The 288358-nt window shown below is 40.1% G+C and overlaps 1 protein-coding gene across 1 annotated transcript; it reads left to right on the top strand.

Annotated features, from left to right (window-relative positions):
• The first annotated feature begins 43097 nt into the window (after positions 1-43097).
• Positions 43098-214860, top strand: PDE6D (phosphodiesterase 6D). Its single transcript, XM_053710300.1, has 5 exons — positions 43098-43922; positions 168706-168794; positions 192677-192802; positions 201890-201995; positions 211589-214860. Exons 1-5 carry the CDS (start codon positions 43876-43878, stop codon positions 211668-211670), a joined length of 450 nt encoding a protein of 149 aa, XP_053566275.1. The 5' UTR covers positions 43098-43875; the 3' UTR covers positions 211671-214860.
• Positions 214861-288358: the final 73498 nt, after the last annotated feature.

Consider the following 288358-nt stretch of genomic DNA (forward strand, 5'->3'; position numbering starts at 1 on the left):
GCTCAATTTTATCTATATGAAACACATGAACTAATGCCCTCTAGTGGTGAAAAACTGTCAAAATGCTTTCAGATTAGAGGCGGCCTTCAAGGTCTAAGAAATTAGCAAATGAACCTCCTAGGTTTAGCTTTCAACTAAGAATACAAAGAGAACAAAGCAAAAGTAGTGATAACATTTTTTTGGAAAGTTGTTTAAAATTATATGCCCTATTTGAATCGTGGAATTTTTTTTGGACTTGACTGTCCATTTAATATAGTGAGATATCTGTAAATAAGCATAATAATGTGAGTCTGGTAACTCAAATTTAAGTTGGATTTCTGAGAAAGTTCTTAAGACTTTATTAAATTGATCTAACAAATCCCCTATTCTTTTTAGGTTAACCTTTTCCTAATCTTTAAAAAACTGGATATTCAATCCAGGAGGGAATTTAGGATTTCCTATTGTAGGCAAATAAGTTGAGCATTGGTGAGAGACACTTGTTCCAAGTTGTCAAGATTTTTTCATACATGATATTACTACTAACTAAGGCCTAGATTTGGAGTTTGGCGTTAGCCGTGAAAACCAGCGTTAGAGGCTCCTAACGCTGGTTTTAGGCTACCTCCGGTATTTGGAGTCACTCAAAATAGGGTCTAACGCTCACTTTTCAGCCGCGACTTTTCCATACCGCAGATCCCCTTACGTCAATTGCGTATCCTATCTTTTCAATGGGATCTTTCTAACTCCGGTATTTAGAGTCGTGTCTGAAGTGAGCGTTAGAACTCTAACGACAAAACTCCAGCCGCAGGAAAAAAGTCAGTAGTTTAGAGCTTTCTGGGCTAACGCCGGTTTATAAAGCTCTTAACTACTGTACTCTAAAGTACACTAACACCCATAAACTACCTATGTACCCCTAAACCGAGGTCCCCCCACATCGCCGCAACTCGATTAAATTTTTTTAACCCCTAATCTGCCGACCGCCACCTACGTTATACTTATGTACCCCTAATCTGCTGCCCCTAACACCGCCGACCCCTGTATTATATTTATTAACCCCTAACCTGCCCCCCACAACGTCGCCTCCACCTACCTACACTTATTAACCCCTAATCTGCCGACCGCAAAGTGCCGCCACCTACGTTATCCTTATTAACCCCTAATCTGCCGACCGGAGCTCACCGCTATTCTAATAAATGTATTAACCCCTAAAGCTAAGTCTAACCCTAACACTAACACCCCCCTAAATTAAATATAATTTTAATCTAACGAAATTAATTAACTCTTATTAAATAAATTATTCCTATTTAAAGATAAATACTTACCTGTAAAATAAATCCTAATATAGCTACAATATAAATTATAATTATATTATAGCTATTTTAGGATTTATATTTATTTTACAGGTAACGTTGTATTTATTTTAACCAGGTACAATAGCTATTAAATAGTTAAGAACTGTTTAATAGCTAAAATAGTTAAAATAATTACAAAATTACCTGTAAAATAAATCCTAACCTAAGTTACAATTAAACCTAACACTACACTATCAATAAATTAATTAAATAAACTACCTACAATTACCTACAATTAACCTAACACTACACTATCAATAAATTAATTAAATACAATTCCTACAAATAAATACAATTAAATAAACTAGCTAAAGTACAAAAAATAAAAAAGAACTAAGTTACAAAAAATAAAAAAATATTTACAAACATAAGAAAAATATTACAACAATTTTAAACTAATTACACCTACTCTAAGCCCCCTAATAAAATAACAAAGCCCCCCAAAATAAAAAATGCCCTACCCTATTCTAAATTACTACAGTTCAAAGCTCTTTTACCTTACCAGCCCTGAACAGGGCCCTTTGCGGGGCATGCCCCAAAGAATTCAGCTCTTTTGCCTGTAAACAAAAACATACAATACCCCCCCCAACATTACAACCCACCACCCACATACCCCTAATCTAACCCAAACCCCCCTTAAATAAACCTAACACTAAGCCCCTGAAGCTCTTCCTACCTTATCTTCACCATACCAGGTTCACCGATCCGTCCTGAAGAGCTCCTCCGATGTCCTGATCCAAGCCCAAGCGGGGGGCTGAAGAGGTCCATGATCCGGCTGAAGTCTTCATCCAAGCGGGAGCTGAAGAGGTCCATGATCCGGATGAAGTCTTCATCCAAGCGAGAGCTGAAGAGGTCCATGATCCGGATGAAGTCTTCTATCAACGGCATCCTCAATCTTCTTTCTTCCGGATCCATCTTGCAGACCTCCGACGCGGAACATCCTCTTCTCCCGACGCCTACTAGCCGAATGACGGTTCCTTTAAGGGACGTCATCCAAGATGGCGTCCCTCGAATTCCGATTGGCTGATAGGATTCTATCAGCCAATCGGAATTAAGGTAGGAATATTCTGATTGGCTGATGGAATCAGCCATTCAGAATCAAGTTCAATCCGATTGGCTGATCCAATCAGCCAATCAGATTGAGCTTGCATTCTATTGGCTGATCGGAACAGCCAATAGAATACAAGCTCAATCTGATTGGCTGATTGGATCAGCCAATCGGATTGAACTTGATTCTGATTGGCTGATTGGGGGGCTTTGTTATTTTATTAGGGGGCTTAGAGTAGGTGTAATTAGTTTAAAATTGTTGTAATATTTTTCTTATGTTTGTAAATATTTTTTTATTTTTTGTAACTTAGTTCTTTTTTATTTTTTGTACTTTAGTTAGTTTATTTCATTGTAGTTATTTGTAGGAATTGTATTTAATTTATTTATTGATAGTGTAGTGTTAGGTTTAATTGTAACTTAGGTTAGGATTTATTTTACAGGTAATTTTGTAATTATTTTAACTAGGTAGCTATTAAATAGTTCTTAACTATTTAATAGCTATTGTACCTGGTTAAAATAATTACAAAGTTGCCTGTCAAATAAATATTAATCCTAAAATAGCTATAATATAATTATAATTTATATTGTAGCTATATTAGGATTTATTTTACAGGTAAGTATTTAGCTTTAAATAGGAATAATTTATTTAATAAGAGATAATTAATTTCGTTAGATGTAAATTATATTTAATTTAGGGGGGTGTTAGTGTTAGGGTTAGACTTAGCTTTAGGGGTTAATACATTTATTAGAATAGCGGTGAGCTCCAGTCAGCAGATTAGGGGTTAATAATTGAAGTTAGGTGTCGGCGATGTTAGGGAGGGCAGATTAGGGGTTAATACTATTTATTATAGGGTTAGTGAGGCGGATTAGGGGTTAATAACTTTATTATAGTAGCGCTCAGGTCCGGTCGGCAGATTAGGGGTTAATAAGTGTAGGCAGGTGGAGGCGACGTTGTGGGGGGCAGATTAGGGGTTAATAAATATAATATAGGGGTCGGCGATGTTAGGGCAGCAGATTAGGGGTACATAGGGATAATGTAAGTAGCGGTGGTTTACGGAGCGGCAGATTAGGGGTTAATAATAATATGCAGGGGTCAGCGATAGCGGGGGCGGCAGATTAGGGGTTAAAAAGTGTAAGGTTAGGGGTGTTTAGACTCGGGGGAACATGTTAGGGTGTTAGGTGCAGACGTAGGAAGTGTTTCCCCATAGCAAACAATGGGGCTGCGTTAGGAGCTGAACGCGGCTTTTTTGCAGGTGTTAGGTTTTTTTTCAGCTCAAACAGCCCCATTGTTTCCTATGGGAGAATCGTGCACGAGCACGTTTTTGAGGCTGGCCGCTTGCGTAAGCAACTCTGGTATCGAGAGTTGAAGCTGCGTTAAAAATGCTCTACGCTCCTTTTTTGGAGCCTAACGCAGCCTTTATGTGGACTCTCAATACCAGAGTTATTTTTATGGTGCGGCCAGAAAAAAGCCGGCGTTAGTTTTTCGGGTCGTTACCGACAAAACTCCAAATCTAGCCGTATGGGTGGAATATCTTCCACTCTAAGGGCAAGATTACAAGTCGTGTGGGATGAGTTTTCCTTGCACAATATTGTTTTTTCGCAATCAACTTACATTGCGCAGATATTACAAGTCTTAAAAAATTGTGAATGCCTTTTCCACGCTTGAAGAGTTGTAGTTAACATATTTCAGCAACACAAAAGTTTCACAAAACACTTAAAAAATATATTACAAAGTACAGTTTGTACACTCATATTAACACTGTCTAATAAAAATTATTTTATAAAAATATTGAACATAAAAGTTATAAGGGATCATAGATAGGAAATCTCGGGCGCGATCCGATATAGATCGCAGTTTGCGGCGCAAGCGAGGGAACCGGCGTCGCCCGCAGTTTCAGCTCGCAACTCGAGCTATCCCATATAGGTCGCCGTCAGATGCTAACGTGCCGTAAGTCTGACAAACCAGCGATGTCCAGAAATCTGCGTAAGTACAAATTTCTGGCGTCGCCAGTGACTTGCGCCACGTTAGAAACTGCCGGCGCCTATAAAACCTGACTAAAGTCTAAAACACCCGCACTGTGTAACACGCCTCCCTAACATAGCCCGCACTGTCTAACACGCCTCCCTAACATAGCCCGCACTGTCTAACACACCTCCCTAACATAGCCCGCACTGTCTAACCCTCTATCCGCTATCCCCCCTCACTAGCCTAACAATAAAAAAGCTATTAACCCCTAAACCGCCGCTCCCGTACCCCGCCGCAACCTAATAAAGTTATTAACCCCTAAACCGCCGCTCCCGTACCCCGCCGCCAGCTATATTATATCTATAACCCCCTAAAGTGAGCCCCTAACACCGCCGCCATCTACATTAAAATTATTAACCCCTAATGTAAGCCCCTTACACCGCCGCCATCTCTATTAAAATGATTAACCCCTAATTGAATCTACCTACCCCGCCGCCAGCTATATTATCTATATTAACCCTAAGTATATTATAGTTAATATAGGTATTACATTATATATATTAACTATATTAACCCTAATTATATTAGGGTTAATATAGTTAATATAGTTACTATAGTATTTATATTAACTATATTAACTCTATCTAACCCTAACACCCCTAACTAAATTTATATTAAATTAATCTAATTCATTTATAAACTAAAATATTCCTATTTAAATCTAAATACTTACCTATAAAACAAACCCTAAGATAGCTACAATATAATTAATAATTACATTGTAGCTATGTTAGGGTTAATATTTATTTTACAGGTAAATTGTTAATTATTTTAACTAGGTATAATAGATATTAAATAGTTATTAACTATTTAATATCTACCTAGTTAAAATAATTACCCAATTACCTGTAAAATAAATCCTAACCTAAGTTACAAATACACCTACACTATCAATAAATTTAATAAACTACAAACATCTATCTAAAAATACAATTAAATTAACTAAACTAAATTACAAAAAAAACAAACACTAAATTACAAAAAATAAAAAAAAGATTACAAGATATTTAAGCTAATTACACCAATTCTAAGCCCCCTAATAAAATAATAAACCCCCAAAATAAAAAAAAATCCCTGCCCTATTCTAAATTAAACAAATTTCAAAGCTCTTTACCTTACCAGCCCTTAAAAGGGCCTTTTGTGGGGCATGCCCCAAAGAATTCAGCTCTTTTGCATACAACAAATACAATCCCCCCCCCCATTACAACCCACCACCCACATACCCCTATTCTAAAACCACCCAAACCCCCCTTAAAAAAGCCTAACACTACCCCCCTGAAGATCTCCCTACCTTGTCTTCACCACACCGGGCCGAACTCCTGATCCGATCCGGGCGATGTCTTCCTCCAAGCGGCAAAGAAGAATTCTTCCTCCGGCGATGTCTTCCTCCAAGCGGCAAAGAAGAATTCTTCCTCCGGCGACGTCTTCCTCCAAGCGGCAGCAAAGTCTTCATTCTTCCGGCGGCATCTTCAATCTTCTTTCTTCGCTCCGCCGCCGCGGAGCATCCATCCTGGCCGACTGCTGTACTTGGAATGAGGTACCTTTAAATGACGTCATCAAAGATGGCGTCCGCCGAATTCCGATTGGCTGATAGGATTCTATCAGCCAATCGGAATTAAGTTAGAAAAATCTGATTGGCTGATTGAATCAGCCAATCAGATTCAAGTTCAATCCGATTGGCTGATCCAATCAGCCAATCAGATTGAGCTTGCATTCTATTGGCTGTTCCGATCAGCCAATAGAATGCGAGCTCAATCTGATTGGCTGTTCGGATCAGCCAATCGGATTGAACTTGAATCTGATTGGCTGATTCAATCAGCCAATCAGATTTTTCTAACTTAATTCCGATTGGCTGATAGAATCCTATCAGCCAATCGGAATTCGGCGGACGCCATCTTGGATGACGTCATTTAAAGGTACCTCATTCCAAGTACAGCAGTCGGCCAGGATGGATGCTCCGCGGCGGCGGAGCGAAGAAAGAAGATTGAAGATGCCGCCGGAAGAATGAAGACTTTGCTGCCGCTTGGAGGAAGACGTCGCCGGAGGAAGAATTCTTCTTTGCCGCTTGGAGGAAGACATCGCCCGTATCGGATCAGGAGTTCGGCCCGGTGTGGTGAAGACAAGGTAGGGAGATCTTCAGGGGGGTAGTGTTAGGCTTTTTTAAGGGGGGTTTGGGTGGTTTTAGAATAGGGGTATGTGGGTGGTGGGTTGTAATGGGGGGGGGGGGGGATTGTATTTGTTGTATGCAAAAGAGCTGAATTCTTTGGGGCATGCCCCACAAAAGGCCCTTTTAAGGGCTGGTAAGGTAAAGAGCTTTGAAATTTGTTTAATTTAGAATAGGGCAGGGATTTTTTTTTATTTTGGGGGTTTATTATTTTATTAGGGGGCTTAGAATAGGTGTAATTAGCTTAAATATCTTGTAATCTTTTTTTTATTTTTTGTAATTTAGTGTTTGGTTTTTTTTGTAATTTAGTTTAGTTAATTTAATTGTATTTTTAGATAGATGTTTGTAGTTTATTAAATTTATTGATAGTGTAGGTGAATTTGTAACTTAGGTTAGGATTTATTTTACAGGTAATTGGGTAATTATTTTAACTAGGTAGATATTAAATAGTTAATAACTATTTAATATCTATTATACCTAGTTAAAATAATTAACAATTTACCTGTAAAATAAATATTAACCCTAACATAGCTACAATGTAATTATTAATTATATTGTAGCTATCTTAGGGTTTATTTTATAGGTAAGTATTTAGATTTAAATAGGAATATTTTAGTTTATAAATGAATTAGATTAATTTAATATAAATTTAGTTAGGGGTGTTAGGGTTAGATAGAGTTAATATAGTTAATATAAATACTATAGTAACTATATTAACTATATTAACCCTAATATAATTAGGGTTAATATAGTTAATATATATAATGTAATACCTATATTAACTATAATATACTTAGGGTTAATATAGATAATATAGCTGGCGGCAGGGTAGGTAGATTCAATTAGGGGTTAATCATTTTAATAGAGATGGCGGCGGTGTAAGGGGCTTACATTAGGGGTTAATAATATTAATATAGCTGGCGGCGGTATAGGGGGATTAGATTAGGGGTTAATAATTTTTATATAGGTGGCGGCGGTGTAAGGGGTCAGATTAGGGGATAGATAAGGTAGATGGCGGCGGTTTTAGGGGCTCACAGTAGGGGGTTAGTTTATGTAGATGGCGGCGGGGTCCGGGAGCGGCGGTTTAGGGGTTAATAACTTTATTAGGGATTTCGGGGGGGGGGGATCGCGGTTGACAGGTAGATAGACATTGCGCATGCGTTAGGTGTTAGGTTTATTTTAGAAGATCGCGGTTGACAGGGAGATAGACATTGCGCATGCGTTAGGTGTTAGGTTTATTTTCTAGTTAGTTTAGGGAGTTACGGGGCTCCAATAGTCAGCGTAAGGCTTCTTACGGCTGCTTTTTGTGGCGAGGTGAAAATGGAGTAAGTTTTCTCCATTTTCGCCACGTAAGTCCTTACGCTGCATATTGGATACCAAACTGCGCTGGTTTGGTATACCTGCCTATGGCCCAAAAAACTACGGGCGACGGCAGAAATATACGCGCGTAACTTCTAGGTTACGCCGTATATAGGATACCAAATAAGCGTAAATATTGGCGTCGCCGGCTTTTGCGGGCGACGCTTTATATCGGATCGACCCCCTCGAGTTTTAGAGAAAAAAGCAGACAAAGGGATTTTACATTGACATACATACACATACATAGAGAAACATAGATTTATATCTATATGTTTAATTATGGAGATAATGAAAATATTTCACATTACAATCTTATGCACATTAAACAATATCTCAGAGGGATTTTCAAAGGGATATTTGCATATAGATCTTGAGATATCTAGACATATATATACAGTATATATATATATATATATATACAGGTGGCCCTCTGTTTACAACGGTTCAAAATAACAACCTTTTTTTCAGTCATGTGACTGCTATTGAAAAGCATTGAGACGCAGTGCATTGATTAAAATAGCCAGTAGGCGGAGCTGTCTGCTTGTGTTGCAGCAAAGATATGCAAGCCAAGCAAGCTGAGATTAATCAGTTTAACCAGACCTGAGCTATAGAGCAGCTTGCAAAGGAACAAGATCTTCCTGTCTATAAATCGGTCCAGATTGGAATGCATGGAAAGAACTGTTTGCAGAAAAATGCAAGTAAAGTCTGTGTTGTGGGATTATTTTATTAGGTTTATAATGCTGTTTAGCAAATGTTTTTGTTCATTTAACTTAGTTTAATTATATATTCTGTGTTGTGTGATTATTTTATTAGGCTTATAATGCTGTTTAGCATTTAAAGTCTTCATTTCAAAGCTTTAAAAATAATGTATTAGGTGTTACTTATGCCAATTTTGAGAGGGGCCTGGAACCTAACTCCCACACTTCCCATTGACTTACATTATAAACTGGGTTTCAATTTACAATGGTTTTGATTTACAACCATTCCTTCTGGAACCTAATCCCAGCGTAAACTGAGGGCTACCTGTATATATATATATATATTCAGGGCTTTTTTTGGGGGGGAAAAAGGTGCCGGTACTCCCTAGATATGGGCGTTTGGATGTTTCGTTAGCATCCAAATGTGGAAGAAGGCGGCCACTCACGGCAAATTCGGAGATGGATTTTTCTTGTGAAAGTGCAACACACTAAGATGCTAACAAAGCATCTGAATGCCCACTCATACTTATTGATGTTTTATACACTTATATAATGCGCTTGCAGTATCAGGAGCAGAATTATTAAACAGTAAAGGGACTGTCTACACCAGAATTGCATTGTTTTAAAAGATAGATAATCCCTTTATTACCCATTCCCTAGTTTTGCATAAACAACACAGTTATATTAATACACTTTTTATCTCTCTGTTTATCTTGTATAAGCCTCTGCAAACTGCCCCCTTTTTAAACAGACTTGTATTTTAGCCAATCAGTGCTGACTCCTAGGTCCATGGGGTCTATTTAACAAGGGCCGAATGGCCCCTGTTCCCCTTGTTTCCGCGCGAGCCTTCAGGCACGCCGGAAACAGGAGTTAAGAAGCAGCGGTCTTAAGACCGCTGCTCCTAAACTCATACGCCGCCTCTGAGGCGGGGTATAGCAATCCGCCCGATCATGTACGATTGGCTGATTGACACCCCCTGCTAGCGGCCGATTGTCCGTGAATCTGCAGGGAGCGGTATTGCACCAGCAGTTTACAAGAACTGCTGGTGCAATGATAAATGCCTACAGAGTATGCTGTCTGCATTTATCGATGTGAGGCAGACATGGTTTGCTATAGCGGATCATGTCTATCCACACATATATAAATAGACCCCTATGTGCGTGTGCACAGTGTTATCTATATGACACACATGAACTAACACCCTCTAGTGGTGAAAAACTGTCAAAATGCCCTGAGATAAGAGGCTACCTTCATGGTCTAAGAAATTAGCATAAGAACCTCCTAGGTTTAGCGTTCAACTAAGAATACCAAGAGAACAAAGCAAAATTGTTGATTAAAGTAAATTGGAAAGTTGTTTAAAATTACATGCCCTATCTGAATCATGAAAGTTTATTTTAGATTAGACTGTCCCTTTAGCCAACATTTACTGTCCTTTTAACAATGTACCATAATCATCTCATATTTGGAAATTAGAGCATAGTACTTTCTGATTTTTTATTTTTTATTTTTTTAAACATGGCAATTATTTACTTTTTACAATGTTAGTATCTTATATTTGCAGTCAGTGCACCACAGGCTTATGAATAGATTTATAAGTTTACCAAATTCAATTATTTTACTTTTAAAAGATTCTGTTAGACATATCCACAGGGGAAAAAAATGTAAAAAAAAATGATCTCATGTGGAAAAGAGGGGTCTATTAGTAAAAGACATTATTGATATCTGAGATAGAGTAAGAGGAAGCCATAAAAGTGATTTATTACACACGGCCCGACTCCTCACGCTCAGTTTAATAAACTGCATCAGATGGTCCATAATTTCTCCAGGCGATTTGCCTTCAGTGTGCATGCGCGGACTGCCGTAAACTGGGGTAAAACAAACACAACTATTAAACATAAAATAAATATGAGAAGCCCAAATTTTTAACTTTTACTGTATATGGTGGATTATATTAAACAATTTCATGTACAGTGTTATGTGGCCCCACGAAATGTAACGGAATTACACAGTACATGGAATTGTTTAATATAATCCACCGTATAAAGTAAAAGTTGAAAATTTGTCCTTCTCATATTTATTTTATGTTTAATATTTGTGTTTGTTTTTTACCCCCAGTTTACAGCAGTGCGCACATGCGCACTGAAGGCAAATTGCCTGTAGAAATTATGGACCCGGTAATGCAGTTTAATAAACTAAGTGTGAGGAGTCAGGCTGTGTGCGCATGCGCAGTATTCTGCGCATCTGTGCAATTAAGTATAGTGCCCATAGAATTCCTCGACCCATTGTGTAGGCTTCAGCAGCTGATTTTAGGAGGATGGGCCTCTTGCTCATGAGCAGTGAGCACCACACACCTCCAATAGCTGATGTCACGTCACCGTAAGTGGCGCGGGTCCCGCATTCTTATAAGTCGAGACTAATTTTAGAACACCGGTAGTGGGTTTGATTTATGGAGCATGCTGAAGAATGCCAGTTGGGCTCTGACGCTTTTCCAGAGACTGCCAAAAGTTCCGGGTTGGGGAGGTCTGGTCTCCGTTATGCACTACTCCAACTGTTTACAGTGCCTGTCTCAGTCGGGTTATCAATCATGTGGGCCAAAGCAGCTAATTAGGAGTAACTCACGCAACCAATCTTAAATGGCCAGAGGTGCTGTCAATCCCAATATACTCTACTCCGCCCCTGTAATATTGGGGCACTGTAATTTGGAAATGGTGCCGATTAAAACACAGACTCCAATAAAAAAATTACCTGCTGATATGGATCTAATCATCAAGCCTCAAAAACGATGTGTGCATAATAAAGACAGCTGGGCTTTAACTGGCAGAGGTGCCAGTACGGCGTACCGGCAGAAACTAAGCCCTGTATATATTCATATTCATATACATATCTAGCTATAAATAGATATATCGGTCCAAAAATCATCAGATATATAGAGAAATATTTATTTATAAATAAATAGAACATATTCCGTTAAGAAAATATTCTCACAATATGAAATATTTGCATTTTCATGTACACTTTTGAGGGGAATACATCATGGGCATTGTGCAACAGATTAGGGTTTTAGGGTTTTGTTTTTTTCATATATGTCTTCTCCATTGACTTCTATGGGGGAGTACGTGAACGTGCAAGCAATTTGACTTTTTAGATTACGTGAGTTAATGCGCGAGAAAAATACTTGTAATACCTGCGCAACCCCAAATGTTAAAAAGCCATAACGCTCGTGGTGATTTTGCAACTGTGAGAAACAGATTTGCTGCACAACAAGTAATCATGCCCTTAGTGAAGTAAATATGATTTGGATAAATCCTCTAGGCATTCAAAAAAGTATTCTGTATCTAGAATCCTGTTTCTGGCAACTTTTGCCAATGAAGCAAGATTGTAACAGTAGTAACAAGATAGTAGGTAAAGTAGTACTAATGGTAAGTACCTATAGGTGCCAAATATTTTTGTAATCAACAAGCACCTGTTAGGGGGGCAATATAGCACTAAGGAGACTCATAGATAAATGAGTTACAAAGTCTGTAAAAAAAAAAAAGAGTGCTTTACCCCTGCAATTATGTACGAAAAATTCTCACTGAATAATACAGGAACGATTTTTAACCATTCATACTTTATCTTTATTGGTTTAACTATTCAATCATACACATTTAAAAACACTTAAACTCTCTAGATATCAATATATACCATAGGTGTGTGAATAATACCTCTGAGAATCATGTATCTAGATGTGAAACATTATACTTGGTTTGTATAATATCAAGCGGTCAGATACAAACATTATCTTTTGTAGCCAGCTATTAATAAATTCAGAAATAATGCTATAACAAGAGGACATGTTAATAGGTGGGATGTCAGATTATGAGATTAAAGCTATCTAGCTAATACTCTATCTGTAATTATAAAGTCCTTGCTTGCACAGTTAATTTTAGCATAGCTGCTAAATGTAATAGATTCTGTATACTTAAAATCTCTAGATATTAATATGTAGTATAGGTGTGTGAATAACACCTCTGAGAATCATGTATCTAGATATCAAAAATTGTACTTGGTTTGTATAATATCAGGCGGGTCCGTGACAAGATCACGGAACATAAGTCAACCATTAGAACTGCCTATGAAAAATCACCTGTTGCATGTCATTTCAAGGAGGCTGGGCACACAGTGAGCCAACTTAGATACCAGATCATTAAGCATGTACCAGTTGACAGGCGAGGGAGTGACAGGGTTAAAAAACTAAAGCAGAGAAAGGCATTCTGGATCTATTACTTAGAGACCAAGATGACTCAAGGAATGAATAAAAATTGGGATCTTTGTATATTTCTATAGATTCATTTGTATATATATTTAGATGCACTTTTATATAATAATTAAATTGTCACAAATCTAATGGGTAACATAATTAGAAAATGCTGTTGTTACTGATGTAATTAATGATTATTGCAATACCTATTAGTAACCACCTGTGCTGTCCTGATGATATCACAGGGGTGGAGCTGTATGTAAGGGTATAAGAGTGAGCTTTGTAGGCATTTGTATATGCATGATTAAGAACCTGTGTGGTTCGAAACGTTGCATTTTTATTATGCTTTTGTACTAACCTAATAAAATACATTATTATATGGTGTGGCTGCTCTTTGTACTTTGTACATATTTTAAGGGTTTGAAGTGTGAACCCTGCAACTAGAACATATCTGACACTAGTGCTGAAGTATTCTGTTTATTTTTGTTTAATTAAAGGATCTTTGCCAGCCTTAAGTAAAACAATAATGCACGCAGCCAAGAAAGCCTAAGAGGAGGGGAGTGCCCCCAAAGAAATAAGCATGATATAATTCTCTCAGTATTTTAGCAGTTTGACTTATATTAATATTTTATACCATTCCATAGGAAGGCCATCTGGACCTGGTGCTTTGCCCATTGACATACCGGACATAACTGCATTTAATTCCTCTTGTTGAGACTGTGTAATAGTCAGAGAAGAAAAAAAGAACTTTTCTTCTCCTGATCACTGCTCATTTCTGATGAATATTAACTCCTTCACTACTGGGACTTTCAGAGAAAAACATGCCCAAAATACTGGAGATTTTTTAGCATTTTTGAATCACTCCATTTAAACAGAAATAGAGCCTTGTTTTTTTATTTACCCGTCAAGACTATATATATATATATATATATATATATATATATATATATATATATATATATATATATATATATATATATATATATATACAAAAGGGACAGTCAAGTCCAAAAAAAACTTTCCAATTTACTTTTATCACCAATTTTGCTTTGTTCACATGGTATTCTTAGTTGAAAGCTAAACCTAGGAGGTTCATATGCTAATTTCTTAGACCTTGAAGGCCGCCTCTAATTGGAAAGTATTTTGACAGTTTTTCACCACTAGAAGGCATTAGTTCATGTGTTTCACATAGATAACATTGAGCTCACGCACGTGAATTTACCGAGGAGTGAGCACTGATTGGCTAAAATGCAAGTCTGTCAAATGAACTGAAATAAGGGGGCAGTCTGCAGAGGCTTAGATACAAGGTAATTACAGAGGTAAAACATGTATTATTGTAACTGTGTTTGTTATGCAAAACTGGGGAATGAGTAATAAAGGGATTATCTATCTTTTTAAACAACAAAAATTCTGGTGTTGACTGTCCCTTTAAGTAGACAACCCAATGTATTTATTTAGGCCCATTTTGGTATATTTCATGCCACCATTTCACCGCCAAATGCAATCAAATAATACAAATTGTTAATTTTTTCACAAACTTTGCGTTTCTTACTGAAATTATTTACATACTGCTTGTGCAATCATGGCGCAAATGGTTATAAAAGCATCTCTGGGATCCCTTTTGATCAGAGATAGCAGACATTTATGGCTTTTCCATTGCTTTTTGGTACTTAGAAGGCCACTAATTGCAGCTGCACACCACACTTCTATTATTCCCGGCAGTGAAAGGGTTAATTAGGTAGCTTGTAAGGTTAATTTTTGCTTTAGTGTAGAGATTACCCTCCCACCTGACACTTCCCACCCTCTGATCCCTACCTGATCCCTCCTAAACAGCTCTCTTCCCTCTCCCACTTTTACCTCCATCTTAAAGGGATAGTAAACCCCAAAATTTTATTTTAGGATTCAGATAGAACATACAATTTTAAACAACTTTCCAATTTACTTCTATTATCAAATTTGCTTCATTCTCTTGTTATCCATTGCTGAAGGGACAGCATTGCACTACTGATAGGAAGCTTAAAACATCTAGCTAGCCAATCACAAGTGACAAATGTGTGCAGGCACCAATTAGCAGCAGCTCCCACTAGTGTATGATATGTGCGTATTAGTTTTTTAACAAGGTATACTAAGAGAACGAAGCACATTTGAAAATAGAAGTGAATTTAAAAGTGTCTTAAAATGACATGCTCTATCTGAACCATGCAAGTTTATTGTTGACTTTCCTATTCCTTTAAGTACTGGCAGACAGTCTGCCAATAAAAAAAAAAATCATGGTGCTCAATTGGATACCACCTAATGGTTCAAAAAATAGACTCCGAAGTTTGAGACAACGTGAAACCTTTTGGATTCACGAACTTCAAACTTTAGGCACAATCAATGAAAAAGGACTTAACATAGATCTAGACCTGCAGGCTTTCATGTAAATAGAAGGGTAGCTTTATAAACAACTAGGTATTACATTAATGGAAAACTCCAATCAGAATATAATCAAGTACTTTTTAAATATTTCCTGATATTTCAGCGGTTTACACCTAGTGAATATCCGAACAAAAAAAATAATTTTAATTAAAAAAAAAAAAAAAAAAAAAGGATATTTCAGTTACCTGCATTTTCCAACACACAGCTCCATCCCTTGATATCATATGTATGGGATTTATAGGTATATCTTCGTTAGTTGGTCATTCCCAAAATAATCAGGTATAAAATATTTTAATACTCCCTGTGATTTCTGTATGTGTAGACACGACTTAGAAGGATGAATTTTTAGAACGCTCAACTACACAGATTGTACACGTAGTGTGAGATAGTTGTCCATATTTTAATCCTCCTTTTTTATTTTTATTTTTTATTTTAATTTTTATTGAGATTTTCAAGTTTACAACAGATAATAAACAAATACAAAAAAAATAAAAGTGATTTCCATGCCTGAGCAGATGGTACCTTACTCCTGTAAGGCTCCATAAGATATTCCCTACAATTAGCCCATTGTGTTGGAGGGGGTGCGGGGAAGACGGATCAATTTTACACATCTGGTGGCATTGCCCCTGTATATTGTCTTTTTGGAAGGGAGTTATGAAAAAGATAGGGGAAATCCTAAATTTAGATATCCCATACACACCTGACATTTTGCTATTTCTGTCTTTGCCTAAAACACAAAGTGCTGCACATCTCTCTCTTCTGCTGATAATGATTACCAGTGCAAAAAAATTAATTCCGAAAAAATGGAAATCTCAAAATCCTCCTACCCTGGGGGATTGGCACACCCAGGTGGAGGAAATTTTGCACCTGGAAAGGTACCATTACCTGAAAACCCATAACCTCGTTACATATGAAATGATACTAGCTTTCTGGCGGGGCACAATTTAAATCGAATAGGATTATACCTACTCGGATTGGTCGTTGATGGCTGTTTTCCTTTTTTTTTTTTTTTTTTTTTTTTATATTCCGCCACTCTTTTCTCCCCTCTATTACCCTTCTAACCCCCAATTCCTTTTCTTCTTAAATACTTTCTATATCTTTGACTACATTGTCATTAGACTGGTACTATGATGATGTGACCTTACGTTTTGAAAAAATTATATAAAACTATGATTGCCCACTCCAAAGGTCAGTCCGGCGGACTGGGCATAATATACTGCGAAGTGAAATTATTTTATATCTTTGCTGCTGTTATAAACTTTTTGTTTATGTACCTATTGTATTACCGCATAGATATGTCTTGTTTGTAACTATTCACTTCAATAAAGCCTTTAAAAAAAAAAAAAAAAAAAAAAAAAAAAAAAAAAAAAAAGTGATTTCCATGCATAATACAGTTATACATAATATGCTCCAATAAGACAGCTGGCAGATTTGAAGTATGTATCTAGTGCCACATTGGCTCCCTCTTTAAGTGAGCTATGTCATGAGCACCTCCATTGTCCAGAAAAAATTATGATTTTAATCTCCAAAACTTAGAGAAGTCCTCTAGACAATGTGAATAACAATCTATCTCTCTTAATCCAGCGGTCCCAAATTAGTCATGTCTGCATGGGTGAACGTAAAAAGGAGAAAAAAGAATTTGCCTCCTTAACTAAGTGAGGTATAGTAGGAATAAATTAAATAGAAAGATGAGAATTGTTATGTAGGTAATATCACAAATATAGGGAAAACTGGGAGGGAGGTAGGAGGGAAAAAAAAAGGGGGGGGAAGGGAGGGGAGTGGGGGAAGGGAATGAAGGGAAGGCGAAAGCGGCCAAGAGGCTAGTGGATATCTGCCTCATTGGTTGGTCCCTTATTTATAAAAATGTAAGTACTAGATGACTAGCCTGGTCCAAGAAGTCTTGTTCTAGGTACTACCGGTTATTGAGTCCTGGTTTGTTGTGTTTGTGTTGCATGAGTGTCTATATTGTTTCCATGTTTCCACCATCAGGCAATGCATGTCCAGTTTGTCTGTTATCATGTAGTGGTATTTCTCTAAAGAGAGGAGTTCGTCTATTTGAGTGTGCCAGTCAGATACTGCAGGAGGGGCCACGGACCTCCAACCCATCGGAATGAGTTTTTTAGCTCCATTTATCATTGTCAGCAGGAGAGATTTGAAAGCTTTATTTTGTATCTTTGGAATGTTCAGAAATAACAGTGTGCACATTCTCGGAGCCAGTTGCAGTCCTATCACTTTTGACATTTCTGCAAAAACGCCTTCCCAGAAGGCGGTTATGTTTGGACAAGTCCACCAAATGTGATACATCGTCCCCTCCTGCCCGCATCCCCTCCAGCATGATTCAGGAATAAGCGGATTAGTTTAATCCTCCTTTTATATATCAATTTGTTTGGTTTTAATGTCATTCATTTTAGTCATGTTATTATTGCGATTTTTTAACCCAATTGTAATATGTTTTATCTGTGAATTTACTATTAGTGACAATAAACTCTTCAGAACGGTCTACTCCTTAATGGGATTACTCCGGCTAATAAGCCAATCACAACTTGAGAACCAGGGGGCGTGCCACCCAATCAGAAACTGAGTTTACAGAGGCGCGCCAACCCTGGGTTTTTATTTAAACAAGACTGCTTTATTAAAAGAACATTATATTAACTCTTGAGAAAGTCAGGCCGGTGCCTGACGAAACGCGTAGAGGTTGCTAGTTTCTTGCACACCACAAGCCCGAAGACGCCCGGACATACTGCAGTGGACTCTTTCTCTCTTACACGACATCCTGAGGCTTTCCGGAAGCCGGATGAAGGAGCGTGGAAGTCTGTTACCATCTTGACACAACAGATGCCGGTGACCGAAACGGAGGAGTGGTGATTGTGCTTATTTATATTTTTACATTGTACTTGTATTCACTTCAACGTTGTATGTTGGACTATTAAAGCTGTATTACTCTTAGAGTGGGTTGCGCTCTCTGTCTTTTTTCCTTTTCTACAATAAAAAAAATGTTTTACATTTTTTTTTTTTTCTGCAGTGTAGGATCCTCCCTAACCCTACAACCTCCCTGAACCCCCCCAAACAGCTCTCTAACCCTCCCCCCTCTAACTATTGCCGCCATCTTAGGTACTGGTAGCTGTCTGCCAGTACCTATTAACCCCTTTTATTAATATATTTTTTTTATTTTAATTTTGAATATTTTCTGTAGTGTAGTGGTCCCACCACCTCCCCCCTCCCACGATCACCATTTATTGACCCCCCCACCTCCAAACCTCTTTTCTGAAGTGTAGCTACCCCATACCTTCCTGTCCCTTTATTTTTTTTTTTACTGTAGCGTAGGGCCCTTCCACTCATTCCCCTTCCCTCCCCCTTCCGCTGCTGAGCCGCCCACCCACCACCCACCTCACGCCCAAACTTCCAGCCGGCACAAGCAAATGATCTTTACAGGCGTCTGTAACGATCAGGCATCTGCCCTCATATGGAACCGGAGCACCAGCTCTTTGCTGTAACTTAACAGCTGAGAGTGATGGAGTGCAGGAGCTTCCTTGCAGTACGATAGGCAAAGTACTGCAAGACGTATATATACGTCTATTTGGTTGAAAGGGTTAAGTAAAAAAATACTTTCTAAATTCTTTCAGTATTTCCTTATTATTTGATTTCAACCTTCTTTTGGAATTTACAAATAAAAATTTCTTTTGTTGTTTTTTGAACCTTTAACAGTGAAGCAAAGAACTTCCCTGCACAATTACCGAATGCAGTTGTGTTCTTGAGACAGTCTTTAATACCTGAGTGATTTTATTCATTGTAATAATAAAAACCACTTTTTAACCAGCTAGATGTCTTCCCAGTTCTTTTGATTACAGACAAGGTTTAATATGGGCATTTAAACTGAAAGCTAAGTCATAGCTCTAGCGAGTGTGAGTACAACTCCAACCCTCTGCTTTATTTTGTTCGTTCTTTAACCCCTTAACGACCAAGGACGTGCAGGGTACGTCCTCTTAAAAAAGTCACTTAACGACCAAGGACGTACCCTGCACGTCTTCGGTTTGGAAAGCAGCTGGAAGCGATCCTGATCACTTCCAGCTGCTTTCCGGTTATTGCAGGATGCCTCGATATCGAGGCATCCTGCAATAACAATTTTTGCCCCTCCGGTGCAGAGAGAGCCACTCTGTGGCCCTCTCTGCACCGGACATCGATGGCCGCATTCGTTGGTGGGTGGGAGCGGAAGTGGGAGGTGGGTGGGCGGCCATTGATGGCTTCTTAGTAAGAGAGGGGGGCGGGATCGGGGGCGGGGTCGCCGGGGGCGCGCACGGGCGCGCGCGCGCGCGTGCACAGGGGGCGGCGGGAGGGTGCGTGCACGGGGAGGGAGCGGGTGGGAACCGCTTACACTACAGAAACTATTTTACTGCTATTGTAAAAAATAATACTTAAAAAACCTAATGGAAATCATCTAAGGGATCTGGGAGGGGGTGGGGGATTGATCTTGGGGGGGGAGCTACACTACAGAAAAAACTAAAATAAATTGTTAAAAAACATTTTTATATGCAAACTGGGTACTGGCAGACAGCTGCCAGTACCCAAGATGGCCCCCAATAAGGCAGTGGGGAGGGAGTAGAGAGCTGTTTGGGGGGGATCAGAGAGGTTGGGGGCTAAGGGGGGATCCTACACAGCAGCATATGTAAATATGCTTAAAAAAAAAGAAAAAAATACCTTTTATTTTAGTACTGGCAGACTTTCTGCCAGTACTTAAGATGGCGGGGACAATTGTGGGATGGGGGAGGGAAGAGAGCTCTATGGGAGGGATCAGGGGGTCTGATGTGTCAGGTGGGAAGCTGATCTCTACACTAAAGCTAAAATTAACCCTGCAAGCTCCCTACAAGCTACCTAATTAACCCCTTCACTGCTAGCCATAATACACGTGTGATGCACAGCAGCACTTAGCGGCCTTCTAATTACCAAAAAGCAACGCCAAAGTCATATATGTCTGCTATTTCTGAACAAAGGGGATCCCAGAGAAGCATTTACAACCATTTGTGCCATAATTGCACAAGCTGTTTGTAAATAATTTCAGTGAGAAACCTAAAATTGTGAAAAATTTAGCGTTTTTTTTTTTATTTGATTGCATTTGGCGGTGAAATGGTGGCATGAAATATACCAAAATGGGCCTAGATCAATACTTGGGGTTGTCTACTACACTACACTGAAGCTAAAATTAACCCTAGAAGCTCCCTACATGCTCCCTTATTAACCCCTTCACTGCTGGGCATAATACACGTGTGGTGCGCAGTCGCATTTAGCAGCCTTCTAATTAGTAAAAAGCAAAACCAAAGCCATATATGTCTGCTATTTATGAACAAAGGGGATCCCAGAGAAGCATTTACAACCATTTATGCTATAATTGCATAAGTTGTTTGTAAATAATTTCAGTGAGAAACCTAAAGTTTGTGAAAAAAATTGTGAAAAAGGGAAAAAAAAATTTATTTGATCGCATTTGGCGGTGAAATGGTGGCATGAAATATACCAAAATGGGCCTAGATCAATACTTTGGGATGTCTTCTAAAAAAAAAATATATACATGTCAATGGATATTTAGGGATTCCTGAAAGATATCAGTGTCCCAATGTAACTATCACTAATTTTGAAAAAAGTGGTTTGGAAATAGCAAAGTGCTACTTGTATTTATGGCCCTATAACTTGCAAAAAAAGCAAAGAACATGTAAACATTGGGTATTTCTAAACTCACGACAAAATTTAGAAACTATTTAGCATATTTTTTTTGGGTGGTTGTAGATGTGTAACAGATTTTGGGGGTCAAAGTTAGAAAAAGTGTGTTTTGTTTTCATTTTTTCCCCCATATTTTATAATTTTTTTATAGTAAATTATAAGATATGATGAAAATAATGGTATATTTTGAAAGTCCATTTAATGGCGAGAAAAACGGTATATAATATGTGTGGGTACAGTAAATGAGTAAGGGGAAAATTACAGCTAAACACAAACACCACAGAAATGTAAAAATAGCCTTGGTCCCAAACGGACAGAAAATGGAAAAGTGCTGTGGTCATTAAGGGGTTAAAAGGAATAAAAAAAGAGAAATTGTTACCCAATTTTATTCTCAATTCAAAAGGGTTTGACCTGTCACATGCCAGTCAAGGCTAATGGGAGTGTCTTTAATTAAACACCTAGGGCCTCAGATTCTGGTCGAGATAAAGAATACATTCTGCTTTTTTTTTTAAATATGAGCTCCTGGTAGCAAATTAAAAGGCTCTGTGGGAGGTAATACTTCAGAATTATTTTTGGAAAATACGTCAAAAAAACTCACATATTCACAAGGCAATCCGGATAATGATTTGATAGAAGTAAAATATACAGGCTTAATCACTACTTTAAGAGAGAAAATGGTCTTTTCAGGGGGTCGATCCGATAAAAATCGTCGCCCGCAAAAGCCGGCGACGCCAATATTTACGCTGGTTTGGTATCACATATACGGCGTAACCTAGAAGTTACGCGCGTATATTTCTGCCGTCGCCCGTAGTTTTTTGGGCTATAGGCAGGTATACCAAACCAGCGCAGTTTGGTATCCAATATGCAGCGTAAGGACTTACGTGGCGAAAATGGAGAAAACTTACTCCATTTTCACCTCGCCACAAAAAGCAGCCGTAAGAAGCCTTACGCTGACTATTGGAGCCCCGTAACTCCCTAAACTGGCTGCTAAAATAAACCTAACACCTAACGCATGCGCAATGTCTATCTCCCTGTCAACCGCGATCTTCTAAAATAAACCTAACACCTAACGCATGCGCAGTCTATCTCCCTGTCAACCGCGATCTTCTAAAATAAACCTAACACCTAACGCATGCGCAATGTCTATCTACCTGTCAACCGCATTCCCCCCCCCCCCCCCGAAATCCCTAATAAAGTTATTAACCCCTAAACCGCCGCTCCCGGACCCCGCCGCCATCTACATAAACTAACCCCCTACTGTGAGCCCCTAAAACCGCCGCCATCTACCTTATCTATCCCCTAATCTGACCCCTTACACCGCCGCCACCTATATAAAAATTATTAACCCCTAATCTAATCCCCCTATACCGCCGCCAGCTATATTAATATTATTAACCCCTAATGTAAGCCCCTTACACCGCCGCCATCTCTATTAAAATGATTAACCCCTAATTTAATCTACCTACCCTGCCGCCAGCTATATTATCTATATTAACCCTAAGTATATTATAGTTAATATAGGTATTACATTATATATATTAACTATATTAACCCTAATTATATTAGGGTTAATATAGTTAATATAGTTACTATAGTATTTATATTAACTATATTAACTCTATCTAACCCTAACACCCCTAACTAAATTTATATTAAATTAATCTAATTCATTTATAAACTAAAATATTCCTATTTAAATCTAAATACTTACCTATAAAATAAACCCTAAGATAGCTACAATATAATTAATAATTACATTGTAGCTATGTTAGGGTTAATATTTATTTTACAGGCAAATTGTTAATTATTTTAACTAGGTATAATAGCTATTAAATAGTTATTAAATATTTAATATCTACCTAGTTAAAATAATTACCCAATTACCTGTAAAATAAATCCTAACCTAAGTTACAAATACACCTACACTATCAATAAATTAAATAAACTACAAACATCTATCTAAAAATACAATTAAATTAACTAAACTAAATTACAAAAAACAAACAAACACTAAATTACAAAAAATAAAAAAAAGATTACAAGATTTTTAAGCTAATTACACCTATTCTAAGCCCCCTAATAAAATAATAAACCCCCAAAATAAAAAAATTCCCTGCCCTATTCTAAATTAAAAAAAGTTCAAAGCTCTTTACCTTACCAGCCCTTAAAAGGGCCTTTTGTGGGGCATGCCCCAAAGAATTCAGCTCTTTTGCATACAAATACAATACCCCCCCCATTACAACCCACCACCCACATACCCCTATTCTAAAACCACCCAAACCCCCCTTAAAAAAGCCTAACACTACCCCCCTGAAGATCTCCCTACCTTGTCTTCACCACACCGGGCCGAACTCCTGATCCGATCCGGGCGATGTCTTCCTCCAAGCGGCAAAGAAGAATTCTTCCTCCGGCGATGTCTTCCTCCAAGCGGCAAAGAAGAATTCTTCCTCCGGCGACGTCATCCTCCAAGCGGCAGCAAAGTCTTCATTCTTCCGGCGGCATCTTCAATCTTCTTTCTTCGCTCCGCCGCCGCGGAGCATCCATCCCGGCCGACGACTGAACGACGAATGAGGTACCTTTAAATGACGTCATCCAAGATGGCGTCCGCCGAATTCCGATTGGCTGATAGGATTCTATCAGCCAATCGGAATTAAGTTAGAAAAATCTGATTGGCTGATTGAATCAGCCAATCAGATTCAAGTTCAATCCGATTGGCTGATCCAATCAGCCAATCAGATTTTTCTAACTTAATTCCGATTGGCTGATAGAATCTTGGATGACGTCATTTAAAGGTACCTCATTCGTCGTTCAGTCGTCGGCCGGGATGGATGCTCCGCGGCGGCGGAGCGAAGAAAGAAGATTGAAGATGCCGCCGGAAGAATGAAGACTTTGCTGCCGCTTGGAGGAAGACGTCGCCGGAGGAAGAATTCTTCTTTGCTGCTTGGAGGAAGACATCGCCCGGATCGGATCAGGAGTTCGGCCCGGTGTGGTGAAGACAAGGTAGGGAGATCTTCAGGGGGGTAGTGTTAGGCTTTTTTAAGGGGGGTTTGGGTGGTTTTAGAATTGGGGTATGTGGGTGGTGGGTTGTAATGGGGGGGTATTGTATTTGTATGCAAAAGAGCTGAATTCTTTGGGGCATGCCCCACAAAAGGCCCTTTTAAGGGCTGGTAAGGTAAAGAGCTTTGAACTTTTTTTAATTTAGAATAGGGCAGGGAATTTTTTTTATTTTGGGGGTTTATTATTTTATTAGGGGGCTTAGAATAGGTGTAATTAGCTTAAAAATCTTGTAATCTTTTTTTTATTTTTTGTAATTTAGTGTTTTGTTTTTTTTTTGTAATTTAGTTTAGTTAATTTAATTGTATTTTTAGATAGATGTTTGTAGTTTATTTAATTTATTGATAGTGTAGGTGTATTTGTAACTTAGGTTAGGATTTATTTTACAGGTAATTGGGTAATTATTTTAACTAGGTAGATATTAAATATTTAATAACTATTTAATAGCTATTATACCTAGTTAAAATAATAAACAATTTACCTGTAAAATAAATATTAACCCTAACATAGCTACAATGTAATTATTAATTATATTGTAGCTATCTTAGGGTTTATTTTATAGGTAAGTATTTAGATTTAAATAGGAATATTTTAGTTTATAAATGAATTAGATTAATTTAATATAAATTTAGTTAGGGGTGTTAGGGGTAGATAGAGTTAATATAGTTAATATAAATACTATAGTAACTATATTAACTATATTAACCCTAATATAATTAGGGTTAATATAGTTAATATATATATAATGTAATACCTATATTAACTATAATATACTTAGGGTTAATATAGATAATATAGCTGGCGGCGGGGTACGTAGATTAAATTAGGGGTTAATCATTTTAATAGAGATGACGGCGGTGTTAGGGGCTTACATTAGGGGTTAATACTTTTAATATAGATGGCGGCGGTGTTAGGGGCTCACTTTAGGGGGTTATAGATATAATATAGCTGGCGGCGGGGTACGGGAGCGACGGTTTAGGGGTTAATAACTTTATTAGGTTGCGGCGGGGTACGGGAGCGGCGGTTTAGGGGTTAATAGCTTTTTTATTGTTAGGATAGTGAGGGGGGATAGCGGATAGAGGGTTAGATGTGTCGGGCTATGTTAGGGAGGCGTGTTAGACGTGTCGGGCTATGTTTAGGAGGCGTGTTAGACAGTGCGGGTGATTTAGACTTTAGTCAGGTTTTGTAGGCGCCGGCAGTTTCTAACGTGGCGCAAGTCACTAGCGACTCCAAAAATCTGTACTTACGCAGATTTCTGGACATCGCTGGTTTGTGAGACTTGCGCCACTTTAGCAAGTGACGGCGCCGCATATTGGATGGCTCGAGTTGCGAGCTGAAACTGCGGGCGACGTGGGTTCCCTCGCTTGCGCCGCAAACTGCGATCTATATCGGATCGCGCCCCAGGAGTCCACTTTTTTTAGTAACTTGCTAGAAACATTTAGGGCTAGATTACAAGTGGATCGCAAATGTGTGCTGGCATTACAAGTTAGGTGTGATGCGTTTGCATTGCACAGGAAGGTTTGCGCTCATGAGAACGTGCTTCTATAGGCTCCGATGGGAGCCTCATTCTCATGCCGTGAGACACGGCATAAGAACCCAGCACAGCGAAGTCGCACAACAATGGGCAGCAAATTTAAATAATTATATTACATGAATTTATACAGTACATATATATTTTTTATATGTGTGTTTGCATATATATATATATATATATATATATACATTTATATATATATATATATATATATATATATATATATATATATATATATATATATATATATATATATATATATATATATATATATATAAAAGCATATATATTTACAGGGAAGACACAGTTCCCCATAGACTGCAATGTAAAGGCACTTTCCAGTGCCGTTTTTATCCCACACCTGCACACTTTAACCCTAAAAACTGCTTAGTGCACACATTTTATTTTGGCGGACATTTAAAAACTTAACCTGAGCTCTGAGATCTGGTTCATTTTTTGAGCGCTAATTGCTAATATGAGCTTGCGGCAGCAATAACCAGCCACTTGTAATGGCTGGTTATTTATTGCGCTTCCGTAAACGGGCAAATTTGTCCTTTTACGTGCACGTGATAAATTAGCGCTCCACTTGTAATCAAGCCCTTAATGTCCTGTAAACCTGACCTGTATATTTCATTGATTTCAATTCCTGACCATCAGTAGTGGCATATGAATATATTGTATGCAAGCCATTCCAAGCTATCTGAAGAAGCACCATTTGAATTGAAGGGACAGTTTTGTCAAAATTAAACTTTAATGATTCAGATAGGGCATGTCATTTTAAACAACTTTCCAATTTACTTGTATCATCAAATTTGCTTTGTTCATTTACTATTCTTAGTTGAAAGCTAAACCTAGGTAGGCTCATATGATAATTTATAAGCCCTTGAAGGCCGCTTCTTATCTGAACACATTTGACAGTTTTTCACCGCTAGAGGACGTTAGTTCATGTGTGTCATATAGATAACATTGTTTTCATGCCCATGGAGTTACATATGAGAGGGCACTGATTGGATAAAATGCAAGTCTGTCAAAAGAACTGAAATAAGGGGCAGTCTGCAGAGGCTTAGATGCAAGGTAAGGTAATCACAGAGGTAAAAAGTATATTAATATAACTGTGTTGATTATACAAAACTAAGGAATGGGTAATAAAGGGATTATCTTTTTAAAGAATAAAAATTATTTTCAAATGAATCCATTACTGCAACCATTAGGGGACATACGATTAGACTCATTTTGTGGAGCCACTATGAATTATATGCTTATATCGGATCTCATTAAAGGATTATAAAACTGTGTTCCAAGTTAGGTAAAACAAACACCCACATCAATTTATAATTATATATACAACCCCAATTCCAAAAAGGTTGGGGCAGAATGGAAAATGCAGAAAAACCAACAAAAAGAGTCAATTGAAAATTCAATTCATTTTGTACTATATTGAAAACACATTAAGACATTATTTGATATTTTACTTGAATTTTATGTATTTTTGAAAACATACACTCATTTCATTTCAAATTTGATGACTGAAACACACTCCAAAAAAGTCGACTTTTTACCACTGTGTAAGATCACCTTTTCTTTTAATAACACTTAGTAAGAGTTTGGACACTGAAGACACCAGTTGGTAAAGTTTAGCAAGCAGAATTTTCTTCTATTCATCCATTATACATGTCTTCAGCTGTGCAACTGTACGGGGCCTTTGTTGCCTTATTTTGCGCTTCATAATCGGAGACAGGTCAGGACTGCAGACAGGCCATGCTAGCACCCGCACTCTCTGCTTACGCAACCATACACTTGTAATCCGGGCAGAATGTAGTTTGGCGTTGTCCTGCTGGAAAATGCAGGGATGTTCCTGGAAAAGATGACGTCTGGATGGCAGCATATGTTGCTCCAAAATGTATACATATCTTTCTGCATTAATGGTGCTCCCACAGATGTGCAAGTTACCCATGCCATGGACACGAACACACCCCCATACCATGACAGACGCTGGCTTTTGGAACAGACGCTTATAACAGCTTGGATGGTCATTTTCCTCTTTGGCTTAGAGAACACGAAGGCTGGTTTTTCCAAAATATTCTAAATGTTGACTCGTTGGACCACAAAACACGATTCCACTGTGCTAAAGTCGATCTCAGATGAGACAGAGCCCAGAGAAGTCAACGGCACTTATGGACAGTGTTGATTTATGGCTTCTGCTTTTCATAGTAAAGCCTTAACTTGCATCTGTGGATGCAGTGGAGAATGACAAAGGTTGTATTCCCAAGCCCATGTCAGGATATCAGAACTCATGACGGTTTTTGAGACAGTGATGTTTGAGGGATTGGAGATAACGTGCATTCAGAAGTGGTTTTTGACCTTGCCCTTTACACACCGAGATTTGACTGGATTTCTTGAATCTTTAATCATATTGTGCACTGTAGAAAGTGAAATGCCCAAAATCCTACAGATTTGTCTTTTGACGAATGTTGTTCTCAAAGTGTTGGATTATTTGCTGACCCATCTGTTGGCAGATTGGCGAGCCTCAACCCAACCTTGTTCTTGAAGGAATAGGCCTTTTTTTGAGGCTCCTTATGTACTATGATTACACGATTGCCTCACCTGTTTCACATCACCTTCTTATTTCAACTTGTCACATCGCTATTAGTCCTAACTTGCCCCTGTCCCAACTTTTTTGGAATGTGTTGCAGTCATCAGATTTGAAATGAGTGTATATTTAAAAAAATACATTACATTCACAAAGTAAAACATTAAATGACATGTTTTTTTTTATGTGTTTTCAATATAGTACAGGGTGAATTGAATTTTCAAATTACTCTTTTTGTTTGCTTCTTTGCATTTTCCATACTGTCCGAACTTTTTCAGAATTGCGATTGTAAGTAAAACCTACTTATATTTTGTGAAAACAAAGCTTTTAAGTAATATTAATTATTCTTTCTTATTTTAAAAAAGACATCATGAAAGACAGCCCATAGAAAAGGCCTGTCAGAGATGCATTATAATATTAGCAACCATTTACATATTGTAATTGCTAGCATAACCCCTATCGCATGCACAGTCAAATCTGATTGGTTATGCATGTGCACTGTTGTACCCGAAGACTTTTGCCCGTGGTCTCACCGGCTTTAGGCCATTTCACTGCATGATTTGTATATGAGGCAGCTCAAAAATATTCACATTGCAGCAAGTGAAAAAAAAAGTTCTGCCTCTGGGCCACCAGGTTTCCAGGCAAAGAATCTGCCTCAGGCAAAGAGATGGTAAGAAGTAATAATCATATACACAGACTTTACCCTCAGGAAGGGTTGCAGCAGAATGCCAGTGTCAGGGTGCCATGAATCAGACTGAGACGAGAAGGGCAAAAATAATCACACCTTTATTAATAGCAAAAAATAATAAAAAGTCCAGAAAACAAATAACAAGCCAGGAATCAAAGCCAGAGCTGGTAGTCAGACGACCCGAGTCAGGAGCCAAAGCGAATAGTCAGACGAGCCGAGTTAGGAGCCAAAGCGAGTAGTCAGATGAGCTAGCCGAAATCCGGAAAAAGGAGAACAGCAGAGTCAGGAACAAGCCAGGGATCAGGAACCAGGAGGGACGTCAGAAAGCCAGGTAATACACAGGAGCTCTCACAAACAGGTCTGAGACAACGCAAGGGCAAAGCATACTGAACAGAGGCCCTTTAAATAATTAGTGATGACATCACAATTCTGAGACTGCATCCTGTCTCACACTGATGATGTACACCAGTCTGGCCATAAAAGGAAGTGCAGGAAATGAGCAGCATCACACAGTATGCACCAGAGTCAGCAAGAGAGGTGAGTAAAATGGCTGCCAGCAGCATATGGCAAACAAGGATAGTGGTAAGTGTGCAAAAGTTTAGTTTGAAGATTCTCAGGAACAAAACACTTATCACTAGGTTTCTCAGGAGGTGCATTGGTTTGTGCAGCCAGGATCTCCTCCCCCAAGGGAGAAGTCAAATTAGTACTTATGGTAGCCAAAATATGGTCAGGAGGTTTAACTGGAGTAGGTACAGACTCCTCCTTGGACAGAGGTGAAAATTGTCGAGAGAGGGCATCGGCCCTAACATTCTTACTACCAGGCAAGTAGGAGACCACATAATTAAACCGACACAAAAATAGCGCCCATCTGGCCTGTCGGGCGACAAACGTTTTGCTTCAGATAGATAAGTTAAATTCTTGTGGTCAGTAAGAATGAGCACAGGCACGCTAGTACCCTCGAGAAGATGCCTCCATTGCTTGAGTGCCAAAATTATGGCCAGTAATTCCCTGTCACCAATTTCATAATTGCACTCCGCTGGAGACAATTTCTTAGAGAAGAAACCACACGGATGCAAGGAACCGTCAGGCGTAGGACGTTGAGCCAAGAGGGCACCTACTCCAGTCTCAGATGCATCGACCTCAAGAATGAAAGGCAGGACAGGGTTAGGATGAGCCAGAACTGGAGTAGCAGCGAAGGCAGTCTTAAGACAATCAAAGGCCTTAATGGCAGTAGGTGACCAATGGAGTGGATCATTCTCTTTACGTGTCATGTCTGTGATAGGTTTGACCAAGGAAGAAAAGTTTTTAATAAACTTTCTATAGTAATTGGCGAAATGTCAGGGTGCCAGGAATCAGACTGAGACGAGAAGTGCAAAAATAATCACACCTTTATTAATAGTAAAAAAAATAATAAAAAGTCCACTAAACAAATAACAAGCCATGAATCAAAACCAGAGCTGGTAGTCAGACGAGCCGAGTCAGGAGCCAAAGCAAATAGTCAGACGAGCAGAGTCAGGAGCCAAAGCGATTAGTCAGACGAGCCGGAATCAGGAACAAGGAGAACAGCAGAGTCAGGAACAAGCCAGGGATCAGGAACCAGGAGGGACGTCAGACAGCCAGGTAATACACAGGAGCTCTCACAAACAGATCTGAGACAACGCAAGGGCAAAGCATACTGAACAGAGGCCCTTTAAATAATAAGTGATGACATCACAATTCTGAGACTGCATCCTGTCTAACACTGATGATGTACACCAGTCTGGCCATAAAAAGAAGTGCAGGAAATGAGCAGCATCACACAGTATGCACCAGAGTCAGCAAGAGAGGTGAGTAAAATGGCTGCCAGCAGCACATGGCAAACAAAGCAGGAAAAAAACCCTGACAGTCAGTGACCACAGATAAGACAATACAGTAGATATATTGTGGGAAACGTCACGAGAAATTGAAAGAGAAATGTCCAGCATTTGGACAGCAATGTAAAGGATGTGATAAAGACAATTATTTAAATAACCAGTGCTGTGCCAATCTACGACAAAGAAAGCCAATAGTACAAGCAGTTTCAAATGAGACAGAAGACTCAGGAATATGACGACATTCTGGGTCTGACTTTTAACCAGCTTTTCAGACTTATGCACTGAAAAAACAGTAAGCAAATTTCCACCAGCTTTGTTTGCTACTACGTTAATTGACCAGGAGGCAGTTAAATTTTAATTGGATTGTGGAGCAGCCTGAAATGTCCTACCAGCATCGATAGTAAAAAACACAAAGAAATGTGATAAGATACTAAAAATGAACAATACGAGCACACTGAAAACAGCAGGACTATGTAAACTAAAAATGAGAAACTCACGCATTCATAAATTACATCAGAGCTTCTGGTCACTGATACAGAGGTGTGACATCCTTTACTGGGAAGTAGAGCAATACAAGCCATGAATCTGATGCCTGATCTTGGTACAGCACCAGAATATCTTAAATATGGAGCAAGAGGGTGACCTCACAAGCCATCAATAAAGAATATGCAGATATATCAAGGAGTGGTTTATCTAGCAGGAAGTAGAAGTGGATGCTCTTGTACAGCCTATTAGACTTACAAAACGAAAGATACCTGTGTAGTTACTCAAACACCTTAGTCAGGAACTTACTTGTTTAGAAAACCAGTGTATTATTAACTCTGTAGAGAGAATTACAAACTTAATAAGTAGAACGGTGATAGTGAAAAAAAACCCATCAGGAACGTTAAGGAATTGCATTTACCCTAACCTCTGAATAGGGCTTTCAAACTGAGCCATTATCCTTTGCCAACAATCAATGACATACTACCCGATCTATTAAGAACAAAGATATTTTCAGTGTGTGATGTAAAGAGTGGGTTTATTTGACCATCTTTGCTACTCCTTTTACCAGATACCCATAGTCCTGTCCCAGAAGTGTTTAAGCGTAAACCAAATCACGCATTGAAAGGGATGCTAGATATCAGGATAATTGCAGATGATATTCTAATTGCAGGAGAAGGAGATACAGAGGATGAAGCCATTCAGGATCGTGATCAAAAGTTGAGAAAATTGTTAGATCACTGTGGAGAAAGGCACATCAAACCATACAAATTTCAGCTAAAGAAAACAGAAGTGCCGTATATTGGTCACTTTTTGTCAGTCAAGGGACTTTGGGCAGACCTAAGCAAAGTAAAAGCCATTACAGAAATTTAAAGACCCACAGATATTAAAACAGTCCAGAATTATTATTTTTTTGAGGATGGTCAACTATCTATCAATGTTTTGCGAGAAGCTCTCAAATGCAGGTGTACCACTACACCAACTAACCCAGAAGAATGCAGTTTGGGAGTGCACTGAGGCACAAAAAGAAGCATTTGAGCAAATCAAGTCAAAAATAGGCAGTGCACCTGTACTTAAGTATTATAACCCAGATACATTATTAGAACAAAAATGTAATGCATCAGAGAAAGGGTCTGAGAGCAGTGTTTATGTTTAGTGTTTGCAAGCAGAGCAGTGACAGAGACAGAAAAAAAGTTATGCACAGATATAGAAGGAACAGATATAAAATCCACCAATTCACGTTTGGGCAGAAAATCGCAGTACAATTTGACCATAAGCCACTTGAAAGCATTATGAAAAAAACTTTGCTTAAAGCACCAAGGCATCTTCAGCATATGATGTTATGGCTTCAAATGTATGATGCATGTATCAGATACTGCCCAGGGAAATCTCTGACAGTGGCAAACACATTAAAAGGACACTGAACTCAAATTTTTTCTTATGTGATTTAGATAGAGCATACAATTTTAAGCAACTTTCTCATTTACTCCTATTATCAAATTCTTTTCATTCTCTTGGTATCTTTATTTTAAATGAAAAAATGTAAGTTTAGATGCCAGCCCATTTTTGGTTAACACACTGTGTTGTCCTTGCTGATTGGTGGGTAAATTCACCTACCAATAAACAAGTGCTTTCCATGGTTCTGAACCAAAAAAAATTGCTTAGATGCCTTCTTTTTGTAAATAAAGAAAGCAAGAGAACAAAGAAAAATTAATAATAGGAGTAAATTAGAAAGTTGTTTAAAATTGCATGCTCTATCTGAATCACGAAAGAAAAAATGTGGGTTCAGTGTCCTTTTAAGTAGGGCTTATATACAAAAAAAAGTTCCATGGAGAGCTATGTGGAAAACCAGATTAAAACTATAAATATCCAACATCTACCCATCTCAAACAGAATAGTTGATACCATACAACAAAGTACAGCTAAAGACAATGCACTTACAAGCAGTGAAGAAAATTGTGTTGAGGGGATACCCTCATGCAAAGGAATAAGTACCCCTGGATGCTTCCCCATTTTACCACATGTGTGATGAACTAAGTCTGGTGTTCTATTTAAAGGAGAACAGGTAGTATCAGATCTCCAAGCGGATTTTATGTCACACATGCTTCACGTTTAAGTGTGAAGAGATGCATACAAATACTTAACTATGGATATGTATGCCGTTCATTTAAAACTTAACTACAGAAAGAAACATTAATGCTGCATAAGATCCCAACAAGACCTTGCTTGGGACAGATTTGTTCACATTTCATTACAAGTAGTATTTAAAGGAATATGAAACTCAGAAATATTATTTTGTGAGTCAGACAGAGCATCCATCGAAACTGCTGCAATATAGTGCTGCAGACACATGCATGCTCCTGAGCTTAAGTCTCTGCTTTTCACCAAAGATATCAAGAGAACGAAGAAAATTTGCCAATAGAAGTAAATTAGAAAGTTATTTAAAATTGTATTCTCTAGCTGATTTATGAAAGAAAAAATGTGGGTTTCATATCCCTTTAAAAACAGTGGATAATGACTTCTGGGAGATAGATCATCTAAAGCAGCGGTCGCCAACCAGTGGTCCACGAGAAGATGTTGGTGGTCCCTGACACCATCAAGCAGGAATTAATCTCCTCTGAAAGTTTCACCCACGTTGCACCGCAATGCCCTACAGTGCCTGGCTGGACATCAGTGAAAACCGACGGAGGAGTTAAATTACAATCTCCCTACACATGCTGTATAGTACTGAGCAACTTGCATAGCTAGATTGTATTTTTAACTCCTCTTGCCCGGCGCGCTGCTCAGAGGAAGATGCTTCCATTCTAAAGCCAGCAGAGGTTGGTATAGTATTGGCTTGAAATAGTGGAATTAAAGTATATATATATATATATATATATATATATATATATATATATATATATATATATATAAAAAGAAAATCTTAAACTTAATTTATGACTCTGATGTCTGTCTATGATCATAAGTAGTTTTGAATCATTCCTAACTGGGGAGGTAACTTGGAAGTCTTGAAGTCCTTTTAAACATAATTCTTTTTTTCCCACTTTCTACCTCTCTGTTTCCAGCTCAGAAGTTGGCACTCACCATTCATCTGTCATTTGGAAGTATTCTCTCAGTTCTGTCTTTCTATTAGTTAATTCCAAAAAATAATTATTAAAAATGTGTAAATATATACATAATGTAAATTTAGCTATGGTTATACTAGTTATGTACAGTATGTGTGTATATATATATATATATATATATATATATATACATTATAAAAAAAAATAATGTTAGTGGTCCACAGGATTAAAAGTTGTGAGTTTAGTGGACCCTGAGGTCCGAAAGGTTGGCGACCTCTGATCTAAAAGATATAAGATCTACCACAGTAACAAAACTTCAGTTGAATGTGACTTTAACTTGGTTATCTCCTCACCAGGATACCCTCAGCATAATGGGAAAGTGGAGTCAGCAGTAAAGACTGCTAAGAGATTTCTGCAAAAGGCCTTGTCATCCGGATATGATCCTTACTTGGCATTGTTAGATCAATGCAAAACACACCAACGCAGGGCCTAGTGTGTAGTCCTGCTCAAAGACTGACTGATGGTTTAAAGATTATTACTACCAATAAGAGGGAATTTACTACTACAGGATCAAGTTATGAAAGGAAGTCACCAAAACCCATGCAGGAAGCAACGTTCGCTGCAGGCTGCTTAGTACAACAGGGGAGCAAAAGACCTTTAGCCACTAAGTGTCTGTGAACAGGTGTGGATACAACCTCCAACAAACAAGGGAACAGAGTGGCATAAAGCAAGCATCCAAGCCCCTGTAGGAATTAGATCATATGAAGTGGTAAAAGAGTCAGGACAGGTTGCCACCCATGCAACACAACATGGCTGGTATTTTTAAGCTTCAGGTCACTGTACAGTATAAAATAAAGAATATAAAACTGAAGGTCCTATTGTGGTGAAACTTATTCTAAATGTGTTTGAATCTAATTACAGATGAATGAGCAATTAAAATCAGTCCTAGCAGTTGTTTCTTAGCTATACTGTTTAATTATTTATGCTAATGTACATAGCCGGTATATTTTTCCAAAAAAGGTGGCAACCCTAGAGGCATCTGAGATGCACAGGATGCTACATGCCTCAATTAGCACCCAAGAAGAATCTCACATCGAGAACAGAAGCCAGCCAACATCAGAAAACAGCCCAACAAACATAAAAACATCATAGTTGAGTTAAAGTGTGACATAGAAGTACTAACTGAACAACCACAGGGATCCAGAAACACCCAGACTGGTGGATGATGTATTAGAATGCTATGTTGAGCCCTAATGTTTAGCCAACTAATGTGCAGCACTAAAAAAGAAGAAAAAGAGCGCAGCTCCGACTCAAATAAAACATATGATATAATAGGTTAAAATGCCCCTATAAGGCAGACACTCACAAGATAGTGGGTAAAATGCAGCACATCAAAAAACTGGAAGACAGTTTAAGGAATACCGTCTAAAGTCCTGGCAGCAATACATATGTACATATGTGTACATATGTATTTATGTGTTTATATGTGTATGTCTGTAAATACATATATACACATATAAATACATATGTGCTCACACATATTAAACACCCCAAAAAGTCACTTGTTTATATGGAATAAAACACTTTTCTTTCATGTAATTAGCAAGAGTCCATGAGCTAGTGACGTATGGGATATACATTCCTACCAGGAGGGGCAAAGTTTCCCAAACCTCAAAATGCCTATAAATACACCCCTCACCACACCCACAAATCAGTTTTACAAACTTTGCCTCCTATGGAGGTGGTGAAGTAAGTTTGTGCTAGATTCTACGTTGATATGCGCTCCGCAGCAGGTTGGAGCCCGGTTTTCCTCTCAGCGTGCAGTGAATGTCAGAGGGATGTGAGGAGAGTATTGCCTATTTGAATTCAATGATCTCCTTCTACGGGGTCTATTTCATAGGTTCTCTGTTATCGGTCGTAGAGATTCATCTCTTACCTCCCTTTTCAGATCGACGATATACTCTTATTTATATACCATTACCTCTGCTGATTTTCGTTTCAGTACTGGTTTGGCTTTCTACAACATGTAGATGAGTGTCCTGGGGTAAGTAAGTCTTATTTTCTGTGACACTCTAAGCTATGGTTGGGCACTTTTTTATAAAGTTCTAAATATATGTATTCAAACATTTATTTGCCTTGACTCAGGATGTTCAACGTTCCTTATTTCAGACAGTCAGTTTCATATTTGGGATAATGCATATGAATAAATCGATTTTTTTCTTACCTTAAAATTTGACTTTTTCCCTGTGGGCTGTTAGGCTCGCGGGGGCTGAAAATGCTTAATTTTATTGCGTCATTCTTGGCGCAGACTTTTTTGGTGCAAATTTTTTTTTTCTGTTTCCGGCGTCATACGTGTCGCCGGAAGTTGCGTCATTTTTGACGTTCTTTTGCGCCAAAAGTGTTGGCGTTCCGAATGTGGCGTCATTTTTGGCGCCAAAAGCATTTAGGCGCCAAATAATGTGGGCGTCATTTTTGGCGCTAAAAAAATATGGGCGTCACTATTGTCTCCACATTATTTAAGTCTCATTATTTATTGCTTCTGGTTGCTAGAAGCTTGTTCACTGGCATTTTTTTCCCATTCCTGAAACTGTCATTTAAGGAATTTGATCAATTTTGCTTTATATGTTGTTTTTTCTATTACATATTGCAAGATGTCCCACGTTGAAACTGAGTCAGAAGATACTTCTGGAAAATCGCTGCCTGGTGCTGGAGCTACCAAAGCTAAGTGTATCTGCTGTAAACTTATGGTATCTGTTCCTCCAGCTGTTGTTTGTACTGTTTGTCATGACAAACTTGTTAATGCAGATAATATTTCCTTTAGTACTGTTACATTACCTGTTGCTGTTCCGTCAACATCTAATACTCAGAGTGTTCCTGATAACATAAGAGATTTTGTTTCTAAATCCATTAAGAAGGCTATGTCTGTTATTCCTTCTTCTAGTAAACATAAAAAATCTTTTAAAACTTCTCATTTTTCAGATGAATTTTTAAATGAACATCATCATTCTGATTCTGATAATGGTTCTTCTGGTTCAGATGATTCTGTCTCAGAGGTTGATGCTGATAAATCTTCATATTTATTTAAAATGGAATTTATTCATTCTTTACTTAAAGAAGTCCTGATTGCATTAGAAATTGAGGATTCTGGTCCTCTTGATACTAAATCTAAACGTTTAGATAAGGTTTTTAAATCTCCTGTAGTTATTCCAGAAGTTTTTCCTGTCCCTAGTGCTATTTCTGAAGTAATTTCCAGGGAATGGAATAATTTGGGTAATTCATTTACTCCTTCTAAACGTTTTAAGCAATTATATCCTGTGCCATCTGACAGATTAGAGTTTTGGGACAAAATCCCTAAGGTTGATGGGGCTGTCTCTACTCTTGCTAAGCGTACTACTATTCCTACGGCAGATGGTACTTCCTTTAAGGATCCTTTAGATAGGAAAATTGAATCATTTCTAAGAAAAGCTTACTTGTGTTCAGGTAATCTTCTTAGACCTGCTATATCTTTAGCGGATGTTGCTGCAGCCTCAACTTTTTGGTTAGAAGCTTTAGCGCAACAAGTAACAGATCATAATTCTCATAGCATTATTATTCTTCTTCAACATGCTAATAATTTTATTTGTGATGCCATCTTTGATATCATTAGAGTTGATGTCAGGTATATGTCTCTAGCTATTTTAGCTAGAAGTGCTTTATGGCTTAAAACTTGGAATGCTGATATGTCTTCTAAGTCTACTCTGCTTTCCCTTTCTTTCCAGGGTAATAAATTGTTTGGTTCTCAGTTGGATTCTATTATCTCAACTGTTACTGGAGGGAAAGGAACTTTTTTACCACAGGATAAAAAATCTAAAGGTAAATTTAGGTCTAATAATCGTTTTCGTTCCTTTCGTCACAACAAGGAATAAAAACCTGATCCTTCATCCTCAGGAGCGGTATCAGTTTGGAAACCATCTCCAGTCTGGAATAAATCCAAGCCTTTTAGAAAATCAAAGCCAGCTCCTAAGTCCACATGAAGGTGCGGCCCTCATTCCAGCTCAGCTGGTAGGGGGCAGATTACGTTTTTTCAAAGAAATTTGGATCATTTCCATTCACAATCTTTGGATTCAGAACATTATTTCAGAAGGGTACAGAATTGGCTTCAAGATAAGGCCTCCTGCAAAGAGATTTTTTCTTTCCCGTGTCCCAGTAAACCCAGCGAAGGCTCAAGCATTTCTGAAATGTGTTTCAGATCTAGAGTTGGCTGGAGTAATTATGCCAGTTCCAGTTCTGGAACAGGGACTGGGGTTTTATTCAAATCTCTTCATTGTACCAAAGAAGGAGAATTCCTTCAGACCAGTTCTGGATCTAAAAATATTGAATCGTTATGTCAGGATACCAACATTCAAAATGGTAACTGTAAGGACTATCCTGCCTTTTGTTCAGCAAGGGCATTATATGTCTACAATAGATTTACAGGATGCATATCTGCATATTCCGATTCATCCAGATCACTATCAGTTTCTGAGATTCTCTTTCCTAGACAAGCATTACCAGTTTGTGGCTCTGCCGTTTGGCCTAGCTACAGCTCCAAGAATTTTTACGAAGGTTCTCGGTGCCCTTCTGTCTGTAATCAGAGAACAGGGTATTGTGGTATTTCCTTATTTGGACGATATCTTGGTACTTGCTCAGTCTTCACATTTAGCAGAATTTCATACGAATCGACTTGTGTTGTTTCTTCAACATCATGGTTGGAGGATCAATTTACCAAAAAGTTCATTGATTCCTCAGACACAGGTAACCTTTTTAGGTTTCCAGATAGATTCAGTGTCCATGACTCTATCTTTGACAGACAAGAGACATCTAAAATTGATATCAGCTTGTCGAAACCTTCAGTCACAATCATTCCCTTCGGTAGCCTTATGCATGGAAATTCTAGGTCTTATGACTGCTGCATCGGACGCGATCCCCTTTGCTCGTTTTCACATGCGGCCTCTTCAGCTCTGTATGCTGAACCAGTGGTGCAGGGATTACACAAAGATATCTCAATTAATATCTTTAAAACCGATTGTACGACACTCTCTAACGTGGTGGACAGATCACCATCGTTTAGTTCAGGGGGCTTCTTTTGTTCTTCCGACCTGGACTGTAATTTCAACAGATGCAAGTCTTACAGGTTGGGGAGCTGTGTGGGGGTCTCTGACAGCACAAGGGGTTTGGGAATCTGAGGAGGTGAGATTACCGATCAATATTTTGGAACTCCATTGCAATTTTCAGAGCTCTTCAGTCTTGGCCTCTTCTAAAGAGAGAATCGTTCATTTGTTTTCAGACAGACAATGTCACAACTGTGGCATACATCAATCATCAAGGAGGGACTCACAGTCCTCTGGCTATGAAAGAAGTATCTCGAATTCTGGTATGGGCAGAATCCAGCTCCTGTCTAGTTTCTGCGGTTCATATCCCAGGTATAGACAATTGGGAAGCGGATTATCTCAGTCGCCAAACGTTACATCCGGGCGAATGGTCTCTTCACCCAGAGGTATTTCTTCAGATTGTTCAAATGTGGGGTCTTCCAGAAATAGATCTGATGGCTTCTCATCTAAACAAGAAACTTCCCAGGTATCTGTCCAGATCCAGGGATCCTCAAGCGGAAGCAGTGGATGCGTTGTCACTTCCTTGGAAGTATCATCCTGCCTATATCTTTCCGCCTCTAGTTCTTCTTCCAAGAGTAATCTCCAAGATTCTGAAGGAATGCTCGTTTGTTCTGCTGGTGGCTCCAGCATGGCCTCACAGGTTTTGGTATGCGGATCTTGTCCAGATGACCTCTTGCCAATCGTGGACTCTTCCGTTAAGACCAGACCTTCTGTCACAAGGTCCTTTTTTCCATCAGGATCTCAAATCCTTAAATTTAAAGGTATGGAGATTGAACGCTTGATTCTTAGTCAAAGAGGTTTCTCTGACTCTGTGATTAATACTATGTTACAGGCTCGTAAATCCGTATCTAGGGAAGACTTATATTTCTTGGTGTCTTTCTCATCATTTTTCCTGGCATTCTTTTAGAATTCCGAGAATTTTACAGTTTCTTCAGGATAGTTTGGATAAAGGTTTGTCTGCAAGTTCCTTGAAAGGACAAATCTCTGCTCTTTCTGTTCTTTTTCACAGAAAGATTGCTAATCTTCCTGATATTCATTGTTTTGTACAAGCTTTGGTTCGTATAAAACCTGTCATTAAGTCAATTTCTCCTCCTTGGAGTTTGAATTTGGTTCTGGGAGCTCTTCAAGCTCCTCCATTTGAACCTATGCATTCTTTGGACATTAAATTACTTTCTTGGAAAGTTTTGTTCCTTTTGGCCATCTCTCTGCCAGAAGAGTTTCTGAATTATCTGCTCTTTCTTGTGAGTCTCCTTTTCTGATTTTTCATCAGGATAAGGCGGTGTTGCGAACTTCTTTTAAATTTTTACCTAAGGTTGTGAATTCTATCAACATAAGTAGAGAAATTGTGGTTCCTTCATTATGTCCTAATCCTAAGAATTCTAAGGAGAAATCATTGCATTCTTTGGATGTAGTTAGAGCTTTGAAATATTATGTTGAAGCTACTAAGAATTTCCGAAAGACTTCTAGTCTATTTGTTATCTTTTCCGGTTCTAGGAAAGGTCAGAAGGCTTCTGCCATTTCTTTGGCATCTTGGTTGAAATCTTTAATTCATCATGCTTATGTCGAGTCGGGTAAAACTCCCCCTCAAAGGATTACAGCTCATTCTACTAGGTCAGTTTCTACTTCCTGGGCATTTAGGAATGAAGCTTCGGTTGATCAGATTTGCAAAGCAGCAACTTGGTCTTCTTTGCATACTTTTACTAAATTCTTCCATTTTGATGTGTTTTCTTCTTCTGAAGCAGTTTTTGGTAGAAAAGTACTTCAGGCAGCTGTTTCAGTTTGATTCTTCTGCTTATAATTTCAGTTTTTTTCATTATAAGTTTTAAACTTTGTTTTGGGTGTGGATTATTTTCAGCGGAATTGGCTGTCTTTATTTTATCCCTCCCTCTCTAGTGACTCTTGCGTGGAAGATCCACATCTTGGGTAGTCATTATCCCATACGTCACTAGCTCATGGACTCTTGCTAATTACATGAAAGAAAACATAATTTATGTAAGAACTTACCTGATAAATTCATTTCTTTCATATTAGCAAGAGTCCATGAGGCCCACCCTTTTTTTGTGGTGGTTATGATTTTTTTGTTTAAAGCACAATTATTCCAATTCCTTATATTTATGCTTCGCACTTTTTTCTTATCACCCCACTTCTTGGCTATTCGTTAAACTGATTTGTGGGTGTGGTGAGGGGTGTATTTATAGGCATTTTGAGGTTTGGGAAACTTTGCCCCTCCTGGTAGGAATGTATATCCCATACGTCACTAGCTCATGGACTCTTGCTAATATGAAAGAAATGAATTTATCAGGTAAGTTCTTACATAAATTATGTTTTTTTTTTTCACCTGTAATCAAGTCCAGTGAATGCTTGTGTTATAACTTGGATATTTTAGCTTTCTATATAGCACCCTGGTAGATTGAAATTTACAGTTCGTGGGAGTGGACTTATTTCAGTGGATTATATATATATATATATATAAGTCCAAGTTCAGGTGCACTCACTAATCCAATATTGCAACAGCCAGGGTGCTGCGTATCCACTTATACAAATTCCTTCATCCTTATAAAGAATAGACACTGCACTCACCGGTCTTGAAAAGAATGTTCATTTTAATTTACATCACAAAAACATGACAAATACCCCCAGACTTTTCGGTAGCCGGACTGGTACCTTTTTTCAATGGGTAATCCAAGCTGTGTCTCAAGCGTTGAGACACAGCTTGGATTACCCATTGACATGTATATGTATGTATCTCTATGTTAAAGCCCTTTGTCTGCCTTTTTCCCCTAACACCTGAGACCTCATATCTTTGAGCCTTTATAACTTTTTTGTGCAATTTTTTTTTTTTTTTTAATTAGATGGTGTTATTATGAGAGTAACTATACTTTGTAATGTATTTTTTATGTGTTTTGTGCAACTTTTATGTTATGCGAAAGCTCTGAAATCGTGGTAATCATTCTAGCGTTAATCGTGATTGCACTCAAGCGATCACATTTACTTTCAACTCATAATAGTTGAAAGTAAATGAGCCCGACGAGTGCAAACCCTTGAGATAAACCCCTTATTGCTCGGGCGCAGACATTCGCGCTCCACTAGTAATCTAGCCTTAGTATGATAAAATGTGCCTAAATGACTACCACCTTTCAAGGGACACAGCATTTTTAGAAAGCAACACAGAATTATATTTTATTGATAGCATTGTAATAGGACATTCAAACAGATAAGATGATGCAGTAGCGGGTGAAGCCACCTCCCTGAAATGACTTTTTTCAGGTTGGGGTCTTAAGTATAATATCATATACTTCATTAAATTACATTATTTAAAATGTTACAGGTACCTTTTTCTGAACTGTTCTTGGTAAAACTCTATGTGTAAGAATTACAAACGTTTTATTATTATTATTATTATTGTCGTTATCATTTGGTATGGTAAATCGGTAAGGATAATAGCAATCGCAAACTAATATTTTTGTCTCCTCGAAGTATCCGTAAGACATTTTTCCGTTTCCATGCAACGTCAGGTTGCTGGGTCGAGTGACGCGGATAAACTCATGTTTGACCTGACAGTTTCTTATTCCCAGCCCCTTAAGTTTAAGGCCCGCCTTGTTCCACAGATCTTGATTAGCAATAGGGCAACTTGGACATCGCTCATGAATGTTCGTGCTTGTCATTTGCTGATGGAGGGTTAGGTTGAGCACACAGGGCGTCACTGGTTGGGAGAGGAAAGTAGCTCTTTGGTAAATCGGCTTATCCCTGTAACGAACCGATATCCGGAAAACAGCATCTTCTTTGCATCCGAAACGTGATATTGTAGTTAACGGGAGCAATTTATATGTGTGTTGGTGCAAACCTAAATAATACTATTGCCTTATACTGCATCAGCAGTGGTGGTCTAGATATACACTGGATCAATCCGTCTGTGAGGAGTATAAGCGATCAATTTAGTATTTTAAATCCAAATTATATGGACAGTAGGTACTTCGCCAACATTTTCCAGACAGAAGGCATCCAAGTTAGTAATCTGCATGTACGGGACCACTTCCATGAACGTTTAATATTTCTCACTGAACCTATCTAAGCTTGGATTAACACACATTGCTTGCTTTACAGTTCACTGCTTCAACTTTTTGAACTTGCACAGGACTATTTACTCTCGACTAGGGAACACATTTGTATTCCTGATCTTCAATTACATTTCAAGTTACCATACACATGATATGTAGATCAAGATTTATAGCTTGTGTTTGTATGAGTGATTGCTGTAGAAGTCGAGCTATAATGCCCAACACTGGAAATTACCATTTGAGTAGCTGTAAATGAGTTTTTGTAAGTATAAAAACATTTGTTTGGACTTTAACCTTTGACATTCAAGATATTAAGATTTAGCAAGCACTTTGCCACTATAGCAAACAGGAGAAACTCTTCTGATTGGATCACAAGCTTGAAATTGTAATCTGGGTTTTGGACTGTCTTTGTGATAAAAGAAAACATTCAAGATGTCTAAAGATGAACGGGCCAAGGAAATCCTTAAGGGATTCAAACTGTATCCTTTGTATAATAGAGTAAGAAATAAGTATAGTATGTTTCTCTTTAGTTTGATAAAAGATTAACACAATGTCAGTATTTTGGGAAACATTGAGTAGAGGTCTGAAGTTTGCCAGTTGATCATGTTATGATTTGTCCATTTTAAAGATATTTTTTATCACTTTGTGTCCTGGAAAGTAAGTGAAGAATTTCAATCATAAAAAAATAATAGGGTAGTGTTATAACGGTATGTAGAGTAGTCAACATGTGGAGAAAGAAGATTAAAGGGACAGTCTAGTCCAAAAAAACTTTCATGATTCAGATAGGGCATGTAATTTTAAACCATTTTCCTATTTACTTTTATCATCAATTTTTCTTTGTTCTCTTGGTATTCTTAGTTGAAAGCTCAACCTAGGAGGTTCATATGCTAATTTCTTAGACATTGAAGGCCGCCTCTTAAGAATGCATTTTAACAGGTTTTTCACCACTAGAGGGTGTTAGTTCATGTTTTTCATATAGATAACACTGTGCTCATGCACGTGAAGTTACCTGGGAGCCATCACTGACTGGCTAAACTGCAAGTTTGTCAAAAGAACTGAAATAAAGGGGCAGTTTGCAGAGGCTTAGATACAAGATAATCACAGAGGTAAAAAATATATAAATATAACTGTGTTGGTTATGCAAAACTGGGGAATGGGTAAAAAAAGGGATTATCTATCTTTTAAAACAATAACAATTCTGGTGTAGACTGTCCCTTTAAGAAATATGAAAGTACTGAATTAGCAGAGTTTACCAGATACAGTAATATAAGATATTATACTAATTGTGCTCAAGACAAACATGTCTCTTATTATACAAAACTATTGTCCACTCCATAGTATTTTTTCCTAATTGATGCACCCGGTTTTTGGGCGGTTTTTGGGCATTGTGTGAACCTGTACTATTGTGCATTTTTAGCTAATCTCATACACAATAGAGGTTTTCAAATAAAGCTGCAAGGAGTTTAGCAGTATGCTTATTGTGCTTCTTGGAAAAGTTATCAATGGTTTATATGATAACTTGATGGTATACTATGTATATTTATATTTGCCACATATGCCAGCTTTACTGGCATTCTAAATATGCTTGAATGGGACAGGAACAAGAAAAATTATACAGTATTTTTAGCATAAATATTCTTCCTTGATGTGTTCTAATGCTGTGCATTTCCTTTCATGTTGTTTAAAGGGTTATATGTAAAAACACCTTTATCCTGACTGCTTGGGACTGGAAAAGCTTTGGAATTTTAAATGGTTTGCTTTTTGGAAAATTTGTATCTGTAAAATGGAATGGAACTAACTGTAAACCACTATATAATGTAATTTAGAAATTATTTACATGTCATAATACAGCTTATACATGCAACCTTATGGTAGTTTATATACTTTTTGTATAAATAGTAAGTACACACATAACGATAGTACAGCACTGCAATCAGGTAATATTTGTTTTAAATAAATATAGACTGTTATTTGCGTTTTAGAACACAAAAACCAGGCCAGACATAGGCAGAGAATATTTCGATTTACAAGCAGGGAAAAATAGTAATTTTTTATTTTGAAATTCTGGATTTGGGTGTGCGTGTGTGTGTAAAATTAAACTTTTTTTTTTTTTTTTTAATTTTATTAGCATTTACACTCTAAAATGTTAGTTGATTGTATGTCTGCTTGTGGATTTGTCACAATGAAAGGTCTGTTTGCTCTTTCTTGTTCTACTTTTCCCATATTTTGTCTTGGTTTCTTTTCGAGAAACATGTTATTGCCTAACACACTCCTAAAATTGCCTAAACCCCACACTGGTATGCACAGGCCTGCTCTGGTACTGCTGACCAAGTCCCAGACATTACAGTCTCAGGACCTATCGCTTCCCTGGGCATCTTTGTTGACCTAAGGATGAATGTTAGTGTTCAGAGGTTTGTATTCAGGGTATAACCAACATGGGAAACAACTTATGTTGTGGCATACAACACAAATGGCACACTGAGTAGCTACTATGTGCAAAAATAGACAGTTATATATAGCAAAAAAAGCTCTGGAGGTTTGATCAGTCCATCATTAGTATATAACCATAATTAATAAATGCTGTATAAAGTGCAGTCAATGTGGCCTGAGTAAAGGAGGAGGTTGCTGTTACAAGACATGGCTCGGTAAAAGTTACGTAACAGTAACTGGAGGATCCTGCACAGTCCGTCAGCATTTCATATCGGAGAACAATGTCACGCATGGTGGAGTGGTGAGATCTAACGGAAGGCCCCTTAGATGAGAGTATATCTCTCTGTAGGACATCGCCTATCATTATTGATTCACCGCCACATATGTGCTCTAACAGTACTGTCTCCTGACAAGATATATTGTTATCTACTAGATCTTTGCTGGCTAGATGTTGGTCATTGCATATCTTCATCTAACTTCATTTCATCATTTTATGCCGCTGAGCATTAACATGTTATATGCTTAACCATTGCTGTCATTACTTACACTGTGATTACCAACCGCATCAATTTCACACTGCTGAAGCGCTAACATTGCATGGAATACTTTGCTGGATTGCACTTATCCTAACAACTTGCCGTAGCCTATACGCTTATTGCTGCTTTCCTTGCTTGCTTTGTTCACAGTTGTTTGTTATTGAACTCTTACTGATGCATTGACTGCACTTTATACAGCATTTATTAATTATGGTTATATACTAATGATGGACTGATCAAACCTCCAGAGCTTTTTTTGCTATATATAACTGTCTATTTTTGCACATAGTATTTATTGTGGATCTTCTATATCGCATCTTTAGGGTTATATTGTGGGTATAAATTGTATCACATATCCCCTTGAGCTTTACATGTGCAATGTTATTGTGACTAATGTAGCATATATCAAACAAGCTGTTGATTTTTACTGCCATGGCCATGGCTTATGTTTTTATTCACTGTGGTTATTATCATATTCTTATGACATATTTGTTTAGTCAATAAATTGTTCACTTCATTGTATCAACTCAGTGTATTTTGATTCTTTGCCTTTTTGGGCCTGGTTCCGTGTGAGTGCTTGATACCACTAGTCTGATATTATCTTATGGTGTATTATATGAGAAGTGCTGGCTAAGGAATCCTTTTCTTTTCTGTATTCTTTATGTTTTTTCTGTCATTTTCCTTTTTTCTACCATTGAATTCAATTCAATAATTGATTCCTCCTGTGCACCCTCTGACATTCGATATTTTTGTCTGAGGTTTCTCTTCACCATATCATTAATCCAGGTCTTTTTTTCTTTGAGCTGGTTTGACCGACAATTGGATGGAGAGATATATATATATATATATATAAAACTGTTAGCAAATGAATATAGCAAGTAGGATCATCTATAGTCACTTAGTGGAAAAGTTCCACACAATAGTGGTGATTGTTCATGCAGGATGGTGGTTCAAGCTAAATAGCTACGTTAAGTCCCGCAATTAGATGCTGAGTAATGTAGTAATACAGCATATGTTGAACAGTGTCTGTAAAGAAAGTCCAGGATAAGTCACTGGAAAACAATAAGTGTAGCCAATACTTAACTTGTCCCCGCTGCGTTTAGAAGGAGCCAAAAGTAACCAAGTGTGAAAAGTTATCAAAACCAACTTGAGACTGCGAGCTGGACCACTCCGTGTGTGTGTGTGTCAGGTACGGACAACTTCCGCCGATGTTCCTGGGCAGGCTGATGGCCCGCCAGTCCCGTCAGCAGGGAATGGCCGTGTCTACCCCACATGCCGTCCTCAGTAGACGGTTCACTCACTCTGACGTCAGAGATCTGCGCGCCGTCGCGCAGAAGGTTCACAGAATCCCAAAGCGAAGTAGGTATGTTATAATTTGCAGAGACAGAGCTCAAGACTTCAGACAGCCAGTAGCGGTATCCCATCCGCTGTATATAGGAATGTAGAATCCCCGAGGGGAAAGAAGGGAGGCCAATCTGAGACCAAAAGCCTGGTTCAAATAAGTTGCAGGTACACAGGTGAGTAGGCAAACTAACACCTGACGTGTTTCGCGCATGCGCACATGTGCTTCATCAGAGGTCTGATGAAGCGCATGCGTGAAACGCGTCAGGTGTTTGCCTACTCACCTGTGTATCTGCAACCTTGTTGAATAAACCACTTATTTGAACCAGGCTTTTGGTCTCAGATTGGCCTCCCTTCTTTCCCCTCAGGGAATATATATATATATATATATATATATATATATATATATATATATATATATATATATATATATATATATATATATATATATATATATATATATATATATATATATATATATATATATATATATATAATTTTCACAAACAATACGCCAGATGCCAGGGTGCTAGAGTAGGTTTAGGTATAGCGAATAGAAAACGGCACTCTCTGGGTTAACAGCAAATAACACTTTATTCGGTAACGTTTCGGGAAATGCTCCCCTTCATCAGACCAACATTGTACAAGTGAAGCAAACATCTATACACATACAAGACCCTCCCCCAGTGGAAAAAAAACGCCAAAATTAGTTTCCATGGCAACCAATTAACATAACAACACAAATCCCTATAGTCAATTAGAAGAGTAAATAGCCCTAATACCTATTAACAATCAGTAAAAACTGGTGTATGTAATCCAGATGTGATCCGTAAACACTGGATGTAAAGATAATCAATTTAATCTCATTAATGGCATATTATTAGGCATAATAGGAGCACATAAATAAGGGGCTGAATTAAAAAATAGGATTAAACAGTATTATAAAATTATTAAGCAAAGCATACATATGTAGCAATTTAGTTGTAGTGAATTGTAGCGTTGCCGTTTACAGTGATATACGTGTGTTGAGAGGGGACCGCAATCAATCAATTGTTACTTTGTAGTTAACATTGTAGTGAGTGTGGTAGATCGCATAAAATACAAAAAACATGCATGTAGCGTAATGAATATCCATTTAAAATTTACCCCACGTCAATTGTTCGTTAAAAAATATGTTGAAAAGTCAAGCTTTATCTAATAGAGTTTATTGCCCTAGTACCCAGATGATTCTTTCATTATGCATTTATGGGCAGTTTAGGGCCCCATGGACATCTAGAGGGGAATCCCCTCACGCCAATATTAAGAGTTGGACATTTTTTTTACATGGTAAAAAGGACTTTATGCCTATCTTATATGGGTACTTACTCCCTTAAATTGTATGTTTTGACAATTACCCTATTATTGAAATGTATGTTTGAATTTATAATAAAGCTTGTTTGAAAAAAAAAAAAAAAAAAAAAAATTTACCCCACGTTTGCAAAGCGTCTTGATATGCACAAATAGCTTAGTACTCTTGTAAGTTACACTGACACCGAAACGTTACCGAATAAAGTGTTATTTGCTGTTAAGTCCAGAGAGTGCTGTTTTCTATTCTATCTATCTCGCGCTCTCTCTCTCTCTCGTTACAAATCTCACTATAAAGATGATATGGACCCAGAGGCAGAACTTTCTTTCACTTTCTGTGTTGGCATTTTTCTGCAGGTAATTTTTTAAATTAAACACAATTTTAAATTAGGCAGTTATACTAAAGCACCAGCACAATTGCAATATATATATTAACTGGAGAATAAAGCAATATTTAAAAGTTTTATATATTATATTGCAGCAGTTAAAAAGAGGCAGTCATCAATAAACATCAACTGCTGCTTTGCAGTGCTAACCCGTATTTGACTGTTCTCTTCAAACAGTGCTTCACAGTGGCTGCACTATGTTAAGAAAAATGTACACAATGCAGCCAGAGCAAAGCACTGTTTAAAGAGAACCGCCTGTTGTGGAGCAGGGCTGCAAAGAGAAAGGGATAACAGTTCCCTCATGTGACCCATTCTTTCTGCAAACATGCTGCCTTTTCTGCAATGACATATCAGATCACAGCATGTTCTGCTTTGGGGGATATGTATACTACAAATTCCCACCACAGAGAGATGTGTGTGTGTGTATATATATATATATATATATATATATATATATATATATCGAATGTCCTTCTCACTGTCCCATAATGTCCCATAATGTGGGGATATTTGCCTGCTTTTTTTCACATAAACACCACTCATTCAACTATTTGATAGGGCAGTATGTTTGTACAATATAATACTCACAAAGTCATATACACGTATGCTGCATGAACACTCTGGACCTTTAGGAGCTGTCCAGTAAGCTTACAACCTGGATAGTTGTATTTTAAATCTCCCACACCAAGCCTGTTGTAACTGGAGGATAGGGAACCACAACACTAATAGTGTGAACTTTTAGTATGGGTAATGATAAACCCTTTGAAGACAAAAAAAGCTTCTGCCCAAAAACAGATGCTTGGATCATAGCAAAGAAAATAAAAAACTTTTAAAGTGATGTTAAATCCTAGCGTTTGTGAAACGCTAGGATTTTCCATTGGAAAAAATAAAGGGGACTTTCATTCATGAAGTATAAAATACCTCATTCTGAAAGCTTCTTTGTTTGCAGTGTTTACTGCACTGAGCTGCTAAAGCAGCCCATGGCAGAACGCTATTTGGCTGAGAGGTGACGTTAACACCTCTTAGCCAATAGCCGTGCGGGAAATCTGGCTTTGCGCCGTATATTGTTTACAACCGCTAATAATAATAACTTTAATAATGATAAAATCACTTAAAATACGTAACAATTGTGCTCACAACAGGTTTATCGGTTTCACTAACTGTTTCATCGGGTGAGATCTGTGTTGTGGTTAACTATCCTCCAGTAACAACAGACTCGGTGTGGGAGAGTGAAGATACAACTATCCAGGGTGTGAGCTTACTGGACAGCTCATAAAGGTCCAGATTGTTCATGCAGCACACGTTTGTGCATATGACTGTGTATTATATTTTATACTTTATAGACATACTGCACTATTGTGCGCCCTCTTTTCCTTTTGAATTATTTATTATTTATGTCAAATACATCTTTTCAAGTGGTTGTTCAAATGAACGAAACAAGGAAATTTGTTTGTTACAGGGATATAAAAGGCTATATATTTTCAAACAAAAACCAGAGCAGATAGGTGAGCTAGGCACAGGAGTTTACGTTTTATAGCATAGTGAAAAAGAGCAGAAATGAATACTATTTTTTTTAAAATTTTTTTTTTTATGGGATTAAAACCTAAACATTTTTTTAATCTTAAAATACATGCAACTTTTATGTGCCATTAAATTCCTAGTTAAATGAAATTCTTTAAAACACTACATGTAAGGACAATAACATCACATATTTAGTAATGGATATGAAAGACTATGTTAAAAAACACTGTTAAAGTGAAGGTCAATTTTGACTAATAAGTGCCCGGTTTTTTATAATCCTATTAAAAACATGGGCACTTTAATTAATCAAAATTGAGATTTCAAGCGTTTTCTTCAAAAACTTGCCTTTTAACCCTGAAAGCTGCTCCATCGATATCCCCCGACCGTCGGAAGCCTCTTCTTATGTCAGAAATGATGAATTCGGCTTCCTCCAATCACAGCGTTCCCCCTGGGGGGATCATGACCTGAGGGAACACCGTGATTGGATGAAGCTGGATTTGTCGTTTTGGACACGCGAAGAGGACTTGCCGACTGGCAGATGAAGCACTGCAGCTGCTCTCAGTATTAAAAGGTAAGTATTTGAAGAAAACGCCCAAAATGTCAATATTGATGAATTAAAGTGCCCTTGTTTTTAATAGGATTATTTAAAACTGGGCACTAATTCATCAAAATTGACCTTCACTTTAATGCTTGGTAATTAGTATAAGAGCAATTTGCATTATTTATTGAGGTAAAATTTAATAAATAAAATAAATATTTTTCAAAGTAGAGTGAGACAGTGTTTCCATTTTTGTAGACTAGTTCAAGAATACTATTCTACAGTGGGAGTTAAAGGGACAGTCAACACAAAAATTGTTATTGTTTAAAAAAAGATAGATAACGCCTTTACTACCCATTCCTCAGCTTTGCACAAAAAATCATGGTTATATTAATATACTTAATAACATTTTAAGCCTCTAAATGTCTGTCTGTTTCTAAGTCACTTAAGACAACCCCTTGATAACATGCTGTTTATTTTTTTATTTTTAGCTTTTCACAACAGGAGTGCTAGTTCATGTGAGCCATATAGATAACATTGAGCTCACGCCTGTGGATTCTAACAACACAACACTAATTGGCTTAAATGCCAGTCAATAGATAAAGTTATGTGATCAGGGGGCTGTCAGAAGAGGCTTAGATACACGGTAATCACAGAGATGAAAAGTATATTATTAATATAACCATGTTTTCTGTGCAAAACTGGGGAATATATAATAAAGGGATAATCCATCTTTTTAAACAATACATTTTTTTACGTTGACTGTCCCTTTAAAAAAAACCCCAACTAAAATGATAAAAAAAACAACAACTCGCTTGTTAGTAGAAAGTTATAAATTGTGGTTTTAAATGGCAGTCTGTTCATCTTAAATTCATGGTAATACATTTTATAATATGCTTCTAAAAAACAGAAAATTATTTTCATCAAAGTTGAAGGACAACAAAGGCATTAATTAAATTGCTTAAATAGCTTCCAAATAACTGTAACAAAGATAGTAGCATAAGCATCAGTGTTCCCAGAACCTATTAAGGGCCAGATTACAAGTAAGGCGCAACATTTTCGCGCAAAGGATAGTTTTCACGATCGTTTGCACGCATGTTAATTTGTGCTCGAGTTGAGTGTAAATGCAATTCCGATTTACGCTAGAATCATTACCACAGTTCTCAGAGCTGTGGTTAAGTGTTTCGCGAAACTGAAGTGTCACAAAACATTGAAAATACATTGCAAAGTACACTTACTCATAATATCTTTATTTAATAATATATATATATAGCATTGGAGCACTTTGCAGTTAAAGTGAAATCAATTTGGATGAATTAGTGTCCGGTTTTTAATAAATCTATTAAAAACAAGGGCACTTTAATTCATCAAAATTGATATTTCACTCCTTTTTCTTCAGAAACTTACCTTTTAATCCTGAAAGCCGCTGCAGCGCTTCCTCTGGCTGTCGGAAGCCTCTTACGTCAGAAATGACGAATCCGGCTTCCTCCAATCACGGCTTTCCCCCCCGGGGGATCATGCCCTGATGCAACGCCGTGATTGGAGGAAGCTGGATTCGTCATTTTGGACCTGCGAAAAGGGCTTGCGACGGGCAAGGGATTAAAAGGTACGTTTTTGAAGAAAAGGAGTGAAATGTCAATTTTGATGAATTAAAGTGCCCTTGTTTTTAATAGGATTATTAAAGGGACACTCGGGTTAAATTCAATTTTCATGATTGATACAGCATGTAATTTTAAACAACTTTCCAATATACTTCCATTAAAAAAAATGTCCACAGTCTTTAATATTTACAATTGTTGAGTCACCAGATCCTACTGAGCATGTGCAAGAATTCACAGACTATACGTATATGCATTTGTGATTGGCTGATTGCTATCACATGGTACAAGGGGAGTGGAAATATACATAACTTTGAAATTTGTTCTAAAAAATCTACTACTTATTTGAAGTTCAGACTAAGTGCTATTGCATTGTCTTGTTATCTTGCATTTGTTGATTATGCAAATCTAATGTGTTGACTGGTCCTTTAAAAACCAGGCACTAATTCATCAAAATTGACCTTCATTTTAAGTGGATTAAAAAATGTAAAAGCATATTCATGCAATAGTCATATTTCTCTTGTTAAGTGTATCCAGTCCACGGATCATCCATTACTTATGGGATATTAACTCCTCCCCAACAGGAAGTGCAAGAGGATTCACCCAGCAGAGCTGCTATATAGCTCCTCCCCTAACTGCCATTACCAGTCATTCTCTTGCACCCAACGAATAGATAGGATGTGTGAGAGGACTGTGGTGATTATACTTAGTTTCATACCTTCAATCAAAAGTTTGTTATTTTATAATAGCACCGGAGTGTGTTATTCCTTCTCTGGTAGAATTTGAAGAAGAATCTACCTGAGTTTTTCTATGATTTTAGCCGGAGTAGTTAAGATCATATTGCTGTTTCTCGGCCATCTGAGGAGAGGTAAACTTCAGATCAGGGGACAGCGGGCAGATTAATCTGCAAAGAGGTATGTAGCAGCTTATTATTTTCTGACAATGGAATTGATGAGAAAATTCTGCCATACCGATATAATGTAAACTCAGCCTTAAATGCAGTAGCAGCAACTGGTATCAGGCTGTCATGTATGTATATTTTACACTTCAGTATTCTGGGGAATGGCACTTCACTGGAATTATACTGTATGCATAAAACTTTAGCCTAATTTGCAGGGACTAGCAACAGGCTTTTTAATAACACTCAATTTATTAATGTTAAACGTTTTTTGCTGGCATGTAAAATCGTTTAATTTTCTGAGGTACTGGGTGAAAAAATGTTTTGGGCACTATTTTTTTCCACTTGGCAGTCGTTTTATTTAATTTATGACAGTTTACTGATCTCTCTCACTGTTATGTGTGAGGGGGAGGGACCTTTTTTGGTGCTTTTGCTACGCATCAAAAAATTCAGTCAGAAGTTTATTGTCTTCCCTGCATGATCCGGTTCATCTCTACAGAACTCAGGGGTCTTCAAAACTTGTTTTGAGGGAGGTAATCACTCACAGCAGAGCTGTGAGATTGTAGTTGACTGTGATAAAAAAAAAAAAAAACGTTTATTTCTGTATTTTTTTTTTTTTTCTGCTATCCTTTGCTAATGGGAGCAATCCTTTGCTAAAATTGTGTTTTTTACAAAGATTTGATGCTATAACTTTTCAGTTTATTAATTTTCAACTGTCATAACTTTTTCTGTGCTTCTTATAGGCACAGTACGTTTTCATATTATAGTAAATTACTTGAAAAGTATTTCCAAGTTGCTAGTTTATTTGCTAGTGTGTTAAACATGTCTGATTCAGAGGAAGATATCTGTGCTATATGTGCTAAAGCCAAAGTGGAGCCCAATAGAAATTTATGTACTAACTGTATTGATGCTACTTTAAATAAAAGTCAATCTGTACAAATTGAACATATTTCACCAAACAACGAGGGGAGAGTTATGCCGACTAACTCGCCTCACGTGTCAGTACCTGCATCTCCCGCTCGGGAGGTGCGTGATATTGTAGCGCCGAGTACATCTGGGCGGCCATTACAAATCACATTACAGGATATGGCTACTGTTATGACTGAAGTTTTGGCTAAATTACCAGAACTAAGAGGTAAGCGTGATCACTCTGGGGTGAGAACAGAGTGCGCTGATAATATTAGGGCCATGTCAGACACTGCGTCACAATTTGCAGAACATGAGGACGGAGAGCTTCATTCTGCGGGTGACGGTTCTGATCCAAACAAACTGGATTCAGATATTTCAAATTTTAAATTTAAGCTGGAAAACCTCCGTGTATTACTAGGGGAGGTGTTAGCGGCTCTGAATGATTGTAACACAGTTGCAATACCAGAGAAAATGTGTAGGTTGGATAAATATTTTGCGGTACCGGCGAGTACTGACGTTTTTCCTATACCTAAGAGACTTACTGAAATTGTTACTAAGGAGTGGGATAGACCCGGTGTGCCGTTCTCACCCCCTCCGATATTTAGAAAGATGTTTCCAATAGACGCCACCACACGGGACTTATGGCAAACGGTCCCTAAGGTGGAGGGAGCAGTTTCTACTTTAGCTAAGCGTACCACTATCCCGGTGGAGGATAGCTGTGCCTTTTCAGATCCAATGGATAAAAAGTTAGAGGGTTACCTTAAGAAAATGTTTGTTCAACAAGGTTTTATATTGCAACCTCTTGCATGCATTGCACCTGTCACGGCTGCAGCAGCATTTTGGTTTGAGTCTCTGGAAGAGACACTTGAATCAGCTCCATTAGATGAGATTACACACAAGCTTAAAGCCCTTAAGTTAGCTAACTCATTTATTTCAGATGCCGTAGTACATTTAACTAAACTTACGGCTAAGAATTCCGGATTCGCCATTCAGGCACGCAGAGCACTGTGGCTAAAATCCTGGTCAGCTGACATTACTTCTAAATCTAAATTGCTTAATATACCTTTCAAAGGGCAGACCTTATTCGGGCCCGGGTTGAAAGAAATTATCGCTGACATTACAGGAGGTAAAGGCCATGCCCTGCCTCAAGACAGAGCCAAACCTAAGGCTAGACAGTCTAATTTTCGTTCCTTTCGTAATTTCAAAGCAGGAGCAGCATCAACTTCCTCTGCACCAAAACAGGAAGGAGCTGTTGCTCGCTACAGACAAGGCTGGAGACCTAACCAGTCCTGGAACAAGGGCAAGCAGGCCAGGAAACCTGCTGCTGCCCCTAAGACAGCATGAATCGAGGGCCCCCGATCCGGGAACGGATCTAGTGGGGGGCAGACTTTCTCTCTTCGCCCAGGCTTGGGCAAGAGATGTCCAGGATCCCTGGGCGTTAGAGATCATATCTCAGGGATACCTTCTAGACTTCAAATTCTCTCCCCCAAGAGGGAGATTTCATCTGTCAAGGTTGTCAACAAACCAAATAAAGAAAGAGGCGTTTCTACGCTGCGTACAAGATCTTTTATTAATGGGAGTGATCCATCCGGTTCCGCGGTCGGAACAAGGACAAGGGTTTTACTCAAATCTGTTTGTGGTTCCCAAAAAAGAGGGAACTTTCAGGCCAATCTTGGATTTAAAGATCCTAAACAAATTCCTAAGAGTTCCATCGTTCAAAATGGAAACTATTCGGACAATCTTACCCATGATCCAAAAGGGTCAGTACATGACCACAGTGGATTTAAAGGATGCTTACCTTCACATACCGATTCACAAAGATCATTACCGGTATCTAAGGTTTGCCTTTCTAGACAGGCATTACCAGTTTGTAGCTCTTCCATTCGGATTGGCTACGGCTCCGAGAATCTTCACAAAGGTTCTGTGTGCTCTTCTGGCGGTACTAAGACCGCGAGGAATTGCTGTAGCTCCGTACCTAGACGACATTCTGATACAAGCTTCAAGCTTTCAAACTGCCAAGTCTCATACAGAGTTAGTACTGGCATTTCTAAGGTCGCATGGATGGAAGGTGAACGAAAAGAAGAGTTCTCTCTTTCCACTCACAAGAGTTCCCTTCTTGGGGACTCTTATAGATTCTGTAGAAATGAAGATTTACCTGACAGAAGACAGGTTAACAAAGCTTCAAAATGCATGCCGTGTCCTTCATTCCATTCAACACCCGTCAGTAGCTCAATGCATGGAGGTGATCGGCTTAATGGTAGCAGCAATGGACATAGTACCCTTTGCACGTCTACATCTCAGACCGCTGCAATTGTGCATGCTAAGTCAGTGGAATGGGGATTACTCAGACTTGTCCCCTACTCTGAATCTGGATCAAGAGACCAGAAATTCTCTTCTATGGTGGCTTTCTCGGCCACATCTGTCCAGGGGGATGCCATTCAGCAGGCCGGACTGGACAATTGTAACAACAGACGCCAGCCTACTAGGTTGGGGCGCTGTCTGGAATTCTCTGAAGGCTCAGGGACAATGGAATCAGGAGGAGAGTCTCCTACCAATAAACATTCTGGAATTGAGAGCAGTTCTCAATGCCCTTCTGGCTTGGCCCCAGTTAACAACTCGGGGGTTCATCAGGTTTCAGTCGGACAACATCACGACTGTAGCTTACATCAACCATCAGGGAGGGACAAGAAGCTCCCTAGCAATGATGGAAGTATCAAAGATAATTCTCTGGGCAGAGTCTCACTCTTGCCACCTGTCAGCAATCCACATCCCGGGAGTGGAGAACTGGGAGGCGGATTTCTTAAGTCGTCAGACTTTTCATCCGGGGGAGTGGGAACTTCATCCGGAGGTCTTTGCCCAAATACTTCGACGTTGGGGCAAACCAGAGATAGATCTCATGGCGTCTCGACAGAACGCCTAGCTTCCTCGTTACGGGTCCAGATCCAGGGATCCGGGAGCGGTTCTGATAGATGCTTTGACAGCACCTTGGACCTTCGGGATGGCTTATGTGTTTCCACCCTTCCCGATGCTTCCTCGATTAATTGCCAGAATCAAACAGGAGAGAGCATCAGTGATTCTAATAGCGCCTGCATGGCCACGCAGGACTTGGTATGCAGATCTAGTGGACATGTCATCCTGTCCACCTTGGTCGCTACCTCTGAAACAGGACCTTCTGATCCAGGGTCCCTTCAAACATCAAAATCTAATTTCTCTGAAGCTGACTGCTTGGAAATTGAACGCTTGATTTTATCAAAACGTGGTTTTTCTGAGTCAGTTATTGATACCTTAATACAGGCTAGGAAGCCTGTTACCAGAAAGATTTACCATAAGATATGGCGCAAATACTTATATTGGTGCGAATCCAAGAGTTACTCATGGAGTAAGGTTAGGATTCCGAGGATATTGTCTTTTCTACAAGAAGGTTTAGAAAAGGGTTTATCCGCTAGTTCCTTAAAGGGACAGATTTCAGCTCTGTCCATTCTTTTACACAAACGTCTGTCAGAAGTTCCGGACGTTCAAGCTTTTTGTCAGGCTTTAGCTAGGATCAAGCCTGTGTTTAAAACTGTTGCTCCACCATGGAGTTTGAACTTAGTTCTTAATGTTTTACAGGGGGTTCCGTTTGAACCCCTTCATTCCATTGATATCAAGTTGTTATCTTGGAAAGTTCTGTTTTTAATGGCGATTTCCTCGGCTCGAAGAGTCTCTGAGTTATCTGCCTTACATTGTGATTCTCCTTATCTGATTTTTCATTCAGACAAGGTAGTTCTGCGTACTAAACCTGGGTTCCTACCTAAGGTGGTCACTAACAGGAATATCAATCAAGAGATTGTGGTTACATCTTTGTGTCCTAATCCTTCTTCGAAAAAGGAACGTCTGCTACACAATCTAGATGTAGTCCGTGCCCTGAAATTTTATCTACAGGCAACTAAGGATTTTCGACAAACGTCTTCCCTGTTTGTCGTTTATTCTGGTCAGAGGAGAGGTCAAAAAGCTTCGGCTACCTCTCTCTCCTTTTGGCTTCGTAGCATAATAAGGTTAGCCTATGAGACTGCTGGACAGCAGCCTCCTGAAAGAATTACAGCACATTCTACTAGAGCTGTGGCTTCCACTTGGGCCTTTAAGAATGAGGCTTCTGTTGAACAGATTTGCAAGGCTGCAACTTGGTCTTCTCTTCATACTTTTTCCAAATTTTACAAATTTGACACTTTTGCTTCTTCGGAGGCTGTTTTTGGGAGAAAGGTTCTTCAGGCAGTGGTTCCTTCCGTATAAAGAGCCTGCCTGTCCCTCCCGTCATCCGTGTACTTTAGCTTTGGTATTGGTATCCCATAAGTAATGGATGATCCGTGGACTGGATACACTTAACAAGAGAAAACATAATTTATGCTTACCTGATAAATTTATTTCTCTTGTAGTGTATCCAGTCCACGGCCCGCCCTGTCACTTTAAGGCAGGTAATTTTTCCATTAAACTACAGTCACCACTGTACCCTATGGTTTTCCTTTCTCTGCATGTTTTCGGTCGAATGACTGGTAATGGCAGTTAGGGGAGGAGCTATATAGCAGCTCTGCTGGGTGAATCCTCTTGCACTTCCTGTTGGGGAGGAGTTAATATCCCATAAGTAATGGATGATCCGTGGACTGGATACACTACAAGAGAAATAAATTTATCAGGTAAGCATAAATTATGTTTTTCATGTTGTGTTTGCGCATTTTAGAATATGTGATCAGGTTTGCTCATTTGAGAATATGCGATTGGGTTAGCGCAAATGAGAATATGTGATTGTGTTTGCACAAAAGTAGGGGCGCAAAAATATACTTAAGCCGGATCGTTAATTAGCACTCCATTCGTAATCTGGCCCTTAATGGGAACACCACCCAGTAATATATTAAACCGATACTTAAGGGACAGTACACCAGAATTTTTATTTTTTAAAAATATAATCTCTTTATTAACCATTCCCCAGTTTTGCATAACCAACACAGTTATATTAATACATGTTTTACCTCTGTGATTACCTTGTATCTAAGCCTCTGCAGACTGCCCCCTTATCTCAGTACTTTTGACAGACATGCAATTTAGCCAATCAGTGCAGACTCCTAAATAACTCCATGGGAGTGAGCACAGTGTTATCAATATGACACACATGAACTAGTACTGTCTAACTGTGAAAAACGTTCAAAATGCTCTGAGCTAAGAGGTGGTTTTCAACGGTTTAGAAATCAGTTTGAGCCTACCTAGGTTTAGAGTTTCAAAAATACCACCAAGGAAACAAAGCACATTTGATGATAAAAGTAAATGGTAAAGTTGTTTAACCCTTTGAGTGCTAATGACGGCTCTGAGCCGTCACAGAGTTTCTCACTCTGGTGCTAATGACGGCTCAGAGCCGTCATGAACGCTCTCCCACCTTGAGGGAGATCTGGGGGCTCCTAACCACTCCTACCCAGACGATCGTGCCTGTAGAGTGACAGGCATCGCCGGGGCTTCACGTGATGCGTGGTGACGTCACGAGCAATGACGTGATGACGTCTCCGCGCAACTTTATTTATACTTAACAATGTTAAGTATAGGAGGAGGGGGCATGCTGTTTAGAAGCCTGTATCTCAGGCATCTAAGCAGCTACAGATCCCCAAGACCCACTGTTGGAAAAGTAATCGCCTAACCTTTCCAACAATGTAAGTCTTGGGGGTCTGTAAAAAAAAAAGAAAAAAAAAAAGAAAGAAAAAGAAAAAAATGTTCCCCCCCCCCCCAAAAAAAACATAAAAAATATTAGCACCCAGGTGGGAAAGTGCTTAGCACTCAAATGGTTAAAATTGCATGCCCTATCTGAATCATTAAAGTTTAAAGGGACAGTCTACACCAGCATATGTATTGTTTTAAAAGATAGTTAATCACTTTATTACCCATTCCCTAGTTTTGCATAACCAACACAGTTATATTAATACACTTTTTACCTCTGTGATTACCTTGTATCTAAGCCTCTGCAGACTGCCCCCTTATCTCAGTGCTTTTTACAGACTTGCATTTTAGCCAATCAGTGCTGGCTTCTAGGAACTCGACATGCGTGAGCACAGTGTTATCTATATGAAACACATGAACTAACACCCTCTAGTGGTGAAAAACGGTCAAAGTGCCCTGAGATGAGAGGCGGCCTTTAAGGGCTTAGAAATTAGCATATTAACCTCGTAGGTTTAGCTTTCAACTAAGAATACCAAGAGAACAAAGCAAAATTGGTGATAGATGTAATTTTGAAAAATTACTTGTCCTATCTGAATAATGAAAGTTTGTTGTGGACTAGACTGTCCCTTTTAAGATAAAGTTCCCAAAAAAAAATTTCCAATGTTTTTTTGCACAAATTATCATTAAATCAATTTGTTTTCTGTAGAGCACACTGTGTATGAAATTTAGATTACAGTCAAGACTAGTGTAAAAGAAAGAGACATTAAACCCAACATTTTTTATTTCATGAGAGAGTGTGTGTTTCTGTTATGGTCAACCTTGTGCGATCTGTAGAAGAAAATAATTATATATATATATATATATATATATATATATATATATATATATATATATATATATATATATATATATATATATATATATATATATATATATATATATATATTTTATTTTTTTTTAAACTGGTAATGCTGCCGGTATATGCACAAAATAGCAGCTTGTTTACTACGATTTGCTCCTCTTGAGGTTTGATCCCTTGATGTACTCTGTGTTTTTCAGTGTTTGACTTGAGACTCTGTGATGATGCATTTGCAAATTGCTAGCTAAAATTGCTTCATCTTTGGTGGATTGACTATAATGTTCAACTGCATACTGTGTGAAGTCTCCAGACACACTTAAGTGAACATTTCTCAGAAGTGTGCCCAAGGCAGAACATACAGCATGTCTGCAGAAATAAAAGGAACGCATGCAGGAAATGTTAGCGCTTTTGCTTTGCAGCTCTGCTTCACATTAGGTTGTACTCTTCAAACAGAACTGTTCAATATTTATCATTTTTGTGAAAAATGGTTAAACAAAAGCTTTTTAAATTGAAACCAGAAGGAAATATGTGAGTCCTGGGGCTCTACTGCTCACTGGCTGATAGGGACAACTCCATGTAGGAAATAATGAAGAAGCCATTCCATTTTTTTTAAACAAATATGCAATCCGATTGATAAAATAACCAATCCTTCTGTGCTATTACTACCTTCCTGTTTTTGCAGGTTGTTGCAATAGCAAGGTGTATATATAACCTCTTTGCGGTGAGGCCTACCACATTTTCTGCCTCTGGAGTTGCAGGGTTTGTGTTCTCTTTTTTTTTTTTTTTTAAAGATATGGTGACTCCACGGTTTGAGTAATTACTGTTGGGAATATCACTCCTGGCCAGCAGGAGGAGGCAAAGACCACCACAGTTAAACTGCTAAGTATCACTCCCTTACCCACAACCCCCAGTCATTCTCTGTGCCTTCGGTGCAGGGAGGAGGTGAAGTTTAGGTGTCTGAAGAACATTTGGTATTTCATCTACAAGCAAGTTTTGGGGTATAGCCGTATTCCACGTCATTCCTTACAGTCGGGTAGTGGTGGCTTTAAAAGCAGGTAGGAACTTGTAAAGAGGTACTTACTGAGTTTTCCTAACAATTGATGCCCTAATTTAGAAATCCAGAGTTGGCTACTCCTGTTCTTTCTTTTTCAAAGGTCTCTGTGAAGAACTGTGTCTTCTCATTCCTTGTAACTGTCTACATGCCAGACAGCGGAGCAAGTAAGTGCTTTTTCTTCCAGTTGGGGAGACCATGCACTAATCAAATTAAAAGACACTGCTTTTCTCTTGCAAGATGTATCGAGTCCACGGATTCATCCAATACTTGTGGGATATTCTCCTTCCCAACAGGAAGTGGCAAAGAGAGCACCATCAGCAGAGCTGTCTATATAGCTCCTCCCTTAGCTCCACCCCCAGTCATTCTCTTTGCCTACTCAAAGTACTAGGAAGGGTAAAGTGAGTGTGGTGACAAAAATGTTAGTTTTTATTTTCTCAAGCAAAAGTTTATTTAAATGGTACCGGTGTGTACTATTCACTCTCTAGCAGAAAAGGGATGAAGATTTCTGCAAGGAGGATGATGATCTTAGCACTTTGTAACTAAGATCCACTGCTGTTCCCACAGAGGCTGAGGAGTACAGGAAAACTTCAGTTGGGGGAACGGTTTGCATGCTAAGCTGCATTGAGGTATGTTCAGTCAATTTTTTTCTAGACAGACTGTGATAATTCTAGAAAAGGCTGACAATTTTCCCATGAGGGAAGGGTAAGCTGTATTCAGAGACTTAGTATGGAATCCAAGCTTGCACAAAGGGCTAAATTGTTACTGGTGACACTTAAAAGAAAAAAGTTTTTTTATTAAGAGAGATTAACGTTTTGAGGGACTTTGGGAGCTCCATTATGGCTTATTCAAGGGTTATTAACCCACATGGCTAGTTTAGAAACACTTTGGTGTGTTTCTTTTAGGCCCCAATGACATTGAGTGAGGTGGGAGGGGCCTATTTTCGCGCCTCAGATGCGCAGTTTATTTTACACACAAGACATCCAGCTGCTACTCTGGAGGGTCATTCTGTACTTGAGGGTCTAAAGGAAGCTTTTTCCCCACAATTCTATCTCTAAGGGCAGGTAGGCGCCACAGCAGAGCTGTGGCAAGGTTCTATTCCTCAGATTCGCCTTTCTGGACAGGCATTACCAGTTTGTGGCCCTTCCCTTCAGGCTGGCCACAGCTCCCAGAATTTTCACAAAGGTGCTAGTAGGGTCCCTTTTGGCGGTTATAAGACCGCGGGGCATAGCAGTGGCGCCTTATCTAGATGACATCTTAATTCAAGCGCCGACTTTCCAGCTAGCCAAGTCCCACACGGACATCGTGTTGGCTTTTCTGAGATCTCATGGGTGAAAGGTGAACATAAAAAAGAGTTCTCTCTTCCCTCTCACAAGAGTTTCCTTCCTAGGGACTCTTATAGACTCGGTAGAAATGAAAATATTTCTGACGGAGGTCAGGAAATCAAAACTCATAACCACCTGCCGAGCTCTTCATTCCATTCCTCGGTCATCAGTGGCTCAGTGTATGGAGGTAATCGGACTTATGGTAGCGGCAATGGACATAGTTCCTTTTGCCCGCCTTCTCCTCAGAGCACTGCAACTATGCATGCTCGAACAGTGGAATGGGGATTATGCAGATTTATCTCCTCAAATACATCTGGATCAGGAGACCAGAGATTCTCTTCTCTGGTGGTTGTCTCAGGACCACCTGTCTCTGGGAATGTGTTTCCGCAGGCCAGAGTGGCTCATAGTAACGACAGATGCCAGCCTACTGGGCTGGGGTGCAGTCTGGAACTCCCTGAAAGCTCAGGGCTTATGGTCTCAGGTGGAAGCTCTCCTCCCAATAAACATTCTAGAACTGAGAGCGATATTCAATGCTATTCAGGCGTGGCCTCAGCTGGCTGCGGCCAAGTTCATCAGATTTCAGTCGGACAACATCACGACTGTAGCTTATATCAATCATCAAGGCGGAACACAGAGTTCTCTAGCGATGATGGAGGTGACCAAAATAATCTGATGGGCGGAGACTCACTCTTGCCATCTTTCAGCAATCCATATCCCAGGGGTAGTGAACTGTCACCAGACTTTTCATCGGGGGATTGGGAGCTCCATTCGGAAGTATTTGCCCAGCTGACTCGGCTATGGGGCACACCAGAATTAGATCTGATGGCGTCTCGTCAGAACGACAAGCTTCCTTGTTACGGGTCCAGGTCACGGGATCTCCAGGCTGTACTGATAGATGCTCTAGCAGTGCCCTGGTCCTTCAACCTGGCCTATGTATTTACACCGTTTCCTCTTCTTCCACGTCTGCTTGCCAGAATCAAGCAGGAGAGAGCTTCAGTGATTTTGATAGCGCCTGCGTGGCCACGCATGATTTGGTATGCAGATCTGGTGGACATGTCATCTGTTCCACCGTGGACTCTGCCAATGAGGCAGGACCTTCTAATCCAGGGTCCATTCAAGCATCCAAATCTTATTTCTCTGCGTCTGACTGCTTGGAGATTGAAGCCTGATTTTATCAAAGCGTGGGTTTTCTGAGTCGGTCATTGATACCCTGATTGAGGCTAGAAAGCCTGTCTCCAGGAAAATCTATCATATGGTATGGCGAAAATATCTTTATTGGTGTGAATCCAAGGGTTACTCATGGAGTAAGATTAGGATTCCTAGGATATTGTCTTTTCTCCAAGAAGGATTGGAGAAGGGATTATCAGCTAGTTCCTTTAAAAGGACAAATATTTGCTTTGTCTATTCTTTTACACAAACGTCTGGCAGATGTCCCAGATGTTCAAGCTTTTAGTCAGGATCAAGCCTATATTCAAACCTATTGCTCCGCCTTAGAGCTTAATCTTAGTCCTTAGAGTTCTTCAAGGGGTTCCGTTTGAACCTATGCATTCCATAGATATTAAGCTTCTATCTTGGAAAGTTCTGTTTTTAGTAGCTATCTCTTCGGCTCGAAGAGTTTCTGAGTTATCTGCTTTACAGTGTGAGTCACCTTATCTTGTTTTCCATGCTGATAAGGTGGTTTTGCGTACCAATCCTGGATTCCTTTCTAAGGTTGTTTCTAATAGTAATATCAATCAGGAAATTGTTGTTCCTTCTCTGTGTCCTAATTCTTCTTCCAAGAAGGAACGTCTGTTGCACAATCTTGATGTGGTTCGTGCTTTAAAGTTCTACTTACAAGCAACTAAAGATTTTCGTCAAACATCTTTGTTTGTTGTCTATTCTGGTAAGCGGAGAGGTCAAAAGGCTACGGCTACCTCTCTTTCTTTTTGGCTGAAAAGCATCATCCGTTTGGCTTATGAGACTGCTGGCCAGCAGCCTCCTGAAAGGATTACTGCTCATTCTACTAGAGCAGTGGCTTCCACATGGGCTAAATACTTTTTCCAAATTTTACAAATTTGATACTTTTGCTTCTTCGGAGGCTATTTTTGGGAGAAAGGTTCTACAAGCAGTGGTGCCTTCCGTTTAGGTACCTGTCTTGTCCCTCCCTTCATCCGTGTCCTAAAGCTTTGGTATTGGTATCCCACAAGTATTGGATGAATCTGTGGACTCGATACATCTTGCAAGAGAAAACAAAATTTATGCTTACCTGATAAATTTCTTTCTCTTGCGATGTATTGAGTCCACGGCCCGCCCTGTCTATTTAAGACAGGTAATATATTTTTATTTAAAAAACTTCAGTCACCACTGCACCCTATAGTTTCTCTTTTTTCTATAACTATATAGACAGCTCTGCTGTGGATGCTCTCTTTGCCACTTCCTGTTGGGAAGGAGAATATCCCACAAGTATTAGATGAATCCGTGGACTCGATACATCGCAAGAGAAAGCAATTTATCAGTTAAGCATAAATTTTGTTTTTTTATTCGGACATAGATAATCCTGTTGTATGGGTTACACTGTGGCATTAAGCAGGCAGTGTAGCATGTGTGAGACTAACATTTAAACTCTTTTAAAAAGAAAGGGTAAAATGTTTTTAATTAGGGTTTATTTTCTGACACATTTTTACCCATTTTATTAAGCTTGATGAAACAGACACTGGTAGGCTGAGAAACGCGTTACTAGTATTTTAATAAAATACGTTTTATACACTTACCACTTGCTGCCGTACATTTTTATATTTCTACCTGCATCCCATCTCTGGACTGCTGGGAGTTGCTGATTGCCGGATATCAGTCTACTGGGTGACTGTTCTGATCCCAATTTGCCTCTATTTCACCAAGGGAGGTGCTCCACCAAATGTGAGTGTAATTTTACCATATTATACCTCACTTGTCCAAACAATACTAGGCTATATAGGCACCCTTGTTTTCTGTATATATCATCTACAGATTATTGAACACCTACCAGAGGTCAGTCTTCTGGGTGACTGCTATTGATCCCAGATTGCCCCTTCTGCACCACTAGGGGTGCCACACCAAATGTGAGTGTATACATCACATTATCATTTCTTTTTTTGCATTGTCTACAGATCATTGATCCTGGATCGTGGCCTTGATCCTTTCACAGATAGCTGCCTTGAACTGCACCAACTACAATTCACTGGTGACATCACCATCTTTAATGAGACTTTATCACTTTTATAGCCATAAAGAAATGTTTAATATTACAGTATTTACTTTCTATAAGTCATTATTGTCTTCCACAAAGGTATCTAGATAAAGATACATCATTGTTATACTGTTATATATTAATGTTATAATGTTAATTCACATTGATACACGCTGCATATTTTTTTTACAGCATATATCTCAGCTTGAGTTGATTGTAAACGGTATACCAAGGGCGCCCTATCCTATTATCTCACATATTTACTTGATAAAACAATACAAGCTTAAACTGAAAGTAAGGCTGAATTTTCTATTTCTGCAGCTTATTCATTTCCCCTTTGCTTTAAAATAAACCGATGCAACATTTTAAACTGTCAGGTTTGAAAAAATGTTTATTTCTTGTACTCCGTGTACCAGCTATTTTTAGTGCCTCTCTGTGTCGCAGCAGTAATTTGAGCTCGGCAGTTGTGGTCACATGACTAGCTTTACTTCATAACGTTTGAGGAAATTTTTTTTTCTCCATTTCCGGATGAGGTGTGGGGTTGCCTGAGGGGTATTTTAGAAGTTTATTTGATGTTTAGTAAAAAAAAATTTCTGAACTTTTCTCACATAATTTTAGCTGGGGATCGATCCTAATTTGGATTAAAATTTAAAGTGTATTTTTCCTTGGCTTATTTTAATGGAATATTAAAATCTTTGAAACTTATCTGTACAAGTTTTTTTTACTTTTTCACAACATATCTGATATGGAGCAAGAGCCTGCTCCTATGCAATTTTGTTCTTCATGTGTCAAAAAAAAACTTGTGAAATAAAGGTAAACTTTTTGAGCCTAATGTCTCAGGATGATGCTGTTAAAATAATACCTCAGCTTTCTCCTGCTACGTCCCAAGCCTCAATGGTGTTACATGCAATGCCCTGCGGCTCCTCTATAACTCCTAGTGGAGTTTATGTAAAAGCAGAAATTGCTGCCCAGGTATCTTCAGCTGTATCTGCGGCATTAGCTGCCATTCCCAGATTACAGGGAAAACGCAAGAGGAAATCTAGAAATTCAGAAAGTAAGGTGCCTGTCCTCCGTTCTGGTTCCCAAGTTGTCCTTTCTCATAAGTCTGATGAGGAAGATACATCGGGACTTTCCGATGGTGAAATCTCAGATTCGAACACTATAATTCCTTCTTCTGAGACTGTTGTGGTATCCTTCATCTGTATGCTTGAACACCTTTTGTGTATTGTTAAAGGAGGTTTTAGCTACTTTAGATGACTCCGATACCCTTGTCGTTGTCACTCCTAAGAAATCTAGTAAACTTAAAATTAATAGTTTCTTTGATGAACCTTCCACTTCAGAGGTTTTTCCTGTGCCAGACCGTGCTAGGGAGATGATCTCACAGGAATGGGAGAAACCAGTGGTGTTTTTTCCCCTGTCTCCAATTTTGAAGAAAATGTTTCCTGTCAAGGACTCCATTAAAGACCCTTGGTATATTGTACCCAAAGTTAAAGGTTCCATTTTCACTCTGGCTAAGAGAACCAGTATTCCTATTTACGATAGCTGCTCTTTTAATGATCCAATGGACAGGAAGCTGGAGGCTTATTTGAAAAGATTTATGTTCATCAAGGTCTCCAATGTCAACCTGTGGTGTGTATTGCTACCGTCACTAGTGCGGCATCTTATTGGTTTGACGACTGTCTGATTTTCTTCAAGTAGAGCTTTACTTGGATGAAATTCAAGATAGGATTAAAGCTCTTAAGTTGGCCAATTCCTTTATTGCATATGCCATTTTACATGTTTTTAGACTAGGAGCTAAAACCTCTAGCTACGCTGTCCTAGACCGCAGGGCATTATGGTTGAAATCCTGGTCTGCGGACGTTTCCTCTAAAGTCAAGCTTCTGGCGATTCCTTACAAGGGCAAAACCTTGTTTGGACCCAGTTTATCAGAAACTATCTCCGATATTACGGGTAGAAAAGTGTCTTTTTTTTTTTCTACCTCAAGATAAGAAGAAAAGGCCTAAAGGACATCAGAGTAATTTTCGTTTCTTTCGTAGCTTCAGAGGAAAGCCTTCCCCTTCTTCTTCCAAGCGGGAACAATCCAAGTCTTCTTGGAAACCCAATCAGTCTTGGAACAAGGGGAAACAATCAAAGAAACCCACAGCTGATTCCAAATAAGCATGAAGGGTTTGCCACCGATCCAGGATCAAGTGGGGCGCAGACTTTCTCAGTTCTCTCAAGCCTGGATACGAGATGTCCCAGATCCCTGGACTGTGGACATAGTATCCAAGAGTTACAAATTGGAATTCAAGACTTTTCCTCCCAGAGGCAGATTCCTTCTCTCAAGATTATCTGCAGACCAGATAAGGAGAGAGGCGTTCTTGAAATGTAGTGAAAAGAGAAGAACTGTTCTTCTCTTTTCACTGCAGATTACTGACATTGGATCGTGGCCTTGATCCTCTACAGATAGCTGCCTTTCTGGAAATCCTCTTACATTTTTATTGATACATTTCTAAGTCACTCATGAATTTCTAAACATTGTGATAATTATTGTTTGCCAGAAGAGTTTATCAACAATTTAGTTTATTATCTAATACACTATTGTATACTCACTTAAGATATTTATATTATTATTGGTTGTCCATTATCACTTGTACCTACTTATTATTTTATATACTATATTTCTTATTTTGTATATCTTTTAACCACTAGAGTTTAATTTATATACCTATTACATTACAATTTATCCATACTTTTATTTCTCAAAGAAAAGATAGGGCGCCCCTTATCTTTTCTTTGTTCTTGAAATGTATACAACATCTTTTCTCCCTGGGAGTGATAGATCCAGTTCCAGTGCAGGAAAAGGGTTGCGGGTTCTACTCCAACCTATTTGTGGTTCCCAAAAAAGAGAGAATTTTCCGTCCCATTCTAGACTTGAAGTGTCTAAACAAGATTCTCAAAGTTCCATCCTGGAAGATGGAGACTATACGCTCCATTCTTCCTTTAGTACAAGAGGGTCAGTTCATGACAACCATAGACCTAAAGGATGCGTATCTTCATGTTCCTATTCACAGGGACCATCGCAGATTCCTGAGATTTGCCTTTCTGGACAAACCTTTCCAGTTAGTGGCCCTTCCATTTGGTCTAGCCACTGCTCCTCAAATTTTTTCAAAGGTTCTGTGGGCTCTTTTGGCAGTGATCTGTTCTCGTGGAATTGCTGTGGCACCCTACCTGGATGACATATTGGTTCAGGCGCCATCTTTTTAACTAACTAGCAAAATCTCACACAGAGATATTGTTGTCTTTTCTTAGTTCCCACGGATGGAATGTGAATCTGGAAAAAAGCTTCCTTTCCCCTGCTACAAGAGTAGTGTGGACCATAATAGATTCTCTATTGATGACGATTTTTCTGATAGAGATCAGGAAAAACAAAATCATTTCCACTTGCCTCTCTTCAGGCTTCTGCTCATCCTTCAGTAGCTCAATGTATGAAGGTAATCAGTCTGATGGTGGCTTCCATGGACATCATTCCTTTTGCTCAATTCCATTTGAGAGCTCTCCAGTTGTGCATGCTCAAACAATGGAATGACGATGATGCAGATCTATCTCAGAGAATAAAGTTAGATCAGTCGTCAAGGGATTTTCTCCTGTGGTGGATTTCTCAAGAACATCTGTCTCCGGGCACATGCTTTCTGAGACCTTCCTGGGTTATCGTGACCATGGACACCAGCCTGCTGGGCTGGGGAGCAGTCTGGAACTCGTTAAAAGCTCAGGGCCTTTGGACTCGGGAGGAGTTTGCTCTTCCCATCCACATCTTGGCGTTGAGGGCGATTTACAATGCTCTATTGGCTTTGCCTCAGTTATCCTCAGCCCAGTTTATCAGGTTCCAGTCAGACAACATAACCTCTGTTGCTTACTTCAATCACCAGGAAGTAACTCGGAGTTCCTTAGCCATGAAGGAGGTTACTCAGATTCTTCAGTGGGCAGAGACCCACAATTGCTGTCTATCTGCGATTCACATTTCAGGAGTAGACAACTGGAAAGCGGATTTTCTGAGCAGACAGACTTTTCATCCAGGGGAGTGGGAACTCCATTCAGAGGTGTTTTCCAGCTTAGTCCTCAAATGGGGGGTGCCGGAGTTAGAACACCAAGCTTGCAAGGTACAGTTCAGGGTAAAGAGTTCCGCAGGCCGTTCTTATAGATGCTCTGGTGGTTACTTGGGTTTTCTGGTTGGCATACCTGTTTCTTCGGTTTGCTCTCCTTCCACGAGTTTTTGCTCGTATCAAACAGGAGAGTTCGTCAGTGAATCTAATAGCCCCTGCGTGGCCTCATAGGATCTGGTTTGCAGACCTTGTGGAGATGTCATCTCTCCCACCTTGGAGACTACCTCTGAGGAAGGACCTCCTGATACAGGGTCCCTTCCTTCATCCGAATCTAGTTTCTCTGAAGCTGACTGCTTGGAGATTTGAACACTTAATTCTGTCTAAGCATTGAGACCATGATTCAGGCTCACAAGCCTGTTACTAGAAAGATTTACAATAAGATATGGTGTAAATATCTTTATTGGTGTGAATCCAAGAGCTACTCTTGGAGTAAAATTATAATTTCTAGAATGTTATCTTTTTTTCAGGAAGGCCTGAAGAAGGGATTGCCAGTCAGTACCCTGTAGGGTTAGATTTCTGCTTTATCAGTTTTATTACATAAACGTTTGGCAGACGTGCAATCTTTTTGTCAGGCCTTTGTCAAAATCAGGCCTGTCTTTAAGTCTGTTGTTCCTCCTTGGAGCCTTAAGCTTGTTCTTAAAGTTTTACTGCTGACTCAGTTTGAGCCGTTGCAATTTCAGTACCTGTTGAGAAGACTAAACAAAAGTAATCATTTTAACAGTTTTCTTTTTTTTAATCTCCTTCCATTAGTTTACCAACAGCATCCCTCCTTTTAGTTGTTCTCTTTTCAGTGATTCTTCTTCTGAACCGGTGTGTTTTTTTTTTTGTTTTTTTTTGTTTATAAACTGTTTTTACTGCATGTGCTACTTTTATTGAAATCTATATTGGTTTTCTTTTTACTTTTACAAACAAGACTAATACAGTGTGTAGTTGCATCTAAAACAGCATTCTTAAAATATTACCACTGTTCTTGTGCTCCTGTAATCTGTGTTAACCTTTTATAGACTAAGGCCTAGCTTCCATTGAGATGGCCAAGTTTGGAAACTGGTGGTCACATAAAAATTCTCAATAGACTTTAATGGAGATCAATATATTTTTTTTTTTTAAGTTTTGAAAAAGCTTTATTGAAATAACTTCAAACATTTACAAGCAGAGAATAAAACACTCACAACATAAGTCTGTTGGCAATGATCGAAATCCCCGTATTTCAGTTCTTACATTTGTTGTGGGTTAAACAAAATAATACAATAAGAAATGGACTAGAAAGGCCATCAAACAACAATTATCAATATTGGTTACATAGAGAATTGTGGAGATCAATATTTTTACCAACAGTTTCCAAACTTTACCACCTCAAAAGAAAATCATGTAAGAAAAATCAGCTTTTGTTTTACTATGGTTGCACAGTATATTTGCCTGAATACTAAACCAGTGCTTAAGAAAAATGTGGGTTTCATGTCCCTTTAAAGTACACAGGTTTATTGGGATATTCTAAAAGCATTGATATATATGTGGGGGGAAAAAACACTTTATTTGTACAGTAATAATGATCCAAATATTTTGTGGCGCATAATGTATTTTATGACTTTTTAGTGACATACAGTAATCTTTTTATTTTGATTGCCATTTATGTTTTCCACAGATGACGCTCATACCTACAGCAGTACAACATCTGCTTGCAGTTGGAATGAGCCTCACACTGATGGCTATCACTCCATTCATTTCTGAACTTGTTTTTGTAAATTCACATTTGGCCATGTAATTCAGTCAATTCCCCTTGCTTTTTCAGTCATTTTGTTGTGCAAATTTCTTTATTAGTATTATTGAGTATTTGAGTACTTCTTAGGTAGCATATGATGTGGGTATTCTATACCCATGTCTGTACTTGAATCTTGAAGACTGGAATAAGTACAAGTGTCTGTTATTCATATAGTCAGCTAGTAGGAATCATTGTCATCATATAAACCCTAGAAGGTTTGACTTGCTGGGATTTCAAGACCCCTCTGAGACAGGACAGATATTCCATTCCTTGCAGAAAGATCATGAAAAACCATGTGTGGTCCAGAAAAGCTTTGATTTTGAGTTTATGTATCTGCTAACTATTGGCTTGTGAGTTATTGGCAAATCAGTAGATGTGAATCTGCGTCATGCAGAGACTGGGGGAAAAGGGATTACTGTGGCAACTGTTGTATGTTTCAGACTTCCATATTTACTGTTCCCATCACACAGTGTGGAGGAAAAAGGCAAGCCATGACAGTTGCGCTGCCAACATGGCACTGAAATTAAAGGGAACAGTATTCCCCGACAAAAGCAGCATTTTTATTTTGTTTAAGAAATAAACTGTGCTACAGTTGTATTAAACGTGCATATTATTTGTTCAGAGCAGCAGTTATCCTTTTTGTGTTGTCTTTTTTGTTCTGTAAAACACTCGTTTTTTTTTTTTTTTTTGCACGTTTCCACAATCTAAATTCCCTAGATGCTTTAAAGGGATAGTAAAGTCAGAATTCAACATTTAATGATTAGAATAGAACATTAAGTTTTAAACAACTTTCCTGTTTACTTCTATTATTTATTTGCTTCAATCGCTTGACATTATTTATTGAAAAGGATACCTGAGTAGGCTTAGAAGCAGCAATGCACTACTGGGAGCTATCTTCTATTGGTGGCTGCACAGATATGCCTCTTGTCATTGGGAAGATACCAGGAGAAAAAAACAAATTTTGTAATACTAGTAAATTGGAAATTTATGTAAACTTGTATGCGCTATTCGTGAAAGAAAAATTATGGTTTCATGTTCCTTTAAAGGGTTCTAAAACTTTTATTTTGTAATTGATTTAACAATTGCCAGCAGGTAGTTTAAACATCACACTTCTTAATGAGTTTACTTTTATTTGTAAACGAAGCTTCATTTCCCATATGAATTATATTATTTTATAAGCTAAAAATGTCTCTTTCAACCGCCCATAATAGAAGGAAGGCTTTACAAATAAGATATGCAAAGCTATAATCTAATCGTGCAGCAGAACTGTATATCTTATTTAAATATTCACAAACGCCTTCCTTTTCCAACATCGAATGTCCATTGTACAGCTAATGCCATAGCCTCCATTTTTCTTTACCCACTGCCCCACATGCTCACATAGCATAATCAATATGCTCGTCAGTCTAGGGGGTTATACAAAAATTAAAAAATTGCTCGTCAGTCTAGGGTTTAGAAAAATACTTACCTAAATAGTTACAGATGATGCTGCTGCTCCGTGCGCTTCTGACTGCCTGTCCTTTCATCTTTAACCACTCCCACTGCAACGTCACCAGCCTTCATCAGCACCCGGCACTATGTTGATGACGCATCGGCTATCACTGAAGGAGCGAAGTTAGTTTCTCCAACATAGGTGTGTCCGGTCCACGGCGTCATCCTTACTTGTGGGATATTCTCCTCCCCAACAGGAAATGGCAAAGAGCCCAGCAAAGCTGGTCACATGATCCCTCCTAGGCTCCGCCTACCCCAGTCATTCTCTTTGCCGTTGTACAGGCAAGTTCCTAGAGGTGCCGGGGCTCCCAGAAGCTTTTCCTATACCCAAGCGGGTGGCGGACATTGTTAATAAAGAATGGGAAAGGCCCGGTATTCCTTTCGTCCCTCCCCCCATATTTAAAAAATTGTTTCCTATGGTCGACCCCAGAAAGGACTTATGGCAGTCAGTCCCCAAGGTCGAGGGAGCGGTTTCTACTTTAAACAAACGCACCACTATACCCATAGAGGATAGTTGTGCTTTCAAAGATCCTATGGATAAAAAATTAGAAGGTTTGCTTAAAAAGATGTTTGTTCAGCAGGGTTACCTTCTACAACCCATTTCATGCATTGTCCCTGTCACTACAGCTGCATATTTCTGGTTTGATGAACTGATTAAGGTGCTCGATAGTGATTCTCCTCCTTATGAGGAGATTATGGACAGAATCAATGCTCTCAAATTGGCTAATTCTTTCACTCTAGACGCCACTTTGCAAGTGGCTAGGTTAGCGGCTAAGAATTCTGGGTTTGCTATTGTGGCGCGCAGAGCGCTTTGGTTGAAATCTTGGTCGGCTGATGCGTCTTCCAAGAACAAGTTACTTAACATTCCTTTCAAGGGGAAAACGCTGTTTGGCCCTGACTTGAAAGAGATTATCTCTGATATCACTGGGGGTAAGGGCCACGCCCTTCCTCAGGATAGGCCTTTCAAGGCAAAAAATAGACCTAATTTTCGTCCCTTTCGTAAAAACGGACCAGCCCAAAGTGCTACGTCCTCTAAGCAAGAGGGTAATACTTCTCAAGCCAAGCCAGCTTGGAGACCAATGCAAGGCTGGAACAAGGGAAAGCAGGCCAAGAAACCTGTCACTGCTACCAAGACAGCATGAAATATTGGCCCCCGATCCGGGACCGGATCTGGTGGGGGGCAGACTCTCTCTCTTCGCTCAGGCTTGGGCAAGAGATGTTCTGGATCCTTGGGCGCTAGAAATAGTCTCCCAGGGTTATCTTCTGGAATTCAGGGGACTTCCCCCAAGGGGGAGGTTCCACAGGTCTCAGTTGTCTTCAGACCACATAAAAAGACAGGCGTTCTTACATTGTGTAGAAGACCTGTTAAAAATGGGAGTGATTCATCCTGTTCCATTAAGAGAACAAGGGATGGGGTTCTACTCCAATCTGTTCATAGTTCCCAAAAAAGAGGGAACGTTCAGACCAATCTTAGATCTCAAGATCTTAAACAAATTTCTCAAGGTCCCATCGTTCAAGATGGAAACCATTCGAACTATCCTTCCTTCCATCCAGGAAGGTCAATTCATGACCACGGTGGATTTTAAGGATGCGTATCTACATATTCCTAGCCACAAGGAACATCATCGGTTCCTAAGGTTTGCATTCCTGGACAAACATTACCAGTTTGTGGCGCTTCCTTTCGGATTAGCCACTGCTCCAAGGATTTTCACAAAGGTACTAGGGTCCCTTCTAGCGGTACTAAGACCAAGGGGCATTGCAGTAGTACCTTACCTGGACGACATTCTGATTCAAGCGTCGTCCCTCCCTCGAGCAAAGGCTCACACGGACATCGTCCTGGCCTTTCTCAGATCTCACGGCTGGAAAGTGAACGTGGAAAAGAGTTCTCTATCCCCGTCAACAAGGGTTCCCTTCTTGGGAACAATTATAGACTCCTCAGAAATGAGGATTTCTCCAACATAGGTGTGTCCGGTCCACGGCGTCATCCTTACTTGTGGGATATTCTCCTCCCCAACAGGAAATGGCAAAGAGCCCAGCAAAGCTGGTCACATGATCCCTCCTAGGCTCCGCCTACCCCAGTCATTCTCTTTGCCGTTGTACAGGCATTAGGGGCTTTCCCAAAGCATAAGCAGAGTCTCATTTTCGCGCCGGTGTGGCGCACTTGTTTTTGAGAGGCATGGCATGCAGTCGCATGTGAGAGGAGCTCTGATACTTAGAAAAGACTTTCTGAAGGCGTCATTTGGTATCGTATTCCCCTTTGGGCTTGGTTGGGTCTCAGCAAAGCAGATACCAGGGACTGTAAAGGGGTTAAAGCTTATAACGGCTCCGGTTCCGTTATTTTAAGGGTTAAAGCTTCCAAATTTGGTGTGCAATATTTTTAAGGCTTTAAGACACTGTGGTGAAAATTTGGTGATTTTTGAACAATTCCTTCATGTTTTTTCGCAATTGCAGTAACAAAGTGTGTTCAGTTTAAAATTTAAAGTGACAGTAACGGTTTTATTTTAAAACGTTTTTTGTACTTTCTTATCAAGTTTATGCCTGTTTAACATGTCTGAACTACCAGATAGACTGTGTTCTGAATGTGGGGAAGCCAGAATTCCTACTCATTTAAATAAATGTGATTTATGTGATAATGACAATGATGCCCAAGATGATTCCTCAAGTGAGGGGAGTAAGCATGGTACTGCATCATTCCCTCCTTCGTCTACACGAGTCTTGCCCACTCAGGAGGCCCCTAGTACATCTAGCGCGCCAATACTCCTTACTATGCAACAATTAACGGCTGTAATGGATAATTCTGTCAAAAACATTTTAGCCAAAATGAACCCTTGTCAGCGTAAGCGTGGCTGCTCTGTTTTAGTTACTGAAGAGCATGACGACGCTGATATTAATATCTCTGAAGGGCCCCTAATCCAATTTGAGGGGGCCAGGGAGGTTTTGTCTGAGGGAGAAATTACTGATTCAGGGAACATTTCTCATCAGGCTGAATCTGATGTGATTACATTTAAATTTAAGTTGGAACATCTCCGCATTTTGCTTAAGGAGGTATTATCCACTCTGGATGATTGTGAAAAGTTGGTCATTCCAGAGAAACTATGTAAAATGGACAAGTTCCTAGAGGTGCCGGGGCTCCCAGAAGCTTTTCCTATACCCAAGCGGGTGGCGGACATTGTTAATAAAGAATGGGAAAGGCCCGGTATTCCTTTCGTCCCTCCCCCCATATTTAAAAAATTGTTTCCTATGGTCGACCCCAGAAAGGACTTATGGCAGTCAGTCCCCAAGGTCGAGGGAGCGGTTTCTACTTTAAACAAACGCACCACTATACCCATAGAGGATAGTTGTGCTTTCAAAGATCCTATGGATAAAAAATTAGAAGGTTTGCTTAAAAAGATGTTTGTTCAGCAGGGTTACCTTCTACAACCCATTTCATGCATTGTCCCTGTCACTACAGCTGCATATTTCTGGTCTGATGAACTGATTAAGGTGCTCGATAGTGATTCTCCTCCTTATGAGGAGATTATGGACAGAATCAATGCTCTCAAATTGGCTAATTCTTTCACTCTAGACGCCACTTTGCAAGTGGCTAGGTTAGCGGCTAAGAATTCTGGGTTTGCTATTGTGGCGCGCAGAGCGCTTTGGTTGAAATCTTGGTCGGCTGATGCGTCTTCCAAGAACAAGTTACTAAACATTCCTTTCAAGGGGAAAACGCTGTTTGGCCCTGACTTGAAAGAGATTATCTCTGATATCACTGGGGGTAAGGGCCACGCCCTTCCTCAGGATAGGCCTTTCAAGGCAAAAAATAGACCTAATTTTCATCCCTTTCGTAAAAACGGACCAGCCCAAAGTGCTACGTCCTCTAAGCAAGAGGGTAATACTTCTCAAGCCAAGCCAGCTTGGAGACCAATGCAAGGCTGGAACAAGGGAAAGCAGGCCAAGAAACCTGTCACTGCTACCAAGACAGCATGAAATATTGGCCCCCGATCCGGGACCGGATCTGGTGGGGGGCAGACTCTCTCTCTTCGCTCAGGCTTGGGCAAGAGATGTTCTGGATCCTTGGGCGCTAGAAATAGTCTCCCAGGGTTATCTTCTGGAATTCAAGGGACTTCCCCCAAGGGGGAGGTTCCACAGGTCTCAGTTGTCTTCAGACCACATAAAAAGACAGGCGTTCTTACATTGTGTAGAAGACCTGTCAAAAATGGGAGTGATTCATCCTGTTCCATTAAGAGAACAAGGGATGGGGTTCTACTCCAATCTGTTCATAGTTCCCAAAAAAGAGGGAACGTTCAGACCAATCTTAGATCTCAAGATCTTAAACAAATTTCTCAAGGTCCCATCGTTCAAGATGGAAACCATTCGAACTATCCTTCCTTCCATCCAGGAAGGTCTATTCATGACCACGGTGGATTTAAAGGATGCGTATCTACATATTCCTATCCACAAGGAACATCATCGGTTCCTAAGGTTTGCATTCCTGGACAAACATTACCAGTTTGTGGCGCTTCCTTTCGGATTAGCCACTGCTCCAAGGATTTTCACAAAGGTACTAGGGTCCCTTCTAGCGGTACTAAGACCAAGGGGCATTGCAGTAGTACCTTACCTGGACGACATTCTGATTCAAGCGTCGTCCCTCCCTCGAGCAAAGGCTCACACGGACATCGTCCTGGCCTTTCTCAGATCTCACGGCTGGAAAGTGAACGTGGAAAAGAGTTCTCTATCCCCGTCAACAAGGGTTCCCTTCTTGGGAACAATTATAGACTCCTCAGAAATGAGGATTTTTCTAACAGAGGCCAGAAAGACAAAACTTCTGGACTCTTGTCGGATACTTCATTCCGTTCCTCTTCCTTCCGTAGCTCAGTGCATGGAAGTGATCGGGTTGATGGTAGCGGCAATGGACATAGTTCCTTTTGCGCGCATTCATCTAAGACCATTACAACTGTGCATGCTCAGTCAGTGGAATGGGGACTATACAGACTTGTCTCCAAAGATACAAGTAAATCAGAGGACCAGAGACTCACTCCGTTGGTGGCTGTCCCTGGACAACCTGTCACGAGGGATGACATTCCGCAGACCAGAGTGGGTCATTGTCACGACCGACGCCAGTCTGATGGGCTGGGGCGCGGTCTGGGGATCCCTGAAAGCTCAGGGTCTTTGGTCTCGGGAAGAATCTCTTCTACCGATAAATATTCTGGAACTGAGAGCGATATTCAATGCTCTCAAGGCTTGGCCTCAGCTAGCGAGGACCAAGTTCATACGGTTTCAATCAGACAACATGACGACTGTTGCGTACATCAACCATCAGGGGGGAACAAGGAGTTCCCTAGCGATGGAAGAAGTGACCAAGATTATTCTATGGGCGGAGTCTCACTCCTGCCACCTGTCTGCTATCCACATCCCGGGAGTGGAAAATTGGGAAGCGGATTTTCTGAGTCGTCAGACATTGCATCCGGGGGAGTGGGAACTCCATCCGGAAATCTTTGCCCAAGTCACTCAACTATGGGGCATTCCAGACATGGATCTGATGGCCTCTCGTCAGAACTTCAAAGTTCCTTGCTACGGGTCCAGATCCAGGGATCCCAAGGCGGCTCTAGTGGATGCACTAGTAGCACCTTGGACCTTCAAACTAGCTTATGTGTTCCCGCCGTTTCCTCTCATCCCCAGGCTGGTAGCCAGGATCAATCAGGAGAGGGCGTCGGTGATCTTGATAAGTCCTGCGTGGCCACGCAGGACTTGGTATGCAGATCTGGTGAATATGTCATCGGCTCCACCTTGGAAGCTACCTTTGAGACGAGACCTTCTTGTTCAGGGTCCGTTCGAACATCCGAATCTGGTTTCACTCCAGCTGACTGCTTGGAGATTGAACGCTTGATTTTATCGAAGCGAGGTTTCTCAGATTCTGTTATCGATACTCTTGTTCAGGCCAGAAAGCCTGTAACTAGAAAGATTTACCACAAAATTTGGAAAAAATATATCTGTTGGTGTGAATCTAAAGGATTCCCTTGGGACAAGGTTAAGATTCCTAGGATTCTATCCTTCCTTCAAGAAGGATTGGAAAAAGGATTATCGGCAAGTTCCCTGAAGGGACAGATTTCTGCCTTGTCGGTGTTACTTCACAAAAAACTGGCAGCTGTGCCAGATGTTCAAGCCTTTGTTCAGGCTCTGGTTAGAATCAAGCCTGTTTACAAACCTTTGACTCCTCCTTGGAGTCTCAATTTAGTTCTTTCAGTTCTTCAGGGGGTTCCGTTTGAACCCTTACATTCCGTTGAGATTAAGTTATTATCTTGGAAAGTTTTGTTTTTAGTTGCAATTTCTTCTGCTAGAAGAGTTTCAGAATTATCTGCTCTGCAGTGTTCTCCTCCTTATCTGGTGTTCCATGCAGATAAGGTGGTTTTACGTACTAAACCTGGTTTTCTTCCAAAAGTTGTTTCTAACAAAAACATTAACCAGGAGATTATCGTACCTTCTCTGTGTCCGAAACCAGTTTCAAAGAAGGAACGCTTGTTGCACAATTTGGAGGTTGTTCGCGCTCTAAAATTCTATTTAGATGCTACAAAGGATTTTAGACAAACATCTTCCTTGTTTGTTGTTTATTCAGGTAAAAGGAGAGGTCAAAAAGCAACTTCTACCTCTCTCTCTTTTTGGATTAAAAGCATCATCAGATTGGCTTACGAGACTGCCGGACGGCAGCCTCCCGAAAGAATCACAGCTCATTCCACTAGGGCTGTGGCTTCCACATGGGCCTTCAAGAACGAGGCTTCTGTTGATCAGATATGTAGGGCAGCGACTTGGTCTTCACTGCACACTTTTACCAAATTTTACAAGTTTGATACTTTTGCTTCTTCTGAGGCTATTTTTGGGAGAAAGGTTTTGCAAGCCGTGGTGCCTTCCATTTAGGTGACCTGATTTGCTCCCTCCCTTCATCCGTGTCCTAAAGCTTTGGTATTGGTTCCCACAAGTAAGGATGACGCCGTGGACCGGACACACCTATGTTGGAGAAAACAGAATTTATGTTTACCTGATAAATTTCTTTCTCCAACGGTGTGTCCGGTCCACGGCCCGCCCTGGTTTTTTAATCAGGTCTGATAATTTATTTTCTTTAACTACAGTCACCACGGTACCATATGGTTTCTCCTATGCTATTATTCCTCCTTAACGTCGGTCGAATGACTGGGGTAGGCGGAGCCTAGGAGGGATCATGTGACCAGCTTTGCTGGGCTCTTTGCCATTTCCTGTTGGGGAGGAGAATATCCCACAAGTAAGGATGACGCCGTGGACCGGACACACCGTTGGAGAAAGAAATTTATCAGGTAAACATAAATTCTGTTTTTTCTAACAGAGGCCAGAAAGACAAAACTTCTGGACTCTTGTCGGATACTTCATTCCGTTCCTCTTCCTTCCGTAGCTCAGGGCATGGAAGTGATCGGGTTGATGGTAGCGGCAATGGACATAGTTCCTTTTGCGCGCATTCATCTAAGACCATTACAACTGTGCATGCTCAGTCAGTGGAATGGGGACTATACAGACTTGTCTCCAAAGATACAAGTAAATCAGAGGACCAGAGACTCACTCCGTTGGTGGCTGTCCCTGGACAACCTGTCACGAGGGATGACATTCCGCAGACCAGAGTGGGTCATTGTCACGACCGACGCCAGTCTGATGGGCTGGGGCGCGGTCTGGGGATCCCTGAAAGCTCAGGGTCTTTGGTCTCGGGAAGAATCTCTTCTACCGATAAATATTCTGGAACTGAGAGCGATATTCAATGCTCTCAAGGCTTGGCCTCAGCTAGCGAGGACCAAGTTCATACGGTTTCAATCAGACAACATGACGACTGTTGCGTACATCAACCATCAGGGGGGAACAAGGAGTTCCCTAGCGATGGAAGAAGTGACCAAGATTATTCTATGGGCGGAGTCTCACTCCTGCCACCTGTCTGCTATCCACATCCCGGGAGTGGAAAATTGGGAAGCGGATTTTCTGAGTCGTCAGACATTGCATCCGGGGGAGTGGGAACTCCATCCGGAAATCTTTGCCCAAGTCACTCAACTATGGGGCATTCCAGACATGGATCTGATGGCTTATCGTCAGAACTTCAAAGTTCCTTGCTACGGGTCCAGATCCAGGGATCCCAAGGCGGCTCTAGTGGATGCACTAGTAGCACCTTGGACCTTCAAACTAGCTTATGTGTTCCCGCCGTTTCCTCTCATCCCCAGGCTGGTAGCCAGGATCAATCAGGAGAGGGCGTCGGTGATCTTGATAGCTCCTGCGTGGCCACGCAGGACTTGGTATGCAGATCTGGTGAATATGTCATCGGCTCCACCTTGGAAGCTACCTTTGAGACGAGACCTTCTTGTTCAGGGTCCGTTCGAACATCCGAATCTGGTTTCACTCCAGCTGACTGCTTGGAGATTGAACGCTTGATTTTATCGAAGCGAGGTTTCTCAGATTCTGTTATCGATACTCTTGTTCAGGCCAGAAAGCCTGTAACTAGAAAGATTTACCACAAAATTTGGAAAAAATATATCTGTTGGTGTGAATCTAAAGGATTCCCTTGGGACAAGGTTAAGATTCCTAGGATTCTATCCTTCCTTCAAGAAGGATTGGAAAAAGGATTATCGGCAAGTTCCCTGAAGGGACAGATTTCTGCCTTGTCGGTGTTACTTCACAAAAAACTGGCAGCTGTGCCAGATGTTCAAGCCTTTGTTCAGGCTCTGGTTAGAATCAAGCCTGTTTACAAACCGTTGACTCCTCCTTGGAGTCTCAATTTAGTTCTTTCAGTTCTTCAGGGGGTTCCGTTTGAACCCTTACATTCCGTTGATATTAAGTTATTATCTTGGAAAGTTTTGTTTTTAGTTGCAATTTCTTCTGCTAGAAGAGTTTCAGAATTATCTGCTCTGCAGTGTTCTCCTCCTTATCTGGTGTTCCATGCAGATAAGGTGGTTTTACGTACTAAACCTGGTTTTCTTCCAAAAGTTGTTTCTAACAAAAACATTAACCAGGAGATTATCGTACCTTCTCTGTGTCCGAAACCAGTTTCAAAGAAGGAACGCTTGTTGCACAATTTGGATGTTGTTCGCGCTCTAAAATTCTATTTAGATGCTACAAAGGATTTTAGACAAACATCTTCCTTGTTTGTTGTTTATTCAGGTAAAAGGAGAGGTCAAAAAGCAACTTCTACCTCTCTCTCTTTTTGGATTAAAAGCATCATCAGATTGGCTTACGAGACTGCCGGACGGCAGCCTCCCGAAAGAATCACGGCTCATTCCACTAGGGCTGTGGCTTCCACATGGGCCTTCAAGAACGAGGCTTCTGTTGATCAGATATGTAGGGCAGCGACTTGGTCTTCACTGCACACTTTTACCAAATTTTACAAGTTTGATACTTTTGCTTCTTCTGAGGCTATTTTTGGGAGAAAGGTTTTGCAAGCCGTGGTGCCTTCCATTTAGGTGACCTGATTTGCTCCCTCCCTTCATCCGTGTCCTAAAGCTTTGGTATTGGTTCCCACAAGTAAGGATGACGCCGTGGACCGGACACACCTATGTTGGAGAAAACAGAATTTATGTTTACCTGATAAATTTCTTTCTCCAACGGTGTGTCCGGTCCACGGCCCGCCCTGGTTTTTTAATCAGGTCTGATAATTTATTTTCTTTAACTACAGTCACCACGGTACCATATGGTTTCTCCTATGCTATTATTCCTCCTTAACGTCGGTCGAATGACTGGGGTAGGCGGAGCCTAGGAGGGATCATGTGACCAGCTTTGCTGGGCTCTTTGCCATTTCCTGTTGGGGAGGAGAATATCCCACAAGTAAGGATGACGCCGTGGACCGGACACACCGTTGGAGAAAGAAATTTATCAGGTAAACATAAATTCTGTTTTTGCGCATGCATTGCCACAGACTATTGCAAATGCGGGTCACCATCATTGTTCTACCTAGGTAGAACTCAGTTATTCGCTCTGCATAATTATGTCCAAGTGGGGTTTGACAGAAAAAATAATTTCAAGAGCAAATTACAGGGAAACGCTAAAATATGCCTAATACATGTTATTTGCATAATTAAACAACAGGATGTGATGCTTAGAAAAATGTAAAAATTTTTTTGGTTTTACTATCCCTTTAAAGGGCCATAATACCCAAATGTTTAAACACTTGAAAGTGATGCAGTATAGCTGTAAAAAGCTGACTAGAAAATATCACCTGAACATCTCTATGTAAAAAAGAAAGATATTTTACCTCAAAAGTTTCTCAGTAGCCACATCCCATTGTAAAGGACTTCTAAGCAGCATATCAGTATGTCTGTCCCGGGACAGCGGAAGGAGCGAGCTTTCGTGCACACACATCTTATTTCCCTATTCAGTGTAAGGAAGTTTACAATGAAATCTCATGAGAGTTAAGTGAAATCTCATGAGATCACAGTAAAAGAGTTCATGACCTCAGCACTGTTGATGCTGATTGGCTGCTGTTCATTTCTTCAGTTTTTTTTGTTTTGTTTTTTTTTACCTGCAGCTGGGCTGCAGCTGGGCTGCAGCTGGGCTGCAGCTGAGTATAACATTTTACACAGAACTTACTCTGCGGAGCTGAGGAAATTGTGAGGTAAAATATCTTCCTTTTTTACATGGAGATGCTCAGGTGATATTTTCCTGTCAACTTTTTACAGATATACTGCATCAGTTTCAAGTGATTTTAGCATATTTATGTCCCTTTAAGCAAACAATGGCTTTCTCTCAGAGGGTATCACACAGAAATGGGGCTGTGGTTGAAAATCGGTTGTCCGAGTCCACGGATTTCATCCTTATGGGATATCGCCTCCTGGTCAGCAGGAGGAGGCAAAGAGCTCCACAGCAGAGCTGCATAAATAGCTCCTCCCTCCCCCCCCCCCAACCCAGTCATTCGACCGAAGTTAGGAAGAGAAAGGAAAAGCTAAGGAGCAGAGGTGACTGAAGTTTAACAAAAATAAAAACCTGTCTTGGAAAATGACAGGGTGGGCCATGGACTCGTCATATCGTAAAAGAAATAAATTTATCAGATAAGCATAAATTTCCTTTTCTTTTACAAGATATGACGATTCCACGGATTTGTATAGTTTTGCTTATTTTTAAATAACATTGCTCTGATTTTCAGACTCCTAACCAAGCTCCAAATTAGTTTTTTGCGTTGTGGGGGTTGGCGGTGTAGGAGTTAATAGGTAAATTAGGTTTAATGCGTTGTGGGGGGTTGGCGGATTAGGGGTTAATAGATGTATTGGGTAGTTTGCGATGTTGGGGTTTGCAGATTTAGGGGCTAATAATTTTATTAGGTAGTTGTTTTTTCCCCCCTAATACTTTGTGTGGGCAATTTTTTTTTTTTTTTTAAATACTTATTGCGGGCATTTTTTGTTTGTTTTGTTTTTTGTTTTGTAATGCTCCGTTTGCCTTCGCTGCACCCTGGTGGATTCTAAAAATAGGAGGGTGGTGAAAGAATCCACCGATCGGAATCCACCGGGATGCACCTTAAGTTGCAACCCGGTGGATTCCGAAAATGGCAGGGTGGTGAAAGAATAAGCAAAAATAAAGGGCAAGAGAAAAGGGGGGACAGGGAGGGTTAATGAGCACTCGTTCCTATTATAGAGGGTAGTAATACAGAGAAAACTGTTAAAGAATATCTATAATCTATGCAGAAATAGCTTTGCTAGTAGTAGGAATAATAAGTTTATTAAAAAACTAATTTTATTAACAAATATATTAAAATAATGTCTGTAATCAATATTACTAGAAGGAAGAAATCCCTCGTTCTCTTGCTGAAACCTTAAACCTATTCCAATCTATGTGTATGGAGGGCAGGTTACACAGTCCTGCCACCCCCCTGTATTCCTGTCCGATAACCGGATGCGTCGGCGTCAGGTGCCAGGGGTGGCTGGGGCTGTGTTCCTAACAGACCAGTGACTCACAAGAAAGGAAAAAATATACCAGATACGCGTTTCGGCCATGACAGTGTGGCCTTTCTCAATGTGAGGCAATATTGACAAGCTGAATGCCGCTCTTAGCACACCTTATATACCCCAAGTGGTTATACAGGAACCAATCGTCCTATGAGGGAGCTACCCTTCTTGACAAATCCTCATGCATACGTGTCATGGGGGGACAATACCCAAAGGGATATTCTGATTGGTTACAGCAACTCCAGTCAAATCCAATCATCATTCAGTAATATCGTGCCTGCGTGTGATACGGCCGAGTACAATATTTACCTGTGATATTGTGTTAACTGGGAATGGAGTGAAATAAACTCTTATGGGAATTATGGTGTAATTTAAACTGCGGCATTAATTCTACTCAAAAGTGCACCTAACTGACAACCCACTACCACTATTCTATTGATATTCTACGGGTGGTCCGTATGTACATGTAAGCTTAAAGGGACACTGAACCCAAATTTTTTCTTTCGTGAGTCAGATAGAGCATGCAATTTTAAACAACTTTCTAATTTACTCCTATTATCAATTTTTCTTCGTTCTCTTGCTTTCTTTATTTGAAAAAGAAGGCATTTAAGCTATTTTTTCTTCTATAAGGTAAAACGAGGCCACGCATTCATCCTTTACTTGTGGGATATTATCCTCCTGCTAACAGGAAGTGGCAAAGAGCACCACAGCAGAGCTGTCTATATAGCTCCTCCCTTAGCTCCACCCCCTAGTCATTCTCTTTGCCTACTCTAAGTACTAGGAAGGGTAAAGTGAAAGAGGTGATAAAATATTAGTTTTTAAATCAAGCAAGAGTTTGTTATTTTAAATGGTACCGGTGTGTACTATTTACTCTCAGGCATCAGATGGATGAAGACTTCTGCCTAGAGGATTATGATCTTAGCATTTGTAACTAAGGTCCAGTGCTGTTCCCACAGAGGCTGAGGAGTACAGGAAACTTCAGTGTGAGGAACGTTTTCATGCTATGCAGCAGTGAGGTATGTTCAGTCATATTTTTCTGGAGAGACTGTGTATTTCAGAAAGGCTGACAGTATCCCCATGAGGGTAAGGGTAAGCAGTAATCCTAAGAGCTATAAGAAGGGCATTACTAATCTTGCAAAAGGAGCTAATTACAAAAATGGTTGACACTGAGTTGTAAATGTTTGTGGGAAAACGTTTTATGAACTGGGAGTTTAACGTTTTGTGGGCAATAACGTTTTGGGCAACTTTATTGAGGGTACACTTGGCTTATTTTTTGGGGTCTCAGAACCCACATGGCTAGTTGAAAACCGCCCTGGGTGCGGTTCTTTGAGGCTGTAGAGACATCGAGTGAGATGGGCGGGGCCTATTTTTGCGCCTCAGATGCACAGTTATTTTCTCGCAGCAAGCTCTAACTCCTGAGGGCCCTGGTGAATGTTTTGGGCCAAATCGAAGCTTTTATCCCATATTTACTATCCCTGAGGGCAGGTAGGGCGACAGCAGGGCTGTGGCAAGGTGCTGAGTTTTTTTTTCTGGATTTAGGCCTAATTTCAATCCGGTTTGCACATCAAATGGTTAAATGTTAAAATTCCTTGTGGGGCAATCTTAACTACATATATTGTGTCTGCTTGCAAAATTTTGAAAAATTTGGTGCATTTTAAAGCAGTTTTGCAGAACGTGTATGCTTTTTTTCTCTTAAAGGCGCAGTACCGTTTTTTAAGATTGTTATTTTTTTCACTAAATAAAGTGTTTTCATCTTGTTTATAGCCATTACTAGCCTGTTCAACATGTCTGACATTGAGGAAAGTCAATGTTCAATATGTTTAGAAGCCATTGTGGAACCTCCACTTAGAATGTGTCCCTAATGCACTGAAAGGTCAATAAATTGCAAAGAACATATTTTAGCTACTAAAAGTATGTTGCAGGATGATTCTCAGTCAGAATGGAATCAGGTTATGCCATCTAATTCTTCCCAAGTGTCACAACCATTAAAGCCCCCACAAGCGACGCCAAGTACTTCTAGTGCGTCTAATTCTTTCACCCTGCAAGATATGGCTGCAGTTATGAATACTACCCTCACAGAGGTTTTATCTAAGTTCCCTGATTTGCAGGGGAAGCGCAGTAGGTCTGGTGTGAGAACAAACGCTGAGCCCTCTGACGCTTTATTAGCCATATCCGATGTACCCTCACAATGCTCTGAGTTGGGGGTGAGGGATTTGCTGGCTGAGGGAGAGATTTCTGATTCAGGAAATATGTTCCCTCAGACAGACTCAGATATGACGGCTTTTAAATTTAAACTAGAACACCTCCGCTTATTGCTCAGGGAGGCTTTAGCGACTCTGGATGATTGTGACCCTATTGTAGTTCCAGAGAAATTGTGTAAAATGGACAGATTCCTAGAGGTTCCTGCCTGCACTGATGTTTTTCCGGTCCCTAAGAGGATTTCGGACATTGTTACTAAGGAGTGGGATAGACCAGGTATTCCGTCCGCTCCCCCTCCTACTTTTAAGAAAATGTTTCCCATTTCAGACACCATGCGGGACTCGTGGCAGACGGTCCCTAAGGTGGAGGGAGCTATTTCTACCCTGGCTAAGCATACAACTATACCTATTGAGGACAGTTGTGCTTTCAAAGATCCTATGGATAAAAAAATTAGAGGGTCTCCTGAAGAAAATATTTGTTCATCAAGGTTTTCTTCTCCAGCCTATAGCGTGCATTGTTCCTGTAACTACTGCAGCGTCCGTTTGGTTCGAGGCTCTGGAGGAGGCTCTTCAGGTTGAGTCCCCATTAGATGATATTCTAGATAGAATTAGGGCTCTCAAGCTAGCTAATTCTTTCATTACAGATGCCGCTTTTCAACTGGCTAAATTAGCTGCGAAAAATTCAGGTTTTGCCATTTTAGCGCGTAGAGCGTTATGGCTTAAGTCCTGGTCTGCTGATGTGTCATCAAAAGCTAAGCTGTTAGCCATCCCTTTCAAGGGTAAGACCCTATTCGGGCCTAAACTGAAAGAGATCATTTCAGACATCACTGGAGGAAAAGGCCATGCCCTTCCTCAGGATAGACAAATAAGATGAGGACCAAACAAAATAATTTTCATTCCTTTCGGAACTTCAAAGGTGGTCTCTTCCCCTGCCGCAAAGCAAGAGGGGAATTTTGCTCAATCCAAGTCAGTCTGGAGACCTAATCAGATTTGGAACAAGGGTACACAGGCCAAGAAATCAAGAAATTTGACCTGTTGGTCATCAGTGATCATTGTCAAAAAAAAGTCCAAAAGGATTCATGTTTAATCGAGTAATAAATTAACAGTTCTTTCAAGCTCTCCCACACAAAGAAAATGTCATCTATATACCTGGACCAGTCGGTAATGTATTGGGTATACTGTTCAAAGGTTTCATGAAAGACTACAGTCTCCTCCCACCAACCCAGGTATATATTGGCATATGTCGGAGCGCAAGAATAATACATTTTGCCATCAAATGTAAAATAGTTATGTCCCAGCACAAATTCCAATAAGTTCATAATAAACTGGCTTTAACGGACATAGATTCATTTTTCTGAAGAAAATGGGAAACTACTTTACATCCCCATTGTCTCTCAATGCTAGAGTATAGAGATTCAACATCACATGTGACTAATGTTGAATTAGGGGTAATGATAAGCGTATCTATCTTATTTAAAACAAGCATAGTATCTCTAGTGTGTGAGGGTAAAGAGTCTACAATATAGCGTAATCTTGCATCCACGTATTTACTAGCTTTTTCTGTCAGGGAGCCAATGCCTGATACAATCGGCATCCCGGTGGACATGCTAAATTCTTATGGACTTTTGGCAATAAATACAGTGTTGCCACTTTAGGTTGTTTAACTTCTAGGAATTTAAGTTCTTTCTTATCCATTATGCCTTCAGAAGCTGCAGAATTAATTAAGCTGTTGTACTCTTTAAGAAAATCTTCAGTGGGATTCCCAAATAAGGTTTTATAGTTCCTCTGATTGTTCAACTGTTTTTGGCTTCCTCCACATACATTTGTATAGGCCACAATACAATGTACCCCCCCTTGTCACTGAGTTTTATCTGAATATCTGTCCAATGTGTCATAGTTTTTAATGCAAGTTTTTCCTCTCTGGACAGATTAGAATGTCTGATATCATGTTCATCAGATAATGTGAGTATATCTCTGAAGGTATCAAACTCGTAAGTTCATCTTTTCAACATATACAGTAATGTATACTACTCCACTAAGTGACTTGCACTTGCACTGTGGATAATAATGGGATGTAATATTACACAGTGAGGTATGATGAATTAATTAGTGTTGAGTAGTTAGTTATATTATATGTTACATAAAATGAACCTCTTCAGAATAAGTCACTAAACATTCCAACATATGAATACCGTATGCACATGTTTATTTCTCCAACATTGGTGTGTCCGGTCCACGGCGTCATCCTTACTTGTGGGATATTCTCTTTCCCCAACAGGAAATGGCAAAGAGTCCCAGCAAAGCTGGTCACATGATCCCTCCTAGGCTCCGCCCACCCCAGTCATTCTCTTTGCCGTTGCACAGGCAACATCTCCACGGAGATGGTTAAGAGTTTTTTGGTGTTTAAATGTAGTTTTTATTCTTCTATCAAGTGTTTGTTATTTTAAAATAGTGCTGGTATGTACTATTTACTCTGAAACAGAAAAGGATGAAGATTTCTGTTTGTAAGAGGAAGATGATTTTAGCAGACAGTAACTAAAATCGATTGCTGTTTCCACACAGAACTGTTGAGATGAAGTAACTTCAGTTGGGGGAAACAGTTAGCAGACTTTTCTGCTTAAGGTATGACTAGCCATATTTCTAACAAGACCATGTAATGCTGGAAGGCTGTCATTTCCCCTCATGGGGACCGGTAAGCCATTTTCTTAGTCAAACATAAAAGAATAAAGGGCTTAAAAAAGGGCTTAAAAACTGGTAGACATTTTTATGGGCTAAAACGATTGCTTTATTGGGGCATATTATGCAGATTCTAGCTAATAATTGGCATTATAATCTTGGGGAACGTTTAAAAAACGGCAGGCACTGTGTTGGACACCTTTTTTAGTCTGGGGGCCTTTCTAGTTATAGACTGAGCCTCATTTTCGCGCCATTACTGCGCAGTTGTTTTTGGAGAGCAAGGCATGCAGATGCATGTGTGAGGATCTAAGAATCACTAAAAAAGCTTCTAGAAGGCGTCATTTGGTATCGTATTCCCCTCTGGGCTTGGTTGGGTCTCAGCAAAGCATATAGCTGGGACTGTATAGGGGTTACATTTTTTTAAACGGCTCCGGTTCCGTTATTTTAAGGGTTAAAGCTCTGAAATTTGGTGTGCAATACTTTTAATGCTTTAAGACACTGTGGTGAAATTTTGGTAATTTTTGAACAATTCCTTCATACTTTTTCACATATTCAGTAATAATGTGTTTTCAGTTTGAAATTTAAAGACAGTAACGGTTTTATTTTAAAACGTTTTTTGTGCTTTGTTGACAAGTTTAAGCCTGTTTAACATGTCTGTACCATCAGATAAGCTATGTTCTATATGTATGAAAGCCAATGTGTCTCCCCATTTAAATTTATGTGATAATTGTGCCATAGTGTCCAAACAAAGTAAGGACAGTAATGCCACAGATAATGATATTGCCCAAGATGATTCCTCAAATGAGGGGAGTAAACATGATACTACATCATCCCCTACTGTGTCTACACCAGTTTTGCCCACACTGGAGGCCCCTAGTACATCTAGTGCGCCAATACTTATTACCATGCAACAATTAACGGCTGTAATGGATAACTCCATAGCAAATCTTTTATCCAAAATGCCTACTTATCAGAGAAAGCGCGATTGCTCTGTTTTAAACACTGAAGAGCAAGAGGGCGCTGATGATAACTGTTCTGACATACCCTCACACCAATCTCAAGGGGCCATGAGGGAGGTTTTGTCTGATGGAGAAATCTCAGATTCAGAAAAAATTTCTCATCAAGCTGAACCTGATGTTGTGACATTTAAATTTAAATTAGAACATCTCCGCGCACTGCTTAAGGAGGTGTTATCTACTCTGGATGATTGTGACAATTTGGTCATTCCAGAGAAATTATGTAAGATGGACAAGTTCCTAGAGGTTCCGGTGCCCCCGACGCTTTTCCTATACCCAAGCGGGTGGCGGACATAGTAAATAAAGAGTGGGAAAAGCCCGGCATACCTTTTGTTCCCCCCCTATATTTAAGAAATTATTTCCTATAGTCGACCCCAGAAAGGACTTATGGCAGACAGTCCCCAAGGTCGAGGGGGCGGTTTCTACTCTAAACAAACGCACTACTATTCCTATCGAAGATAGTTGTGCTTTCAAAGATCCTATGGATAAAAAATTAGAGGGTTTGCTTAAAAAGATTTTTGTACAGCAAGGTTACCTTCTACAACCAATTTCATGCATTGTTCCTGTCACTACGGCAGCGTGTTTCTGGTTCGAGGAACTAGAAAAGTCGCTCAGTAAAGAATCTTCGTATGAGGAGGTTATGGACAGAGTTCAAGCACTTAAATTGGCTAACTCTTTTGTTTTAGATGCCGCTTTGCAATTAGCTAGATTAGCGCCGAAAAATTCAGGGTTTGCTATCGTGGCGCGCAGAGCGCTTTGGCTAAAGTCTTGGTCAGCGGATGTGTCTTCCAAGACAAAATTGCTTAACATTCCTTTCAAAGGTAAAACATTATTTGGACCAGATTTGAAAGAGATTATTTCAGACATCACTGGGGGAAAGGGCCACGCCCTCCCACAGGATAGGTCTTTTAAGGCTAAAAATAAGCCTAATTTTCGTCCCTTTCGCAGAAACGGACCATCCTCTAATTCTGCATCCTCTAAGCAAGAGGGTAATACTTCACAACCCAAACCAGCCTGGAAACCAATGCAAGGCTGGAACAAGGGTAAGCAGGCCAAGAAGCCTACCACTGCTACCAAAACAGCATGAAGGGATAGCCCCCGATCCGGGACCGGATCTAGTGGGGGGGGCAGACTCTCTCTCTTTGCTCAGGCTTGGGCAAGAGATGTTCAGGATCCTTGGGCGCTAGAAATAGTTTCTCAAGGTTATCTCCTGGAATTCAAGGAACTACCCCCAAGGGGAAGGTTCCACAGGTCTCACTTATCTTCAAACCAAATAAAGAGACAGGCATTCTTACATTGTGTAGAAGACCTGTTAAAGATGGGAGTGATACATCCAGTTCCAATAAGAGAACAAGGAATGGGATTTTATTCCAATCTGTTCATAGTTCCCAAAAAAGAGGGAACATTCAGACCAATTTTGGATCTGAAGATCCTAAACAAATTTCTCAGGGTACCATCGTTCAAAATGGAAACTATTCGAACGGTCCTACCCACCATCCAGGAAAGTAAATTTATGACTACTGTGGATTTAAAGGATGCGTACCTACATATTCCTATCCACAAGGAACATCATCAGTTCCTAAGGTTCGCTTTTCTGGACAAGCATTACCAGTTTGTGGCACTTCCATTCGGATTAGCCACTGCTCCAAGGATTTTCACAAAGGTACTAGGGTCCCTTCTAGCGGTTCTAAGACCAAGGGGCATTGCAGTAGTACCTTACTTGGACGACATCCTAATTCAAGCGTCGTCCCTGTCAAAAGCAAAGGCTCATACGGACATCGTCCTAGCCTTTCTCAGATCTCACGGATGGAAGGTGAACAAAGAAAAAAGTTCTCTGTCCCCGTCAACAAGAGTTCCCTTCTTGGGAACAATAATAGATTCCTTAGAAATGAGGATTTTTCTGACAGAGGTCAGAAAATCAAAACTTCTAAGCTCTTGTCAAGTACTTCATTCTGTTCCTCGTCCTTCCATAGCGCAGTGCATGGAAGTAATAGGATTGATGGTTGCAACAATGGACATAGTTCCTTTTGCACGAATTCATCTAAGACCATTACAACTGTGCATGCTCAGACAGTGGAATGGGGATTATACAGACTTGTCTCCGATGATTCAAGTAGATCAAAGGACCAGAGATTCACTCCGTTGGTGGCTGACCCTGGACAATCTGTCACAGGGAATGAGCTTCCGCAGACCAGAGTGGGTCATTGTCACGACCGACGCCAGTCTAGTGGGCTGGGGCGCGGTCTGGGAATCCCTGAAAGCTCAGGGTCTATGGTCTCGGGAAGAGTCTCTTCTCCCGATAAACATTCTGGAACTGAGAGCGATATTCAATGCTCTCAGAGCTTGGCCTCAACTAGCAAAGGCCAAATTCATAAGGTTTCAATCAGACAACATGACGACCGTTGCATATATCAATCATCAGGGGGGAACAAGGAGTTCCCTGGCGATGAAAGAAGTGACCAAGATAATTCAATGGGCGGAGGATCACTCCTGCCACTTGTCTGCGATCCACATCCCAGGAGTGGAAAATTGGGAAGCGGATTTTCTGAGTCGTCAGACATTCCATCCGGGGGAGTGGGAACTCCATCCGGAAATCTTTGCCCAAATAACTCAATTATGGGGCATTCCAGACATGGATCTGATGGCGTCTCGTCAGAACTTCAAGGTTCCTTGCTACGGGTCCAGATCCAGGGATCCCAAGGCGACTCTAGTAGATGCACTAGTAGCACCTTGGACCTTCAACCTAGCTTATGTATTCCCACCGTTTCCTCTCATTCCCAGGCTGGTAGCCAGGATCAATCAGGAGAGGGCCTCGGTGATCTTGATAGCTCCTGCGTGGCCACGCAGGACTTGGTATGCAGACCTGGTGAATATGTCATCGGCTCCACCATGGAAGCTACCTTTGAGACAGGACCTTCTTGTTCAGGGTCCATTCGAACATCCGAATCTGGTTTCCCTCCAACTGACGGCTTGGAGATTGAACGCTTGATTTTATCAAAGCGTGGGTTTTTAGATTCTGTAATAGATACTCTGATTCAGGCTAGAAAGCCTGTAACTAGAAAAATTTACCATAAAATATGGAAAAAATATATCTGTTGGTGTGAATCCAAAGGATTCCCATGGAACAAGATAAAAATTCCTAAGATTCTATCCTTTCTACAAGAAGGTTTGGAGAAAGGATTATCTGCAAGTTCTTTAAAAGGACAGATCTCTGCTTTATCTGTCTTACTACACAAAAGACTGGCAGCCGTGCCAGATGTTCAAGCATTTGTTCAGGCTCTGGTTAGGATCAAGCCTGTTTACAGACCTTTGACTCCTCCCTGGAGTCTAAATCTAGTTCTTTCAGTTCTTCAAGGGGTTCCGTTTGAACCTTTACATTCCATAGATATTAAAAACTAAGTTTCTCCAACATAGGTGTGTCCGGTCCACGGCGTCATCCTTACTTGTGGGGGATATTCTCTTCCCCAACAGGAAATGGCAAAGAGCCCAGCAAAGCTGGTCACATGATCCCTCCTAGGCTCCGCCTTCCCCAGTCATTCTCTTTGCCGTTGCACAGGCAACATCTCCACGGAGATGGCTTAGAGTTTTTTGGTGTTTAAATGTAGTTTTATTCTTCAATCAAGAGTTTGTTATTTTAAAATAGTGCTGGTATGTACTATTTACTCTGAAACAGAAAATAGATGAAGATTTCTGTTTGTAAGAGGAAGATGATTTTAGCAACCGTTACTAAAATCGATGGCTGTTTCCACACAGGACTGTTGAGATGAAGTAACTTCAGTTTGGGGGAAACAGTGTGCAGACTTTGCTGCTTGAAGTATGACACATTTCTAACAAGACTTGGTAATGCTGGAAGCTGTCATTTTCCCTATGGGATCCGGTAAGCCATTTTATTATTAAGAATAAAGGGCTTCACAAGGGCTTTAAAGACTGGTAGACATTTTTCTGGGCTAAAACGATTACTTTATAAGCAGTTTTAATAGTTTATAGCTTTGAGGAGTTATTTTAATCTTGGGAATTATGTTAAAAAAACGGCAGGCACTGTATTGGACACCTTTTTCTCTGGGGGCCTTTTCTAATCATAGGCAGAGCCTCATTTTCGCGCCATTAATGCGCAGTTGTTTTTGGGAAGCAAGGCATGCAGATGCATGTGTGAGGAGCTCAGATACATAGAAAAAGCTTTCTGAAGGCGTCATTTGGTATCGTATTCCCCTCTGGGCTTGGTTGGGTCTCAGCAAAGCAGATACCAGGGACTGTATAGGGGTTAAATGTAAAAACGGCTCCGGTTCCGTTATTTTAAGAGTTAAAGCTTTCAAATTTGGTGTGCAATACTTCTAAGGCTTTAAGACACTGTGGTGAAATTTTGGTGAATTTTGAACAATTCCTTCATACTTTTTCACATATTCAGTAATAAAGTGTGTTCAGTTTAAAATTTAAAGTGACAGTAACGGTTTTATTTTAAAACGTTTTTTGTACTTTGTTATCAAGTTTATGCCTGTTTAACATGTCTGAACTATCAGATAGACTATGTTCTGTATGTGAGGAAGCCAACGTTCCTTCTCATTTAAATAGATGTGATGTATGTGACAAACAATTTAGAGACAATGATGCCCAAGATGATTCCTCAAGTGAGGGGAGTAAGCATGGTACTGCATCATCCCCTCCTGTGTCTACGCCAGTCTTGCCCACACAGGAGGCCCCTAGTACATCTAGTGCGCCAATACTTCTTACTATGCAACAATTAACGGCTGTAATGGATAATTCTATTAAAAACATTTTAGCCAAAATGCCCACTTATCAGCGAAAGCGCGACTGCTCTGTTTTAGATACTGAAGAGCATGAGGACGCTGATGATAATGGTTTTGACATGCCCTTACACCAGTCTGAAGGGGCCAGGGAGGTTTTGTCTGAGGGAGAAATTTCAGATTCAGGTAAAATTTCTCAACAAGCTGAACCTGATGTTATTACATTCAAATTTAAATTGGAACATCTCCGCGCTCTGCTTAAGGAGGTGTTATCTACTCTGGATGATTGTGACAATTTGGTCATTCCAGAGAAATTATGTAAGATGGACAAGTTCCTAGAGGTCCCGGTGCCCCCCGAAGCTTTTCCTATACCCAAGCGGGTGGCGGACATTGTAAACAAAGAATGGGAAAGGCCCGGCATTCCTTTTGTCCCTCCCCCTATATTTAAGAAATTGTTTCCTATGGTCGACCCCAGAAAGGACTTATGGCAGACAGTCCCCAAGGTCGAGGGGGCGGTTTCTACTTTAAACAAACGCACTACTATCCCTATAGAAGATAGTTGTGCTTTCAAAGATCCTATGGATAAAAAATTAGAGGGTTTGCTTAAAAAGATGTTTGTTCAGCAAGGTTACCTTCTACAACCAATTTCATGCATTGTTCCTGTCACTACAGCAGCGTGTTTCTGGTTCGATGAACTAGAAAAGTCGCTCAATAAAGAATCTTCTTATGAGGAAATTATGGACAGAGTTCACGCTCTTAAATTGGCTAACTCTTTTACTTTAGACGCCACTTTGCAATTAGCTAGATTAGCGGCGAAAAATTCAGGGTTTGCTATTGTGGCGCGCAGAGCGCTTTGGCTAAAGTCTTGGTCAGCGGATGCGTCCTCCAAGAACAAATTGCTTAACATACCTTTCAAGGGGAAAACGCTGTTTGGCCCTGACTTGAAAGAGATTATTTCAGATATCACTGGGGGAAAGGGCCACGCCCTTCCTCAGGATAGGTCTTTTAAGGCTAAGAATAAACCAAATTTTCGTCCCTTTTGCAGAAACGGACCAGCCTCAAGTTCTACATCCTCTAAGCAAGAGGGTAATACTTCTCAAACCAAGCCAGCCTGGAGGCCAATGCAAGGCTGGAACAAAGGTAAGCAGGCCAAGAAACCTGCCACTGCTACCAAGACAGCATGAGATGTTGGCCCCCGATCCGGGACCGGATCTGGTGGGGGGCAGACTTTCTCTCTTCGCTCAGGCTTGGGCAAGAGATGTTCTGGATCCTTGGGCGCTAGAAATAGTCTCCCAAGGTTATCTTCTGGAATTCAAGGAGCTACCCCCAAGGGGAAGGTTCCACAGGTCTCAATTGTCTTCAGACCACATAAAAAGACAGGCATTCTTACATTGTGTAGAGGACCTGTTAAAAATGGGAGTGATTCATCCGGTTCCATTAGGAGAACAAGGGATGGGATTCTACTCCAATCTGTTCATAGTTCCCAAAAAAGAGGGAACATTCAGACCAATCTTAGATCTCAAGATCCTAAACAAATTTCTCAGGGTTCCATCGTTCAAAATGGAAACCATTCGGACAATTCTTCCTACCATCCAGGAAGGTCAATTCATGACCACGGTGGATTTAAAGGATGCGTATCTACATATTCCTATCCATAAGGAACATCATCGGTTCCTAAGGTTCGCCTTTCTGGACAAGCATTACCAGTTTGTGGCACTTCCATTCGGATTAGCCACTGCTCCAAGAATTTTCACAAAGGTACTAGGGTCCCTTCTAGCGGTGCTAAGACCAAGGGGCATTGCAGTAGTACCTTACTTGGACGACATACTGATTCAAGCGTCGTCTCTGCCTCAAGCAAAGGCTCATACGGACATTGTCCTGGCCTTTCTCAGATCTCACGGGTGGAAAGTGAACGTAGAAAAAAGTTCTCTATCCCCGTCAACAAGAGTTCCCTTCTTGGGAACAATAATAGACTCCTTAGACATGAAGATTTTTCTGACAGAGGCCAGAAAATCAAAACTTCTAAGCTCTTGTCAAGTACTTCATTCTGTTCTTCTTCCTTCCATAGCGCAGTGCATGGAAGTAATAGGTTTGATGGTCGCGGCAATGGACATAGTTCCTTTTGCGCGAATTCATCTAAGACCATTACAACTGTGCATGCTCAGCCAGTGGAATGGGGATTATACAGACTTGTCTCCGACGATACAAGTAGATCAGAGGACCAGAGATTCACTCCGTTGGTGGCTGACCCTGGACAACCTGTCACAAGGGATGAGCTTCCGCAGACCAGAGTGGGTCATTGTCACGACCGACGCCAGTCTGGTGGGCTGGGGCGCGGTCTGGGAACCCCTGAAAGCTCAGGGTCTTTGGTCTCGGGAAGAATCTCTTCTCCCGATAAATATTCTGGAACTGAGAGCGATATTCAATGCTCTCAAGGCTTGGCCTCAGCTAGCAAAGGCCAAATTCATAAGGTTTCAATCTACCAAATTTTACAAATTTGATACTTTTGCTTCTTCTGAGGCTATTTTTGGGAGAAAGGTTTTGCAAGCCGTGGTGCCTTCCATCTAGGTGACCTGATTTGCTCCCTCCCATCATCCGTGTCCTAAAGCTTTGGTATTGGTTCCCACAAGTAAGGATGACGCCGTGGACCGGACACACCTATGTTGGAGAAAACAGAATTTATGCTTACCTGATAAATTACTTTCTCCAACGGTGTGTCCGGTCCACGGCCCGCCCTGGTTTTTAATCAGGTCTGATGAATTATTTTCTCTAACTACAGTCACCACGGTATCATATGATTTCTCCTATGTATATTCCTCCTTTACGTCGGTCGAATGACTGGGGAAGGCGGAGCCTAGGAGGGATCATGTGACCAGCTTTGCTGGGCTCTTTGCCATTTCCTGTTGGGGAAGAGAATATCCCCCACAAGTAAGGATGAGGCCGTGGACCGGACACACCGTTGGAGAAAGTAATTTATCAGGTAAGCATAAATTCTGTTTTTGTTTTTAGTTGCAATTTCTTCTGCTAGAAAAGTTTTCAGAGTTATCTGCTCTGCAGTGTTCTCCGCCCTATCTGGTGTTCCATGCAGATAAGGTGGTTTTGCGTACTAAGCCTGGTTTTCTTCCGAAAGTTGTTTCTAACAAAAATATTAACCAGGAGATAGTTGTACCTTCTTTGTGTCCGAATCCAGTTTCAAAGAAGGAACGTTTGTTACACAATTTGGACGTAGTCCGTGCTCTAAAATTCTATTTAGAGGCTACTAAAGATTTCAGACAAACATCTTCCTTGTTTGTTGTTTATTCTGGTAAAAGGAGAGGTCAAAAAGCGACTTCTACCTCTCTTTCCTTTTGGCTTAAAAGCATTATCCGATTGGCTTATGAGACTGCCGGACGGCAGCCTCCCGAAAGAATCACAGCTCACTCCACTAGGGCTGTGGCTTCCACATGGGCCTTCAAGAACGAGGCTTCTGTTGACCAGATATGTAAGGCAGCGACTTGGTCTTCACTGCACACTTTTGCCAAATTTTACAAATTTGATACTTTTGCTTCTTCGGAGGCTATTTTTGGGAGAAAGGTTTTGCAAGCTGTGGTTCCTTCCGTTTAGGTGACCTGATTTGCTCCCTCCCTTCATCCGTGTCCTAAAGCTTTGGTATTGGTTCCCACAAGTAAGGATGACGCCGTGGACCGGACACACCAATGTTGGAGAAAACAGAATTTATGCTTACCTGATAAATTACTTTCTCCAACGGTGTGTCCGGTCCACGGCCCGCCCTGGTTTTTTTAATTAGGTCTGATGAATTATTTTCTCTAACTACAGTCACCACGGTATCATATGGTTTCTCCTATATATATTTCCTCCTGTCCGTCGGTCGAATAACTGGGGTGGGCGGAGCCTAGGAGGGATCATGTGACCAGCTTTGCTGGGACTCTTTGCCATTTCCTGTTGGGGAAGAGAATATCACACAAGTAAGGATGACGCCGTGGACCGGACACACCGTTGGAGAAAGTAATTTATCAGGTAAGCATAAATTCTGTTTTTGCAAATGAATAATCTGCTATTGGTGGGCAAAACGTTTTTTATTCCACTGAACAAGATTGCCAAAATATTATGAGAAACTAGGATTTGAATCCCTTTCTTATGGGGGGGGGGGGGATTCATATTTCCTCATCTATAATATGACAGCATCCGAAAAAGCTTAAAACTTATACATTTGAGAACCACACACTAGTCACTCTGCTTTGGAATCTGATGTAACATGTTATTAAGCTTACATGTACATACGGACCACCCGTGGAATATCAATAGAATAGTGGGTTGTAAGGTGCACCTTTGAGTAGAATTAATGCCGCAGTTTAAATTACACCATAATTCCCATAAGAGTTGATTTCACTCCATTCCCGGTTAACACAATATCACAGGTAATTATTGTACTCGGCCGTATCACACGCAGGCACGATATTACTGAATGATGATTGGATTGGATTGGACTGGAGTTGCTGTAAATATCTCTTTGGCTATTGTCCCCCCATGACACGTATGCATGAGGATTTGTCAAAAAGGGTGTGTGCAGCTCCCCCATAGGACGATTGGTTCCTGTATAACCACTTAGGGTATATAAGGTGTGCTAAGAGCAGCATTCGGCTTGTCAATATTGCCTCACATTGAGAAAGGCCACACTGTCACGGCCGAAACACGTATGCTGTATATTTTTTCCTTTCTTGTGAATCACTGGTCTGTTAGGAACACAGCCCCAGCCACACCTGACGCCGACACATCCGGTTATTGGACAGGGATACAGGCGGGTGGCAGGATTGTGTATCCTGCTCTCCATACCCATAGATTGGAATAGGTTTTAGGTTTCAGCAAGAGGATGAGGTATTTCTTCCTTCTAGTAATATTCATTACAGACATTATTTTAATATATTTGTTAATAAACTAGTTTTCTCTTGTAAGATGTATCAAGTCCACGGATTCATCCATACTTGTGGGATATTCTCCTTCCCTACAGGAAGTGGCAGAGAGAGCACCCACAGCAGAGCTGTCTATATAGCTCCTTCCTTAGATCCACCCCCAGTCATTCTCTCTGCCTGCTTAACTGCTAGGAAGGGCAAAGTGAGTGTGGTGACAAAAATGTTAGGTTTTTATTTTCTCAAGCAAAAGTTTATTTTAAATGGTACCGGTGTGTACTATTTACTCTCTGGCAGAAAAGAGTTGAAGATTTCTGCAAGGAGGATGATGATCTTAGCATTTTGTAACTAAGATCCACTGCTGTTCTGACAAGGGCTGAAGAGTACAGGAAAACTTCAGTTGGGGGAACAGTTTGCAGGCTAAACTGCATTAAGGTATGTTCAGTCTATTTTTTTCTAGACAGACTGTTATTTCTAGAAAAGGCTGACAATATCCCCATGAGGGAAAGGTAAGCTGTATTCAGTAAAAGAGGAATCCAAGCTTGCATAAAGGGATCATAGTTACTGGTGACACTAATAGGAAAAAAATGTTTTGGTTTAGTTACAAATAAAACGTTTTTTGAGGGACTTTAAGGGGTCTTTGTGGCTTGTTTAAGGGTTATTAACCCACATGGCTAGTTTAAGAAACACTCTGTGGTGTTTTTTAGGCCCCATAACTTTGAGTGAGGTGGGTGGGGCCTATTTTCAGTTGCACAGTTTATTTACCTCAGAAGCATCCAGCTACTTCTCCACAGATTCCTGTTGTATTTGAGGGCTGTAAAGAGGTTCCCCCCCCCACAAATCGATCCTAAAGGGCAGGTGGGCACCACAGCAGATCTGTGGCAAGGTGCTGAACGTTATTTTACCAGTTTTGAAGTTTTTTCAATCCGTTTTTTACATTAAGGAGTTAATTGTTTATTTGCATAGTTGTGCAAAGTTACTAAGGCTTTATGATGCTACTGTAAAAATTTTGTTGTGTTTACTGCTTTTTTACACTGTTTTGCAGAGTTTGTGCAGCTTTTTTTCTCTTAAAGGCACAGTACCGTTTTTGTTTAAAGTGTTATTTACTTTGATTAAAGTGTTTTCCAAGCTTGCTTGTTACATTACTAGCCTGTTTAACATGTCTGACACCAAGGAGAATCCTTGTTCTATGTGTTTAGAAGCCATTGTGGAACCCCCTCTTAGAATGTGTCCCACTTGCACTGATATGTCTATAAATTATAAAGAGCATATTTTAGCACTTAAAAATATTGCAATAGATGATTCTCAGTTAGAAGGAAATGAGGGTTTAGCATTTAGCTCTCCCCAAGTGTCACAACCAGTTACGCTCGAACAAGTGACGCCAAGTACCTCTAGTGCGTCTAATTCATTTACATTACAAGACATGGCCACAGTTATGAATAAAACCCTCACAGAGTTTTTCTCTAAACTGCCTGGTTTACAAGGAAAGCGTGTCAGCTCTGGGTTAAGAACAAATGCTGAGCCGTCTGATGCTTTAGTAGCCGTATCCGATATACCCTCACAATGTTCTGAAGTAGGGGTAAGGGATTTGTTATCTGAGGGAGAGATTTCTGATTCAGGAAAGACGCTCCCTCAGACAGATTTTGATAGGACGGCCTTTAAATTTAAGCTTGAACACCTCCGCTTATTGCTCAAGGAGTTATTAGCCTACTCTAGACGATTGTGACCCTATAGTGGTCCCAGAGAAATTGTGTAAAATGGACAGATACTTAGAGGTTCCTGTTTACACTGATGTTTTTCCAGTCCCTAAGAGGATTGTGACTATTGTTACTAAGGAGTGGGATAGACCAGGTATTCCGTTCGCTCCCCCTCGTGTTTTTAAGAAAATGTTCCCCATATCTGACACCATACAGGACTCGTGGCAGACTGTTCCTAAGGTGGAGGGAGCTATTTCTACTATTGCTAAGCGTACAACTATACCTATCGAAGACAGTTGTGCTTTCAAAGATCCTATGGATAAAAAATTAGAGGGTCTCCGAAAGAAAATTTTTGTTCATCAAGGTTTTCTTCTCCAACTTATTGCATGCATTGTTCCTGTAACTACTGCAGCTGCTTTCTGGTTTGAGGCTCTAGAAGAGGCTCTCCAGGTGGAGACTCCATTAGAGGATATTATGGATAGAATTAAGGCCCTTAAGTTGGCTAATTCTTTCATTATAGATGCCGCTTTCCAAATGGCTAAATTAGTGGCAAATAATTCAGGTTTTGCCATTTTAGCACGCAGGGCGTTATGGCTTAAGTCCTGGTCTGCTGATGTGTCATCAAAATCTAAATTGTTGAACATCCCTTTCAAAGGAAAGACCCTATTCGGGCTTGCACTGAGAAATTATTTCAGACATCACTGGAGGGAAAGGCCATGCCCTCCCTCAGGATAAAACAAATAAGATGAGGACCAAACAAAATAATTTTCGTTCCTTTCGGAACTTCAAGGGTGGTCCCGCTTCAGCTTCCCCTGCAACAAAGCAAGAGGGGAATTCTGTCCAATCCAAGTCAGTCTGGAGACCTAACCAGGCTTGGAACAAAGGTAAACAGGCCAAGAAGCCTGCTGCTGCCTCTAAGACAGCATGAAGGGGTAGCCCCCGATCCGGGACCGGATCTAATAGGGAGCAGACTCTCTCTCTTTGCTCAGGCTTGGGCAAGAGATGTTCACGATTCCTGGGCTTTAGAAATTGTGTATTTATATGTAGTGTGACAGGAGCGCCTAAAGGTGGATTCCTGCTGCTAAAAAAGTTCTTCCCTCAAAGAGAACTAAATGGTGGATAAGAAGAAAAAATGGGGTTTATTTAGCAGCGCTAAAAAAAGCTAGGAAATGATGATACCAATCTAATTTATGTTTTATACAATCTAGTTTATTTAAAAATTCTTATAACACATAAAAACAACAGCAAATGCTTTTCCTAATTAATAAAGGGACGTCTCCCTTATACAACACTTATAAAAACAGACTAGAACCATATATTCCTAGAATTCCAGGTATAAAGGAATTAATTCTATAGATAACATATGGCAAGCAACAAATTTCTAAGATAAATGGTGAATTGAATATTTAAAAGGCACAAATGTATCAGTCCTAACAGCTTTACAGTTCTTCAGTAACAAATACAGTTATAAAGTTACACAGTTACCTTGGACATATAATTGGCTCAGGTGTGCTGGATAGTTAAAAAGGCAAAAAACAGCCAATATTCTGATTTAGGTGCCAAAGCAATCGTGGTTAATGGAAGTCGTTAATTTAACAGATGAATACCTTGATGTCTTTAAAGTTCAGTTTCCGTGTTTTAAAAAACGTAGTGCAAATTAGTGTAGAGGTACCTTAATCTGTCCTGGTTGCAACCGCTGATATTCTTCACTGTGAGGGATTCACTGTTTGTTCCTGGTGCTTCTGATAAGTCACCTGACCTTCTCTTTGATTCAGAGGTCAGGGGTGATGATCCGTTCTGGTGATGTAGTTATCCTTTTTTTTGTTTTCCTTTCTTCTTATAGCCCAAATATTGTTTTCATCTGGGTTCCCTCAGACTTCTTAAGGTTTGAAGAAATCTTTGGTCAGTGTTTAGCAGTAACACCGTATTCCCTGAAGTTACCAAAGGTAGATTTTAACTTGCAGGGTCAGGAGAAAAGTTTAAAGTTGCAGGGTCACACAGCTTTGTGACAGTAGTAAATGAAGTTTAGTAGAGTGTAGCAGGTCCCATTCAACGCGTTTCACCCTTCTGGGCTTTATCAAGAATGCTTATCCTGCTAGCTTCTGGCTTTTTAAAGGTATGAATGTGTTTTGATTGGTTCCATCATTTCCTTTTGATTTCTATCAACACCTGTGTGGCTTCCACTGTAAAGGTGGACTTTATTTAAGTTGGTAATGATTGTTTCTGTGTTGTTATTTAGTTACATGATACACAAGGAAGATAACTTATCATTTCTGCTTTATTAGCATTCACACAATTCAACTTATATATTTCAATTCTAAAGTGCCTTTATTAGATAATATACAGTTAGATCGTGCAAACTTAAAATTACCTAAATGAAACAAAAAATATAAGAATCAGAATTATCATTCCCATATCTAGAATTATTGTAAGTGGGTAAAAATTAACGATATATACATATTCCTTTTCAACAAAGGATAGTAAGTTCAACAATTTATAAATTTGTAACAATTTAAAAATGGACGAAACGAAAATATAAGAATCAGAATCATCATTCCCATATCTAGAATTATTGTTAGTGGGTAAAAATTAACGATATATACATATTCCTTTTCAACAAAGGATAGTAAGTTCAACAATTTATAAATTTGTAACAATTTAAAAATGGATGTACAATTAAATCAGAAATTATCAATCCCATAACTAGAGTTATTACTAGTGGGTAAAAATATGGCTTATTCAATTAATTTATTGATTTTAGGGGGATAAAAATTCCTTTTTAATTACTAGAAAAATGAATTTATATAGGGCTTGTACTATCTTTGCCCAAGGTAAATTGACATTTTATTGCTTATTTAATGTATGTGAGTATTTTCTATATAAGTGGCTGATTTAACCTGGAAAATGTTCGCATATTGTAAGAGACTTTTATAAGAAGGGGGAAATGTCTATCTCAGAGTTCAAGCCTCCAGGCTGGAGGGTATTCATTAGGTATATAATTTCAGCTTCTGCCTTTAGGAGTTTATTTTCCCTGTTTCCCCCTCTCCAGTCGGGGTGAACTTTTTTAATTCCCCAATATTTAAAATCTTTAAGGTTGTTGTTGTGTACTTCCCTAAAGTGGCGATAGATATAAGGGTCAAGGTTACCCCTATCTATGCAAGAGAGGTACTCCCTTATCCTTTCACGGAGCATTCTGGTTGTTTCTCCTATGTAAATTTTTTTACATGAACATTGAATGGCGTAAATAACGCCTTTATCTTGACATCTAATTGTGTCTCTTATTTTGAAAGTAAAGTTTCCACTTTTTGATTTTAAAATCTTTTGTTTACTACTAAATTTACAGGCCCGGCATCTAAAACAGGGGAAAAAACCATTTAAAGGATTTCCATCTAGGCATCTTTGAGTGTCTTTCTTCTTTATGCTTTTCAATTGACTGGGAGCTAGTAGGATCTTTAAATTCTGTGCTTTCCTATATATTATTTTTGGGTTTTCCCCCACTTTTCCCCCTATGATGGGATCAGTTTGTACTAAGTGCCAATGTTTTTTTAAAACTCTTTGGATGTTTAGGTTGTCATGACTGAACTCGGTTATAAAGGGCACATTAATTTCATCTCGGTTTTCTTTGATATCTTTTGTTTTATATTCTAAGAGGTCCCTTCTTACTTTCTTATCTACCTCTTGTTTAGCTTCATTGATTACTTCTGGACTATATTCTCTTTCTAAGAATTTCCTTTCTAAGATCTTTATTTGATCCTGATAATCTGTCATTCTTGAGCAATTCCGTTTAATTCTTAAATATTGCCCTTTAGGGACATTGTCTTTCCACTTTTTCATGTGGCAGCTGTTATAATGGATTAGATTATTGGCATCCACCTTTTTAAAATGTGTTTTGGTTATTAATTGGTTTTCTACAATTTCGATATCTAAGTCCAAGAAGGTGATTTGGCTTTTGCTATAGTTACTGGTAAAGGATAGTCCCATTTCATTTTTATTCATATCTGTCAGAATAGTGTTTAGATCAGTTTCACTACCCCCCCATATAAAGAACAGGTCATCTATGTATCTGCTATAGAGCACAAGATCCGCGCCCAGACTATGCCTAGTGAAGAAACCTTCCTCCCAATATCCCATAAAGAGATTGGCATAGCTGGGCGCGAATCTTGTGCCCATAGCTGTTCCCTTCTTTTGAATGTAAAATTTGTCCTCAAATGAGAAATACACTGTGTGCAGAATTATTAGGCAAATGAGTATTTTGACCACATCATCCTCTTTATGCATGTTGTCTTACTCCAAGCTGTATAGGCTCGAAAGCCTACTACCAATTAAGCATATTAGGTGATGTGCATCTCTGTAATGAGAAGGGGTGTGGTCTAATGACATCAACACCCTATATCAGGTGTGCATAATTATTAGGCAACTTCCTTTCCTTTGCCAAAATGGGTCAAAAGGAGGACTTGACAGGCACAGAAAAGTCAAAAATAGTGAGATATCTTGCAGAGGGATGCAGCACTCTTAAAATTGAAAGCTTCTGAAGCGTGATCATCGAACAATCAAGCGTTTCATTCAAAATAGTCAACAGGGTCGCAAGAAGGGTGTGGAAAAACCAAGGCGCAAAATAACTGCCCATGAACTGAGAAAAGTCAAGCGTGCAGCTGCCAAGATGCCACTTGCCACCAGTTTGGCCATATTTCAGAGCTGCAACATCACTGGAGTGCCCAAAAGCACAAGGTGTGCAATACTCAGAGACATGGCCAAGGTAAGAAAGGCTGAAAGACGACCACCACTGAACAAGACACACAAGCTGAAACGTCAAGACTGGGCCAAGAAATATCTCAAGACTGATTTTTCTAAGGTTCTATGGACTGATGAAATGAGAGTAAGTCTTGATGGGCCAGATGGATGGGCCCGTGGCTGGATTGGTAAAGGGCAGAGAGCTCCAGTCCGACTCCCGCCAGCAAGGTGGAGGTGGAGTACTGGTTTGGGCTGGTATCATCAAAGATGAGCTTGTGGGGCCTTTTCGGGTTGAGGATGGAGTCAAGCTCAACTCCCAGTCCTACTGCCAGTTTCTGGAAGACACCTTCTTCAAGCAGTTGTACAGGAAGAAGCCTGCATCCTTCAAGAAAAACATGATTTTCATGCAGGACAATGCTCCATCACACGCGTCCAAGTACTCCACAGCGTGGCTGGCAAGAAAGGATATAAAAGAAGAAAATCTAATGAAATGGCCTCCTTGTTCACCTGATCTGAACCCCATTGAGAACCTGTGGTCCATCATCAAATGTAAGATTTACAAGGAGGGAAAACAGTACACCTCTCTGAACAGTGTCTGGGAGGCTGTGGTTGCTGCTGCACGCAATGTTGATGGTGAACAGATCAAAACACTGACAGAATCCATGGATGGCAGGCTTTTGAGTGTCCTTGCAAAGAAAGGTGGCTATATTGGTCACTGATTTGTTTTTGTTTTTGTTTTTGAATGTCAGAAATGTATATTTGTGAATGTTGAGATGTTATATTGGTTTCACTAGTAAAAATAAATAATTGAAATGGGTATATATTTGTTTTTTGTTAAGTTGCCTAATAATTATGCACAGTAATAGTCACCTGCACACACAGATATCCCCCTAAAATAGCTATAACTAAAAACAAACTAAAAACTACTTCCAAAACTATTCAGCTTTGATATTAATGAGTTTTTTGGGTTCATTGAGAACATGGTTGTTGTTAAATAATAAAATTAATCCTCAAAAATACAACTTGCCTAATAATTCTGCACTCCCTGTAATTATGGCCTAGGATGAATTTTATTCCATCCTCTATGAATTTCTTTTGTTCCATACATAGTTTGTTGTCCCTATCTAGGGTATTTGAGATTGCCATCAATCCCAAATCATGACTTATATTGGTGTAAAGCGACGAAACGTTGCATGTCACTAATGTGTAGTGTGATTCCCACTTAATTACCTCTAATTTTTTCAAGATAAGGATACCACTGACATCTTTAAAAAATTAGAGGTAATTAAGTGGGAATCACACTACACATTAGTGACATGCGACGTTTTGTTTCGTCGCTTTACACCAATATAAGTCATGATTTGGGATTGATGGCAATCTCAAGTACCCTAGATAGGGACAACAAACTATGTATGGAACAAAAGAAATTCATAGAGGATGGAATAAAATTCATCCTAGGCCATAATTATTTCTCATTTGAGGACAAATTTTACATTCAAAAGAAGGGAACAGCTATGGGCACAAGATTCGCGCCCAGCTATGCCAATCTCTTTATGGGATATTGGGAGGAAGGTTTCTTCCCTAGGCATAGTCTGGGCGCGGATCTTGTGCTCTATAGTAGATACATAGATGACCTGTTCTTTATATGGGGGGGGGGGTAGTGAAACTGATCTAAATACTATTCTGACAGATATGAATAAAAATGAAATGGGACTATCCTTTACCAGTAACTATAGCAAAAGCCAAATCACCTTCTTGGACTTAGATATCGAAATTGTAGAAAACCAATTAATAACCAAAACACATTTTAAAAAGGTGGATGCCAATAATCTAATCCATTATAACAGCTGCCACATGAAAAAGTGGAAAGACAATGTCCCTAAAGGGCAATATTTAAGAATTAAACGGAATTGCTCAAGAATGACAGATTATCAGGATTAAATAAAGATCTTAGAAAGGAAATTCTTAGAAAGAGAATTTAGTCCAGAAGTAATCAATGAAGCTAAACAAGAGGTAGATAAGAAAGTAAGGAGGGACCTCTTAGAATATAAAACAAAAGATATCAAAGAAAACCGAGATGAAATTAATGTGCCCTTTATAACCGAGTTCAGTCATGACAACCTAAACATCCAAAGAGTTTTAAAAAAACATTGGCACTTAGTACAAACTGATCCCATCATAGGGGGAAAAGTGGGGGAAAACCTAAAAATAATATATAGGAAAGCACAGAATTTAAAGAGCCTACTAGCTCCCAGTCAATTGAAAAGCATAAAGAAGAAAGACACTCAAAGGTGCCTAGACGGAAATCCTTTAAATGGTTTTTTCCCCTGTTTTAGATGCCGGGCCTGTAAATTTAGTAGTAAACAAAAGATTTTAAAATCAAAAAGTGGAAACTTTACTTTCAAAATAAGAGACACAATTAGATGTCAAGATAAAGGCGTTATTTACGCCATTCAATGTTCATGTAAAAACAATTACATAGGAGAAACAACCAGAATGCTCCGTGAAAGGATAAGGGAGCACCTCTCTTGCATAGATAGGGGTAACCTTGACCCTTATATCTATCGCCACTTTAGGGAAGTACACAACAACAACCTTAAAGATTTTAAATATTGGGAAATTAAAAAAGTTCACCCCGACTGGAGAGGGGGAAACTGGGAAAATAAACTTCTAAAGGCAGAAGCTGAAATTATATACCTAATGAATACCCTCCAACCTGGAGGCTTGAACTCTGAGATAGACATTTCCCCCTTCTTATAAAAGTCTCTTACAATATGCGAACATTTTCCAGGTTAAATCAGCCACTTATATAGAAAATACTCACATACATTAAATAAGCAATAAAATGTCAATTTACCTTGGGCAAAGATAGTACAAGCCCTATATAAATTCATTTTTCTAGTAATTAAAAAGGAATTTTTATCCCCCTAAAATCAATAAATTAATTGAATAAGCCATATTTTTACCCACTAGCAATAACTCTAGTTATGGGATTGATAATTTCTGATTTAATTGTACATCCATTTTTAAATTGTTACAAATTTATAAATTGTTGAACTTACTATCCTTTGTTGAAAAGGAATATGTATATATCGTTAATTTTTACCCACTAACAATAATTCTAGATATGGGAATGATGATTCTGATTCTTATATTTTCGTTTCGTCCATTTTTAAATTGTTACAAATTTATAAATTGTTGAACTTACTATCCTTTGTTGAAAAGGAATATGTATATATCGTTAATTTTTACCCACTTACAATAATTCTAGATATGGGAATGATAATTCTGATTCTTATATTTTTGTTTCAGTTTAGGTAATTTTAAGTTTGCACGATCTAAATGTATATTATCTAATAAAGGCACTTTAGAATTGAAATATATAAGTTGAATTGTGTGAATGCTAATAAAGCAGAAATGATAAGTTATCTTCCTTGTGTATCATGTAACTAAATAACAACACAGAAACAATCATTACCAACTTAAATAAAGTCCACCTTTACATTGGAAGCCACACAGGTGTTGATAGAAATCAAAAGGAAATGAAGGAACCATTCAAAACACATTCATACCTTTTAAAAAGCCAGAAGCTAGCAGGATAAGCATTCTTGATAAAGCCCAGAAGGGTGAAACGCGTTGAATGGGACCTGCTACACTCTACTAAACTTCATTTACTACTGTCACAAAGCTGTGTGACCCTGCAACTTTAAACTTTTCTCCTGACCCTGCAAGTTAAAATCTACCTTTGGTAACTTCAGGGAATACGGTGTTACTGCTAAACACTGACTAAAGATTTCTTCAAACCTTAAGAAGTCTGAGGGAACCCAGATGAAAACAATATTTGTGCTATAAGAAGAAAGGAAAACAAAAAAAAGGATAACTACATCACCAGAACGGATCATCACCCCTGACCTCTGAATCAAAGAGAAGGTCAGGTGACTTATCAGAAGCACCAGGAACAAACAGTGAATCCCTCACAGTGAAGAATATCAGCGGTTGCAACCAGGACAGATTAAGGTACCTCTACACTAATTTGCACTACGTTTTTTAAAACACGCAAACTGAACTTTAAAGACATCAGGGTATTCATCTGTTAAATTAACCATTTCCATTAACCACGATTGCTTTGGCACCTAAATCAGAATATTGGCTGTTTTTTTGCCTTTTTAACTATCCAGCACACCTGAGCCAATTATATGTCCAAGGTAACTGTGTAACTTTATAACTGTATTTGTTACTGAAGAACTGTAAAGCTGTTAGGACTGATATATTTGTGCCTTTTAAATATTCAATTCACCATTTATCTTAGAAATTTGTTGCTTGCCATATGTTATCTATAGAATTAATTCCTTTATACCTGGAATTCTAGGAATATATGGTTCTAGTCTGTTTTTATAAGTGTTGTATAAGGGAGACGTCCCTTTATTAATTAGGAAAAGCATTTGCTGTTGTTTTTATGTGTTATAAGAATTTTTAAATAAACTAGATTGTATAAAACATAAATTAGATTGGTATCATCATTTCCTAGCTTTTTTTAGCGCTGCTAAATAAACCCCATTTTTTCTTCTTTAGAAATTGTGTCCCAAGGAGATCTTCTGGACTTCAGACTCCCCCCCCCCCCCCCCAGATTTCACATTTCTCAATTGTCTGCAAACCAGACAAAGAGAGAGGCGTTCTTACGCTGTGTAGAAAACCTACATACCATGGGAGTGATTTGCCCAGTTCCAAGAGCGGAACAAGGGCTAGGTTTTTACTCCAACCTGTTTGTGGTTCCCAAAAAAGAGGAAACTTTCAGACCAATCTTGGATCTCAAAATTCTAAACAAATTCCTCAGAGTACCATCTTTCAAGATGGAGACTAGTCCAGGTCCCGGGATCCCCAGGCGGTACTGATAGATGCTCTAGCAGTGCCCTGGTCCTTCAATCTGGCTTATGTATTTCCACCGTTTCCTCTACTCCCACGTCTGGTTGCCAGAATCAAGCAGGAGAGAGCTTCGGAGATTCTGATAGCGCCTGCGTGGCCACGCAAGACTTGGTTTGCAGACCTGGTGGACATGTCATCTGTTCCACCGTGGACTCTGCCAATGAGGCAGGACCTTCTAATCCAAGGTCCGTTCAAGCATCCAAATCTAATTTCTCTGCGTCTGACTGCTTGGAGATTGAACGCCTGATTCTATCAAAGCGTGGTTTCTCTGAGTCGGTCATTGATACCCTGATTCAGGCTAGAAAGCCTGTCACCAGGAAAATCTATCATAAGATTTGGCGCAAATATCTTTGTTGGTGTGAATCCAAGGGTTACTCATGGAGTAAGATTAGGATTCCTAGAATTTTGTCTTTTCTCCAAGAAGGATTGGAGGAGGGATTGTCAGCTAGTTCCTTAAAGGGACAAATATCTGCTTTGTCTATTCTTTTACACAAACGTCTGGCAGATGTCCCAGACGTTCAAGTGTTTAGTCAGGCCTTGGTCAGGATCAAGCCTGTATTTAAACCTGTTGTTCCGCCATGGAGCCTAGACTTGATTCTTAAAGTTCTTCAAGGGGTTCCGTTTGAACCTATGCATTCCATAGATATTAAGCTTCTATCTTGGAAAGTTTTGTTTTTAGTAGCTATCTCTTCGGCTCGAAGAGTTATCTGCTTTACAGTGGGACTCACCTTATCTTATTTTCCATGCAGATAAGGTGGTTTTACGTACCAAACCTGGATTCCTTCCTAAGGTTGTTTCTAATAGGAATATCAATCAGGAAATTGTTGTTCCTTCGCTGTGTCCTAATCCTTCTTCAAAGAAGGAACGTCTGTTGCACAATCTTGATGTGGTTCGTGCTTTAAAGTTCTACTTACAAGCAACCAAAGATTTCCGTCAAACATCTTCATTGTTTGTTGTCTATTCTGGTAAGCGGAGAGGTCAAAAGGCTATGGCTACCTCTTTCTTTTTGGCTGCAAAGCATCATCCGTATGGCTTATGAGACTGCTGGCCAGCAGCCTCCTGAAATAATTACTGCTCATTCTACTAGAGCAGTGGCTTCCACATGGGCTTTTAAAAATGAGGCTTCTGTTGAACAGATTTGTAAGGCAGCGACTTGGTCTTCGTTTCATATTTTTTTCCAAATTTTACAAATTCGATTCTTTTGCTTCTTCGGAGGCTAATTTTGGGGGAGAGGTTCTACAAGCAGTGGTACCTTCCGTTTAAGGAACCTGTCTTGTCCCTCCCTTCATCCGTGTCCTAAAGCTTTGGTATTGGTATCCCACAAGTATGGATGAATCCGTGGACTCGATACATCTTACAAGAGAAAACAGAAAATATGTTTACCTGATAAATTTCTTTATCTTGTGATGTATCGAGTCCACGGCCCGTCCTGTCTATTTAAGACGGGTAGTATATTTTTATTTAAAAAACTTCAGTCACCACTGCACCCTATAGTTTCTCTTTTTTCTTCCTAGCCTTTGTCGAATGACTGGGGGGTGGAGCTAAGGGAGGAGCTATATAGACAGCTCTGCTGTGGGTGCTCTCTCTGCCACTTCCTGTAGGGAAGGAGAATATCCCACAAGTATGGATGAATCCGTGAACTTCGAGACTCGAAATTTATCAGGTAAGCATAAATTCTGTTTTTTAATAAACTTATTATTCCTACTACTAGCAGAGCTATTTCTGTATATATATATTATATTCTTTAACAGAGTTTTCTCTGTATTACTACCCTCTATAATAGTAACGAGTGCTCATTAACCCTCCCTGTCCCCCCTTTTCCCTTGCCCTTTATTTCTCTTGTAAGGTGTATCCAGTCCACGGATCATCCATTACTTGTGGGATATTCTGCTTCCCAACAGGAAGTTGCAAGAGGATCACCCACAGCAGAGCTGTCTATATAGCTCCTCCCCTAACTGCCACCTCCAGTCATTCTCTTGCAACTCTCGACAAGCATGGAAGCAGTAAGAGAGATGTGGTGAAATGTAGTTGTTTTTTCAGGGTCCTTTTAACCATCCAAATCTAATTTCTCTGAGACTGACTGCCTGGAGATTGAACGCTTGATTTTATCAAAGCGTGGCTTCTCTGAGTCAGTCATTGATACCTTAATTCAGGCACGAAAGCCTGTCACCAGGAAAATCTATCATAAGATATGGTGTAAATATCTTTATTGGTGTGAATCCAAGGGTTACTCATGGAGTAAAGTCAGGATTCCCAGGATATTATCTTTTCTCCAAGAAGGATTGGAAAAAGGATTATCAGCTAGTTCCTTAAAGGGACAGATTTCTGCTCTGTCTATTCTTTTGCACAAGCGTCTGGCGGATGTTCCAGACGTTCAGGCATTTTGTCAGGCTTTAGTTAGAATCAAGCCTGTGTTTAAACCTGTTGCTCCACCATGGAGTTTAAATTTGGTTCTTAAAGTTCTTCAGGGGGTTCCGTTTGAACCTCTTCATTCCATAGATATCAAACTTTTATCTTGGAAAGTTCTATTTTTGGTAGCTATTTCCTCGGCTCGTAGAGTTTCCGAGTTATCTGCCTTACAATGTGATTCCCCTTATCTGATCTTCCATAAGGTAGTTTTGCGTACCAAACCTGGGTTTTTACCTAAGGTGGTATCTAATAAGAATATCAATCAGGAGATTGTTGTTCCGTCATTGTGTCCTAATCCTTTTTCAAAGAAGGAACGTCTATTACACAATCTTGACGTGGTTCGTGCTTTAAAGTATTATTTACAAGCTACTAAAGATTTTCGTCAAACATCTGCTTTGTTTGTTGTCTTCTCTGGACAGAGGAAAGGCCAAAAGGCTTCGGCAACTTTCGCTTTGGCTAAGAAGTATAATACGCTTAGCTTATGAGACTGCTGGCCAGCAGCCTCCTGAAAGGATTACAGCTCATTCTACTAGTTCCACATGGGCCTTTAAAAATGAGGCCTTTAAAAATGAGGCTTCTGTTGAACAGATTTGCAAGGCGGCGACTTTGTCTTCGCTACATACTTTTTCAAAATTCTATAAATTTGATACTTTTGCTTCTTCGGAGGCTATTTTTGGGAGAAAGGTCTTGCAGGCAGTGGTTTCTTCCGTTTAAGTACCTGCCTTGTCCCTCCCTTCATCCGTGTCCTATAGCTTTGGTATTGGTATCCCACAAGTAATGGATGATCCGTGGACTGGATACACCTTACAAGAGAAAACATAATTTATGCTTACCTGATAAATTTATTTCTGTTGTGGTGTATCCAGTCCACGGCCCGCCCTGTCATTTTAAGGCAGTTATTTTTTAACTTTAAACTACAGTCACCACTGCACCCTATAGTTTCTCCTTTCTCTTGCTTGTCTTCGGTCGAATGACTGGAGGTGGCAGTTAGGGGAGGAGCTATATAGACAGCTCTGCTGTGGGTGATCCTCTTGCAACTTCCTGTTGGAAAGGAGAATATCCCACAAGTAATGGATGATCCGTGGACTGGATACACCACAAGAGAAATACATTTATCAGGTAAGCATAAATTATGTTTTTTGCTTATACTTTAATTGAGGGGTAGCACCAAGGATTATCATATCCTTTATTTCCTATTGATATTCATATCACAGTTCCAATATATTTTCTTACTACAGGTGGATTCTTTCACCACCCTGCCATTTTCTGAATTCTTTTGGCCATTCACCCAGCCATTTTCGGAATTCTTTTGTCTGCGCGCGCAGCTAACTTTCTGTTGGCTGCCTCGCGCTGCCAACATTCCTTTGAGGATGCGTGTCTAACTGCAGACGGCGACTGACTCGTTACATACGCGATTATAGCATAGATATGTGTATGTATGTATATATTTTATTTATATATATATATATATATATATATATATATATATAATCTTGTGCTTGCTCTGATGGAGTTACTTATGAGTCAGCGCTGATTCGCTAAAATGCAAGTCTGTCAAAAGAACTTAAATAAGTGGGTAGCCTGCAGAGGCTTAGGTGCAAGGTAATCTAAGAGGTAAAAAGTATATTAATATAACTGTGTTGGTTATGCAAAATTGGGGAATGGGTAATAAGGGATTATCTATCTTTTTATACAATAAAAATTCTGGAGTAGATTGTCCCTTTTAAGGTGCGTTATGTAAATATGAAATATAAAAATAGTTTAAAAAAATATATAAATAATTATTAAAAATTATTATAGATGTTCTAAAAAAATATATATTTATTGTAATGCTTTTTTTTAGAATTTATTTAAAAACTCTTTGATAATTAATAATTATTTTTTATATTTAATATTTACATAACACACCTTAAGATAGCTGTCTTCAAGTGCGCTAACCTGACCTACAGAGCTAAACCCAAATCATGATTTGCATATTATACATTCCTGTTTTTTTTACCTATTTATTATTTCTCTTTCTCTCTCTCTCTCTCTCTCTCTCTCTCTCTCTCTCTCTCTCTCTCTCTCTCTCTCTCTCTATGTTTCTGTAGATATCTGAATATTTTTAATTTCATATATATATCTATACCTATATATCAGTATAAATATATACAGGTAGAAGTGTGTATATATACAGATGTTTATATGAATTTAAATATTATATATTTTATATTTCCTTGTGAAAACATTGTAATGTACAATATTAATAGCCCAGTTTGGTTAAAGGGACACTGAAACATTTTTTTTTCTTTCATGATTCATATATGCATGCAATTTTAAGCAACTTTTTAATTTACTACTATTCTCAAATTTTCTTCGTTCTCTTGAGTGACACGTATATTTTATAATATAATATCGAGGTTACTGATTTCAATCATGTGTTATAGGTGACTTAATAAGGATAATGAACCAATATACTATTGATATTGTTTCTTTGGTGGTTAAAGGGTAAATAAAAACCTTGTTGTTGTAGTGTAAAGTTGTGCTCTTCCTACATTCCTTAGAGAGGACGAAGAGCAAATTTTGTAGCCAAGCTTTTGCCTAAATCAACTTAAAACAGTAGGCCCGCTGATATACAATTCTCTCTAACTGGCCATAATTAAAGGAGATAAGAAAAACATTTATCGTGGAATTAAATTTGTGTTGCAAAACATTAATAAAGGGACAGTTTTAAATGCTTTAAAAATTATTTTTTTGTTTTGTTTTTCTTTGGAAGTGGTTCTGTTAGAATGTAGAAAATATCATGAAAATTGTCCAGCAGCAATATGGGATAGTAAACTGCACCGGCCACTCACAATTTGTAATTCTCATGCAGCTTATCCAAAATGGTCGTTTGCTATTTTTAGAATGTAGCACACTATATGTGTGTGTGTATGTATATATATATGTGTGTGTGTATGTGTGTATATATATATGTATATATATATATATATATATATATATATATATATATATATATATATATATATATATACCTATATATGTATATATATATATATATACCTGTGTGTGTGTGTGTGTGTGTATATGTATATATATATATATATATATATATATATATATATATATATATATATATATATATATATATATATATATATATATATATATATATATATATATATATACACACAACACATAGAAACACCCAGCACTCACCAGCTAGCTCACAGCTAAGATAAAATCACAACTGGAAAGGTTAGTCACTGCATCTGGCCAAATGGGAAAGCTCAGGCACCACGTCAAGGTCCTTTCCATTGCCCGAGTCCCTAACACAGCCACACCATCATGCGAGCTCACAAAGCCAAACAGACTGAGAACAAAGAAGGGGTGCACAGGTGGATGTAATCACCCATAGAAAATACAAAACATGGAAGGGAACTGCACTCCAAGACCGGATCAGGTACACATCCTGTGACTCAGCAACATCCAGCCCTGGGTGCTAAATAGCACTCCAAAAAAGCTGTGATGTCACCAGAGCCACAGGCAGTTAACCCCAGTCCGGAATGGGTGCAAGAAACAAGGGGGATTACAAATAAAAAGTAATACAACACATAGAAACACCCAGCACTCACCAGCTAGCTCACAGCTAAGATTAAATCACAACTGGAAAGGTTAGTCACCGCATCTGGCCAAATGGGAAAGCTCAGGCACCACGTCAAGGTCCTTTCCATTGCCTGAGTCCCTAACACAGCCACACCATCATGCGAGCTCACAAAGCCAAACAGACTGAGAACAAAGAAGGGGTGTCCAGGTGGATGTAATCACCCATAGAAAATACAAAACATGGAAGGGAACTGCACTCCAAGACCGGATCAGGTACACATCCTGTGACTCAGCAACATCCAGCCCTGGGTGCTAAATAGCACTCCAAAAAAGCTGTGATGTCACCAGAGCCACAGGCAGTTAACCCCAGTCCGGAATGGGTGCAAGAAACAAGGGGGATTACAAATAAAAAGTAATACAACACATAGAAACACCCAGCACTCACCAGCTAGCTCACAGGTAGGATAAAATCACAACTGGAAAGGTTAGTCACCGCATCTGGCCAAATGGGAAAGCTCAGGCACCACGTCAAGGTCCTTTCCATTGCCTGAGTCCCTAACACAGCCACACCATCATGCGAGCTCACAAAGCCAAACAGACTGAGAACAAAGAAGGGGTGTCCAGGTGGATGTAATCACCCATAGAAAATACAAAACATGGAAGGGAACTGCACTCCAAGACCGGATCAGGTACACATCCTGTGACTCAGCAACATCCAGCCCTGGGTGCTAAATAGCACATTTATTTGCCTTGACTCAGGATGTTCAACATTCCTTATTTCAGACAGTCAGTTTCATATTTGGGATAATGCATATGAATAATTCATTTTTTTCTTACCTTAAAAATTTGACTTTCCCTGTGGGCTGTTAGGCTCGCGGGGGCTGAAAATGCTTCATTTTATTGCGTCATTCTTGGCGCTGACTTTTTTGGCGCAAAAATTATTTTCTGTTTCCGGCGTCATACGTGTCGCCAGAAGTTGCGTCATTTTTGATGTTCTTTTGCGCCAAAAGTGTCGGCGTTCCGGATGTGGCGTCATTTTTGGCGCCAAAAGCATTTAGGCGCCAAATAATGTGGGCGTCTTTTTTGGCGCGAAAAAATATGGGCGTCACTTTTGTCTCCACATTATTTAAGTCTCATTGATTTTTTGCTTCTGGTTGCTAGAAGCTTATTCACTGGCATTTTTTTTCCCATTCCTGAAACTGTCATTTAAGGAATTTGATCAATTTTGCTTTATATGTTGTTTTTTCTATTACATATTGCAAGATGTCCCACGTTGAAGCTGAGTCAGAAGATACTTCTGGAATATCCCTGCCTGGGGCTGGAGCTACCTAAGCTAAGTGTATCTACTGTAAACTTATGGTATCTGTTCCTCCAGCTGTTGTTTGTACTGTTTTGTCATGACAAACTGTTTATGCAGATAAATTTCCTTTAAGTACTTTTACATTACCTGTTGCTGTTCTGTCAACATCTAATACTCAGAGTGTTCCTAATAACATAAGAGATTTTGTTTTTAAATCCATTAAGAAGGCTATGTCTGTTATTCCTCCTTCTAGTAAATGTAAAAAGTCTTTTAAAACTTCTCATTTTTCAGATGAATTTTTAAATGAACATCATCATTCTGATTCTGATAATGGTTCTTCTGGTTCAGAGGATTCTGTCTCAGAGGTTGATGCTGATAAATCTTCATATTTATTTAAAATGAAATTTATTCGTTCTTTACTTAAAGAAGTCCTAATTGCATTAGATATTGAGGATTCTGGTCCTCTTGATACTAAATCTAAACGTTTAGATAAGGTTTTTAAATCTCCTGTAGTTATTCCAGAAGTTTTTCCTGTCCCTAGTGCTATTTCTGAAGTAATTTCCAGGGAATGGAATAATTTGGGTAATTCATTTACTCCTTCTAAACGTTTTAAGCAATTATATCCTGTGCCATCTGACAGATTAGAGTTTTGGGACAAAATCCCTAAAGTTGATGGGGCTGTCTCTACTCTTGTTAAGCGTACTATTCCTACGGCAGATGGTACTTCCTTAAGGATCCTTTTGATAGGAAAATTGAATCCTTTCTAAGAAAAGCTTACTTGTGTTCAGGTAATCTTCTTAGACCTGCTATATCTTTAGCGGATGTTGCTGCAGCTTCATCTTTTGGTTAGAAGCTTTAGCGCAACAAGTAACAGATCATAATTCTCATAGCATTTTTATTCTTCAACATGCTAATAATTTTATTTGTAATGCCATCTTTGATATCATTAGATTTGATGTCAGGTATATGTCTCTAGCTATTTTAGCTAGAAGAGCTTTATGGCTTAAGACTTGGAATGCTGTTATGTCTTCTAAGTCTACTCTGCTTTCCCTTTCTTTCCAGGGTAATGATCGTTTTCATTCCTTTTGTCACAACAAGGAACAAAAACCTGATCCTTCATCCTCAGGAGCGGTATCAGTTTGGAAACCATCTCCAGTCTGGAATAAATCCAAGCCTTTTAGAAAATCAAAGCCAGCTCCTAAGTCCACATGAAGGTGCGGCCCTCATTCCAGCTCAGCTGGTAGGGGGCAGATTACGTTTTTTCTAAGAAATTTGGATCAATTCCGTTCACAATCTTTGGATTCAGAACATTGTTTCAGAAGGGTACAGAATTGGCTTCAAGATAAGGCCTCCTGCAAAGAGATTTTTTCTTTCCCGTGTCCCAGTAAACCCAGCGAAGGCTCAAGCATTTCTGAAATGTGTTTCAGATCTAGAGTTGACTGGAGTAATTTTGCCAGTTCCAGTTCTGGAACAGGGACTGGGGTTTTATTCAAATCTCTTCATTGTACCAAAGAAGGAAAATTCCTTCAGACCAGTTCTGGATCTAAAAATATTGAATCGTTATGTAAGGATACCAACATTCAAAATGGTAGCTGTAAGGACTATCCTGCCTTTTGTTCAACAAGGGCATTATATGTCTACAATAGATTTACAGGATGCATATCTGCATATTCCGATTCATCCAGATCACTATCAGTTTCTGAGATTCTCTTTCCTAGATAAGTATTACCAGTTTGTGGCTCTGCCGTTTGGCCTAGCTACAGCTCCAAGAATTTTTTTACGAAGGTTCTCGGTGCCCTTCTGTCTGTAATCAGAGAACAGGGTATTGTGGTATTCCTTATTTGGACGATATCTTGGTACTTGCTCAGTCTTCATATTTAGCAGAATCTCATTCGAATCGACTTGTGTTGTTTCTTCAACATCATGGTTGGAGGATCAATTTACCAAAAAGTTCATTGATTCCTCAGACTTAGGTAACCTTTTTAGGTTTTCAGATAGATTCAGTATCCATGACTCTATCTTTGATAGACATGAGACATCTAAAGTTGATATCAGCTTGTCGAAACCTTCAGTCACAATCTTTCCCTTCGGTAGCTTTATGCATGGAAATTCTAGGTCTTATGACTGCGGCATCGGACACGATCCCCTTTGCTCGTTTTCACATGCGGCCTCTTCAGCTCTGTATGCTGAACCAGTGGTGCAGGGATTACACAAAGATATCTCAATTAATATCTTTAAAACCGATTGTACGACACTCTCTGACGTGGTGGACAGATCACCATCGTTTAGTTCAGGGGGCTTCTTTTGTTCTTCCGACCTGGACTGTAATTTCAACAGATGCAAGTCTTACAGGTTGGGGAGCTGTGTGGGGGTCTCTGACTGCACAAGGGGTTTGGGAATCTCAGGAGGTGAGATTACCGATCAATATTTTGGAACTCCGTGCAATTTTCAGAGCTCTTCAGTCTTGGCCTCTTCTGAAGAGAGAATTGTTCATTTGTTTTCAGACAGACAATGTCACAACTGTGGCATACATCAATCATCAAGGAGGGACTCACAGTCCTCTGGCTATGAAAGAAGTATCTCGAATTCTGGTTTGGGCGGAATCCAGCTCCTGTCTAATCTCTGCGGTTCATATTCCAGGAATAGACAATTGGGAAGCAGATTATCTCAGTCGCCAAACGTTGCATCCGGGCGAATGGTCTCTTCACCCAGAGGTATTTCTTTAGATTGTTCAAATGTGGGAACTTCCAGAAATAGATCTGATGGCTTCTCATCTAAACAAGAAACTTCCCAGGTATCTGTCCAGATCCCGGGATCCTCAGGCGGAGGCAGTGGATGCATTATCACTTCCTTGGAAGTATCATCCTGCCTATATCTTTCCGCCTCTAGTTCTTCTTCCAAGAGTATTCTCCAAGATTCTGAAGGAATGCTCGTTTGTTCTGCTGGTAGCTCCAGCATGGCCTCACAGGTTTTGGTATGCGGATCTTGTCCGGATGGCCTCTTGCCAACCGTGGACTCTTCCGTTAAGACCAGACCTTCTGTCGCAAGGTCCTTTTTTTTCCATCAGGATCTCAAATCCTTAAATTTAAAGGTATGGAGATTGAACGCTTGATTCTTGGTCAAAGAGGTTTCTCTGACTCTGTGATTAATACTATGTTACAGGCTCGTAAATCTGTATCTAGAGAGATATTTTATAGAGTCTGGAAGACTTATATTTCTTGGTGTCTTTCTCATCATTTTTCCTGGCATTCTTTTAGAATTCCGAGAATTTTACAGTTTCTTCAGGATAGTTTAGATAAAGGTTTGTCCGCAAGTTCCTTGAAAAGTCAAATTTCTGCTCTTTCTGTTCTTTTTCACAGAAAGATTGCTAATCTTCCTGATATTCATTGTTTTGTACAAGCCTTGGTTCGTATAAAACCTGTCATTAAGTCAATTTCTCCTCCTTGGAGTTTGAATTTGGTTCTGGGGGCTCTTCAAGCTCCTCCGTTTTGAACCTATGCATTCATTGGACATTAAATTACTTTCTTGGAAAGTTTTGTTACTTTTGGCCATCTCTTCTGCCAGAAGAGTCTCTGAATTGTCTGCTCTTTCTTGTGAGTCTCCTTTTCTGATTTTTCATCAGGATAAGGCAGTGTTGCGAACTTCTTTTGAATTTTACCTAAGGTTGTGAATTCCAACAACATTAGTAGAGAAATTGTAGTTCCTTCATTATGCCCTAATCCTAAGAATTCTAAGGAGAAATCATTGCATTCTTTGGATGTTGTTAGAGCTTTGAAATATTATGTTGAAGCTACTAAGACTTTCCGAAAGACTTCTAGTCTATTTGTCATCTTTTCCGGTTCTAGAAAAGGCCAGAAAGCTTCTGCCATTTCTTTGGCATCTTGGTTGAAATCTTTAATTCATCATGCCTATGTTGAGTCGGGTATAACTCCGCCTCAGAGGATTACAGCTCATTCTACTAGGTCAGTTTCTACTTCTTGGGCGTTTAGGAATGAAGCTTCGGTTGATCAAATTTGCAAAGCAGCAACTTGGTCTTCTTTGCATACTTTTACTAAATTCTACCATTTTGATGTGTTTTCTTCTTCTGAAGCAGTTTTTGGTAGAAAAGTACTTCAGGCAGTTGTTTCAGTTTGATTCCTCTGCTTATGTTTTCATTTAAACTTTATTTTGGGTGTGGATTATTTTCAGCAGGAATTAGCTGTCTTTATTTTATCCCTCCCTCTCTAGTGACTCTTGCGTGGAAAGATCCACATCTTGGGTAGTCATTATCCCATACGTCACTAGCTCATGGACTCTTGCTAATTACATGAAAGAAAACATAATTTATGTAAGAACTTACCTGATAAATTAATTTCTTTCATATTAGCAAGAGTCCATGAGGCCCACCCTTTTTTGTGGTGGTTATGATTTTTTTGTATAAAGCACAATTATTCCAATTCCTTATTTTTTATGCTTTTGCACTTTTTTCTTATCACCCCACTTCTTGGCTATTCGTTAAACTGATTTGTGGGTGTGGTGAGGGGTGTATTTATAGGCATTTTGAGGTTTGGGAAACTTTGCCCCTCCTGGTAGGAATGTATATCCCATACGTCACTAGCTCATGGACTCTTGCTAATATGAAAGAAATTAATTTATCAGGTAAGTTCTTACATAAATTATGTTTTATATATATATATATATATATATATATATATATATATATATATATATATATATATATATATATATATATATATATATATTAGCATCGCACTGGGTTTTGCACAAACGTATAGTTCCTGTTTTTATAATCCAGTTTTTCTTTTTTTTTTTTTCAAAACATTTCAACATACAGGTTTTATAGGCATGATAGATTAGATAGAAGTATAGCTTATTGCCCCTTTAAACAGTGGCTGGTAATTATGGCAGCACTGAAGTGGAATTTTAGTAACACTTGAGGAACAGCCCCAGATGCAGTGTGTTCATGACTGCCACACTTTCTTTTTAATGGGTCTTTAATGCAGGTGTACATCTTGTTGTCATTTATAGCAGAATATATAGGGACAGTTGTAATGTTTGCAGTTTGTCTGTGCCATTAGTATGATTGGACTTTAATGCAGTCCGGAAGATTGCTAATACATTGGGATGGATGCAGAGCGCTGGATAACATTCCAATAACTTCTCAGACGATTGAGTTGAGCATGCCGTCCACTACTCAGATTTAAACATGTAAAACGTGTAATCCGTTAAACATGTTGGAAAAAAAATCCTACATCTGTTTTTTTCCTATTATGTGAATGTTCTAGGGTTGAATCCAGAGTAGATTATGTTTGAAAGGGAAAAATTGTTCCAACACAAATCAGTACAGCAACTTCATGGACTCGTGAGATTTAAGTTTTACAGCAGCAGTGAGGGCTATCAGCCCATGCTTTTATACAGAGGTCATGATATTAGCCCATCTTGTCTATTATGTTGCAGTGATTCATAGTGTTACACTCAGGGCTTTACCACCAGTACTGAGGTTTTTGTTCTGGTTCATGCAAGGATAAACACAGACATTACTTCAATAAGTAGGTTACTACAGTGCTTTAAAATGTATTAAACTTAGTGGCCAGACAGAAAATTGAGGAGTTAGTAACACATGTTTGTGAGTATATAATAATAAGTAATCTAAAAATAGGAGCCTGTGATTACCTTTGAGCAGCACTGTCTCCCTGGATTTCCAAATCATGCTTTATACTACGGCACTGCATGTTCTAGTAACCACGCTACTTAAAGTAATAGGAAACACAACATTTTTCTTTTCTGATTCAGACAAAACATACAATTTATTTGCTTTGCTCTCTTAATAATACTGTGTTGAAGGAAAAGATACCTAGTTAGGCATCTGAAGCACTACATGCCAGGAAATAGTGCTGCCATCTAGTGCTCTTGCAAATGAAAAACATTGCGTCCCTGCTTTTCAACAAAAGATGCTAAAAGAACAATGTCAATTTGATAATAGGATTAAATTAGAAAGTTGTTTAAAATTGCATGCTCTATCTGAATCATCAAAGAAAAAACAAATTGAGTTTGATGTCCCTTTATCTCACAAAGAAAGAGGCATACTCACTAACTTTTCACAGCATAGTCTGTTTTCTCTTGCCCTGGTTTATTAATTGTCCCTGGTGTCTGTCCTAAATTGTAAAAATATTTGCCCTACGGTGTGGTGTGGCCTTTCAACAAAAGATACCAAGAGAACAAAGACTAGTTGATAGATGTAAATTTAGAAAGTTTTTAAAGTTGCATGCTCTATCTGAATAATGAAATAACATTTTTGGGTTTCATATCCCTTTAAGTGTTTTGACCTATGCAGTAGGGACATGAAATATCATTAATAGAATGCTCTAATATGCTTGTGCATTTTATTACTGTGTTTTTACAAAGGGGTTAAACTCATAAAGTCAGCTCCGGAGCAACAATGCACTTCCGCTGTAGAGTTACACATAGCTGTTAATTGTCAGCTGCACGTACTCATTGGCCATGTTCCCGAAAGTAGTGCAATGCTGCTCTGAAGCCGACTTTAATCACTTGCAGTTCCATAGCAGCAGTAGCGCAATAATAAAATGCTCATGCTCTTTATTGCCCCTTTAAGGTTATACATGATTTAATTTCAAGACCAAAGTGATTTTGGATTGCATCTGCAGCCCTACAGAAGTTAGACATATATGTATATATGTATTTGTATGTATATATATATATATATATATATATCTCCTAGTGGCCCCTGTACTTGTTATAATTCAATTCTGTTCCCCCACCATTAATGTTGTCTCTACCTCTAGGACTAAATGTCTTAATCTGACAGCCAAGATTTTACAAATCACATTTCTCTGAGGCACGACTTGCGCTAATCCCTACATTAACCACATTTCCGTGTCAGCTGACAGAAGTATCCCCAGAGCAGCACCTGTTTCTTTTTTTGTATATAAATCCCATCTCTCAGCAGACGTGGACGAAGCCGCTCTTGGAGGCAGCAACCTGTTCCTGCAGAATACTGTGTTTGCGGAGCTTTCAAGCATATGTATTCCATAAATCCCACGCACATAATCCCTGCAGTATGGAAACATTTTATTCGGGTCTAATTCACCTGATTTCCATCCAAAATATCAGGATTGTTTGGCTATTGGATAATTTAAGTCTTTTAAATTCCAGCATCTGGGAATGTTATTGGAACCTTTTAAAAATGGTTAAACCTATGAATTATTTACTGTCAAACATAGCTTTAATAGTTTCAGCAGCCCATCTATAACTAGTGTATATCTCCAAACACAGGGGTTTACTTAAAATCATCATATGGACTTGTATAATATTTATATTTGTAAGCCTGAAACATTTCCTTTTTTACAATTATATTAATATCTTCCCACCATATTTTTACTGGGTTTTCAGTGGTTCCATTGCTTTCAGTGGGAATCACAACCTCATCACATAATTGATGTACTATTTTAACAAGGACTCGCACACATTCTAAGCCTTAGGTGGTTCTTCTATTAGCAAGACTATTTTACACAGTGAGACCTGAGTAAATCCTAATCCTTTTATGCAATGTCATTTGCTTGTGAGCTTATGGAGCAGCTGCCTGTACTATATTTCTCTTAGAAACAGATTTGTTATTAGTGCTTAAACTCGCCAACTTTTAGATGTTATTTATATATTTTAGATACCAGGCCTTTAGTGTTAGATGTTTTACATTTCTTAGCCATTTGTTGCTAAAATTATTTAATATTGAATGTGGCGTAAAGTTTAATTCCATATACACATTTTTTCCCCTAACTACATGCTTACAAAAAGTCCAATTTCAGGAGTATTTAAAGGGACAGTAAAGTCAAAATTGATTGAGATAGAGCATGCAATTTTCCAATTTACTTCTGTTCATTTGCTTAGCTCTCTTTGGTATCTTTTGTTAAAAAGCATACCTAGGTAGGCTCAGGAGCAGCAATGCTCTACTGTGAACAAGCTGCTGATGGGTGGCTGTACAGATATGCCTCTTGTCATTGGCTCACCACATGTGTTCAGCTAGCTCCTAGTTGTAAGTTTTTACTCCTTCAACAATGGATACCAAAATAATTAAGCAACTTTAATAATATAAGTAAATTGGAAAGTTGTTTAAAATGGTATGCCCTGTCTGAATCCTGAAAGAACAAATTTCTTTTATTATCCGTTTATTGTGATCTTCTCATTTTCTATAGCCCTAAGCTGATTTTGAGGCTATAGACAAACTGATACTAAAGTGGATGCAAGCAGTATACAGACCACCTAAATGGACATGAAACTCCAAATACATTGGAAAGTTTTATTTAAAATGTATGCCCTGTTATCAAGTTTAATGTATTCTCTTGGTATCCTTTGCTGTGTGTGTGGAGCACTAAATGGCAACAGTTTTTAATCCGTGCTTTTAAACGTTATACAATTTTGAGAACTAAATGACATCAGTGTGTTTTTTTTTTAAATATCTTTTTTATTATTGAGAGACAAGATGCACACACATATAATTTCACAGATAATACAATATAATAATTGTCAGTATAGAGCATAATACAGCGTGTAAGCAATTAATATCTTCTTTGATAATAGACCTTGGCATTGTAAACATTTGAGTTGTCTTCTGATTGCTCTAAATCTATGGTCAAGTTTCTTTAAACAACACTCTAGAAAGGTGTTTTTTTGTTTTTTTTGGCCATTCTGTATCTGTGTTCAGGTCTAGGATTTAGTTTCTTTCTGTATGTGTCCATTCCCTCTCAACATCTACCTTTTTACTTTTTCTTTAATTTTATAGCCTAGCTAACCTAAACCCAACTTTGTAACACAAACAATAAATAAGTAAATAAATAACCTGGAAATGGGCATCGTCGTCGGCCATGGGTTCCAGTGGTGTAAATAAAAAAAAGAGGGGGGTAGGGAAGGTGATGCGAGGTGTGTGGTCACGTATGGCCGCTCAATCTTTTGGTGACTACTGTTATCCCATTCAGAACAGATGCTCCCATTCCCCTCTCAACATGGCTTCCGCGAATATAATGGAATCTTTAAATGGTATTAAGATCAGTCTCTGTATTTCTAGTTCAAACGTTAAGATGAGTCTGCGCCATTTCTGTAAAAACAGGCTCAATCTGTTCTGAACGTCCATTCTTAAGTCCATTTGTTCTGTATATATTTGTAGTTTCAACAAGTTTTTGAAGCCTCCAAAGGAGGGGCCTAATCTCTTTGTCCAGTGTTTTTAGTATGCATCTCCTAGCCACTAAAATGATCAAACTTAGTAGTGCATCATGCTGTTTGTGCCGGGGATCCCATTGTAAGAACAAAATAGATTCAGGGTGCAAAGTAAGTGGAATATGTAGTGCTTGATTAACCCAGTATTGAATTCTTCCCCAGTATTGTCTGACTGGTGGGCATGCCCACATATAATGTAGGAGATTCTGAGATTCTAATGAGCATTTAATGCATATGTTGGACCAAATAGCTGCCCATTTTGCCATTGCTCTTGGTGTGAGGTATGCTCTGTGAAGAATGCGTACCTGGGATCCCCTGAACATTGCAGACAGTGTGGCTTTCCTTGTCTTTTCCATGCTATCCCGTATTTCCTCCCAGGTAATTTCCCTGAGCCCTTCCCAAACCCATCCAGACTGCAAAGTATTCTGCAGGTCTAGTAAGCGGTTATGTAAGAGTGTTTGGTATATCTCCGAGAGAGAAAATTTGCCCATTTGATATGACTGTGCAAGACGAAAGGGGGATCCCTCCCAGAATTCCGGCCTGCCTGACCATTGCCCCTTCATAATGGCGCACCTGTAGGAACCTGTAGAAGTGGGTTCTAGGTAAATTTATATTCCCTCTGTAAAGTACCAAATGTTTTAACCGTTCTCGAGAGGGGGTCTAGTAATTGTTTAAGAGACGCTAGGCCTCTTTGCTCCCATAATAGGAAAGGTTTTGTCTCAGATCCCGCTGGGAAATCCGGGTTTTTAACTATAGGCAAATAACAAGACACATGACACGATTTTTTCAGAAATTTGTGCGCTTGTTGCCAAGCTTTTAAGGAATCTCTGTATAACCCATTCAGACCTAGGGTTTTAATAGACCGTAAATTTGTTATATGCGGTAGATAGGCTAGTGATATATCCCCCAAGACCGCTTGTTCTAGTGTGCGTCTACAAAAGCGATGGGTACAAAAGCGATGGGTACCCACCTGCCAATCTATTACTAAGCGGATCAATGCCGCCCAATTGTACAGTCTAAAATCTGAGAGAGCCAGCTCCCCGTTAAGAAGACCCATGCTCGGCTTGTCCCTCGAGATGCCTGGTTTCCCTCCCCTCCATATGAAGCATCTTGTCACGCCATTGAGCATTTTGATGTCTGATGTAGTTAAAAGTAAGGGGAGCATAAGCAGTGGGTATAACAACTGAGGGAGGATTTCCATTTTAAGGAGGCTGATCCTTCCCGAAAGTGACAGTGGTAAGGATTTCCAGCATCTCATCTGTGCTTGTAGCTTGACACATCAAGGGGTTAAATTATTAGAATATAATTTGTTGGGATTAGCCAATATCTTAATACCCAGGTAAGTAACATCCTGTTTAGCTACAGTGAAAGGGTACCTGTCGCTTGAACATGCTTTCCTATGAAGCCATAGGATCTCAGACTTCTGCATGTTTACCTTGTAGCCTGAGAAAAGGCTAAATTCACGGAGAGCATCCATGATGTGAGGTATATGTGTCTGGGGGTCTTGGACGAATAAGAATATATCGTTCGCGTATAACGCTAAGTGTTGGGGTGCTATATCAGTACCGGGGAAGATCTGTCGCAGCTTGATGGCCAATGGCTCCAGTGCTATGTTAAAGAGAAGGGGCGATAAGGGGCAGCCCTGTCTGGTTCCCCTTCGTAGGTGGATTTCCGGCGAGAACATTTTGTTTATGAGTATATTGACCAGTGGGGCGTGGTATAAATTCTTTATAAATGCCAGGAAAGGGCCTGAAAAATTGGCTTTGATCATGGTAGAAAAGAGGTGATCGCACTCCACTCGGTCGAAGGCCTTCTCTGCGTCCAGGGACAGCAGGAAGGCCTCCGGCATCTCCCTCACCGAATTCCCTTGTTCCTTGGCCCGAAAGTGTTGTATACCTCATGTCACATCTATACCTACATTTTTCGAAATTTGAGACTGGAGTGATGCATCTAAGTATAGTCAGTATTGTTTGTGCAACAGAGTATGGGAATCCGTCTCTTGATCCAGTTGCAATACCAATGTGCATATGTGTGTCATTTTGAGCTGCATGAACCTTTGAATCTTAAAGTTTTTATGATTCTGGTACTTTGAAGATATGCAACTTATGTAACATTAGGTGGCTGCTTTATAGTGTGCATTTATTTTGTATATTAGCAATGTTAGAAGAGTAAACAAACTCTTTAATACATCCTACAAATGATATAGAGGTTGTATCTAGTCTCCTAAAACAGTTTACAGTAATTGGCTCTGCTTGGTGTTTCAGTAGCTGACATGTAATTAATTTATAGAAGTAAACCTTACTGTAGATTGTTTCACACTAAGCTTTATAGGGTAATCTGCGCAGGAGAGCTTTTCTCACTGCTAAAGAGATCAGCTGCACCTTACAGCTGAAGGCCAAGGCATACATCTGGGTTTTGTGTTTTCCCTCATGTTGAGAATTGTCTGAGCACCAGTGATGAGCAGAAAAAATATCTTGTGAGATGACTAATCTTCTATTAAACTACATTAACCAATTAGAGCACATCATTGTTTCAACTGTAATGGCCTTTTAAGTGGTATTCATTCTTAGTTTAGCATTTATAATGCCATTTTTTATAATGGATGCATGTGCCATAAACACTGAAGGTGACATGAAAGCTGATATTAAACTTGAATGGATTAGATGGACATGTCATTTTAAGAGACTTTGCAATAAACATCTGTTGTTAAATCTACTTTGTTGTCTTGGTAACGCTTGCTATAAAGCATGATTAGGTAGGCTAAGGAGTAGCAATGCACTACCGGGACAGAGCTGGTGATTGGTGGCTACATATGCCTTTTGTCATTGGCTCACCTGATGTGTTCAGCCAAGTCCCAGTAGTGCATTGCTGCTCTGGAGATGATTGCAAACAGTAATGCAATAACAAAACTTAAAAAAGGAAAATCTTCTAATGCGCTACATAAAGCACTTATATGTCCCCTGAAGTTTTTTCGTGAGCATTTAATACTTGGTAGGTTGATATTTAAAGGGACATTGTTATAATAATTTTTTGCATCTAAAAAAACCCCCAAACAAACAAAAAAACAACCTGTTGTTGTCTTGCTGAAAATAATATATGTTCGTTGTGCCCAAACACACTTTTTATAGTTTAAAATTAAATCGCTTTACATCTGAGCCTTTTTTCTTTGAAAATATTTTAGTAAGACATTCCAGTGTAAAAAATAAATAAATCTCTATTTTATTTGTAAACAAATTACCTTCTTTTACTGTGTGTTTCACCCCACCCCATAGTTATAATTGTACTCCTGGAACACTTCCACCCCTATCTTATTTGCTCACCACCTGTATCCTCGTCTGGCGTGCCACAGGAGCAGTACTTTGACTTCATAACGAACCCATTTGGCAGAAGTTAAAGCATAGTAAAACGAGCAAATGTGCTTTAAAAATATAATACTCTAACAAAGTAACAATGGAATGAGGAATTAATTTGAGTTTAACATCTAGTTTAACTTTTAACTCAGATTTTTTTTATCAGATTCAAATCTATTTACATTTTCTTTTTATAACCAGTTATTTTATTCTTATTTTCTGTATATGTTGCAAGGTAGTATAGTTTGCATGTCTGTGTCACAAGTTCTTATTTTAAACAAAAAATATCTGCTTGTTGCTCATTAGCCGGTGTAGTCAAGATAAGGCACTGAGTTCCTGTTGTCACGTCACCTGTACTGTCGGAGAGAAACACTGCAGTAGCTGCTAAACACTGATTTTGACCTTGTAAACAGATTCTAAGGGGACAATTTTCTGTAGCTCTCAGGGCTGGTGAGATTCTATTTGAATGCTCACCAGTACTTCTATTTCCCTGATGGAATTCTATAAAGCCACTTTTTACCCTGACAACCGGGTGTCTCGCTAAGGGCGTATACTGGATTTTCTTATAGGAAAGAGATGGATACATTACAAAAGTGCACAATAAAAAAATTTTTTTTTAAAAATCTTACAAAATGAATCATTCACATAAAAATACGAAGGAAAAAATTGTTTCGTTAAGGTGCATCAGAAATGGTAACAAAATTCTTCACCAAAAATCGTATTTTATCAAAAATGTAAAATTTGTATCTAAATTATATAGGAATACAGTATATTAAATATGCACGGCGTAAATCATAATTTAAGTACGCTGTAGATTAAATTTGTACTTATAAGAATATATATGAACATGGGCTTACCATGGGCATATATAAAATTGTCTCTCTGAGCCCAATGTAATTCTGTAAATATTTTCGCACAGATCTCAGTTTTTTTCTCGCCAGCTAGAAGGTGGTGAGCTTTTTTCAAAACACTCAAAATACTTGTAACACTTTTATAAAAACACATGCATTTGAAAATAGAAGCGATTGTAAGATGCTATACACATAAAGCATAATGTGATTTTATATTGGTTGCATTTTTAAAGTGCCCCCTGCTAACTTTTTTCTATCAAATGGTGTCTTTCCAGCGAGCTTCATTACTTTAAAGGAGCCATCTCGCCACTTGCAGGGACTGCCCCTTTATTTTACAATAATTCCACCATGGAATCCCCTGCGAGGGTCAGCGTGAAAAAACATGTTTAATCTGGAGAGATTTAGAGAATCGGCCCCTTTAGTCTTCCTGGGTGACTGATTAGACCAGAAATTATTTCCCTGAAAATAAACATGTGGCAGATTGTGTACAGGAAACCCTGCAGTCTTTTTTTACATTGTACACTGTTTTGGGTTTTTTCTAAAGCACGGTTCTTCCACCCACGTTGGTAGCCATTACTGGGTCACAAAACCATGTTGACTGGGTCGCTACTTGTGTGTGTTATTACCTTTTAACACTTTCAAGTTTGACTACAATCAGAAATAAAGTATGCACATATTTTAGTCACTTTGCCAAAAATTGCAGCTATCTTGTATATTACTTCAGAAATGTTCAAACCAAGCATAAAAATAGGGTTGCAAAGGTATTTGGTATCATGGAACTGGGTCTTTGGAAAAAAGTTTGATTAATTGGGACTGTCAAGTAAACCAGTGTTTAAAAAAAACTTTATCTAAATTATACCTGTTGATTAAAAGTAGATTCTGTGAGACCAGAGTTTATGCCTGCAGCAAGATATCTGCAGAAGAAGTCAATGTTATGAAACCTGAATAATGAACCCTCATACTCTGAAGATCAATTTTATTTGAAAATGTAAAAATATATATGTGAAGGATACCCCGGCTACCCCGACTGGGTAGCTCCGCCAAGAGGGGTCCTGCTTCCTCCCTGCCACTTGCAGCTGTATAGCTGGCAAGTGACCACAGCCTGTAGCCCACCCTGATACCTGGACCACACCACTGTGGCAGACTCCAGCTACCTTGACTAGGTAGCTCTGCCAGAGGGTCCTTCCTTTACCCGGAACAAGCCGCTATGTAGTGGAGAAAGTGATTATAGCAGGAGCCCACCCAAATAACTAGACAGACTAGCATTCAGGTGAAACAAGAACTGATTTTATTGGAAAACACACACTCCTTTTATACACAAACACAGGGTCTTATCTTGCTCCCAAATCTCCCGCCATTCCCGCCCCTCCAGACAGGTTCACACCTGCCATAGCAGCCACAGTCCCACAGAGACCCAGGACACAGGGGTGGTGGTTTCGGGGTGATCCCGGAAGAGCGTCGGGAAGCTCTTGGTCCCCAGATGCCACAGTCCAAAAAGCAGCATGATTCGTTACTGGGGACTGGAGTTACAGCCCAGTAAAGATAGGGAGGTAGAGGTTTCCAAAACACCCGGTCCCCAACGGAGCTCCCCTCCAGCAATCGCCCCACCTGTTGCCCTCCTTAGGGGCTACCAATCCCCAAAAGAGCAGAGCTCTGAGGCAAAGGGCCGCTGGAGTGACCAGGGGTAAAGTTAGCGGGTGTCCAGCGTGAAGCGACCGACCGGGAGTTCCAGGAGCCCGACTAGTCTGAGAGGGGTTAGGCGGTTGTTTGGCCTTGATGCGGCCGACCAGGAGCCCAGCCAGCCTAGGAGGGTTTTCCCGGTCAGGGATAAGCTCTTTCAAGAACAGGTTCACATACATTTCTAACCAAAGGGAAGGGTTTGACGATCGCGGTTGCCCTGAGGAGCCCAAAACCACCAAGAAATAAAAGGGGGTGAGGTAGTAGGGAGTAGGGGTTTAACCCTTGCAGTCTGGTATCCGTGCCAATATACAAATATATAAATCCCTAATGGTTGTTGTATGGGAGTGGATTTAGATACTGGCACTGCAGTGTCAGATTTAATCTGCATCACTGGAACAGACAAAAACTGTACCTATATTCCCTACTGCTGTCTACCTGATCTATTTCAAAGAATTACTGAAACCACTAGAGTGCCAATTCCCATACTCCTTTGCAATAGACATTGGCTTTCTTGCCCAGTTATGTGCTTGCCAGTTGGTGGCTCCACTTTTTTTCAGGCAAGGTATGTATATAAACCCTAGGAATGCATGACTTGGGCATTGCTCTTTGTCATGCTGTATAGACGGTATCTTCTCTCCAGTTGGGTGCAAGATCTGAAACATATTATGGATGACTGGCTGAATAACGTTATAGGAGGAAAGATAATAAAATATGATGCCGTACCAATTGTGTTAAAAGCATGAACATTTCCACTTGCGTTTAGACCAGAAGGGAAGTAGGGTTTCAGTGATTTAAGGAGCTGGGAACAATCTTTGGGATATGGAGGAGTGACTGGGCCTCCCAGTTGTTCCTGTCAAAAATAAAACAATAAGATCAGACAATGCGAGTCATTGGACTTCTGTATGGTCCTAAATTTGCAATTGTCACAATAGGGGACGTTTGTATAGTTGGAAGGTGACAAACAGTTAAAAAATGGGGGCAGCAAATTTCTCTGTGTCTAGGGAAGCACCTATCTCTTCTCAGAGAGCAAGGCCACAGTCAGTAAACAGTCAAAGTCACAGCACCTACTCCCCTATGATCCAATAAGACGTCAGGCCATTATCACATATAGGGTGCAGTCATCTTTATAATAAAGTAGTGCCATTGGATCCTCTCCTTTTTGATTGTAAACGTTCAATTTACCTACTATAGGCTGATTTCCTTTCCAATTGAGCACACTATAACCATTATTTAAGAATCGTATAACTTATATAAGCATGGCAACAAAATGGGAGCAAGACAGATATTCACGCCAACAGAAAAGATTAGCAGATAAATGAAGTTTTTCAAAACCCTAATACTTCTAACACTAACATCAGTGACAGAATGAACCAAACATTGAAAGATATTCATAAATTGATGCACAAACAGGATATACTCTGGTGGAACCACCATTTCTTTGAGCAATATATAGAATTACATATGATCCCTCGAGGATTAAGAATACAATTATTCCCAGCATTTGATTTTCGTAATCCTAGTTTAAGTGCCGAGTGGGAAGAGGCACTTTCCTAATGTTTTGAAAAGTTGATGAAAATACTCATAAAGCATGATAAGTCAGAATATGATCTGCTGGAAACTCAAATAAAAGAACTGAATGAGAAAGTAAAAGAATTTGAATCTCTAAGTGACTTTGAGGATACATATAAAAGATACCAACAGGAACTTGATAAATATGAACAAGAAATCAAAGTCATGAAACAAGGAAAACTCAGCAGAGACAAATCAGAATATGAGAATAAAAAAAGTTTATAAATGGAAAAGAAAGAACAGTAAAGGATTACTAACTTTTACAATTTTCATTCAAAACAGACCCCACATTTCCAAACACAAATATAAACAACATAAAAGTGACCTACTTTTGTCCATAAACGAAGCTGCATAACGCCATAAAATTAAAGTTTTAAAATTTGCCGGTGATGTCACCTAATCCAACCCTCCGACATGAGCAGTACATGTCCCAAACCATTATCCAATCCTATCTTTAGTTTTTGCATATAAGTATAAGCCTATTGCGTATTATTGCGCATGCGCACTTTAATCCTTTTACTTGCGCATGCGTGATTGGTCCGGATGAATCATAATTTACACACAAAATATTACGTGTCACGCTTGCGCATTTGTCAATTCAATCCATCCGATCGGTCATCCAGGAATTCTTGGTGCAATACAAAGTAATTATATTGGCTTACAATGCCTTCTCGCTATACCAATGTATAACGTTGGTAACGTTTGAGATGCGAATATCAAGATTGAACTAATAAAATTATTTATACTATTAATTTTCATTATTTTATTTTTAAAGCGGACATTATCTGTATTGATTTTTTATATTTTCGTATATCCACTTTCTATAGCATGTAATTCGATTAATATATTAACAATATATAACTTATTTCGATTCTATTGGAAATAATTTTAAATGCATTGTATTATAACTAAATGTGCTATGTTTCAAGATGTTTGTTATATAATTAGTGTTTATATATATATATATATATATATATATATATATATATATATATATATATATATATATATATATATATATATATATTCGTTAATTCTAGGGAGATTCGTTTGCATAATAATGAATATTTAAAATAATTATTATATCCTTCCTAGTTAAAATATACTTGTGTTACAAAGTTTTATTAAAAACTGTTTTTTAAGTTGCTCGTTAATTCTAGGGAGATTCTCTAAGTGCCTGCACGCAAACAACTTACCTATTTAGCGCAGCACAGTCTTCTGATCCGCGATCGATAGAGCGGGTCTACTGCATCCAGAACTGACATGAAGACAGTGACGTCGCACTAACTTGCGCATGCGCAGCTCGGAAAACAGTCGCCATCTTCCAACCAGGGTTGTCAGCCATTACTGGACAATGCTACAAGATACCGAGTGAGTGGGTTTGGAAAGGGTTATAATTTGGAGATAATTTTCTTCTAAACGGTACGTTTTAGAAACATGAAGGGCATTGAAAATGTGTTTATTTTAGTACTTTTTTTTTTATCTATGCTTAGGTTTTTTGTGACTACAGTGTCCCTTTAATAACAGACAAACCTTCACACATTAACATAGTTGAAAGTGATATATCGGATACTGATATAGAGGAAATTAATCATTCTGAATCCGAAACAGAAGCTTCAACATCAAATACTACCAGTAGCGATAGAATCACACGCAGAAAGAGGAAGGATTTTTTAGAAGAAAGTGCCTCTTCTCCACCAGACGCACAAGAGGCAGGGGGAAAGCCCAAAAGGCAAATGAAGAACAAAACCAACTCTCAAAACAAATTAGAGAGAGAGAATTTGAAACCATACAAAAGAGATCTGAGCCCTTTCTCTCAGATAAGGATGAAAAAAATGAGAATTATCAACCTTTCTCATAAATTGCTCTCAGAAGATCATATCAAAGTACTTTCAAAAGGACTATCATTCTGTCCTACACCTAAATGTGACCAATTTGAATTTATTAAAGATGTACAACTCCTATTTAAGAAAAATAGCGCTAAAGAGAATATACAATGCTAATACCAGTGGTGGTATTGAGGAAACTGATATACAAATGTGGACAGAAGATGAACTGACAACTTTAGAAATAATGCAAAATCTTTTAAATGATAATGAATCTCCACAAACATAGACATGGAGAGATTAAATAAGAAATAAATCACAGTTCATGCCTAAAACCAGTCAGAATCACTATTTGGAAGTATTTAATAATATGGTATGTAATCAAATCATTAGTTTAAATACTAATCAAACAAAACACAATCTTTCTCTTAAAGAACAACAAGCTTTATCTGACCTAAAGAATTGGAAGGATGTAATAATAAATAGCTCTGACAAGGGTGGAAATGTGGTCATGGGGCCGGTAGACCTGTATCTAATTAAAGCTGAAAAACAACTAAGAGATACAGCATGCTATCAAAAACTGTGTTTCTCCAACATAGGTGTGTCCGGTCCACGGCGTCATCCTTACTTGCGGGATATTCTCCTCCCCAACAGGAAATGGCAAAGAGCCCAGCAAAGCTGGTCACATGATCCCTCCTAGGCTCCTCCTACCCCAGTCATTCTCTTTGCCGTTGTACAGGCAACATCTCCACGGAGATGGCTTAGAGTTTTTTAGTGTTTAACTGTAGTTTTTATTATTCAATCAAGAGTTTGTTATTTTGAAATAGTGCTGGTATGTACTATTTACTCAGAAACAGAAAAGAGATGAAGATTTCTGTTTGTATGAGGAAAATGATTTTAGCAACCGTAACTAAAATCCATGGCTGTTCCACACAGGACTGTTGAGAGCTATTAACTTCAGTTGGGGGAACAGTATGCAGTCTCTTGCTGCTTGAGGTATGACACATTCTAACAAGACGATGTAATGCTGGAAGCTGTCATTTTCCCTATGGGATCCGGTAAGCCATGTTTATTACGATCATAAATAAGGGCTTCACAAGGGCTTATTAAGACTGTAGACTTTTCTGGGCTAAATCGATTCATTATTAACACATATTTAGCCTTGAGGAATCATTTTATCTGGGTATTTTGATATAAGAATATCGGCAGGCACTGTATTAGACACCTTATTCCTTAGGGGCTTTCCCAAAGCATAAGCAGAGCCTCATTTTCGCGCCGGTGTGGCGCACTTGTTTTTGAGAGGCATGGCATGCAGTCGCATGTGTGAGGAGCTCTGATACTTAGGAAAGACTTTCTGAAGGCGTCATTTGGTATCGTATTCCCCTTTGGGCTTGGTTGGGTCTCAGCAAAGCAGATACCAGGGACTGTAAAGGGGTTAAAGTTTAAAACGGCTCCGGTTCCGTTATTTTAAGGGTTAAAGCTTCCAAATTTGGTGTGCAATACTTTTAAGGCTTTAAGACACTGTGGTGAAAATTTGGTGAATTTTGTACAATTCCTTCATGTTTTTTCGCAATTGCAGTAATAAAGTGTGTTCAGTTTAAAATTTAAAGTGACAGTAACGGTTTTATTTTAAAACGTTTTTGTACTTTGTTATCAAGTTTATGCCTGTTTAACATGTCTGAACTACCAGATAGACTGTGTTCTGAATGTGGGGAAGCCAGAATTCCTATTCATTTAAATAAATGTGATTTATGTGATAATGACAATGATGCCCAAGATGATTCCTCAAGTGAGGGGAGTAAGCATGGTACTGCATCATTCCCTCCTTCGTCTACACGAGTCTTGCCCACTCAGGAGGCCCCTAGTACATCTAGCGCGCCAATACTCCTTACTATGCAACAATTAACGGCTGTAATGGATAATTCTGTCAAAAACATTTTAGCCCAAATGAACACTTGTCAGCGTAAGCGCGGCTGCTCTGTTTTAGATACTGAAGAGCATGGCAACGCTGATACTAATATCTCTGAAGGGCCCCTAACCCAGTCTGATGGGGCCAGGGAGGTTTTGTCTGAGGGAGAAATTACTGATTCAGGGAACATTTCTCAACAGGCTGAACCTGATGTGATTGCATTTAAATTTAAGTTGGAACATCTCCGCATTCTGCTTAAGGAGGTATTATCCACTCTGGATGATTGTGACAAGTTGGTCATCCCAGAGAAGCTATGTAAAATGGACAAGTTCCTAGAGGTGCCGGGGCTCCCAGAAGCTTTTCCTATACCCAAGCGGGTGGCGGACATTGTTAATAAAGAATGGGAAAGGCCCGGTATTCCTTTCGTCCCTCCCCCCATATTTAAAAAATTGTTTCCATTGGTCGACCCCAGAAAGGACTTATGGCAGACAGTCCCCAAGGTCGAGGGAGCGGTTTCCACTTTAAACAAACGCACCACTATACCCATAGAGGATAGTTGTGCTTTCAAAGATCCTATGGATAAAAAATTAGAAGGTTTGCTTAAAAAGATGTTTGTTCAGCAGGGTTACCTTCTACAACCTATTGCATGCATTGTCCCTGTCGCTACAGCCGCATGTTTCTGGTTCGATGAGCTGATAAAGGCGGTCGATAGTGATTCTCCTCCTTATGAGGAGATTATGGACAGAATCAATGCTCTCAAATTGGCTAATTCTTTCACCCTAGACGCCACTTTGCAATTGGCTAGGTTAGCGGCTAAGAATTCTGGGTTTGCTATTGTGGCGCGCAGAGCGCTTTGGTTGAAATCTTGGTCGGCTGATGTGTCTTCCAAGAACAAGCTACTTAACATTCCTTTCAAGGGAAAAACGCTGTTTGGCCCTGACTTGAAAGAGATTATCTCTGATATCACTGGGGGTAAGGGCCACGCCCTTCCTCAGGATCGGCCTTTCAAGGCAAAAAATAAACCTAATTTTCGTCCCTTTCGTAGAAACGGACCAGCCCGAGGTGCTACGTCCTCTAAGCAAGAGGGTAATACTTCTCAAGCCAAGCCAGCTTGGAGACCAATGCAAGGCTGGAACAAGGGAAAGCAGGCCAAGAAACCTGCCACTGCTACCAAGACTGCATGAAATGTTGGCCCCCGATCCGGGACCGGATCTGGTGGGGGGCAGACTCTCTCTCTTCGCTCAGGCTTGGGCAAGAGATGTTCTGGATCCTTGGGCGCTAGAAATAGTCTCCCAAGGTTATCTTCTGGAATTCAAGGGACTTCCCCCAAGGGGGAGGTTCCACAGGTCTCAGTTGTCTTCAGACCACATAAAAAGACAGGCATTCTTACATTGTGTAGAAGACCTGTTAAAAATGGGAGTGATTCATCCTGTTCCATTAAGAGAACAAGGGATGGGGTTCTACTCCAATCTGTTCATAGTTCCCAAAAAAGAGGGAACGTTCAGACCAATCTTAGATCTCAAGATCTTAAACAAGTTTCTCAAGGTTCCATCGTTCAAGATGGAAACCATTCGAACTATTCTTCCTTCCATCCAGGAAGGTCAATTCATGACCACGGTGGATTTAAAGGATGCGTATCTACATATTCCTATCCACAAGGAACATCATCGGTTCCTAAGGTTCGCATTCCTGGACAAGCATTACCAGTTTGTGGCGCTTCCTTTCGGATTAGCCACTGCTCCAAGGATTTTCACAAAGGTACTAGGGTCCCTTCTAGCTGTGCTAAGACCAAGGGGCATTGCTGTAGTACCTTACTTGGACGACATTCTGATTCAAGCGTCGTCCCTTCCTCAAGCAAAGGCTCACACGGACATCGTCCTAGCCTTTCTCAGATCTCACGGATGGAAAGTGAACGTGGAAAAGAGTTCTCTATCTCCGTCAACAAGGGTTCCCTTCTTGGGAACAATAATAGACTCCTTAGAAATGAGGATATTTCTGACAGAGGCCAGAAAAACAAAGCTTCTAGACTCTTGTCGGATACTTCATTCCGTTCCTCTTCCTTCCATAGCTCAGTGCATGGAAGTGATCGGGTTGATGGTAGCGGCTATGGACATAGTTCCTTTTGCGCGCATTCATCTAAGACCATTACAACTGTGCATGCTCAGTCAGTGGAATGGGGATTATACAGACTTGTCTCCGAAGATACAAGTAAATCAGAGGACCAGAGACTCACTCCGTTGGTGGCTGTCCCTGGACAACCTGTCACAAGGGATGACATTCCGCAGACCAGAGTGGGTCATTGTCACGACCGACGCCAGTCTGATGGGCTGGGGCGCGGTCTGGGGATCCCTGAAAGCTCAGGATCTTTGGTCTCGGGAAGAATCTCTTCTACCGATAAATATTCTGGAACTGAGAGCGATATTCAATGCTCTCAAGGCTTGGCCTCAGCTAGCGAGGGCCAAGTTCATACGGTTTCAATCAGACAACATGACAACTGTTGCGTACATCAACCATCAGGGGGGAACAAGGAGTTCCCTAGCGATGGAAGAAGTGACCAAAATCATTCTATGGGCGGAGTCTCACTCCTGCCACCTGTCCGCTATCCACATCCCAGGAGTGGAAAATTGGGAAGCGGATTTTCTGAGTCGTCAGACATTGCATCCGGGGGAGTGGGAACTCCATCCGGAAATCTTTGCCCAAGTCACTCAGCTGTGGGGCATTCCAGACATGGATCTGATGGCCTCTCGTCAGAACTTCAAAGTTCCTTGCTACGGGTCCAGATCCAGGGATCCCAAGGCGGCTCTAGTGGATGCACTAGTAGCACCTTGGACCTTCAAACTAGCTTATGTGTTCCCGCCGTTCCCTCTCATCCCCAGGCTGGTAGCCAGGATCAATCAGGAGAGGGCGTCGGTGATCTTGATAGCTCCTGCGTGGCCACGCAGGACTTGGTATGCAGATCTGGTGAATATGTCATCGGCTCCACCTTGGAAGCTACCTTTGAGACGAGACCTTCTTGTTCAGGGTCCGTTCGAACATCCGAACCTGGTTTCACTCCAGCTGACTGCTTGGAGATTGAACGCTTGATCTTATCGAAGCGAGGGTTCTCAGATTCTGTTATCGATACTCTTGTTCAGGCCAGAAAGCCTGTAACTAGAAAGATTTACCACAAAATTTGGAAAAAATATATCTGTTGGTGTGAATCTAAAGGATTCCCTTGGGACAAGGTTAAGATTCCTAAGATTCTATCCTTCCTTCAAGAAGGATTGGAAAAAGGATTATCTGCAAGTTCCCTGAAGGGACAGATTTCTGCCTTGTCTGTGTTACTTCACAAAAAGCTGGCAGCTGTGCCAGATGTTCAAGCCTTTGTTCAGGCTCTGGTTAGACTTAAGCCTGTTTACAAACCTTTGACTCCTCCTTGGAGTCTCAATTTAGTTCTTTCAGTTCTTCAGGGGGTTCCGTTTGAACCCTTACATTCCGTTGATATTAAGTTATTATCTTGGAAAGTTTTGTTTTTAGTTGCAATCTCTTCTGCTAGAAGAGTTTCAGAATTATCTGCTCTGCAGTGTTCTCCTCCTTATCTGGTGTTCCATGCAGATAAGGTGGTTTTTCGTACTAAACCTGGTTTTCTTCCAAAAGTTGTTTCTAACAAAAACATTAACCAGGAGATTATCGTACCTTCTCTGTGTCCGAAACCAGTTTCAAAGAAGGAACGTTTGTTGCACAATTTGGATGTTGTTCGCGCTCTAAAATTCTATTTAGATGCTACAAAGGATTTTAGACAAACATCTTCCTTGTTTGTTGTTTATTCTGGTAAAAGGAGAGGTCAAAAAGCAACTTCTACCTCTCTCTCTTTTTGGATTAAAAGCATCATTAGATTGGCTTACGAGACTGCCGGACGGCAGCCTCCCGAAAGAATCACAGCTCATTCCACTAGGGCTGTGGCTTCCACATGGGCCTTCAAGAACGAGGCTTCTGTTGATCAGATATGTAGGGCAGCGACTTGGTCTTCACTGCACACTTTTACCAAATTTTACAAGTTTGATACTTTTGCTTCTTCTGAGGCTATTTTTGGGAGAAAGGTTTTGCAAGCCGTGGTGCCTTCCATTTAGGTGACCTGATTTGCTCCCTCCCTTCATCCGTGTCCTAAAGCTTTGGTATTGGTTCCCACAAGTAAGGATGACGCCGTGGACCGGACACACCTATGTTGGAGAAAACAGAATTTATGTTTACCTGATAAATTACTTTCTCCAACGGTGTGTCCGGTCCACGGCCCGCCCTGGTTTTTTTAATCAGGTCTGATAATTTATTTTCTTTAACTACAGTCACCACGGTACCATATGGTTTCTCCTATGCAAATATTCCTCCTTAACGTCGGTCGAATGACTGGGGTAGGAGGAGCCTAGGAGGGATCATGTGACCAGCTTTGCTGGGCTCTTTGCCATTTCCTGTTGGGGAGGAGAATATCCCGCAAGTAAGGATGACGCCGTGGACCGGACACACCGTTGGAGAAAGTAATTTATCAGGTAAACATAAATTCTGTTTTTAACCCTTCACAAGTATTTCTACAGAAATACATGCATATATATGATAGTCAGCTAAACAACACTGCATAATAACCCCAAAAGTCCAACCACTGCAACATTCTACCTGATCCCTAAAATACATAAGAATCGATATCACCCACCAGGCTGCCCTATTGTTTCAGGGATAAACTGTTTAACAGAAAAAGCCAGCAAATATGTGGACTACAGGTTAAGAGAATATTTACCTCAACTCTTCTCATATGTTAAAGACACAGTTGATGTATTGAAACAGTTGGAAAATATATATGTAAACACTACAACCTGGTTAGTAACGGCGGATGTCGAATCACTTTGTACGAGTATAAGTCCTGATTTAGGACTTAAAGCAGTCAGCAGTTTTTTAAAAATGGGATCAACGGAAGATACTTCCCACGATGATTTCATCCTTCAACTTCTCAGTTTTGATCTCCACCATAATTTTTTCACCTTCATTCATGGTTATTATCTACAGGTCAGAGGTACGGCGATGGGCACTGCTTGTGCACCCACCTACGCCAACCTAATGGTGGGAGCAGCAAATAGTCTTCTCCGATGATAATTCACAGCACGTCACCTATACCCATGTGGTTACGTTACATAGATGATGTGCTGTTCCTTTGGGAAGGAACTAAAGAGGAGCTAGATTTATTCCTGGAAAACTTGAACAAAAATGACCTGAATATTAAACTCATATACGAAGCAAGCCAAACTGGGAACTTTCTTGGATCTCTTAATAACTAAAAACCCTGATGGGACAATCAGCACTGATGTGTACAGAAAATCCACAGCAACTAATAGTGTTTTACACAGTACAAGTGCACATGCTCCAAGCACAGCCAAATTATTACCTATAGGAGAATTCCTAAGAATAAGAAGGAATTGTTCTACAGAAGAATACTATCAATGTAGAGCTAAGGAGCTTAAGAACAGATTGCTACTCAGAGGTTATAGTAAAAGATCCATTAAAAAGGCCGATTTCAGAGCTAGACAAACCCCTCGGTATAAATTACTCAATAAAACAGCTGACACCTAAGCCCCAGAACAAGTCAGATTCATTACCAACTACAACCCTCAGACGAAAAAGGTTGTCAGAATATTACAGGAGAACTGGCATATTTTAAAATCAGATCCTGTACTAGCACCTATACTAGGAGACAGAATATCAGTGGGTTATAAAAGAGCACATAATCTAAAAGATGATTAGCCCAAGTCACTTTTCTGGCTCCAGAACGATAACACAACTGACTAATGGGTCTTTCAAATGCGGGGCATGCAGCACCTGCAGTTTTATGCAAAAAAGGAATTCTATAACTGACGGATTTGGCAAAACACATAAAATCAATGCTCATATTAATTGCCAAGCCCAAGGGGTAATATATCGTCTCTAATGCAAATGTGATCAAATGTATGTGGGCATGACCACCAGAAAAATCAGGATCAGGAACATCTGAGAAATATCAAAAATGCTCAAAAAGACGCCAAGGCAATCACTTCAGTCGTTGGACAATTTATGTCAATGCACAGATCAAAGCAATCAGATCTCCAATGCTTTGGCTTACAAAAAATAAATCTACTAATAAGAGGTGTGGTGACCTAGAAACAGCACTATTACGTGCTGAAAGTAAGTGGATATTCTTACTGAATTCACTTCATCCGTCAGGGTTAAACGAACAGAACAACTTTGCCCCTTTTCTGTGAGTCACGTCATGAGTCCCCGAGGACTGTACACAACTATCAATCAATAGGTATCACAAGAACACTAGCCCATAATTTTAATATGGACTTAGCTGTTCGTCACTCGAATAATGTCATATTAACTTCTAGCTATTGTCACAAATTTCTCATTTTTACCACTCTACATATATACACATATATATATATTGGTGACCTTATTTATTTATTTATTTATACAATAACTTGATATCACACATCTACACTTTTTCATTTTAAGTAATTTTCACCCAACATGTCACACTTTATTGTATTTACAATTTTGCTCCTTCCACTATTCCCTTAACTCTTAGCCAAGTGAGTTATCACCCTTATTAGATTTAATATTTTTTAGTTTATTTTCACTGACTAGCACTCACATAGATTATACTATTACACTGTGGTTGCTTTTATGCAGAACAGTAACCTCAGATTTAATGCATGCAATTACACTTTATTCCACCACATCACTTTTCTTATGTATTTCTTATGTAGTCTAACAGATTGGTTCCAACACGTTTTTAAGTCATCATAATCGTTTACTATTTGTTTTAACCTTGGGTAATATGCAATCCTTAGATTCAAGTGTGTAGTCCTTCTTATGTATTAAGCACTTCACTTACACTTTTAGGGGTTAGAATGACCCCCTCACAACATTGTGATATCTATACATATGTAATAACTTGATGTTATTATGACTCTTTCAAAATACAATACCCAATTAACATTTGTGGTTATTATCATCAATATGGGCCAACTTGTTGATATCTTAGTGATAGGATGCCGATGATAACCTCGAGATGCGGTATCAAAGTGACATCACTTAGGGGGGCTAGCCTGCTTCATACAAACGCTATATAAACCCGCCTACAGCGCAACGCACGCTTACCTTTTGAGAAAGCCGTGAAACATGTCCGGGTACTGGTGAGGAGTCTGGGAGCTCCTGTGTTTGTTAGGGTAGCTAGCGAGGACTTTTATTATGCTTAACACTTATCAGATTATTTAATGTACCACTTGTTGCGGGTCAAGATTGCGCAGAGATTCCTTTAAGCTGACATTCTTGTGAGCTCCAATACCAGTTTGGCACTTAACGGAGTGAGATTGCTCTCATAATGGTTGCTTTTCGTTTTCTCTGCTATTAACTTATGTGTGATAAAGATTTAGCATAAAACGGTGATTGCCATATATATTTTATTATTACAGATTTCACTACTAATGCCTTTAGTCAGTCTTCTGAAGTATATTTGTACTGTTAACTCTCTCTATTATTGAGTTACTACCTAGCCTTACACAGAGAGGGATTCTATATTAAAAGCACACCATTATTCCCTCCATATGCTACATAAGCTATATATGTTCTCCATACTAGTGAAGTTATTGTGTCACAATTAGTAACTCGTGTGGGCAGTTAACTTCAGCTGCTGACTAAATACCTTACTGTATTATAATGCTGGATTGGATAAATTCATCCACCAATATAAAAAGTGCTGTCCAGAGTTCTGAACAAAAAAAGTTTAGATGCCTTTTTCAAATAAAGATAGCAAGAGAACGAAGAACAATTGATAATAGGAGTAAATTAGAAAGTTACTTAAAATTGCATGCTCTATCTGAATCACAAAACAAAAAAAAATGGGTTCAGTGTCCCTTTAAGGATTTGTGGCCGAGATATCTGCAGCTCCAGCAATTGAGCTGGTACTCTTCTTTATGCGCTGTATTCAATTACGGTTTACACCAATCACACTGATACAGTCACATCGTAGCTTTGATCTTGAATAAGTCATGTATCTACTAATCAGGTACATGGTACTGAATTTATTACTTACAGTCCTCACTAGCTGTTTATTTTTTATTTTTTTATATAAATATTTTTTATTGAGGTTGAATAAAGCGTTACAGATAAAGACACCCATGAACAAAAATTCCAATAAAGCATACAAACTTAATATAAAGGTACAGTAGAGATGTGAGTCTATTACAGTTCTAGACATAAATTCTGTAGATCTTTGGAGCAGTGTGGACATTATGCTTACAGGGCTTATGATGTAGTCAGCTATTCTACCATCCAGTGATAGGATAAGCCAGTCTACCTTACAAAGCTAGTAGAAGGGAATAATAGTCTAAAATAAACTAACTTAGCATGTCCAAAAGGCTTTTATATAGGGTGAAATGAAACCTCTTTTTTATATTCTGAGAAGAATAAAAATGGTCCCCGTTTTGCAGTGGGAGATATGAACTAGTTTAACTAGGAGAGAAATAAGAAATAGAGGCAAAAGGGGGAGTTGGCAGTATGGATAATGGGGGAAGGGTATTTCATCGGGCAAGAGCTGCTCTAGCTGGGACAAGGGGAAGGGGTGGAGCCAGTAATGATGTTAGAGTAGAGGGCAATTAAAGGATACAGATGTTGTGAGTAGTACCGAATTTAACCTTTAAGATGGCATAGTAAGAGATATCCAGAGATACGGAGATACCACATAATATATCAGTGCCCTCACAGTTAAAGTACTCATAGGATGATGATAATCTGAGACACTGAGTACAGGTGGATACGGGGTAGCCCCATAACCATACAGCACTCCAGTGGATTTATCATTAGGCTTTGGAAGGGTAAGCTAACAGGATAAGCTAGTATATAGTCAGATTCTTCTCTTGAAACGTAGGGTTACAAAGGGTATATGCTGCAATCTATTGTGGATCGGAACGAGCCATATAAAAAAACATTACCCAGTCCACTGAAGTATTGTCTGAGATACAGATGGCTAGATGACACTATATTCCTAAACATGTAGTCACAGAATAAGTAGATGGACTCAGCATATTAGTACAGCCATAAAGCACTGTGATGTATAATATAGAAGGGGCTACGTATTTGTAGGCGAGATATGGGGCATAAAAGTAGAAGGTGAACTAAACTATATCTAGAGCCAGGTGATAGATACGGATATGTGAATAATCTCATATAATTTGAATCCCAATACTTGTAGCAGAAATATATAGTGATGATACTAAAAAAAAAGAATTAACACAGGACATCTCTAATAGAGTTGTAGCAATATTTTCTTTTTTCTTTTTTTTTTTTTTTTTAAGCAAAGGGTATAATAATCTATTGTTATATTAGTATGAGCTCTGGAGGACCTTAGTTATAATCAGTGACATGCTATAGTAAAATAGTTGTGAGCGTAATAACCTGTACTGAACCTTTGCACTTATTCCACTAGAGGACTATATTTTGTGAATTCCTAACATTTCTAAGTGTAGCAATACTGTTCTGTTAGTATATAGATAAGGAGCACAACTGAATTTAAGGGAGTGTCAATAAGGTAGGGAGAGGGACAGCAAACCATACATAGAAAATCCTGTGTGACAGAATAAAACTTAGTGAAGCTAGCCTACCAATGAGGGGAAGCCACCCAGAGCACAAATTCTATTACTCATGGGGAGATAGCTATCCCAAAAGGGTATATAGAGTTTAAGATTATATCCCCTGGAACTTTGTAAGCCAATTAACAGCTTTAGCAGTAAGAAGAAGTCAGAGCATGATATATTATTAACTAAACTGGATCATTATTTATAGTGGGCAAGCTACCTGCTCAGGGTTGAGGTAGACCTGCTTTTAATGCAATATCGTGCTAGGCTTATGGTAAATAAAACAGGAAATTCAAAATGCACTGTGTGGCTTGTAGAGAGATGCACTGCTCGGCCGTAAGGGTGTGATGGCGCCATGAGCTATATGCTTAATGATAGAAAGTGGTGCCACTGCCTGTGAACAAGTACATAATTTTAGACAGTGCGTCACAGGAAAAAGTGGAGGAACATAAAGCATAACAATGAGTCTCAGTCCAATGTCCTTTACATTTTACAAAATATATTAATGAGATCTAATACATTAACAAGTACAGGGTAAAGCTTTCTACGATTGTGTGAGTTATAAAGGGGATACTCCTATAGAATAAGAAACATAAACAATGGCAACAAATAAACTATTAACCACATATCACACATCATATAACATTTTTAGCCAGAGAGCTATAGATATAAATTGCCAATTTAAATGTCTAACATGCAGAGCCGGAGGGCAAATCCAGAGTCAGACAAAATGGCGCCTCTATATGAAAATGGGAGAAGCTAGCCTATCCCCTTTCGCATCAGCTCCCGTACACTGCATATGTCCGAAATCCTAGCCTGGAGCTTTTAGATGCCACCGAGGGGTGCCTTAATTGCAGAGTTCCATCCTGAGTGTAGAGAATACATATAGCAAACAAGATGTGAGCGAGGGCTCTGGGAGTCAATGAGAGCACGCAGGTCCTGGTCTGATTTGTCCTTGTGTCTGGGCTGCTTGTGGTATAGTGAGTATGCAGGCCCGTTGCAAGCGCCGCTAGATTGTTTTCCAGGCCAGAAGTGAGTTTCAGCTCCTCAATCTGGATGTTGGGCTCTCTCCTTATAGGACTCCTCTGTAGGAGGAGATAAGCGAGTAGCTGTTGAGTACCAGTGATCGGTGAACTCCTCCTGAGTGGGGGTAAATGTAGTTGCGTCTACTCCGGCTCCCGCTCCGGCCGGCCGCTCCAGAGCAGAAGCTGGATAAACTACAGGGGAGTCACAAGTGCCCATAGGCTGCTGGGAGAGTGCAGTAAGGTCTTGTACAATCGGATCTGCTGTCGTGTCCTGCTGGTACGTACTTCTGACCTGAGGGGGAAAAGTATTAGAATCCATCTCATGTATGTCGGGGATTGTCTCCGACCTCAGCGCAATACACTGTGAGAGCATGCTGAACTGCTTATCCATGCTGAAGCTCAGCATAGCAAAGGCTTCCACAATCATGAAGTCCATCTTCCCAGCTCAATACGAGATCAGGTCAGGCTCTAGAATGTGGTCGTCTGTGTCCGTAGAAAAGTCTTATGTCTCCTATGTTAAAATATTATTTCAGGGCCATTTAATAGCTATTTGAAAGGTTGTTAGAGCAGGAGCTCTCAGAACCTGCGTCTGCTCGAATCGGTAGCTGGCTCCGCCCCCACTAGCTGTTTATTTTAATTGCACATCCCATTATTTTATAGTTTTTGCGTTTTTAATAAAAGTTATGTTTTAACTCATATTTAGCAAATGACTCCTTGGCCCAGTTCGTGCCTATACACAAGCTATGATCTATTCATTTGTCTGCCTTGAGTGCTATAAGTGTATTCTTGATTAGTTTTCTTTACCATTCTTTTGCTGAACAGTCAGTAAACCATGGGACTTAAAGGGACACTGAACCCAATTTTTTTCTTTCATGATTCAGATAGAGCATGACATTTTAAGCAACTTTCTAATTTACTCCTATTATGAATTTTTCTTCGTTCTCTTGCTATCTTTATTTAAAAAGCAGGAATGTGATGCATAGGAGCCGGTGTTCTGGTAAGGGACCGAACCATGTCCTTCCTGTGACGTTTCATCAGCTGTAGCACTCATTTTGCCCCTAATGAGCATGCGTGCCAGCGTCATCACATACCTGGCCGCATACGTCACTGTGAAACTATTTAGAATTGTGAAATTCTGAAACCTTTCTATAGCGCATGCGTGGGCTGTTCTATCACAAATGGGGGGGTTTATGGAACGATGTTTAGTCAACACTGTATGTGAATTATGGTGTGAAACCAAAATAAATGTATTTAAAAATATTTATTTATATATAACCCCAAACGCATACAAACAAGAAGGCTTGCATTCAAAGCACTTCACTTTATGTTTACTTTAAAATACGACATGCAGTGGCGATAGCCGATTGGCTGTTTGTCATGCAGGGACAAATAAACATCATTCCATGTTTGAGGTTATATATAAATAAATATTTTTATATAAGTATACATTTTTCTCCTGTTAAGTGTGGTCAGTCCACGGGTCATCATTACTTCTGGGATATTAACTCCTCCCCAACAGGAAGTGCAAGAGGATTCACCCAGCAGAGCTGCTATATAGCTCCTCCCCTCTACGTCACACCCAGTCATTCTCTTGCACCCAACTAATAGATAGGATGTGTGAGAGGACTGTGGTGATTATACTTAGTTTTATACCTTCAATCAAAAGTTTGTTATTTTATAACAGCACCGGAGTGTGTTGTTCCTTCTCTGGTAGAATTTGAAGAAGAATCTACCTGAGTTTTTTGTATGATTTTAGCCGGCGTAGTTAAGATCATATTGCTGTTCTCGGCCATCTGAGGAGTGAGGTAAACTTCAGATCAGGGGACAGCGGGCAGGTTAACCTGCAAAGAGGTATGTAGCAGCATATTATTTTCTGACAATGGAATTGACTGAGAAAATTCTGCCATACCGATATAATGTAAGCTCAGCCTTAAATGCAGTAGTAGCAACTGGTATCAGGCTGTCATGTATGTATATTTACACTTCAGTATTCTGGGGAATGGCACTTCACTGGGATAATACTGTATGCATAAGACTTTAGCCTAATTTGCAGTGAAGCAACAGGCTTTTTAATGACATTTCATTTATGTGTTGTTAAACGTTTTCTGAGGTACTGGGTGAAAAATTGTTTTGGGCACTGTTTTTTTCCACTTGGCAGTCGTTTTATTTAATTTAAGACAGTTTACTGATCTCCCTCACTGTTGTGTGTGAGGGGGAGGGGCCTATTTTGGCGCTTTTGCTACGCATCAAAAAATTCAGTCAGAAGTCTCTTGTCTTCCCTGCATGATCCGGTTCGTCTCTACAGAGCTCAGGGGTCTTCAAAAGTGATTTTGAGGGAGGTAATCACTCACAGCAGAGCTGTGAGATTGTGACTGACTGTGATGATAAAAAAAAAAAAAAAAAAAAAAAAAAAAAAAAAGTTTATTTTGTTTAATTTTTTTCTGCTATTCAGGGTTAGTTATCCATTGCTAATGGGGGCAATCCTTTGCTAAAATTGTGTTTTTACCGGAAAGAATTTGATGTTATAGTTTATCAAGTTTATTATTTCTCAACTGTCATAACCTTTTTTTCTGTACTTCTTAAAGGCACAGTACGTTTTCATATTATTTGTAAATTGCTTTGAAAAGTATTTCCAAGTTGCTAGTTTAATTGCTAGTGTGTTAAACATGTCTGACTCAGAGGAATATCTCTGTGCTATATGTGCTAAAGCCAAAGTGGAGCCCAATAGAAATTTATGTACTAATTGCATTGATGCTACTTTAAATAAAAGTCAATCTGTACAAATTGAACATCATTCACCAAACAACGAGGGGAGAGTTATGCCGACTAACTCGCCTCACGTGTCAGTACCTGCATCTCCCGCTCGGGAGGTGCGTGATATTGTAGCGCCGAGTACATCAGGGCGGCCATTACAAATCACATTACAGGATATGGCTAATGTTATGACTGAAGTTTTGGCTAAATTACCAGAACTTAGAGGTAAGCGTGATCACTCTGGGGTGAGAACAGAGTGCGCTGTTGATAATAGGGCCATGTCTGATACTGCGTCACAGTATGCTGAACATGAGGACGGAGAGCTTCAATCTGCAGGTGACGGTTCTGATCCCATTAGAATGGATTCAGACATTTCTAATTTTAAGTTTAAACTCGAAAACCTCCGTGTACTGTTAGGGGAGGTATTAGCAGCTCTGAATGATTGTAACACCGTTGCAATCCCAGAGAAATTATGTAGGCTGGATAGATACTATGCGGTACCGGCGAGTACTGACGTATTTCCTATACCTAAGAGGCTTACAGAGATAATTACTAAGGAGTGGGATAGGCCCGGTGTACCCTTTTCCCCCCCTCCTGTGTTTAGAAAAATGTTTCCAATAGACGCCACCACACGGGACTTATGGCAGACGGTCCCTAAGGTGGAGGGAGCGGTTTCTACTCTGGCTAAGCGTACCACTATCCCGGTGGAGGATAGCTGTGCCTTTTCAGATCCAATGGATAAAAAATTAGAGGGTTACCTTAAGAAAATGTTTGTTCAACAAGGTTTTATATTGCAACCCCTTGCATGTATTGCGTCCGTCACGGCCGCGGCCGCTTTTTGGTCCGAGTCCCTGGAAGAGACTCTTGACTCAATAACTATAGATGAGATTTCAAACAAGCTTAAGACACTTAAGCTAGCTAATTCATTTATTTTGGATGCCGTAGTACATTTAACTAAACTTACGGCTAAGAATTCCGGATTCGCCATTCAGGCACGCAGAGCACTGTGGCTAAAATCCTGGTCAGCTGACGTTACTTCTAAATCTAAATTACTTAACATTCCTTTCAAAGGGCAGACCTTATTCGGGCCCAGGTTGAAAGAAATTATCGCTGACATTACAGGAGGTAAAGGCCATGCCCTGCCTCAAGACAGAGTCAAACCTAAGGCTAGACAGTCTAATTTTCGTTCCTTTCGTAATTTCAAGGCAGGAGCAGCATCAACTTCCTCTGCACCAAAACAGGAAGGAGCTGTTGCTCCCTACAGACAAGGCTGGAGACCTAACCAGTCCTGGAACAAGGGCAAGCAGGCCAGGAAACCTGCTGCTGCCCCTAAGACAGCATGAATTGAGGGCCCCCGATCCGGGAACGGATCTAGTGGGGGGGCAGACTTTCTCTCTTCGCCCAGGCTTGGGCAAGAGATGTCCAGGATCCCTGGGCGTTAGAAATCATATCTCAGGGATATCTTCTGGACTTCAAATCCTCTCCCCCAAAAGGGAGATTTCATCTGTCAAGGTTGTCAACAAACCAAATAAAGAAAGAGGCGTTTCTACGCTGTGTACAAGATCTTTTACTAATGGGAGTGATCCATCCGGTTCCGCGGTCGGAACACGGACAGGGGTTTTACTCAAATCTGTTTGTGGTTCCCAAAAAAGAGGGAACTTTCAGGCCAATCTTGGATTTAAAGATCCTAAACAAATTCCTAAGAGTTCCATCGTTCAAAATGGAAACTATTCGGACAATTCTACCCATGATCCAAAAGGGTCAGTACATGACCACAGTGGATTTAAAGGATGCTTACCTTCACATACCGATTCACAAGGATCATTACCGGTATCTAAGGTTTGCCTTCCTAGACAGGCATTACCAGTTTGTAGCTCTTCCATTCAGGTTGGCTACGGCTCCAAGAATCTTCACAAAGGTTCTGGGCTCTCTTCTGGCGGTGCTAAGGCCGCGAGGAATTTCGGTAGCTCCGTACCTAGACGACATTCTGATACAAGCTTCAAGCTTTCAAACTGCCAAGTCTCATACAGAGTTAGTACTGGCATTTCTAAGGTCGCATGGATGGAAGGTGAACGAAAAGAAGAGTTCTCTCTTTCCACTCACAAGAGTTCCCTTCTTGGGGACTCTTATAGATTCTGTAGAAATGAAGATCTACCTGACAGAAGACAGGTTAACAAAGCTTCAAAATGCATGCCGTGTCCTTCATTCCATTCAACACCCGTCAGTGGCTCAATGCATGGAGGTAATCGGCTTGATGGTAGCGGCAATGGACATAGTACCCTTTGCACGCCTACATCTCAGACCACTGCAATTGTGCATGCTAAGTCAGTGGAATGGGGATTACTCAGACTTGTCCCCTACTCTGAATCTGGATCAAGAGACCAGAAATTCTCTTCTATGGTGGCTTTCTCGGCCACATCTGTCCAGGGGGATGCCCTTCAGCAGGCCAGATTGGACAATTGTAACAACAGACGCCAGCCTACTAGGTTGGGGCGCTGTCTGGAATTCTCTGAAGGCTCAGGGACCATGGACTCAGGAGGAGAGTCTCCTGCCAATAAACATTCTGGAATTGAGAGCAGTTCTCAATGCCCTTCTGGCTTGGCCCCAGTTAACAACTCGGGGGTTCATCAGGTTTCAGTCGGACAACATCTCGACTGTAGCTTACATCAACCATCAGGGAGGGACAAGAAGCTCCCTAGCAATGATGGAAGTATCAAAGATAATTCGCTGGGCAGAGTCTCACTCTTGCCACCTGTCAGCAATCCACATCCCGGGAGTGGAGAACTGGGAGGCGGATTTCCTAAGTCGTCTTCGACATTGGGGCAAACCAGAGATAGATCTCATGGCGTCTCGACAGAACGCCAAGCTTCCTTGTTACGGGTCCAGATCCAGGGATCCGGGAGCGGTTCTGATAGATGCTTTGACAGCACCTTGGACCTTCGGGATGGCTTATGTGTTTCCACCCTTCCCGATGCTTCCTTGATTGATTGCCAGAATCAAACAGGAGAGAGCATCGGTGATTCTAATAGCGCCTGCGTGGCCACGCAGGACTTGGTATGCAGATCTAGTGGACATGTCATCCTGTCCACCTTGGTCTCTGCCTCTGAGACAGGACCTTCTGATCCAGGGTCCCTTCAAACATCAAAATCTAATTTCTCTGAAGCTGACTGCTTGGAAATTGAACGCTTGATTTTATCAAAACGTGTTTTTTCTGAGTCAGTAATTGATACCTTAATACAGGCTAGGAAGCCTGTTACCAGAAAGATTTACCATAAAATATGGCGTAAATACTTATATTGGCGCGAATCCAAGAGTTACTCATGGAGTAAGGTTAGGATTCCTAGGATATTGTCTTTTCTACAAGAAGGTTTAGAAAAGGGTTTATCCGCTAGTTCCTTAAAGGGACAGATTTCAGCTCTGTCCATTCTTTTACACAAACGTCTGTCAGAGGTTCCGGACGTTCAAGCTTTTTGTCAGGCTTTAGCTAGGATCAAGCCTGTGTTTAAAACTGTTGCTCCACCATGGAGTCTGAACTTAGTTCTTAATGTTTTACAGGGTGTTCCGTTTGAACCCCTTCATTCCATTGATATCAAGCTGTTATCTTGGAAAGTTCTGTTTTTAATGGCTATTTCCTCGGCTCGAAGAGTCTCTGAGTTATCTGCCTTACATTGTGATTCTACTTATCTGATTTTTCATTCAGACAAGGTAGTTCTGCGTACTAAACCTGGGTTCTTACCTAAGGTAGTCACTAACAGGAATATCAATCAAGAGATTGTTGTCCCATCTTTGTGTCCTAATCCTTCTTCGAAGAAGGAACATCTTCTACACAATCTAGATGTAGTCCGTGCCCTGAAATTTTATCTACAGGCAACTAAGGATTTTCGACAAACGTCTTCCCTGTTTGTCGTTTATTCTGGTCAGAGGAGAGGTCAAAAAGCTTCGGCTACCTCTCTCTCTTTTTGGCTTCGTAGCATAATACGTTTAGCCTATCAGGCCCATTTATCAAAGGGCTTGCGGACCTGATCCGACACTGCGGATCAGGTCCGCAAGACCTCGCTAAATGCGGAGAGCAATACGCTCTCCGCATTTAACATTGCACCAGCAGCTCACAAGAGCTGCTGGTGCAACGCCGCCCCCTGCTGACTCGCGGCCAATCGGCCGCCAGCAGGGAGCTGTCAATCAACCCGATCGTATTCGATCGGGTTGATGTCTGGCGATTCCTGTCCGCCTGTTCAGAGCAGGCGGACAGGGTTATGGAGCAGCGGTCTTTAGACCGCTGCTTCATAAGTTGTGTTTCTGGCGAGTCTGAAGACTCGCCAGAAACACGGCCCTTCAAGCTCCATACGGAGCTTGATAAGTGGGCCTGTATGAGACTGCTGGACAGCAGCCTCCTGAAAGAATTACAGCTCATTCTACTAGAGCTGTGGCTTCCACTTGGGCCTTTAAGAATGAGGCTTCTGTTGAACAGATTTGCAAGGCTGCAACTTGGTCTTCTCTTCATACTTTTTCCAAATTTTACAAATTTGACACTTTTGCTTCTTCGGAGGCTGTTTTTGGGAGAAAGGTTCTTCAGGCAGTGGTTCCTTCCGTATAAAGAGCCTGCCTGTCCCTCCCGTCATCCGTGTACTTTAGCTTTGGTATTGGTATCCCAGAAGTAATGATGACCCGTGGACTGACCACACTTAACAGGAGAAAACAAAATTTATGCTTACCTGATAAATTCCTTTCTCCTGTAGTGTGGTCAGTCCACGGCCCGCCCTGTTTTTATGGCAGGTCTAAATTTTTAAATTATACTCCAGTCACCACTGCACCCTTTGGCTTCTCCTTTCTCGTTGGTTCTCGGTCGAATGACTGGGTGTGACGTAGAGGGGAGGAGCTATATAGCAGCTCTGCTGGGTGAATCCTCTTGCACTTCCTGTTGGGGAGGAGTTAATATCCCAGAAGTAATGATGACCCGTGGACTGACCACACTACAGGAGAAAGGAATTTATCAGGTAAGCATAAATTTTGTTATTTCGGTTTCACACCATAATTCACATACAGTGTTGAATTAACATCGTTCCATAACCCCCCCTCCCCCCATTTGTGATAGAAAAGACCACGTATGCGCTATAGAAAGGTTTCAGAATTTCTCTGCTGTCTGTTCCTCAGCTCAGTTATGGTCTCAATGGCCAGGTATGTTTGTCCTCATGCAGTCTCTACTGCGCATGACAGCTTCGGACAAACATACCTGACCTTTTATTATATAGGATAACAAAACCATTGGCTGGAAAGGTTCTTAAAAAAATGTTTCTGGCTCAGAATATTTATTTTTTTAGTTTATAAATTTGTCAGTCCCTGCTCTGCATTTTTATATCATCACAAGAAATGGCTTTTAGTGCAGCATGACGACCCTCTCGTGTCTTTCTTTATCTCTATTAATCTTTTTTACAATACAATCCACACAGAAATCGTCAACCCCTGTTTTGTGTATATATGTATTGTGTAGAATAGCTTACGTGTGTTGGGGAGGAGGACAGAGCTTAACTACAAAATTTCCATTTAATTGATTGTTAATTTTTACTAATACATGTATATCACAAAAATGCTTCTATTCAAAACTGAAATGCATCCATTGGATTCCAATTTTGATTCGAATGGCCCTTTAAGGTTTACAGTTAATAGTGCTTGCAAGACACACATCATGTGTTCAACTTGATGATTGTAAATTAAAAGGGGATAATAAAAATTGAATGTTAAATGAGGTAAGAGCTCCCTCTAGTGGCATTTGTGTTAAGTGTTTTTCACAGGCCTAAATACTGAATATGGCTATAAGCTGTTATCAACTGACTTAGGGATTGTATCCATTGAGCCGTAAAAAATAGCCGTAAGCTACTGAAGTCTCCGACAGCTAAAAGTAGTTTACAGCTCCATTTTAGTACCAGGTTTCCATTTAAATATTTTGAGCACTGTGTGCAATCTCTCTGCGTATAGGTGTAACTTAACGTTGTTTTAAAGCTTCCAACCGACGTCAGATTTCTTGAAAATCAATTTGTGCTCTTTACCTGTGATCACCTCCTAAAGAGAAACAAAGATACATTTATTTATAATACATGTTTTTTAACTAGAAGCAAATACTATTTTTTATTATAATTATATTTTCCGCTTTATTAATATATGTAATATGAATTGCTGCTCTAGGCATAGGTCTAGTTTGAATTTTGTAGATATGTGCTTGCATATATTTTTATATGTAAATACATACTGATATTTCCATAAGAACATAAGGGAAACTATTCCTATACATGGGACAACAATAAATATTACATATTACAATTTATTTCTACATTGAAACACTTGAAGTATTTGCAAGTTTTAAAATCTTAATAAGAAATAGATTTCAAAAAGTGAAATTTTCCTCTTTTACATCTAGTTGAGCTGCGACAGTGTATTAACGGTTTGCACTTTCATTGGAAACCTGGTATAAGTTATCGCTTAATGGCTTCTAATACTTTCTATGGGATGTGAAAATATTTTTGACAGCCGGACCCCTGCTGCCTATATTGAGGTATAACGCGCCATCGGAAGCAGTCAATAAACTAAATTGCTTCCGACAGCATATTTATCTGTTTGTGACCTTGTGCAAACCTAATTACGACTCAATGGAAATGAGCCCTTAGTTGGGATTGACGCTAATAAATATTATTGTGCAATAGATAATAATACAAATATTTTCCAAACTGTTCAATTACAGTAATCATAACAATAGTTAGTTATATTTGGTTTGTACAATTGCATTGTGCCTTTAATGTCGTGTAACAAAAAAGGTTACAAAATAAGTGAATGAATGACAGATGTCCCATTTGTCTACTTAAAATAAAACGTTCATCTTGCATTTATCTCAATAGTAAGCAGCAGCATGAAAACTGTAAGTTTGGGCTGATCAGTGGCAAAATGTGTGTGACTAGCTCATCTTTTGCTTGATAACTGGTTCAGAAAAAAACTTATTTTTTAAGTAGCTGTGCATATGACCCACACAAATATAATTTGTTTTGCATTGTGGTAAAATAAGTCCATATACAGTAGAATCTTGATTATCCGGAACTCAAGCAACCGGCACTCTCAAGCATGTTAGAGGATAAATGTGCTAAATAAACAGTCTGCTGCGGTAAATAGAGCGATAGACACAGTTATCTGCTAAATAATAGGGACAGAATACAGGTATACCGCTGCACTTACGATTGCGGGGGGTACACCATCCCTCTGTCATGTATCCCTCTTCCGGACCAGGGGTCACACTACTACTGGCAAGGGAGAGCCCAATGGGAGGATCCACAAAGATGCTCAATCAATAACAAATTCCCAGAACGGCTCAATCTCTTGCTGAAAACAATGCGTTTATTGAGGATAAAATACAAGTGTATTTCCAGAATAAACACATTGTTTTCAGCAAGAGATTGAGCTGTTCTGGGAATTTGTTGTTGATTGAGCATCCTGTTGAAGTCTGCCTCATATGATTACGTATGTCCTGTCTAGTGTGCGCCTCTAACCGGCTCCTGCCCATTTGATACACGAATCACCAATGATTAAAAAGAATTGCCCCAATAGAAAAAAAACGAAGGTGTTCAAGGGATAGAAATTGAAGAGAAAAATCAGGCAGGCATAGTAAAATCTGTGTTATAGAACTAGTTAGACCTATTTTTAATAGTAACAGAAATAATAGAGAATGGTGTATGCAAAAAATACACCACACTCATAGGGGGCGCTAACTGATGACTAAAAAATAAGTGCAAATATAAAACAAACTATGAATAAATGATACAATCAATCAAAAAGATACCCAATCCGAATTGGTGGATGCTGGAGTATGGTTATATGCAAATATCACAAGATGTCCATAACAACAATCCTGAAAAATGGAGGCAGCTCTCTGTCATAGGACGGTCATCCTGATGTATCGTGATCTAAGAAGAAAGAGGAACAGAGGCGCCAAACATGGCCTAGTAACGTCAGGGCACCAACACACACAGAACCGACAGGATAAGATATACTCACAAGTGAGGCGCACCCAAATGGTGCTATTGTGGCAGACTGGAACTATAACAGTGGTCCAGCTCACTGGCTGGCGGTGACCAGTGAGCTGGATCACTGTTATAGTTCCAGTCTGCCACAATAGCACCATTTGGGTGCGCCTCACTTGTGAGTATATCTTATCCTGTCGGTTCTGTGTGTGTTGGTGCCCTGACGTTACTAGGCCATGTTTGGCGCCTCTGTTCCTCTTTCTTCTATTTTTAATAGTGACTCTCAAGCAACCAGAAATATACTTATCCGGAATCTACTGATCCCCATGGGTGCCGGTTAATTGAGAGTTTACTGTAGTTGGATTTATGCCACAATAAAATGTAAGATGCAAGCGAGAGCTTTAAATATCTAAGACGGGTAAAACTTGGATGAGAATAGGAGCAGGTGCAATATAGTTATACAAACTGGTACAAGGAAAGGGAACTGAGAAGCTCTTGGATATATCTCACATACTCCTTCCAAGTGAAGCTGGCATGGCAAAATGTTATTTTATGATTCAGATAGAACATACAATTTTAAACAACTTTCCAATTTACTTCTATTATCAAATTTGCTTCATTCTCTTGTTATCCATTGCTGAAGGGACAGCTTTGCACTACTGGCAGCTAGCTGAACACATCTAGTTAGCCAATCACAAGAGACAAATGTGTGCAGGCACCAATCAGCAGCAGCTCCCACTAGTGTATGATATGTGTGTATTCATTTTTTAACAAGGGATACTAAGAGAATGAAGCACATTTGAAAATAGAACAGTGGGAAGTGTAAGGAGCGCCTAAAATAAAAGGCCAGGTCCAGAGATGGTGATAAAAGTATCTAACAGTGAATATGCTAGAAATATTTAATAACACATATTATAAATACAACAAAGTATATAATACTAGTTTATAATATGTTATTAAATATTTCTAGCATATTCACTGTTAGATACTTTTATCACCATCTCTGGACCTGGCCTTTTATTTTAGGCGCTCCTTATACTTCCCACTGTTCTGTTCTTATTTTATGGGTAACTAGAGACCCATTTGTTATAGGAGCTTAGGTCCTTTGAGTTAGCGCCGTCGGATAGATAACTTTTGATCCCACATTTGAAAATAGAAGTGTATTTAAAAGTGTCTTAAAATGACATGCTCTATCTGAATCATGCAAGTTTAATTTTGATTAAAATGCAATTTGTGTAGGGTTTAAAAGAATTAAGATCATATCACACGCATGAGCATATAATTGCTAAGACCTTTACCTAGTGTGGCAGAATTTAAAGGGACAGTCTAGTCAAAAATAAACTTTCATGATTCAGATAGGGCATGCAATTTTTTAAACAGCTTTCCAATTTACTTTTATCAATTTTGCTTTGTTGTTTTGGTATTCTTAGTTGAAAGCTAAACCTAGGTTGGCTCATATGCTAATTTCTTAACCCTTGAAGGCCTCCTCTTATCTGAATGCATTTTGACAGTTTTTCCACAACTGGAGGGCGTTTATTCATGTGTGCCATATAGATAACATTGTGCTCACGCCCGTGGAGTTACCTAGGAGTCAGCACTGATTGGCTAAATGCAAGTCTGTCAAAAGAACTGAAATACGGGGCAGGCTGCAGAGGCTTAGATACAAGGTAATCACAGAGGTAAAAATTATATTAATATCACAGTGTTGGTTATACAAAACTGGGGAATAGGTAATAAAGGGATTATCTATTTTTAAACCATTTAAATTCTGGTGTAGATTGTCCCTTTAACATTGAGGCCCATTTTATAGGGTTATACAGCAGTATGCCACCTTGCCAGGCCCCCACATTCTTTTTATTACAGGTTTGTGACGTGCACCCCCTGATGTTTAGATATGTTTCCAGTTTATATTTCTGCTCTGTATATGGCAGACAAATTAAAGGGACACAACTACAAAAGAATATGAACTACTCACTATGTATCAGTTTTCCTGTTTAGACAGCTTAAAGGTGCCAGATACTGAAGCTCCGCCTCTTCATACTGGGCACCACCATCTTGTAGCTCCAGTATTCTCACAGCCTGTGACAGAAGCAGTGCACACTCACAGATTAGTTGTATTGCCCACTTTTTTTACAGCTGCATCATTTGCTTGGAGTTAGTGTGCATGATAAATCATGTGCGATTTAAAATTTAGCATTTTTTTTTAACACAGTTTTACAGTAGCACAAAATATATTTAAAAAAACACCACTCAACAATAATATATAGCAATGCAGCAGCTGCAAAAATGTATAGCTCCAGCTTTGAATCATGCACCCTAACCTGAAGCACTTTATGCAACTGTCAAAAAGTTGACAACCTCATTGATATGTAAATGTACACTGCTTCTGTGAGAATACTTGAGCTCCAAGATGGCAGTGCCCAGTATGAAGAGGCGGAGCTTCAGTATCTGACACCTGTTAGCTATTAAAATGGGAAAACTGATTTTAAAAAAGCTTCAGGAACAGGATGAAATGCAATAACATAGTGAGTAGTTACTATTCTGTAAGTTTAGAAGCCGGACCATTTTTGGGGAACAACTTGGGTCGTTCTTGCTGATTAGTGGATAAAATCACCTAAAATAAACAAGTGCTGTCCAGGGTCTGAACCAAAAATTGGCTGACTCCTAAGCTTAGATGCCTTATTTTTTAAATAAAGATAGCAAGAGAACGAAGAAAAATTGATAATAGTACATTTGAAAGTTGCTTAAAATTGCATGCTTTATCTGAATCACGAAAGAAAAAAATTGGGTTCAGTGTCCCTTTAAGTGAACGAAAAAATATTCTTGCGGAATTGTAAAAGAAAAAAAAATTGCAATGATATATTATCGCTTAAACCTTTAAAGGACTTTTTTTTTCCTTTTTATCAACAGACAAATATTTACAATATACAATTATTTTCCTCATAATATTCATACAAGAATGTGATTCGCAGAACACTAAAACAAAATCAGTTTAACTAAAGATACAGATTTAAAAGTAACCCTAGATACAGATCACAAGTTCACCCTAACACAAGAATGATTCTGTACTATTCATCTTCATATTAACCATTTTCCCACCAAGAGGAATTATTTCCATACATTTGACAGTAGACCGAATTGTATTGGGTAGTTTCTTTCCTAAGTAGTTTCTTTCCTAATATGTCTAGAAAATTGTTCTTTTCTTTCCCATTTCCTTCCTTTTTAACACCAAACCACACACAATAAAACATCACAAAACAAAAATAACCAATTCAGAATATGGTTCTCATGGAAGCTATTTGTTCGGATTCACTAAATATATTTGGTTGATATATAAGTTTTGTTGCTGTAATAGATATTGCCAGATAAAATGGTAATAAATCTGGTAATATAACATTAAAGCAGATTTATAAGAGTTATAAGTATTAGTGACTGCAATGCTTAAACTATATTATACAATGTTAACTTATAGTAGTAAACATGGTTGTAGTTTAATATCAGATGGTAAGTATATAGCAGCTTGTATATATGTTAGCGTCTGCAAAGTATCAAGCAATAGGCCAAACTGACGTCCAGTGAGAGAGGTAAGTATAGACTCAGCGTTCATATAACAAATCACAGAGAACGTAAGCATAGAACACAGTCTGTGGTAAATACAACAGCAACTCAGTAGCGACTTTGTGGATACAATACTTGCGGTTCAGAGGAACAACGAATGTTCCTGTTACACGATGAACAGTTCCAGATGAATAGGTGTGCGTGGTGAATCAGCAGCGAGGTTCTGAGAGTAAGAATATCGGTAGTTTGTAATCCTGCGTAGCAGTTCAAGGAACTGTGAGTTCCCAGTAGCAGGTCAGGTTCCGGAAAGGAGAGTGATTCAGCAGGTGGAGATAATTATAAGTTGCGGTCAAAAGGCAACATTGAGACTTAGAGAATATATTCACAAATAGGAAATTAAAGATAATAAGTGCCAAGTAAGAGCACAAATACTTAGTAGATTCTGGCCAAGCAATAAGGCTTGAGAATAGGTTCAGAGATCTACAGCAGTGGCATAAACTTCAATAATCAGGCAATGATAGGTGTTAGGTGTTGCCTGAAATAATGTTGTGATGCAAGAAGGTGCAGTCTGACTTAAACGGATATCACACTATTAAAAGAATAAGAGAAACAGGGAATCAGGAGGCTGATCTCCCATCAAAAGGTTTAAATGTTAGCAAAGGTTATTGTCATGTTAAAGTGATTGTAAGCTTTTGTATAGAACTTTTACAAATATGATGTCAAAAATGAAAGTGCCCGTTTTGAAGAATCATTGTATATACTTTTCAGCTCTATGCAAAAGCTTACAATAGCTTTTTGTTTTTTTTACATCACACAAACAAAAGTAGTTTTATATACATCATATTCCATCCACAAAACAAAAAAGCACAATAATATAATTATCATGAGCCATCTCTCTCATATATATGGAGAGAGGAAAAAAAAACATACTTCATAATTAAATGTTGGTTTATCATTTAAGTTCTCTTCAGAGCAAAGCAAACGTTACCAACTCTAAATTTCTTAAAGGTTATATCAATTGATTCTGTACATTAACCGGAAAGGATTTAATAAAAGGTAACCATTTCTGGAAAAAGGATTTAATTTCTTGCTCATTGTCCATATAAGTATCAAACTGTTCGATTATTAATTGTTTTTTAATAAAATGTAATCATTCTCCGATTTTTGGCTCTTGTTTTATTTTCCATGTTCTGAAGATTACATTTCTGGCAGATGATATATTCATTCTAGTCAGAAAATTATTCCTGATAATCATATAATAAAATTTATTTTAGCCAGTGTCAAATATTATTCTTTTTTTAAAGTATTTCTTAGCCAGAACTTTTATCTTGTTCCAAAATTGTCTGATTTTAGGGCACTCACAAATAAGATGAATAATAGCTGCAGTTACGGCACTTATCAAATTGGGAAATTTTATTTCATCTGTACATTCAGGTTTTACTTTTGAGTTAGCTGTCAAAGTAGAATAAACAAGTTCATTTTTATGTTACTGTTTAAAATGTATGTTTGTTGTGTGTGATTATATTAGCGCTGCAGAATCTGTTGGCGCTCTACAAATAACCGATAATAATAATAATTATATTTCTTAATTGTTATTGTTTCCACTTGTCGTTAGATGTATCTTATGATAATTTAACCTACCTTAATCACGTTAACAGATCATTTTATACTCTGTGGTGTGAAAGTAACTATAAATAAAAAAATGAAAGCAACTTAAAGGGACACTGAACCCAATTTTTTTCTTTTGTGATTCAGATAGGGCATGCAATTTTAAGCAACTTTCTAATTTACTCCTATTATCATTTTTTCTTTGTTCTCTTGTTCTCTTTATTTGAAAAAGAATCCATCTAAGCTTTTTTTTTTTTTTTTTTTTTAGTTCAGCACTCTGGACAGCACTTTTTTATTGGTGGATGAATTTATCCACCAATCAGCATGAACAACCCAGGTTGTTCACCAAAAATGGGCCGGCATCTAAACTTACATTCTTGCATTTCAAATAAAGATACCCAGAGAATGAAGAAAATTTGATAATAGGAGTAAATTAGAAAGTTGCTTAAAATTGCATGCTCTATCTGAATCACAAAAGAAAAAATTTGGGTTCAGTGTCCCTTTAAGTTGCTTTAATTTTTTTATTTATAGTTACTTTCACACCACAGAGTATAAAATGATCTGTTAACGTGATTAAGGTAGGTTAAATTAAACAGATAAGTCTATGTTCAATGATATGAACTTCATTCTCTTGGTATCCTTTGTTGAAAAGCATACTTAGATACGCTCAGGAGAAACAATGCATTAATAGGAGCTATCATTTCTTTGCTAGCTACACGTATATACCTTTTTGTCATTGGCTCACCAGACACTAGATGTGTTCAGCTAGCTTCCTGTAGTGCATTGATGTTAAGGAGCTTACATTTAACAATGTGTTTAACCCCCTTGGGATAGAGCATACAGTTTTAAACCACTTTCTAGTTTACTTCAGTTATCGAATTTGCTCCATTCTCTTGGTATCCTTTGTTGAAGGAGCAGCAATGCACCACTGGGAGCTAGCTGTATACATCGGGTGAGCCAGTGAGGGGGCATATATGTGCAGTCACCAATCAGCTGCTCGTTCCCAGTAATGCTTTGCTGCTCCCGAGCTCATCTATGTATGCACATGTAATTTGCTAAACGCTTATTTTTTTCTAAAGATGTGACCTTTCAGCTGACTCTTTTTAAAAGTGTTTTGAGGATTTCATCACATTGGGTTATTTTCCTTAATTGCCAACTTTACAGAAACTGGATGAATCTCAGAGACGCAGAGACTGGTAAAGTTTTGTGGCAGGGAACAGAAGATTTGTCTGTGCCGGGTGTAGAACATGAAGGTACTGCATTTTAATAATAATGCACCTGTTTGATGGCCCCAGAAATAAGTAAAAAAAAACATTCATTTTGCAGATACATAATCATCTTTCTTGAAGTTGACAAGTAAGATTACAATGTTTAAAACCATATACAAAAATGTAATCTGTTGTTTCTTTCATAAATGTGGTAAGAGTCCATGATCCATTACTCCTGGGAATTACCTTCTGTGCCACTAGGAGGCGGCAAAGATTCCCGAATCCCAAGAGCTCTAAATAACCCCTCCCACCTCTATGGTAGTTAGTCTTATCTTTGCCTCAGCTGGAGGAAGTTCAAAAATAGTGATGTGTAGATGATTTCTTCATTGAGAGGGGTTGTCAGACTGAGTTGAGGCCCATTTCTCCTCAGAGTGCAGTGTTTGTCAAGAGGGAAGTTTAAGAAGTTTAGGCTGTGCCTTAATTTCTCTTGCAAGGTGTATCCAGTCCACGGATTCATCCTTTACTTGTGGGATATTCTCATTCCCTACAGGAAGTAGCAAAGAGAGCACACAGCAAAGCTGTCCATATAGCTCCCCCTCTAACTCCACCCCCCAGTCATTCTGTTTGCTGGCTCTAAGCACTAGGGTCTCTCTTGGGAGTGTAAAGTGAATGTGGTGTTAGAATTGTAGTTTTATTATCTTCAATCAAAAGTTTGTTATTTTAAATGGTACCGGTTTGTACTATTTACTCTCTAGCAGAAAAATGATGAAGATTTCTGCTGAGAGGAAAATGATTTTAGCATGTTGTAACTAAAATCCACTGCTGTTCCCACACAGGACTGAGGAGTACCAGAAAACTTCAGTTGGGGGGAACAGTTTGCAGGGTGATCTGCAATAATGTATGTTCAGTCATTTATTTCTAGACAAGACTGAGATAATGCTAGAAGGACTGACAATATCCCCATGAGGGGGAGGGTAAGCTATGTTCACAGGCTTAGTAAGGAATTGAATGCTTACATAATAGGGCTAATATACTGGTTGACACTTATTCAGGGCAATCGATTGTTTGGCTAAGGAAAAATCGTTTTGCAAGACACTTTGAAAGCCCTTTTGTTTTTTTTTTCTGGGGTTATTACCACATGGCTGTTTTTTAGTCACTTAGGAGTGATTTACTAGGCCTCACAGCTCTGGAGTAGAGTGGGAGGGGCCTAATTGCCTCAGATGCACAGTTAGAATTGCAGAGAAGTTCATGCTGTTTCACATGGAGGGTCCTGCTGATGTTTGAGGGCCTAAAAGAAGCTATATTCCCCAAATCTGATCCCTAAGGGAAGGTAGGGCCACAGCAAGGCTGTGGCAAGGTGCTGTACTGATTTAACCAGGTGTTGGCTTTAGGCTGCTCCGGTTTGGGCATTAAGGGGTTAATCGTTTTGAAACTTGGGGTGCAATCTTATTAAGGCTTTAGCTACATACTGTGAAAATGTCAGAAAGATTGCTGCATTTTTCACCGTTTTGTAAAATAGTGTGCTCTTTTTATCTCTTAAATGCACAGTAAAGTTTTTTTCAAATTGTGTTTTTTATTTGATTCCAAGCCTGTTTGTGTACTCTACTAGTCTGTTAAACATGTCTGACACTAAGGAAAATCCTTGTTCAACATGTTTAGAAGCCATGGTGGAACCCCCTCTCAGAATGTGTCCCACTTGTACTGATATGTCTATACACTTTAAAGATCATATTGTTGCACTTAAGAATGTGGCCCAAGATGATTCTCAGACTGAAGGAAACGAGGGTAGCCCGTCTGCCTCTCCCCAAGTGTCACAACCAGTTACGCCTGCGCAAGCGACGCCTAGTACCTCTAGTGCGTCTAACCCTTTTACATTACAAGACTTAGTGGCAGTCATGGATAATTCTCTTACAGCCTTCTTATCTAAACTGCCCGTGTTACCTGCAAAGCGTGATAGCTCCGTTTTAAGAACAGATTATGAGCATTCTGCTTTGGTAGCCGTATCCGATATACCCTCACAACGCTCTGAAGTGGGAGCGAGGGATTTGATGTCTGAGGGAGAAGTCTCTGATTCAGGAAGGGTTCCTCCCCAGACAGATTCAGTTACATTGGCTTTTAAATTTAAACTTGAACACCTCCGTGTTTTACTTAGGGAGGTATTAGCTACTCTGGATGACTGTGACCAGTTGGTGATCCAAGAGAAATTGTGTAAAATGGACAAGTACCTAGAGGTCCCTGTTTACACGGATGCGTTTCCGGTCCCTAAGAGGATTGCGGATATCGTTACTAGGGAGTGGGATAGGCCAGGTGTCCCTTTTGTCCCCCCTCCTGTTTTTAAGAAAATGTTCCCCATATCTGACCCCATGCGGGACTCGTGACAAACGGTCCCTAAGGTGGACGGGGCTGTTTCTACACTAGCTAAACTGAAGACAGTTGTGCTTTTAAAAACCCTAAGGATAAAAAATTAGAGGGTTTACTTAAGAAAATTTTTGTTCAACAAGGTTTTCTTCTCCAACCTATTGCCTGCATTATTCCTGTAACTACTGTAGCTGCTTTCTGGTTTGAGGCGCTGGAAGACTCGCTCCAGACAGAGACCTCATATGAGGAAATTATGGATAGAATTAAGGCTCTAAAGCTAGCTAATTCTTTTATCACTGTCGCCGCTTTCCAAATAGCTAAGTTAGCTGCGAAAAATTCAGGTTTCGCCATTTTGGCGCTCAGGGCGCTATAGCTAAAGTCCTGGTCGGCCGATGTGTCGTCTAAATCCAAGCTTTTGAACATTCCTTTCAAAGGGAAGACCCTATTCGGGCCTGAATTGAAAGAGATTATTTCAGATATCACCTGGGGAAAAGGCCATGCTCTCCCTCAGGACAAAGCCTTTAAAACAAAGAACAAAGCTAATTTTCGTTCCTTTCGCAATTTCAGGAACGGCCCCGCTTCATCCTCTCCGGCTGCAAAGCAAGAGGGTAACGCTTCACAGCCCAAGGCAAACTGGAAACCTTATCAGGGCTGGAATAAGGGTAAACAGGCCAAAAAGCCTGCAGCTGCCACCAAGACAGCATGAAGGGGTAGCCCCCAATCCGGGACCGGATCTAGTAGGGGGCAGACTCTCTCTCTTCGCTCAGGCCTGGGCAAGAGATGTACACGATCCTTGGGCATTAGAGATTGTAGCCCAGGGATACCTTCTAGAATTCAAGTACTCTCCTCCAAGGGGAAGGTTCCACATTTCTCGTCTGTCTACAGATCAGACAAAGAAAGAGGCGTTTTTACGCTGTGTAGAAGATCTACATACAATGGGAGTGATCCACCCAGTTCCAATTGCAGAACAAGGACTGTGGTTTTACTCAAACCTGTTTGTGGTTCCCAAAAAAATATGGCACTTTCAGACCAATCCTGGATCTCAAAATTCTAAACAAATTCCTCAGAGTCCCATCATTCAAGATGGAGACCATTCGGACAATCTTACCTATGATCCAGGAGGGTCAATATATGACTACCGTGGATCTAAAGGATGCGTATCTGCACATTCCTATCCACAAAGATCATCACCAGTTTCTCAGGTTCACCTTTCTGGACAAGCATTTTCAGTTTGTGGCTCTTCCTTTCGGGTTGGCCACTGCTCCCAGAATTTTCACAAAGGTGCTAGGGTCCCTCCTGGCAGTTCTAAGACCGCGGGGCATAGCAGTGGCACCTTACTTAGACGACATCTTAATTCAGGCGTCAACTTTCCAAAGAACCAAGTCTCACACGGAGATTGTATTGGCCTTTCTGAGGTCTCACGGGTGGAAGGTGAACATTAAAAAGAGTTCTCTCTCCCCCCTCACAAGAGTTCCATTCCTAGGAACCCTGATAGACTCGGTAGAAATGAAAATATTTCTGACGGAGGTCAGAAAGCTAAAACTCTTAACTACTTGCCGAGCTCTTTATTACATTCCTCGGCCATCTGTGGCTCAGTGCATGGAGACAATCGGACTAATGGTTGCGGCAATGGACATAGTCCCTTTTGCTCGGATACACCTCAGACCACTGCAACTATGCATGCTCAAACAGGGGAATGGGGATTATGCAGATTTGTCTCCTCAAATTTAGTTGGACCAGGAGACCAGAGATTCTCTTCTCTGGTGGTTATCTCAGGATCACCTGTCTCAAGGAATATGTTTCCGCAGGCCAGAGTGGATCATCGTAACGACCAACGCCAGTCTGTTAGGCTGGGGTGCGGTCTGGGACTCCCTGAAAGCTCAGGGCTTATGGTCTCGGGATGAAACTCTTCTCCCGATAAACATTCTGGAACTGAGGGCGATATTCAACGCTCTTCAGGCATGGCCTCAACTAGCGGCGGCCAAATTCATCAGATTTCAGTTGGACAACATCACGACTGTAGCTTACGTCAATCATCGGGGGGGAACAAAGAGTTCCCTAGCGATGACGGAAGTAACCAAAATAATCAGGTGGGCGGAGGATCACTCCTGCCATCTCTCAGCAATTCACATCCCAGGAGTAGACAACTGGGAGGCGGATTTTCTAAGTCGTCAGACTTTTCACCCGGGGGAGTGGGAACTCCACCCGGAGGTATTTGCCCAGCTGACTCAGCTATGGGGCACCCCAGAGTTGGATCTGATGGCGTCCCGTCAGAACACCAAACTTTCTCTCTACGGGTCCAGGTCCCGGGATCCCAAGGCAGTATTGATAGATGCTCTAGCAGCGCCTTGGTCCTTCAATCTGGCTTATGTTTTTCCACCGTTTCCTCTTCTCCCGCGTCTGGTTGCCAGAATCAAGCAGGAGAAGGCTTTGGTGATTCTGATAGCGCCTGCGTGGCCACGCAGGACTTGGTATGCAGACCTAGTGGACATGTCATCTGTCCCACCATGGACACTGCCAATGAGGCAGGATCTTCTAATACAGGGTCCGTTCAAGCATCCAAATCTAGTTTCTCTATGTCTGACTGCTTGGAGATTGAACGCTTAATTCTATCAAAGCGTGGGTTCTCTGAGTCAGTTATAGATACTCTGATTCAGGCTAGAAAGCCTGTCACCAGGAAAATCTACCATAAGATATTGCGGAAATATCTTTTGTTGGTGTGAATCCAAGGGTTACTCATGGAGTAAGATTAGGATTCCCAGGATATTGTCCTTTCTCCAAGAAGGACTGGAGAAAGGATTGTCGGCTAGTTCCTTAAAGGGACAGTCTACACCAGAATTTTTATTTTTTTAAAAGATAGATAATCCCTTTATTACCCATTTCCCAGTTTTGCATAACCAACACAGTTATAATAATATACTTTTAACCTCTGGGATTATCTTGTATCTAAGCCTCTGCAAACTGCCCCTTTTTTCAGTTCTTTTGACAGACTTGCAGTCTAGCCAATCAGTGCCTGCTCCCAGATTACTTCACGCGCACGAGCACAGTGTTATCTATATGAAATATGTGAACTTTCACCCTCTAGTGGTGAAAAACTGTTAAAATGCAATCTGAAAGAGGTGGGCTTTCAAGGTCTAAGAAATTAGCATATGAACCTCCTAGGTTAAGCTTTCAACTAAGAATACCAAGAGAACAAAGCAAAATTGGTGATAAAAGTAAATTGGAAAATTGTTTAAAATTACATGCTCTATCTGAATCATGAAAGTTTATTTTGGCCTAGACTGTCCCTTTAAAAGGACAAATATCTGCTTTGTCTATCCTGTTACACAAGCGTCTGGCAGAGGTACCAGACGTTCAAGCGTTTGCTCAGGGTTTAGTCAGAATCAAGCCTGTCTATAAACCTGTGGCTCCGCCATGGAGTTTGAATCTAGTTCTTTCAGTTCTTCAAGGGGTTCCGTTTGAACCTTTACATTCCATAGACATTAAGTTGTTATCTTGGAAAGTTTTGTTTTTGATAGCTATCTTTTCTGCTCGAAGAGTTTCAGAATTATCTGCCTTACAGTGTGATTCACCTTACCTGGTGTTGCACGCAGATAAGGTAGTTTTGCGTACCAAGCCTGGTTTTCTTCCTAAAGTTGTTTCTAACAAGAATATTAACCAGGAAATAGTTGTTCCTTCTCTGTGTCCTAATCCATCTTCGAAGAAGGAACATCTATTACACAATCTTGATGTAGTTCGTGCTTTAAAGTCCTATTTACAAGCAACTAAGGATTTCAGACAAACATCTTCCTTGTTTGTTATCTATTCTGGTAAGAGGAGAGGTCAGAAAGCGACTGCTACCTCTCTTTCCTTTTGGTTGAAAAGCATCATCCGTTTGGCCTCTGAGACTACTGGCCAGCAGCCTCCTGAAAGAATTACTGCTCATTCTACCAGAGCAGTGGCTTCCACATGGGCTTTCAAAAATGAGGCTTCTGTTGAACAGATTTGTAAGGCAGCGACTTGGTCTTCACTGCATACTTTTGCAAAATTTTACAAATTCTATACTTTTGCTTCTTCGGAGGCTATTTTTGGGAGAAAGGTTTTGCAAGCAGTGGTGCCTTCCGTTTAAGGTACCTGTCTTGTTCCCTCCCTTCATTCATGTCCTAAAACTTTGGTATTGGTATCCCACAAGTAAAGGATGAATCCGTGGACTGGATACACCTTACAAGAGAAAACAGAATTTATGCTTACCTGATAAATTACTTTCTCTTGCGGTGTATCCACTCCACGGCCCGCCCTGGCATTTAAGTCAGGTAAAAAATTTTTTGTTTAAACTACAGTCACCACTGCACCCTATGGCTTCTCCTTTTTCTTCCTAACCTTTGGTCGAATGACTGGGGGGTGGAGCTAGAGGGGGAGCTATATGGACAGCTTTGCTGTGTGCTCTCTTTGCTGAGAATATCCCACAAGTAAAGGATGAATCCGTGGACTGGATACACCGCAAGAGAAAGTAATTTATCAGGTAAGCATAAATTCTGTTTTTTTCTTTCCCATGGAAATTTGTCACTATCCTCCCAAGGATGTCGCAGGGACTTGTCATTTGCATTCTCTTATTGGGTCTACAGTTTACTCCTATAGTGTGTCCTCTGTTGATATGTTTTTAGTACAGGACTGTTTTTCCTGCTATTAAAGGGACATTATACACCAATTTTCATACAATCGGGTGTGGAAATTTAAAAAAAAAAACTACTTGTCCAAGGGACTACAGCGGGAGCCCAGTCTACTTGTCCTGATTCGCAAAACTTTTTTAACCAAAATTGTTTTTAAATAAGATTTTTATTGATAACAAATTAGGAGGCAGAACTAACAATACTTTAATGCAATCAAGAAATGCAAGTGGGTAGTGGGACTAAATAGAATATCAGTTGCAGTATAACTGAATGAGACAGTGTTCTCATTTTTACATTAAAAATATTTAATAATAGCCTTAAAAAAAGCCATAAATTACCTAAAACATAATGTATGACTTTTATTTTTCCTACCAGCGAACAGCCAAAATAAATGACTGTATATACAATCTCTCATATACTTAGAGATAGGAAAGTAAAAATTAAACTTGCATGATTCAGATAGAGCATGTCATTTTAAGACTCTTTTTAATTCACTTCTATTTTCAAACGTGCTTCGTTCTCTTGGTATCGGTTGTTGAAAAAGAATACACACATATCCTATACTAGTGGGAGCTAGTTGCTGATTGGTGGCTGCACACATGTGGTCTCTTGTGATTGACTAACTAGATGTGCTCAGCTAGCTCTCAGTAGTGGATTGCTGCTCCTTCAGCAAAGGATAACAAGAGAATGAAGCAAATTTGATAATAGAAGTAAATTAGAAAGTTGATTGAAATTGTATGTTCTATCTGAATCACACAAAAAAATTGTTTCCTGTCCATTTAGGACTATAAAACTACGAACTAGAGAAGGGAAGATCACCAAATTCAAGTAGTATTGTACTGGCCAACATTATCTTCAAACCCAAATCAGACTATGGCAGCAGTGCCTACAGCAATGTATAACATCGCTACAACCATTGTTACAGGCATATAGTGCTAAAGACAGCAAATCGGATATTAGAAAAATTGGCCGCAACCAATGCACTGAACCTAAGATATAGCAATATGCAGACGCATTACCATGGTTAAGTATTTTGAAAAACATGCAAAATTGTATTACATGAAATGACTCAAGAAAGAATGACTGCAGGGCCAGGTTGTAATCTATGTCCTGATGCAGGTATGGGACTGACAGAGCAGCAGCAGGGCCATGCGCTATTCTGTTGGGGTGCGTAGCTGCCACAAGGGCTACATGGCAAGGGGGCTTATCTGAGCTCTAATGTGGTTAGGGGTCTGATAGAAGGGATGCAGGACCAGGGATATGATCTGGAGATGGAAGGTCAGTTCTAATCTGCGGTAAATATGAGGAGTTAACGAGTGGTCCTGGCCTCTAATATGATTTTATTATTTCATTATTATTTGCCCTTTACCAATTATGAAGCCTAACTTAAAAGATAATGCTAGCAGGCTATGTTATACATGGATGCCAAACACTGCTATTCTATTATCCATGCAACTCACATTCAGACTGGTAGCCATGCCCATCTTGTAACATGGGAAATATGAGAGGTCATACAGAATCAAAAAGTGACAGATATGCATAATAAAAAATAGCTAGGTATATTGTAATGGGACAAATGTCCGATGGGATCATCCTATACTTTTACCACACATTAAATAAACATAGATAACTGACTGCATTATAGGCTGGAATAAAATGTGATATACACCCAGGGTAACAGCTGACAGCCCTCCTATCTCAAATACATAAGCCGGTAGGTGTCAGTGTAGGAATTGAAGGGTAAATATGCAGGTTCAACAGGGAGGAGAGGAGTTTAACTCCATGGTCCCCAGAGTTGGCTTATACGTTGCAGCAATTAGACAGACAATGTTTGTTACAAGACTCTCCAGCTCCAATCTCCACAACCATCTACCGTAATGCCCTTTCCTTTTCCTTCCACAGCTCCCTGTGCTTAACCTGCCTCTTCCTGTCAGTGAGGTGTATTCTAGTGAGATCTCGGCAATCGTATTTGTGTGTGTGTGCCAGGTCCGCCCCCTCCCTATCCTTCAGAGCTTAGCCAGTGACATTACAGGGGAGCAAGCCAATCCAGCATAAAACCTTATAAAAACTTACTTAGAAGTTCCCTGCAAGTGGGAAATAGCAGACACTCCCCCTCCCCGTTCCTATGCATATGAAAAGACCCTTTAGACAAACAGGAGCAAGCTAGAGTTACTTTGCTTATCCGATGTTGGTACCAATGAAGTTAGGTCAGTTGTCAAAATACAATCTTCTCATACACATAGAAGTCCATATATAATAATGGTAATGCTTTTAGCACACACAGTTCATAAAAAGTTTGTTTTAAAGAGACAAAAGGAGATGAATAGGTTAACAGCTCTACACAACGGATCCCTTTGGGAGTTTACTTACACCCCTTAACCTCAATCGAATGAGGTAAGTGCTGCACAGTGCATGGAGAATCCCTCAGGATCACAGTGGACGGTCGTGTTAAGATGTGCTGCTGGTGCTAAGTCCAAACTTGCAAGCCTTTCTTGGGCGTTATGGCATGTAAAAGATAAAAAAGCAGAGAATAGTGCAACTCTGTATAGTATACACAACAGCTTTATTTGTAATAAAATGTGCTTACAATAAATGCCCTCAATGACATGAGGTAATCTTGAGCCTTTCTGCCATGACATACATCATAGTACAATGCCCAAAAGTAAACAGCATACAATTAGTATATGCAAACGTTCTAAAACGTTATCCTCTGAGGAAGAAGGGAGGAAAGTGTTTAACCCTTAGAAACGTGTCAGGATTTTAGAACCTTTGCATATACACTGCATAGCTGTTTCAGTATCACCTGGAATCTTGTCTAAGGATTTCCCTCTTTGGTCGCACCTAAGGATATCATTTAAGACTTTATTTTGGACTTTTTTCATCACCTCAGATTTGGCCCTTTGGCCACTTGACTGACACTTATTATATTATATTATTTTTTATTTTCATTTGTATTGTTATTTTTGTACATGTGTACCTCTAATCCCATTCCAATTTTTGATACATTTTTTCTGGCTTCCTGCCCGAGTAGGGAAGCGTATTATCATTATAACACATTTCTTTGTACATTTGGCATTGTTTAGCATTGTTTAACTTTTAACATTTCTCAATGGTTATTGTTCACTACACCCTCCTAGTAGGTGGGTATTAGCATAATCTTGTACACACTTATGTCACTATTGTTTCACGTATTTGATCAGTTATATTGATCTGTTATTAACCTGGTCAGATCATTCTTATTAAATTATTTGGTTTTAATCTTAGTATATAATTATTTTTATTCCATTCGTCCAGTGGTCTTATAACATAATTTAGCTTATTAGTAACCTTAAGCCGTTGGCGCTCCTATATTTGTTCCCTATCCTATTTACTTAGTTGGGTCTTGTTGTTAGGAGGTCCCTTTATAATGAGCTTGGTTCATCCATCCGGGCGCAGTCATTTACCACTGTCATATTTGATACTTTTCTGGGGTTCCAGATAGAGAAAGTCTCATGGAGACTGAATGTAACAGACCAGGAAGTAGCTACTGTCACGGATACCGGGCTGCAATGGTTAAACTTCCACCCCCCTACAACCTCACTGTCACGGATACTGGGCTGCAGGGGTTGAACTCTTACCCCCCTTTTTTGGTTGGAGTATAAGGTGACAGCCCAATTCAATATTGCCTGTCCCAACCCCCCCCTAGACTCAGAATGTTCGAGATTATTGCAGCCTCCTGCTGTTATGTGTCTGTACATTCAGTCTAGGTGTGAGACACAGAGCAGGAGATTACACACAGCACAAACAATCGAATGCGGAGTCCTCCTGCTGTTATGTGCCCTTCTGTTATTGTATGAGTTATCCATTGTCCTTTTGTGATTAGAAGCTTGTTTAACTAACCATTGTCTGATGTTTGTCTCATTGTATAATATTTGTTATAACTACCCCCCTTTTCTGTTGGAAATGTATAAAAGCTGTGTTTTCTGTGAAATAAAGCAGTTCTTACTTCACCTGAATGCTATTCTGTCTAGTCATTTAGTTGGGCTCCTGCTAGAATAATTTTCTTGGGCTACATAGCTGGAGTCACCAGGGAGGAAGAAGGACCCATGTTAGGCGGAGCTACCCAGTCGGGGTAGCCGGGGTATCCGTCACATTGGCTGGCAGTGGTGGGATGCTTCCAACTTCCTGGGACACACAAACCACCAGCTAGAATTATTATTGAATGGAGACTCGAGGGAAAACTGCGCATACCAGGAGCAGAACTACCCCCACCAGAGAAATGCTGGGGGAGGACCAGGCGGACGGTGGGTCGGATGATGACCAGGACAATGAGCCATCCGTTACAGCACCAAGTACAGTATCCACCCCGGGGACACCCACGTCCGATATACAGCGGAAAGTGCAGTGGCGGTTGGCGTTGTATGACACCCAGCCACCAGAGGAGGTCATCACCAAGATAGTCTTAGATGTTACCCAGCTCAAGTTAGCAGAAATCCACCAGTCCATAGGAGGAGCTCCTTCCGCCCATGGAATGCAGGCTCCCCCACTGCCCAAGCTACACCATGGGGCTTCCGAGCCTATAAGGAAGAGGAGGAGGATATTGACTGCTATCTTCAGGTCTTTGAGACCCAATGCCTACGCCGACAGACTGTATGTCCTGATCGGTAAATTGTCAGGGCGGGCTTTGGCAGCTTTCCACGCTACCCCTTCTTTGGACCAAAAGGATTATTACAAAGTGAAAGACCGTATCCTTCCCCAATATGGGCTCACGCCAGAGGCCCACCGGCAGAAATTCCGGGCACTAAGGAAGCAGGACGGACAGCCTTTCACAGAATGGACCCACCCATTCACCCGGTCGATGACTTCCTGACTAACCGGCTGCAAGGCCACTACTGGGGCCGAAGTGGCACAGCTATTGCTACTGGAGCATTTCTATAACCATGTTCCAGTCGCAATTAAAGAATGGGTCCATGACCGTTGGCCCACCACAGCAGACCAGGTGGCCGTCCTGGCCGATCAATACGCAGATGCCCGCCGCCAAGTTCGCTCTGCCTTGCAATCGACTCCCCGCCCGGCTTCGGTTGTAGCCAGACCCCCAGTGGTTACCACTAATCCCCCAGGACGCCCGGCCTTTGTCCCTCTGGCCGGAGTCAGGGACTCCCGGGGATGTTTCTGCAGCGGGCACCCCGGCCACTTCAGGCGGGAATGCCCGCATCGGGCCCGACAGCAGCTGGCAGCCCAGCCAAGACACCCCCAGCCAACAGCTTGGGTAAGCGCTCCAGCCCTGACCTACCAAGCCGCTGCCCACTACGCTTATGCACCGGCATCGGCTGACTACCCTGAATGGACTGAAGAGGAGGTTGGCACTCTACAAGAAGCCCACCTTGTGTCTACCGACAACCGTCAGCACCACTGCCAGACCGTTTGGGTCAATGGAAAGGCGGCCCAGGGATTACGGGACACCGGATCCACCATCACCCTGATCCAGCCTCATCTGGCCTCCGCTTCTACCGCTACTGGAAGAAACCTTGCGGTTCGAGTGGCCGGAGGTGCCACTGTACAAATCCCTATGGCCTGTGTCCATCTGGTTTGGGACACTGGAGCCCGTACTGTGGACGTGGGCATTATGCCAGATCTTCCCACAGAGGTTCTACTAGGAAACAACCTCGGCCTACTTGTCTCCACTTTTTGGGGGATACTCCCCTGGACACCTGCCCAGTGACCACCCGCAGGCAAGCTCAGCGTCAAGCCAATACACTTCAGCTGGGGACCCAGGTAAGACCTCCCACCCAGACTCCTCTCCTTCCCCGATGCCCTACCCTTACCCTCCAACACCCAACCCCGGTCCCTGCCCTCCTTCCCGACCAACTATCTTGGGCCTCCCCCTCTGAATTTGCCCAAGAGACCCTGAGCGACCCAACCCTTGCCCCCTTCCGAGACCGAGTAGGGACTGACCCCCAGGGCCCCGGGGAGGAACAGTTCCAATGGGAAAATGGTTTGTTGTATCGGGTCTCCCGGAGAAATAAAGGGCCAGCGCCCAAACGCCAGCTGGTGGTACCGAAACAATATCGGTCCGACCTGCTGCGAATCGGGCACGACATCCCCTTGGCCCGGCATTTAGGCAACTCCCGAACACACCACCGCCTTACTCAGGTCTTTTTCTGGCCCAGAATCACAAGAGACATTAGGGAGTATTGTAAGACCTGCGTGGTGCGTCAGAAAGTAGAGAAGACCGGGGACCATATGAAAGCGCCCCTTAACCCTCTCCCCGTTATTGACGAACCCTTTAGCAGGATCGCTGTGGATATAGTAGGGCCCCTACCTCGACCCAGCCCCTCCGGGAAAAAATACATACTCACGGTAGTCGACTGTGCCACTAGGTATCCCGAGGCAATACCTCTGGCTAATATCCAGGCGGAGACGATGGAAGGTGCTTTGCTCCGGGTATTCACCAGGGTAGGCTTCCCCCGAGAAATGGTCTTTGACCAAGGGACCCAGTTTACAGCGGGGGTCACCCAGAAGTTATGGAAACTGTGTGGGATAAAACCCCTGTACAGTGCCCCAGACCAATGGGCTTTGTGAACGGTTTAACGGGACACTGAAGCAATTGCTTCGGACGTTCTCAGCAACTCACAAAGACTGGAAAAAATTCCTGCTGTACCTCCTCTTTGCCTACCGAGAGGTGCCCCAGGAATCCACCGGGTTTTCACCCTTTCAGCTGCTATATGGCCGGAAAATAAGGGGGCCCCTAGACTTGTTGCGAGCCCACTGGGATGGATCACAGGGGAGGAAGGACCCTCCATTGTGGAGTACGTCCTGAAGTTCAGGGATCGGCTGAAGGACCTCACTGCCATGTTGTGGGAGAACCTTCAGGGCGCTCAAAGGAGACAGAAACGGTGGTACAACCGTAACGCTCGTAGCCGAATTCTCACAGTAGGGCAGAGGGTTCTAGCCTTGAAGCCTGTCAAAACGGACAAGTTACAGGCTTTCTGGCAAGGGCCCTACCGGGTGGTGTAACAATTGAATAACACCACCTACCTTGTAGCAAAATTCTCCGATGACCGGGTCCAACGGACCTTTCATGTGAACATGCTCAAGGAGTATGTAGAAAGACCCCAAGATGTAGCCACTATCTGTGCCTCCCCATGCCGGAGCTCCCCGGGCCGGATGAGACCCCTCAACGAGTAGCCAACATCAACCTAGATGAGAGGTTAGCTGCTGGACAGAGACAGCAGGTCTGGCATTTACAAGAGGACCACCAGGAGATGTTCTCCAATGTTCCTGGGTACACCACTGTGGCTGGGCACAGAGTGGAAACCCCGGGGCAAGCTCCCCTGAGGCAGGCAGCTTACAGAGTACCTGAAGCTGTCAGAGACAGTATGCACCGGGAGCTCCGAGGAATATTGGAGCTCGCTGTTGTTGAACCGTCCAACAGTCCCTGGGCCTCCCTGGTGGTGCTGGTCCCCAAAAAAGATGGTACTACCCATTTTTGCATTGACTACCATAAGCTCAATGACAGAACCACAACCGACGCCTACCCCATGCCTCGCGTCAATGACCTCTTACATAGAATTTCCAGAGGTCACTTCCTAACTACCCTTGACCTCTGCAAGGGGTATTGGCAGATCCCACTACACCCTGAAACCATTCCCAAGTCCGCCTTCATCACCCCTTTCGGCCTCTACCAGTTTAAGGTCATGCCGTTTGGGATGAAGAACGCTCCAGCCACCTTTAAGAGGATGGTGGATCGCCTGCTGGATGGCCTCCAAGACTATGCCTGTGCCTACTTGGACGACATTGCCATCTTTAACGACACCTGAGAAGACCATTTGATCCACCTGGGCATTGTTCTAGATCGCCTCAGAGCCGCAGGGCTGACCCTGAAGCCCGACAAATGCACCATAGGCCGCTCGGAAGTCCAGTACCTGGGCCACCAAGTGGGCTGCGGACAGCAGCGGCCGGAGCCGGCCAAGGTTGAGGCAGTGGCAAACTGGCCCACTCCTCGAACCAAGACCCAGGTCTTAGCCTTCCTAGGAACCACCAGCTATTACCAAAGGTTCGTCCCCAATTATAGGATCCTCGCCAAACCCCTGACCGACCTGACTCGTAAAAGACTCCCCCATCCTGGCCGCATCTAACCCCACCAAAAGTTTTTGTGTCCAAACAGATGCCTCCATGTTTGGGTTGGGAGCAGTGTTAAGCCAGATGGACGAGGAAGGCCATGACTACCCCATAGCCTACATCAGTAGGAAGCTGCTGCCCAGGGAGGTAGGCTACGCGGCGGTGGAGAAGGAATGCCTGGCACTGGTATGGGCCCTCAAGAAATTACAACCGTACCTATATGGAAGACCTTTCACTGTCCTCACCGATCACAACTCCCTGGTGTGGCTTAACCGAGTGTCGGGAGATAATGGACGTCTACTAAGATGGAGTTTTGCCCTTAATTTTGATGTTCAGTATAGGCCGGGAAAGGGCAATGGGAATGCCGATTGACTTTCCCTGCAGACTGAAAAAGAATGCTCGTTGGACTGCCCCAAGTAGACCCTTGTGGATCTAGCCGGGTCTGCCGAACTGGAAGGGTGGAGTTGTCATGGATACCGGGCTGCAAGGGTTAAACTCCCACCCCCCTACAACCTCACTGTCACAGATACTGGGCTGCAGGGGTTGAACTCTTACCCCTCTTTTTTGGTTCGAGTATAAGGTGACAGCCCAATTCAGTATTGCCTCTCCCAAACCCCCCCCCCCTAGACTCAGAATGTTCAAGATTATTGCAACCTCCTGCTGTTATGTGTCTGTATATTCAGTCTAGGTGTGAGACACAGCGCAGGAGATTACACACAGCACAGACAATCGAATGCTGAGACCTCCTGCTGTTATGTGCCTTTCTGTTATTGTATGAGTCATCCATTGTCCTTTTGTGATTAGAATCTTGTTTAATTAACCATTGTCTGATGTTTGTCTCATTGTATAATATTTGTTATAACTACCCCCCTTTTCTGTTGGAAATGTATAAAAGATGTGCTTTCTGTGAAATAAAGCAGTTCTTACCTTACCTGAATGCTAGTCTGTTTAGTCATTTAGGTGGGCTCCTGCTAGAATCATTTTCTTGGGCTACATAGCTGGAGTCACCAGGGAGGAAGAAGGACCTGTTAGGCGAAGTTACCCAGTCGGGGTAGCCGGGGTATCCGTCACAGCTACTTATATAGTAGAATTTATACATTTTTCCTGGCTCCTATATTTTTTGCGATAATAAAAGTAATGACATAAATTCTCCCAAGTTGTCTCAACTGTTTACTGTTTTGTAGAAAAGCCTGTCACTTAACGACTTGGTAATGCTGATTTCCAAAGCAAAACTTGGGTGTAACCCTGATGACTGTCCGTGCATAATTCATAAGACTTTATGATAAGAACAAGGCAGACTTAAAAGTAGCTCTATATGGGCTTAGGAAAACAGGCTCAGAGGAAGAGAAATAGCAAAAAGCAAAGTACTTACAATTAGTACTGCTAGCTCTGCGTATAACGTCTCCGTGTAGACGGGCCGCGAGTATCACTTTCAAAGTTTCAATCTTGTGCTCGGTCTGGTGATTCTAGATGACGTCACACGCCCGGTTTGGAAATTAGATGCCAGCTCCAAAACTCCAATACAAGTGGGTCAAATTAATTAAAGAGACACTAAACCCATTTTTTCTTTCTTTCATGATTCAGATAGAGTCTGTAATTTTAAGCAACTTTCTAATTTACTTCTATTATCAATTTTTCTTCATTCTCTTACTATCATTATTTAAAAAGCAGGAATGTGATGCATAGGAGCTAGCCCATTTTTGGTAGAGAAGCTGGGTTATACTTGCTTATTGGTGGGCAAATGTAAGCCTCCAATAAGCAAGTGCTACCCATGGTGCTGAACCTAAAATGGACTGGCTGCTAAGATTTACGTTCCTGCTTTTGAAATAAAGATAGCAAGAGAACAAAGAAAAATTGATAATAGGAGTAAATTAGAAAGGTGCTTAAAATTTCATGCTCTATCTGAATCATGAAAGAACAAATTTGGGTTCAGTGTCCCTTTAAGCAGGTGAATGGCTAGACCTTGAATCGATCTCCATCGCTGTACCAAGTCACAAAATCCAAACGAAAGGATTAGCTCAAAACATCCAACTTTATTAATGCCATAGAGGTTACACAGACCTAAGTATAGTCATAAAATTACAGTATGAGACCTGCAGGGGGTCAGTCTAGCGTGTTTCGGCTTGCCTCACCTTATAAATACAATCAGTAAACCTTTTTAGTTCCTGCAGGTTCAATGTTAACCAATCAGAAGCCTCATTGTGTTGAATGGCCTGTCAACCCCTTTAATTTTTCTAGTATTACAGCTCTTGGTAATACAATAATTATCCTATGGGAAAAGTTAATAACTAGATATACTGGTAGATATTTATGATCATGAGAAAATGTATAGTGCTTAAGTAATGATTCCATTATAAATTAAGCATACCTATACATGTGTATGTCTCCAAAAGAAACCCACTGCCACACAAGCAGTGTCACTCTTGGCAAGGTTGTGTGAAAAATCTCAACTAATTCTTAGCTCTACATGACTATATGGAGACTAGACTAATACAAATGAATAGTGCGCCCTTATTAAGGCACAAACCCATTAAATGGCCAACTCACATGTTGATTCTACAAAAAGGGTGACTAAGATGAGCACTTATCTACCCACTCATAAACACATGTACATCAATCAGTTGTATGAACACCAGCTCCAGTGAAAGTGAATTTGTTTGAGATTTTACCGTAACTTCACCAAATGTTAATTTTGTCTGTTTCTATGTTCATTTCTAGTGGCAAGAGTGAAAATCCAAAACGCCTCTTTTCTTCATTGTTACTGTTTGTTTCAAAGTATTTATAATATTTGTTGTTTTCTCCAACATTGGTGTGTCCGGTCCACGGCGTCATCCTTACTTGTGGGATATTCTCTTCCCCAACAGGAAATGGCAAAGAGTCCCAGCAAAGCTGGTCACATGATCCCTCCTAGGCTCCGCCCACCCCAGTCATTCTCTTTGCCGTTGCACAGGCAACATCTCCACGGAGATGGTTAAGAGTTTTTTGGTGTTTAAATGTAGTTTTTATTCTTCTATCAAGTGTTTGTTATTTTAAAATAGTGCTGGTATGTACTATTTACTCTGAAACAGAAAAGGATGAAGATTTCTGTTTGTAAGAGGAAGATGATTTTAGCAGACAGTAACTAAAATCGGTTGCTGTTTCCACATAGGACTGTTGAGATGAAGTAACCTCAGTTGGGGGAAACAGTTAGCAGACTTTTCTGCTTAAGGTATGACTAGCCATATTTCTAACAAGACTGTGTAATGCTGGAAGGCTGTCATTTCCCCTCATGGGGACCGGTAAGCCATTTTCTTATTCAAAAACAAACAGAATATAGGGCTTATTATGGGCTAAAAAACTGGTAGACATTTTTATGGGCTAAATCGTTTGCTTTATTTGTGCATATTATTCAAATTTAGGCTAACAATTGACATTTATAATCTTGGGGAACGTTTATAAAACGGCAGGCACTGTATTGGACACCTTTTTCAGTCAGGGGGCCTTTCTAGTCATAGACTGAGCCTCATTTTCGCACCATTAATGCGCAGTTGTTTTTTGAGAACAGGGCATGCAGATGCATGTGTGTGGATCTAAGAATCTCTGAAAAAGCTTTTAGAAGGCGTCATTTGGTATCGTATTCCCCTCAGGGCTTGGTTGGGTCTTAGCAAAGACTGTATCTGGGACTGTATAGGGTTTAAATTGAAAAACGGCTCCGGTTCCGTTATTTTAAGGGTTAAAGCTCTGAAATTTGGTGTGCAATACTTTTAAGGCTTTAAGACACTGTGGTGAATTTGGTAATTTTTGAACAATTCCTTCATACTTTTTCACATATTCAGTAATAAAGTGTTTTCTGTTTGAAATTTAAAGTGACAGTAACGGTTTTATTTTAAAACGTTTTTTGTGCTTTGTTGACAAGTTTAAGCCTGTTTAACATGTCTATACCTTCAGATAAGCTATGTTCTATATGTATGAAAGCCAATGTGTCTCCCCATTTAAATTTATGTGATAATTGTGCCATAGCGTCTAAACAAAGTAAGGACAGTACTGCCACAAATAATGATATTGCCCAAGATGATTCCTCAAATGAGGGGAGTAAACATGATACTACATCATCTCCTACTGTGTCTACACCAGTTTTGCCCATGCAGGAGGCCCCTAGTACATCTAGTGCGCCAATACTTATTACCATGCAACAATTAACGGCTGTAATGGATAACTCCATAGCAAATCTTTTATCCAAAATGCCTACTTATCAGAGAAAGCGCGATTGCTCTGTTTTAAACACTGAAGAGCAAGAGGACGCTGATGATAATTGTTCTGTCATACCCTCACACCAATCTGAAGGGGCCATGAGGGAGGTTTTGTCTGAGGGAGAAATTTCAGATTCAGGAAAAATTTCTCATCAAGCTGAACCTGATGTTGTGACATTTAAATTTAAATTAGAACATCTCTGCGCACTGCTTAAGGAGGTGTTATCTACTCTGGATGATTGTGACAATTTGGTCATTCCAGAGAAATTATGCAAGATGGACAGGTTCCTAGAGGTTCCGGTGTCCCCCGACGCTTTTCCTATACCCAAGCGGGTGGCGGACATAGTAAATAAAGAGTGGGAAAAGCCCGGCATACCTTTTGTTCCTCCCCCTATATTTAAGAAATTATTTCCTATGGTCGACCCCAGAAAGGACTTATGGCAGACAGTCCCCAAGGTCGAGGGGGCAGTTTCTACTCTAAACAAACGCACTACTATTCCTATCGAAGATAGTTGTGCTTTCAAAGATCCTATGGATAAAAAATTGGAAGGTTTGCTTAAAAAGATTTTTGTACAGCAAGGCTACCTTCTACAACCAATTTCATGCATTGTTCCTGTCACTACGGCAGCTTGGTTCTGGTTCGAGGAACTAGAAAAGTCGCTCAGTAGAGAAACTCCATATGAGGAGATTATGTACAGAGTTCACGCACTTAAATTGGCTAACACTTTTATTTTAGATGCTGCTTTGCAATTAGCAAAATTAGCGGCGAAAAATTCAGGGTTTGCTATTGTGGCGCGCAGAGCGCTTTGGCTAAAGTCTTGGTCAGCGGATGTGTCATCCAAGACAAAATTACTTAACATTCCTTTCAAAGGTAAAACTTTATTTGGACCTGATTTGAAAGAGATTATTTCAGACATCACTGGGGGAAAGGGCCACGCCCTTCCACAGGATAGGTCTTTTAAGGCTAAAAATAAGCCTAATTTTCGTCCCTTTCGCAGAAATGGACATGCCTCTAATTCTGCATCCTCTAAGCAAGAGGGTAATGCCTCACAACCCAAACCAGCCTGGAAACCAATGCAAGGCTGGAACAAAGGTAAGCAGGCCAAGAAGCCTGCCACTGCTAACAAGACAGCATGAAGGAGTAGCCCCCGATCCGGGACCGGATCTGGTGGGGGGCAGACTCTCTCTCTTTTCTCAGGCTTGGGCAAGAGATGTTCAGGATCCTTGGGCGCTAGAAATAGTTTCTCAAGGTTATCTCCTGGAATTCAAGGAACTACCCCCAAGGGGAAGGTTCCACAAGTCTCACTTATCCTCAAACCAAATAAAGAGACAGGCATTCTTACATTGTGTAGAAGACCTGTTAAAGATGGGAGTGATACACCCAGTTCCAATAGAGGAACAAGGAATGGGATTTTATTCCAATCTGTTCGTAGTTCCCAAAAAAGAGGGAACGTTCAGACCAATTTTGGATTTGAAGATCCTAAACAAATTTCTCAGGGTACCATCGTTCAAAATGGAAACTATTCGAACGATTCTACCCACCATCCAGGAAAGTCAATTTATGACTACCGTGGATCTAAAGGATGCGTACCTACATATCCCTATCCACAAGGAACATCATCAGTTCCTAAGGTTCGCTTTTCTGGACAAACATTACCAGTTTGTGGCTCTTCCATTTGGATTAGCCACTGCTCCAAGGATTTTCACAAAGGTGCTAGGGTCCCTTCTAGCGGTTCTAAGACCAAGGGGCATTGCAGTAGTACCTTACTTGGACGACATTCTAATACAAGCGTCGTCCCTGTCAAAGGCAAAGGCTCATACGGACATCGTTCTAGCCTTTCTCACATCTCACGGATGGAAAGTGAACAAAGAAAAGAGTTCTCTGTCCCCGTCAACAAGAGTTCCCTTCTTGGGAACAATAATAGATTCCTTAGAAATGAGGATTTTTCTGACAGAGGTCAGAAAATCAAAACTTCTAAGCTCTTGTCAAGTGCTTCATTCTGTTCCTCGTCCTTCCATAGCGCAGTGCATGGAAGTAATAGGATTGATGGTTGCAACAATGGACATAGTTCCTTTTGCACGAATTCATCTAAGACCATTACAACTGTGCATGCTCAAACAGTGGAATGGGGATTATACAGACTTGTCTCCAATGATTCAAGTAGATCAAAAGACCAGAGATTCACTCTGTTGGTGGCTGACCCTGGACCATCTGTCCCAGGGAATGAGCTTCCGCAGGCCAGAGTGGGTCATTGTCACGACCGACGCCAGTCTAGTGGGCTGGGGTGCGGTCTGGGAATCCCTGAAAGCTCAGGGTCTATGGTCTCGGGAAGAGTCTCTTCTCCCGATAAACATTCTGGAACTGAGAGCGATATTCAATGCTCTCAGAGCTTGGCCTCAACTAGCAAAGGCCAAATTCATAAGGTTCCAATCAGACAACATGACGACACTAGCTTATATCAATCATCAAGGGGGAACAAAGAGTTCCCTAGCGATGAAAGAAGTGACCAAAATAATTCAATGGGCGGAGGATCACTCCTGCCACTTGTCTGCGATCCACATCCCAGGAGTGGAAAATTGGGAAGCGGATTTTCTGAGTCGTCAGACATTTCATCCGGGGGAGTGGGAACTCCATCCGGAAATCTTTGCCCAAATAACTCAATTATGGGGCATTCCAGACATGGATCTGATGGCGTCTCGTCAGAACTTCAAGGTTCCTTGCTACGGGTCCAGATCCAGGGATCCCAAGGCGACTCTAGTAGATGCAATAGTAGCACCTTGGACTTTCAACCTAGCTTACGTATTCCCACCGTTTCCTCTCATTCCCAGGCTGGTAGCCAGGATCAATCAGGAGAGGGCCTCTGTGATCTTGATAGCTCCTGCGTGGCCACGCAGGACTTGGTATGCAGACCTGGTGAATATGTCATCGGCTCCACCATGGAAGCTACCTTTGAGACAGGACCACCTTGTCCAAGGTCCATTCGAACACCCAAATCTGGTCTCCCTCCAACTGACGGCTTGGAGATTGAACGCTTGATTCTATCAAAGCATGGGTTTTCAGATTCGGTGATAGATACTCTGGTTCAGGCCAGAAAACCTGTAACTAGAAAAATTTACCATAAAATATGGAAAAAATATATCTGTTGGTGTGAATCCAAAGGATTCCCATGGAATAAGATAAAAATTCCTAAGATTCTCTCCTTTCTTCAAGAAGGTTTGGAGAAAGGATTATCTGCAAGTTCCCTAAAGGGACAGATCTCTGCTTTATCTGTCTTACTACACAAAAGACTGGCAGCTGTGCCAGATGTTCAAGCATTTGTTCAGGCTCTGGTTAGGATCAAGCCTGTTTACAGGCTAGTTCTTTCAGTTCTTCAAGGGGTTCCGTTTGAACCTTTACATTCCATAGATATTAAGTTACTATCTTGGAAAGTTTTGTTTTTGGTTGCAATTTCTTCTGCTAGAAGAGTTTCAGAGTTATCTGCTCTGCAGTGTTCTCCTCCTTATCTGGTGTTCCATGCAGATAAGGTGGTTTTGCGTACTAAGCCTGGTTTTCTTCCTAAAGTTGTTTCTAACAAAAATATTAACCAGGAGATAGTTGTACCTTCTTTGTGTCCGAATCCAGTTTCAAAGAAGGAACGTTTGTTACACAATTTGGACGTTGTCCGTGCTCTAAAGTTCTATTTAGAGGCTACTAAAGATTTCAGACAAACATCTTCCTTGTTTGTTGTTTATTCTGGTAAAAGGAGAGGTCAAAAAGCGACTTCTACCTCTCTTTCCTTTTGGCTTAAAAGCATCATCCGATTGGCTTATGAGACTGCCGGACGGCAGCCTCCTGAAAGAATCACAGCTCACTCCACTAGGGCTGTGGCTTCCACATGGGCCTTCAAGAACGAGGCTTCTGTTGACCAGATATGTAAGGCAGCGACTTGGTCTTCACTGCACACTTTTGCCAAATTTTACAAATTTGATACTTTTGCTTCTTCGGAGGCTATTTTTGGGAGAAAGGTTTTGCAAGCTGTGGTTCCTTTCGTTTAGGTGACCTGATTTGCTCCCTCCCTTCATCCGTGTCCTAAAGCTTTGGTATTGGTTCCCACAAGTAAGGATGACGCCGTGGACCGGACACACCAATGTTGGAGAAAACAGAATTTATGCTTACCTGATAAATTACTTTCTCCAACGGTGTGTCCGGTCCACGCCCCGCCCTGGTTTTTTAAGCAGGTCTGATGAATTATTTTCTCTAACTACAGTCACCACGGTATCATATGGTTTCTCCTATATATATTTCCTCCTGTCCGTCGGTCGAATGACTGGGGTGGGCGGAGCCTAGGAGGGATCATGTGACCAGCTTTGCTGGGACTCTTTGCCATTTCCTGTTGGGGAAGAGAATATCCCACAAGTAAGGATGACGCCGTGGACCGGACACACCGTTGGAGAAAGTAATTTATCAGGTAAGCATAAATTCTGTTTTCCTTCTGTGGAGAATTAGAAAATATAACAAAATAAGACATTTCAGTAAAGTTGTGTATGGTTCTGCATATGTCCACAAGAATATGCTTAGGCGATATTGCAATGTACATTTTTGTTTACACAGCTCGTGTACCAAAGAAAATCTTGAAGTGCAAGGCTGTGTCTCGAGAACTAAACTTCTCATCTGCTGAACAAATGGAGAAATTTCGTCTGGAGCAGAAAGTGTACTTTAAAGGGCAGTGTTTAGAAGGTGAGGTTTTTATTTTTAGCAGAATTGTTTTTACACAAGCAGGCTTATTACATTGTGACTGACCTCTGTCCATTATTTTACTTTTCACTGCATCAGTCGCGTCTAAACGATGCAGTAGCACAGCAAGTGAACACGTGTGTGTATTTACTGCCAGTCCTTATTGCAGCTTTTTCAAGTTCCATATCATCCCATTTGCCTACATGAACATCTGACTGTAATACATAAAGGGAGAAAGATTATTTTAAATGAATACTAGTGAATAATAAAGTTTGTGAGAGATTAGTATGTTGTGTGTTAAAACCTATAAAATGACTGTACAAAGTTGCTAACGTAGCCTTCAGCAGAAGAGGTAAGACACGCACAAGAGGCTTTAAAATGTTGTATTGCTTCCTAATAAGCCTTGCAGGTTGTGCTAACACAAACACACACACTATGCATATATAGAATAGTCTTAATGGTACTTTAAGCAGAACTTCTGGAATTATCCAAAGAATAGTATGCCCTTTACTCCATTAAAATGTAAATCTTAAAAGCAAGCTCTCTCAGTTTATTTAGTCCATAATATTACTCATTCAGCAATATTGAATCAAATTGACAGTTCTCCTTTAAAGAGCAGCTGTGGTCTGTAAAACCATAGGGTTTGGTAACACATACAAAGGTTCTTCATTTGGAGTGAACTCATAATGTTCAGCTGTGTGTTCCAGACAGTAAAGATACTGATATGTATTAAAACACAATAGCATTATGTTGTTTAAACTTTCACAGTTTCTTTTAGAAGAAGCCTCTATTATTTGTAATATATGACTTTGTCTAGTCTCTAAATGACAGATAAAGGTGTATAAAAGTAAAAAACAAAAATGCTCTGTGTTAGAGCAGTTTATTATTGCACTATTTAACACCTGAAAAGTGGTTAAACATAGTCATCTCCAGAGCTGCAATGCATTAGTGGGAGCTAGCTGAACACATTTGGGGAGCCAAAGAAAATGTTTGTAGCCACCAATTAACAGCTAGCTCCCAGTAGTGCGTTACTGTTCCTGAGCATTCCTCTGTATGGTTTTCAAGAAAGGATACCAAGAGAACAAAGTAAATTAGATTATAGAAGTACCTGAAACGTGGATGCTCTATCTGAATAATAACTGTCATGTCTCTTTAACATGAATAAATGCCTAGTCTTTATTTGATAGGTTGATTTCACAAGCTAGTGCCCTAATAATGGGTGCAACAGTGGTGGTTCTAAAAACTGTGTAGAGTGTGGAAGTTGGAATAAAGGGCATTCTTCATATTATTTACAAGAGAATGTCTGTCTGATTTTTATTACATTATAAAATGACGTGCTCTTATTTGTCAGTATGACTGACCCTGCAAGTCTATGGCCCTCTCTACTCAGGTAAGATATACTTAAATGATCCTCCTGCCCTGCAAGATCCCTAGTGACATTTTTTTAAAAGGCAGATTTTGCTTTACCTCTCCCAGGGGCATTCCCTGCATTTCTGTATAGGAGAGGAGAGACAAGCCCAGTGCAATATAGCACTGCATAGCATGCTAGTTCTGCTGCATTTACACTTTGTGCTTTCTATTTTATATCACTTTACACTTAAGATTACATTTCTTTTTTAAGACACGATGAGTCCATGGATCATCTTAATTACTAATCGGATATTCAACTCCTGGTCAGCAGGAGGAGGTAAAGAGCACCACAGCAGAGCTGTTAAATAGCTCCTCCCTTCGCTCCCACTCAAGTCATTCTCTTTGCCTACGGTAGTGATAGGAAGAGGTAAAGTGTGGTGTTAGTTATAGATTCTTCAATCAAGAGTTTATTATTTTTAAAGTAGTGCCAGAGTGTGCTGCTTTGTTCTAGGGTGTAGCCGTAGACCATGTCAGTCTCTTCAGTAGAGCCTTGGTGGCTTTAGAGCTATGGGAACTTGTGGGACATAATTCTCACTGCGCCTCCCATGATTTACTTTCTGCCCTTATCCTTTAGTCTGAGAGATGCATTGACTCAGCATTTTTTATATCCTCAGGTCGATGTGAGGGAGAGGACCTCTCAAGCCTGAGAGCTGCCTTAGTGCTACCTTTAATTTCTGGGGAAAAGGACTTTTTCAATAAAAAATAGCACACATTTCTTCATAAAGGTACATTTTTTTGAGAGAATAAGTTCTTTATGTGGGGACATAATACCTTTATTTAATATGGGAAAGGTTTCTGAGCAGTGTATTGGACCAGGGCACTGGGGCTGGAGGAAGTTAAAAATTTAACTGAATTGCAATCGTATTTTAACTGTATTAAAGATGGCTCCGGTGGTTTCACAGTAATTGATGTTTAGTCGGTTAGGTCACGCCCACGATGGGCGGTCCTTCCGGTTTTGGCGCCATTCCGTAGTGCAAGTCAGGGATAGTGCACTCAGTGGATTGACTGGTCTGTGCTAGAGTTGCATGAGGAGAATTCATGCGTTTCTAGTGCAGACACTGTGTTTTTTTCTGGTAATCCGTTGCCTCATTTGTTACAACGGCAGAGTGAAGAAAGGGACTCAATAAGACCGTTGTGGACCTTGACGATCTTTGGTCAGAAAGGAGCACTTCAGCAGAGTGCTGAGGTGCAGAGGATGTTTGACTTTAACAAAACTGTAATTTTCAGCAAGAAAAAAAATAACAGTTTAAAATTTAAAGAGACAGTATCGTTTTTTTATAAGTGTTTTGCACAAATAAATTTGATCATTTTTATTTGTTTTAATTGTTTATCTGTAAAAGGAGAACTTTAACAAGAATGTCATTTTCAGCAAGAATTAAAATAACCGTTTAAAATGTAAAGAGACAGTAACGATTTTTTATAAGTGTTTTGCACAAATAAATTTGATAATTTGTATTTGTTTTAATTGTTTATCTGTAAAAGGAGAACTTTAACAAGAATGTCATTTTCAGCAAGAATTAAAATAACCGTTTAAAATGTAAAGAGACAGTAACGATTTTTTATAAGTGTTTTGCACAAATAAATTTGATAATTTTTATTTGTTTTAATTGTTTATCTGTAAAAGGAGAACTTTAACAAGAATGTCATTTTCAGCAAGAATTAAAATAACCGTTTAAAATGTAAAGAGACAGTAACGATTTTTTATAAGTGTTTTGCACAAATAAATTTGATAATTTTTATTTGTTTTAATTGTTTATCTGTAAAAGGAGAACTTTAACAAGAATGTCATTTTCAGCAAGAATTAAAATAACCGTTTAAAATGTAAAGAGACAGTAACGATTTTTTATAAGTGTTTTGCACAAATAAATTTGATAATTTTTATTTATTTAATAAATTGCGTATAAACATGGACAAGGAGACTTGCAAGATGTCACCTGTGTTTATATTTTGACGCTAATGTCAAAGGACTTTAAGTTTTAGGGATAAGATATTTTCTGAGCCAGTGTCCTCTAAGGCAGATGTTGTCCAGGAGTACAATGTTGTAGGTCAATTTATGCTGCAGCTTTCTCCACAAACGTCCAAAATTTTACCGCCCTCACAAGCAGTGCCCTGCGCTTCCACTATAGTCCCTTCGGGGATTTCATTACAAGACATAGCTTGTCTTATGTCTTCAACTATTTCTGATGCCCTGTCTGCTTTTCCAATGCTGCAGGGCAAACGTATGTTTATTTCCTCTGACGGACTCAGAGGTTGTAACCTTTAGGTTTAAGCTAGAACACCTCCGCCTGTTGCTTAGGGAGGTTTTAGTTACCTTAGACGACTGTGATTCCACAGTAGTGGTGGCCCCTTTAAAGTCTAGTAAACTGGAAAAATATTTTGAAACTCCTTCTTACTCAAACGTATTTCCTGTTCCAAAGCGAGCTTCGGAGATCGTTACTAAAGAATAGGAGAGACCAGGTATTCCCTTTTCTCTCTCACCTATCTTTAAGAGGATGTTTCCCATAGCTGATGCCTTCAAGGAGGCTTGACAGACTGTTCCTAAAGTGGAAGGGCCTGTTTCCACCTTAGCCAAGAGAACTACTATTCCCATAGAGGACAGTTGTTCTTTCAAAGATCCTATGGATAAGAAGTTAGAGGGTCTACTTAAAAAGATTTTGTTCACTAGGGTCTGCTATTGCAGCCTGCTGAGTGCATTGCTACCGTCACGGGTGCGGCAGCATACTGGTTTGATGCTCTATCTTAGTCTCTCAGGACCGAAACTCCCTTGGAGGAGATCCAAGACAGGATAAAATCTCTGAAGCTAGCTAATTCTGTCATTACAGACGCTTCTCTTCAAATCATCAAACTGGCAGCTAAAAGTTCAGGTTTCTCTGTCCCAGCTCGCAGAGCCCTATGGTTAAATCCTTGGTCTGCGGACATGTCATCTAAGTCTAAGCTTCTAGCGATTCCTTACAAGGGGAAGACGTTGTTTGGTCCTGGCTTGACGGAAATTATTTCTGATATATCTGGAGACAAGGGTCATCTACTCCCTCATGATAAGAGAAACAAGCAAAAGGGACAACAGAATATTTTTGTTCCTTTCAAAATTTTCAAGGGCAATTCTTCCTCTTCCTCCTCTACGCAGGAACAATCCAAGCCTGCATGGAGACCCAACCAGTCTTGGAACAAGGCCAAGCAGACCAAGAAGCCTGCTGCTGATTCCAAGACTGCATGAAGGGAATGCCCCCGATCCGGGTCCAAGATTATCTGCAGACCAGATAAAGAAAGAGGCGTTTTTACATTGTGTAAAAGACCTCTATATCATGGGAGTGATTGTTCCCGTCCCAGTACAGGAACAAGGACAGGGTTTTTATTCCAACCTGTTTGAGGTCCCCAAAAAGGAGGGAACCTTTAGACCAATTTTTAGATCTCAAGGGTCTAAACAAATTTCTCAGAGTTCCGTCCTTCAAGATGGAAACTCTACGTTCCATTCTCCCATTGATCCAAGAGGGTCAATTTATGACACTAGTGTTTAAGGACACTTATCTACATGTTACAATTTACAGGGATCATCACAAGTTCCTATGGTTTGCCTTCCAGGACAAGCACTTCCAGTTTGTGGCTCTGCCTTTTGGTCTGGCCACGGCTCCAAGAATGTTACCTTCCTAAGAACTCACGGGTGGAAGATAAAGTTGGGAAAAAGCTCCTGGACTCCAAGTACAAGGATAATTTTCTTGGGAACCATAATAGATTCTCTATCCATGTAGATCTTTCTGACAAGTCAGTTAATCAGATTATTGATACTTGTCTAGCCCTTCAGTCCTCTCTTCGGCCGTCAGTGGCTCAGTGCATGGAGGTTATCGGGCTGATGGTGGTGGCAATGGATATCATCCCGTTTGCTCGGTTCCATCTCAAACCTCTGCAGCTAAGCATGCTCAGGCAATGGAACGGGGATTATGCAGACTTGTCTCCTCAGATAACTCTGAGGAGCAGGAGACAAGAGATTCTCTTCAATGGTGGTTGTCTCTGGATCATTTTTCCCAGGGAAACTTCTTGGGTGATTGTGACCACAGATGCCAGCCTTTTAGGGTTGGGGAGCTGTCTAGTGCTCTCTAAAGGCTCAGGGACTTGGACTCAGTCAGAGTCTGTTCTTCCTATAAACATCCTGGAACTGAGAGCGATCTTCAATGCTCTTCTGGCCTGGCCTGGCCTCAGTTAGCCTCTGCCAAGTTTATCAGGTTCCAGTCGGACAACATAACTTCAGTAGCTTACATCAATCATCAGGGAGGAACGAGGAGTTCCTTAGCAATGACTGAAGTAACCAAGATAATTCAGTGGGCGTAGGCCCATTCTTGCTACCTGTCAGCGATCCACATCCCAGGGGTGAACAACTGTGAGGCGGACTTTCTGAGCAGACAGACCTGTCATTCGGGGGAGTGGAAACTCCACCCGGAAGTGTACTCCAGCCTGATTCTCAATTGGGGTCAACCGGAGTTGGATCTCATGGCATCTCGACAGAATGCCAAGCTCCGGAGATACGGGTCGAGGTCCAGGGACCCCCAGGCGGAACTGATAGATGCCCTGGCGGTTCCTTGGAACTTCATTCTACCATACTGTTTTCCTCCGTTTGCTCTTCTTCCTCAGGTAATTGCTTGAATCAAACAGGAGAAGGTTTATGTGATCCTCATAGCACCAGTCTAGCCTCGCAGGATTTTGTATGCAGATCTGGTGGAGATGGCTTCTCTACCACCTTGGAGACTTCCATTGAGGAAGGACCTTCTGATTCAGGGGCCCTTCCTTCACCCAAATCTAGTTTCTCTGAAGATGACTGCTTGGAGATTGAACGCCTAATCTTATCCAAGTGGGGGGTTTTCTGACTCGGTCATAGAGACCATGGTTCAGGCTTGTAAACCTGTAACTAGGAGGATTTTCCATAAGATTTGGCGTAAATATCTCTATTGGTGTGAATCCAAGGGCTTCTCATGGAATAGAGTTAGGATTCTTGGAATTTTGTCTTTTCTCCAGTAAGGTTTGGAGAAGGGTTTATCAACAAGTTCCCTAAAGGGTCAAATTTCGGCTCTATCTATTTTATTTCACAAACATCTGGCGGAATTCCCAGATGTACAATCCTTTTGTAAGGCCCTAGTTAGGATCAGGCCTGTGTTTAAACCAATTACTCCTCCTTGGAGTCTTAATTTAGTTATCAAAGTTATTCAAGGGGCTCCATTGGAGCCTATGCATTCCTTAGAAATCAAGTTGTTAACTTGGAAAGTTTTATTTCTTGTTGCTATTTCTTCAGCTCGAGGAGTATCAGAGCTCTTGGCTTGGCAGTACGAGTCTCCTTACCTTATTTTCCACTCAGATAAGGTAGTTTTACAATCTAAATTAGGATTTCTTCCTAGAGTGGTTTCAGATCGAAACATTAATCAGGAGATTGTCGTTCCTTCTTTGTGTCCTAATCCTTCTTCTCAGAAGGAACGTCTTCTGTACAATTTGGACGTGGTCCGTGCCTTAAAGTTTTAATCTTCAGTCGACTAAAGACTTTCATCAGTCTTCTTCTTTGTTTGTAATTTTCTATGGAAAACGTAAGGGTCAGAAAGCTTTGTTTTGCATATGAGACTACTGGACAGCAGCCTCCCGAGAGGGTTACGGCTCATTCCACAAGGGCGGTTGCTTCTTCATGGGCATTCAAAAATGAAGCTTCTGTGGAACAGATTTGCAAGGCTGCAACTTGGTCCTCTCTTCATACTTTTTCAAAATTTTACAAATTTCACACTTTTGCCTCGGCTGAGGCTGTTTTTGGGAGAAAGGTTCTTCATGCAGTGGTGCCTTACATTTAGGTTCCCTGTCTTGTCCCTCCCGTATCATCTGTGTACTCTAGTTTGGGTATTGAATCCCATTAGTAATTAAGATGATCCGTGGACTCATTGTGTCTTAAAAAAGAAAAGAAAATTTATGCTTACCTGATAAATGTATTTATTTTTTTACATGAGTCCACGGCCCGCCCTGTTCTTTTAGACAGGTTGTGGGTTATTGTAAACTTCAGACACCTCTGCACCTTGGCTTTTCCGTTTTCTTCCTAACTTCGGTCGAATGACTGGAGTGGGAGGGAAGGGAGGAGCTATTTAACAGCTCTGCTGTGATGCTCTTTGCCTCCTCCTGCTGACCAGGAGGTGAATATCCCATTAGTAATTAAGATGATCCGTGGACTCATTGTGTCAAAAAAGAAATACATTTATCAGGTAAGCATATATTTTCTTTTTATTACATTTAAACTTTGCACTTTCTATTTTCTATTTTATTTTGTATACAGCAGTGTATTTAGGATTGGGATTTTACAAATTCTTATTATTCCGTCACTAATTTATGTGTGACTTTAACACATTAGGCTCATACTTTGCTTATAAATGTGTATATTTTACAAATAAGATTGCACTTTGCATGTCTTTTATTTAAATTAAAACTGAAAAACTGTCAGCTTCAGTTTCCCACAAACATTCTCTAGTTTGGAGAGTAAATTTAGTGCTGACTTCACAGGGGCAGAACTCACTGAATTTTCTAAGAAAAGGGGAGGAACCTGGAAATATCAGAGAGATGAGAGATGTCTTCCAAAGAAAGTAATGAAGCTCTCTGGGATACAAAATTTCACATGGGAGAGAAAAGGTCACTGGAGAACCCCTGGAGCTTATATGAAGGGTTCCGTTTGCATCAATTCCAAATTAAACTACAATTTAACTTACTTTTGTCTATATTTTAGTATTTATTACTTTTTTGTTAGTTAAAATAAGTGAATTGTGAGTTTTGACTGGCGAGACAAGCTGGTCAGTGAAACTAGCTTGTTTAAAATGCTTACAAAATTTCACAAGACTTGTGAGAGCTTTAAAAATCCCCTGATCAGCCCAGGGAACTACCCTGTTCCTCCCACTTTTTAAGATACACAGTATGATCCTAAGTTATTACAGTAACACAGAAACTTTCAAATCAGAATCCGAATGAGTAAAATCACTGCGAGATCAAAATTTCAATGTATTAAAATACAAATCAGAGTGCAAAGCTTAAATGCAATATACTGAAATTACACAATCTGAAATGTATAGTAATATAAAATACTATGTGTAAGTGTAACAAAACTCTCATATCATGCAGGTTTATATTGCTCTGGGCTTGTCTCTGCTTCACTTAAATAAATTAGATATCTTGCAGTGCTGGAGAGTGCTGCCCTTTTATCTTTTGAAAATTCAGTGAGTTCAGCCTTTTTGAAGTCCGAACTACAATTTCTCTCTAAACTGGAGAATCTTTGAATATTAAGGCCTATGTGTTTAACTACTGCATATCGGGAGCAGACACAACCCCAGCCAATCACCAGCATTGTCTGCTTGGGATCCAGCAACTCCTCAGTAGTACCCCTTTGAATGGGTGAAGCACATATTCTTGTGGGACAGTACTGTTAAATTGACATGCTCTAATGAAACAGAGAATGTCATTTTTGCACTACAATGTCCCTTTAATGATATAGTGACCAGCATAAGATGAAATCCCTTTATTTTAACTTTCCCATGGTATATCAGTCTACCCATCCAAAATTAAAATCGGCCCCAATTCCAAGATTATTTGCCAATACAAAATAGAAACTGGTATCTAGAGAAACTATTAGCAGACCCTTTGCTTTTGGCTTATATGCTTTTCTCTTCACTTTTGCAGAATGGTTCTTTGAGTTTGGCTTTGTGATCCCCAATTCCATGAACACCTGGCAGTCATTGATAGAGGCTGCCCCAGAATCCCAGATGATGCCTGCAAATGTTTTAACGTAAGTTACAGGGTTATATGTACTGAAAAATCAGTTCCCTCGCATTTATAGTATTGACATAGGATGGCCCACCCTTATATTCTTGTTTTTATGTATCATTGGCCAAGTCTTAGTTTCTGTCTGGGGTTTATAAAAAATAATTCCCTTTTTTATCCCTGCCTTAGCTATGTGTGTGCTAAGATTTGCAGGAAGGGTTTGAGTAAATATAAGAAGAAAAGGTGCCCTGAATACTTGTACGAGTGTTAAGAAATTAATTTCTTTCATAAGATGGTGAGAGTCCACAATACACCACGGGGATTACGCTCCAGTCCACAAAGAGGAGGCAAAAACTTACCAACATACCATGGAGTGAGGTGAATTGCTGAAGTGCTGATCTACATGTTGGGGTTCTCAAACCAATCTGAGACCTAATTGCCTACAAAGGTGCCTACAGTGGACAGAGGGGAAGACAGGAGTTTTAGCCAGTCAGTGAGAATCTTTTTCCAGTGTGGAAATGTTACAGGCTTCCCAGGTGAAATGCAGATTCATCTGCCAATCCGCTGGTCTGCAGTGTGCTGCTCTTTGTTAGATCTTTGGCACTGTGCTTCCACTACCTTGGATTGTCTCTTTTACTGGATGCAATCTGTTGCAGCCAGAATAATTATTACCATCTGCATTACCTGTAAAATAATCTCCTTCAACTACGGAGACTTTATTGGGACTCTTCCAGGTTTACTACTGAATTACTCGGTAGATATTCTAAAGCTTAAAGCCTGGGCTAATACTGGGTCTGCACTGATAAGTGCCAAAGAAAAAGTTTTATTTTCCTTTAAAGTCTGGTTTTAATAGTATCTCACAGCGCTCATAATATTCCCAAAAAGCTTTAAGATAATGGGGTACCTAGCTGCCCCTGAAAATAGTAGATATAGTAGTTGAATATCAAAAAGCGCCTAACTGGAGGCTATGGGAAGTGGGTCTAGGCAGTGGCAGATAGGCCTAACTGTCTAAATTGAATAATTATACATATGTGTTAACAATGCAAAATTGTAAAATTAAACAAATTTGTTAGTTATACAAATTTATTTGACAATGTAAAATATAAAATTAAACGATATAATTGTAAAACATGGATCCATGTATCAAAAAAGAATACAGTTAAAATAAATAACAATAGACAATTGTAATAAAATCACAATATGTTGACATAAATATTCTAATCAAATCACAGGTTTGAGTTTGCAATGTCACCAACAGTTAGGGTGATTGAATTGGTTAAAAAGTCTCTAGTCTAGTCCCTTATTTAGTGTATCATCTTCTTAGTAAAAAAATGTGAAAAAATGATGAAAAAATGTGATGAATAAAAAATATATCTAGATATAAAAAGTGATGATAAAAAATTCCAAAATATCAAATTCAAAATTTAAAATTAAAAATCCAAAATTCAAAATATCTCTGTGCTTTAAATCCAAAAAAGTTTTAGTGATTGTGAAATACCCCCCAAAAAAAGAAAAGGTGAAAATGCTTGTATCCAAATATAGTTATATCCAATAAATTACTCTGTGTTAACTGAAGTGTGTAATGTAGATAGTGGCTGATAGAAATCCTCCTTCTGGGAATCTCCTTAGTGGGTGGTTGTTGTCAGTGTTTTATTTGTGAGGTATTCGGTCTGTGATATAGACTCAATCCTTAGATAAAACCTGCAAACAACAAAATAACATAGTGCAATAATGCTACAAATGTGATAGAAATATTAAAATGTTGCTCACCAATTGCTGTCAACGCGTTTCGGCCTCTTTGTTATCTATGATAGTCTTGAGAAAGACCCAACAAAGAGGCTGAAACGCGTTGACAGCAATTGGTGAGCAACATTTTAATATTTCTATCACATTTGTAGCATTATTGCACTATGTTATTTTGTTGTTTGCAGGTTTTAGCTAAGGATTGAGTCTATATCACAGACCGAATACCTCACAAATAAAACACTAACAACAACCACCCACTAAGGAGATTCACAGAAGGAGGATTTCTATCAGCCACTATCTACATTACACACTTCAGTTAACACAGAGTAATTTATTGGATATAACTATATTTGGATACAAGCATTTTCACCTTTTCTTTTTTTTGGGGGGTATTTCACAATCACTAAAACTTTTTTGGATTTAAAGCACAGAGATATTTTGAATTTTGGATTTTTAATTTTAAATTTTGAATTTGATATTTTGGAATTTTTTATCATCACTTTTTATATCTAGATATATTTTTTATTCATCACATTTTTTCATAATTTTTTTACTAAGAAGATGATACACTAAATAAGGGACTAGAGACTTTTTAACCAATTCAATCACCCTAACCGGTTGGTGACATTGCAAACTCAAACCTGTGATTTGATTAGAATATTTATGTCAACATATTGTGATTTTATTACGATTGTCTATTGTTATTTATTTTAACTGTATTCTTTTTTGATACATGGATCCATGTTTTACAATTATATCGTTTAATTTTATATTTTACATTGTCAAATAAATTTGTATAACTAACAAATTTGTTTAACTTTACACTTTTGCATTGTTAACACATATGTATAATTATTCAATTAAGACATTTAGGCCTATCTGCCACTGCCTAGACCCACTTCCCATAGCCTCCAGTTAGGCGCTTTTTGATATTCAACTACTATATTTCCTTTAAAGTCTCATTGAAAAATCTCTGAGGTTCATCCAGCGTGCGAACTGCACTTAAGAGCGGATGTATTTTCTACTCTGACATTTGAAAGCAGACAAGTGGATCAGCTGTTTCGCTTGAATTTGACATCTACCAATAGGATTGGAACAGATCAATACCTTGTGCACATGTGACCGCTACGGCTGAGGCGCCAACAACACGGAGGCTAAAACGGCCATAAAGGTTTTCTCTGTTTTTCCGTGTCTGTATTCACTCTGGAAGCCAGGTACTGTGAACTGTTCCTCTAAGGACTTACTATTGTGCTTTCTAAACACTGGATGCTTGAAATAGCACGATGCATTCGGGACTTTCTAACCATATTATGTGGCAGTAACATTGTTTACAAATCTTAGTGGTGGCAATTCTCTCTCCTTTTTTTTTAAATTATATTTTAAGCTATGGTTTTATGTTGTTTCTAATATCGGAGACGTCCGATTTCTATGCTATTTATTGTATTATTAGTAATTAAAGTGTTACTTTTACTGCAGTAGAATTTGTGATTTAGGATATTAGGTCTGCATACATACATTTATATTCACCCCTTAGATACACTTTGAAGCTACCTTTAGCCTTGAGCGCTCCTAATTATACATTTTGGTTCTTATTATATTTCTATCCTAGATGTGGGGGATTTTTTTAGGATTTTAGGAGTTTGGTAACACGCCCTGCGCACACTCCTCCCAAATTGTTATATACTATAAGGATATTCCTGGGTGTCCCACTGTTCAGCTTTGCATCTCTTGCTCTGAGACTCTCACCCTAGAAAGGGTTCTGCTGGATTCCCGATAATTCAAGAGTAACCTGTCAGAAGAGGAATTGTCTGAGTCCAAAACACAAATTTTAAGAGCAGGGACTTTTGAGAATGGGTATTCTGACTTAGGACCCCCCCTTGAGGCTGTGGGGGAGGATAAGTCCTTCAACTTCAGGCTTCATCATATCCATGCCTTATTGCAGGAAGTGTTAAAGGCTTTGGAGGTATCGAGCATTCTCCTGCTACTGACAAGCCAACTACTAAAAGATTGATAAATTATTTAAGCTGGCTCCTAAGCAGCATTCTGCAATCCACATGCTTGATTCAGTTGCTGAACTGATAACTAAGGAATGGAACAAGCCAGGTGTGCCTTTTGTTTTTTCCACCAAGTTCAAGGCCATGGTTACACTCCAGCATCCAAGCCTGCTTGAAAGTGCGGCCCCTTTCTAGATAAGATTCTATTAGGGGGCAGGTTGAAACAGTTTTGTGAAGCTTGAAGAAGTCTATTGCAGACCCTTGGGTGTTGGAAATTTATATATCAGGGATACCGAATCAGTTTTCAATTCTTAGGTTCCTGAGTTAGATTGCTCCTATCTCATATTCTCCTAGATCTGTTGAAGGAAAAATCCTTTTTTTGGACACTTCGGACTATTCTGATTCTCAAAATGCTGGACAGATTTCTAAAAAAGGTCCAACTCAAGATGGAGACTAATCAGACCTTTGTGTAGAGATTGATTTTGGGTTTCTGGTTTCGTCAAGCTCCTCCTTTTCAACCTGTGTTGGACCTTCAGCTTTTGTCCTGTAAGGTTCTGATCGTTTTAGCCGTTTCCTCAGCAAGAAGGATTTCTGATCTTTCTGCTCTGAGTTGCAAGCCTTCTTTCTTGATTTTTCAGTATGGTAAGGCTTTGTTACAAACAAGTTATTTTCTTCCTGAGGTGATATCTACAGATACTTTTAACCACTGACACGTATAAATGAAAATAAAAACGTAACAATAAATTGACAAGTATATCACTGTGCACTGAAATAATGTAGAAACTTCCAAATGTACTTTCAGGTCTTCTTATGAGTTGGCAACCTCAGAAGGAAATAAAAATAATTTTATAGTGTAATACTGTAACATCATATATAAATGTGGTTGCAAAGCAGTGGTACTCACACAATTGAGAGCTATTTAGCTCTAAAATTTGCGCTCAAAATCCAGGAGACACCAAGGTACAAGGGGATTCCACTCTATTCGTAAAACTTCACGTTCACAAATGTGCAATGAATGTCACTTGAGGGTCATTACACTCTCTAAGCAGAAAAAAATGTTTTTTATGATAAAGTAATTTTTATTATTTTTTGTAGCAAGTGCATAATAACAGAAAAAAATATAAGACAAGAAATTAACAGAACAAGGAAACAGAAATCCTGGTTTTCCAAAATTACATAGTGAATAAAGTAGTTCAAATTATGTATCATTGAGTCCTTCAGTCGCTATATCATAATCTATAAGGCCACTCTTACAAAAAAAGGCAATAGTCAATACAGTAAAGAATTTTCTTTTGTAGCTGGAATTAAAGTAACTTTGTATACAGTTGTGTTGCTTTAAGGCTCAAATTGGTTACATACTACCAGGATAAGTAGTAATAAATTAAAGAAATAGTGAAGGGGGAAAAGAGTTAGGTAGAGCAAAGAGAGAGAGAGAGAGAGGTAAGGTGTAGATGAAGGGGTATCTCCTGACCATTCTACTCCGCTTTATTCGGAAGTTTGTTATATGTGGAATTAGTATGTCTCCTATTGATCTAAATTTTATCTGTCGTGTTTGGGGATTTTAAAATTCAAATATTAGGACAATCCAAGTGGGGGGCTCTATTGAAAAAATGTTTTTTATGCCAGATATAACACACACTTTTACCAATGCATAAATGTAATGTGTATTCTTAAGCATCCCAGTTTATGTTTGTGTTAGAGAAGTTTGCCCCGCCCTGTTAAGTAATGTTGCAATATCTCTGACATACGTTTCACCTTCTGACTTTATCAAAGTTTATTTTGTGCTGAGTGTAATGATCCCTTAGTGACTTTTACTACACATATGTGAACGTGAAGTTTGAATAAAGTGGAACCCCCTTTTATCTGTGCTTTTTAGCTCAACTTTCAGATACAATGTAGCTCTCAATTGTGTGAGTACAGCGGCTTTGCAACCACGTTGATCAGTGTTGTTACAGTATTACATTATGAAATTATTTTCCTTCTGTGGTTCCTTCTTTGTGTATGGCTCTAAAGAGTGACTTATTCACAACCTTGATGTTGTGAGGGCTCTGAGGGATTTTGTCGCTTCAGCATAGAACTTAAGACCCTTTTATTCCTTTTTCGTCCATTTCTCTGGTTGCAAAGCTAGTGCTTGGCTTAAGGCCTTAATTTGTAAGCCTTACTTGGTTGAAGTGAAGACTTCCCTTGAATGCAATGCTGCTAATACCATTAGAGCAGTTTCGTGTCCCTTCCATAATAAGGCCTCCATAGACCAAATATATAAAGCGGCTACTTGTTTTTCTCTTGTTAAGTGTATCCAGTCCACGGATCATCCATTACTTGTGGGATATTCTCCTTCCCAACAGGAAGTTGCAAGAGGATCACCCACAGCAGAGCTGCTATATAGCTCCTCCCCTCACTGCCATATCCAGTCATTCTCTTGCAACTCTAATTCGCTGGGCAGAGTCTCACTCTTGCCACCTGTCAGCGATCCACATCCCAGGCGTAGAGAACTGGGAGGCGGATTTTCTAAGTCGTCAGACTTTTCATCCGGGGGAGTGGGAACTCCATCCGGAGGTGTTTGCTCAACTGGTCCATCGTTGGGGCAAACCAGAACTGGATCTCATGGCGTCTCGCCAGAATGCCAAGCTTCCTTGTTACGGATCCAGGTCCAGGGACCCGGGAGCAACGCTGATAGATGCTCTAGCAGCTCCTTAGTTCTTCAACCTGGCCTATGTGTTTCCACCGTTTCCTCTGCTCCCTCGACTGATTGCCAAAATCAAACAGGAGAGAGCATCGGTGATTCTTATAGCGCCTGTGTGGCCACGCAGGACCTGGTATGCAGACCTAGTGGACATATCATCTCTTCCACCATGGACTCTGCCTCTGAGGCAGGACCTTCTAATACAAGGTCCTTTCAATCATCCAAATCTAATTTCTCTGAGACTGACTGCATGGAGATTGAACGCTTGATTCTATCAAGGCGTGGCTTCTCCGAGTCAGTCATTGATACCTTAATACAGGCTCGGAAGCCTGTCGCCAGGAAAATCTACCATAAGATATGGCGTAAATATCTTTATTGGTGTGAATCCAAGAGTTACTCATGGATTAAGGTTAGGATTCCTAGGATATTGTCCTTTCTCCAAGAGGGTTTGGACAAAGGCTTATCAGCTAGTTCTTTAAAAGGACAGATCTCTGCTCTATCTATTCTTTTGCACAAGCGTCTGGCAGAAGTTCCAGACGTCCAGGCATTTTGTCAGGCTTTGGTTAGGATTAAGCCTGTGTTTAAAACTGTTGCTCCCCCGTGGAGCTTAAACTTGGTTCTTAAAGTTCTTCAGGGAGTTCCGTTTGAACCCCTTCATTCCATTGATATTAAACTTTTATCTTGGAAAGTTCTGTTTTTGATGGCTATTTCCTCGGCTCGAAGAGTCTCTGAGTTATCTGCCTAACATTGTGATTCTCCTTATCTGATTTTTCATTCAGACAAGGTAGTTCTGCGTACCAAACCTGGGTTTTTACCTAAGGTGGTTTCTAACAGGAATATCAATCAAGAGATTGTTGTTCCATCATTGTGTCCTAATCCTTCTTCAAAGAAGGAACGTCTTTTGCATAATCTGGACGTAGTCCGTGCCTTGAAGTTTTACTTACAGGCTACTATAGATTTTCGTCAAACATCTGCCCTGTTTGTCGTTTACTCTGGACAGAGGAGAGGTCAAAAAGCTTCGGCAACCTCTCTCTCCTTTTGGCTTCGGAGCATAATACGCTTAGCCTATGAGACTGCTGGACAGCAGCCCCCTGAAAGGATTACAGCTCATTCTACTAGAGCTGTGGCTTCCACCTGGGCCTTTAAAAATGAGGCCTCTGTTGAACAGATTTGCAAGGCTGCGACTTGGTCTTCGCTTCACACCTTTTCAAAATTTTACAAATTTGACACTTTTGCTTCTTTGGAGGCTGTTTTTGGGAGAAAGGTTCTACAGGCAGTGGTTCCTTCCGTTTAAGTTCCTGCCTTGTCCCTCCGATCATCCGTGTACTTTAGCTTTGGTATTGGTATCCCACAAGTAATGGATGATCCGTGGACTGGATACACTTAACAAGAGAAAACATAATTTATGCTTACCTGATAAATTTATTTCTCTTGTAGTGTATCCAGTCCACGGCCCGCCCTGTCCTTTTAAGGCAGGTCTAAATTTTAATTAAACTACAGTCACCACTGCACCCTATGGTTTCTCCTTTCTTGGCTTGTCTCGGTCGAATGACTGGATATGGCAGTGAGGGGAGGAGCTATATAGCAGCTCTGCTGTGGGTGATCCTCTTGCAACTTCCTGTTGGGAAGGAGAATATCCCACAAGTAATGGATGATCCGTGGACTGGATACACTACAAGAGAAATACATTTATCAGGTAAGCATAAATTATGTTTTTTATTGGGGTTTATTAATACTATTACAGACATTTTTGAAAAATACTCAAATCTCCATTTTAAAGGTTTACAGGGCTATCCCTAGTATGATTTAACAACTTAACATGTATGTATTTCAAAAGTACAACCCTCATCCCCTTTAACAGGTAATATTGAAAAATTCTAGTCAACTAGATGTCTTAACATATTTTAAAGGGACAGTAAACACAAGAATTTTTGTTGTTTAAAAAGGTAGATAATCCCTTTATTACCCATTCCCCAATTTTGCATAACCAACACAGTTATAATAATATACTTTTTATCTTTGTGATAAAGCAAACAATCTTGACCACTATAGTTAAAGCAACACAAAACCCTATTTTTTTTCTTTCATGATTCAGATAGAGCATGCAATTTTAAGCAACTTTCTAAATTAACTCCTATGATAAATTTTTCTTCATTCTCTTGAAATCTTTATTTAAAAAGCAGGAATGTAAAGGCCCATTTTTGGTTCAGCACCTGGGTAGCACTTGCTGGTTGGTGGCTAAATGTACCTTCTCTGGTAGCGCAAGAAGCCTATCAATCCTTATGCAGATTTTTTTTTTAAATCCTCTAGAAGTATCTTCAATGTTGTGTAGAGCTTTTCCATATCCATGCGAAATGTAGATGATGTAAATACAGCTTGCAAGCAATAGTAACGTACAGTTACTGCTTAAAGGGACAGTCAACACCAGAATTTTTGTTGTTTAAAAAGAAAATAATCCCTTTATTACACATTCCCCAGTTTTGCATAACTAACAATGTTACAGAAATACACTTTTTACCTCTTTGATTACCTTGTATCTATGCCTCTGCAAACTGCCCCCTTATTTTAGTTCTTTTGACAGACTTGCATTTTAGCCAATCAGTGCTATCTCCAGGGTAACTTCACGTGCATGAGCTCAATGTCATCTATATGAAACACATGAACCAATGCCCTCTAGTGTCGCTGTCTGGACCCCCTTCCCCGGGGACTTGCTTTTGCACTTTATTTGCCCCACTTTGCTTCCTTTTTTCCTATTCTACTTGACCATATATCCCATACATAGGGATGCTGGGAGAGTGGGATTATTAAAGCTTTAGTATGGTTGGGTGTTTTTGCATCCTCCTATTGGAGTATAATGCCCGCATGTGATGTTTCATGGACTCTCACCATTGTGAAAGAAATTAATTTACCAGGTAAACATTTGGTGTTTTTTTCCAGTCAATATAAACCTTACTACTTTTTATGTTTAAAATTTAATTTTGAACTGATGTCCACTAATTTAACATGGAAATCAAGAGTATATGTTGATGGACATAATTGTTTTTATATACTTTTCATAAAGAAAATCATTCATAAACTGGGATTTTATAATTAAGTTACTAATGTTGGAAATGTATCTTATATATGTTATATTTCCATTTTTTATTGATTATACTTCTAGATCCTAATAAGGTTTTTGTACAATTTCTTTTCCAGAGGTAATGTCGTCATAGAAACCAAGTTTTTTGATGATGATCTCCTTGTTAGTACATCAAGGGTCAGGCTCTTCTATGTTTAAAAAAGGATTTTCTCTGCTTCATTGATTCCACCTACTTTTTTGATGGTGTGGTTTTTTTCCAATTTTTTTAATTTTTTCCTCTTTTGTCCTGTTGGAAAGATACTTTCTTGGGTGCTAAGGATGTATTTGTATTGGAATAAAATATCCACAAAATCCCCAGATATGGAGAAGATAGCAGCACCTGCAATAAACTACAGATCACTGTGGCCTCTGTGACATACTGCCCCTCATCTAACGCAGAAGACTATTTTGTTATACATCATTTTATATCATCCTGAAAACTTACAGAACGGAGTCATTTAACCCATCTTGAGTGCAACATAAGACTTGTTTGATTTTCTATTCAAGACCCCTACATTGCTCTGAGCGACAGATTCAGCAGGCAAGAATCAGATATTTATATTTTTCCATGTGCAGCACTGTTTCCTCTGAGCATGGTTATAGTGATTGCAAGTGCACAAGTGACACAGCACATATCAAACTTTGTACCTGGCCTGCAATCTGTAATCCCTGGCCCTAAATTACAGCTGTGATCCAAGATGTGAAAATGCAAGATATTGCACGTAGTTCTATGAAGACACTATTAAATCCCAAACAAATTATTTTTTCTTCATTCTAATGCAGCTGGTCACTCCTTCTCTTGTGTAAACTTCAGTCTACTGAAATTGCTATAACACAGCGGGTATTTGCATTTTTTTACGTTTGGGGTAAAATCTAAGCATTGCAATTGCAGAAATCATCAAATTGAAACCCATCAAAATATTATTTATATTAGAAGATTTTACTTGACAGAAAATTTCAAAATCCATGTTAAAAAAACATTATGGCTTATCTGTAAATGATTCATATACACCTTTTTATATAGGGTCTATGTACAGAATGTGCGTATGGCATAAGATGAAATTTCATTAAAAACTTCTATGTTATTGACTTGTTCCCTGATACTTACAACTTTCAGTTGCCCATAAGCAACCTGTGGCAGCGCACTCATAATCTTTTATGTAAAAAAGATAACAAAAGTAGCGAGGGCTTCACAGGTTGTAAAACCCCTGTAAATTGATTCAGACAAAACATTGTAAATTGCAAAACATTTAAAGGGACATGTTACTCATATGTTAAATCTTGTGAAAGTGATACAGCATATCTAAAAAGCTAATGTTCAAACAGAACTGTAAAAACAAAGATACATTATATAATATGGCTACAAAGTACTCCTCTTGTGTAAGATCAATGCCTTCCTCGGTCTCTCCCAGTACCACAGAAATACAGAACTTCAAGATAGACAGCGCAGATCCATCAGGGATAGATTCCAAAAACTACAAATAAAATACTCACAGGGAGTCAGGTGTCAATGGTTTGAAGGTTTATTCCACATATGTATAACACATCAAGTTTTATTCCTTGATATATTAAAACAGCTTGTAAAAAAAGCTCTATTGATTAAAAAAAAGGGTTAATAAAACTTGCCTGATGAGTTTCAGCAGCTATGCTGCCTTTTTCAAGAGCAAATAAAAGCAAAACAATCAAAAGAGCTATAACACTTTGCACAGAGGACTCTATATTTATATTTGAAAGTTTCTTCTGACTAGAAATATCACACAAACATCTCTGTGTAAAAAATGAAGATATTTTACCTCAAAATTTCTTCAGCTCACCAGAGTAAGTGCTCACACCTCTCTTTACAGTGAGAGTTTGGGATTTCACCATAATATTGAGAGATTTCAGGGTAAACTTCCTTAAACTGAGGAGGTAAATCAAGTGACTGAGCCTGCACATTCAAGAGAGAGTGTATCTGGTAAGTCCTGGGGCAAGTATCCTACTTGGATGCTTAAAGTCCCTTTTACACCAGGATGTGGCTACTGAGTAAACTTTGTGGTAAAATAGTTTTTTGTTTTTTTTCTTAATTTGATTTTTGTCAGCTTTTTACAGATATGCTGCATCACTTTGAAGTGTTTTTTTGCATATGGGTGACGTCTTTAACACAGAAATATAAATGTTCGGCAATTAAAGGGACATTAAACACTTTGAGATTGTCATATAAAATGTTTTATTATATGTATGTGTGTGTGTATATATATATATATATATATATATATATATATATATATATATATATATATATATATATATTATATACACATTTTACATAAAAATGCCCCACATTCCTAATAGTGATAACATTTTGGTAATTTAACGTTCTTTTATAATTTACAAGAAATATCTGATATGCGATATTTTGGTTACTTTTTAGTTCTCCAGTGCAGCACACATGTGCCAGGCTACCACAGGAACATTCGTTATGAATTTATTTCATTCTCTTTGTTCCTCGGTTGAATGTAAAATGATAACAGCCTGTTGCACACTTTTTAGTTCTGATTAGTTGGTTGCTGAAACATTTAGCTTATTAAAGGGACGAGAGCATCAAAAATGAATTCCTTTCTGTTAATATTTTTGTCATCAGAGATGCACTTATATTTCTGCAAATATTTAAACCTAAAGAAATAAAGGTATTCAGTGTACCCCACAGCTGGCTTATCTACCGATACAAGGGCAGAATTGGGGACGTTTATTTTTGTTTTTAATATTTGTTCGATCAAAATGTTTTTGAGGGACCAGATAGTCATAAAATGTTATCATAGACCTGTTTTGTGTTTGTTGTTCTTTACAAATGTAGAACAAATCAAATACATAAAATATATTTAAGGAGGAATTTCTCACTTGTAGCAGATTTGTCGTATCCTTTTTAGGCACAGCAATATGTAGTATGTAAACCCCTTTCCTGTATTATTATTAATATATACTGTATGTATGTATATATATATATATATATATATAATTATTCCAGTTCAATTAATCAGATATAAAAAAATGACTATTTAGGACACAATATATATAATTATACCATTTTGTTTTATTTATTTTATGTTTTATTTAAAAAAAAAATAGGATTTCGGTAAAAATAGAACAACTTTTTCAGACTCCATCTTCTTTGCTATTGTGAGTGGAGTCCCTGAACATGCATTAATAATACCAAATAATTCTACTTGATACCACAATGTTTCTTAATTTACACATATACTTCCTTAGGATGTTGTTTCCTTGTTCCTATTCTGAAACAGCTCCGCATTGTAATACCTGTAAAATAGTTATCCTGTCTTATAACCTACTTAATAAAATCAGTTTAAAATTAGACTGGCACTTGAACTGTTTGTTCACTCACATGATGCTGTACTGTAAATAATTAAGTATAGTGTAATGTTGCCTATACATGTGATCTCAAAATATTCATTTCCTAAGATATGGTGAGTCCACGGAATCATCAATTACTAGTGGGAATATCACTCCTGGCCAGCAGGAGGAGGCAAGGAGCACTACAGCAAAGCTGCTATATATGTCACTTCCCTTACCCATAACCCCCAGTCATTCTGTTTGCCTGCGGTGCAAGGAGGAGGTGAAGTTTTGGGTCTCATCTATAATCAAGATTTTTTTATTTTAAAGCAGAGTAGGTTTGCTTTGATCTTTCTAAAGGTTCTAGCCTTAGCCCATGTCAGTCTCTTCAGTAGGGCAGTGGTGGCTTTAAAAGCAATTGGGAACTTGTGGGGTATAATCCTCACTGCGTGTTCCCAAAACATTTTGCTGCCCTGCTGCAGCGGGACCTGTGCAGGTTTTCTCTTGTAAGGTGTATCCAGTCCACGGATTCATCCTTTACTTGTGGGATATTCTCCTTCCCAACAGGAAGTGGCAAATAGAGCACACAGCAGAGCTGTCCATATAGCTCCCCCTCTAGCTCCACCCCCCAGTCATTCTCTTTGCTGGCTCTAAGCAATCGGAAGGGTAAAGTGAATGTTGTGTTAGAAATGTAGTTTTTATTTTCTACAAGCAAAAGTTTGTTATTTTAAATGGTACCGGTGTGTACTATTTACTCTCTAGCAGAAAGGAATGAAGAGCTCTGCAGGGAGGAAGATGATTTTAGCATGTTGTAACTAAAATCCACTGCTGTTCCCACATAGGACTGAGGAGTGCAAGAAAACTTCAGTTGGGGGGAACGGTTTGCAGGTTAGGCTGCAATAAGGTATGTTCAGTCATTTATTTCTAGACAAGACTGTGATAATGCTAGAAGAGACTGATAATATCCCCATGAGGGAAGGGTAAGCTGTATTCAGAGACCAAGTATGGAATTTCAAGCTTACATAACAGGGCTAGTTTATGCTGGTTGACACTACTTAAAGGGGCACTAAACCCACATTTCTCCTGTTAAGTGTGATCAGTCCACGGGTCATCATTACTTCTGGGATATTAACTCCTCCCCAACAGGAAGTGCAAGAGGATCACCCAGCAGAGCTGCTATATAGCTCCTCCCCTCTACGTCACACCCAGTCATTCTCTTGCACCCAACTAATAGATAGGATGTGTGAGAGGACTGTGGTGATTTTACTTAGTTTTTATGACTTCAATCAAAAGTTTGTTATTTTAAAACAGCACCGGAGCGTGTTGTTCATTCTCAGGGGGAATTTGAAGAGGAGTCTACCTGAGTTTCTATATGATTTTAACCGGAGTAGTTAAGATCATGTTGCTGTTCTCGGCCATCTGAGGGGTGAGGTAAACTTCAGATCAGGGGACAGCGGGCAGGTTCACCTGCAAAGAGGTATGTAGCAGCTTATTATTTTCTGAGAATGGAATTGACTAGAAAATACTGCAAATACCTATATAAAGTAAGTTCAGCCTTAAATGCAGTAGTAGCAACTGGTATCAGGCTGCCATGTATGTATATTTTCACTTCAGTATTCTGGGGAATGGCACTTCACTGGAATGATACTGTATGAATAAAACCTTAGCCTATATTGCAGTGAGAACGGCTAGCAGTAGGTTTCTGTGACAATTTATTTATTGAGGTTAAACGTTTTGCTGGCATGTTAAATCGTTTAATTTTCTGAGGTACTGGGTGAAAAATTGTGTTGGGCACTAATTATCCACTTGGCGGGCATTTTATTTAATTTTTGACAGTTTACTGATCTCCCTCACTGTTGTGTGTGAGGGGGAGGGGCTTAATTTGGCGCTTTTACTACGCATCAGGAATTCAGTGACAAGTCTGTTTTTCTTCCCTGCATAATCCCTACCTGTGAGATAGTGCTTTGACTGTGATAAAAAACGTTATATTCTGTACTTTTTTTCTGCCATTTAAGGGTTAGTTATCCATTGCTAATGGGGGCAATCCTTTGCTAAATTTATATTTTTACCGGAAAGAATTTGATTTTATAGTTTATCCGTTTTATTGTTTCTCAACTGTCATAACTTCTGTGCTTCTTAAAGGCACAGTACGTTTTTTTCATACTATTGAAATTTAAATTGAAAAGTATTTCCAAGCTGCTGGTTTAATTGCTAGTGTGTTTAACATGTCTGACTCAGAGGAATATCTCTGTGCTATATGTGCTAAAGCCAAAGTGGAGCCCAATAGAAATTTATGTACTAATTGCATTGATGCTACTTTAAATAAAAGTCAATCTGTACAAATTGAACATCATTCACCAAACAACGAGGGGAAAGTTATGCCGACTAACTTGCCTCACGTGTCAGTACCTGAATCTCCCGCTCGGGAGGTGCGTGATATGGTAACGCCGAGTACTTCAGGGCGGCCATTACAAATCACATTGCAGGACATGGCTAATGTTATGACTGAAGTTTTGTCTAAATTACCCGAACTTAGAGGGAAGCGTGACCACTCTGGGGTGAGAACAGAGTGCGCTGATAATACTAGGGCCATGTCAGATACTGGGTCACAGTATGCAGAACATGAGGACGGAGAGCTTCAATCTGCAGGTGACGGTTCTGATCCCAAAAGAGTGGATTCAGACATTTCTAATTTTAAGTTTAAGCTTGAGAACCTCCGCGTTCTACTAGGGGAGGTATTAGCGGCTCTGAATGATTGTAACACCGTTGCAATTCCAGAGAAGTTATGTAGGCTGGATAGATACTATGCAGTACCGGCGAGTACTGACGTATTTCCTATACCTAAGAGGCTTACAGAGATAATTACTAAGGAGTGGGATAGGCCCGGTGTACCCTTTTCCCCCCCTCCTGTATTTAGAAAAATGTTCCCAATAGACGCCACCACACGGGACTTATGGCAGACGATCCCTAAGGTGGAGGGAGCGGTTTCTACTCTGGCTAAGCGTACCACTATCCCGGTGGAGGATAGCTGTGCCTTTTCAGATCCAATGGATAAAAAATTAGAGGGTTACCTTAAGAAAATGTTTGTTCAACAAGGTTTTATACTACAACCCCTGGCATGTATTGCGTCTGTCACGGCCGCGGCCGCTTTTTGGTCCGAGTCCCTGGAAGAGACTCTTGACTCAATTACTATCGAAGAAATTTCAAACAGGCTTAAAACCATTAAGCTAGCTAATTCATTTGTTTCAGATGCCGTAGTACATTTAACTAAACTTACGGCTAAGAATTCCGGTTTCGCCATTCAGGCACGCAGAGCACTGTGGCTAAAATCGTGGTCAGCTGACGTTACTTCTAAATCTAAGTTACTTAACATACCTTTCAAAGGGCAGACCTTATTCGGGCCCGGTTTGAAAGAAATTATCGCTGACATTACAGGAGGTAAAGGCCATGCCCTGCCTCAAGACAGAGCCAAGCCTAGGGCTAGACAGTCTAATTTTCGTTCCTTTCGTAATTTCAAGGCAGGAGCAGCATCAACTTCCTCTGCTCCAAAACAGGAAGGAGCTGTTGCTCGTTACAGACAAGGCTGGAGACCTAACCAGTCCTGGAACAAGGGCAAGCAGGCCAGAAAACCTGCTGCTGCCCCTAAGACAGCATGAATTGAGGGCCCCCGATCCGGGAACGGATCTAGTGGGGGGCAGACTTTCTCTCTTCGCCCAGGCTTGGGCAAGAGATGTCCAGGATCCCTGGGCACTAGAGATCATATCTCAGGGATATCTTCTGGACTTCAAAACCTCTCCCCCAAAGGGGAGATTCCATCTGTCAAGGTTGTCAACAAACCAAATAAAGAAGGAGGCGTTTCTACGCTGCGTACAAGATCTGTTACTAATGGGAGTGATCCATCCGGTTCCGCGGTCGGAACACGGACAGGGATTTTACTCAAATCTGTTTGTGGTTCCCAAGAAAGAAGGAACCTTCAGACCAATCTTGGATTTAAAGATCCTAAACAAATTCCTAAGAGTTCCATCGTTCAAAATGGAAACTATTCGGACAATTCTACCCATGATCCAAAGGGGTCAGTACATGACCACAGTTGATTTAAAGGATGCTTACCTTCACATACCGATTCACAGAGACCATCACCGGTACCTAAGGTTTGCTTTCCTAGACAGGCATTACCAGTTTGTAGCTCTTCCATTCGGATTAGCTACGGCTCCAAGAATCTTCACAAAGGTTCTGGGGGCTCTTCTGGCGGTGCTAAGACCGCGGGGAATTTCGGTAGCTCCTTACCTAGACGACATTCTGATACAAGCTTCAAGCTTTCAAACTGCCAAGTCTCATACAGAGTTAGTACTGGCATTTCTAAGGTCGCATGGGTGGAAGGTAAACGAAAAGAAGAGTTCTCTTTTTCCACTCACAAGAGTTCCCTTCTTAGGGACTCTTATAGATTCTGTAGAAATGAAGATCTACCTGACAGAAGACAGGTTAACAAAGCTTCAAAACGCTTGCCGTGTCCTTCATTCCATTCAACACCCGTCAGTGGCTCAATGCATGGAGGTGATCGGCTTAATGGTAGCGGCAATGGACATAGTTCCTTTTGCACGCCTACACCTCAGACCGCTGCAATTGTGCATGCTAAGTCAGTGGAATGGGGATTACTCAGATTTGTCCCCTACTCTGAATCTGGATCAAGAGACCAGAAATTCTCTTCTATGGTGGCTTTCTCGACCACATCTGTCCAGGGGGATGCCATTCAGCAGGCCAGATTGGACGATTGTAACAACAGACGCCAGCCTGTTAGGTTGGGGCGCTGTCTGGAATTCCCTGAAGGCTCAGGGATCTTGGACTCAGGAGGAGAGTCTCCTGCCAATAAACATTCTGGAATTGAGAGCAGTTCTCAATGCCCTTCTGGCTTGGCCCCAGTTAACAACGCGGGGGTTCATCAGGTTTCAGTCGGACAACATCACGACTGTAGCTTACATCAACCATCAAGGAGGGACAAGAAGCTCCCTAGCGATGATGGAAGTATCAAAGATAATTCGCTGGGCAGAGTCTCACTCTTGCCACCTATCAGCAATCCACATTCTGGGAGTGGAGAACTGGGAGGCGGATTTCCTAAGTCGTCAGACTTTTCATCCGGGGGAGTGGGAACTTCATCCGGAAGTCTTTGCCCAAATACTTCGACGTTGGGGCAAACCAGATATAGATCTCATGGCGTCTCGACAGAACGCCAAGCTTCCTTGTTACGGGTCCAGATCCAGGGATCCAGGAGCGGCCCTGGTGGATGCTTTGACGGCACCTTGGACCTTCGGGAAGGCTTATGTGTTCCCACCCTTCCCGATGCTTCCTCGATTGATTGCCAGGATCAAACAGGAGAAAGCATCAGTGATTCTAATAGCGCCTGCGTGGCCACGCAGGACCTGGTATGCAGATCTAGTGGACATGTCCTCCTGTCCACCTTGGTCTCTGCCTCTGAGACAGGACCTTCTGCTTCAGGGTCCCTTCAAACATCAAAATCTAATTTCTCTGAAGCTGACTGCCTGGAAATTGAACGCTTGATTTTATCAAAACGTGGATTTTCTGAGTCAGTAATTGATACCTTAGTACAGGCTAGGAAGCCTGTTACCAGAAAGATTTACCATAAAATATGGCATAAATACCTATATTGGTGCGAATCCAAAGGTTACTCTTGGAGTAAGGTTAGGATTCCTAGGATATTGTCTTTTCTACAAGAAGGTTTGGAAAAGGGTTTGTCCGCCAGTTCCTTAAAGGGACAGATCTCAGCTCTGTCCATTCTGTTACACAAACGTCTGTCAGAAGTTCCAGACGTTCAGGCTTTTTGCCAGGCTTTGGCCAGGATTAAGCCTGTGTTTAAAACTGTTGCTCCGCCATGGAGTTTAAACCTAGTTCTTAACGTTTTACAGGGTGTTCCGTTTGAACCCCTTCATTCCATTGATATAAAATTGTTATCTTGGAAAGTTCTGTTCTTAATGGCTATTTCCTGGGCTCGTAGAGTCTGAGTTATCAGCCTTACATTGTGATTCTCCTTATCTGATTTTTCACTCGGATAAGGTAGTTCTGCGTACTAAACCTGGGTTCTTACCTAAGGTAGTCACTAACAGGAATATCAATCAAGAGATTGTTGTTCCATCCTTGTGTCCAAATCCTTCTTCAAAGAAGGAACGTCTTCTGCACAATCTGGATGTAGTTCGTGCCCTAAAATTCTATTTACAGGCAACTAAAGACTTTCGACAAACGTCTTCCTTGTTTGTCGTTTATTCTGGTCAGAGGAGAGGTCAAAAAGCTTCTGCTACCTCTCTCTCTTTTTGGCTTCGTAGCATAATACGTTTAGCCTATGAGACTGCTGGACAGCAGCCTCCTGAAAGAATTACAGCTCATTCCACTAGAGCTGTGGCTTCCACTTGGGCCTTTAAGAATGAGGCCTCTGTTGAACAGATTTGCAAGGCTGCAACTTGGTCTTCGCTTCATACTTTTTCCAAATTTTCCAAATTTGACACTTTTGCTTCTTCGGAGGCTATTTTTGGGGGAGAGGTTCTTCAGGCAGTGGTTCCTTCTGTATAAAGATCCTGCCTGTCCCTCCCGTCATCCGTGTACTTTTGCTTTGGTATTGGTATCCCAGAAGTAATGATGACCCGTGGACTGATCACACTTAACAGGAGAAAACATAATTTATGCTTACCTGATAAATTCCTTTCTCCTGTAGTGTGATCAGTCCACGGCCCGCCCTGTTTTTTATGGCAGGTCTAAATTTTTAAATTATACTCCAGTCACCACTGCACCCTTTAGCTTCTCCTTTCTCGTTGGTTCTTGGTCGAATGACTGGGTGTGACGTAGAGGGGAGGAGCTATATAGCAGCTCTGCTGGGTGATCCTCTTGCACTTCCTGTTGGGGAGGAGTTAATATCCCAGAAGTAATGATGACCCGTGGACTGATCACACTACAGGAGAAAGGAATTTATCAGGTAAGCATAAATTATGTTTTTTTCTTTCATGATTCAGATAGAGAATACAATTTTAAACAACTTTCCAATTTACTTCTATTATCTAATTTGCTTAATTTGTTAGATATCCTTTGCTGAAGAAAGAGCAATGCACATGGGAGAGCCAATCACATGAGGCATCTATGTGCAGCAACCAATCAGCAGCTACTGAGCATATCTAGATATGCTTTTCAGCAAATAATATCAAGGGAATAAAACAAATTAGGTAAAAGAAGTAAATTAGAAAGATGTTTAAAATTGCATTCTCTTTCTAAATCATGAAAGAAAAAATTTGGGTTTAATGTCCCTTTAATGGCAAACGGTTTTTATTGAAAAATTTCGTTTTTTGAGACACTTTGAAGGTTCCTTTGGGTTTCTTTCAGGGGTTATTACCCACATGGCTATTACTAAAACACTTGGGAGTGTTTCTTTAGGCCTCACAAGCACCAGAGTGAGGTGGGAGGGGCCTAATTTCGCGCCTCAGATGCGCAGTTATTTTGACTAGAAGTTCAAGCTGTTTCACATGAAGGGTCCTGCTGCAGTTTGAGGGCCTATAAGAAGCTTTTCCCCCACAAATCTGGTCCTAAGGGTGCAGGTAGGGCCACAGCAGAGCTGTGGCAAGGTGCTAAAGTTTCTTTAACCGTTTTTTTTTACTACTGTCGATCCGGTTTGGGCATTAAGGGGTTAATCGTTTATATTGCTAGTGGTGCAATCTTACTAATGCTTTAGATACATACTGTAAAAATTTCGAAAAGTTTGCTGCATTTTTTCACTGTTTTTATTTCTTAAAGGCACAGTACCGTTTTTTTCAAAGTGTGTTTTTACTTGATTAAAGTGATTTCCAAGCCTGTTTATATTACTACTAGTCTGTTAAACATGTCTGACACCAAGGAAAGTCCTTGTTCAATGTGTTTAGAAGCCATGGTGGAACCCCCTCTCAGAATGTGTCCCATTTGTACTGATATGTCTATACAATTTAAAGAACATATTGTTGCACTTAAAAATGTGGCCCAAGATGATTCTCAGACAGAAGGTAACGAGGTTAGCCCGTCAACCTCTCCCCAAGTGTCACAACCAGTTACGCCCGCTCAAGTGACGCCTAGCACCTCTAGTGCGTCTAACTCTTTTACCTTGCAAGACTTGGCGGCAGTTATGGATAATACCCTCTCAGTGCTCTTATCTAAACTGCCCGTGTTACCTGCAAAGCGTGATAGCTCTGTTTTAAGAACAGATAATGAGCATTCTGACGCTTTAGTAGCCGTATCCGATATACCCTCACAACACTCTGAAGTGGGGGCGAGGGATGTGCTGTCTGAGGGAGAAATTTCCGATTCAGGAAAGGTTTCTCCTCAGACAGATTCAGATACGTTGGCTTTTAAATTTAAACTAGAACACCTCCGCTTATTGCTCAGGGAGGTATTAGTTACTCTGGATGACTGCGACCCTATGGTGGTTCCAGAGAAATTGTGTAAAATGGACAAGTACCTAGAAGTTCCTGTTTACACTGATGTGTTCCCGGTCCCTAAGAGGATTGCGGATATCGTTACTAAGGAGTGGGATAAACCAGGTATTCCCTTCGTTCCCCCTCCTGTTTTTAAGAAAATGTTCCCCATATCTAACCCCATACGGAACTCGTGGCAGACGGTCCCTAAGGTGGGAGGGGGCTGTTTCTTCACTTGCTAAACGCACAACTATACCTATAGAAGACAGTTGTGCTTTCAAGGACCCTATGGATAAAAAATTAGAGGGTTTACTTAAGAAAATTTTTGTTCAACAAGGTTTTCTTCTCCAACCTATTGCGTGCATTGTTCCTGTAACCACTGCAGCTGCTTTCTGGTTCGAGGCGCTGGAAGATGCGCTCCAGATGGAGACCTCATATGAGGACATTATGGACAGAATTAAGGCTCTTAAGCTGGCAAATTCTTTTATCACAGATGCCGCTTTCCAACTAGCTAAGTTAGAGGCAAAAAATTCAGGTTTCGCCATTTTGGCGCGCAGGGCGCTATGGCTAAAGTCCTGGACGGCCGATGTGTCATCAAAATCCAAACTATTGAACATCCCTTTCAAAGGAAAGATCCACTTCGGGCCTGAATTGAAAGAGATTATTTCAGAAATTACTGGGGGAAAAGGCCATTCTCTCCCCAGGACAAGTCCTTCAAGACAAAGAATAAACAAAATAATTTTCGTTCCTTTCAGAATTTCAGGAGCGGTCTCGCTTCATCCTCCCCTGCTGCAAAGCAAGAGGGTAACACTTCACAACCCAGGGCAGCCTGGAAACCTTACCAGGGCTGGAACAAGGGTAAACAGGCCAAGAAGCCTGCAGCTGCCTCCAAGACAGCATGATGGGGTAGCCCCAGATCCGGGACCGGATCTAGTAGGGGGCAGACTCTCTCTCTTCGCTCAGGCCTGGGCAAGAGATGTACTCGATCCCTGGGCCTTAGAGATTGTATCTCAGGGATATCTTCTAGAATTCAAGGACTCCCCTCCAAGGGGAAGGTTCCACATTTCTCGTCTGTCTTCAGACCAGACAAAGAAAGAGGCGTTCTTACGCTGTGTAGAAGACCTACATACAATGGGAGTGATCCACCCAGTTCCAATTGCGGAACAAGGGCTGGGGTTTTACTCAAACCTGTTTGTGGTTCCAAAGAAAGAAGGAACTTTCAGACCAATCCTGGATCTCAAAATTCTAAACAAATTCCTCAGAGTCCCATCATTCAAGATGGAGACCATTCGGACAATCTTACCAATGATCCAGGAGGGTCAATATATGACCACCGTGGATTTAAAGGATGCGTATCTGCACATTCCTATCCACAAAGATCATCACCAGTTTCTCAGGTTCGCTTTTCTGGACAAGCATTACCAGTTTGTGGCTCTTCCTTTCGGGTTGGCCACTGCTCCCAGATTTTTCACAAAGGTGCTAGGGTCCCTCCTGGCGGTTCGAAGACCGCGGGGCATAGCAGTGGCGCCTTATCTAGACGATATCTTAATTCAGGCGTCGACTTTCCAAAGAGCCAAGTCTCACACGGAAATTGTATTGGCCTTTCTGAGGTCTCACGGGTGGAAGGTGAACATCAAAAAGAGTTCTCTCTCCCCCCTCACAAGAGTTTCCTTCCTAGGAACTCTAATAGACTCGGTAGAAATGAAAATATTTCTGACGGAGGTCAGAAAGTTAAAACTCTTAACCACTTGCTGAGCCCTTCATGCCATTCCTCGGCCATCTGTAGCTCAGTGCATGGAGACAATCGGGCTAATGGTAGCGGCAATGGACATAGTCCCTTTTGCATGGATACACCTCAGACCACTGCAACTATGCATGCTCAAACAGTGGAATGGGGATTATGCAGATTTGTCTCCTCAAATACAGCTGGACCAGGGGACCAGAGATTCTCTTCTCTGGTGGTGGTCTCAGGATCACCTGTCTCAGGGAATGTGTTTCCGCAGACCAGAGTGGATCATCGTAACGACCGACGCCAGTCTGTTGGGCTGGGGCGCAGTCTGGGACTCCCTGAAAGCTCAGGGTTTATGGTCTCGGGAAGAAGCTCTTCTCCCGATAAACATTCTGGAACTGAGGGCGATATTCAACACTCTCCAGGCATGGCCTCAGCTTGCTGCGGCCAAATTCATCAGATTTCAGTCGGACAACATCATGACTGTAGCTTACGTCAATCATCAAGGGGGAACAAGGAGTTCCCTAGCAATGACGGAAGTAACCAAAATAATCAGGAGGGCGGAGGATCACTCCAGCCATCTCTCAGCAATTCACATACCAGGAGTAGACAACTGGGAGGCGGATTTTCTAAGTCGTCAGACTTTTCACCCGGGGGAGTGGGAACTCCACCCGGAGGTATTTGCCCAGCTGACTCCGCTATGGGGCACTCCAGAATTGGATCTGATGGCGTCCCGTCAGAACACCAAGCTTCCTCTTTACGGGTCCAGATCCCGGGATCCCCAGGCGGTGCTGATAGATGCTCTAGCAGCGCCTTGGTCCTTCAATCTGGCCTATGTTTTTCCACCGTTTCCTCTCCTCCCTCGTCTGGTTGCCAGAATCAAGCAGGAGAGGGCTTCGGTGATTCTAATAGCGCCTGCGTGGCCACGCAGGACCTGGTATGCAGACCTAGTGGACATGTCATCTGTTCCACCATGGACACTACCAATGAGGCAGGACCTTCTAATACAAGGTCCTTTCAAACATCCAAATCTAATTTCTCTGCGTCTGACTGCTTGGAGATTGAACGCCTAATTCTATCAAAGCATGGTTTCTCTGAGTCGGTTATAGATACCCTGATTCAGGCTAGAAAGCCTGTCACCAGGAAAATCTATCATAAGATTTGGCGAAAATATATTTTTTGGTGCGAATCCAAGGGTTACTCATGGAGTAAGATTAGGATTCCCAGGATATTGTCCTTTCTCCAAGAAGGATTGGAGAAAGGATTATCAGCTAGTTCCTTAAAAGGACAGATATCTGCTTTGTCTATTCTTTTACACAAACGTCTGGCAGAGGTACCAGACGTTCAAGCGTTTAGTCAGGCTTTAGTCAGAATCAAGCCTGTTTATAGACCTGTGGCTCCGCCATGGAGTCTGAATTTAGTTCTTTCAGTTCTGCAAGGGGTTCCGTTTGAACCTTTACATTCCATAGATATTAAGCTTTTATCTTGGAAAGTTTTGTTTTTGGTAGCTATCTCTTCTGCTCGAAGAGTTTCAGAGTTATCTGCTTTACAGTGTGATTCACCTTACCTGGTGTTCCATGCAGATAAGGTAGTTTTGCGTACCAAACCCGGTTTTCTTCCTAAGGTTGTATCTAATAAGAATATTAACCAGGGAATTGTTGTTCCTTCTCTGTGTCCTAATCCTTTGTCGAAGAAGGAACGTCTGTTACACAATCTTGATGTGGTTCATGCTTTATAGTTCTATTTACAAGCAACTAAGGATTTCAGACAAACAACTTCTTTGTTTATCTATTCTGGTAAGAGGAGAGGTCAGAAGGCGACCGCTACCTCTCTTTCCTTTTGGCTGAAAAGCATCATCCGTTTGGCCTATGAGACTACTGGCCAGCAGCCTCCTGAAACAATTACTGCTCATTCTACCAGAGCAGTGGCTTCCACATGGGCTTTTAAAAATGAGGCTTCTGTTGAACAGATTTGTAAGGCAGCGACTTGGTCTTCGCTGCATACTTTTTCCAAATTTTACAAATTCAATACTTTTGCTTCTTCGGAGGCTATTTTTGGGAGAAAGGTTTTAAAAGCAGTGGTGCCTTCCGTTTAAGGTACCTGTCTTGTTCCCTCCCTTCATCCGTGTCCTAAAGCTTTGGTATTGGTATCCCACAAGTAAAGGATGAATCCGTGGACTGGATACACCTTACAAGAGAAAACGGAATTTATGCTTACCTGATAAATGTATTTCTCTTGTGGTGTATCCAGTCCACGGCCCGCCCTGTCATTTTAAGACAGGTGGTTTTTATTTTTAAACTACAGTCACCACGGCACCCTATGGTTTCTCCTTTTTCTTCCTAACCTTCGGTCGAATGACTGGGGGGTGGAGCTAGAGGGGGAGCTATATGGACAGCTCTTCTGTGTGCTCTCTTTGCCACTTCCTGTTGGGAAGGAGAATATCCCACAAGTAAAGGATGAATCCGTGGACTGGATACACCACAAGAGAAATAAATTTATCAGGTAAGCATAAATTCTGTTTTTATGGCAGTTTTTGCAGGCACTGTTAGTGTGAGGAGTTATTTATTTTATTGATGGCTCATTAAGGATTCGTTTTTAGTAACGGATGATGTACTTTTTTTTTGGGGGGGGGGGTTATTGTTTGTTTTTAAGCCTGTTTTCAAGAAAGTTGTTATAAAAAAGTAGAGCATTTTTTTTTATTTTTTTTTAAAGGCTTTTTGACGTTTTTACTTCTCTGGAAATCCGGATTGTAAACAGGATAGTTTTTTTATCCTCAGTTTGCTGCGGGTTGCAGGACAGGTAGGGCACCTCGGTAATTCTGCTAAAGTGTAAACTGTTACCTGGGGTATGTTTTCTTGATTTGGAAAATTTAAAAGGAACATTTATTTAAGAACGTTTTTTTTTTTGCTTCTGTATTATATCCTTTGTTAAAAGATATTACAAAAAAAGTTTAAAAAAAAAGTTAGATTTTTTTTATTTGCTTTTTTTATTTTTTGTATTATGGTTTTGGAGGCTGTGCAGGATGTTACCTGTAGCTTATGTTTTGTTACCCAGGTGGAACCCCCAGTACCATTTTGTTCTTCATGTATTGAAAGAACTTTAGCTTATAAAAATAGATTTTTTGATTCTGAGCCCTCATTAGCTAAGGCGGATGCTCTTCAGGAGCCTTCTATTTCAGATGTGCCGCAGCTTTCTCCTCAAGCATCCCAATCCTATTCATCTGCACATGCAGTGCCCTGCGTTTCCTCTCATGCTCTGTCTGGAGTTACTTTGCAAGATATTGCTGCCCAGGTATCTTCTGCGGTGTCTGAAGCGCTGTCTGCTTTTCCCATGCTGCAGGGAAAACGCTAAAGACATTTTAAAGAAACAGTAAGTAAGGTTTCTGATCCTGAGGTGGCTAATCAAAGTCTTTCCTCTCAGAAGTCTGGTTCTTGTGCATCTGAGGGTGAAATTTCAGATTCAGGCAGTATAAATCCTTCTGATGCTTAAGGGCTAGATTTACTAAACCTCTACGGCTGCAAGTTCTCAAAAGAACTTGCTCGCCGTTATTTATCAAGCAGCGGTCACCAGACCGCCGCTCCCCTAACCTCTTCACCACCACTAATGTGGCGAAATTCAATCTCCTTGGTCTAGTCAGATCGAGGAGATTGACAGCTCCTGCCCGCGCGTGATTGGCTGTGCGCAGGCAGGAGGCGGGATTGCACGCAAGCGCAAAATTGCGCTCGTGTGCAATTGCGAATACCTACGGGTAATTTTGCCCCGCCACAGGCAAGCTGAGGCGTACAGGGGCGCGTATAGGCGCCCCTGTACGCCTCACCTTTAATAAATCTAGCCCTAAGTTGTGTCCTTCAGATTTAAGCTGGAACACCACCGCTTGTTTCTTAAGGAGGTTTTGGCTACCTTTGATGACTCCGATACTACTATCGTTAACCCTAAGAAGTCTAGTAAGCTGAACAAGTTTTTTGATGTTCCCTCTGCGGTGGAGGTTTTTCCGGTTCCAGACCGTGCTTCTGAGATTATTGTATGGGAGTGGGAGAGACCTGGTATGGTATTCATTTTTCTCCATCTCCTATTATTAAAATGTATGATCACCAAGGTCTTCAATGGCAGCCTGCTGTGTGTATTGCTACTGTTACCAGCGCTGCAGCTTACTGGTTTGATGCTTTGTCTGATTCTATTCAGACAGATACTCCTCTTGAGGAGATCCAGGACAGGATTAAGGCTCTTAAGGTTAGCCAATTCCTTTATTTCGGATGCTTCCTTACAGGTCAATAAACTGGGAGCAAAAATGTCTGGTTTTGTGGTACTAGCTCTCAGAGCCCTTTGGTTAAAATCCTGGCCTGCAGATGTTTCTTCTAAATCTAAGCTATTAGCTATTCCCTACAAGGGTAAGACCTTGTTTTGGCCTTGTTTGGCTGGAATTTTGTCAGATATCACAGGAGGAAAGGGATCTTTTCCTCCTCAGGATAAGAAGAATAAGCAGAAAGGGCGTCAGAGTAATTTTCGTTCTTTTCGTAACTTTAGAGGTAAACCCTCCACTTCTTCCAAGCAGGAAAATATCCATGTCTTCCTGGAAGTCTGGTCAGTCTTGGAACAAGGAGAAACAGTCTAAGAAGCCTACGGCTGACTCCAAGTCAGCATGACAGGTCGGCCCTCGATCCAGGAACGGTTCTAGTAGGGGGAAGGTTTTCTCAATTTGCTCAGGCTTGGATATGAGATGTGCCAGACCTGTGGGTCGTGGAAATTGTATCTCAGGGGTACAAGATAGAATTCAAGACACTTCCTCCCAGAGGTAGGTTTCTTCTCTCAAGATTATCTGTAGACCAGATAAAGAGAGAGGCGTTCTTAAATTGTATCAAGGATCTTTTTGCCCTGGGAGTTATAGTTCCAATTCTTCCGCAGGAACAGGATCTGGGATTTTATTCAAATCTGTTTGTGGTATCCAAGAAAGAGGGGACTTTCAGACCTATTTTAGACCTAAAGTGTTTAAACAAGTTCCTCAGTGTACCGTTCTACAAGATGGAGACTATACGTTCCAATTCTTCCTTTGATTCAAGAGGGTCAATTTATGACAACCATAGACTTAAAGGATGCTGGGGGCTCTTTTGGCAGTGATCCGGTCTCGGGCATTGCTGATGCGCCTTATCTGGAGGACATTCTGGTTCAGGCGCCGTTTTTTCAAGAAGCAAACTCTCATACAGAGATCTTGTTGTCTTTTCTTTGCTCCCACGGTTGGAAGGTTAATCTGGGAAAGAGTTCTCCGATTCCAGCCACAAGAGTAGTGTTTTTAGGGACCATAATAGACTCCCTACTAATGAAGATATTTCTGACAGAGGTCAGAAAAACAAAGATCTTCAATTCTTGTCTTGTCCTTCAGTCCTCTCCTCAGGCATCAGTGACTCTATGTATGGAGGTAATTGGTCTGATGGTAGCTTACATGAACATCGTTTGCTCGGTTCCATCTCAGACCTCTGCAGTTATGCATGTTAAGGCAATATAACGGGGACTATGCGGATCTGTCTCCGCAAATAGTTCTGGATCAGACGACAAGGGACTCTCTTCTGTGGTGGTTGTCTCAGGATCACCTCTCCCAGGGAACTTGCTTTTGCAGACCTTCCTGGGTGATCGTAACCACGGATGTTAGCCTTCTAGGTTTGGGAGCAATTTGGGGGTCATTGAAGACACAGGGTCCTTGGACTTGGGAGAAATCAGTTCTCTCTATAAACATTTTAGAACTGAGAGCGATTTTCAATGCTCTACTGGTCTGGTCTCAGCTAGCCTTAGCCCGGTTTATCAGGTTCCAGTCGGACAACTTAACTTCGGTGGCGTACATCAACCACCAGGAGGGAACTCGGAGTTCCTTGGCCATGTCAGAGGTGGCCCGGTTAATCCAGAGGGGGAAGTCTCACAACTTGTCTTTCTGCAATCCACATGCCAGGAGTGAACAATTGGGAGGCAGATTTTCTGAGCCGACATACCTCCATCCGGAAGTATTTTCCAGTTTAATCCTCAATTGGGGCAGCCAGAACTGGATCTCATGGTTTCTCGGCATAATGCTAAGCTTCTGAGGTACGGCTCAAGGTCAAGGGATCCACAGGCTTTCTTGATATATGCTCCGACAGTTCCTTGGAATTTCAGTCTAGCATACATATTTCCTCCTTTCACTCTCCTGCCAAGAGTCATTGCTCGGATCAAGCAGGAGAGGGTGTTGTTGATTCTCATAGAGCTGGCGTGGCCTCGCAGGATCTGGTATGCAGATCTAGTAGAAATGTCGTTTCTACCTCCATGGAGACTTCTACTTCAGGGTCCTTTTCTTCATCCAAATCTCGTTTCTCTGAAGCCGACTGCTTGGAGATTGAACGCTTGATTTTATCTAAGCGTGGGTTTTCAGAGTCGGTCATTGAGACCATGATTCAGGCTCGTAAGCCTGTGACAAGAAAGATTTACTATAAGATACAGCGTAAATATCTGTGTTGGTGTGAATCCAGAGGCTACTCTTGGAGTAGAGTCAGGATTCCTAGGATTTTGTCTTTTCTCCAGGAGGGTCTGGAGAAGGGTTTGCCAGCTAGTACTCTGCATTGTCTATTTAGTTGTATAAGCGTTTGGCGGATGTGGCAGATGTGCAATCTTTTTGTCAGACTTTGGTTAGGATTAGGCCTGTGTTTAAGCCAGTTACTCCTCCCTGGAGTCTTAACCTTGTTCTTAGAGTTTTAGAGCAGGCTCTGTTTGAACCTATGCATTCCTTAGATATCAAGATGTTATGTTGGAAGGTTTTGTTTCTTGTTGCTATTTCTTCTGCTCAAAGAGTTTCGGAACTCTCGGCTCTGCAGTTTGATTCTCCTTATCTTATTTCTCTTGTTAAGTGTATCCAGTCCACGGATCATCCATTATTTGTGGGATATTCTCCTTCCCAACAGGAAGTTGCAAGAGGATCACCCACAGCAGAGCTGCTATATAGCTCCTCCCCTAACTGTCATATCCAGTCATTCTCTTGCAAGCCTCAACCAAGATGGAGGTCGTAAGAGGAGTGTGGTGTTTGATACTTAGTTTATTCTTCAATCAAAAGTTTGTTATTTTTAAATGGTGCCGGAGTGTACTGTTTATCTCAGGCAGTATTTAGAAGAAGAATCTGCCTGCGTTTTCTATGATCTTAGCAGAAGTAACTAAGATCCATGGCTGTTCTCACATATTCTGAGGAGTGAGGTAACTTCAGAGAGGGAATGGTGTGCAGGTTTTCCTGCAATAAGGTATGTGCAGTTAATATTTTTCTAGGGATGGAATTTGCTAGAAAATGCTGCTAATACCGAACTAATGTAAGTAAAGCCTTAAATGCAGTAATAGCGACTGGTATCAGGCTTATTAATAGAGATACATACTCTTATAAAAATGTAATATAAAACGTTTGCTGGCATGTTTAATCGTTTTTATATGTATTTGGTGATAAAACTTATTGGGGCCTAGTTTTTTTCCACATGGCTGGCTTGAATTTTGCCTAGAAACAGTTTCCTTAGGCTTTCCACTGTTGTAATATGAGTGGGAGGGGCCTATTTTGCTGTTTTTTTGCACAGCAAAAATTACAGACACAGACATCCAGCTTCTTCCTGCATGATCCAGGACATCTCTGGAGGGCTCAAAGGCTTCAAAGTCGTGTTTGAGGGAGGTAAAAAGCCACAGTAGAGCTGTGGCAGTTGTGACTGAAGAAAAAAAAAACAAAAAACAAAAACACGTTTTTGTCTGTTATTATTCTGTTTTGGGTATTAAGGGGTTAATCATCCATTTGCAAGTGGGTGCAATGCTCTGCTAACTTGTTACATACACTGTAAAAATTTTGTTAGTGTAACTGCCTTTTTTCACTGTTATTTCAAATTTTGACAAAATTTGTGTTTCTTAAAGGTGCAGTAACGTTTTTGATATTGCTTGTAAACTTGTTTAAAGTGTTTTCCAAGCTTGCTAGTCTCATTGCTAGTCTGTTCAAACATGTCTGACACAGAGGAAACTACTTGTTCATTATGTTTGAAAGCCATGGTGGAGCCCCGTAGGAGAATGTGTACTAAATGTATTGATTTCACCTTAAACAGTAAAGATCAGTCTTTAACTATAAAAGAAATATCACCAGAAGATTCTGATGAGGAGGAAGTTATGCCGACTAACTCTCCCCACGTGTCAGACCCTTCGCCTCCCGCTCAGGGGATGCACGCTAATATGGCGCCAATTACATCAGGGACGCCCATAGCGATTACCTTGCAGGACATGGCTGCAATCATGAATAATACCCTGTCAGAGGTATTATCCAGGTTGCCTGAATTAAGAGGCAAGCGCGATTGCTCTGGGGTTAGGAGAAATACAGAGCGCGCAGATGCTGTAAGGGCCATGTTTGATACTGCGTCACAATATGCAGATCATGAGGACGGAGAGCTTCAGTCTGTGGGTGACATCTCTGATTCGGGGAAACCTGATTCAGAGATTTCTATTTTTAAATTTAAGCTTGAGAACCTCCGTGTGTTGCTTGGGGAGGTATTAGCTGCTCTGAATGACTGTAACACAGTTGCAGTACCAGAGAAATTGTGTAGGCTGGATAAATACTATGCGGTACCGGTGTGTACTGATGTTTTTCCTATACCTAAAAGGCTTACAGAAATTATTAGCAAGGAGTGGGATAGACCGGGTGTGCCTTTTTCCCCACCTCCTATATTTAGAAAAATGTTTCCAATAGACGCCACTACACGGGACTTATGGCAGACGGTCCCTAAGGTGGAGGGAGCAGTTTCTACTTTAGCAAAGCGTACTACTATCCCGGTTGAGGACAGTTGTGCTTTTTCAGATCCAATGGATAAAAAATTGGAGGGTTACCTTAAGAAAATGTTTATTCAACAAGGTTTTATTTTACAGCCCCTTGCATGCATTGCGCCTGTCACGGCCGCGGCGGCATTCTGGTTTGAGGCCCTGGAAGAGGCCATCCATACAGCTCCATTGACTGAAATTATTGACAAGCTTAGAACACTTAAGCTAGCTAACTCATTTGTTTCTGATGCCATTGTTCATTTGACTAAACTAACGGCTAAGAATTCCGGATTCGCCATCCAAGCGCGTAGGGCGCTATGGCTTAAATCCTGGTCAGCTGACCTGACTTCAAAGTCTAAATTACTCAACATTCCTTTCAAGGGGCAGACCTTATTCGGGCCTGGTTTGAAGGAAATTATTGCTGACATTACTGGAGGTAAGGGTCACACCCTTCCTCAGGACAGGGCCAAAGCAAAGGCCAAACAGTCTAATTTTCGTGCCTTTCGAAATTTCAAGGCAGGTGCAGCATCAACTTCCTCCGCTTCAAAACAAGAGGGAACTTTTGCTCAATCTAAGCAGGCCTGGAAACCTAACCAGTCCTGGAACAAAGGCAAGCAGGCCAGAAAGCCTGCTGCTGCCTCTAAGACAGCATGAAGGAACGGCCCCCTATCCGGCGACGGATCTAGTAGGGGGCAGACTTTCTCTCTTCGCCCAGGCGTGGGCAAGAGATGTTCAGGATCCCTGGGCGTTGGAGATCATATCTCAGGGATATCTTCTGGACTTCAAAGCTTCCCCTCCACAAGGGAGATTTCATCTTTCAAGGCTATCTGCAAATCAGATAAAGAAAGAGGCATTCCTACGCTGTGTGCAAGACCTCCTAGCTATGGGAGTGATCCATCCAGTTCTGCGGACGGAACAAGGACAGGGTTTTTATTCGAATCTGTTTGTGGTTCCCAAAAAAGAGGGAACCTTCAGACCAATTTTGGATCTAAAGATCTTAAACAAATTCCTCAGAGTTCCATCTTTCAAAATGGAAACTATTCGGACCATCCTACCCATGATCCAAGAAGGTCAGTACATGACCACAGTGGACTTAAAGGATGCCTACCTTCACATACCGATTCACAAAGATCATCATCGGTTTCTAAGGTTTGCCTTTCTAGACAGGCATTACCAATTTGTAGCTCTTCCCTTCGGGTTGGCTACAGCCCCGAGAATCTTTACAAAGGTTCTGGGCTCACTTCTGGCGGTTCTAAGACCGCGAGGCATAGCGGTGGCTCCGTATTTAGACGACATCCTGATACAGGCGTCAAGCTTTCAAGTTGCCAAGTCTCATACAGAGATAGTTCTGGCATTTCTGAGGTCGCACGGGTGGAAAGTGAACGAGGAAAAGAGTTCTCTATCCCCACTCACAAGAGTCTCCTTCTTAGGGACTCTTATAGATTCTGTAGAAATGAAAATTTACCTGACGGAGTCCAGGTTATCAAAACTTCTAAATGCTTGCTGTGTTCTTCACTCCATTCCGCGCCCTTCGGTAGCTCAGTGTATGGAGGTAATCGGCTTAATGGTAGCGACAATGGACATAGTGCCATTTGCGCGCCTTCATCTCAGACCGCTGCAATTATGCATGCTGAGTCAGTGGAATGGGGATTACACAGATTTGTCCCCTCTGCTAAATCTGGATCAAGAGACCAGAGATTCTCTTCTCTGGTGGTTGTCTCGGGTACACCTGTCCAAGGGTATGACCTTTCGCAGGCCCGATTGGACAATTGTAACAACAGATGCCAGCCTTCTAGGTTGGGGTGCAGTCTGGAATTCCCTGAAGGCACAGGGATCGTGGACTCAGGAGGAGAAACTCCTTCCAATAAATATTCTGGAGTTAAGAGCAATATTCAATGCTCTTCTGGCTTGGCCTCAGTTAGCAACACTGAGGTTCATCAGATTTCAGTCGGACAACATCACGACTGTTTCTTACATCAACCATCAAGGGAGAACCAGGAGTTCCCTAGCGATGTTAGAAGTCTCAAAAATTATTCGCTGGGCAGAGTACCACTCTTGCCACCTGTCAGCAATCCATATCCCAGGCGTGGAGAACTGGGAGGCGGATTTTCTAAGTCGTCAGACTTTCCATCCGGGGGAGTGGGAACTCCATCCGGAGGTGTTTGCTCAGTTGATTCATCGTTGGGGCAAACCAGAGTTGGATCTCATGGCGTCTCGCCAGAACGCCAAGCTTCCTTGTTACGGATCCAGGTCCAGGGTCCCAGAAGCGACGCTGATAGATGCTCTAGTAGCGCCTTGGTTCTTCAACCTGGCTTATGTGTTTCCACCGTTTCCTCTGCTCCCTCGACTGATTGCCAAAATCAATTAGGAGAGAGCATCTGTGATTCTGATAGCACCTGCGTGGCCACGCAGGACTTGGTATGCAGACCTAGTGGACATGTCATTCTTTCCACCATGGACTCTGCCTCTAAGACAGGACCTTCTGATACAAGGTCCTTTCAATCATCCAAATCTAATTTCTCTGAGACTGACTGCATGGAGATTGAATGCTTGATTCTATCAAAGCGTGGCTTCTCCGAGTCAGTCATTGATACTTTAATACAGGCACGAAAGCCTGTTACCAGGAAAATCTACCACAAGATATGGAGTAAATATCTTTATTGGTGTGAATCCAAGAATTACTCATGGAGTAAGGTTAGGATTCCTAGAATATTGTCTTTTCTCCAAGAGGGCTTGGACAAAGGATTATCAGCTAGTTCCTTAAAGGGACAGATTTCTGCTCTGTCTATTCTTTTGCACAAGCGTCTGGCAGAGGTTCCAGACGTCCAGGCATTTTGCCAGGCTTTGGTTAGAATTAAGCCTGTGTTTAAACCTGTTGCTCCCCCGTGGAGCTTAAACTTGTTTCTTAAGGTTCTTCAAGGAGTTCCGTTTGAACCCCTTCATTCCATTGATATTAAACTTTTATCTTGGAAAGTTCTGTTTTTGATGGCTATTTCCTCGGCTCGGAGAGTCTCTGAGCTATCTGCCTTACAATGTGATTCTCCTTATCTGATTTTTCATGCAGATAAGGTAGTTCTGCGTACCAAACCTGGGTTTTTACCTAAGGTGGTTTCTAACAAGAATATCAATCAAGAGATTGTTGTTCCATCGTTGTGCCCTAATCCTTCTTCAAAGAAGGAACGTCTTTTACGTAATCTGGACGTAGTCCGTGCCTTGAAGTTTTACTTACAAGCTACTAAGGATTTTCGTCAAACATCTTCCCTGTTTGTCGTTTACTCTGGACAGAGGAGAGGTCAAAAAGCTTCGGCAACCTCTTTCCTTTTGGCTTCGGAGCGTAATACGCCTAGCCTATGAGACTGCTGGACAGCAGCCCCCTGAAAGGATTACAGCTCATTCTACTTGAGCTGTGGCTTCCACCTGGGCCTTCAAAAATGAGGCCTCGGTTGAACAGATTTGCAAGGCTGCGACTTGGTCTTCGCTTCACACTTTTTCAAAATTTTACAAATTTGATACTTTTGCTTCTTCGGAGGCTGTGTTTGGGAGAAAGGTTCTTCAGGCAGTGGTTCCTTCCGCTTAATCCAGCCTTGTCCCTCCCATCATCCGTGTACTTTAGCTTTGGTATTGGTATCCCACAAGTAATGGATGATCCGTGGACTGGATACACTTAACAAGAGAAAACATAATTTATGCTTACCTGATAAATTTATTTCTCTTGTAGTGTTTCCAGTCCACGGCCCACCCTGTCCTTTTAAGGCAGGTCTAAATTTTAATTAAACTACAGTCACCACTGCACCCTATGGTTTCTCCTTTCTCTGTTTGTTTTCGGTCGAATGACTGGATATGACAGTTAGGGGAGGAGCTATATAGCAGCTCTGCTGTGGGTGATCCTCTTGCAACTTCCTGTTGGGAAGGAGAATATCCCACAAGTAATGGATGATCCGTGGACTGGATACACCTTACAAGAGAAATTTGGTTCAGTGTTCCTTTAACCAAACATGGTTAAGCTCCACCTTTTCATATGGTGCGCCAGCATCTTGATGCACGAGTATACTCCCACCCTGAGACAGAAGCAGTGAATATTTACAGATCAGTGAGGCCTGGACTGGATACACTACAAGAGAAATAAATTTATCAGGTAAGCATAAATTATGTTTTTTCATTCTGATAAGGTGGTTTTACGTACTAAATTAGGTTTCCTACCTAAAGTTGTTTCAAACAAGAATATTTATCAGGAGATTGTGGTTCCTTTTTTGTGTCCTAATTCTTCTTCTCCTAAGGAGCATTTATTGCACAACCTAGATGTTGTGCGTGCATTGAAGTTCTATCTTCAGACGACTAAGGACTTTCGTCAGTCTTCTGCTTTGTTTGTTTTTTCTGGGAAGCGCATGGGTCAGAAAGCTATGGCTACTTCTCTTTGGCTAAGGAGTATTATTTGTTTGGCCTATGAAACTGCTGGAATGCAACCTCCTGAGAGAATAACTGATCATTCTTCCTGGGCATTTAAAAATTAAGCTTCTGTGGAATAGTTTTGCAAGGCTGCAATTTGGTCCTCTTTGAATACTTTTTCAAAGTTTTATAAATTTGATACTTTTGCCTCAGCTGAGGCTTCTTTTGGGAGAAGGGTTCTTCAAGTGGTGGTGCCTTCTGTTTAGGTCTACCTGTCTTGTCTCTCCCTTATCATCTGTGTCCTCTAGCTTGGGTATTGATTCCCACTAGTAATTGATGATTCTGTGGACTCACCATATCTCAGGAAAGAAAACATAATTTATGCTTACCTGATAAATGTATATCTTTCCGGATATGGTGAGTCCATGGCCCACCCTTTATTTAAGACAGTTATTTTTTTCTAAAACCTCAGGCACCTCAACACTTTTGTGTTATCTTCTTTTTCCATTTTTCCTTTGGCCGAATGACTGGAGGTTATGTGTAAGGGAAGTGACATATATAGCAGCTTTGCTGTAGTGCTCTTTGCCTCCTCCTTCTGGCCAGGAGTGATATTCCCACTAGTAATTGATGATTCCATGGACTCACCATATCCGGAAATAAATAAATTTATCAGGTAAGCATAAATTATGTTTTTTTATTTATTTTGTTTTCTAATTCTGTTTTTAGTAATTAAATCAAATCACTGGGTACTTTTTCTTTCTATTGTGGTGATAGTCCATGAAAATCCTTACTTGTGGGAATTCATCTTCTGGCCACCAGGAGGAGACAGACACCCCACACAAAGCTTTAAGTATCCCTTCTTCCTCCCAGTATTTGTCTATGCCTAGTCTAGGAGCAGGTAAAGATATAGGTGATCTGTAATTTCTTTAAGCTTCAAGGATTTTACTCCTGTTTTTTCCCTCAATGGATAGTTCGTAGAAGAGAGGGACATTGGAGGGTACTGGCTGTGCATTGTAAATCTCTTCTCTGGAGTTGTGAACACAAACCACCCACGGGTATCGCTAGGACAGTTCCTTTAGTCTCCTCCTGTTGGACATGATGATGTACTCCCTCAGTATTTCCTCTACTTTTAGTTAAAGCAAAGGATGGGTTCTCTACTGTATCCTGAGGATTCCTTTGGGGTAAGATCAGTGGAGGGGACTGTTGCTGTGTAAGTACCCATATGTCTCACACATCCTACAGGCTGCAAGGATATAGCTACCATATAGCCAGTTTAACAGCTTGACACGGAAGATAGCCTTTATCACTAAGTTATAACTGGGTTTCCTATTAGTCTGTCAGTGCACAGTCTTGTATCTTCATGTTAGTTAGTACTGGACCCTGTTCTTTTTAATATTTTTATACATGACTTAGAGCAAGGATTAAATAGCGACATCTTTATTTTTGCAGATGATACTAAGTTAAGTAAGGTCATTAGGTCAGAGCAGGATGAACTTTCGTTACAAAGGGCAGGTAAATGGAAAATTAGATTTAATACGGTAAAATGCAAGTTTCTACATTTTGGAAGTAAAAATAAGCAGGCAACATATTATTTAAATGAGACAAGACTTCTCCAAACAGAGGAGGAAAGGGATTTGGGAGTAGTAATAGATAACAAGCTAAAGATGGGTGCACAATGCAGGGCAACGGCTACAAAGGCTAACAAGATACTAGTATGTATTAAAAGAGGCATTGATTCAAGGGAGGAAAGCATAATTATGTCACTATATAAATCCCTGGTAAGACTTCACCTTGAGTATGGAGTGCAGTTCTGGGGACCGATCGCAAAAAAAGATATTACAGAACTAGAAAAAGTTCAGAGCAAGGCCACAAAGCTAATAAGGGGAATATAAAATTTAAGCTATGAGGAGAGGCTAGCCAAACTGGGTCTGTTTTCTTTAGAAAAAAGGAGCTTGAGAGGTGACATGATTACTTTCTATAAAATATTTAAGGCCCATATACAGAGATTGCAGAAGCTCTGTTTATTCCAAGAAAATTGTTTGTGACAAGAGAGATTTAATCTTCTGCAACGGAAATGTTTTTTCACTGTAAGAGGAATAAAATTGTGGAACTCATTACCAAAGGAGGTAGTGAATGCCAATACCCTAGATACATTTAAAAGTAGTTTGGATTCATTTTCTGTCTAGAAACAAAATTCATGGATATGATTGCTAGTATTAAATGGGTCACCTTTTAGTGGGATTATTTAAGCTTAACTGGAGCTTTTTGTAAGTATTTTAGATTTGTATAGGTTGGACTCGATGGACTTCAGTCTTTTTCAACCTCATCTACTATGTTACCATGTTATTTAATTATAAGTTGCCTTTAATGTTAAGAGGCTAACAGAATTTATTGTACAATGTGGGCACTCTACTGTACTCTCAAGGATAAAAGTTGGGTAAAAACAGTGGAGGGGACAGTATCCGGGCAAGAACCTGTATGTCTCACACAGCCCACAGACTTCTCAGTATTTTAATTTGTTATGTAAAGCTTAGCCACGTCTCAGCACACATCAACTATGGTTCAGCATTGCCAGTTTGTGCACAAAGAGAGTAATTCAAATCATTGTCTATTTTCCATACTTAAGCTTTATTAGCGCTTCTCATACATCATACACAAATCTGTATGATTGTATTCAGCTTCCTCCAAACCTCCAAATAAGCACGAAACAGCCGTCTCTGAAGTGGTCCATGACCTCTTTCATGTTCAGCATTTTCGCACAGAGTACTCGTTGGAGTATTATATAATGAAGGAAGTCAGGAAAGCTGTTTTCATTCTTGCACTTGGCAATTAATCCATTTGACCGCCCATTCATCACAAGTGCACTGTCAGTGGTGATTGATACCAATTTACACATTTATAGCTTTGTTTTGTCAACAAAGTCCTTAAATGACTGAAAAATGTTCTTACCCCTAGTATGTTCTTTCATAGGCAAAAGTGTTAGCAATTCCTCTCTCGCGTTTACACCCTCCTATTATTATTATTCTTTATTTATAATGTGCCAACAGATTCCGCAGCGCTGTCCATGGGTACAAAGATAAAAGTATCTCATCTAATTGCAGTGAGAAACAATCACCATCAGTTATGTCCTTTCTCAGTTGATGTGTCACGTCATCAGCCATCATTTCACGACAACGTATAACTGTATTTCTTGTTAGCTGAATAGTTTTGATAGCAGATGTAATCTCAGATTTGTTTTTAAAATCCCAAAACTATGAGTCTGCTGCCTCAAGAAACGCATATTTTATAATTTGCCCATCTTGGATTGATATATTATATTATTATGTTTAACAATGGTGTGACTCACCCGAAATGATGCCTCCTTGGCTGCCTTTGATTTCATGCCTGGTCGAGTAAAAAGTGACTGTTCACCGATTTAATTGAGATTTCAGTTCTTTCACTTTTGTCTTCTAAGCTCGCTTCTGGCAGGGAACTCCTTATAGTATTTTTTGTGATGTGTCCGAAAATGCCTCTCCATGTTTCCGATCTTCAGCATAGCTATACTTGTTTGGCAGATTAGGCAAATGCATTTAGAAGAGGACATATAAATAGTGAAAAAATAATCTTCCTCCCACTCCGCATGGAAATTATAAGTTTTTTAGCTTGATACCACACTCATTTTAAGACTAGGAATTGATTTGAGATTTTATGGTTTGCGGATGAACCCCTAAGTACTGCTAGTTTCTTTCATGTAATTAGCAAGAGTCCATGAGCTAGTGACGTATGGGATATACATTCCTACCAGGAGGGGCAAAGTTTCCCAAACCTCAAATGCCTATAAATACACCCCTCACCACACCCACAAATCAGTTTTACAAACTTTGCCTCCTATGGAGGTGGTGAAGTAAGTTTGTGCTAGATTCTACGTTGATATGCGCTCCGCAGCAGGTTGGAGCCCGGTTTTCCTCTCAGCGTGCAGTGAATGTCAGAGGGATGTGAGGAGAGTATTGCCTGTTTGAATTCAATGATCTCCTTCTACGGGGTCTATTTCATAGGTTCTCTGTTATCGGTCGTAGAGATTCATCTCTTACCTCCCTTTTCAGATCGACGATATACTCTTATATATACCATTACCTCTACTGATTCTCGTTTCAGTACTGGTTTGGCTTTCTACTACTTGTAGATGAGTGTCCTGGGGTAAGTAAGTCTTATTTTCTGTGACACTCTAAGCTATGGTTGGGCAGTTTTATATAAAGTTCTAAATATATGTGTTCAAACATTTATTTGCCTTGACTCAGGATGTTCAACGTTCCTTATTTCAGACAGTCAGTTTCATATTTGGGATAATGCATATGAATTAATAATTTTTTTCTTACCTTAAAATTTGACTTTTTCCCTGTGGGCTATTAGGCTCGCGGGGGCTGAAAATGCTTCATTTTATTGCGTCATTTTTGGCGCAGACTTTTTTGGCGCCAAATTTTTTTTCTGTTTCCGGCGTCATACGTGTCGCCGGAAGTTGCGTCATTTTTTTGACGTTTTTTTGCGCCAAAAGTGTCGGCGTTCCGGATGTGGCGTCATTTTTGGCACCAAAAGCATTTAGGCGCCAAATAATGTGGGTGTCTTTTTTGGCGCTAAAAAATATGGGCGTCACTATTGTCTCCACATTATTTAAGTCTCATTAATTATTGCTTCTGGTTGCTAGAAGCTTGTTCACTAGCATTTTTTCCCATTCCTGAAACTGTCATTTAAGGAATTTGATCAATTTTGCTTTATATGTTGTTTTTTCTATTACATATTGCAAGATGTCTGCGAGTAACCCTGAGTCAGAAGCCACTTCTGGAAAAATGCTTAACTGAGTTTCAGTTCTACCAAAGCTAAGTTCATTTATTTTAAATGTTATAAATGTTTATCTGTAGCTATGGTTTGTAATAAGTTATTATGATATACTTTTACATGCAGATTCCATTAGTATTTATGCTTTATACATTTCCATTCTTAAGTACAAGAAATGTTTAGAAGATTTATAAGAAATATTTTTTCTGATTAAGGCTTTGTCTGACTTCGTGCCTTCTAATACAATTTTTAGGTCTTTTTTCACTTCTTTTTTAATTATTGTAGTTTCAAATGACCAACAACATACTGATTTATCCTTCTCTGATGATGTTTTTTTCTCTTTCAGAAATTCTCTTCATCAGATATTGACACTAACAAATCTACTTTTTTATAAGTACATTTGTTCTTTGTTGAAGAGGTGTTGATTATTTTGGATATTAAGGTAACTAGTTCTTTAAGACTAGCTGACACTATTTCTGCCTTTTTTTCTTCTGTGATTTCAGAGGTTTTCTTTCCAAATTCCCCATACTAGGGAATGGAATAGGCTGAGAATTCTTTTTTATTCCTTCTTCAAGGTTTTAAACTATATTCTTTGCCAGCAGTTAAATTCAATTTGGAGGGTTCTCCAATTTATTGGGGCTATCTCTACTCCTACTAATTATGCTATTGTTTCTATATCAAAATTATATTTATTTTCCTTTATATAGTTGCATCTTATTTATGGAAAATTATTTAGTTTCAGGTACTTTTCTTGGTCCTGTGATATTGCAATTGCTTCATTTTTTTCTGTTTACTTTAAGATCAAGTATCAGATTATGATTTATTTTAGCATTGTTAAAGGGACAACATTTACTAGACTAGGTGCTGTTGCATTTTGTCGTCTTGTTTTGCATTTTGCAAGTCCTCTGTTTTGACTGGTCCTTTAAACTGGACTATCATGCTAATGATTTCATTTGTGTCTTCATTTTATTGAATATATTCGCAAATGAGGGTTAATCTATGTCTTTAGATATTTTTGCTAGAAGAATTTTGTGTTTTTAAAAAAAAAAAAAAAAAAAAAAAAAAGAAAATCCATATTTCTTTTGTTCTAAGATAAATCAATTATTTGTTTTATAATTGGATTCAATTCTTAACTGTTACTATGGGCTTCAAGATTGAGTTCTAAGACTAAAACTTTAAGCTTATACTAGTTTGGTTGTTCTTATTAAGGAACGAATTCCTGAGTTCTTTCCCAAGTAACATGTTTATAATTGGGGTTCGAAATCAGCTCCCTAATATTGCGATGTACGTGCCGTATTCCAGTTTGGCTGGTAAGGGGCAGGTTAAGACTTCTTTGAAATTTATTTGGTTCTATTTTGTCCAAATTTCTTTGATTTTATTCCAGTAAGGCTAACACTTTCTTTAAGTGTGTTTCTGTCCTATATATTTTGGATACTTTTGTAGCATGGCTGGGTACCCATGGGGTTCAAGCGCTGCTCAGACCTGGAATCTTCTGGGGTATTTCTTCCAGTTCTTTTTTTTAGGAACTGGGTTTTGGAGTTTTATTCAAACTATTCTGCCTTTTTATGGTCACTGATAGCATTATTTGTTTTCATTAGATACAATAAATGCATATTTTTCATTTTTCTGTTTTCATTCAGATTATTTCCTGAGGATGCGGAATCTCATATGATTCACTTGCTCTTCAGAACATAGTTAGAGGATCTTTTTTTCAAAAGTTCTTGATTCCTCACGTAAGGGTCACCTTTTTTAGGTTTCCAGATGGTTTATGTCACTGTCTTTGTCTCTATCGGACAAGGGACAATTTGTATTGGGTTCCGTCTGTCGGTACCTTTAGTCTCTATTTTTTCCTTCAGTTGCTATATATGCATAGAAGTTTTAACAGCATTGGATTCAATTCCCTTTGCTCATTTTTCAATGGAAAGATCCTTTCCAGCTTTTTATGAGTGTTGTTTCTTCAAGAACATGGTTGGAGGATCAATTAACCAATGTTGATTCCTCAGACAAGAGTAACCTTTTTTTTTAGGTTTCCAGTTAGATTCAGTGTCCATGACTCTGTCTCTGTCGGACAAGAGACGTCTGAATTTGGTTTCAGCTTATCGAAACCTTCAGTCTCAATCATTCCCTTCGGTAGCCTTATGCATGGAAATTCTAGGTTCTTATGACTGCTGCATTGGACGTGTTCCCCTTTGCTCATCTTCACATGCGACCTCTTCAGCTCTGTATGCTGAACCAGTGGTGCAAGGATTATACAAAGATATCTCATTTAATATCTTTAAAACCGATTGTTTGACACCCTCTGACGTGGTACAGACCACCATCATTTAGTTCAGGGTGCTTCTTTTGTTCTTCCAACCTGGACTGTGATCTCAACAGATGCAAGTCTGACAGGTTGGGGAGCTGTATGGGGGTTTCTGACAGCACAAGGGGTTTGGGAATCTCAGGAGGTGAGATTTCCAATCAACATTTTGGAACTCCGTGCAATTTTCAGAGCTCTTCAGTCATGGCCTCTTCTAAAGAGAGAGTCGTTCATTTGTTTACAGACGGACAATGTCACAAATGTGGCATATGTCAATCATCAAGAGGGACTCACAGTCCTCTGGCTATAAAGGAAGTATCTCGAATACTTGTATGGGCGAAATCCAGCCCCTGTCTAATTTCTGCGGTTCATATCCCAGGTATAGACAATTGGGAAGCGGATTATTTCAGTCGCCAAATGCTACATCCGGGCGAATGGTCTCTTCACCCAGAGGTATTTCTTCAGATTGTTCAAATATGGGGACTTCCAGAAATAGATCTGATGGCTTCTCATCTAAACAAGAAGTTTCCCAGGTATCTGTCCAGATCCAGGGATCCTCAGGCGGAAGCAGTGGATGCATTGTCACTTCCTTGGAAATATCATCCTGCTATATCTTTCCGCCTCTAGTTCTTCTTTCAAGAGTGATTTCCAAAATTCTAAAGGAGCGTTCGTTTATTCTGCTGGTGGCTCCAGCATGGCCTCACAGGTTTTGGTATGCGGATCTTGTCCGGATGGCTCCTTGCCATCCGTGGACTCTTCCGTTAAGACCAGACCTTCTATCACAAGGTCCTTTTTTTCCATCAGGATCTCAAATCCTTAAATTGAAAGTATGGAGATTGAACGCTTGATTCTCAGTCATAGAGGTTTTCTCTGACTCCGTAATTAATACTATGTTGCAGGCTCGTAAATCTGTATCTAGGATGATATATTATCGAGTCTGGAAGACTTGCATTTTTTGGTGTTTTTCTCATCATTTTTCTTGGCATTCTTTTAGAATTCCTAGAATTTTACAGTTTCTTCAGGATGGTTTGGATAAGTTTTGTCTGCAAGTTCCTTAAAAGGACAAATCTTTGCTCTTTCTGTTCTTTTTCACAGAAAGATTGCTTATTGCTGATTTTTATTGTTTTGTACAAGCTTTGGTTCGTATAAAACTTGTTATTAAGTCAATTTCTCCTCCTTGGAGTTTGAATTTGGTTCTGGGGACTCTTCAAGCTCCTCCGTTTGAACCTAGGCATTCTCTGGACATTAATTACTTTCTTGGAAAGTTTTGTTCTTTTGGCCATCTCTTCTGCTAGAAGAGTTTCTGAATTATCTGCTCTTTCTTGTGAGTCTCCTTTTCTGATTTTTCATCAGGATAAGGCGGTGTTGCGAACTTCTTTTAAATTTTTACCTAAGGTTGTGAATTCTAACAACATTAGTAGAGAAATTGTAGTTCCTTCATTTTGTCCTAATCCATAAGAATTCTAAGGAGAGATCACTGCATTCTTTGGATGTAGTTAGAGCTTTGAAATATTATGTTGAAGCTACTAAGATTTTCCGAAAGACTTCTAGTCTTTTTGTTATCTTTTCCAGTTCTAGGAAAGGTCAGAAGGCCTCTGCCATTTCTTTGGCATCTTGGTTGAAATCTTTAATTCATCATGCTTATGTCGAGTCGGGTAAACTCTGCCTCAAAGGATTACAGCTCATTCTACTAGGTCAGTTTCTACTTCCTGGGCGTTTAGGAATGAAGCTTCGGTTGATCAGATTTGCAAAGCAGCAACTTGATCTTCTTTGCATATTTTTACTAAATTCTACCATTTTGATGTGTTTTCTTCTTCTGAAGCAGTTTTTGGTAGAAAAATACTTCAGGCAGCTGTTTCAGTTTGATTCTTCTGCTTATAATTTCAGTTTTTTTCATTATAAGATTTAAACTTTGTTTTGGGTGTGGATTATTTTCAGCGGAATTGGCTGTCTTCATTTTATCCCTCCCTCTCTAGTGACTCTTGCATGGAAGATCCACATCTTGGGTAGTCATTATCCCATACGTCACTAGCTCATGGACTCTTGCTAATTACATGAAAGAAAACATAATTTATGTAAGAACTTACCTGATAAATTCATTTCTTTCATATTAGCAAGAGTCCATGAGGCCCACCCTTTTTATGGTGGTTATGATTTTTTTGTATAAAGCACAATTATTCCAATTCCTTATTTTTTATGCTTTCGCACTTTTTTCTTATCACCCCACTTCTTGGCTATTCGTTAAACTGATTTGTGGGTGTGGTGAGGGGTGTATTTATAGGCATTTGAGGTTTGGGAAACTTTGCCCCTCCTGGTAGGAATGTATATCCCATACGTCACTAGCTCATGGACTCTTGCTAATATGAAAGAAATGAATTTATCAGGTAAGTTCTTACATAAATTATGTTTTTGCAAGTTCGCACTTTGTGTTCTGGAGACTACAGATATTCATGTTTAATACATAAAGAAGTTTTAAACAAGGGGAGAGAGATGGCAAAGGGAGCTTGTGCAGAAAAAAATCTATGGCCTAGTTTTCATTGCAGTTATAAACTGTGTAAACTGGTGGTAACAAATAAGTCTCCATAGAATTAAATATAGATACTTTTTTTTTTCCTTCTTAAACGGGGATAGTCCACAGCTGCATTCATTACTTTTGGGAATTCAGAGCCTGACCACCAGGAGGAGGCAAAGACACCCCAGCCAAAGGCTTAAATGCCTCCCCTTCTTCCCTCATCCCCCAGTCATTCTTTGCCTTTCATCACAGGAGGTTGGCAGAGAAGTGTCGGAAGATTAAAGATAGTGTCTTATAGAGGGTAGTACTCTTTGAAACGGAACTGGAGTTTTAAGTAATCCTGTCAACCTGTCAGTGAGAGCAGGGATGAAGGTTAGAGTCCGAAGATGCAGGGAGAGTCTTTCTGCAAAACCATCCCGACTCATGTTAACAACTCCTTAGCAATTGGCTTTGACGATTGCTCAAGGAGCGAGGCTACTATCATGTCAGAAGCGAGCTTACTATCTGTCACACTTGAAGGGCCGTGTTCCTGTTCCACGGCGTAGATTCTGGTAAGATAGTTTCATTTTACTTTGATGTGTGAGTGTAATTTAAATGAATAAGTCAGGGTCTCAGTGGGACTCCTTTATCTTTATGGCATCAAGGGTTAATATCTCCTGGGGGGGGTTATTGAACAGGGGGGACTTTAATCATGTTTGTTATGTGATTCTGTCTGCTAATGTGTAGTGACGCTTGTGGCTATATCAGAACAGCCTTTTTTTGTCAGGCTGCGCGGCTCTTGTGGCCTTGGCGCATTTTTTTCTGGCCTGCACGGTGTACCTTGTGACTAGGCGTGGTCACGTTCTGCACTCCATTTCCGTATTCCTGACCGTATAGCGACGGAGAGAGTCTGTTCCGCTAGTTGTCTGGGTCTCAGGAGGTGGTGAGTGCCCCAGCCATTGGGGGTGTAAGGTACCGTTTTTATTTTTCTTCTATCCATAATTTTTATCCAAGTTATGGAGGATTCTGATTTTTTGGAGACGGATGTCTCTGATTCAGATTCTACTTCTTGCGAAGAGTATGAGATGGCCTGGGTAATCCATGCCCATCAGTTATGTTCTGAATACTGCTTTAGAGTGCTCTCTTCTCCCGCAACAGGGACCTTAGAGTCCGCTGAGCCATCTGCCCCTGGGGATCCCACATCCCGGGAGGTGTGTGCCCCAGATCCTTCCCTAGCTACACAAGCAGGTGTCTCTAATGGTGTTACCCCTTCTCCGAAAGGCGGCGTTGTTTCCTTCAGAGGTTACGGCACGGTTCCGCATGGCCATATCTTTTGCACCTTCCTCAGAGGGAGGTCTTGATGAGATACTGTCTGGGTTCTGTTAACCAGGGCTCGTCAGGCGTGGGATCGTCTGGGTCAGATCAGCCATCTGGGGAAGAGGTTGCCTCTGAAACTTCAGGGGCCCAATCCTCTGGGTCGAGGTCATCAGTTTCCCCGGCGGAGGTAAGTTTTGCTTTTCGTTATATATTGGTGCGCCTTCGTGTCCTACTGTGACATGTTTTGGCGGTGCTAGAGGATCCCAATCCTAATGGGTTGAGGGATCCTCGGTCTGCTGTACCTGACAGAAAGCTGGGTTAGAAGTGGGGGGATGAAGTTAATCTCCTTGTCATCTCCAATTTACTTTCTTTTGGTATCTTATTCCAGTACTGAGCTTTGGGAGAATGGGGTCTTGTTAGTGTACCCATTCTTCTTGGGCGTTCACCTGTGGGTGCTGCCCTCTTTTTCTTTGCTCCGGTAGGATGGTTTTATTTCTTTTCGAGAAGCTCATGTCTATTTTAATTTTTCCGGCGGGAAACATTTCTTTTCTGGAATTTGATACTAGTGATTTTGTGGTCGCTTGAGCACTTCCGCGGAAGTTGCATGTTAAGGTGTTAGTACATTGTTTTATCTATAGTTCCTTTTGTCGATTCCTGTTGGGGTTTTCAATTTTTCTGTGGCCTGGGTCAGTTCTGAATGCCCTATGTAGCTGGCTGATCCTGGTCAGACGCTATTTTCTGGTCCTTTAGGCCTATGTCACCCACGTGCTGCCGGTATATCTGGCTGTTTTGGTTGGGTGGTGAGTTGCTCACTCAGATGAGGAGTTTGTTATACTCCTAGTTCTCTTCAGATCAAATTAAGCTTTTACCTTTACTAAGTTTTCCGTGGAGAGGAACAGCCATGAGTTATCACAAAATACTTGCCCCTTGCGGGCAAAGTCATGGAGAGGAGGCCTTTCGTTCTTAGACGTCAGGCTGGTTCTCGTTTCTTCTTTTGGATGGGGCAATTGTGCTCAGTCCTCTTTGTCCTGTTCCTGATTGTTGGCGGGGTTCCTGAAGCGGATCCTGTTAAAGATTACTCTGTTGGTTCCGGAGGTCCTTGGCCTCGGAGCTAGGGTTTTCCATTCAAAATGGGTCTGAAGGTTTAGATAATTCATTTTGACATCTAGGGTACCAGGTTGGGGTGGTTTTTATCTCCTTTATGTTATTCTTATTGGATGTATTTTTGAGGCCTTGATGACGGAACTCTTCCTTAAGGGGTTGAGACGTCTTAGGCTTCTGTTTTCCCCTCTTGGGGCTAGTTGGGGGGGTCATATGTTCGGGAAGTTCAGGCATTTAGGGCCTTTTTTTTCCTTCTACTGTTTCTCGTCTGCTCCCATGTGTTGGGGCTCTTTAGAAAGCGTTTGTCTCCATTTTTTCCTGAAGCTGCCCTTACTAAGATGTCTGTTTTATCTGTCGCTCGACAGGAATTGTTAGCCTCGTCCATCGTTAATTCCTTGAGCTGTGGGGGTTTCCGGGAGGTGATCCAGAAGGGATTGTTTGGAGACTATTTTATCTTCTTAAACTGGATTATCTAGTTTTTAGATCTTACTTTGAGGTGTTGTCCCTAGAGCCTTTAGGAAATACGCTCTCTGTCTCTGGGATTCTTAGCTAATGTCCAGTGTCCAAGGACCTTTGGAAGTGGCTGTGGTTGCATCTCTTTGGGTACAGGTTCTCCGTATGAGGTATCCCTATGGTTCCTCAGGAGTTACTACCTTATAGCCGGCTCCAGTTTCCAGATGTCCGGTTTTCCGGACATGTTCTTCTCTTGGATATCTGACCACATCGCTTCGATGGGTCTTGGGCGGTTCAGTCCTTCCAGTTCTGAGAATTCCCCTTGCCTTTTCAGGGGTTTTTCTCTTATCGGTGACTTGAAAATAACCTGAGGGGTAGTTTAACTGTCTAGCAAGCATGTGATTGCAGTCGCAATCTGTGGCAGCTATTTGCACCTTAAAAGGGGCTCGGTAGCTGTTTGTTTTTCTACTGGGCCGGCTGTTGCAGCCGGATGGTTCCTCTACAATTGGTATTGCCTTTGCCGTCTGTCTGCTGCCTCACTCTTCATGCCTTTGGGCGGGTGAGCGGTTATAATTGGCTTTCACCTTCCCTTAGGGAGATTGGGGCATACTACAGTATCCACCTAGTTCCCCGGAGGTCTTCCTCTGTTCAGTGGGGTCCCTCCTGCTTTGCATGCAGGATGTCATGAAGGATTGGATTCTGGTATCGTGCCATCACTGTTGGTTCAGTGTAGTCTCTTTTTTGCCTGGGAGTGTCCCTTCTTGTAGGGTAAGGATCTGTGTCTGGGTCCTGGAACCGGAGCTCGTCCTATGTTCTCTAATAGCTTGGTTGGTTAGCATGCCAGTCTTGTTAGCAAATGGTGGAGTTTGCTCTACCCATTGGTACCATTCAATTTAGTTCCCCTCCATTTTTCCTTACTAAGGATTTGGGTGGTCCCGGTAATGGTTTATTTCCCTGCTTTCGGACATTGCCAGTCGCTTTGGTGCTGGGTCCGTTGCCTCAGAGAAGGGGGTCAGAGGTCTGTCTGTTGGGTTGAGCCTGGATCGCATATCTTAGATCTTGTGATCCCTCCTTAACTGGGAGACTTTGCAATGTTTGCTTCATCAGCGAGGAGCGTTCTCTGCTGGTTTTGGATGCTCTCCTACTTCATTGTTTTTCCTGGGAGGGAGTGGGTTTCTGCACTCCTTCTGAATTTTTCCTCTGTGGGAGTCCTGGTGCAGTTCCTAGCTTGGTTGGCTAGTGTTAACGGCTGGAGTCTGCTAGACTTCCTTAGCAGAGGGAAGCCGGTGGCTTCTTCTGGAGCACGATAAGATTTATGGTGCTATTTGTAGGCGGTTCCCGGGGGGTTATCCCTCTGACGCTCCTTCTTAGTCCGGATTGCACGCTGTGTGAGGGATGGGGTCTATCTGGTCTCTTTAGGGGTTGGGATGTTACATGGTCCCTTGGACTTCCGTTCAGATTGGGGTAGAGTTTTTTTTCCCCCCTTCTCTTTGTTCGGGCGTTGGAGTTCGTCCTCTGTGTTTTTTGCCTGATGCAACCTTTGTTTGCGCTTGGAGTTCGGCTAGGGTTCCTTTTACCCTAGCGTGTTGGTCTTTAGATCTCTGTTGAGTTCTTCTTCCTCTTCCCTTCAGGGGGTATGTGTAGGTCCCCTTCCCTCGGGTCGGGGGTAAGTTTAAGTGTGGGCTTGGAGCCTGCGGGACTTGTCTCCTCAGAGGCTTTGTGCTCGGTGGAATCTACTGGTTCTGAGTGGTCTCTATCTAGGGCCTTGCTGGTTTTAACTGATGGGCAGTTACCTGGACCTTTCAAGTTGTGTCCTTCTGTTTCTGGTGAAGCAGTTGTTTTTTGTCAGGAGTTTGGGTAATTTCAGGCTGTGGTGCCCTCCGAATGGGCCGCCTTGTCTACCCACCCTTTTTTTGCATTCAATGTCCTCTTTAGCTTGGGTATTGTTTTCCCAAAAGTAATGAATGCAGCTGTGGACTCTCCCTGTTTAAGAAGAAAAACTTAAATTATGCTTACCTGATACTTTTTTTTTCTTCTGACGGGGAGAGTCTGCAGCTCCCCGCCCACATTGTTACGAGGCGGCTGTTTTATTTTTGTATTCTTCTGGCACCTTTTTCACCCTGATATTTCTCCTACTGTTCTTTTGTTCCCTTGGCAGAATAACTGGGGGATGAGGGAAGTGGGGGAGGTATTTAAGCCTTTGGCTGGGGTGTCTTTGCCTCTTCCTGGTGGCCAGGTTCTGAATTCCCAAAAATAATGAATGCAGCTGTGGACTCCCACTGTCAGTAGAAAAGTAAATTATCATGTACGCCTAATTTAAGTTTTCCTCACAGTTTACAACAGCAATGAAAACTATGCCTATAGGACAGGTTTATAGCAAGGAGAGGCAGAGTTTTCAGTGTCAGTGAAGGCTAAAGTGAAAAAGCACCATCAGAATAAAAGCTAAGATCTTTATATACAAAAACAGTAATTGTGCAAAGCATGAAGGGAATGTTGTGACTGACAGCGGGGCTGCAGGACCAGGGATTGGATCTGAGGTTGATATGTAACTGACAGAGGGGCTGCAGGACCAGGGATCTGATCTAAGGTCTGATGCAAGTATGTGACTGACAGAGGGGCTGTCAGTGGGTACAACAAACATTGTACAAATATTTATATAGCATTCTATACAGGGCCAGATCCTTATTATTTTGCAGACCATATTTCTAATAAAGAGCAGCAGCACCATTATTATCATTTATTTGTAGAGCGCCAGCAGATTCTGCAGTGCTATAAACATAGGCGGTATAGAAGGTGAGATTTATAGGGATCAAATGGGTAGAGGGCCCTGCCGAGAGTTGTAGTCAGCCCTTATGAAGGTGACCTGCAAACAGTTGGCTTACATGCTAAGGGGGTTCAAGGGGATAGCAATGGAGGAGAGGAACTGGGATTAGGAAAGGTTAGTGTAGGTTGTATGCATCCCTGAACAGTAGAGTCTTTAGGGAGTGCTTAAAGCTTTCAAAACTAGGGGAGATTCTTGTGGAGTGAGGCAGAGAGATCACTAGATTGGGGTTTCTTCCTTAGGTTTCAATCAAAATTCATCAAATGAGAGACTAATACATAATCTGGAAGTGTTTTGGGAACTAAAATCCCATTTGCAGGCTCACAGGGAGCTCTGTCAATCTTTTATCTTGTTTGTCCTGCTCTTCAGTACACGTAAGGGCTGTTTTGTTAGCCTTATGGTTCCAAGGTGAATGCAGGGTTTACTTGTAGGTGAGCCAATTGCCACCTTCATGTATTTACAACCCTTTCATATTGTCCTGTTTTCTACTTCTTTGAATTATGAGTATGAGACTTCCCTAGAACTAACTGCTAAGACCGCAATTTGGTTCTCTCTGCAATTTGTTGACAAACATTTTATCATTTGACGTGTTTTGCCTCTTTGGATGGTCCTTCAGGCTGTTGTTCCTGGTAAATATGTGCCTGCCTTTCCTTATTTTCACACCTGGTTTTTTTTTCTATGTGGACTCCACAGCTTTGATATTAGTTCCCACAAGTAAGGATTTTCATGGACTATCACCACATTAGAAAGAAAGTTTTAGTTTGCACCTCTTTATCCTATAGTCTTTCTTGCTTTTTCCTCTTATCCTTGGCTATATGTAATACTGGGAGGAAGGAGGAAGTAGGAAGGATTCTTAAAGCTTTGTGTGGGGTGTCTTTGACTCCTCCTGGTGGCCAGGAGATGAATTAAGGATTTTATCAGGTAAGAATAAATGTATGTTTCTAAATAAAAATAAGGGGTTTCACATAAATTTCAGAATTCTTAGGGTGTCCTAAAGCAAAAAAATAATAATTATGAACTACTGATTAAGCAGCAAAGAAGAAATACTAACAAGTTCATATAATTTGGAATCACAAAATAAACTGGTAAGCTACAAAATAATTTTATGCAACCTATTTCCCAAACCATTAAAAAAAAAAAAATCTGTCTTGTATTGTGTTTTATTGAAATAAAATTAGCAAGACACCAATTAACTTCCTGAAATGATGGCTGATTTTGGACACACTGGAGAATGTGGCTAAGTATATTCCTTGGATAAAATCCTGTGATTATTTTAGCAGTGTTGCAGAAATTGTAGTAAAGTTGCCCTGTGTTAATTATTTGGACTGTTTTGCTGTAAAATAGGTGTGTGTATATATAACTGTAAATCTTTCTCTTATTACTAACATATATTGATTCCAAATAAACTCTTTGGGGAAAAAAAATGGAGACCCCTTTTTAATTAATAACCACATTTTGGCGGCCATAAAGTTGTAGACAAATGCATATGACAATTAGTTTAGCAGGAATTAGATAATATGTTGTTTTAATTTTAGAATATTGCAGGATATATATATATATATATATATTTTTTTTTTTTAATTTTATATTTTTTAAACGTTTTCTGAAGAAAATGCTTGGTTCAGAAACCTGTATTTCAGGTGGAATTGTCTTTATAAATTTGCATTTCCATAGAGTTTCATGGGTGATGGTAAATGTAGCTCAGTCCTGGGCAAATAATACAATTGTGTGTTACTGAAAAATGTTTAAATTTAACTGCAGTAAAGGTAGATTTTGTGTTTTTTATAACAGTTTTTTTTTAATGTAGTATTTAAACAGAGCACCTCAAAGTTGGCTCCAGCAGGCCTGTTGTATAAGATTTTTTTACAATTATTTATTTTTACTGCTGGGATTTATAGATTGTCTGTAGCTTGGAATTAGAGTTTACTTTTGACCTGCATTTTGTTGCTCTTGTATTTTGGAAAATGGTTATTCCTTTCTAATTGATGGGCCTCCATTTTGAAAATAAATTAAAATGATTGACTTCTGCTTCTTTATAAATATCACAGACACATTTCTCCATTATTGGTGTGTCCGGTCCACGGCGTCATCCTTATTTGTGGGATATTCTCTTCCCCAACAGGAAATGGCAAAGAGTCCCAGCAAAGCTGGTCACATGATCCCTCCTAGGCTCCGCCCACCCCAGTCATTCTCTTTGCCGTTGCACAGGCAACATCTCCACGGAGATGGTTAAGAGTTTTTTGGTGTTTAAATGTAGTTTTTATTCTTCTATCAAGTGTTTGTTATTTTAAAATAGTGCTGGTATGTACTATTTACTCTGAAACAGAAAAGGATGAAGATTTCTGTTTGTAAGAGGAAGATGATTTTAGCAGACAGTAACTAAAATCGGTTGCTGTTTCCACATAGGACTGTTGAGATGAAGTAACTTCAGTTGGGGGAAACAGTTAGCAGAATTTTTCTGCTTAAGGTATGACTAGCCATATTTCTAACAAGACTGTGTAATGCTGGAAGGCTGTCATTTCCCCTCATGGGGACCGGTAAGCCATTTTCTTAGTCAAAAACAAACAGAATAAAGGGCTTATTATGGGCTAAAAAACTGGTAGACATTTTTATGGGCTAAATCGATTGCTTTATTTGTGCATATTATTCAGATTTAGGCTAATAATTGGCATTTATAATCTTGGGGAACGTTTATAAAACGGCAGGCACTGTATTGGACACCTTTTTCAGTCAGGGGGCCTTTCTAGTCATAGACTGAGCCTCATTTTCGCGCCATTAATACGCAGTTGTTTTTTTGAGAGTAGGGCATGCAGATGCATGTGTGAGGATCTAAGAATCTCTGAAAAAAGCTTTTAGAAGGCGTCATTTGGTATCGTATTCCCCTCAGGGCTTGGTTGGGTCTTAGCAAAGACTATATCTGGGACTGTATAGGGGTTAAATTGAAAAACGGCTCCGGTTCCGTTATTTTAAGGGTTAAAGCTCTGAAATTTGGTGTGCAATACTTTTAAGGCTTTAAGACACTGTGGTGAAATTTTGGTAATTTGAACAATTCCTTCATACTTTTTCACATATTCAGTAATAAAGTGTTTTCTGTTTGAAATTTAAAGTGACAGTAACGGTTTTATTTTAAAACGTTTTTTGTGCTTTGTTGACAAGTTTAAGCCTGTTTAACATGTCTGTACCTTCAGATAAGCTATGTTCTATATGTATGAAAGCCAATGTGTCTCCCCATTTAAATTTATGTGATAATTGTGCCATAGCGTCCAAACAAAGTAAGGACAGTACTGCCACAAATAATGATATTGCCCAAGATGATTCCTCAAATGAGGGGAGTAAACATGATAGTACATCATCTCCTACTGTGTCTACACCAGTTTTGCCCATGCAGGAGGCCCCTAGTACATCTAGTGCGCCAATACTTATTACCATGCAACAATTAACGGCTGTAATGGATAACTCCATAGCAAATCTTTTATCCAAAATGCCTACTTATCAGAGAAAGCGCGATTGCTCTGTTTTAAACACTGAAGAGCAAAAGGACGCTGATGATAATTGTTCTGTCATACCCTCACACCAATCTGAAGGGGCCATGAGGGAGGTTTTGTCTGAGGGAGAAATTTCAGATTCAGGAAAAATTTCTCATCAAGCTGAACCTGATGTTGTGACATTTAAATTTAAATTAGAACATCTCCGCGCACTGCTTAAGGAGGTGTTATCTACTCTGGATGATTGTGACAATTTGGTCATTCCAGAGAAATTATGCAAGATGGACAGGTTCCTAGAGGTTCCGGTGCCCCCCAACGCTTTTCCTATACCCAAGCGGGTGGCGGACATAGTAAATAAAGAGTGGGAAAAGCCCGGCATACCTTTTGTTCCTCCCCCTATATTTAAGAAATTATTTCCTATGGTCGACCCCAGAAAGGACTTATGCAGACAGTCCCCAAGGTCGAGGGGGCAGTTTCTACTCTAAACAAACGCACTACTATTCCTATCGAAGATAGTTGTGCTTTCAAAGATCCTATGGATAAAAAATTGGAAGGTTTGCTTAAAAAGATTTTTGTACAGCAAGGCTACCTTCTACAACCAATTTCATGCATTGTTCCTGTCACTACGGAAGCGTGGTTCTGGTTCGAGGAACTAGAAAACTCGCTTAGTAGAGAAACTCCATATGAGGAGGTTATGGACAGAGTTCACGCACTTAAATTGGCTAACTCTTTTATTTTAGATGCCGCTTTGCAATTAGCAAAATTAGCGGCGAAAAATTCAGGGTTTGCTATCGTGGCGCGCAGAGCGCTTTGGCTAAAGTCTTGGTCAGCGGATGTGTCATCCAAGACAAAATTGCTTAACATTCCTTTCAAAGGTAAAACTTTATTTGGACCTGATTTGAAAGAGATTATTTCAGACATCACTGGGGGAAAGGGCCACGCCCTTCCACAGGATAGGTCTTTTAAGGCTAAAAATAAACCTAATTTTCGTCCCTTTCGCAGAAATGGACCAGCCTCTAATTCTGCATCCTCTAAGCAAGAGGGTAATGCCTCACAACCCAAACCAGCCTGGAAACCAATGCAAGGCTGGAACAAGGGTAAGCAGGCCAAGAAGCCTGCCACTGCTAACAAAACAGCATGAAGGAGTAGCCCCCGATCCGGGACCGGATCTGGTGGGGGGCAGATTTTCTCTCTTTGCTCAGGCTTGGGCAAGAGATGTTCAGGATCCTTGGGCGCTAGAAATAGTTTCTCAAGGTTATCTCCTGGAATTCAAGGAACTACCCCCAAGGGGAAGGTTCCACAAGTCTCACTTATCCTCAAACCAAATAAAGAGACAGGCATTCTTACATTGTGTAGAATACCTGTTAAAGATGGGAGTGATACACCCAGTTCCAATAAAGGAACAAGGAATGGGATTTTATTCCAATCTGTTCGTAGTTCCCAAAAAAGAGGGAACGTTCAGACCAATTTTGGATTTGAAGATCCTAAACAAATTTCTCAGGGTACCATCGTTCAAAATGGAAACCATTCGAACGATTCTACCCACCATCCAGGAAAGTCAATTTATGACTACCATGGATCTAAAGGATGCGTACCTACATATCCCTATCCACAAGGAACATCATCAGTTCCTAAGGTTCGCTTTTCTGGACAAACATTACCAGTTTGTGGCTCTTTCATTCGGATAAGCCACTGCTCCAAGGATTTTCACAAAGGTGCTAGGGTCCCTTCTAGCGGTTCTAAGACCAAGGGGCATTGCAGTAGTACCTTACTTGGACGACATTCTAATACAAGCGTCGTCCCTGTCAAAGGCAAAGGCTCATACGGACATCGTTCTAGCCTTTCTCACATCTCACGGATGGAAGGTGAACAAAGAAAAGAGTTCTCTGTCCCCGTCAACAAGAGTTCCCTTCTTGGGAACAATAATAGATTCCTTAGAAATGAGGATTTTTCTGACAGAGGTCAGAAAATCAAAACTTCTAAGCTCTTGTCAAGTGCTTCATTCTGTTCCTCGTCCTTCCATAGCGCAGTGCATGGAAGTAATAGGATTGATGGTTGCAACAATGGACATAGTTCCCTTTGCACAAATTCATCTAAGACCATTACAACTGTGCATGCTCAAACAGTGGAATGGGGATTATACAGACTTGTCTCCAATGATTCAAGTAGATCAAAAGACCAGAGATTCACTCCGTTGGTGGCTGACCCTGGACCATCTGTCTCAGGGAATGAGCTTCCGCAGGCCAGAGTGGGTCATTGTCACGACCGACGCCAGTTTAGTGGGCTGGGGTGCGGTCTGGGAATCCCTGAAAGCTCAGGGTCTATGGTCTCGGGAGGAGTCTCTTCTCCCGATAAACATTCTGGAACTGAGAGCGATATTCAATGCTCTCAGAGCTTGGCCTCAACTAGCAAAGGCCAAATTCATAAGGTTCCAATCAGACAACATGACGACTGTTGCTTATATCAATCATCAAGGGGGAACAAAGAGTTCCCTGGCGATGAAAGAAGTGACCAAAATAATTCAATGGGCGGAGGATCACTCCTGCCACTTGTCTGCGATCCACATCCCAGGAGTGGAAAATTGGGAAGCGGATTTTCTGAGTCGTCAGACATTTCATCCGGGGGAGTGGGAACTCCATCCGGAAATCTTTGCCCAAATAACTCAATTATGGGGCATTCCAGACATGGATCTGATGGCGTCTCGTCAGAACTTCAAGGTTCCTTGCTACGGGTCCAGATCCAGGGATCCCAAGGCGACTCTAGTAGATGCAATAGTAGCACCTTGGACTTTCAACCTAGCTTACGTATTCCCACCGTTTCCTCTCATTCCCAAGCTGATAGCCAGGATCAATCAGGAGAGGGCCTCAGTGATCTTGATAGCTCCTGCGTGGCCACGCAGGACTTGGTATGCAGACCTGGTGAATATGTCATCGGCTCCACCATGGAAGCTACCTTTGAGACAGGACCTTTCTTGTTCAAGGTCCATTCGAACACCCAAATCTGGTCTCCCTCCAACTGACGGCTTGGAGATTGTACGCTTGATTCTATCAAAGCGTGGGTTTTCAGATTCGGTGATAGATACTCTGGTTCAGGCCAGAAAACCTGTAACTAGAAAAATTTACCATAAAATATGGAAAAAATATATCTGTTGGTGTGAATCCAAAGGATTCCCATGGAATAAGATAAAAATTCCTAAGATTCTCTCCTTTCTTCAAGAAGGTTTGGAGAAAGGATTATCTGCAAGTTCTCTAAAGGGACAGATCTCTGCTTTATCGGTCTTACTACACAAAAGACTGGCAGCTGTGCCAGATGTTCAAGCTTTTGTTCAGGCTCTGGTTAGGATCAAGCCTGTTTACAGACCTTTGACTCCTCCCTGGAGTCTAAATCTAGTTCTTTCAGTTCTTCAAGGGGTTCCGTTTGAACCCTTACATTCCATAGATATTAAGTTACTATCTTGGAAAGTTTTGTTTTTGGTTGCAATTTCTTCTGCTAGAAGAGTTTCAGAGTTATCTGCTCTGCAGTGTTCTCCTCCTTATCTGGTGTTCTATGCAGATAAGGTGGTTTTGCGTACTAAGCCTGGTTTTCTTCCTAAAGTTGTTTCTAACAAAAATATTAACCAGGAGATAGTTGTACCTTCTTTGTGTCCGAATCCAGTTTCAAAGAAGGAACGTTTGTTACACAATTTGGACGTTGTCCGTGCTCTAAAGTTCTATTTAGAGGCTACTAAAGATTTCAGACAAACATCTTCCTTGTTTGTTGTTTATTCTGGTAAAAGGAGAGGTCTAAAAGCAACTTCTACCTCTCTTTCCTTTTGGCTTAAAAGCATTATCCGATTGGCTTATGAGACTGCCGGATGGCAGCCTCCTGAAAGAATCACAGCTCACTCCACTAGGGCTGTGGCTTCCACATGGGCCTTCAAGAACGAGGCTTCTGTTGACCAGATATGTAAGGCAGCGACTTGGTCTTCACTGCACACTTTTGCCAAATTTTACAAATTTGATACTTTTGCTTCTTCGGAGGCTATTTTTGGGAGAAAGGTTTTGCAAGCTGTGGTGCCTTCCGTTTAGGTGACCTGATTTGCTCCCTCCCTTCATCCGTGTCCTAAAGCTTTGGTATTGGTTCCCACAAGTAAGGATGACGCCGTGGACCGGACACACCAATGTTGGAGAAAACAGAATTTATGCTTACCTGATAAATTACTTTCTCCAACGGTGTGTCCGGTCCACGGCCCGCCCTGGTTTTTTAATCAGGTCTGATGAATTATTTTCTCTAACTACAGTCACCACGGTACCATATGGTTTCTCCTATATATATTTCCTCCTGTCCGTCGGTCGAATGACTGGGGTGGGCAGAGCCTAGGAGGGATCATGTGACCAGCTTTGCTGGGACTCTTTGCCATTTCCTGTTGGGGAAGAGAATATCCCACAAGTAAGGATGACGCCGTGGACCGGACACACCGTTGGAGAAAGTAATTTATCAGGTAAGCATAAATTCTGTTTTTTAATATAATGTTCATTATATATATATATATATATATATATATATATATATATATATATATATATATATATATATAGTGATTTACCTTTTTTTAAAAAAAAAAATTAGGACTATTTCAGGCTGTTTTGCTACAAGAGTGTGTTGTATCTACTAAATATTACTCATCCAGTTTCTGTTAGTTTTAATTTAAATGTTGAATTTTATTCTCAATTGTTCTGGAATTTGTGTTTGCTTTAATTTGCACAGGATTTTATAGCCTAGTACAATTCAAATTTGGTTTTGTTTGAATGTTCACTTTTCAGATTCTATGGGAAATTGTGTCGAATTTAAAGTTAGGAAAATACAGTTTAACTTGGGGAACATGGTAAGCCATCAGCAGTTTAAAGCATAAAGTACTCTAATTATCTATATTTCATTATTTATATTGAAACTTTGTTTGAAAACAAAAAGCTTAACTCTTGGGGTAAATGCTAAGCTTACTGTAAGTTAAAGTTATTTAAGACTGTATAGTTTCTTTCGTTTTTTTAACCCTCTCTTTTACCATTTCTTTGTGTTTCCTCTTTCTTATTACATTGTTTGAATATTTGTGAGCAGACGGTTCCGATTTTTAATTAGGTTTGTATGGAATACAACACAAGGTGTAACCTTTGTTTGGGTAACAAAGTTATATCCTATGTTTGGGGAGATCCTGAAACCAAAAATACAGTTAGAATTTGCATTTTTAAAGCATGCAATAGTGGGCAGTAAAAATACAAGGTTACCAGTTGGGGATATATGTTGCTCTATTGTGGGCATTGTTACATTGCTTGAATATTTGTGAGTAGATGGTTCAGATTTTTAATTAGGTCTGTAACCTTTTTTTTGGGGGGGGGGGGTAACAACTTAAAATTTGCATTTAAGAAAAACAAAAACAATTTTTTTTTTACTAAGAGCAACTTGTTTACTCTTTTTATATCCTGTGTTTGGAGTAAATCCTGGAACCAAACTACAGTTGAAATTAGTGTTATGTTCTCTGTGTAGTCAGGATTAGAACATTCAGTTGTGTGCTGTTACCTTGTGTCTGATGTCTCTTGCACATATCATGAAGACTCTGCAGCAGGAACTTTAGATAACTTTTATTCAGCTACAGCCACATGGTTTATTCACTACAGGTTCATCAGTAAAACTAACATGGCTTCTGATGATGTCACAGAGACCCAGACACACCCAGAGGGTGTGGTGAGCTGAGCTTAAAGCTGCAGCACTTCTAACATATAATTATGAGACAAGGTTGCTGCAAAGATACAGTAAAAGCTGCAGTAATATTAACATCCCCTTTTTTTCTCAAAAATAAATAAATATAAAAAATAAATAAAAATAAAGAACAGACAGTGGATAATATTGTAACATACAACAAGTAACTAAACCATACACTTGAACTTAGAACAGTTTATCTCTATAGATTTTAGTCAAAGTTATGTTTTCTGTGATAAGTCTGCCTTCGGATTAGGTCATTCCTTGCTGAATAATCTCTCACTGAATCCTCACATTGGCATCTAGAAGGTGGCCTTCTGTTTCTAGAGGGCCGTAGAGTATTTGGTTCAGGAGAAATAGTCTGTGGAGGAGTACCCAACGGTTGTTGATCACCTGTGATGTTTTGTTGTTGGACAGAATTCTGAGGTTGGTCTTTTTCAGTTGTGCTCATTGCATTTTCATCCTCAGAAGACTCAGGTGGGCACCACACTCCATGCCAGATATCCTCACCATCTGAATCATTGGATATTTGTGTAGCTGGTTGATATCTATGTCTCATTTGTTCTACATGGCGGGAAACTGTACCACCAGCTTGTAGTTGAACTTTAAACATTCTGTTGCCCATGCCTTGTATTATGACAGCTGGAATCCATTTATTTGGGCCACGGTAGTTTCTAACCCATACTCTGTCATGAAGAACAAATTCTGAAACGCTAGAAGTGTTCAACTCTTGTTTGGGATGTTCTGGTCTAACTTTATCCAGTGGAGTTCTCAGGTGTCTTCCAAACATTAACATTGCAGGTGATAGCCCAGTAGTGGCATGGGGTGTGTTTCGATAGTTAAACAAAAAATTAGAAAGGGAGTTTGGATTAAATTTTGATTTGTGAGAGACAGCTAAGTGGCGTTTTAAAGTTTGTACAAATCTTTCAGCCTGTCCATTAGAGGCTGGAAAATATGGAGCTGTCTTACAGTGTTTGATGTTATTTGTATCTAGAAATGTTTCAAATTCATGTGATATGAACTGTGGACCATTGTCTGAGACTAAAGTTTGTGGCAGTCCAAATCTTGCAAACATACTGCAAAGAACGACAATGGTTTGTTGTGTTGTAGTACTTGACATTTGAACTACTTCTGGCCACTTGGAATGAGCATCCACAGCCACCAAATACATTCGTCCATCCACTGGCCCTGCAAAATCAACGTGGATCCTTGTCCAAGGTTCATTTGGCCATGGCCAAGTTTTTGAGGTGTCCCTGCTGGGATTCCGCTGTGTCTGTGCACATGCATTGCAAGCAGCTACATAAGAAGCAATATCTGTATCCAATTTAGGCCACCAAAAATATTCTCGTGCTCTTTGCTTCATTTTTACTACACCCTGATGTGAGCTGTGTAGTAACTTTAATGCTAATGTTTGCAGTTAGTTCGGAATTATCACTCGTGTCCCCCATAACAGACAGCCTGAGTCATGCACAATTTCCTTCTTTCTTGTAAAATATGGCTGTAGGTCAGAGCGAACTACTTTAGGCCACCCATGTTGAACAAAAGACTTCATTTCCTGTAAGGTAGAATCAGAGCATGTATAAGTAGCAATCACTTTGGAATTTAGATTTACAGGCTGTGGAGGGGTTTCTATGATTTTAGAAGATGTTGTCATGTGATGTACCATTGGTAATCTAGAAAACATATCCACATTCGTATGATCACTGTGGCATCGATATTTAATGGAGTAGTTGTAAGCCGCCAGCTGAAGTGCATAGCGCTGAAGTCGAGCAGCTGTTGTGTTGGAGATACCCTTCTGAGGGTGCAGAATGGACAAAAGTGGTTTATGATCCGTGATCAGAGTAAAAGGTCTGCCATATATATAAATGTGGAATTTCTTCACAGCCGAAATTATTGCTAAAGCTTCCCGATCAATCTGGGCATAATTTCTCCCCGATGGAGTTAAAGATCTGGATGCAAAAGACACAGGACGTTCAGAACCATCGGGCATAATGTGTGAAAGTACTGTGCCTAAACCATATGGTGAAGCATCACAGGCTAGTACCAAAGGCTTCTTAAGGTCATAGTGGACAAGGAGTCTTGATTCCAGAAGAAGTTGCTTAGAGCGTTCAAATGCTCGTGTACATAAGTCAGTCCAGGTCCACTGGTTTTTACTATCTTAAAGACGGTGTAGTGGATATAGTAAATGAGCCAAATATGGTAAAAATCTGTGATAGTAATTGAGCAACCCCAAATAAGAACGTAGCTGAGATACATTAACAGGGGTGGGAGCATGAACCAGCGCTTTCACTTTTTCAGCAGTTGTGTGGAGACCAGTCTTGTCCACTACATGTGCACAATATTCTAAACTCTTGCAGAAGAACTCACACTTTTCCATGTTAACTTTCAGTCCAAATTCCTGTAGGCGCTGTAAAACAGCTTCAACATTGGCTTTATGAGCAGCATCATTTTCACCAGTGATAAGCATGTCATCTAACATACAGTGGGTATGTGGAATACCTGCCAAGATCTCATTCATTATCCGTTGCCACACTGCAGGTGCTGGGGCAATGCCAAACACCATCCGCGTATACTGAAAAAGTCCTTTGTGAGTGTTGATAGTTAACAGGTGTCTGGAGTCTGGATGCACCTCTAATTGTAACTATGCTTGATGCAAGTAAATTTTTGTTAATTTTTCACCCCCTGCCAGAGAACTAAACAATTTTTCAATCCGTGGTAAAGGATACTGATCCACAAGTAATTGAGGGTTAAGGCCCACTCTGAAATCTCCACAGATGCGAATGTCCCCATTTTTTTTCTGACAGGAACTATTGGGGAAGCCCATTCACTGCTAGAAACTGAAACAATAATCCCCTGATTTCGTAGTCTTTCTAGTTCTGCTTCAATTTTAAGTTTAAGTGCAAATGGTACAACTCTTGGTTTACAAAATTTTGGAATAGCATTTTCTTTTAGGTGAAGCTGAATCTGCTTGTCTTTCACTAAACCTAGGTTCCCATCAAATACAGTCTTATATGTGTGCTTTAGTGAATTAATCCAAGAAGAATTTGAATTGCCACTTTGGTCCAGCAGTTTGTTAAGCGGTAACTTTGGAATGCCCAATGCTTGGATCCAGGATCTACCAAACAAAGGTGGTCCTCCTTTAGGTAAAATGTAGAGGCATAGCTTTTTAGTTATCCCATTAAATGTCACTGTAGGTGATACACACCCAATAGGCTTTATTATTTCATTTGAATATGTTTGCATGGTGACAGCTCTTGGAACAATTGGTTGCCTTAGTCCCAGGCGGTTCCAATCAGCAGCTGTGATAACAGAAACTGCTGCTCCTGTATCAACTTCCATAATGAGAGGTCTACCATCTATATTCACCTTTGCTTGCAGTTCTGGAATTTTATTTTCAAGGCTGTAGATCTGTAATGTGTATAATGGTTTGTCTTCCTCTGAATCTGTGTGTGGTGTATCTACTTGCACATGAAAAGCTGCATGTGACTTGCTGCCTTTCTTACTTTTATCTCTGTCTAAGGAACTTCTGCACACTTTCTTTGTATGACCCATCTTCCCACACCCATAGCAGGTGTTGTTCCTAAACCTGCAGGCATTTGCTGTGTGATTTGTGTCACCACATCTGTAACAGGCTGTCTGGGACCCCTGTCTAGCTGGATACTGTTTATTTAAGTGCATACTTGTATGAAAAACATATTTTTCCTTATCACAAACTCCCTGTGCTGGGACCTGGAGCATTTGTGCATCTTTAGCAGCAAGTTCCATGACTGTAGCTATCTCTATAGCACGCTTTAGTGTTAAATCATCCTCTGCTAATAGTCTCTTTTGTACTGTACAGTCCATGAGTCCAATATCAAACATATCACGTAAAGCAGTGCTTAAATAATCACCAAATCTGCAGCTACTTGCTAGTTTCTTTAAACTGATCACATAAGTTTTAATGTCCTCATGCTGCAATTGCTTGCGTGTGTAAAACTTAAAGTGTTCTGCTAGCTCTAGAGGCTTAGGTAGGTAGTGGTCAGATAACAGGCAGATCAGGTCAGACAGAGGTTTAGCATTAGGTTTATCTGGTGAGAGAATGTCCCTTAATGTAGTGTAAGCTGCTGAGCCTATAGTTGTCAGAAACACAGCCACTTGCTTATCAGATCCTATGTTATTTGCTGTACAATATAGCTCAAACTGCTCAACACATGTGTCCCATCTGTCTGTGTCTGCTGCAAACACAGGTAAGGTGCCAATAAGTGCCATTATAGGGTCAGACCACAGATCCTCGTCGCCAGCTGTTATGTTCTCTGTGTAGTCAGGATTAGAACATTCAGTTGTGTGCTGTTACCTTGTGTCTGATGTCTCTTGCACATATCATGAAGACTCTGCAGCAGGAACTTTAGATAACTTTTATTCAGCTACAACCTCATGTCTTATTCACTACAGGTTCATCAGTAAAACTAAGCACTTCTAACATATAATTATGAGACAAGGTTAGTGCAAAGATACAGTAAAAGCTGCAGTAATCTTAACAATTAGCATTTAAAAAAATCTAAACCAAAGAGAAGTAAAATTTGCTTAAACTTACTAAACAGGTTTATTGGGTTTTAAGCTTTAATACACTTGCCTTGCTTAAAATATAAATTTAGATTAATCTGATCCCCCCCTCTTCTTGTAAACAATCAAAATTTAAATACTGTATGCTTCCATTGTTTAGATATTTGTTTTGTTAAAAATATCAAATTATTTAGAAATAATTTAGAATTTAATTACCTCAGAATTTAATGTGGTTACATTTAGTTTAGTGAGGCTTCCTTGCTTTATTTTGTTTACTTATTTATTTTCCCTTTTATCTCTCTCCTTCAATTATTTAGGCTAGTATTATTGATGGTTTAAACACCTTTAAAAAGAGAAATATATTTTATTTACATTGTAAGTATTTAGGTTTATTTATTTATTCTTTTCGTGTGTTACCTGTTATCTGCTAAAATGCCTGGGAAAAACTATATTTCACAAGAGGTTTGTGACTACTTTAACTACTATATCCATAAATATAATGGTCCATTCCTCATCCCAGAAGCAAAGAACCCAAACTGTGAAAGTTTTTTAGAGATACTAACACAGGTAGTAACTCTTAAAAAGATTAATAATAATAAAAGAAAATGTATGATATCACAGGCAGTGATTTCAACAATAAGTGGACTAACAAACATTATTGGAGACTTGACAGAGCAAAATAAAGATTTGAAATTAAAGTTAGATAACACACAGTCTGATAGAGATTGTATTAAGCTTTCTGCTTTAACTAACACCATACAGATTGGTAAATTACAACATCAATTAAAATTAACAGAACACAGCAGAAACTAATACTCAAATAAAATTATTGAGTTACAAATGAAAATAAAACAAGAAGAAAAAATAATTAGTGATATTTCTGGGAACAATGCAGATAGTGATCACTTACTGCCCAAAGGAAAAGGCCAAAACAAGTAATAAAACAAGATAAAATGCAAGTGGGCCCTACTAAAAACCCAAGTTCTGTTCCAATTGCCTCTGTCATAATATCTGAGAATTTTAACACCCTGAAAGTTCCTACAAGTTTTTCAAATCAGACTAGGCTGATGACTGAAGCAGATAAAGACATTTTTCAGAAATGGTGGGGCACAATCCCCACAAACAGCTTTAATAACTTTTCACATTGGTTTCTCAAGGGATCTGAAAAAGCCATAAAATTAGGTATGAGCATGCAGGAATGGACATAATTGCTTCAAGATGCCATGGGCCCCTATGCCAACAGGTTATTAGGATTCACCTCAAGCATATCTGATCAGGCTGGGAGAATAGTTAAAACCTTTTTCAATTTTACTAGTCTAGAAAAAGAGATTAGTGAAATTACCATGAGACATCTAGATGGGCCATTTGAAGTAGCAAAAAGAGATTTATTCTGGTGTGTGCTGCGCCAGCCACAGACCAAATGGTCTGGGGGTCACCAGCTCACATACAGAGAGTACTTGAAGCTCTCCCCAGAAAATGTCAGGAGTTTGTAAAGCTGTATGATCCAAACTCCACAAACTTAGATATGGTGCTCACTATAGCTGAGAAGTGGTGGAATTATCACTCATACACCATTAAGGAAATTTATGCAGTGAAGCAGTCACTGGAGAACAATCTGAATATTCACAGGCTGGAATCACAGAGGGGTAACAGAAGGAATGTTTGGGGATATTAGAATAGTAGAGGATCAAATACAGTAAACTGGAGAGACAGGAATTTAAATGGCGATATTACCAGAAGAGAAAACAAGTGTAAAAATTGGAGGCTGAGGCCAAATGAGATAAGCAATAAGGCCAACTTAAGTTATTGGGAACTCAAACAACAAAACAGGAGAATGAGAGATGAAATTGGGTTTCTAAAGAAACAGCTGACAGAGCTGGAGTGCTCAAATTAAATAATTATTTTTTGTTTATAAGCATTTCTTTTTTATGACACGATGAGTCCACGGATCATCTTAATTACTAATGGGATATTCACCTCCTGGTCAGCAGGAGGAGGCAAAGAGCACCACAGCAGAGCTGTTAAATAGCTCTTCCCTTCCCTCCCACTCAGTCATTCTCTTTGCCTACGTTAGTGATAGGAAGAGGTAAAGTGAGGTGTTAGAAAAGATTCTTCAATCAAGACTTTATTATTTTTTTAAGCAGTGCATGATTGTACTGCTTTGTCCTAGGGTGTAGCCGTAGTCCATATCAGTCTCTTCAGTAGAGCTTTGGGGGCCTATCTATCAAGCTCTGTATGGAGCTTGATGCCCCCTGTTTCTGGCGAGCCTGCAGGCTCGCCAGAAACAACAGTTATGAAGCAGCGGTCACAAAGACCGCTGCTCCATAACCTGTCCGCCTGCTCTGAGCAGGCGAACAGACATCGCCGGAAATAAACCCGATAGAGTACGATCGGGTTGATTGACACTCTCTGCTGGCGGCCCATTGGCCGCAAGTCTGCAGGGGGCGGCGTTGCACCAGCAGCTCTTGTGAGCTGCTGGTGCAATGCTGAATACGGCAAGCTTATTGCTCACCGTATTCAGCGAGGTCTGGCGGACCTGATCCGCACTGTCGGATCAGGTCCGCCAGACTTTGTTAAATAGGGGCCATGGTGGCTTTAGAGCAATGGGAACTTGTGGGACATAATTCTCACTGCGCCTCCCATATACTGATGCTGCCCTGCCTCTGGAAAACCTGAGAGATTTTAACTCAGGACTTTCTCTTCATTCACAGGTCCATGTGAGGGATAGGATCTCTCAAACCTGGAATCTGCCTTGCTGCCAGGCAGCATATGAGGTAAGTGCTGACTTGTTTTCTGGGGGGAAATGGAGTCTCAGAGGACACTTAATTTATTTAAAAAACCTCATTATTATTTCATATTCTTCCCTTAGGCATAGGGGACATTTGGGCAGCGTTGCAGCAGGCACTGGGGCTTAAAGAAAATGGTGTCTCAGAAATAAAGAGCACTTTTTTTATTCTGTAAATGAGACAAACCTCGTTATTTTTTTCACAGTCTTTCCTTAGGCATAGGGGACATTTGGGCAGTGTTGCAGCAGGCACTGGGGCTTAAAGGAAATGGTGTCTCAGAAATAAAGAGCACTTTATTTATTCTGTACATGGGACAAGCCTCATTATTATCTTCATAGTATCCCCTTAGGCATAGGGGACATCTGGCATTGTAGCAGGCACTGAGACTTAAAGAGACGGAGTCTCGGAGATAAAGAGCACTTTATTTACTTTATGCTTGGCTCCCTTTAGATATACGGGACATTGCGAAGCGTTGCTGCAGACACTGGGGCTTATTTTTACCGACATAGGTGGTTCCACATCTCCCAGTGGATTTGTAATTTTTGAGCCGACCGGAAGATATCCTTGGCCACGCCCACGATAGGCGTAGAGTAATTGCGCACCATTTTCTGCTCTGTTCAGGGTAACGGGATCTACGCATGCGCATATCATTGCTGCACATATTTTCCTACTGAATCTCTCTGCGTAGCTACTCCGGAGAACGTCTGTACAAGGAATCATAGTTTTACTCGATTCCTGCTTAGAGGACATAAACACCTCAGCAGAAGTGCTGCTGAGGTGTAGGGGTGTTGATACGCTTATTTTTTATTTGTTATTACACAATACTACTTAGATGTTTTTACAGTAAAAAAAAGTTAGTTTTATTATTTAAAGGGACAGTAACGTTTTTAGGTTCTTTTGGCATTATAATAAAATTTTATCTTGGGATGATTAAATTTTGTCAGTTTAATGTTAGACATGGACCTAGAGGTTTTACTATGTGTCACTTACTCAATATGACTTAATGCCAAGCTGGGACCACCAATCCATTTTTCCAATCCTTTTTTCTGTTCCTCATGTATTGAAGGAACTTTAAGATACATGATTAAACTTTTGTTCTGAGCCAACGTTTTCTAATGAAGACATTGTTCAGGACTCTAATAACAATGCTCAATATATAACACAGCTTTGTTCTCAAACGTCCCAGAGTTTACCGCCCTTCCATGCAGTGCCCTGCACTTCCTCTCAAACCCCCGTTGGAGTTAGCGTATGAGGAAAATCAAATATTCAGCAAGCGAGGTTTCTGATGCAGTTGTTGCTATTTCATGGGACCCCTCCCAGAAGCCTGAGGAGGAGGATACCATAGTAGCATCTGAAGGTGAAAGTTTCAGATTCTGCCAGTATAATTGCTCTTGCTGATACTGAAGGTGTGTCTTTCAGGTTTTAGCTAGACCACCTCTTTCTGTTACTTAAGGAGGTTTTAGCTACTTGGAGGACAGCGACTCCATGGTAGTTGTTGTTCCTAAGAAGTCCAGTCAGCGGAACAAATATTTCAAGGTTTTTTTCCTCGATAGACGTGTTTCCGGTACCAAACCGAGCTTCTGAGATCATTGCTAATGACTGGAAGATGTTTCCCATAGCCAACTATGTTAAGGGGGCTTGGCAAACAGTTCCCAAGGTGGAAGGAACCTTTTCCTTCTTGGCTAAGAGATCTACTATTCCTATAAAAGATAGTTGCTCTTTCAAAGATCCTATGAGCAAGAGAGGTTACTCTATAGGATGTATTTACATCAGGGCTCACAATGGCAGCCAGTTGTTTTGCTACCGTCTCTAGTGCGGCGGCATATTGGTTTGATGCTTTGTCTGATGTTATCAGGACAGACGTTTCCCGGGATGAAATCCAGGATATGATAAGCTATTTATCTAATTCCTTTATTACGGATGTTGCCCTTCAAGTTATTAAGCTGGGAGCAAACATTTCAGGTTTTTCTATTTTAGCTTGCAGAGCCTTAGGGTTAAAACCTTGGTCTGCGGATGTGACCTCTAAGCCTAAGCTTTTAGCAATTCCTTACAAGGTGAAGACCTTGTTTGGATCTGGCTTGATGGAAATTATCTCTGATATTTCAGGAGGTAAAGGTCATCTTTGTCCTCAGGATAAGTGAAAGAAACAAAGAGGACAACAGAGTATTTTTTGTTTGTTTCAAAATTTCAAGGGAAATTCCTCCTTTTCCAATCAGTCTTGGAATAAGGGAGACAATCCAAGAAGCCTGCTGTTGAACTGAAGACAGCATGAAGGGCCTGCCCCTGATCCGGGACCGGATCTTGTAGGGAGCAGACTTTTCTTCTTCGCTCAGGTTCGAGATGTTCAGTATCCCCGGGGAATAGAAAGTGTCCCAGGGATACGAACTAGAGAAGGGTTCTTACACTGTGTGGGAGACCTCTCCAACCTGGAAGTGATTGTTCCTATTCTGATACAGGAACAGGGTCTGGATTTTATTCAAATCCGTTCCTGGTTCCCAAAGAAGAGGGAATTTTCAGGCCAATTTTAGATCTAAAGAGTCTAAACAAATTTCTTAAAGTACCGTCCTTCAGGATGGAACCTATTCATTCCATTCTTCCTTTGATCAAAGAGGGTCAGCTTATGACAGTGGTTTTAAAGGACGCGTACCTGCATGTTCCCATTTATAGGGATCATTTCAAGTTCCTAAGACTTGCCTTTCTAGACAAACTCTTCCAATCGTGGCTCCTCCATTCGGTCTTTCCATAGCTCCTAGAATTTTCACAAAGGTTCTGGGATCGCTGTTAGTGGTGCTTCAGTTACGGGACATTGCAGTGGCGTCCTATCTGCACGACATCCCAGTCCAGGCGCTATTCTTACGACAGACAAGATCTATTCACGGACATTATGGTATCTCGGGTGGAAGATAATATTGGAAAAAGGTTCCTTAGTCCCTAATACAAGAGTAATTTTCTTGGGAAATATAACAGTTTCCCTATCAATGAAGATTTTTTCTGACAGAGGTCATGAAATCAAAGATTATCGATTCTTGTCCAGCACTTCAGTCCATTCCTCGGCCATCAGTGTCCCAGTGCAGGAGGTAATCGGGCTGCTGGTGGCGGCAATGTACATCATCCCGTTTACTCGGTTCCCACCTCAGACATTTAATGTTAAGCATGTTCAGGCTATGGAATGGAGATTTGATGGATTTGTCTCCTCAAATACTACTGGGGTAGGAGACAAGGGATTCTCTTTAATGGCGGTTGTCTCTTGATCATTTCTTCCAGGGATCCTGCTTTCGTAGACCATTTTGGGTGATTGTGACAACAATCGCCAGTCTGCTAGGGTGGGGAGCAGTCTGTGGTTCCCTAAGAGTTCAGGGAGTTTGGACTCAGAGTCTGTTCTTTCCATAGACTTCCTGGAACTGAGAGCGATTTTCAACGCTCTTCCGGCCTGACCTCAGTTAGCCTCAGTCCAATCTATTAGGTTCTATTTGGACAACATAACTCCATCCGGAAGTGTTCTCCAGCCTGATTCTCAAGAGAGATCAGCAGGAATTAGATCTCATGGCATCGACAGAATGCCAAGCTCCCGTGATACGGGTCGAGGTCCAGGGACCCCCAGGCGGAAAGGATGGATGCTCTGGCGGTTCCTTGAACCTTCAGTCTAGCATATCTTTTTCATCCGTTTGATTTCTTCTTCATGTTATTGCTCGAAGCAAGTAGGAAGGGCCATCAGTAATTCTCATTGCACCTGCTTGGCCTCACAGGAATCGGTATGCAAACCTGGTGGACATGTCACTGCCATCTTGGAGACTTCTGTTAGGAAAGGACCTTCTAATTGAGGACCCTTCCTTCACCAAACTCTAGTTTTTCTCTGAAGCTGTCTGCTCGGAGATTGAACGCTTAATTTTATTAAGCAGGGTTTTTTTCTGACTCTGTCAGACCATGATTCATGCTCATAAGCTTGTATCTAGAAGGACTTACCATCAGGGCGTATATATCTCTATTGGTGGGAATCCAAAAGCTACTCATGGAGTAGAGTTACGATTCCTAGAATTTTGTCTTTTCTCCAAGTCGGATTGGAGAAAGAGTTTATCTACACTGTAGAGTGTCATACTTTTTGCATATGAGTCTGCTGGACAGCAGCCTCTGGGGAGCGTTATGGCTCATTACACGAGGGCCGTTGTTTTCTCATGGGCATTCATATATGAAGCTTCTATGGAACAGATTTGCAAGGCGGCAACTTGGTCCTCTCTTCACACTTTTTCAAAGTTATATAAATTTGACCTAGAGGGTCGGGTCTCGACCTTATCTATTTTTGTTACGCAAATGTCTGGTGGATGTCCCAGATGTTTAATCATTTTGTCAGGCCTTGGTCAAAATCAGGCCTTTGTTCAAATCAATTACTCCCCCATGGAGTCTGAATTTAGTTCTTCCAGGGGCTTCGTTTGGTCCTAGACATTCCTTAGAGATTTCATGGTTATCCTGTAAAGTTTTATTTCTTCTACTCGTAGAGTGTCAGAGCTCTCAGCATTACAGTATGAGTCTCCTTACCTTATTTTCCATTCGGATAAGTTAGTTTTACGTGCTATATTAAGTTTTTTTCCTAAGGTTGTTTCTGATCAGAACATTGATCAGGAGATTGTTGTTCTTTTCTTGTATCCTAATCCTTCTTTTTAGAAGGAACGACGTCTGCACAATTTGGACGCGGTTCGTGCTTTAAAGTTTTATCTTTTCTTCAGCTGAGGCCGTTTTTTTTGGAAAGAAAGGTTCTTCAAGCAGTGGTGCTTTTCGTTTAGGTTACCTGTCTTGTCCCTCCCGCATCATCTGTGTACTCTAGCTTGGGTATTGAATCCCATTAGTAATTAAGATGATCCGTGGACTCATCGTGTCATAAAAAAGAAAATTTATGCTTACATGATAAATTTATTTCTTTTTTCACATGATGAGTCCACGGCCCGCCCTGTTCTTGTAAGACAGGTTGTGGGTTATTGTAAACTTCAGACACCTCTGCGCCTTGGCTTTTCCTTTCTTTCCTTAACTTTGGTCGAATGACTGGAGTGGGAGGGAAGGAAGGAGCTATTTAACAGCTCTGCTGTGGTGCTCTTTGTCTCCTCCTGCTGACCAGGAGGTGAATATCCCATTAGTAATTAAGATGATCCGTGGACTCATCGAGTCAAAAAAGAAATACATTTATCAGGTAAGCATACATTTTCTTATTTGTTTGCAGTGCATTTGTATCATGTTATGTGTACTTTAGTTTTAAGTTCAATTAATAATTTTAATTGTTTTCATTATTAAGTTTTAAATGCCAATATTTAGAATGCATAGTTAATTGATGCATTTTCTTTCAAAAAAACCCAAAAACAAATAACATATACCTCCACTCCATTGTGATTAGTTTTGGGAGGCCACATGCAATAAAATTTCAATGTAAACTGTCTGAAGTCTTATTTTGCAGGAAGAAAACCAATTAAGATAGAAGGCTTCTCACCTTTCCTTCCAGCTTTTCCCAATAACACATATTATAGATTGTAGTTTTTCAGGTGTCATCAGGACTGATCTAACCAAGAATCTATGATGCTGGCGTTGAACAAATTAAATAAGTATAAAATGTATCACAATGGAGATGTAAAATTGGACATTAGGCCAAAATAATATATAGTGTAAAGGGGTAAATAATAATATAGGACAAGCAACATAAGTTTAAAGGTACACTATACCCAAACATTTTCTTTCATGATTAAGGTAGAGAATACAATTTTAAACAACATTCCAATTTACTTCTATTACCTAATTTGCTTCATTGTTTAGATATACTGTAATGAAGAAATAGCAATGCACACAGTGAACCAATCACATGAGGCATCTATGTGCAGCTACCAATCAGCAGCTACTAAGCATATCTAGATATGCTTTTCAGCAAAGAATATCAAGAGAATGAAGCAAATTAGATCATAGAAGTAAATTAGAAAGTTGTTTATAATTGTATGCTCTTTCTAAATCATGAAAGAAAAAATTGGGGTTTCATGTCCCTTTAAGTAAGGGGGCGAGTGGGATGATGCAATGATAGAGGCACATCCCAACTTGAAGTTTATAACTGTGAATGTGGTTTCTACTGCAGATGGAGTGTTGTAGTGTGAAGTAAATATATGCCTGGTTTTAACCCTTTAAGGACACAGCTTTCAGTTTGCTCAATTGTTTTATGACGGAAAAATTCTGTCATATGTCCTTAAGAGGTTAATTTCTTTTCATTCCTTTGGGTCTTGGAAAAAACAAAGTGGTTCAAAGAGAGACGATTGGTAAAGCAAAAGCAAGGACCAGATGCCAAAAGATGACAACAAAGAACTTCACTGAACCATTATAACTTTTGTTTTACAGGCACAATTCACACTTTATTAATAAAGATTTTACTACACGCATACCCATCTAGTGTACCCACACTCACACACTCATACATGAACTTTTAATTTTTTACCAATTTTAAGACTATTGTATAAATGTTGCTAATGGGGTTTAGCATAGGAATTTGTGTCTATGTATAATATTGAGTGCAATTTTTTTTAATGAATTGTATAAAGTTAGACTAGGAATTGACAGTCCTAGGAAAGTACAGAAGAGCTTGTATCGCCGAGGGAATGATATTCCTAAGGGATGGTGGGAGAATTTTCCCTGTAAGGTTTTCACTCCCTCTGTGTTCTTCTGTACTAGTGGGTATAACTAAGAAAACGGGGCAACATAGGAGAAGAAAAAGTGAGGGAATGTGGTGACATAGCTTACTGACCTAGCTGTTATTAAAATCCCTACCCCCAGATACACCTTTCTCTCTGAACTAAATACACTCCCAATAGTCTTTGACTGGCATTTGATAAACCACTCCCTATTGAATTGGGGTATAGAAAAATGGGAACACTCTCTACCCCTCTCTTTCTTATCCTGTTCCTGAAAGGATGGCTGATTTTGGACACACTGGAGAATGTGGCTATGTATATTCCTTGGATAAAATCCTGTGATTATTTTAGCAGTGTTGCAGAAATTGTAGTAAAATTGCCCTGTCTTAATTATTTGGACTGTTTTGCTGTAAAATAGATGTGTGTGTGTATATATATATATATATATATATATATATATATATATATATATATATATATATATATACCTGTAAATCTTTCTCTTATTAACATAAGACATAAGCTCACAGGAGCGAGCTGCACTTAGTCTTATGGCGCGGTCGGGCCGGGCTTTGACTATACAGCTGGCCCGATGCGCTGACTAAATATTACAGACCCGCTCAGCAGAGAGCGGGTCTGTAAAAGCGCCGTAATTTTTACATATTTAAAGAGAAAAAAGGCTATTAGAACTATAGCACTTAAATAATGTTATATAATTCTGCACTATGTGCAGAATTATATAACATTATTTTTAAGGTTTACTGTCCCTTTAAGTCAAAAAGGGTTATTTAATTCTTTCAAAATTTAAAAACTGTCAGATCAGCAGCTATGTTCTGCTTTTACTATAATTAAAAATGCGAGGAAAAATCTCTAGTCCTTTCATGTATTTTTTAAAAAAAAACTTTTTTCAGCAAAACTCTGTTAATCAATACTAAGCTATACTATACCAATAATGAGCATTTCTAATTTTCATAATTGCGGTATTTTTCTACATTTCCGTAGTTATAATTCTTAATGTTTAACACCTAAATATGTATCAATGATTAAGATACATTGTCTTAGTTAAACTAAGTTACTATTTTACCCCAAGTATAGAATGTAATTCAACTGATGATCCCTACCCCGAGATAAGAGGTACTCTATAAACTAAAACTGGTGAGAGGTAGGGAGTTGGCTTTTGTCTGGCCTCACGTGGGCCTGAGCGTATGGGGGGGGGGATTCAGCGGGCAAGAGCCGCTCGAAATGGGGGGAAAAAGGGAGGGCGGAGCCAGTTAGGATGCTGGAAAGGTAAAAACTACAGGGCCATTAAACTTAATAGTGTAAAGAGCTCTAATATGGGGATTGAATATCAACAGTGCTGTGGTCAGTAACTATGCGAAAACTGGGAAATGAACCACTAGGTTAGCTACCCAGAAGAAATACCATTCTAATAACGTTGAACTAGCTCAGTGGGGTCAAGGATCACCCTGATGAAACATAAATATAAACCCATATATCTAGCAAAAAAAGTTTCGGGTATAGACCAATGCATGGTCAGATCTGGTAACTGTAGTATATATAAAATAAATTTGGCTAATGATAATGGTTTGAATTAGGTATACACAAGCTGTGCCTATATACTAGAGGCTCTTTATTAAACTTGTTACTATACACACGCTGTACTCATTTACAAGAGGCACTGTATTATACTTATTACTATATCTAAGCTGTACCTATATAGGTGAGGCACTGTATTAGACTTGGTACTATACACAAGCTATACCTATACACTAGAGGGCACTGTATTAGATTTGTTACTATACATAAGCTGTATCTACATACTAGAGGCTCTGAATTATACTTGTTGCTATACACAAGCTGTACCTATATACTAGAGACACTGTATTAGACTAGTTACTATACCCAAGCTGTACCTATACATTAGAGGGCACAGTATTATACTTGTTACTATACACAAGCTATACCTATATACTAGAGGTCCTATATTAGACTTGTTCCAAATGCAAGCTGTACTTGTTTACTAGAGGCCACTGTACTAGATTTGTTGCTATACACAAGCTGTCCCTTCATACCAAAGGCACTGTAATGATAAACATCAGTAGAGTACCTAGCCTCCGACCTGTAATAGATAGAGGGGATGAGATACAGAATTATCTGTGCTTTGTGCTGCATTAAATTGCCCTAAAAATTAACTTTAAGAGATACAAAAATATGGGGCAATTAAAGAGTATTATGACATGCTAAGTATAAATTTTGAGGTATTATACTTGATACTATACACCCTATCCAAGAATAACATGTCGATGAATTAGTAAAATCTCCTCAGCTAGCAGAACATTGGGTTAGGAAAATGGGGGTAATTATACAGCCCTCAAGTAAACTGGAAAAGCGGCATATTAAAGTATATATCAAAATAAGGGAAATAGTAGTAGCTATAAAAGCTTGTCTAGTATCTCAGTCAATATATTAAAACAGTGTCACACTAGGCAACCTATGCAATGATTAAGTGTTAACCTTCAAAAAAATAAACAATATAGAGAGAACCGAATAAAATTCCAGGGACATGCAGTAAAGACAATATAAGTAGCACCTGCTTAAATCTAGATATTATATATGCATGCACAGACTAAATTGCAAAATGCACAACTACTGCACCTTGCCTATATGAAATATTTAGGTCTCTCGAAAAGATTAAGCATTACATAAATATAACAATATGATGCTAAACAGACACTCTATACTAAAACATTGCGCATAGACTCCTAGATTACTGCATATCCCAGTGGGCTGCTGTTTTGTTACATGGGGTTATGTATGCCTCCAAAAAAAAACATACCACAGTAAAGATAATCTAAATGTACTACAATATCTCCAGGTGAAAGCAATGTGACACTAGAGGGTTAAGTTAGTGAGGTCAAAATAGCTATGCATATAAATGGGCAAAAACATCTTTAACTAACCCTTTGTTCTTGGATATATAAGGCCTCAAAACATACGTGAGCAAACTAACATAACAAGTAATGTCAGACTATTGCAAAGTATAGCAAACATAACAAGAGGGCACTAGTGACGCCCAAGAGACATAATCTAGTTCTCTAAGTCTCAGAGTAGTAACACGTCCACTGGAAAGCTATCTATTATAAATTTAGGTAACTTACAAAAACATAAACAATAGCAATAGTTAACATCTATATTGCTACTAAGTACTAATAGCATACTTAGGTATGATACAAAAGCGAATAGCTAAACAGGGATAAGCTCTGAAAGAAATACACATGTGAATAGTGAGGTGGGACATGTAATAGATTTACAGAACTAAAGGTGGTCTATGGTCATGCAAAGCACTTGGTACATAGGAACCATTGTTAAGACATCCGAAAATTAATGCCATGTCAATAGCAATAGTCCGGCGTGAGGAACATTGTACGTATATAATGTAGATGCATTGCGGTGAGAGTCAAAAATAAGATAGTCAAATTAAATTAAGTTATGGGCCAATGCATTGCAACAACTGTCAGGCTGATGGCCCTAAAGTCTAGCTACTACCGGGCTTATGTGTTTACCCCATGCCAGTCTTAAAGCGGCACAAGAACAATGGCGACAAAAACTGGGCCAATCGAAGTATCCACTGCAGTAAACCCAGCAGTGACAGTGAATTGATAAAGTCCGAGGCTATCAGGGTCCAGCAACCAAATGTCATCTTTATGTCACCTTGAATATTATAGTTCCCGGTGTAATGCAAAGATCCTCCGCTCTCTCGCAGGCCAGCCAGAGTTCGTATTACAGCCCATGACTTCTCATATACCTCATCATCACCTACAAAGGGGCCAATCTCCCCGCCTCGGACTTTGGGTACATAGGATTCTGCAAGATGGCCCCTACTCTGTGCAACAAAAACATGTACATCCGTCGTACTATACTCATTGAGCTGCCTCGCAGCTGTGTCAAAGTGTGGCTCCGCTTCCTCTGCATCAGCCCATGGTAAGCTACCCTGAGTTTGCACAACATAGTGCAGTGTTTTGAAGATAGTGGGCCGCAGAGAACTATACTGAGAACTATATTGCTCACAGTAAACCGTTAGGTCCACTGTATTAGGCTCATCTACCCATCTCATTTCCTCTAGGTCTTGAGATACGTCTCCTCCATAATATGGCATACTAGGGGCGCAGAGTCTGGTAGCTTCCTCCGTACCACATGGCATCGATGTCTCTCTCTTTAGGTTCACAGCCCCTCTCAATTCTTCTATGAGTTCTTGGTGGCAGGCTTCCATATAAACTAGTAGGTTGCGTAGCGCCAATGCAATTTGCTTCTCCATAGGTTGACTTAGGTCTGGGTTTGTGTGCAGGAAAAGAAAGGTAGCTCTGATGACAGCCACAGTGCATAGATGTGTTATAAAATGGCGGCTTTCCCCGTGTAATTATCAGATCAGGCCAGAAAAATCCCTGTGCTGTTGCGACGATATACACTCAAACAAAATAGCCTATATCAGTTGCTTCATATTCTAGGGCTAAAGTAAGAGAGGAATTCCAGTGTAGGATTCTATTTCTTATTTCAAATAATAATTTATTTGATCCTGCAGCAGGAGCTCAGGAAAAAGATGTCTTGTTGCTTCAGCTGCTGGCTCCGCCCCCCCCCCCCAAAACATATATTTTAAAAAAATTTTTTACAGGTACTGGCAGACAGCTGCCAGTACCTAAGATGGCGGCAATAGTTAAGGCAGGAAAGGTTTAAAGAGCTGTTTGTAGGGGGTAAGGGATCCTACACTGCAGAAAATATAAAAAAAAATCTTTCTTATAGGTGGCGAGAGTCCACAAGCTAGTTACTAATGGGATATACATTCCTACCAGGAGGGGACAAACTTCAAATGCCTATAAATACACCTCCCACCTCACTCATGCCTCAGTTTTAAAAACTTTGCCTCCTTAGGAGGCGGTGAAGCATGATGTGCTTGATTTCTTCTGTAAAAGGCCTTTCTAAGCATATTGAAACCCAGTTCCTCTCTAAATGCAGTGTTTGTCTGAGGGATGTGAAGGAAGTATTGCTTGATGATACCATGTTTTCACCGATGGGAAAGCTTTTCATAAGGCTCTCTGTAAATCGGTCGCAGGGATTCATCTGCTGCCTCCCTTTATAGATCGACAATATACTCTTGTACCATTACCTCTGTTTATATGTTTCAGTACTGGTTTGGCTGTCTGCTATATGTGGATGGGTGTCTTACACGGTAAGTATATACTTTTATTATATAAGACACTCTCAGCTATGGATTGGGAACTTTTTAAGTAAAGTTGTTATAACTTGTTGGTATACATGCCTTGAGTCAGTAATTTAGTGCCTTTTTTAGGGACTTTATTTGGTGGCTAAATATTTGTCAAGGTTGGTAGAATCTGTGAAACATACAGGTTTTTTTTGTAGCTAGTAATTTATTTATAAATTAGGATACTATGTATTATGTTAGTCTCATTGAATGTTGATTATCACATTTTTATGCAGTATAATAGAAGTATCCATTTAGGCTTTGTTTAGATACAAACTAAATCTTTACCTGTTTTTTGAAGGAAACCACCGGGAGCACAAGGTGTGGTAGGCTTAATGTTAGTTGTATTTGAAATTCGAGTGCAAACGCGCATGTGATGACACTTTATGTAATGCGTGACGCATCATCATTTGGCGCCTTATTTTGGTGCCAAAATTTCCTGCCAAATTTGCAGTTATAAGCTCCGCCCCCAGCTCATTCAGTGTTCTCAGAACTTCATGCAGCATTATTTTATGAATCTGTTTTCTTTCTTATAAATATTCGCTCTGTTTCCCATTCTCTCAAGCCTGTTATATATATCATATATAGGAGCATGGATAAAAATTTACAGAATTTATTTATTTTTTTTCTATTTTTTTATTTTTTTGCAATTATGTCTCAAACTGAACCTGCCTCTGATGTTACCATAGGATTTGAGCTGCATGAACACATGTCTACCAAAGCTAAGTGTGTTTGTTGTAAAAAAGCTGATCTAAATTCTTCAGTTTAATTATGTGGCTCTTGTTTTGACAATTTGTTAAATGCTGATAATATATCTATGAGTACAAATGCACCCACTGTTATTCCATCTCAGTCTTATGTACATAGCATTCCTGCAGAAATGAAAGATTTTATTGCTGCAGCTATAGAGAAGGCAGTGACTGCTATTCCACCTTCAAATAAACGTAAAAAGGTTTTGCAATATTTTTCTAAACCTAGTAAATTAAGTTCTGACCTTTAGCATACTGATGTATCCTCTACTTATGGGGTTTCCTCTGATTCAGAGGACGCCATGTCAGAGACAGATAAAGACAAATGATCTTTTCTTTCATGTAATTGACAAGAATCCATGAGCTAGTGATGTATGGGATATACAATCCTACCAGGAGGGACAAGGTTTCCCAAACCTCAAAATGCCTATAAATACACCCCTCACCACACCCACAATTCAGTTTTACAAGCTTTGCCTTCCTATGGAGGTGGTGAATTAAGTTTGTGCTTGATTTTCTTCTGTTATATGCGCTTCTCAGCATTTTGAAGCCCGATTCCTCTAAGAGTTCAGTGAATGTCAGAGGGATGTGAAGGGAGTATCACCTATTGAATTCTATGGTTTTCCTCGTGGGAAATCTTTTCATAGGTTCTCTGTTATCGGTCGTAGAGATTAACCTCCTACCTGTCATGTCTCATTATGGCAAACTACCACTTTAAGGATATATCTCCTCCCTCTGCAACCTCAATAAAAGGATCATCAATCCCATAATTCTTTGCTTGATTATAGATGTATACTGAGTCTATAACTTTGAGCTCTCCATTATCTATCGTTATTAGCCTAGATATCTAAATTACACATTCCACTGTGTTATCTACAAAAGTTCTCTAAGATCTATTTCTCATTTCCTAAAACTTGTCTCTACAGTATTAGGATCTTATCAACTATAAACTTACTGTTGAATTGTTCGCTGAACTCCTCTCCAGTCATCTCTCCCTAAGGCTGCAGCGTATCACTAACTGTGTTCACACAGAACCGGTGATGTCACCCGAAGCCGACAAGATCAGGACACAGCGCGCAAACATCAGAACACGCTAAGGCCTTAGCACTTGAACACGCTGCTTAAAGAAGTTTCATTCAAGAATCTTTAAACGGACAGGTATGTGAACTTGGATTACGCTATCAACTCGGACTGTTAATATTTGGAACTGTTGCCTCACTCATAAGTTCATTACCGGACTATTGTATAACATTCAAAAAACTGCAATCCCCTTTACAAGTGTATATATTGGATCATACAAATAAATTTCACCTACTCCGTAATCATTATTAGTTCTCACAAATAAGTTTCACCAACTCCTGAGGCATTCAAGGCTAATATATCTAACTTAAGTAAAACTTGCTCAGAGTATTTAACTTTTTATCACTCTGCTTAAGCTTTCTATATTATCAATCCTTAAAGAAACTAATCTCTGAAAAGATTAATCAGCTTATCTATATTATTGAAAGGATTTGTTTGCTTTCTGTGCAGCTTGTGAAAAGATTTCCATGTTTGCATATTTTCTTTTTATAACTGAGTGTCTATCTCTATTTAGCTATAAGATAATTTTGTGCTAAAATCTTACTTGTTTATTTCATAATAAAAATTGCTTCCTTTCTGGTTCCCTTTTTACTAAGACCTGTTTAAAGGGTTGTATTGGAAGCAGACACTCAGATTAAATTAAGTGAATTCCATTACTTAAATGATTACTCAGTTAAAACATAGTGTTAGTCATTTACTAAGTGTAAAGATATATCACACTACCTCCCTTTTCAGATCGACGATATACTCTCATATTCCATTACCTCTACTGATAACTGTTTCAGTACTGGTTTGGCTATCTGCTATATGTGGATGGGTGTCTTTCGGTAAGTATGTTTTCATTACTCACAACACTCTCAGCTATGGTTTGGCACTTTATGTATTAATGTAAAGTTCTAAATATATGTATTGTACTTATATTTGCCATGAGTCAGGTTTATGTATATTTCCTTTTGCAGACTATCAGTTTCAAAATTGGGAAAACATATTTAGGAAGTAATTTTTTCTTACCTGGGGTATAGTCTTTTCTTAAAAATTGACTGTTTTCATTAATTTTTGCGGGCAAAATTAGGCTAGTACAATGCCTGTTGTTCCTTCAACATCTAATGTACATGATATCCCTGTGAATATAAAATATTTTATTGCTGATGCGATTCAGAAGGCTTTGTCTGCTATTCCGCCTTCTAATAAACGTAAAAGGTATTTTAAAACTTCTCATAAAGTTGATGAAATTTCAAATGACCGACAACATACTGAATTATCCTCCTCTGCTGAGGATCTATCTGATTCAGAAGATCCTACCTCAGATATTGACACTGACAAATCTACTTATCTCTTTAAGATGGAGTATATTCGTTCCTTGTTAAAAGAGGTGTTGATTACTTTGGATATTGAGGAAACTAGTCCTCTTGATATTTAAACTAGTAAACGTTTGCATTTTGTTTGTAAACCTCCTGTGGTTACTCCAGAGGTTTTTCCAGTTCCTGATGCTATTTCTGATATGATTTCAAAGGAATGGAATAGGCCTGGTACTTCTTTTATTCCTTCTGCTAAGTTTAAAAAGTTGTATCCTTTGCCAGCAATTAGATTGGAGTTTTGGGGAAAAATCCCCAAAGTTGATGGGGCTATCTCTACTCTTGCCAAACGTACTACTATCCCTATGGAAGACAGTACTTCCTTTAAGGACCATTTAGATAGGAAACTTGAATCTTATCTAAGGAAAGCTTATTTATATTCTGGCCATCTTCTCAGGCCTGCCATGTCTATGGCTGATGTTGCAGCTGCATCAACTTTTTGGTTGGAAAGTTTAGCGCAACAGGAAACAGATAATGCTAATCATTTTATCTGTGATGCTATTTTTTATATAATCAAAATTGATGTTAAATCTATGTCTTTAGCTATCTTAGCTAGAAGAGCTTTGTGGCTTAAATATTGGAATGCTGACATGGTATCTAAGTCTAGATTACTATCTCTTTCTTTCCAAGGTAACAGTTTATTTGGTTCTCAGTTGGATTCAATTATTTCAACTGTTACTGGGGGGAAGGGAGTTTTTTTACCCCAGGATAAAAGATCTAAGGGTAAATCTAAGGCTTCTAAATGTTTTCATTCTTTTCGACAGAATAAGGAAAAGAAAGCCAATCCTTCCCCCAAAGAATCTGGTTCCAATTGGAAACCCTCTTCAAGTTGGAATAAATCCAAGCCTTTTAAGAAACCAAATCCAGCCCCCAAGTCTGCATGAAGGTGCGGCCCTTATACCAGCTCAGCTGGTGGGGGGCAGATTAAAATTTCCAATGAAGGCTCAGGCCTTTCTGAAGTGTGTTTCAGATCTAGAGCTTTCAGGCTCCTCCATTTGAGCCTATGCATTATTTGGATATTAAACTACTTTCTTGGAAAGTGTTGTTCCTTTTGGCTATCTCTTCTGCTAGAAGAGTTTCTGAGTTATCTGCTCTTTCTTGTGAGTCACCTTTTCTGATTTTTCATCAAGATAAGGCAGTTTTGCGGACTTCATTTACATTTTTACCTAAAGTTGTGAATTCTAACAATATTAATAGGGAAATTGTTGTCCCCTCTTTGTGTCCTAATCCTAAGAATTCTTTGGAAAGATCCTTACATTCTCTGGATGTTGTAAGAGCTTTGAAAAATTGAAGCTACTAAAGATTTCAGGAAGACTTCTAGTCTATTTGTTGTCTTTTCTAGTTCTAGGAAAGGTCAGAAAGCTAAGTTCTGCCATTTCCTTGGCATCTTGGTTAAAGCTTTTGATTCATAAGTCTTATTTGGAGTCGGGTCAGGCCCCGCCTCAGAGAATCACAGCTCATTCTACTAGATTAGTCTCCACTTTGTGGGCTTTTAAGAATGAAGCTTCAGTTGATCAGATTTGCAAAGCAGCCACTTGGTCTTCTTTGCATACATTTACTAAATTCTATCGTTTTGATGTATTTGCTTCTTTGGAAGCAGTTTTTGTTAGAAAAGTTCTTCAGGCAGCTGTTTCAGTTTGAATCCTCTGCTTATGTTTTCATTTTTTTTCTTTTCATTTATGAGAAAAACTTATTCTTTTGGTTGTGGATTTAATTTTTTCAGCTGTTTTTATTTTATCCCTCCCTCTCTAGTGACTCTTCTGTGGAGTTCCACATCTTGGGTATTAGGATTGTATATCCCATACGTCACTAGCTCATGGACTCTTGCCAATTACATGAAAGAAAACATAATTTATGTAAGAACTTACCTGATAAATTAATTTCTTTCATATTGGCAAGAGTCCATGAGACCCACCCTTTTTATGGTGGTTATGTTTTTTTGTATAAAGCACAATTATATTTCCAATTCCTTTTTTGATTCTTTTTACTCCTTTTTTCTATCACCCCACTACTTGGCTATTCGTTAAACTGAATTGTGGGTGTGGTGAGGAGTGTATTTATAGGCATTTTGAGGTTTGGGAAACTTTGCTCCTCCTGGTAGGATTGTATATCCCATACGTCACTAGCTCATGGACTCTTGCCAATATGAAAGAAATGAATTTATCAGGTAAGTTCTTACATAAATTATGTTTTTTATTTAAGATAGAATATATTCACTCTCTCTTAAATACTTTGGGTATTGAGTCTAAACCTCCTAATGATAAAGCTAGTAATCATCTAAATTCTGTATTTAAGACTACTGTTATTACTCCTAAAGTATTTCCTATTCCAGACGCTATCTCTAATGTGATTGCTAAAGAATGGTCTAAGTTTGGTACCTCTTTCAACCCTTCTTCTAGGTTTAAGAAATTGTATCCTTTACCTGTGGCCAATTCAGAACTTTGGGAAACAGTTCCTAAAGTTGATTGGGCAATTTCCACTCTTGCCAAACGTACTACTATTCCTAGGGAAGACAGTACTTCTTTTAAGGATACTTTATATAGGAAGCTTGAATCTTATCTATGAAGGGTTATATTTACATACTGGCTATTTTCTTAGACCTCTTATATCTATGGCTGATATTGCTGCTGCTGCTTCTACTTTTTGGTTGGACAGTTTAGCACAGCAGTTGTCTTCAGATTCTGAATTATCTAACATTATTGTTTTACTTTAACATGCAAATCATTTTATTTGTGATGCTATATTTTATGTTATGAAGATCAATGTCAAATCCATGTCATTAGTCATTCTAACTAGAAGAGCTTTATGGCTTAAATCTTGGAATGCTGACATGGGGGCATATTTATCAAGCTCCGAATGGAGCTTGATGCTCCGTGTTTCTGGCGAGCCTGCAGGCTCACCAGAAACAGCAGTTATGAAGCAGCGGTCACAAAGACTGCTGCTCCATAACCTGTCCGCCTGCTCTGAGCAGGCGGACAGACATCGCTTGAAATCAACCCGATCGAGTACGATTGGGTTGATTGACACCCCCCTGCTGGCGGCCTATTGGCCGTGAGTCTGCAGGGGGCGGCGTTGCACTAGCAGCTCTTGTGAGCTGCTGGTGCAATGCTGAATATGGCGAGCGTATTGCTCTCCGTATTCAGCGAGGTCTGCCGGACCTGATCCGCACTGTCGGATCAGGTCCGACAGACCTTGATAAATATGGGCCATGGTGTCTAAAACTAGATTATTATCTCTCTCTTTTCAAGGTAAAAA

This window comes from Bombina bombina, chromosome 4 (assembly GCF_027579735.1).
Source record: "Bombina bombina isolate aBomBom1 chromosome 4, aBomBom1.pri, whole genome shotgun sequence".
NCBI classification, from domain to species: Eukaryota; Metazoa; Chordata; class Amphibia; order Anura; family Bombinatoridae; genus Bombina; species Bombina bombina.

Coding starts and splice junctions, on each gene's coding strand:
- PDE6D (XM_053710300.1), top strand. CDS start 43,876: ATGTCTAAAGATGAACGGGCCAAGGAAATCCTTAAGGGATTCAAACT. Junction 43,923..168,705: donor ATCCTTAAGGGATTCAAACT/GTATCCTTTGTA, acceptor CCAACTTTACAG/AAACTGGATGAATCTCAGAG. Junction 192,803..201,889: donor TAAAGGGCAGTGTTTAGAAG/GTGAGGTTTTTA, acceptor TCACTTTTGCAG/AATGGTTCTTTGAGTTTGGC.